Source organism: Callionymus lyra, chromosome 3 (assembly GCF_982586985.1).
Source record: "Callionymus lyra chromosome 3, fCalLyr1.hap1.1, whole genome shotgun sequence".
Classification (NCBI taxonomy): domain Eukaryota; kingdom Metazoa; phylum Chordata; class Actinopteri; order Syngnathiformes; family Callionymidae; genus Callionymus; species Callionymus lyra.
The window spans coordinates 39,960,801-40,204,593 of NC_141820.1; the positions used below are offsets into that span (position 1 = coordinate 39,960,801).

Here is a 243,793-nt window from a genome sequence, read left to right on the forward strand (position 1 = left end):
CTCAAGGATCTTACGATCCCTAAACTCTGATCTACTAGTTATACCACAAATCTCTAAATGTAGATTCGGAGCCAGGGCCTTCAGTTTTCAAGCCCCTCTACTGTGGAACAAACTACCGGCTTCAGTCCGGAGGGCAGACACCCTCTCTATGTTTAAAAATAATCTTAAAACCTTACTTTTCGATAAAGCCTATAATTAACTTGACTGTTTATCTCTAGCTGTCATAACTAACAAAACTGTTTATCTTAGCTGCTATAGGCTGAGAATGCTGGAGGAGTTTTAGTTTTAGTTTTAGACACCGAGCTCTGTATATCCTTCTTTTCTCGCCGGGGCCGTTCTGGCTTGGCCGGTTCGGGTGTGGGGGTCCAGCGGGTGGGGCCTGTGGGTGCCTTGGGCCTGGTGGTGGTGACCGCTGGTACCGCGATGGCCCCGTGCGCCGGCGGGGGGGTGGCCCGCTTCCGGGGGGTTTTTGATGGTGCGTGGGGGCGGTTGCTGGCGGGGGTGGCTGGGGTGGTGGATGGGGGGTTGCGCTGGGGGCGGTGCTGGGGCTGGGGGGTTGCTGGATGACCTTCCGGCACCGATGGCTTCACCTGGTCTGTGGTGGGGGGCCTGTCTTGGGGTGGGTGTCTGCTGCAGCGGTGGCTGTGGTCCTCTACCCGCCCTGTGTGGCATGTGCCGTGGTCGGGGGGTTTGTCGCCCTTGGTCCTGGGGGTTCGTGGCCGGGCTGGTCGGTCTTTCGGGGGCTTCCCGGGTGGGGGGGGCCACACTGGGCGGGACCCATGTTACCGTAGTGACCATGTACCGCCCATGCAAGTGCTGCTGTCCCCCTGGGTGCTGCATGGTGGGTGGGGGCGGTGGCTGGGGGTCAGTACATGTGATGGGCGGGGCCTCGGCACCTTAGAGACCGTGGACTGCCCATCGAATACTGCTGGCCCCCCAAACTTCCCTCATGGGGAGGTGGGCTGCGGCTGTTTGGGACGGTCTACAGTTAAAAGACTGGGGGCCGTTCCCGGACGGCTGCAGCCCCATTGCCCCCGCCCTGCCCGCACAACCGTGGCCCCCCTGTGACCCGGGGGACCTGGGCCGGTGCCTGGCCATTGCTCCCCCGGGCTCATGCGGTGGCACTCAACCCGGCTACTGGCCGTGTCCGCAGGGTATTGGGGGGGGTTCCGCCGCCGCTGCTGTGGTGGGTCCCCATCTCCTTGACTCGGTCCCCTGCTATGGACTTGGTGGCGGCCTGACGGTCTGGGGGTCCTCCGTCGCCCGGCCTGGCCCCGGGGCCCTATCCCCTGACTGGTTCTTCTTCTGGCCTGGCTATTTCAACCCCCCCCCCCCTCCCCCTCTCCCCTCTATATATATTCACCCGTCACCGGAGTCTGTATACCTGTGTATTGTCTACATTTGTCCCAAACCCACACCTTTTTATTTCTCTCCCGGAGCCCCAGGGATCCACCTCCAGAGCTGCTGCTGATCCAGGGATCCACCTCCAGAGCTGTTGCTGATCCAGGGATCCACCTCCAGAGCTGCTGCTGATCCAGGATCTTCACCACGTCATCAGATCCCGAGTTCTCTCCAGCACCCCCATGGACCCTCCTACACTCTCCTCTTTTCTCTCACTATATCCTCCCTCACTCCTCTCCTTATCCATCTGTCTACCCCCCCATCCTTCCTCCCAGCCGGTCAAAGCGGCAGGCCGTCAACAATGAGTCGGGTTCCGCTCGAGGTTTCTGCCTTCTAAAAGGAAGTTTTTCCTCGCCATTGCTCACTGTACAGCTCACTGTACAGTGTTTTGTTTCTTGCTCTTTGTTGAATTGCTGGGATCTATTTTTCCTTAATCAACTGTAGTCTTATTTCAACTGTATAGTGTCTTGAGATAACTTTGTTATGATAAGACACTTTAAATAAAATTGAATTGAATTGAATTCGGTTAGTGGTCCAGAGAGGTATAAAATGTTCATAAAATTTTACATTCACATTTCTGTTCCAGGTACCAGATAAGCAGAAGATCAACAGTTTAATGTTTGAAATGTAATATTTAATATCTACATAAAAAAGAAAGGGGATATGATCAGTTATAAAAAGCTTATTGTGGATGTCTATTGCAGAAACAACCCCAAAGGTCACAGAGTTAGAACAGTGTCATTATAAGTGTGTGTAAATGTATCAGAGAAATTGGATAGTAAACAGATACTTCAACAACAATCCACTGCATTACTTGATTACATGACAGTCAAACTGAAAATGCATCTTTAGCAAAGATTAATTTAAGTAAGTAAGTAATTTTTATTTGTATAGCGCTTTTCCAGACCAGGGTCACAAAGCGCTTAAACAATCAAAACAATATTCAATAAAGTATATACTTTAAAGGGCAAGATCAAACTGTTAATCTTAATTTTTTGTGTTAATATATATATATATATATATATATACTGTATATATATATATATAAATATATATATATAGATGGACTCAGCCCCAGACTGCTCAGGGACTGTGCTGATCAACTTTGTGAGCTGGTCACACACATCTTCAACCTGAGCCTCAAACTGGAGAAGGTCCCGGTCCAGTGGAAGACCTCCTGTGTGGTTCCGGTTCCCAAGGCAGTGCAAGCGAAGGAGCCAAGCCACTTCAGACCAGTCGCCCTGACCTCCCATCTGATGAAGACCTTGGAGAGGCTGGTACTCCGTCATCTACGCACGACGGTGAGCTCTGCGTTGGATCCGCTGCAGTTCGCCTACAGGCCAAAGATGGGGGTGGATGACGCCGTCATCTACCTGCAGCACCGGGCACTGACTCATCTGGAAGCCGCCGGTAGCACTGTGAGAGTCATGTTTTTTGACTTCTCAAGTGCTTTCAACACCATCCAGCCGGCGCTGCTAAGGAAGAAGATGGAGGACGCAGGAGTTGGGACATAGCTGGCAGCATGGACGATGGACTACCTCACCAACAGGCCGCAGTATGCGAGGCTGCAGGACTGCAGGTCTGAGGTGACCATCTGCAGCACCGGGGTGCCTCAAGGGACAGTGCTGTCACCTTTCCTTTTTTCCCTCCACACGGCGTACTTTACTTATGACTCCAGCAGCTGTCACCTCCAGAAGTTTTCTGACGACTCAGCCATTGTGGGCTGTGTGTCTGGGGGGGGCGAGCTGGAGTACAGGTCAGTCATCAAGGACTTTGTTGACTGGTGTGAGAGCAACTACCTCTGCTTAAACACCGGTAAGACAAGGGAGATGGTGATTGACTTCAGGAAAAAGTCCCCACCACATCAACCGGTGAGCATCCAGGGCTCGGACATTGAGCTGGTGGACAGCTTCAAATGTGGGTGTTCACCTCAACAATAAACTGAACTGGTCCACACATATTAACGCCGTGTATAAGAAGGGCCGAAGTCGCCTCCACCTCCTGGGGAGACTGAGGTCCTTCGGAGTGTGCAGACCACTATTAAGGACTTTCTATGACTCCGTGGTAGCCTCTGCTATCCACTACGCTGTGGTCTGCTGGGGAGCAGGCCGCTCGCTAGACTCGGTGGAGGAGGTGGGAGAGAGGAGGACACTTTCCAGACTATCCTCCATCATGGACAACACTCTTCACCCACTGCACCTGACCGTGGAGGAGCTGGCCAGCTCCTTCAGTGGCAGGCTCAGGCACCCCAAGTGTAGGACGGAGCGTTATAGAAGGTCCTTCATCCCAACTGGTGTCAGGATATTTAACTCTTTACTTTAAATATCCTGATGTTAATCCGTAGTGTGTTTTTCTTCTTGTGTGTTTTTATTTTTTGTTTTTATTTTAATATAATTGTATTTAATTTTATTTTGTTAATAGTGTTAATTTTCTAATATTGTAAATAATTTGTATATTTTTAAGATCGTTTTATTTTATTTTATTATCTCTTTTATTATTTCTTTTTTTACTTGCACTTTATTTCTATCTATTTCTATTTCTATATATATACAGTATGTATATTAACTTTGTAGAAGCCTCTTGTTCAAGCAGGTAAGTTACTATAATTTGATATATTTCTTTTTATTTCTTTTGAAGAAATGTATTTATTTGCATTTCAAAATCAGGGCCTGCACCAGGCATGACAACTAGGACGCAAATTCCACTTAAAAATAGTTTTACAAGGAACTCTCTTCCCTGGTCGTGGTGCAATTTGGTTGCACCTTCTCAGCTGCTGTCTTTGATGATTATTCCTGCAAGCATAGGCTTAGGAAAAACGGGTAAAGTGATCCATCACCACTAACACGTATTCATATCCGCCTTTACATCCCTCAAGATGCAGGAAGTCAATCGCAACTAGCTCAAAAAATCTCTCCTCTTTTTCGCCTCTCGTGAGTGGAATGTTACACTCACAATGAAAAATACCTCCCTTTAGACCTCAGAGCTTCTACAAATACAAAAACAGAACATTTATAGTCCCCGGATAATTTCTGTCTGGTAAGACTGAGTGGGCTTTGTCGTTAATTTTCTTATCTCACAGCTGAAACCAGAACCTCCGTGAAACTTTTGTCAAATGTTATTTACACATATCTTAAAGACATTTGTTCTTACAGAGTACACCTCTGTGTGTTTTCTTTTTAAAGTCAAAATATCAACTTCTTACAATAGTGTAACAACGTTTTCCAACTGTCTTATTCACAAACCTCTTAAAGACATTTGATTCTCATAGCGTCAGTATGTGGTGCTACCAAAAGTTAAACAAAGGTTTAGAGTAAAATGACTGATCCAGTAACCGTTATGAACATAGTTTAGAATTTTAGAATCGTGCAGGGGTCAGAACCTGACATGAATGGAGTGAGCATAAGTGACTGATATAGGAAAGTGTTTTTGTTCTAGGCTACAATAACTACACATCTGATATGTAATAATGACACAGCTAGGGTTAAACTAACTGTTAAAGATGAAAATGAATTCTACCACATTAAAGTAAAACAAGTTCCGCTCATTGTTGGGCAGAATTGAGTCATGGTGTAACACACGTCTCTTTAACACAAGATTTTTTTTAAATCTTATGCAATTGTAAACATTTCCTTAGAACAATTCAATGTGCTGTGTTTTTTTTTTCTTTTCTGTTGTTCTTTTTCTTTTACAAACTATGACCAAAAAACTTGAATAATGCAGACTTTAAAGTAAAAGGTACGGGTTAAGAAAAGTTATCAATAAACATTCTCAACTTTTACAAATATATTTTATTTTTCTTCCTGTTTCTGTATTCAAATGATTTACACGACAATAACTATGTAACTTTTAATTGTTTTCTCGACACAATGATGGAAACATTTAAAATGTTTATCAAGGCTATAATTGTAACTGTTTTTGGAATTGTAGGTTTTCACATAGTTTATAAATGGTTTATTGTTTTGGTTTTATAGATTGGTGTCAAGACAAGTGTCAATTGCCAAGACACACACTTCTGTCTCTTCTAGTTCAAGATTATATCCTTCAAGGTCACAGGTGTCCAGTTCCTCTTACAAATTCCTGAGACTCAACTCCCCTAATTTCTTGAAGCAGACAAACGCACTACAAGCTACAAGTCCCTAATTCTGAGGCCTGGACTGATGGCTTTTATTACTACTTCAAATATTTCAGCTTCTTGATTGCCGTTACTCAGTCCAATGTCGATCTGGTGCATCAGATTTGTAAATGAAAGTTTATCTTTCTGACCTCTCTCACCGATCTGCCCCTGAATTCTGAATTCTCTTTTTATGGTAACATCAGGAAGTCTGTTTAATTGTTGTTTCACTCCAGCATGTCTTTTAGGTAAGTGACTTGTTTTACTCTGTTGTAATTGTTCACTTAGTTGGTTCATTTGATCACTTATCACTTGTGCAGATGACTGAAAGTTTAACTGTAACTCTGCATACTGTTTTTGTAGAGTTGCAAGTTCATCAGCTGCTGCATCTTCACTCGTTCACTTTCATTTTCTTGTTGATTACCTTTTTTCAAATCTCCTGCCAAATGAATCAAGTCCACAGTCCCAGTGACACTTTGATCCTCTGGCACACTTTTAATTGCTGCACATTTAGGTCGAGAAGCTTTTCTCCAAATCTGTCCTGCAATCCGGCCCGGCCAGTTTCCCTCAGTGTCGTCTTTCTGGTCGACGTTAAAGCGCGCTGCTGCTCCTGGCTAGCTCGCTAAATTTTGTTGCACACTTGTCAAAGATGAGTCTGTGTGTTGGTTTCATTAGTTTATTCTGTAACAATAGAAGACATTTTTTTCACTACATACTAATCGCACCATCTTTAGAACATATCCGGTTCTTATTTACACTCTCAACTCTCAGCTGCATTTTCACTCTCACTGCACCCCTTTTACTACACAGTCACTCACCTGTAACAACAGAAGACATTTTTCACTACAAACTCGCGCCGATCTTTAGAACTGATCAGGACCCTGACTCAGCTGCCTAATCAGAAGCCTGCCAGAGGGTCGCTTTCCCGGCCGTTGCCCGTTTAAAAATGTCAACTGCTGCCAACTAACACCACTTCACGGTTGATCGAGGAGCCTCGCACATGACAAACAAAAAAAACAATCTAAATAAAACAAAGTGAATTCAAATGGTGGGTGTCCATTTTTCAACCCCCTTTCTACATGTATCCCACAATTTAAAAAACTGTAAACTCATTTTGCCGGGGGCAGCATGACTCAATGCTAATTGCCATTTGTTCAGGCATTTCCACCCTTAGGAGCCCCATTATTTACATAGATACTGCTTATATGTTACAGAGAACATGTGAAACTATTAATGGAAAAATAAAACTTAAAGATTTAATTGATTTATAATTACTACTCTTGATATTTTGATGACTCATCATGGTGCTTAATCAACGATAGTAATCTCTCACAGGTTATCAAGTAAACGTATACATTTTCTTCTTTGTTGATTCTAAAATTTTGCTGGAGTAGGTTTCAGGCCACTGATTCATGCAAAGTCAAAAAAAATTCTCTAACATCGACATCTAATGTACAGCGCATTCTTTGTCCCACCTTCTCAAATGCTCCAGTGAACCAGAAGATCACAGTTTATCGGTATCAGTATATATCAGTATATTCGTCTCAGTGACGTCCTGCTGGCAGAAATGTAATGAGCCAATTCATGTAAAACAGAGTCAGGGCACAGATTAGAGGCAGTTCTAGTGAAAAATGTATCCATAATAGTGTTGAAGATGTTAGTTTATCACACGTTTCTCTTCTATCAGCAGAATACAAAAAAAAGTTGTTCAGAAGTCTGTTAGAATCTTTGGCTTTTTCAGTATACATTGTTTGATTTAAACATTTTTCTCTTTTATAAATGGTAGACAGACAGACAATTTCCTATTTTGAGAAAATTGTGTGTTGAATCTCTTAATTTGGCCGCCATAAAGTCATCCATCCCCTTTTTATTGTTGTGTTGAGAAATCAGGTGGAAGTGGAAGTCCAGGCATTTCTTTATCACACGCGCAAGCTTCTGCCAAACACTGAGCCCTCAGAGCTTCTCACTGAATTACACAGACCCCAAGTGCTCTGCTCATCGCCAGTTAACCGCAGCATTTCTCCCTTTTCTCTGGACAGTAATCATTTACATTTTGATGGCTCTCTATTCCTGATGCATACTGATGTGCAATAAGGTCATAGGGCTCAGACACCTCAGTCGGTGAGAAAAGAAGGGACGGCAGGACGAGGAAGGCAAAAGAAATGGGCAGATAGAGGGGAATGAAAAATAACGGGAAGATGGAAGGTGAAGCAGTTGGAAACAGAAGGAAGAATATTTAGGCCAGGTTTTATAAGAGTCTTATAGAGTTATAAGAAAAGGTGAATGAAGGAAAACTGAGACAAAGAGAAAAGAGGTGAAATAGAAAAATAATTGATAGATGAAAAAGAACACATTAGAAAGAGAGGAAGGAAAGAGATGGATAGACTGAGTAGAATGAAGGAACAAAGTGATGAAGGAGTAAAGGAAGTACTGTTAGAGGACGTGACAACAATCACATAAAATTGAAAGACCAGAAGCAAAGAAAAGCTAAAGTTTGAATTTAGAGTAAAAAATAAAGAGAAAACAAAAAAGAGAGATAAGAAAATAAGTGTGTTGAGAAACATAGACGAAGAAATAGAGTGAGCAAAAGTAAAAAGTATAGAGAAGAAGATGAGATGTTATCAGAAAGAAAAGAGGAAAAAGCAAAGTGTTGTCATTGATGGAAACAGAGTGAGACAAGCGTGACTGGACAGGTGAGAGGGCAGAATAAAGAGAGTCCGACTCTGTGTGAACTAAAGAAAGAAGAGAAAAGAGACTGAAAGATAAACATGATTCACACCTGAAGTCACATAGATGAAGAAGAGATTTCTGAAGATTTTTCTTACACCAATTACTTTCTCTTCACTCAGCTGATTTAAGAAAAACAAACATTTTGATTGATTCACCTTCCACTCACCAACGGTTGATTACCTCACATAAAAAAAGGAATCTAGATAAAGCACACACAAACTATAATGGTCTTGAAATCCACTTCTTTGGACGTTTAGGGTAAAATTGGCGTCAAATAAACAACATAGTCATTACAGAGGTGAGTAAAGAGTAAAATGAGAGAAAGACGTGTCTGTGACCTTGATCAGGAGACGGGGTGATTGATTGTCTTCTTCATTAACTCCTAGCTGACATCTCACCCAGGAGCTTGTATGTTTGGCCGCACCTGATCACACAGCTGCTTGTTGTTACATAAGGGTTAAACATCTGCATCCAAACATCTGTGAACACTTCTATTATTCTGCCGATACTCTCCAGACAACATGATCCCGAACTAAACTACTAGGCTGGCTGAGAATAAGTGTCCACTCACACATTTATTTTACTTAGTGACTTCAAAAGTACAGATCCAAATCTTTAATTTATTTGGTCTTTGAAATAAATTTTAATATTTTTAAGGCACATAGTGGTATAGTGATTAGTACAACTGCCTCACAGCACTCACCTCACTTTTATCGCTATGAGCCTGCATGAGTTTACTCAAGGCACTCTGGTCTTCCAGGCACTGGTTTTCTCCCACCCAGCTGTAAAATATACAAAGGTTGATTGTTTTTCCAAATTCATAAATGCTAGTGACCGGTTCAGGGTGTCAACTGTCTTTATCCCTAAGCAGCTGGTAGAGGCTCCAGCCCCACTGCAATTATGAAGGAATTATCATCAGAAAATGAAGGTATCAGTTATGTCCAAACTACTTATTTTGTAGCAACACAATAACCTTCAATCAACAATTCATCTAGTGACAAGTGTTTGTTGTTGTTTGGCCACTTCTCTTGATTATAGTCACCTTCACATGTTGCCTGAAGGTCACCTTTAGTAAAAGAATAACACACCACGAACACCTCTCTAACACGAACCAAGTGATATGCACTTCTAAGGTCCAGTTTAGTGAAGTTCATGGCCTTGTTCAGAGGATCAAAAGACGGGTCTATGAGTGGGAGGGGATAACGATTCTTGACGGTTATGCTGTTTGACCCCCGGTAGTCTATACAAGGTCTCAGGGACTTGTCCTTCTTACTAATAAAAAATAATCTAATAATACTCCGGAGGAACAGAGGAAAGATCAGGAGGGGGAGAAATGGGAAGTGGAGGACGAGAGGTAGTAGGTGCAGACCGGAGACACTGTGAATGACAATGAGGGCTCCAACCAAGTACCGTGGAGTTCACCCAATCAAAGTGAGGATTATGGATACGAAGCCAGGGGAGACCGAGAACTATAGGAGAAGAGGGAGATAAAATGAGAAGAAAACAAATTACCTCAGAGTGGTTACCCGAAATTGTGAGGGAAAGGGGAGTGGTCTGGTGAGTCACGTCAAGGAGCGGTCGGCCATCTATGGCGCAGACCGGGTGGGGAACGTCTAGTCCAACCAGGGGAATGTTAAGGGACAGGGCGAAGTCTCGGTCAATGAAGTTGTCGTCAGCGCCAGAGTCGATCAGAACAGCTTCAGCAGTCGAAGTCATGTCAACAGTCAAAAGTCCAGGTAGAATGATCCGGTGAGTGGGGTCATGAGACGAGCGGGTGTGCCCCACCCGAGCACTAACCTTAGGGCGACTAGGGCAGACACGTAGTAGATGACCAGGCTCGCCACAGTACCCTCGTGAGCCTGTGGGAGCGCTGTTCGGGAGACAAACGTGTACGACCCAGCTGCATCGGCTCATCGGGTGGCGGCGTCGGAGTCTCAGGAGTCAACTGGGGAGCTGGTCGGTCAACAAGGGAAAAAGAAGAAGAAAAAACGTCCTTGCCACGTTCCCTGCGGCGTTCCCTCAACCTATTATCGATCCTGATGGCTAGGCTGATAAGAGCCTCTAACCCCTCTGGTTCCTCCCGGGTGGCGAGTTGATCCCTAACGGAGCTACTTAACCCCTGGGTAAACGCGGTTATAAGTGTGGGCTCATTCCAACCACTCTCGGCGGCTAAAATACGGAAATCTACAGAGTAATGCCCCACAGACTCCTCTCCCTGTCTTAACCTAAGTAGCTTGCGAGAGGACACAGCGGGAGAGCGATGTGGTAGGTCAAAAACCCGGCGCATCTCGTCAGTAACACCGTCATAATTCGCTAGAGCCGGAGAGTTAGACTCCCACAGAGAAGTAGCCCAGTCCGCTGCTCTACCCCGGAGGAGATTTATCAGATACGCGATCTGGGCGCGACCCGTGGAAAACGAGGAGGGCTGCTGGCTAAACACTAACTGGATCTGGAGTAAAAAACGTGCACAACCACCCACTTCTCCACTATAATGTCCCGGCGTGGGTATCGTGGGTTCGCGTAGAGCCGGCAGTCTCTCAGGTTGAGCAGGAGCGGAGACAGTCTGTGCGCGCACAGAGGCTGCAGCGGCTGCAACAGGTGCGGGAGGGGCCAAACGAAGAGTGAGCTCACCCACAGCAGCTGACAGCTGGACGAGCGCTGCGTGACTGTCCCGTGTCACTTCCTCGAGAGAGCAAAGTCTTGTTCCTTGAGAACCGAGGGCTCGGCGGAGCTCCTTAACTTCCGCTGGATCCATCTGGTGGCCAGAGTATTCTGTCACGGGTGGAACACGGCAGGAGACCCAGATGCGGAAGTGAATAATCCTCGGAGGAAATGTTCAGAACAAAGTCTTTTAATTATCCACACGGTCGGAAAGGACCGAAACAAAAAACATAACAGGCGCTCGGGACGGAGGCAGGATGCGGCTGGAGATCGGGGTCTCGAACAGCAACTAAAAACAAAAGAGGGAAAAAGACTCACGTGAGAAACTAAATCGCTGACAACGTCAGGGGGTCTTCAAAAGACTGTTCATTTAGAACACGAGCACGGAGAGATCTGAGATGCCAACCTGATCAGGAAACTGAATACTCTGGCGAGTTCTTCCGGGTAGCGATGCTCCTTATCTGTGGGAAGAACCCGCCATTCAATCATCCCCAGCCGCGCACCTGCCAGCGTCTGTCAAGACAAAACAGAGGACACGTACAAAAAACGGAAACACACCTTCAAAATAAAACACGAATGACAGAAACATGACAAGGTGAACCTAATCAGGAAGACAGTTGCTCCTATCCTCTTGCAGACCCACCTGCCTTCTGTTCGACGAACGCTTTCTCCATTTCAGTTTCAGGAATCTTTCAAGTGTTTCAATGTCACTTGCTTTCATCCCTGTGAAGAATACCCCTCAGCATGAGCAGAACTTCCACATAAATCCACGAACGAAAGAGAATAATGATCTGCATTTATTATATGTTTCTCCTACTACACACAAAGTACTTTACAAACAGTGATTCACTGAATCTGCATAGTGCAGACCAGCATCTAAGACGCATCAAAGTGAAAAGTGAGTATTGAACATAGTACCCGTATGTTACCTGTATGTTCACGCTAAGTACTCGTACCTCTTTCCTGCCTGTTTTTGTGTTGGATTACGTCTTTGCCTTCCCCCTCGGAATTAAAATCAAGTTTCTACAATTGAACTCTGCAACTCTGGGTTGCTCCGTTCTGCACCCTGACAGTACGTCAAGACCAAGATGAACCCAGCAGAGAGTCCTCTGCCCGATGCTCCACGTACTCACCACGAGCAGACGGTGAGGAACACTTCCAACCTAGCCACACTGCAGCTAGGCATGGAAACCATGGCGGCGCAGCACGGCGCCATCCTCCAGAGTCTGGGACACCAGATGTCGGCTATGGTCGCCCAACTCCAGCTCTTGACGGCCGCTAACGGAACCGCAACACCACCTCCTGCTTCGGCTAGTCCGGCCACCGCACCGACTTCAGCCTCCACCGGAGAGCTGGTCCAGGTCGCCGTCCCGGTTCCACACTCCTCCATGATCATCCTGCAACGGCCCAAGTGTTTCTCCGGTGACTCTGGAGATTGTCGGGGCTTTCTAACCATGTGTAGTCTCCACTTCGAGCTGAACTCCACCTCCTTTCCCAACGAACGCTCCAGAGTGGCGTACATTATCTCGCTGCTGAGCGGCAGAGTGGCGGAACCGGTCGCCTCTCTGCGACTCTGTGGAGCGGTTCACCACGGCGTTCCAGCAGACCTTCCAACGCATCGTTCCGGGAGAAGAAGCGGCGTCTGCTCTTCTCCGTCTCCGCCAAGGGTCCCAGCACGTGAGTGACTACGCTATCCGGTTCCCTTCCTCGAGGGTCTCTCCCCGCGCCTACGGACTATGCTCATTCCCCTCTAGCTCCCGGAGGGGCTAGACAATCAATGGAAGACCGCTTTTAACACTCACTCTGGCCACTACGAGTATCTGGTAATGCCTTTCGGTCTCACTAACGCCACTGCCGTATTTCAAAGCCTAGTTAATAACGTCCTGAGAGAATTTCTTAATCGGTTCGTTTTTGTTTATCTTGACGACATTCTCATTTTTTCGCCAGACAAGCAGTCACACCACCAACAAGTGCGTCTAGTGTTAAACAAGCTACTTGCTAACCAACTGTTCGTCAAGGCCGAGAAGTGTGAGTCTCATGCTACGACCGTCTCCTTCCTTGGTTATGTAATTAGTCCCGGTAGGATAGCCATGGACCCAGCTAAGGTTCAGGCTGTCGCTGACTGGCCCTCTCCCGATAACCGAAAGCCACTCCAACGGTTTTTAGGTTTTGCAAACTTTTATCGAAGGTTCATTAGAAATTTTAGTTCTATATGTTCTCTCCTCTGTGTCCTGACCTCTGACTTGCAGCCTTTCCACTGGAGCCCGACCGCAGAGAGAGCATTCCGGGAACTGAAGGAACGGTTTACCTCTGCCCCGATTCTCCGCCAGCCTGATCCCCACCAGCAGTTCCTGGTCGAGGTGGACGCCTCTAGCACAGGGGTCGGGGCCATCCTCTCCCAACGCTCTAGCACAGACGGTAAGGTCCACCCCTGTGCATTCTTCTCCCGCAAACTGAACCAGGCGGAGAGGAACTACGATGTGGGAGACAGAGAACTGCTGGCCATCAAGGGTGCCTTGGAGGAGTAGCGTCACTGGTTGGAGGGAGCGGAAAACCCCTTTGTGGTATGGACAGATCATAAGAACTTGGAATATATACGCACTGCACGACGCCTGAGACCTCGCCAGTCCCGCTGTTCCTTGTTTTTTGCTAGGTTTAATTTTGTTGTGAACTTCCGGCCTGGTACCAAGAACATTAAGGCAGACGCCCTATCTCGGATGTACGACTTGCTGAACTCCGATCAAGCCCCTGAGACTGTGCTGCCTTCCGACTTGGTGGTCGGGTCCCTGGTCTGGGAGGTCGAGGAGAGGGTCAGGAGGGCCTTGCGGCAGACTCCTCCTCCGGCCTCCTGCCCCACTAACCGCCTGTTTGTGCCTGAAACTCTCCGTAAGCAGGTACTGCATTGGTGCCATTCGGCCAGGTGGTCCTGTCACCCGGGGCAGCAACGCACCCTGACGCTCATCCGGCGGCGGTTCTGGTGGCCTGGTCTACAGCGGGACGTGTGCGAGTACGTGGCGGCGTGTCCCATCTGTGCTGCCAACAAGCCGTCGACAGCTCAACCCACGGGGAAGCTCCAGCCCCTGCCGATACCCGACCGACCATGGTCCCACATCTCGATGGACTTCGTCACCGGGTTCCCGCTGTCCGAGGGCATGACTACTGTCCTCACCATCGTTGACCGCTTCTCAAAGATGGCTCACTTCGTGCCCCTACCCAAGCTTCCCGACGTCAGAGAGACTGGGAAGCGGTCCTGAACCACGTTTTCCGCCTGCATGGCCTACCAAGGGACATTGTCTCGGATCGGGGCCCCCAGTTTTCTTCCCGGTTCTGGGCAGAGTTCTGTCGCCTCATCGGTGCTCAATGGACAGACCGAACGGGTAAACCAGGACCTAGAGACCTCCCTGCGCTGCCTGGTTTCCCGTTCCCCCTCCGCCTGGGCCAAGGACCTGCCCTGGGTGGAGTACGCCCACAACTCACTGACCTGCTCTTCAACCGGACTTAGCCCGTTCGAGTGCGCCTACGGCTATCAGCCCCCACTCTTCCCGGACCTGGAAGGGGAAGTCCAGGTGCCATCGGCAGCGGCGCTGGTTCAGCGTTGTCGGGACACCTGGGCCAAAGCACGCATGAAGTTCCAGAACGCTACCTCGGCTTATAAGACTGCAGCCGACCGCCGGCGCTCAGAGACTCCTCCCTACAAAGAGGGAGACTGTGTGTGGTTGTGCACTAAGGACATTAAACTCGATCACCCGTGTCGTAAACTGTCGCCCTGCTACATTGGTCCTTTTTCAATTGTAAAGATTGTTAACCCTGTCTCAGTACGTTTACGTCTACCTAAGACCATGCGCATCCACCCTACGTTTCATGTGTCCAAGTTAAGACCGGCTAAGACCTCCCCTCTGGTTCCGGCTTCCAGGCCTCCCCGTGTTATTGAGGGTGAGACTGTGTACACCGTGAAAAAGATAATTGACTCCAGACGCGTGGGCCGAGGATTTCAATTCCTGGTGGACTGGGAGGGTTATGGACCGGAGGAGAGGTCGTGGGTTCCAGGTCGGGACATCCTGGACCCTGGACTTATCGAGCAGTATAAGTCCTTATCGAGCAGTATAAGTCCAGGGTCAAAGATAAGAGTAAAAGGAGCTAGCTCCGACACTCTCTCTTGTTTTTTTTGTTTTGTGTGTCCCTGGCCTTTTGTTCTGTTTTGTTTTCTCACCTTGTCGGTCTTGTCCCCCCGTGTCCCCCTCTCTTTGGGCGGCCCGGCTGGCCTAGGTCCGCCGGAGGCGGTCCATTGAGAGGGGGTACTGTCATGAGTCTACATGTTCCTCCTTGTGTTTCCGGTTTTATTGTGAAATCAGCTCCCTTCTGTGTCTGTGCTAGTCTTACTTCCCCCCTGTCTGAGTTGTAATTGTTCCCAGCTGTGTCTTGTTAGTCCCGCCCCCAGCTGTTGCTGATTGCTCCCCTGTCTACTTAAACCCCCACTCTCTGTCACGTCCTCGTCTTGACGGCATCTTCGTATAGTACCCGTATGTTCACGCTAAGTACTCGTACCTCTTTCCTGCCTGTTTTTGTGTGGGATTACGTCTTTGCCTTCCCCCTCGGAATTAAAATCAAGTTTCTACAATTGAACTCTGCGCCTGGGTTTCTTCGTTCTGCACCCTGACACATCTGTACTCTCAAGAACATGCTTTAAAAACATTGTTCCACATCAATGGTCTCCAGTGCTTCTCTGCAGATTGAGGTTTACTTCAGTATTTTTTCCTGCTCCATGATATTCATCATGTTTTGTATTGTTTCATGTGCTGTTGTATTGCTATCATTCCCAGGCCCCCCATAAACTAAATTAGCTTCATTCGGTCATCGAATGGAATGAAAATTTAAAATCCTTAGTTGAAGCACTTGTGGGCCACATGGGTGCCTGGTTGGGTCACCCAGGCAAATTTGGGTAGAAAATCGCTGGCCACAACATGGACTCAGCGATTGAGAGTCTCCAGCAGGCTCTCTTTAACCAGGCTTCACAGGTTTCTAACTAGGAGAAGGGGGCTCAGGCCTATTTTGAACAGCTTCAGACATTGACTGCTTAAATTAAATGAATGTAGGACTTTTAAATGTTCGCTCCATTACTAATAAATCCTTTATTCTTAATCTTTTCACAAGAGTTAATTTGGATTTATTATGTCTTTCTGAGACCTGGCAGAGAGAGGAAGAGTTTATTCATCTGAACGAACTCTGTCCAGTAGGGAGCGCTGTCCTGGGGAAGCCTCGCCTCTCTGGTCGTGGAGGAGGTCTTGCTACTGTTTTTAGGGAGAATTGTTCTTGCAAAGTGATTCAGACACAGGAATTCACTTCTTTTGAGTCTCAGATGATCTTGGTTGGTTCTACAAGACCTTTCTATTGTGTGTCATCTACCGCCCGCCTGGTCCTGCTGCGGTGTTCTTGAAAGACTTCAGTGACTTCTTATCTTCCATTTTCAAATTGAATCTGTTCTTATTCTTGGAGACTTTAATCTTCATGTTGATGACGTCACATCTTGTTCTGCTAAAGAACTTTTAACTTTAACAGAAGCCTATCATTTTGAGCAAGATCTGTACATGATGTCCATCTGAGTGATCATTCTCTTGTCTTGTTTAACCTGGACTACATCCCTGAACCTAAGCCTTTGAAAGTTAGGTCTCAGAGACGTGTCATCTAAGCTGATACTGCAGACAGTTTTTCTGCTATGTTTGACGCTCTTTCCTTTGATGATTGCTTAGACGTGGACAGTTTGGTTCACTGTTTCACTACTTATTGTGTTGAAATACTGGATCAAGTGGCACCTGTTAAATCAAACTTAAATTCAGAAAAAACAGTGCCCTTGGATAAATGAAGATCTCCTGAGTCTGAAGAGACTTTGATGAAAGTCTGAGCGTCTCTGGAAGTCCACTAAACTTGAGGTGCACAGACTTCATCTCAGGGATCTAATGTCTTCTTACAATGAGATGGTAGAAACTGCTAGCAGCAAATAAGAAAACCCCCAAAGTTTTGTTTGACACGATTAATTCTCTCGTGTCTCCTGCTCCTCAAATCACGCCTGTCTTCTGTGAAGCTGACAGCAATGCATTGTTGAGATTTTTCATTGACAAAATTAAATTGATCAAAGAGAAAATCTATCCCCCTTTGTTTGGAACCCCTACTGTCTCTGAGCCCCTCTCCTCCTCTTGGTCCTCCTTCACTGCTGTATCTTTGGGTGATATTTCAGCACTAGTGAACAAGACGAAACCCTCCTCTTGCTCAGATGACGTCCTTCCTTGTAGGCTTTTTATTAAAGTATTTGATGTAATTGGCCCCTGGGTTACCAATATGGTGAACCTCTCCCTTTCCACAGGAGTTTTTCCCAATGCATTTAAACATGCCATTGTGGAGCCTCTGCTCAAAAAACCAGGCTTGGACCCAACTGACCTCAGTAATTTCAGGCCTATTTCTAAGCTCCCTTTCTTGTCCAAGATCTTGGAGAAGGTGGTGTCTGAGCAGCTGTCTTTGTTCCTGGATCAGAGCGACATCCATGAGAAGTTTCAGTCTGGCTTCCGTAAACATCACTCTACGGAGACGGCTTTATTGAAAGTGTCCAGTGACATCATGATGTCGGCTGACTCTGGTAAATTCACTGTTCTGGTTCTCTTGGATCTGTCCTCAGCCTTTGACACAGTTGATCACCAGATCCTGCTGAGAAGACTGAGGGATGAAGTGGGACTGTCTGGGTCTGTGTTAAAATGGTTCTCATCTTACCTTTCTGGATGCAGTTTTAGTGTATCTGCCAATCAAATGAGGTCTGAATCGGCAGATCTGTTGTGTGGAGTCCCTCAAATTTCTGTTCTGGGTCCTTTATTGTTTTTGCTGTACTTGATTCCCCTCGGTAAAATCATTCAGAGATTTCCTGATGTTTCTTATCACATTTTTGCCGATGACATCCAGCTCTACTGCTCTTTTGATCCAACTGAGCCCCAGAGGCTGGACAGCTTAGTCAATTGTTTGCTAGAAATCAAACAATGGCTGAGTGAAAACACTCTACAGCTAAATGTGGACAAAACTGAAACTCTGGTGATTGCTCGTGATGATAAGGTTCCAGGGTTGAGTCAGTGGTTGGGTGACTTAGGTCAGTCTGTCAAACTGAGCCTGAGAAACCTGGGTGTTGTATTTCATAAAGACATGTCTCTTGTTCAACACTGCAGAAAACTGACCAGAAACTGTTTCCTTCAACTGAGAAATCTCTAAACTTAGTGTGGCGGCACGAGCACGGATACAGTATTGCTTATGTAATTGTGTGTTCATCAACAACGACACCCTGGGAATTTCACCCAAAGGATATTAATGTGTGGGAAAGGAGCAGAGACAGTAATTCAGTAAGAATATTTATTATTTATATTATTTTACCACAATAGAAAAACAATGCTGGTTACGACTACCTTGCTCAGGGCTGACACCTACGGTGAGAGATGTCCGACGAAAAGGGGGGATCCCTGGGAACACTACAAAACAAACAAAACCCACGTGCAAAAGAAGGGGGGGAAACACCACCACCGGGACACCAATCCGATGCCGCAGTATGGCAGCTCCTGAGAAACTTCAACAATGAGTGACGACAACGACGAACAAAATACAAATGAATATACTTTAACTGTAAAACTAAACAAATGACAAATCAGAAAATCACAGAATGATCAAAATAGTCACACGGAATGAAACAGACACAGTTGAAAAAAACGTAAACAAAAATGAACACAAGTAAGAACTCAAGAGTCCGGGGTGAACTGCGACACAGAGCCTCAGTCCGCTGTCGCTCGCTCGACTTAGTGCGATTAGCCAATCACACACACGTACAGTCGGCCGTCGGGACACGGAGGTGGTCGGGAGGGGCAAATCGTTACATCCGATCCGTCCCAGCAGTTCCGGGTGAAGATTAAATAAACAACCCAAGACAAAACAGCAGTGAGTTAAGCGGGTGGTCTTAGCGGAGGCTGCGCTAAGTGACCTAGGGCGATCAATAAAAGCAGAGTTAAAAATAAACTAAAAAACCGGAGGAGGAAAGCTCAATACGTGCCAATCACCTAGCCACATACCGATCAAAATATTCTTGGGGAGCACGGCACGAAACGGCGTCACCCACTTCGTAAAGAAGTTGCAGAGGGGAAGCAACACGCAGCCAAGCACACACCCAGAGAGGAATCTATCAAAAGGATCAATGAGCTTACCACAGAGCTGGACAGAACACAACGAGAGAAACACGCCGTCGCCAACAGCCTACCTCTGACCCCGGAAGCGGAAGCGTAGGACGCTGATTGAGGTGGGAACTCAGCCTCCAGCCATTCAGAGCGAGAGAGAAGTGTGCGCACCGCCCCCTTTTAACCAGCAGGCTAAGACGGGATTGGCTGGAACGCAAACAACCTCGTCCTGCTACATTAGGAAAATGTTGTCGGAACATGATCTGGAGCTTGTAATCCATGCGTTTGTTTCTTCTCGTCTGGACTATTGTAACAGTTTGTTTTCATGTCTTAACAAGAAGGAGCTGTCTCGCCTGCAGTTGATTCAGAACTCTGCAGCGAGAATTCTAACTCGCTCTAGTAGAAGAACTCATTTCTCCGATCCTTAAAACTCTTCACTGGCTTCCAGTTTCTTTCAGGATCAACTTTAAAATTCTGGTTCTTACTTTCAGAGCTATTCATGGTCAGGCTCCTCCTTACATCACTGATCTGATCCAGCCTTACACCCCAGCTCGGGCTCTGAGGTCTGTGGATCAGAATCTACTTATGGTTCCTCGCACACGGTTCAGGACCAGAGGAGAGCAATCTTTTCAGGCTGTTGCTCCTAAGCTTTGGAACGATCTTCCTCTTTCTTTGCGCTTGATGGAGTCTACTGACTCCTTTAAGAAACATCTTAAGACGTTTCTATTTGTTCAGGCTTTTCTTTGATCTTCTGGAACTCCTGTTGTGTTATCAGTGATCTTTAAAGTATATACTTTATTGAATATTGTTTTGATTGTTTAAGCGCTTTGTGACCCTGGTCTGGAAAAGCGCTATACAAATAAAAATTACTTACTTACTTTAATTGAACAGTTAACTTCCTCTTCCAGGCCGAGCGGAGACTGTCAAGCAGCTAGTGGTCAGGATTCATTTGTGTCTCTCAGAGAGCCTAGAGGTAAATGTTCTACGTTTGTTTTACAGTGTAATTCAGTGTTTGATCTGTAGCCAGTTTCTTTTTCCTCTGACCGTACTAAGATTGCCTTTGTTATTAATTTGCTCTGTGGTAAAGCTGCTGAATGGGCCCCGTCTGTGTGGAAATCTTAGTCACCTGTGCTGAACTCTTTTACCTTGTTCACTGCTGAAATGTTTCGTGTGTTTGATTACCCTGTTAAAAGCAATTCATGCTCTTCTCGACGACTACTTTATTTAAGACAAGGTTTTCAGATATCAGATATCTATCAGAAAGTGGACACCAGCTGTGGAGGATGCCATCAGAGACTGCTTTGACACCACAGACTGGGATGTGCTGCTGAAGTCTCATGGTGAGGACATCGAGGATCAGACACACTGTCTAACAGATTATTTAAATTTCTGCTTGGACGTTGTTGCCCCTACTAAGACTGTCCGCTGTTACCCTAATAATAAACCGTGGGTAACAAAGGAGGTCAAGGATGTCCTTAACAGGAAGAAAGTGGCTTTCAGGAGCAGAGACAAGGGCGGCCATGAGATCCACACAGCAGGAGGTGAAGCGATGCTTGAGGGAGCCGAAGGATACCTACAGGAGGAGGTTGGAGGAGAAGCTAAGCCGAGAAGAAATAAAAGAGGTCTGGGATGGTGTTAAAACCATCACTGGACACAAGACCAAGGCCTCTCTGACTGCAGTGGACACGGTGGAGGAGGCAAACGGACTAAACAACTTTTTTAACAGGTTTGAGCAGGTCACCTCACCCTCAATGCTGCTCCCTTCAGGACCTGCCCCACCTTCCTGTGCCCCCCCAAGCTCCACACAACCACTTCCCAGCTTCACCTCACTCCAGGTACACGATGTACTTCGGAGGATTCGTCCAGGGAAGGCTGCTGGTCCTGATAAGTTGTCTGATCGACTGCTAAACACCTGTGCGGCTGAACTAGCTGAGCCACTCCAGCATGTCTTCAACCTCAGTCTACGTCTGGGGAAAGTACCAACTCTGTGGAAGACTTCTTGTATCGTTCCAGTCCCGAAAAAGATCCGACCGAGCGTGCTGAACGATTACAGACCGGTGGCACTGACTTCGCAGCTGATGAAGACACTGGAGCGGCTGGTCCTCAAACATCTCAGGCCACAAGTCCAGCATGCGCAAGACCCCCTGCAGTTTGCATACCGGCCAGCAGTTGGTGCTGAAGATGCCATCCTTCACCTCCTGCATCGGACCTACTCCCACCTGGATAAAGGAAGCGGTTCAGTGAGGATCCTGTTGCTGGACTTTTCTAGTGCCTTCAACACCATCCAGCCCACTCTGCTGCAGGACAAATTGACACAGATGCATGTGGACCCTGGTCTGGTCTCCTGGATTACGGATTATCTTACTGATCGACCACAGTATGTCAGGCTGAAGGACATCATGAGTGCACGAATGCTCCTTCCCAGGTGCAGAACAAATAGACTCAAGGACTCATTCATTCCTCGGGCTATTAAATTGTACAATTCTGAGTTCGGGGGCAGCAGTGGATTGAAAATATCTGGATGTTCTGTTCTACGTTAGTCTTTGTACCCTTGTCTTTGTTGTTTTTCTTTGATCTATGTTCTTTGTCTTTATCTTTAGACTTAGATTGTGTCTTGTTCTTTCCCTTTATGTTCTTGTTCTTATTTTATTTTGATTTTTTATAAAAATTGCTGTATGTATTGGCTATTGGAAAAAAACAATTTAATCAATAAAGTGTGACCTTACCTTACCCCGCAAACAGGTGATGTTCAACGTCCCCAGAGCCAGCCGATGCAGCCAAGGTCTTGTATGCCGAGGCTCCCTGTTTCCACTGCCACCCAGTTGGCTGCGCACCCGACTCCTGAGATGTTTCCCACAGTCCCACAAACAGTTTGCTCTTTTTATGCTGGAGATAAAAGCTGTCTAGTTTGTTGACAGAACTTTACGTTTGATAGAATCTGCCTCCCGCTATTTCTGCTTCTTTTGAAGGTTTAAATCAGCTTTTCTAATAAATCACACTTATTATTTTGACCTAATCTAAAGTGAATGTTAGATAATCATCATAACATTATACACATGTCAGATCCAGCGGTGTGAATTAATGACAGTGAGCTAAACTGTGTAAAGTCCCTCAAGGTTCTGATTTGGTCTTTTGTTATTTTTGCTGTACTTGATTCCCCTGGCTAAAATCATTCAGAGATTTCCTGATGTTTAACACATTTTTGCTGATGACATCCAGCTCTACTGTTCTTCTGATCCAACTGAGCCCCAGAGGCTGGACAGCTTAGTCAATTGTTTGCTAGAAATAAAACAATGGCTGAGTGAAATCTCTTTGCAGGTAAATGTGGACAAAACTGAAACTCTGGTTATTGCGCGTGATGATAAAGTTCCAGGGTAGAGTCAAACTGAGCCTGAGAAACCTGGGTGTTGTATTTGACATTTCTCTAATACAACACTGCAGAAAACTGACCAGAAACTGTTTCCTTCAACTGAGAAAAATCTCTAAACTTGTAAACTTGGAAAATGGTGTCACAACACGATCTGCAGCTTATAACCCATGCGTTTGTGTCTTCTTGTTTAGACTATTGTAACAGTAAATTTCTACATTTTAAAATTTTGGTTCTTGCATTCAGAGTTATTCATGGTCAGCCTCCACCTTAAATGAGTGATCTGATCCAGTCTTACACCCCAGCTTGGGCTCTTAGGTCTGTGGATCAGAATCTGCTGATGGTTCCTCGCACACGGTTCAGAAACAGAGGAGAGAAATACTTCCAGACTTTTGCTCTTAAGCTTTGGAATGATCTTCCTCTGCCTCTACGTTTGAAGGTCTACTGACTCCTTCAAGAAACATCTTAAGAAATTCTCATTTGTGCAGGCTTTTCCCTGATTTTCTTGGACTCCTGTGTTTGTCTCATGTGTCTTTGCCTTTTAAAGTTTATATTTGAACTGTGTATTGTTTTTGATTGTTAAAGTGCTTTGTGACCCTGGTCTAGAAAAGCTCTTTAGAAATAACCTTTACTTAATTACTTACTTTTCAAGTTTCTAGAATGTAGATCATGCAAGTGCCTTTCGCCTAGAGAAATAGTTCTTACTGGATGCCAACATAGATCCGAGGTATCTAAAGTTTGATACGTGTTTAATAGGCTGACCATACATTTCCAGTGATGGCTGTGGACTGCAGTAAAAGGTCATGTTCTCAGTTTTGGGAACACTGATGATCAGACCAAGTTGTTTTCCTGCAGCGGCAGTACTGGTACGTTGTGCCTGATCTATAGGTATAGAAGACTCAAGCAAGATATGATCCGGAAGAGAGGTCATGGATCTCTAGGTCCCTCATCCTGCACCCACTTGTTTCCCCAAAAAGGTGGTGAGGCACCAGGTGGTGCCCTTGGGGGGATGAACGGCCCATGAACACAAATGGGCTGTAACACTCGGCGTGGGCGGAAGGGAGGTTTGGGGCACAGGTGCGGACCCAGGGGTGTCTTAAAGTTATCCCCGGAGGGATAACCACAAAATCACACAAGCGACTACAGGGGAGGGGAAGAAAACAAAAAGCACAAGGCTACCTTTTAATAACCAAAACTAAAGTGAGAACCAAACCACTGCTGCCAAGCAGCTGAACGAAAGACAAGAAACATGAACAATTATTTTTCCTAACTCAGAGGGCACTCAGAGTGAACCTCTCACCATCGCATAGAGCAAACAATGAGCAGCACAGAGCACTGGGGTCTCAGGGCAGATATAGCCTCTTCACACCTGGGCTCAATCAGCCAATCAGTGCACACACCTGATTGCAGAGAGTGAATCAGTCACCCTTCTCACGGAGGCGAAACACTCCGTTTCCTCACATGGGCAGGTCCTGGTCAGCTGGTAGCGGGGAAACAGAAGTTTGTGGCCCAATGTCTTTGCTCAGTAAATCTGAGAAGTACTGCATCCATTCGAAGCTCTTTGTCGCTAGATCAGGCTAAACCACCTCCTCGCTTCTTTGCCTTATAATTGGTTCTTCTGTTCTTGGCCGGAGAGTTGATCATTTTCCAAGTGGAGATGTGGTCACCTCTCTTGTCGCCTTCTTCAAGGTCTTCTATCTGCTGTTTAGTAAAGGCAAATTCATCACACCTGTGTGACTCATTTAGGCTGGTATTGAGTTGCCTCCATGTCTATTTTGACCCAGAGGTCCTTGCGAATAAGAAGTTTCTATTTTCTTTGTCTCTCTGGTCATTAAGTTCCAGGGTCTTTTCTGACACCCAGCCTGGCATTCCAAAGGGTGTACATTTTCCTACCACCTTCTCTGCTGCTGTTGTTGCTACAGCCGGCCAGATCCCCGCCACCTATACCCTTGTGTGGGCCCGTTTTCAGTTCAAACAAGTCAGGAAAATATGTTACTTGGTTCAGTTTTATGTGGAAATGGGGATGACTGTAATAAGTCAACTGAGCTAAAAGAATTGAGGTTGGTTCAAGGACACCTTCCTTCAATTCACTTCCACCTAAATTGGGTGATGTCTCTGGGCCATGCGTTCACAGACATGTTTATGATGGGTTGGGGATAGTTGGAACTTTTTTGGTTTATTTATTTATTTTTGGAGGACCTGAGCTGGACACTTCACACCACCTCCCTGGTGCACTTCCTGAGACGGATGAGAAAGGTGTTCTCCCATCCTCTACACCTTCTACAGAGGGACCATCGAGAGCCTACTAACCAGCAGCATCTCCATCTGGTCGAGGAACTGCAAGGCCTCCCACTGGAAGTCTCTGCAGACAGTGGTGAGGACCGGGGAGAAGATCATCGGGACACCGCTCCCCTCCATCCAGGACGTGGCAAAAACACGCTGTCTGAACAGTCTGACCCCACCCACTGTCTGACCCCACCCACCCCCTCAATGGACTGTTCTCTCTCCTGGCGTCTGGCAGAAGTTTCCGCAGCATCCACTGCAGAACAGAAAGATTTAGAAACAGCTTCTTTCCTCTGGCCATCAGACTGCTGAATGAAAATATGACTTGAGCTAAGCAATATTTTAAATATTATGTATTTATGCTATTTATAACATATTACACTATTGTTAACTTATTTGTATTTATACTTTATATACATTAATTATTATGTGCAATATTTATAATAATTTATTTATTCTGTTTATACTATATTGCACTATTTTTAACTTATTAAAATAGTAGTATAATAGTTATACTTTTTATGTATACATCTCTCTGCTGTGTTTTTTAACGGTTGCAGAAACTCTAAAGTCTCAATACTTTACTGTTGGTGCTCCATTATTCAAGATAAATTCTTTAATATTCATTATCATTACACCAGAACTGGACATTCAATGATAATTCAACCGTATTTTCACTACACAGTACACAAGTACTTTGACAGACATACAGTATATATATATATATATATATATATATATATATATATACTTTTATCCAATACTTTTCCATTTGCTGGATACTATTTGCAGAACCAGAACTGGACATTCAATGATAATTCAACCGTATTTTCACTACACAGTACACAAGTACTTTGACAGACATACAGTATATATATATATATATATATATATACTTTTATCCAATACTTTTCCATTTGCTGGATACTATTTGCAGAACCAGATTAAAGAAAGAAAACTGTACCTAAAAAGTATATTATTCACTAAAGAAACAAAATCATCTTTCATCAACCCCAGCTTTGAAGTTCTGAGGAACATGCTGAATGTCAATGATTGAAAAAGATGGTTCCCCGGCTACTCTCGTTCAGCACACAGGAAACAGGTCCATCCTTTCCAGCTGAATTCTTGAGCAGACACAGTCGAAGTATTTAAAGACGCGGATGGCCAGCACTACATGCATCAAGCTGCCAGAGCAGGTAAACACAGCCACGCAACATGCAATTGTAGGCAGTCGTTTTAGAGAGAATCTACTGTGGGCAAGTAGTGGACTCCAAGTGTGGAAATAACGCCCCTCGGGCGCAAGTAGAAGGAGGGTATTAAAGAGAACAAAAGAGGATAAGGGAAAATGAATAATAGTCTTATATAACTATTTGAAATATTCAGGACATTATAGAGGCAATATTTCTAATGTTCTTCAATATCCTCCAGTATTCAAAGTGCCTTCATGATGCAACATATCACTGACAATGATGTAAATAGTTAGATTTTAGAAACAAACTAACACAAAGCTTCAGGACATTTGGTGCTCAAAAGTGAAATCACATAACCTGAAAAATTGATGAAGGTTGTACTCATTGGTTTTGGAATGACTGGTCCAAAAATACTGGTCTTCAGTCAATAATTCAAAGGGTCACCTTTCCTCAGCGTCAGTGGCTCAAGAGCACATCTGAAAAGGTCTTGGCCCTCGGGAGCTCCTCGTGTCAGAGGTGATTGTGTGGCTAACAGAATAAATTTAGGATGTTTCTGCACAAATGATCGCTGTCTAACCCAAAAGAAAGAAGGCGAACAGTCCAAGACTCACAAAGCAGGACAGATATGAAGATCTGAATGTTTTATAATTTGGTTACGCTCAATCCCTTTAATAACCAACAATTGTAGACATGTTCCTGTCAACCACTGAAGGTGTTGAGGTGGTTTTTTTCATCACTAACTTGTGGAACAAAACAAGGCTGGGTGTGGCCGGGAGGAATCTACCATCAATGTCATCATTAGCCACACAAGTACCCATGAGACAACACAATAAGGATCATGTAACAACAGTCATTTCAACAGTTTAAACTAGTGCGAAAACTGAAGCATCTGCCCGCTTGCGCAGGCTATTCATTGACTAGTAATACGATTTAGTTTTAGGCGTCACCCTGGGGTCTGATTCCAGCGGGAGACAGTCAGACAGACTCAAGACCAGTTTAAGTTATTACTTTTATTTTTCATAGGCGAGATGAGTCTCCATGGAAGGATGAGTTTGTGATAAGAAAAGCTCCCTCTGTGAGCGGAGAATAAATAAGCGGTTTAAAGTCAGAGGTCTTTTACTCCTAAAGCTGGGAGAAAAGTTAGTTAGGGTCAAAGATAAGTAGACCTGCCACAATAAAAAATTGACTGATGTCAAACTCACCAAGATCGACTGTGGACTTCACCAGGGGACATAAAACCTAAAGCCTTATTCATATATACAGTACGTTATCAGTCAAAGAGGGGAACAGTCAGTAACGACTGGGAAAACATTGGCCCCATGACAAATTGACTCTCTAAGCTATCTGATCTCAGTGTATTTAAACTATGGTATGAATTTCACCACAAGATTCTAGAAAAGCATATTAATCTCAACACGACCCCAAGTGACCTCTTCCCTATCATCTCGGTAGGTAAACCAGGTACAAATCATCAAGTTCTCTACTGATATTTCCTGCCCCATCAAGTCACATCTAGTCGCTCTCTACTCCTGTCACACACTCTTCACAATATTTTCTCACACCTTTAAAGCTGACCTTTGGACAAAAGGGAGATTTCCCTGGACACCAGGAGTGATGCATGCCTGTGATACATCTGACTAACACTAACATCCTACTCAGATGCAGATGGAGGCTTTGAGCTGCTTTTAGTCAGATGCTAATAAATAGGGAAACTATGAGCGCCTGAGGCTCAGCTGGGGCCTTGCATTAGCCTCTATCTTTAGTCCAATAATAACGTTGATAATATGACCTGACATGTATCAGCATTCAAACATCTTGAAGTGCTTTATAAAGCATGACAAGAATTTGGATCGCCCTGTATCTTAGTTTACTTTTAGAAGTAATAGTGTAAGTTACACTATAAACCTTGTTCACTCTTGCCACTTACTAATGTACTAGATGGTGAATATAGATGGAGATGTTAGGAATACAAAGTAGAGAAGGACATGGATATAGAGAAGGCAGGTGTTATTAGGAAGGATGATAAAGATAAGTATAACTCACACTTCCCACATTCACAAATAGTAAAATAATATCTCTCTGCTAAAGCTCATCTAAAAATAAAACATCAAGCGCGACATAAAAGGTAAATGACACATCAGATTGAATTTTTATGTTTTTAAATATATATGATATTTTGTCATCCATTAATTTAATGGAAAAATCTTGATTTAATGTGTTCTCCTTAGCACAAGATTTCTAAACGTTTCAGAGAATTCAACAAAATCTTTTTTGATCAAAAGGGAAATCCAAGTGTTAAATCCAGCTGGAGCTCGAGGCTGGAAAAACATCAGTGGCGGAAACTGGATTAGCACCAGCTGACAGCCATGAGACTTGTAAGACTGCAGGTGACAAACCGGTTGCGGCTCAGTTTTTTGCAGTGAAGGCTTATACAGTAGCTGTAATCCAGCCGCTAGGCTAATCATCTAAAAACAGCGGCGATATGCGCCATTTAAAGAAAAGTAATGTCTTTATCCTGTGTGCTTTATCTTCTTTACGTTAGTTTTTGGATTTCTGGACAGGCATAATCTCAGTTAATTTAGGAGTTGTGGTCAGGTACAGAGCAGAAACGAGATCCTTTTTTTACACTTAGTTTTAGTGAGGATAAAAATGCAATACATAAAATCAAATCAAATCAGAATAAGATATGTTATACATGACTTGTACATTAGAATTTGTGAAAGGTGCTAGCTGACAATATTAACCAATGCATATAGATGAGTTGAATAAAATCAACAAATAAATAGTAACGTAAAGCCGCAGTATTTTTTGAATGGTAAGTCTGTACGTATTAGTGTTCGACTAGAAGTAGTATCAGAGCATTACACCTTACATTAAACCGAACATTACTGTGTAATCTTAATATCACACCTGCACACATATAAAGAAAGAATACATTACTTTCACCAATATAACATTCAAAAGTGTCTTTACTTTGTCTACAAAAAAGTTGAACCTGCTGTAAAAATTAGCATTTATTTTGAGATCGTATCTGTAAATCTGATTATTGCCTCTGATGAGACTGGATTGTTCTTGTCTTGAATGTCGGGACATGTGATATTCCTTTTGTTAAGAAGGATCAAAAAGGTTCCGGCTGCTTAATTAGACGTGGATTAATAAAGCGATAATCTTAATGAATCCTGTATATCTTTTCAGGTGAGAAAGAGCTGAAGAGCTCATTCAGGAACGAAGGAGGGAAAACGTTAAGCAATACAGCTAAAAATAATCCTGTACAGTCGTATGCTTGAATTAACCTTTTATGAACTGCTGAATGTTGAGGAGTTTGCTAATGTTGACTTCAGTTAGGATCAAGTTGACGGATTGCTTCTTCAATAACTTGTTTTGGAGCCAGAGAGACGGACTAGACCTAGTGTCACTTTCAAACCACCATAAAACTAATGCTGTCAGATTTACAGCAAACCATTTACAACTTTAGCACAAGAATCACCATTGGAATCTGATCTGAGAGGGATTAACACCTTGCCTTGCCTGCAACTGCCATCTTGGCCGGAAACGCAAATCACCGGAATTGGATTGGAACTATGCTGATACCTATCTGAATCTCATGGTGCTGGTCATGATGATGACTGACATGGACATGCTTTATCAGTTATATGTATTCGGTCTGCACCAACGAAAAGAGAGAAATTGAATTACAATTATCCATTTAATTATAATCTGCACAATTTTCATGTGCATGGATTGTCACGTTCTGTAAAGTTGTCAATCTGTACCATCTGTACTACTTTAAACTGAGCAGAACCAAGTCTGTGACGGTATAAATATGCAATACAGCTACAAGGGATAAAGGAAACATTAACATGTCTCGAACACAAGCAATCAGTCACAATGTCAAAACGTTGCAACACTATTAAAGGAAATTAAAGAAACCAGGCTGAATCTGTGAATTTAAGAAGCAGTCCCTCAGGCGGCACGTCCTCTAGCCAAAAGGCTAACATGTCCATAGCTATGGCAAAGGCTGAAGCAGCCCACGCTAGGGCACCGAATACACAAAGGAAAATCGAGCTGGAAGTGGAGCAGGCACGTATTAAAGTCAGTCTTGATGCATTAAATGAGACAAAAGGAAAGGATGCCCAGTAGCAGAGGCAAACACACTCATAGCAGGACTCCAAAATATGGTCTTTGATGTACGCAGCAATGCCAGAAGCCCATTTCCACAAGCCATCAAACACCAGGTAACTGCTGCATATGTTTCCAGCCAAGCAAGCATATGTAATGCAGATCCTGCCCGACCTGCTGCTCCTGTCGCCATAATACCAAACCAAGATCCTCAAGTTTTCTGGAAAAGCAGAGCACATGGCCAGCCTCTCAACCCACCTGTAGTCCTTCAACTTCACAACAAAACTTCAACAAAACTGCAAGCCACATCCTACGGCATTTGTTATCCAGTCCGCCCACAGGATGCCCAATGAAGTTAACCATGCTAATTTATCGTCAAACGGTGACCTCGTAAGATACCTTGCTTGTAACCACCTTGTAACCACAGGGCTCACAGCATACGATGACCAGCCAATGAACTATTGGACCTATAAAATATCATTCCACAATGCCAACGCCGACCTAGGCCTGTCTGCCGCAGAACAACTTGACCTCCTCACCAAGTATCTGGGAAGAAAATCAGCAGAACATGCGAGAATAATAAAAACGGTAAACATCCATGATCCAGCTGCTGGACTCGCCATGGCATGGAGGCGTCTTGATGAAATATACAGCTCCGGTCGAACAGGCCCTGTTCATCCAACTAGAACACTTCCCACAGTCACAATTTTAGATCCTCAGAGTCTAAGCGATCTAGCTGATATACTATCCGAGCTACAGGCTGCCAAAGAAGATGGCTACCTTGCAGGTTTATTATACCTGGACACTTCTAGAGGAATAAGGCCCATCCTCGAGAAACTGCCATACAAACTTCAAGAAAAGTGGTTTTTTTTGGCACAAGATACAAGCAGGATCATTTTGTCAGCTTCCCACCCTTCTCTGTACTGGTAGACTTCATTTCTACAAAAGCAAGAGTACGCCCAGACCCAAGTTGACATTTTTGATACGATTAATTCTCTTGTGTCTCCTGCTCCTCAAATCAAGCCTGTCTTCTGTGAAGCTGACAGCAATGCATTGTTGAGATCTTTTCATTGACAAAATTAAATTGTTCAAAGAGAAAATGACATCAGATGTCATCCTTCCTTATAGGCTTTTTATCAAAGTATTTGATGTAATTGGCCCCTGGGTTACCAATATGTTGAACCTCTCCCTTTTCACAGGGTTTTTTCCCAATGCATTTAAAAATGCCATTGTGGAGCCTCTGCTCAAAAAGCCAGGCATAGACCCGACTGACCTCAGTAATTTCAGGCCTACTTCTAAGCTCCCATTATTGTCCAAGATCTTGGAGAAGGTGGTGTCTGAGCAGTTGTCTTTGTTCCTGGATCAGAGCGAAATTCACGAGAAGTTTCAGTCTGGCTTTCGTAAACATCACTCTACGGAGACAGCCTTACTGAAAGTGTCCAGTTACATCATGATGTCGGATGATTTGGGTAAATACATTGTTCTGAAAAGGGCTATATAAATACAAATTACTTACTTACTTACAAGTTATGACATTTACATGCAAAATCCAGTTGAGACTTAGGCTTGAGAGAGTAGGGAGGAAGATGATCCTAAAAAGGACTGTCCCTTGCATAACAGGCCCCACCCTCTGAGGAAATGCAGAAGATTCAGAGAGATGAACTTCCATGACCGGAAACAACTTCTAAAAGAGCATCACATCTGGTTTGGCTGTTGCTCCTCTACAGAACATCTTGCAAATGAATGGACAGTGGCTATGAAATGAACAGGAGTGTTAGAGCACAGTTCACGTGGCAGCACTACGCGTCTACCTGGAAGTTTAAATCATTCCATACCACATCAGAGGATGGCATGGAGTACAAAGCAGACAACAGGGAGGTTAGGTCAACAAGCACTTAAGGATGTAGCTAAGGACAGAGTGTCAGAGCATCTGCCAAGATCTGTCTCATCAGCGTGTTCCCAAATGGACGCAGAGATGAGTCCAAAAGATTCTACGTCATTCTGGATGAGCAAAGCAATCGCTCCCTGGCAAGGTCAGAGTTTTTTGACCGGTTCAAGCTCTCTGGGAGTTCCCACCCATATACGTTCAAGACGTATATATGGGGGCGACATAGCTCAGATGGTAGAGTTGCAGGTTCAATCCCAGCTCCAGACAAGCTTGTGTCGTTGTGTCCCTGAGCAAGACACTTCACCCTGATTGCTCCTGATGGTGAACTTGGCGCAAGTGTGCATGCCTACTCACATCAGTATGTGTGAATGGTTGAATTTCCCCTCGCGGGACTAATAAGGGATTCTAAAAAAAAAAGAAAAAAAAAAAAGACCAGGGTTCAGGGTTCACAGAAAGAGTGATCAGAAGGGACAGTGGCTTTAATGTGGAGCCCCCTCTATTGGAACGTTTTCTTTCCTTTGCCCATTGAGTGTGACAAGCTTCCCAACATCCGTGCAGCGAATCCAACGCCAGGAGCAGCCAGTTATCACACTTATTTAAAACAGATTGCAGACGAAGTACCGCCACAAGATCCAAACGGCAGTATACTCCTCTGTAGAGACGTCCTGCAGGTAAAAAAGAAGCTATCTTGGAGAATGGTAGAGCAAGTCATCTTTGTGCAACAACCATATCAGAGTGAAGGAAGTATTCAATTAGTAGTCAAGCACCTAAACATCTATGCTGTCCTCCATCAACCTGCAAGTACAGTTCAACCATGTCTACTGGAGACTGCATCGGCCTTCACTTATTTCCAGTCGACAACCTCTTGGTTCAACTTCAATACCCCCTTTGCAAAAGCAACATATTGTAAGTACTGTTCCTCATTTCAGTTGTTTTCAGCATGCATTTTTACAAGATCGCAGAGCTTTCAAACAAGTGTAAACCTGTCAAATTGCGCTATATGCTCATCAGGTCATTTTTAAACTGTTGTGTGTGTGTGTACGCGGAAGCGGGTTTATTATTGATTTGGTGTTAGTAAGAAAGTAATAGTTATTTATAAGTGCATTTCTAGACCAAAGCACTTAAACAATCAAAAGCAATACAAATTTAAAAACGCCTACAAATTTGAAAACTCTAAAAGGCCAAGAAATAAGACAAACACAGGAGTCCCAGATGATTAGGGAAAAAGCCTGCACAATTAAAAAGGTCTTAAGATGTTTCTGTATTGTGTGTGATGTATATTGTATTGTATTGCAGTTCACAAGATTCCTTCATAAACTTGTCCTGGAGTTTATTTGGAGTTTTTGAACTGAACCAAGTCAGTGACATGGATTATCTCAGGAACCTTAGTTGATCTGTCAAGATTTTGAAATGCCTGTTCTTTGAACATAATAATTTTATTCTAAAAAGTCAGAGCTTCCATATGTGGTCTTTACATATAATATTTTATAGTTTAACCTTTTATAACATAAACGTGGTATTTTTTTTTTTTTTTTTGTTTAATCAGACTGTCTTCATTGAACTTTGTGTCTGATTGCATCTATTGCATACATAAGCCCCCTTGTTAACAGAAATGCGTACTTTTATTTAGATTTGCATGCTCTGATTTATTCCTTCCCCCTGAAAATGTTCTCCTACGACATAGATTCTTAAGGGGTGTGTTACGCTACAGACATTTATTACATTTAATAATTGACATTTTGAGCTAAATATAATTCCAAGAATCAGTATTATCTACATTTCTCAACGACACAATCTCACTGTTGATATTGATGATCATTCATAAAACTCAAAAAATTCAAAACTGATGTGAAAAAGAAATAAAGCATCCACATTAGAAAATAGCTTTATCACATGATAAGACTCTTTCGTGAAGATTTCATGAATGTATTTTTCCTACGAGAAAAGCAATTGCCGCCTATTGCTGCTAAAAAAAGGAAATGGAGTCGTGTAGTTGTTTCGCATCAGATAAGAGCCCAGCCATCCGTCGCCTTCCTCTGTTCACCGCCAGTAACAATAGTTGGCTAAAAGACTGCTAAATTGCCCAGTGATTGCTTCTCTCTCATCTATCCTCCTTACTGTTTGTGTGTGTGCGTGTATCTGACAGCTTTGGTCACATACTTATCTCCCTTACACTATTGCTGACGGAATAAAAAAGGTTTGGAGCCTTTTATTTTTCAAAAACAAAATAAAAGGTACATTTCCTATTAACCACTTTGTCACATTACAATCACAATTGTCATGAAATCACTGTTGAGTTTAGATTTAAGTATTAAAGATAGTGATACCAATTACTAGGAGAATCAGAATCATGTTTGTAAAAACAAAAAAGAATTGTAGTTGAGTGGTAAAGGCAAGCCAATCACAAAGGCAGCTATAGGCTCAGAATCATGCTAGTTTATATTTGCATTGAAAATAAATATATCCAACATGTCAACATGATAACTTACATTTAAAATAATGTTGCTGCTCCTGTCTGTGATCTGCTAGAATATCTTCTTCTCCTCATGATGTTGAAGGAAGAAGATCTCCTCCATGGATGGGTTGACCAGCTTGTGTCTCCTGAAGGCTGGAGATTCTAGAGGATGCTTGAGGTGAAGGTCACAGGTAATACTAACACAATATGCTGACTCATGCATGCACGCTGCTGTTTTTACGCTGTCTTGTGATCTAAAGGTATGAGGAGCTGAGAAGAGTTTAATGAATTCACCTCTTTAACTATCTCACGTTACAAAATCTGTAACACAAAACAAACAAATTAACCTGAACTGTAAGCATTGGAACTGACCTGCACACTCTACATTACCAAACTTAATTTCAAACAAACACATCTAGAAAGAACGCTTAAACCCTTTTCACTTCCTGACAACTCGTCTTTACCCCCTCGAATAGATAAATCCAAGTCTACACAAATGCACAGGCACATACTGTTTAAATACCACCCTCTAGAAACACAAAAAGTGAAAGAACACAGTCCCACAATGGATAATGAGAAACAAAACTCCCCTGCACAGAAGAAAAAAAGTAATAAACTAACTTGCTCGCAAACAAAACCTCAGACTACAGTGTAGTCTACACAACAATAAATGTCCTGCACAGATACACACACCTATCATCCTCAACAGAGTGTGTCAGAGGTTTTCCAGTAATTGGCATGAGGTTGACCTCTGAACTGTGTTTCACCCTGTACCTCAATCCTGCTGAGATCTCTTTTCACAGACATAGCAGAACTCGTGTACTCTTCTGTTGCTCTTCTTCCTGCAGCTAAGAGGATGGAAGTAGAAACTCTGGAGGAGTGAATACCAGGAGCCCACGTACTTTTCACCGTGACGTGAACACGAGGGCAACAGCAAACTGGCGATGTACCGGATCTAATGGTAAAGATCTGTCAATCCCACCTGCTTCTTTGTACAAGACCTGAGTTAAGATTTGACTTAATCTTCATTTGAAAATGTCTGAAGTGATCCTTTCTTATCAATCTCTTGTTTCTTACTCTTGAGGTTTCTTAATGCACCCCTAATTTAATTTTCCTTTTCTAATATTTTCCCTTTTTCCTATCTGTGTGTTTAATATATTCAATGCATTATCATTATTATTATGTTTAAGAACTTTGTCAGTAAAACAACACAATAAAAATACACCAATTTAATAAATATAAGTAAGTAATTTAAGAACCATTCTGTTAGGGGTTTGTCCCGATGAACCGACCCAAGATAATGCTTGTTTAGTGAAATATGCAAAAGTCAGAGACACACTTACATGATTCATGGGCCTTAGCAAAGCAGAGACTATCGCAGAGACTTCTTCAAGTTCCAAGCATAGAACCGTGAAGTCAAGTCAAGTTTTTTTATTATCAAATATTAGAACTTGACTTGTGTCCAGGGAGTAGCTAACAATTAGAACGTAATACCTGATGATATTATTGCTATTGTGATATATTTTGCTAGATTATTGTTATAAAGAATATGATCAATTACAAGTGTTTGTACTGTAGTTTAACATTGCTGTAACATCATTATAATGCATTATAAATACATGTATCATGCGTTATAGAGATATGCGTCAAGAAACGTGTTTTTTTCCAAAGACATTGTGGTATTTACTAAGACGAACCATTTGACGTCATCACAGGAACCGGTTTGTTGTGGATCAAGTTAGCATAATAAAATAGTGGATGACTGAACGTTACTTCTGTCCTTAAGTTATTTACAAACACAACATTGGCGACGGACAGCACTCACACAGACATTGTCCCTAGCTCTTCAGTCCACAGACCCCACTTATCTAATATAAGTAACTTATCTTCACTAAGACACAGAGGTAATTGTCGCGGGTAGACGGGGGGCTACAGCACGCTGGATATGTGGAAATTGTGTACTGCACCCCCACTTCTTCCCATGGCACCCGCACAGCAACTTGCCAAGCCATCAGAAAAAGATGACAAACGCTGCGGTAAACTTAACCACTTTTCCATAGGGTGTTGCTCAGCCCCAGTGTCCCTAAACGCATCGCGGAGACCCTCTTCACCACCAAGTCCAACTATAATTCACTCTGTGGGTTTCTGCACCAAGCCATTTAAGTGGTTCACAGTGGAGCTTGATGGAGTTTGCCTGCCCTTGTTGCTTGACACTGCAGCGTTCAGGTCCCTGCTCAGCTAATCAAGGGTCAGGAAACTCTTTCCTCGTCACAGCACCAGGATCGTCCCACAGTTTACCTTTCAGGTGTCCCGCCATGGTGCCAACCTCCTGGGCTTTGACCCGTTCTGCTCTCTGGGCTTCTCTGTTATGGAAAACACAGGCTAAACCATTTATAGACGGATGGATGGATGGACGGATCCGCTTCTTACGCCCCAGCTAAAATCCCAGCTAACTTCCTCACCTGTGCTGGCCGACTTTGACCTGCAGAGTCACACATTAGTGACCTGTGATGCTTCCAACACGCTGCAGTCCTCTCCCAGCTTCAACAAGGGACCGAGCGTCCAGTGACTTTTGCTTCACGGTCGCTAACACCTGCTGAGCAGAAATATTCGGTCGGAGAGAGAGAGGCCCTGGCCTGTCTATGGGCATGTGAAAGGTGGCACATGTATGTCTATGGACGACACCCAGAGGACGAACCATCAAGCACTGACTGCTCTACTGGCCAAGACAGGGTCAGAAGTTTGGTATGGTGGCTTGGGCATTGATAATGACATTGAGGTAATGGTGAAAGACTGTGCAGCTTGCCTAACCAGTGGGAAAACTGGCCTGCCCACACCTCCGCCATTGCAGTCCTTCATGGCCACTGTTGCCGTGGTCTCACATCTAGCTGGACATCTGCAGGGAGCTTTATAGTGTTCTTCACCATCAACAATTCCTGCAGGTTGTGTACGACCTCCTCTCAAAGTGGTCGACGGTGCTCCCCACCAGCTCTCCCACGTTTGGTGTGATGATTGAATTCCTATCCTCTCTGTTTGCTCGCTGGGGTGGGCCTGACACTATCACCACCGACGGGCCCCAGTTAATCTCAGAGGACTTCAGCGCCTTTGTGAAGGGTAGGGCGATTAAACATGTCAAGACTGCTCTATACCACCCTCAGGTTTTTTGGGGTGTAGAAAGATTTAATCAGAACCTCAAGAACGGACTCAGAGCACACCTGGCAGAAAGCCTGTCACTCCCAGCAGCACTGAGGAGAACCCTGCTCAATTGCGGAGCAACTCCACACACCACCACAGGCAGCTCTCCTGCGCTTTTAATGCTGGGATGTGAACTTAAGCTACCCCTAGATCGTCTGCGTCCTCCGTCAGACATCATCCCAGTGGCAGTAACCTTTCCAGCTTAAAAAGTTGCAGAGCAGCAAAACAGCATGAAGCAGCAGTTCGATAGGAGGTGCCAAGTAAAACACCCCTCCTTCACTGTTTTGGACTGGGTCTTCGCTCGCACAAGCTGCATTTTGATCCGAACCGCAACAGACCGTTGAACAGTTGGGCCCTGCTACGCCTGGCTAACGTGTCAAGTGGCATGCCAGTGGTCTGAGACAGGTGTCTCCACCATCCACCTCAGAAGCACCTATGACTAAATACTGCCATGCTGATGGAGACTTTCCTGTCCGGCCAGTGACTCCTGAGCTGCGTCCATCTAAACCAGTTGCACAGGCTGACCCTCTGCAGCCTGAGTTATCTGGTTTGCATAATAAAAGAGTCGATGACTGAAAGCTACTTCTGTCAGTGAGTCATTTATAAACACAACAGATTATTTAAAAAATATTTTCCCGTTTTGTGACCCTGGTCTTGAAAAGCGCTCTATAAATATTAATTACTTACTTACTTCTCTTATTTTAAAGGAAACCAAAATGAAATCGGGGGAAAGTGTGTGAGTCGTTAAAAATGACCTTAACAAATTTGTTGTTTAAGCTGCCCTGGTTGTTCTACAAATGATGATGATACACACTGCAGCTAAAGAACCAACACAGCATGAACAAGTAATTTTTACTGTTGAAGTCTGATTAAAAAAAATAAAATGGGTCCCTGCATAAAACATTCATTTTTCTCTTTCATTTAAGCTGTCAAGTTTGATCCAACCAGTGGACATGTCAATGTGAGAACACAAGTATTTAAAGACCAGTACACGGTGCAAGAAAACTTTGTCGGTGTTGTCATCACAAACCCACCAGAATACACTATATCATTTATACCTCCTAATTTAGGTTACATAGGTGTATGGTGGAAGATTGTGTGAAAAAAACCCATTATCATTTTATTTCATGTTGTGATATACAAGTGTCGATAAAAGAGATACCCACCATCTACAATTTCATACTTCCACCAACTGGAGCGTTGGTCTCCTCCTGAGGACAGAAGTGTGGGTGTAGGCAGAGGAAGGAGGTTTTCAAAAAATAAATAAAAATACTCTGCAGCTCTGTTTACATCTCTCCAGCGTGTATCAGGATGTTTCCATGGCGATGGGAGTAAAGATAGTTGGGACGTCTTCACAACCTGCAGTTCCTAGCTTGAAAGCTGAAGAATGAGCGGACAGTACAGAGAATGTGGCGCTGGTCAACCTCCAAGCAGAGACAAGTGATATTTAAGGATGATATAAAGAATCTATTGTGTGATTTCAAAAATGCTAAATGATAAAATAATTAAAATTAAGGGGTACGGTGGCAAACTACCTTCATTACTGGAACTGTAATTAGAGACATAATATGGCGTCACAGTCTAAGACATGCTCACTAAGATACTCAAGGCATCTGCCTATAGTCAGGAGTGGTGTTATGTCATCAGGGTCAGGGTCATCCTAAGACTGAGATGAGAAGTTATGGCTGCTAAGAGCACCCAAGGGAATCATGGCCATGTTATTTATTTTTTTTTAACTTGTGGAAAAAAAGGTAGGAATGCCAGTACAATACCTTTTCCATCACTACCCCAGATCAATATAAAACGAGTTCAATAAGAAACGTAAACAACAGTTTAAAAGATAAACAATTCAGTTTTGTGAGTCTCACCTTTTATACACATGTTTCTGAAGGTGATATACGGTGTCCTTTTATTTTATATTTTTTTACACTTCATGGTTCTTTTCAGCATGCACTTAAGAACGCCAACAGAAGGCTCCACAAATACAGACTTCAAAACAGATTTTACTCACAGTAAAACATACGAAACATGAACAACCGGATCAAAAGCTGGAGGTCAAAGGACATCATGGAGCAACACAGCACTTAACTAGGATGACTGTCACAGGGAAGAGCAATGTACTCAACAGTAAGACACACATGTTCTGGTTTCAAAAAATAAACAGCTCTCCTTTTTGTTTCCTCTTTTTTTTCAAGTTACAACATCATCCTAGAAATACACGTAGAACAGTTCTCTTTGTGGATCCAAAGAATAAAGCAGCATGTGTACAACACAAGGAGGATTGTGGGTTGACAACAGCGAGCCAATAACAGTGCAGGTTTGCATGAATCGTGTCGTCTGCTAGTCGTCCCTCTCTGTCTCGCGCCTACATTCTCGACTCCTGCTGAAATCACAGTGTGGACCGGCTTGTTCTGCTTTTAGGGTGCTTATTGCAAATCCGATTTGATTGTTTGGGGATTGCTACTGTGCAGATGTAGCTATTCTAGAAGTCCCACTTTTTTGTCTTGATTAAATTCTGCTACACTTTTTGCTCCGACCCTCCACGTTAGCGTAAAGGTTTTGGAAGAATCAAGTCAGGCAGTTTTTAAGGGCGCATGAGGAAAAGTCTGGTAATACACTTTTGGTTTGTAACTGGTGGTGCACCAGGTGCACGGCAGAGACTTCTACAATGGCGTCTGCATCGCAGGAGGACTGGCTCCTTCACATTTGTGCTAGAATGATCTGGAAGAGTGAAAGACCATTCCATGGTGTGGACCTGGGGTGTGACGGTACACTAATGTTTTCGGTAAACAGAAGTAAAGCATTGTTTTGTTAGTTGTGTGGCTATTGTCCCCCGGAGCAACTGTAAAGTAGCACTTGCCTAGCTGAAGCTCATCACAACAACTCATTTAAATACTAAATCGTTTTGTAGCTTTTTAATGGGTTACAGAAGTGATGAGAAGTTTTTTGCATTTGTCATTTCCGTCGTTTCTTTGCTTGCAACACAATATTTGTCTTCACAAAAGGTATTTATAAGAAACGATTTGCCACAGGGCTTCATACTTAGTCTTAAATATTTCACATTAAAGATGTCATCTACCTTGTATAAACAAAAGACACCTTTGAACTTTATTTTAAGAACACAATTGTGTCTTTCTAAGTTAGCATTATGATTAACATTAAATTGGGTCCTTGCACAAAACCTTTAAACTTTTGCTTTACATTTAACAAATATTTGACTTAAACTAAATAATCTTAAACTTTTTATTTAGCTCATCCTAAACTTACGTACTTTCCATTTCCAGGTTTTTAAATTGTATCCTAAAATTGAAGCTGTTATGCAACCGGCTTCTTTTTTGTTTGGAAGACAAATTCCCTGTTAGGGTAAACATGTGCTTACAACAGCATGCTAACAATCGTCACTTTTTTATCAATCATATGTAATATTATATATAATAAATGTAAAATCTTTTAGAGTATTAGAGTAAACTAAAGGCTCAATAGCGTTCCAGAGGCTTCAATACATGGAGCAAGGCTGTTCCTTGTTATGTTTATGTTTTCTATTAAAACACTATTCATCTTTTACAGGAGTTAGACCGAATGTTTATAGTGTACCACCACACCTTAAGTCTCCACTGATCTGGCCTTTAAAAAATGCACTCTGGACATAAGCGTGCACACTTACTTACACAGTTGATCTACTCAAAAGTACCAAGAGAACTAAAAGCACAAGAATTCAATTCAGCACACTTTTCTCTCTATACTGTGTTTATACTGTTTCATATACGAATACACTTTCTTTTCAACACAAAGTGCCTCGATTGATACATCTTAATACACTTATTGCAAGGGCAGTGGGGTTACAGAAATGTGACTCGAGTGAAACTTAACAAGAGAATGTACCTGACTTGCAGTCAAAAAAGACAGATGTGTGAATGAAGCCGCCTTTTCCAGATATGCTGTGTTGTTGTATTTACAGGTGCAACATTTGTAAAGTACATAGTGTCTTGTAAAGGTTTCCTGTTTGGTCCAAAAACAGGAAAAGGGTAGGTAGACGCCTCCCAAAGTCCTTGCAGATCTTCTGTGAACTGGGCAGCTACCAGTTTTGGTTCAGTCTGTATTGTCCTTCAGGAGTAGACTTGTGGCTCCAAATTGTCGTCATTCAAACAGGAAATGAATTGTCTGAATACAAAATTCTAAAGGTGAGAAATACATCACCATCTTGACATTTTAAGTATGTGACAACAATCTAGCGTGCACAATCCAGAATGAGAGTCTTGCTACACAAGGTGATTCAATATTGTAAGCTATGAAGATGGAGATGCAATTCTGTTGGTACTCACTTATTCGACTTTTTTAGAGCTATGTGTGTAAAATGTGTCTTTCTGTAAGCCAGTTGCTAGGCAACCTTCTGCTCAGTGAAGACAAAGATGGGCGAGGCTCAACTGCAGCATGGAGAGGAAGCCGGTTCTCTCACACCTGTTGGTGCATAAAGATGGTTTGTAAGAATGAGATACAAAGTTAAGTGGTGGTAGTTACATTGAGGATAGGAAGTCTGGCTCAGTGTCTATTCTACTCACTTCCATCTCATTTTGTGGCTCCACTTATGTCATCTTCTTAGTATACATCTTGTTGATATTCGTAATTTGTTCTGACAACCTGCTACCCAGCAGTTATCTAGCATAGTTTGACGTTCTCGCACTTTTTTTCCTTCTGATATGGCGTTGTTTTAGGTTTGTGTGCTGAACGCTGAACGCTGGGAATCCTTATAGCGGCCCTGAAGGTCAAGCCAACCTTAAATCAATAACCCATCTTGCCATAGCTTAATTCTTTGTCTAATGCTGTACAGCTTCCTGTTCTCATGCAATTCACAGGTAAAAAGTTAGGAGTGCCAGTATTGAAACTTTATCTAACGTGAAAGGAGGGCAGAGAATACAATGAAAGGCTGCATATGGACTTCACATGTCTGTGAAGGACACTTTGTCATTGATAAATTGTTTTTCCTATGAGCATCAAAGTGTGTCTCCCACTAACTGACATATTTAAAAAAGCAGTGTTGCGGAGATAAATAGTGAGCTAGCTCCCAGTGTGTTGTGATAGCTGTTGGCTATTTGTTGTTGCATGACTGAGCAGTTTTCCTTAAATCTTTGCTTCCCTTCCTATCAATGAGTGATGAATGTGAAGTGAAGAATAACAACTTTGAGATGACAGTTTACACAACATGAAGCCAAATCTGCAATTTCCAGCCTACAGTTCAAACTAGCACCGCAATATTGAATCACCTCAGATTATTCAGTCCTTCCAGAATATCATGATGCAGTAAAAAATATATACTGAGTATTTTTAACTTGATTCATTTGATTTGATTGAAGCTAAACAAACAACAGTTGTGAGATCATGGAGGACTGGTTACATTGAAATCAGAAACAATGGTAACTGTTGTAGGAAAAGTGCTGCTGGCACGTTACCTGTCAGTTCCTGCTTTGATGCCATTAGGAAAGAACACTGCTCTCTGCTTGTGTGAAACCAGTAAACACCATCTCTCTGTAGTTCTCTGAGAGTAAACAACCAGACATACGAGAGCTTTGGTGGCAGAGAGAAGGGAACCACCCGCAGGCTCAAGTTTAAGCCCCAAACATGGCGAATTAAAGAACCGGGCTCCTCGCAGACAGGCGATGGGAACAGGATGATCCATGCACGATCATGAATGAGAGTCCTCAAAAAAAAAAGATCCTCTACAGCCTTAACTCTCAATAAGCTGTATGGAGTAGATGAAGCGAGCTGTGAATTATTCATTCTCTCAACATTCAAATAAGTCAGAGAGGACCACAATTTAATTAATTAAGTCTTAATACATGCATGTCACACTTAATCCAATAATTGCAGCAAAGTGTGCACATAGCTTTTGCAGTTCCTGGTGGTTTTGGAACTAAAAACGATAATGGTCAGTCTGGTGTATCCAATTTCACATAATTTAAAATTGCTTTAGGATAGATAGCATCGACTGGCTAACTGCTGACTTCACCAAACATTTTCATAATTTTTGTATTTTATAATTTTATCTATTCGGCAAATGGATATTGTGAATATTTGGCTTTGGAAATGTTAAAGAATGTTAAAAGTTTAACAACATAGGCAGTAGGTATTCATCCTGTATACCCTTCATTGAGTCAGAGAACAAGAAATGTAGCCAGGCTAAACTAGTAGATCACAGTTTGGTTAAAACAAATAGGAGTCTATTTTACACCAGATTGAATGACTAGTTAGCTAGTTAATAATGACACCACCTTCTTAAGAATTCAATTTTTAAATGAATGTTGAAAGAATAAGCAACTCAGGCATCAACATCTCTTGTAATGGAAGCACATTTTTGCTATTTATTAATTTTTACATAAATATACAATATCTAACATCCCTGATCTTCAATAACTTTATTCAGCAATGGCTGCTACCTCTGAAGCCACCCTTTTTATTGCAGATACGACAAGACCAATCTAGTGCAGGTGAAACACAAACCAATCACTGATGATTATACACATCAACCTTCCAGTGGCACTGCTAACTTTAGCTAAGGAGCTACCACAATTTCTAAGATTCTTAAAACCAACGACTGTTCTGTCGGTAGAAGGAAATGGTTTAAGGCCCACTGTTGAAGGCATCAGAGAATGGATGGGATTGGGGAACGTGAGCGTCTGAGTGGGCAGGGGGATCCGTACGGTGAGGTGACGGGCGACAACCTTAGGGCGTTACCAGTCATGCCCGATATGTTGCTTAAGCTCCTGGATTTCTCATAGTCTTCAGATGGAGGTGGGCGACACAGAGGTGGAGGTGGTGGTGGTGCAGGACATTAACACACACAGGCAGGCAGGCAGGCAACCGTCCCAGTCCGAGCCGGCCGAGGAGCCAAGACAGGAGACAGAAGTAAAACAGAGCAACAAATGGTGTCGTGAGAGCATGCACAACATCGTCCAGCAAACATAAAAACTCATACCTTAATGAAGCAGGTTGAGGTGCTCATTTAACTACCTTTCTTATTTGGGGGCTTATGGTTTGTGAAGAATTGATCAGTGAATGAGATTCCAAAGAAGTAATTGTATTGTTTTTGATTTTAAAAAAAAGTACAACCTACCTACAGCAGAAACCTCTCCGTAGCAAATAAGTTTGTGTTTTTTGTTACAATTTATCTAGTCATCAATCAACACTTCTAATGATAAGACATATTTGTTGACAAGCTGTTGATGCTAAACTATTTCACCTTTATTTTATGTGTAATCAAAAATAGTTTTTAATCCATCATCATCATCATTATATTCTGTACTTTGACTGATTTCAAATTTAAGTGAGATTTCCTCCCAAATACCATATGTCAAGTTAAAAGTCCCTAATACTGATTGTGACATTAAACAGTTGGGAAATTAATTATTTTTTTAATGAATATTCATGCTTTAAATTAGAAATGTTGGGGAATTCCAGGTGGCGAGTTAATGAGCTTTTTGATGATGATGTGTTTATAAATGAATGGTGTTAAATGTGAAAAAAGAAAATGCAAAAATGAATCAAGCGAGTATTTTGGTGAATGAATAATTTAGGTAAACTAGTTAATAATCGAGGAGAAGCAGCAGAGAGTTGCAAAGTACCACTCTTACAGTTTTTTTTACATCAAGTGAATGCAATGTGAGTTCAAACACTACCAAAAAGAAATACAAATTTGATGCAAACTGGCCGTATTTAGCAACCAGTCACATGAGTCATAATAACAGGCAAGCGAAAGCGGTCATATCCATTAATGTAGCATGCTAATTAGCTCTCAGAAACACTGGCAGAACACTGATGCAATGTGATGTTTAAATAAGAGGATTTTCCAATGCTTTTTTTAAGCTCCAAAAATTCAGTGAAGGATGATCACAGTTTAAAGATGATGGGTCTCATTTATGAAGCAGTAAATCAGTAGATTTGCACATAAAGGTCTGATCCTGTATACCTGTCTGACATACCGAAACGGAGAGATTTAAGTTCTCTGGAGCGTAGTTAGGTTGAGTTTAGGAAAACATTTTATTTTATTCTGTTAGTTGTGGAGTTTAGACAGAACGGTCAAAGCGCATGGATGTGACGGATGCTGTTAACTGTCCTAATATAACTATCCTATCAGACAATAAATATATAGGCAATCCAATTGGATCCCTAAAAGACAAATCCCTATATAACTCGACCAGCCGTGATTGCTGTTTAACTTCAAGCATGTAGTAGATGACGATTAGGCTGGTTCTGGAGCAAATATTTAATATCAAACTACTATACCACTATAGTTAATATGTGCTGGTTTTGATCTAAAATATCCACTGAAATTAGTTTGTATTTTATTTTATGTTTGTGTCTGTATGATGAGTCGTTTTCTGCATCATGTGAATCAGAAAAACAAATTAAATTCATAAAAATGATGATTGATGAATTTGTTAATATATTTGGATCCAGATCTTGCATAATTTTATTTAAGTTTTCTAAATTGTACCACTTTTCCTTCTGTAAAAAGTGTTTTAGGAGACAAATATATATTTCTAATGACATTTTAATTCTCTGCATGCTTCCTCTAGTGTATGCAGATGATACACTGGGATGTTTGATCAAAAGCTGATCATGGTTACTGACCCCGACGATCAAGACTCAGGGTCATGAATTTATTCAAACGTTTCCAGGCAACAATGAAGCATGAATAAATTGTGAGTGGAAATCACAGTTCTGAGTCAGAGAGCGTTTTGGAGAAGCAGAACTGCCAAAAAATGTTGAAATGTTTTTGTTATTGTAGCGAGAAGAAGCGTCCATTCAGAAGATACTTTACCTTTGCTGACTAGGATTGAACAAAAAGCCTGTCACTCTTCAGGGATTATGAGGTCCCAGTTGCTATAGATACGGATGAACCGATGAACATCTTGATCTTCAATACTTGTTTAAAGGATCTTAGTAAGGGATTACATCTACATTGTTAAACTGTTATGGTTGTTAATATGGACTGAATAATCTGACAACGGTTATGGAATAATCAATGGAGACGGTAACAGAGAACATACAAATTTGCATGACATAATTCCAAAGTTACCTGTTTTCCTTAACCCTCCATCTGTGGGGCAGTTGTAGTCACTTGCAGCAAGCAGAAAACACGTCCCAGCACTGTGTCGGTCTTGATCTCGAGTGCTGGACCTTCGCATTGGGACCCGTTCTTCAGGAGACATGGTCATATCGCTATCTCTACTGCAATCCGCTGACAAAACTGCAAACAAGAGTAAAGATCAACACACATTTAAAAAAAAATACCTTCCTGTATCTTAATCACAACAGTTCCTATGACTCCAGTTGGTTCATCCAACCTCAAAGTGATAGTTTACCCTCCCTAAAAAACACAAATCTTCTACTCACCCTCATGTCGATTTAGGGTTGGGATTTTTTTCACAGTAATCTGTTTCCTTTTTAGAGTTAAGGGCAATATTATGTGTGTATGTCCATTTGATTGTAGGAGTCTCAATTGTCGTAGTCTTTATATTTCTACAAATGACACACTTAAAATCATCCAAATACCTCGTTGGTGCTCGTCCTAACGTCCATATAGTATTAAAGCCTGAACATGAGGAATTGTTCAGATAAACTGAATAACTCTTTTAAGTTAAAATATAATGTTTTAAGTTTCTTTGTAGTGGAGGTTATGCATCTCACAGCAGCTACTTGACGTCTTTCCTTATTGAAACACATTGCAGGTGTCAGTGGACAGGGTTTTACAACGATGGCCTAGCAGTGTCTGCTGAAAAAAGTTTAAAAAATAGGCTTGTTTAATTTTTTTAATTAACATTTCTTATTTATTACAATTTTTGGAACTTGTAATTTTTACCCATAATTCTAAAAACAGAATTATTCTGAAATAATCCAAACCCTAAATCAACATGAGAGTGAGTAGAAAAGAAGTGAAACTTGAATTTTCAGTGAACTAACCCTTTAAGTGTAACATGTACTGGTGTACCAGATTTAACTTTCTCAAGATGTAATCGGGAAATAAATGAGAATGAATGCAGTCTTCTTTAGAGCAGTTAAACATGTAAGGTGATGCATCCGAATCCACATAGATAATTGTAGATAAATTAAATGTAAGACTGAATGGACAAATGTGGCTATGTTTTACATGGACCGTTTAAAGGGCAATTATGTGAAAACTCAACCCTCTTGACTTACTCACGTTTGAAAGTCTTCCTCTCAAAGATGCAGTAAGTCACTCATCATCTTTGTTTATACAACAAGTCCTTTAGAGGTGGTGTTACCAAAAAATGGTGCAAGCTACAAGTTTTAAATTGTTTTTGTTCAGGAAAGTTTTTGCTTTCAAATATTGAACATTCTCGTGTAAATTAAATATGAAACATGAGCACTAATGCTGCTGGGTTCTCAAAGGAAATGTGAGCATGTATTTTGAAACTCAAGCAACAGAGAGTTTGAGGATGGTACATTAAACTATATTAACCCTGTGTTTTACGACAGTTGAAATCCAAAATTTGTCCAGAGTTTTGCAAATATATTGCTGTCATTAACCACAAGCTCAGGGATATAACACAAGCACACAACAAACTACATATAGAGATGAACCAGGATTGTCCCAACCCAACATTCCCTCAAGCCGGACCAACACATACTTGCCAAAAAGGAAATATGTCCAGCACTAAAGGTCTAACAGCACATGGACATATCATCCATGATCAGCAGCTCTCATTGTAACACCAATTATGAAATTGCTGAATGTTTCTAGAGCTTATTTCCTGGAAGCCGTGTAAACTGGTTGCCAAAGTGGTAATGGGTGGAACATCTCTGCTAGTGCAAAATGAAACATAAATAAACAGACATCCCTTTAACATACAGAGATCAGATAGTTTTCATGAGTCAGAAAGACTAGAAATGCAGGATTGGGTCGTTAAGGTGGAGGAGGCATATTTGCTTTGATGGAAAATAACCAGTGGAGAATTACACATTTATCCGCAGCTTGTGTGTCAGATGAAACTTGAACAAAAAGCTCTTGTGTGAGCTCTTAAGAGTTCCTACCTGAGCTGTTGCGTTCGAGCCCCCTGCTCCCTTTGACATGGCACAGGTCTCCTTGGGTGCTGTTACAGGTTGTATGAAGGTCACCTTTGCAGTAGGTGGGTGAGCCCCCCTGTACCACCTGTGGGATGTGTTTCTTCCTCTTCTTGGGCAGCTTCTGCTTGGCCATAGCCAAGGAATAGTACATTCCAAAGTTATTGACGATAACCGGCACAGGCATGGCTATTGTTAGCACCCCCGCCAAGGCGCACAGAGCCCCCACCACCATGCCTGACCATGTCTCTGGGTACATGTCGCCATACCCCAGTGTAGTCATGGTCACCACTGCCCACCAGAAACCAATTGGGATGTTCTTGAACTTGGTATGGAGGCTTGCAGTCGGGTCATTGGGCTTAGCTCCGATTCGTTCAGCATAATAGATCATGGTGGCAAAAATTAACACTCCCAAAGCCAGGAAGATGATAAGAAGCAGGAATTCGTTGGTGCTGGCACGTAGCGTGTGACCCAAAACCCTCAGCCCTACAAAATGACGTGTTAGCTTGAAAATACGAAGGATACGAACAAAGCGCACCACCCTGAGGAAGCCCAACACATCCTTGGCAGCTTTTGAGGAAAGACCGCTCAACCCTACTTCCAAGTAGAAAGGTAATATCGCCACAAAGTCAATGATGTTGAGCAAGCTTTTAACAAATTCCAGCTTCACAGGGCAGAATGTCACCCGCACCAGGAACTCAATGGTGAACCAGAAGACACAAACGCCCTCCACGTATGTGAGCGCCGGGTCAGTTTCAATTTCGTACTGAGGTCCCGAGTCAGGGATGCTGCTGTTCCGTACCAGCTCAGTCTTGTTGATGATAGTGTTGAAAGCCTCGTGGGTCTCAAGGCAGAAGGTTGTGATGGAAACCAGGATGAAAAAGAGCGACATAAGGGCGATGAACTACAGAAGAGAAGAGAAGAAACAATGTGAGATATTTGAACCTTGAAGCCCATACTAAACATGCATGACATAATAAATTAAATTGTTCACTTCTGACAAAGGGAAGAAACTCAGACAAGATTAATTAACTTGCATCAATTTAAACCGACTCCAGAGAGATGGGCAATCTATTAGCCAGAGCATGGATAAACACTTGCAGAGCCTCATGTGGACACATTTCATGGGAATGCAAACAGTGTCAGATTTGATTTAGCTACTTGTAACAGCTGGCTGTTGTGATTGAAAGAATGGCTTAACAAATACATGCACTTAGAAACCAATGCAGGTATTTGTTCATTATTTACATTTGGGACTAATTAGTGGTGATGAATTTCAGCAGCAAGTTTTTGTGCTTCTTCACAAGGACAAGGTTCTGTAGATATGAAAACCCATTTGGTGGGTCATTTCGTTTTTTTCTTATATATTTTTGTCTAACAAATGTTGTTGATTATATGTTTATTTGATGATTTTATTTTCTTTAAAACTCTGATGTTGTTTTTGTTCTGTGTCCATGGTAGATATAGTCATGCTTCTGTAATTGTCGTTACTGCAAATTAGGAGTTTAAGTGGCTCCTAGGCCTAATGTGTTGTTCATGCTAGATTCAACTTTGACAACACCTATTAATCTAGAGGTTCATTGTTTCTGATAACAGGATGACTCCCTGCCGACTTGCAAGTTTCAGGTAAAAAAGCGGTGGTGGTGGGTCTAATGTCAGTAAAATTCCAAACTTCAGAGTACAGCAATAGTATGGGAACTTATTTACCTAACATGAGTTTTAAAAAAGCACAAAATAAAAGGATTAAGACTGATATAACTGGCAATGTAAGAACCATATTGAAGCTGAAACCAGGTTGCCACAAACATGTTATAGCTGCACATACATTAGCAGTACTGTTTGTTGCACTTGTTGCGTCTCTTTACCTACCTTTGTTGGTTTCATGTCATTGTTGTACTACAACACATTGTTGGTGGGGAGGTTCTTGTACTTTTGTCACAGTTATGTAATGTATGTTATTTGAATTTCGCAACAGCAAAAGATAAAAAGGATCCCATTCGTCAGCTTTAAATATATGTATTGTATGTTTTGTAAGGATTGCATACAGAGTCACTCTCGACTTTAAAGGTACTCTTAAGTCATTTAGCTTGTCAGGACTACCTTTTTTTGGTTCACATTTGCAACAACCACCTGTTAGATACTTTCACCTTCCTACAGAAGCTTTTGCCAAAAATAACAAACCTTGCTGTGAGATAACTGGAGCATGTTTTCACTCGCATGTATCCTACTACTGCATTCTTCACCGTCCACCCACGATCCATCCAACGCTGCACTCTGCCTACTGTTCAAGTTGCTTCACACGCTTCTACTGTTTTGTGATTGCATGAATCACATTCTCAAAAATACCAGTGCCACTATTTAGGTCACGCTGTTCATGGACTTCATTCTGGGACTTGAGTGTCGGCATGATCCCGTATCATGTATTATTCATGTATCTTTATAGTTCTGGTAGGTGAAGTAAAGGTCCTATTTTTTTAACACTTGTGGCTTCATTTTCATTCAATCATAAAATTCACTTTATGAAACTATATGTTGCCCTATTTGATATTTTAAAATTGATGTTAGAGAAGCCTGAGAAGCCAGTCAAGTCAGAAGTCTGTCCAAACTTAATGTCTAATAGACACTCAACTGCTAACAATATACTTTACATAGATTCAGAAGACTTCTCAGTGAATGCTTTTGATGAAATATAACCCACATAATACTGTAATACTGTTGGAATATGTATGTATATACAGGTAAATCTCCAAAAATTTGAATATCATGAAAAAGTTCAATATTTTTTGTTAATCATTTCAGAATGTGATACCCATATAATATATAGATTCATTACACATATAGTAAAACATTCCAAATGTTTATTCCCTGAAATTTTGATGATTGTGGCTTATAGATAATGAAAACCCAAAATGCAGTGTCTCAGAAAATTTGAATATTACATAATACCAATAAAAAATATATATATATTTTAAACAGAAATGTCAGGCTTCTAAAAAGTATGTTCATTTCCATGCACTCAATACTTGTTGGTTGGTCCTCCTTTTGCATGAATTACTGCATCAATGCGGCGTGGCATGGAAGTCATCAACGTGTGGCACTGCTCAGGTTTAATGGAAGCCCAGGATGCTTTGATAGCAGCCTTCAGGTCACCTGCATTGTTGGGTCTGGTGTCTCTCACCTCCCTTTTGACAATACCTCACAGATTCTCTTCAGATCAAGTGAGTTTGCTGGCCAATCAAGCACAGTAACACCATGGTCATCGAACCAGCTTTTGGTACCTTTGGCAGTTTGGGCAGGCGTAAGCCCTGCCCACTGAAACGCCGTTTTGGCTGAGAAGAAGTCTCGTCCAAGCAACCACGCCCACTCTGCTCTGATTAGTCACAAAACACGAGTTGCATTCAAGGACTCTAAATTTCAGATTCACCCCTAAAACTCCCATTTTGTACATTAAAAAAATTATAAAAATAAGATTTGCTGCCTAATGTACACATTACAAAAACACCTAAAGGCAGTAACTCTCACCATGTTAACATTAAAATTTATTTTGTTTCATGATTAACATGTAGGTACTTAACTGATTTAGAGTGACAGACTGACGTCAGACTGTTTAATTTAAGCTGTAGTCTCGTTTGGCGAGATTTCAGACGGTTCAGTTATTATTAAGTAATAACTTCAAAACAGAGCAATGTCATGATGAATGACCTACTGCATTTTGAAGAGGACGACTTCAACATTTACAACATTTGAATAAGTCAGGAGAGTTGGGTTTTCACATTAGGTGCCTTTAAAATATCCTTTTTTTTTTTCATTGGTCTTATGTAATATTCTAATTTTCTTTTGGTCACTTTTGGTTTTCATTATCTTCAAGTCACAATTGCCAAAATTTTAAGGAATAAATATTCGAAATGTATCACTCTATGTGTAATGAATCTATATAACATATGGGTTTGAGAAGTCTGAGAAGATGTACAGGTACATCTCAAAAAATTAGAATATCATGAAAAAGTTAAATATTTTTTGTAACTCATTTCAGAATGTCAAACCCATATGTTATACAGATTCATTACACATGGAGTGAAACATTTCGAACATTTATTCCTTAAAATTTTAAATATATATACAGGGTCACACTTGTCCAATAGTCCAATTGAAAAGTGTATTTGTGGAGGGAACTGATCCATTTGGAATTGTACGAAGAATATTTCCTGGAGGATGGTAGCTTGACTTGGAGGGGGAGATAATACCACTAAGAGCCTCTTGGTGATAAAATACATAATGTGAAGTTTATTTTCCATTGAGCTAAAATACACTAATATTTAATTATTTCCAGAATCACTTTAATTCACTTGTTAAATGCTAGAACATTATACAACAAAAAAAGACATTCATAATCACACAAAAGTGACAAAGTAAGTGATTTTCTTACTTGAAAACTGAATGTTTCCGAAGCCTATTGCCTGGAAACTGTGTAAACTGGTTGCCAAAGTGATAATGGGTGGAACATCTCGGCTGGTGATACAGCAGAAATCTCATTTGAGTTTACATGGCAGATGGCTACTACCCCTAATGTTGAAAATTTGCTCTGACACATCAGAGAGACAGATTACGAAGACTTGACTCTCTTTAGGTTCTAGAGCCGATATTCCCAAGGTTGGTACACACTCTGACCTTCTGTTTCTCTGGAATAAAAAAGAGTTAAATCACTTTAAGTGTCTGCAGCTTATTTCTTATAATGAAAGTATTAATTTGGTCAGTGGCAGTCTGGTTCAGTTGCATCTATTTCCTCAGAGAGAATTTAAAATGAACATGCTGACTGGTACTTTCAGGCTTGGAATTGTACGAAGAATTTTCTCTGGAGGATAGTAGCTTGACTTAGAGGTAAGATAAGATTTCTGGAATTCCAGCTCCTTTTGTATGGTGTCAGAAGGGGGCAGAGGACCCCCCTTTAAAATGTAAATACATCCAATTTCAAGTAAATTAAAACCATGTATAATACATAATACAAAATAATTCCAGAATTCCATTTCTTTTTGTTAATAATTGGGGATCACTGAGGGAGGCAGAAGACCTTGTTGAAAATGGTCTCTTAAATATACGTATCCATCTTTAACAACAACAGACCAAACAAACTTAAAGGTGTTAACTTCCAACATCAATTTAGGAAACTCAAATCAATACATTAGTTTCCCTTTAAATAAATGTTCAAGTTCATTCCATCAGTTTGTGATAGCATCAGGGCGACCACGACTGCGTCCTCTGTCTGCCGGATAATAACTTCACGTCTCTAGTGCGATATTGAACATTGAAGGTGCACAGTTGGTCTGTAAACGCTGAATCATCTGTTAGCTAGCGCACGTACACACAGGTTCTTGTGGTTTTTAAATTGTGGGTGAAGTGGTCGATACAACATTTCTTTTAAAGAGTCCCATGATACAGTGAAGCAGATTAAACTTTTTTAAGAATTACCACTCTAACCCATTAATAACCCTCAGGTGATGTATGCTGTAAATAGACAGACCAACAGAAAGATAGATTCCTTTATCCAGATGGGAGTAAGCCGATGAAGGAGATGAACATTGGCATCTTCTACACAAACTGCAAGAGGTCTTGTGCGTGTTGAACTTGAGGCCTGAGACGTTTAAGGACCAGCAGTTCAAGTGTCTTCATCAGCTGTGAAGTCACTTGGTCTTGTGTCCAGTGATGGTTTTAACACTATCTCAGACCTCTGTTATTTGTTCTCCATCCTGTAGGTGTCCTTTGCCTCCCTCTAGCATCGCTTCACCTCCTGCTGTGTTGATCTCATGGCATCTCTGTCCCTGCTCCTGAAAGCCTCCTTCTTCCTGTTAAGGACTTCCTTGACCTCCTTTGTTACTCACGGTTTATTAATAGGGTTATACCTAGTTCAGTTTTTCTCAAGTGAAGAAATCACTTACTTCTTCTACTTTCACCTGTATTTACTCAGGAAGTCAATGAGATGGTGATGGAATATTCCCCCACTTATGTCACACATAAACACTGCTATCTTTTTGTCAGAACTGAGGTGGTGGCTAGAAAAAAACTGATTTTTGAATCGAACAAAAATGTTAAAATTAAGTATATGTCCATTACACAAAAATATACCAAACATCTTTTGAACAAATAATTGATTGATTGATTCATTCATTATTACATATGTAAGATGTATGCAACATGTACTTTGTGTATGGCAGAACAATTTAATATATTTCTCAGATATAGAGTTAAGAACAAGATGAGACTGAAATAGACAATGAACTACAACAAAGAACTTAATTGCCCAGATGGTGGAGAGGAGAGACAGTGTTGGGTGAAGGTTGTTGGAGATGGAGATAGCAGGCAAATATAACAATAATAGTAGATACCATGCTAACTAGGTTCAATGATTTGGCAATGAGGACAATCAGCCTGTTCTACGTGACTTCCTTCTGCCTTTGTTCAGGGGATTTGTGGTAAAAATGTCAGATCAAACAAAATATTCCCGCTGGAACTGCTAGGCTGCCATTTTTTTATGGGGAATGGTGAGATTATTTGATTGACAGGAAGATTCAGAAATAAATTGTTTTGTCCATCTTGCTGTAATAAATGTTTCATGTAGATTTAATATGACCATCATCAGTGCTAGAGTCAGCTATTGGCTAAAAACAGAGCGACCTTAAAAGGTTGGCTGTGTTTTTATCCATACACCACTTGGCAAAGCAACATTGTGGATGGGAAAAACCTTTTACTGACACACTCCCGCTCTCACCTCTACTCGGAGTTAGAGCCGACACACAAACAGACACTGCTCTGCTGGCCGTCTCTTCCACTTGCATGCTCCACCAATCAGAGAAATTGCAGCGTTAGCCTCCTTGGTAGCGCCACCATCTGTTTGACACTGTCGATGGACGGAAGACTTGGCTACGGACGACTGTCACCCGTTATGTCATATATCATGAAAGAGAACCACAATGGTCCAGGTACAGAGACCAAATGATATTGTGAAATCAAACTTTTTTTTAATTAAAAATGTTTTCTAATTGACAGTTTTGACATTTCATTTAATTTGTTTTATTATTTTCAACATTTTACACAGATACCATAACCTTTTCCTCCTTTTTAAAACACTAAAATAAAATACATGTGATGTTTCTAAACCTTTTTTAGATTATCAAAAGTAGATGATGTATCGTTTTCAGTCCACAGTGAACATGAGAGCCACAGTTTTCACCTGATGACATTTTTAAGACACTTTGTATCTTTTTTATGATTGCTTATCTTAAACCACCACAACATGACAGATATCTGAAAGACAACAACCCTAACAGTCTACCCTGAGCTTCTCTGTCTAGTATCCCAAAGATTCCGATCTCCTTTCTCCTGCTGGAAGCAGAGAATCTGGAGGGGAAATCCCTGCTGCCAGGTGCCTGTTACTCTTTATAAGCAAATCTTTCTACCCTTACACAAACAGGCCACACTGATCAACCGCCTGCCACTTCCTGCTGCAGTCTTTGTGCTTTCATATGATCTGTGGACCAAAGGTCATGGGGCATGGTTTATTTAGCATTCGTTGACAAAAATAGCTGATGACTGTCTGGTTTGATGGCCAATAAGCAGCTGACTCATGGACAAATCTGTGGACAACAGGGTTGTAACAACGTGTACTAAGCTTAACATTGTGGCATCTTGTCAGGGTGTCTTCAGGATAGTGAGTGGGGGTCCTTGGGCAGACACAATTTTCAGTTGACCTGTAAACACCTCGTTCTAGAAATGCGATATTTGGCTGCTCCCTCTTCACACTTACTTTGGATGACTGAACATTAGGGCATTGTCAGAGCTTCGGATGATATATACTGGTGCTAAAATAACTTCAAGTACTTACTACTAGATGTAAGATATAAATACTATATATATAAAAAATTACCATTGTCCAAAATTGTAACATCTTTGACTGTACAATGTTCCATCAGGGTTAAATTGTGTCAGACGGAGTGCGCCACAGGCAAGTTCAAGTGTAGAGAGAGAAAGAGAGCAAGAAACCCACCTGGAGTTACCATGTTATTTTGAGAGCCTTTGCTCTGCTTCTAGAACCAAGACTTGGTTCTAATTTAAATTTATCAACCATGTCTCAAATCGCTCTATTTTAAATATATATAACTTTTGACTAAACCGAGTGTTTATTTATATTTACACTGATATGACCACATAATGTCAATGTTTAGAAAAAAGATTTGAAAAAAGAGTTTCATTCAAGAAAATAAAACCAAAACTAAAATGAAGCACTAACATTGTTGTTGTTACTAGAGTGTGGTTGCTTTTATGATAACTTGAAATAGTGACACTATTTAAATTTACATGTGAAGCATCGTCTTAAGAATTCATAATCTTAAACTCACCATCATGCCATCCACTCTAAAACTCTTGAGATAAAAAATAAAGAAAATCTTCAGTGTCTGCATGAGAAACTAACAATGAAAGATGAGCCACTAACAGAGCACAGGTTTAACGTGGGACTGACACTGTGGTTACACGTAGCTTCTTCTGTCTTATTTGCCACCTGAACGCCTCGTAGACTCTCGGAGAGATTTGATGAAAGCTGCACGCACCCACTCAAACACATATTATTAATAGTCCTGTACTCCCGGGGGCAGCCCACATCAACCGGCATTTACACGTCATTGTGAAACCTGCACGAAAATCATCACCGATCCGCGATCGCACGTTTCATTACAGGTGAAGAGATCATTATCTGCAGAGAGGGTGTGAAGCTCATTTGGTGTGGGCACAACGGTAAAGAGGAAAGAGAAGGAGCGGTAAGCATATAAACACAAGCGCCACCGGTTTGCTTTCAATGGGTCTTAATCACACTCAGTTCTAGTTAAGAATAACATCCTCCTCTTTTATGAATGGTCAGACAGTTTCCCACAGTGGGATGGTCAAAGGCCTACAAGGTAAAGATCTAGTGCCAGAAGTCTCGACCCGAATACGTCTGGCGTTAAATCATCCATCTATAGTTATGACTGCATTTGACTAATCAAGGACTTCAGCTCCTCTTTGGTGTACTCTCATTCCAATCATTACAATTTTATCAATGCAATCGATCAATCAATTACTGCATGTAGTGTGGGACTGGGTAGCGAGCACACTCACATAGTCTTAGTTGTAACAGGTTGCTATCTTGTCTTATAATGAAAACACTAAAATTGTCACTGTGCATTAATGGGTTAGACCTAGAGTGTAATTTCTTAAAAAAGCTAAAACTGCTTCACTGTATCATGGGACTTATATATATCTGGTGAAAGTGCTGTTTACCTCCAGGACATTGATAATAAAAAGGAAATGATGTTGCTCTGGGGTGTCAAACTGGTCCAGAGAAGAGCCGAGACGGTGCAGGTTTTTGTTCCAAACAGTCAAGCACAAATGAGTTAACGAATCAGGTTAAACAAGCAGCACCAGACTGAAAACACGGACATATATACTTAGACGCCGCATCGACTGCTGCCGCCCACTGGAGCGATGTGTACACAGGGCGGCCATCTTGGTACAGTGCCACTTGCTCCTACAGTGCATTACGTCTATAGAGGAATGATGTGTTTACACTATAAAAGTGATCATGAATCGTCAAGCTTTTTTCAGGTGTTTTTTTTTTCAAACCTCAGACCAGATAGACAGACATTATATATATATGTATATTATTATAAAAAACATTTTGAATATGATGAATTTGATAGATGAAACAAATACGGAACAAACCGTTTGAAAATCGGTCCAGAATTCAGCGAATAATTGTATTTTATGATAGAGAAGTACCTCCTTCCCTGCAGTTGTTAATGGCTGCTGCCTCTGATGACACTGTACCAAGAAGGCTGTGTCTATTATATATGTCTATGACTGAACATTACAGTCTTCAGTCACCTGATTTTAATGAGTTTTTGACTTACTTTGAAAACTAATGTTTAACTTATGTTTTGAAGTTATAAGTACCCTAACTCTCAGTATAATGTAAGCGTGTTTAAAACAAACCAATGTTACAGTTCCCCTTGCTTCCTATTTCATTTTGATAGCGCCCTTCCTGATCTGAGCAGCACAATCAGCACCTGAGAGCAATCTCCCCTGACTGCACCCTGCTGTGCTTGAGAGGCACTGATACCTGTTTAGAGTGCCAGAGCGTCATCTCCAGTGCCTTGTTCGTAGTCTTTCTCTGTACTCGTGAGAATAACTCTGAGAGGAATCGTTTTTTTACCTTATCTGCCTTTTTTTTTTTTGCTACAACGCTGGAGTATTTTTGTTACCTTGTTCCTCTCCGTCACAATTTTTTTTTATTGTAATTGCTCATGTTTTGTTCTTTCCCCATGTTTGTGTCAGTATTGTGGACTTTTTGTAGATTGGACTTCTCGTAGTTTGGAAATGCTTTTTTCTTCTAGTTTTTATTGTTCTGATTTTTTTATTGTCTGATTTTCGTATGCTCTTTTTAACATTATCCCTTTGCTCAGTTCTCCCCAGATAGACCATTTCCTTCCTCAGCACTTGGGTTTACTACCTTGTTTTAAGTCTTCACAAGCAAAAAAAGGAGTAAAACTTTGGTGTATTGTTTTCATATTCAGAAATTAACATTTTAAACTAGGATCTGTGATTTGTATCTGTGTATTTAAAATTCCCTTTCCACACCTGAACCTGCCTGACAAAGCTTTATTCTACAAGACCATTGTATTTGTTTTTGTAGTTTTATAATAAAATGCTGCATAGACATGATTTTGTTTGATTTGTGTGACCCTGTTTAAACCAACATTGTGTTGTTAAAATTCCCTCAATGGCTCATTTCAATATGATTGCAATTTTATAGAATTATTTATTTCAGTATTACATTAATTTGTTTCCATTCCAAAATTAAATCTGAAGAGACAAATTGATATTACATGCTTAAAATACAGATAACTAAAGATGGAAAGTGTGCCACTGAGATGAGGAGACAAGGATATCAAACAGAGAAGAAAGGGAAGATGGTAATAAATTGTTTAACAATCAAGTTTACAAAGCATATAGGGAGAAAGGGCAAATAGGAGTTGGTGGGGATAAAAAAAGGCTTGTGATTTTGGCAAAGAGAGAGTGGGGATTCCCCTCTCTTACAGTCTCCTCTCTGGATTTGATTAAAGTTATTTTTAGCTCAGATGGCCAAGATGACAACATCAATGACACTTGATAGGCACTTATCTACAGCCATCCACTCTTCAGTCTCTCAATGTTTCTGTGTCATTTTTTAATTTACTGACAAGAGACTGCTTAAACAGAATCCTCTTGCTCATCTTTGTGTTTCCATGTGATAGGAGGATTTGCTGTTCCACTTGTTCTCACCATCGCGTCTCCCCCGTCGTCTCTCATCATACAGCCGGCTGTCACATGACAGCAGCTCACCCAAGGAAGCCGTCTAAACCAATAGCTAGTGGCAACCAATCAGAGAGATCAGCCAAAAATAGACAACAACAAAAAATTACATTTGAACAATTCATTCTTGGTTGTCTTCTGTCAACAAGAATAGAAAAGAGCAGTTAAAAGACAGGCGTTGAAAATGATTGCATCCTTTTTTCTTTCATACTTTCAGACTCTGTGCTTGGATAGTCTGAACTTGGCCACAGCGCTAAGAAAGAATGTGTCAGGGATAGTGTTTTATTAAATAATAACTAATAAAACCAGAAACTGACACGACAATTGCCTTTTCTTGTTTTAACAAAAGTACAGGGAGTAAATTGGCAACAAGAAAAAAAAGTTACACTATATATATTAGAAATGCAAGCAACACATCTTAATTTTAGGGAGTACAAACCAGACCAGATAATTTGAATGACAAAGTGACAAAAGCAGTATATTGGCATAACAACTGATATAAAAATTAACGTAATAACAAATTAGTAATATTTATTAACCTAACAATGCAATATGCTTGATCATAAAACACTGTCAATTTACATTGTTCTGCTGACAACAGCCATTGGATTTATCAATAAAGCCAGATGATCAAAACAACAAGAATCCTAAATTTCAGATGGATTAGCCTGATCTCATACAAAACTGTATGCCTTTTTTTTAAATGCACTTGCTCTTGCTGCTAGCACAACTGTAACGAATCTCTGTGTTTGATTAGGACTTATCATTTCACTGCCTATACTTTCACCTTCGAAACATTTAAAAAGTCAGGCATTTCCTTCCTTTGGACGCTGCTCAGAAGTTCACCCAGACTTTTGTTACCTCCGCCAAACGACTGTAACTCTCTTCTGTCGAGAATTTCAAAAAGCTTTCATATTGCCAGGAGAATTGAATTTGCCTCCAGGCCGGTAAGCAGACCATGATCACCCCTCTCTATAGGCTAGTAGGCTTCTAACATGCCATACAAAAGGGTGATGACAGCCTTATGTGCCAAAGAGGAGGCATAAGAGGAACCTACCGCCTATGTACATATGAACCAGATTTACATATTGTTTGTACTTATAAAGCATTTACAAATTATAATACATTTATAACAATGTCTTTCTTTAGATACTTTAACTGACGTCAGAGCTTGAGATGTTGCAGGGCATTATAGGAATCTCCCGTTTAGAAAAGGGAAAATAATAACAATTGCGTTAGCATAAGGAATAATTCCAAAAAATGCTTTATACCAGACAATGATGTTCTTGAAAAAATGGCATGTGATTGTTCTTTGCATAATACAACAAAATACGAGTCAACTATAGACGTTTTCAAATATGTCAGGAAGGTAACAGATAATAGATGTAAGAGATGAGAGCCAACGAGATGATGGCATGTGATCAATTATTTCCACATCAGACAAAATTAAACAAAAGCTGCATTCAGCCTCTCCAGTCAGACAAAAATACTCCTCCAAGACGATCCCAGAGAGACCATGATACTAAATATAACTCCACCATCATCCTCCCACTCTCTTTCATCTGTTCTTGTCCCCATCAATATTTCAACGGCCCGCCTATATCTCAGACGTGCTATTGACTTGTGGAAAGCTGATGTTGATGAGTCTGCTGTGGAACAGCATAAATATTAGTGAGGACTGATGGTTTTTAGTGGGACCCTGTTCACAAGGCCACTCATAGAAGTCTTCTCATATGACGTTATTTGGTTATTCAGTGCATTATGATTTTTGTCAAGATGCCATTACAGATAGATGCAGCCAGCAAGTATAACATCAAAACACAGGAGATGAAAAACCCAGTTGGGGAACTATTTTACCTCAAGTGAAAGTTGACTTTAATGAAAGAAAGAATCAATGTTTTAACCCAATAGTCTCCCTATTAGCTCTTGGCACAGCAATGGTGTGTCATGTGAAAGTTTGTGGATTGAAAACAGCAATTATATATATCAATCATACACAATGATGAATTAATTAACTGTATGTACTTACTACAAAAATAAGAGATAATAATAAGAAAATAAGAAAAATACGTGGATGAGGTAATCTGGAAGAAACACGATGTCTGTGGACATTCTCTGCACCTTTCTCTCACGCAAATGATGCATTCAATGACAATGGAATTGCTACGGTGCATTCAAGAACATATAATATTTTGATACTGAACGCCAAACACTCTATAACTAATCACTGTATCAATTGAATAAAAAATGAACACAACGGAAGCACAAAGACTTTCTATAGTTGCTATTGCACGGCTGTGATAAGTGCCCCTTTTGCAAGGTTTACATTATTTGTTTTAAAAGTTTTTCACCGTTTTATTGATATTATTTCGTTATCAGGGACATTTGAAATACTGTTGATATATATTACATGCTGAAGAACAAGTTTACAGATGATGATGATGAACACATATATAAAAAGGAGATTTAAGGTACTGGGTTTTTGAAGTTGCACTTCATTAATGTCTGAGTGAAACTGCTTGCATGATAAAGTGTAATTAAAACGTTGGAGAAGAAGATGTCGGCTTGTTCCGAAGCAAGTAAATATTTAAAGTTCTTCTGTGGAACAGATAAAAAAAAAGACATTTTTCTGCTAAAATACTTCAGACCCGACCTGAATGAAAGTCACAATTATGTAACTAGTCTAAATATCAAAACGCACCCATTTTTCCCACGAGGTCACTGACAGCCTATAGTTCAAATCAAGTCAGGATTGTGACTTATTATTATTTCACATCTAAGTCCCGCTCCTCAAATCTTCACAGGCTAAATATGACATTCATCACATTTCAAGGCTGAAGCAGATCTGAGGGTCCGGCATGATAATCTGTCACGGAAGAGGATAGAGGAAAAACAAGCTTCATTTGACCTGAGTTTCAATATTTTTTGTGTGCTTGCATTGATGACAAATGTGGCGCTACATCCAGATCTGGACAGTAAATGTAGGTGGTAGGGGCTGTGGATCTTGGTCTTCATATTCCCATGTGACCACAGATTTTGGACATCTAAGAGGTTTGATGCTCAGCTTGAGTCTCTCACTTTAATTAACTCTAATATCTTAAGGTAATTTAGTCACGAATAAATAAATAGACAATAGACAATAGACAATATACAATAGACTATAGACAATATAAAAATAAACAGGAATCTACTCTTCTGATGAGGATCCTGAAGCAGTCTTGATCAATATGCTAATATTCACCAGCATTTTAAACCAAATGCACAATTATTAACTGGCAAAGAGGATCTATTTAGTCTTAATAAAAAAAAACGAAATAAAACCTTAACTTGGCGCATGGTTTGACTGCTTTGTGATAGATGAAAGAGAGACTTCAATGTGCATCAGGAAGCTTGTTCTAATTATATTAGAAACCACATGTGTACATAATCTGCAAAATAAGAATAGAATAGAATAGAAAAGCTTTATTCATCCCCAGAGGGGAAACACACTTTCACAACAGCGCAGTTTAAAAAAATAAAGTGCAAGGAAAAAGAAGAAAGAAAAATAAACATCCTGAACGAAGATATCAAAGCAGAATTGTTTTAATGAAGTCAAAGAAAATGTTTGCTTGGTTTAGAAAAGTGTTCTGCTCATGAGCAAAAGGCAAAACAGCCTTTTTTCTTTGTTACGCTGCTGATCGTGAAATGGTGCATCAGATTGTCGCACATTTTCCAACTGTTGTCTTTTCTCGTTAATACACAACACTGAGCTCTTCTTCCTGTCATCCATCTGCTGATAAGTGCTACCAAACATATGATGTGTGCCTGTGTTTGTGTGTGTTTGAGAAATGGGATGTGAGTATTCTTCTTGGTTGTGATTAAAAGCCAAGTTGGCAGGCATTTGCTCAGCCCTCCCAAGACTTCCTGAATACATGAATACATTATTGTCATTTAAAAGAAACAAACATGCAATTATAGATTACAAATAAAGGAGAGAAGCAAGTCACTGTGTATGTGTGTGTGTTTGATAAAGTACCAAAAACACACATCCTCTCACAATCATCTGCATCCTTTCAGCTTCAATCAAAACCTGTTAACACTAAATGTACTTTTACCATAAATGAGCCTCTTATCAGCCCTGACTTTTTTTTTCAGCTGCTCCAGATTTCAAGGTCTTAATTTAGCCCAAAAAAGCAGAAGTGGGTCACAGATAAAGCTGGGCTCACTGTGTCCTAACCCAAAAAGTCCACCTCTATTGTCTGGATTTAGGCATTGGCAAATGATCACTGTTGATATTTAAACCTGATGGATTTTTAGAGTCTACAGGGGCGTATATATTTTTCACCTCAAAGCTCTGAGGGATCATTTTATTGTTTTAGAGATTAAATGCGCCAAATGTTTTAAAGGCAGATTACCAATGATAGTTGACGTAGCTGAGGCAGTCCTCAGGGCAGTGAGATAAAGTCAACAAATTGGCCTCTTAGCTTAAAATAACTCCAACACATTTCTAGTGTGCTACTGTATTGACAGGTGCTAAAGAAAATCAATTATGGGATCATAGTTAAAAAAAAAAAAAACATCTGCATATTTGGAAGAAAACTTTTCTCACGTGTACATGCTAGGATGCTACTGCTGCGGGATCACCCCGGTGAGGTGACTTTCTCAAGTTTGGACACAATGAAAGTAAAGAGCGGGTTAAAACTGAAATGAATCATGTTAAATCTCTCTTCTCTCACTTGTACTGCAGTCGTCAATGTCTTCATGGTCATAGATGAGGTAAAAAAAAAAAAAGATAACACCGTTGCTATGGTGATGAGAACCCTGTAAGTGGCAGCTCAGGAGCTGGGACAAAAGACAAAAAAAAGATCTGCTGCATGGACTGATGGCCCTGAGCTAAATGTTGATGTATTCCGACAGTCCAAGTTTCCAAGCAGATTCCCTAAGACACTGCAAGAACGTGCTCCAAATGTTTATGTACCATAATGTAGATACGATTGCTTTAACAATGTGTATGTCTCTGATGAATGACTGTCCATGTGAACGTGAGCCTGGTAGTGAAGTGGGCTGTGAACCACAAGTCAATAAATGGTGACAAAACTCTCCACACCCCAGCTTGTGTACAGCGGTGTGGTTTTGCTGATAGACGACAGAACCAGCATGTCCTTAACCAGTTTTCATGACTCTAGGCAAAAGGAAATTGCAGGTCCAACGTGGCTATTACGCACAGCAAGATGAATACCCACGGGCCACCCAAGGGCCAGTAGAGCAGCACGCCATTATGTTGTCCAGCCAGTGATAACTGTTGACCCACTTCAAGGTCCTTTAGGATGCACAGAGGCAGGTTATAGTAGCTTGAGATTCAGTATTGATGTCAGGATAAAGTTATTCACTAATACAGATGCACCACATTACAAGTTTACATAAATTATTAATTAACATGTCTCTTGATTGATTTTATTAATTCAAACATTTACATTAGAAAACGGGCTTAAGCCTCGCCCACTGAAAACGCATATTTTTTAAGGACATTGAATCTGATATTTCAGAAGTAGGATAACTTAATAAAGTAATAACTTTAAAAATGATGAGAGACTTATTGCTTCTTGGAGAGGAAGACTTCAACGTTTGAAACATGTGAGTTAGTCGGGAGAAGTTTTTTTTTACATTAGTTTCCCCACAGAGTTGTTCTTTATTGCATAGCTTTGGCTGGGTAAACACGCAACTGACAAGGGGCTCCAAGTGAGAACTTTTTGATGACTACTAAAAAAATCCTTTCTTTGTATTGTAAACTTGTTCACGTACAGACATTGGTGAACATTTTGGGCTGGAAATGCTTTAGTTTGCACAGTTATATAGAATATTGAAATTATTGTACACTGGTATATTTTCAATATGTACAATTTTACCAAGGGATGATTTACTGTTTGTAAGCTACACCAAAAAAATGATGAGTGGTTGTGAGGAGGTTGTTGAGACATTTCTCTCCCTGGCTTCTTTAGCCAATTCGACCCAGAAGCGTTGCCAGGCCAGCCGAGAAACCTGCATTCTCCTTCCGGAATATTCCCTCAACATCTCACCAGCAAGGCATCTAAGGTTATAGATGTAAGCCTGGCACCAATGCTTTGTGTTCCAACACCTTTACAATTCTAACTCGTCTTCTTCCTCTCCCTTCCATTACCACCGGAGCCACAGTGGTCCACCTCCTTTCACAAAACATCCAGAGCATGCTCTTCATTACCCTCTCCATCCCCCATCTCTCTGTACCTTCCCAGATGGTCACATCAGGAGGCCGTCCACACTGAGCCTTGTTCTGCGCAAGGTTTCTGCCTCTTAAAAGTTCTCCTCTTATAAGTTTACAGTTACAACAGTTACTTATTGTGATTGTCTGGGACATGTTATTCTCTTGTTTTATATGGTGTTATTTAAACTGTAAAGTGTCTTGAGTTAACTGATAAAAATGATTTGACACATAATGAAATTGAAACTGATCAGTTGTGAGACAGCAGAACTGATTCAGCCAGCGACAACCATCACAAGAGATACTGGGAAGGTGTTTGACAAAGTCATTCTGACAAAAGAATGAAAAAGCTTTTGGGGTTTTAGTGCTTCGGCAAACTCTTAAGGTAGTGATGAATAACCTTTCTGATAGGAATATGAACCATCTGTGTTACAGGAACTGTTCAGGATAAAACAACCCTTGCTACACAACCGCAGTCTATAGGCAATTGCAGCTTATATACCTATAATGTATTTTGGCTTTCAGTTGGTGTGGCTAAAAACTGTGTCACTCAAGGGCTCTCTGGGTGAGTATTTACAAGCTCTGTCATTAGTTATAGATTCGCAGTTGAGCTACTTCACTATATAGAGATAAAGAGACGACAATGTTATTATTATATAAATAATATTATTCATTTTTGATGTAGCCATAGTTGGTCTTCTCTCTCACCCTTGCCCTCGGGCTCCCACAGACACACTCAGGGAACACAGGTCTTTTTGTTCATGCAAATCAAGGTCAACACAGTATATATATCCTGGCCTGGCATCCAGACTACCGAGTAGTGAGTGGCTGGGTGCAAAATGTGAAACACCATTGTTGAAATCAGACACACCTTGTTTCAAGTGTCATAAGGAAATATTCCGCTTACAATTGCTCAAAAGATAATCTGTTGAGGTGTCTTCAGGCTCTTCACGTGAGATTTGATTGTCAGTCCTTCACAGCTCTGCAGGTTTTCAACCTCCGACACGCATGAGATAAATAAAGATAGCATTAAAGTGAGTCTACTTTTAGCAACCACAATCAGTGTCAACAACAACTTAGTTTGGCCTATTCTCAAGACTTCTGCTAATCTGTCACACCATTCCACGTCTGCTCCTGCAGGCGGCAGTTTGTCTTTCAACTTGTTTATTCGGTAGCAGAGATGAAAGTCTGAACCCTGTTGCTGCCACAATGACTATTTTAGAATCACCGGAGGAGTTATTAATAGCTGATGTATATTCTCGTCCTGTCAGATCAGTCAAGTCACAGTGTCATGGCGTAGCTTGAGGACTTGTGAGGTGTTGTATTTAGAACTTTAAATACATTTAGTTTGATTGACAATGTAGCTGTTTGGTTTCACTTTTTTTGAGTCAAAAACAATCACTGGCTGGTGAACTGTGACAGATCAAAGTAGGATATGATTTATTAAATCTCAACAAGTAGAATTATTCTCTCTTACCTGCATGGAGCTAAATAAATATCTTCTTACCAACCCCCCTAGGCTCAGTAGTCTTTTTCCTTTTTAATCCACAATGTCTCACCATCCGTGCTTTTATCTGATAAAGAAATGTATGGTCATTCCAGCAAATCACAAGGAACAACACAAAAAACATTCATATCTTCATAGTTCTGGTTGGGGCCTGGGTCTGTTGCTATGATTGTTCTGTTGGACAACAAATTTAAAAACCAACAAAAATGCTCTGTTTTAGCAATATGGGATTGTAGTCAATATTTTGTTAATTTGACAACTGAATTTTTAAACTTCCTAGCCATCATCTGGATAAAGTTCTCTAAAAACATCTTCACTGTTTTTTTTTATGTGTAAAATGCCATTCCTTTCAGAATGAATTACTGTTTAGCCCAGGCGAAGACACCCACAATCCACTTGTGTTTTGTTTTTTGCTTGTTGTTTTTAACTGAAATGATGGCTGAAGTTATTTTTACTTGTACTTTTAAAAGTAATGAATTTAAAATAGAAAATAGCTAACAGCAGGACACTGAGGGACATATATGTACTTCTTTTTTTCTTCTCATGCAACGTAATGAGGGGAAGAAGTGAAGTGAAGTCAGCAGGAGAAAGATGAAGCTTCTCCGGCAAGATAAGCCACAAGTGAAAAGATGGGATCTGTTCTGGACATAGTCAAGATTTTCACATCTATACATGTGTATACATGTTTATCTGGATCAGTAATCACAGGCCTACACCTGTGCGCATCACCTGGATAAACCTCTCCTTCAGAAGTATAGTTTACATATACTGTAGATCACTAAACACCTTCCTGAAGATTTGACAGATTGATCCTTTGACAACGCTTGCATGCCCATGTAACGCACGATGAGCCTCTCTGTGATAAAATCTGCCATTAGTGCGAAAATTACTTTCCTGTCTGCAGATTAGATTTAAAAGCCCTGTAAGATCAACCGACATGTCAGTACTAGACAAAGCTCTGCTGATGCTAATGGAGAATAACAAAGAAGCAGGAAACAAGATAACATAGGATTCAGGAGAAAATGGAGAGGCAGAGACCAGGACATGATAATAGATAGATAATAAATGCTGAAGCTCACATTCTCGCCCTCCATCGTGGCCCTCAATTCCTTGTTAAATAATACAGGGAAGATTGGGAAGCCGTCATCTTCCACATCTATTTAGAACAATCTTATTGTAGAAACAAAAATGGCTTTAATTATACATGAAGCATATCCCATTAATATCAAAGTTCCAACTATGACAAATGCACCAGATTGAGATCGAGTAGGAATCAGACCAAAACCTTAGACCACGAATACTAATATACATTAATAAAAGAAGAACGTACTGCAACTGAGGCAAGCAGCTGATCTGGACTTTAAATCAGATGAAAGGTCGAGCAGGAAATTAATTTGCTCGGCCCATCAAGACCTTTTATTCTAATACAGATATTTAGTGACAGTGTCACTAGATTTTATGTTTTCCCTGCGGTGGGCCCTCATAGACGCCTGTTGATTATAGAGATGACATTTTTATTATAATTTTTCATGAAAGATTTAGGTTTGATTATGATGGGTAATAATATAAAATTGTGTTCGGTTCTCCACATGATGTATGTTTGGGGGTTTTAAAACAATAATAATAATAATGACTTATTGTTTGTTTATATTTGTCATTTGTGATAGCCAAAGTACTATGCTTTTTTTTTAATTTAGACAGTCAGATTAACTCTTTTCATTTTCGTTAGTCAATGAATATTCTTGTTGTTGGTGTACAGTTTTTAGAAAATACAAATAAAATAAAAGTTTATTTATAAACAAACTTTCTCTCTCAGACACACACCCCCGCACACACACACAAACACACTCTCTCTTCTCTGTCTCCGACTGATGGCAATGACCTTGTGGCAGTGGAAAATTTGGAGATCACAAACCCAGTCGAGGGAGGATTGATTTTCAGGGCTGAGCCTCATTTAGAATTTTGGGGACTGTGAGTGAGGCCAGTTCCCTAGCTTGCACTGGAATGATGCCAGCTGTGTTAGATGGCCTGATGGTCAATGGTGTTGAAGCTAGCATCAGCTAAAAGTCAGTAAACCTTGTGTCAGTTAGGGTTGGTGAGTGTTGAGCCGCTCGTGTTGGTCAACACTTACAATTTGTACACAAACATTTACACAACTGACACGCGTCATCTGATTGCTTATCCTACAACACAACATAGTTTTGGCTAAGAGCAGTGCTTTGATAATTAGTCTGTGATCCTTCTAGGCATTGTTGGAGTGGAGGAGCAGTCGTCGCTTGACTTCACTGCACCATCAGTTGAAAAACACCTCACCCATCGTCCCCCTTGCTCCTCCCCCGCAGCCCTTTCTGAACCACTCCTTTCAATCCTTGTTTTTTATAGCAACCTTTAGGGAACCACAGAACAAAATCCTCATTTGTGACCTGGACAGCAAAACAAAGACAAGTGGACTTGCAGTGGCAGAGCAGGATGTTCATACACACACGCACATACAGACACGTGCAAACATAAATGTCCTGGTAAACCTGTGTTGGTATGACATCAAACTCAAGTGTGTGAATTTTCACCTCTGACACCACCTTTTACTATATATATTATAATATAATAAATATTCTTTCTATAAAAAAAATTCTGGTATTACATACAAATTTCCTCTTTTTTACTTCTCATTACTTTCAAATGAATATTTAGATTGCCATGTATTATTTTTTTTTTTTATATTTGAGGCAATATTTCACAGTCCAAAAGCAAATCATTAGGAAAAGTATTGCACCGTTTAAATGTCCACCTTTATTTTATAATTAATTTCATAATTAACAAGTTGATGAAAACTGTAACATAAAGTTCTTAAAAGTTGATGCTTCTTGTTATTTTCTCAAGTAACATTTGCCACATGAGAATCCTTCAAATATGAATATAATATGAGCTGCATTCATATTGACTACCAGTGGAGGAAAAGGAGAAATCATAAAATATTTTAAGAAATATGAATAACTTATTATTCCTGTACAACTTTAAAAAATACACATTTTAGCAGTATTTCAATAAACTACAATCTATCCCTCAAGAAAGGAAATAAGTGTTGAATACAGTATTTAGCTCGGTGATCTCTTGGGGAGCAACATTCAAACAGTATCTATGCGACATGAGGAGCCTCATCTTGTTCAGCTCAAAATGCCAGCAAAGGTGTCGCATCGTCTCCTGGCAGTGAGGGATTATTTCAGGCAGATAAGACAACAAAGGAAGAATAATGACGATGATGGCTGGTTGAGAGGGAATATATCCAAATCTAGCCAGAAATAGAGTTCAATATAAGTTGAGTGCTGCACATGCTCAGCTTACAGACCCGATAGAATGATTTGTATAAAGCAGATGCAAAAGGAGACGTGTCATTTCACCAAATAAGCTCTAATAGCAATGATTCACCAGTTAACTGTGCAAATATTCATCCTTTTGGCATTGCAGACTCCTTCTTATTAGGCAAACAGTCTGTGAGCGGATGCCAGCAGCAGCACATACAGTCAAGCAGCTTGATCATCCCTCTGAAGAATGATGTTGAGAGGAAAGGCTGATCTAATAATATCCTGGACAGAGTGGGACAGAGAACCTGGAAACTGCAGTATGGGCAGCTGTTGTCAGAAATGTTGTGTTATCGAAAATATATATATATTATGATCATTTACTTTGAAAACATTTTTTATCAATGATTAAAGTGACCAGAGAGACAGGAATGCAAAGATGGCCAAGAACACCTTTGTCCTCTAAATCATCATATCTGTTCAGATGACCCATACCAGTTTTACTCAGCTAGCCATTAGTAAGAGCCACCTAAGGCAAGCTGTAATTAATTCCAATGTGTGTCTTTCTCTCTGCTATCTTGTGTTTTCTCTGATAATTATCAGCTTACTATGAGGCATAAAGAATGAATGAAACAGAAACAATGTTTGCATTAGAGAGAATCAAGACAAGCAACAATTTAGATCTCTAACCTGACCCATATGTGTGGAATCACACACAATCTTTGTTTTGTTTTATCTTACACATGCAATCTTTGCATTCTCCAACTCTAAATAAACAATGTCCAACTGTTATGAAAGAGTTAAATATAATCAAACTATTTTTACTGATATTAAACTATTTTCAACTCCAATCAAACATTTGTAAATGTTCTCAAACTATTTTTAACTGATATCAAACAATGTTCAAGTCTAATCAACAAGATGTGATGATATGTATGATTTACAGAGAGGTAACATTATTATTTCTTCCCCCTTTTCATATATTTCCATTTCACTCCACCTGAATATTCTATTTATGTTTAATGTGATTGTGTTTATTTATTATTGCTGTGTTATGTTGACTCAATCTGTGTCATGTGATCATTAGAGTTTTTCTTTTGACCATGGTGTGACCATCATTTTGATCCTTTGATCCATTTATGTCTTGGTCGTCCTGTTGTTATTGCAGATGAAGTTGTTGCTGAGACTGATCTGTCTGTTGATCTCCATGCTTTCATAATATTTAATAGATATTTTGATTTACTCCAGTGTCAAATAAGTATGTGTTGCTTATTTCTATTTATTTGATGTCAGCAAAAACCTTTGGGAACATGAGCCTGGCGTTCCTAGAGCCAGTTTAATCAGTATATACGGATGGAGATTCCAGGAACGGAACTTCTATTCTTTATTTGCACTTAGGACTTGGCAAAGGTTGACAGTGACTCAGGTTCTTTTTCTGTTCTCTTCTAGGGATCAAATATAAACACTCTGGAAATAGAAAAAATCGAACTGGCTACAGACAGACTGAGGAGAGGAAAGAAGGGTTTTGTTACAATTATCTAATTCTAAAAGAAAAGTTGAATTTCCTCATTTTGGTGCATTCAGGTGATCCAAACATGAGGAGTGTGTAAACTGATGAAGCATTTACTTCAGATATCCAGATTAAATCAGAAGTTGGTGAAGGACTTAAATCCACAACCCGTGTACAGTTTGTCTTTTGCTTTAGAATCATTTTTCTGGCCCTCACAAAAATTGGTTGCTTCCAGCCAACTTGTGCAGTCAGGTGATGTCAGATAATGACTTGAATCATTTTAGTGTCAAATAAAGTTCTTACAGGCAATCAGTTTGTTCTCGCAAGCGAATTGTCCAACTTCATGGAGATGACAGGGATGAGAGAGAGAACAGGTGGCTACTGGATTTGTGCACACTCTGATCAGGGTGTGACAGGTTTACAGGTCTCCGCTTTTTTATCTGCGACTTGGTCAAACACACATGACATTCCTTTAAAAATGTCAAATGAATATAAATCTTTCTCTGAATTGTAAAACCATAAAATGTACAACAATATGATGTTAACCATAACCACTAGGAGCCTTGTTTTATCACAACAATTTAACCTCAATCTTAATGTTACATTTTGCCCTGAAGATAGTCCATAATCTCTCTGCGAGGAAACTACTCCCATCTATTCTTCTACTGTACTAATTACATGAGTCAAACTCAAAATCTGGTCCACCGAGTCATTTTTTATGGTCCACTTAATGGTTGTCTCAAAATCAAAGTAGAATCGTGATTATGTTGATATGGTAATTTATAAATATGAGTGTTTGAGTTTAAGATAAGTAAAAGGGGTTATCCATGTAAACTTACAACAAGAGTAATGTAATGAGCGAATGTAAGAACTCTGAGGGAAGTATTGGGCTACAAACAAAGATAATTAAGATAGATTGAGCCTCCAAGAATGAAAAGATGATGTCAAAATCAGACTCATACTTCCTGTTACAAGCAGTCTGGCCCTTGACCTTGACTGACACAATATTTGGGCCTCTTGTGTGATTGAGTTTGACCCAAAAAGCAAATTCAAAAGCATGGTTGCAATTGGGTGCATTGTAGTGCTCACTTAGGTGACCTCCTGGTGGATGTATTTGCTTATTACAGTTCCTGGTACTGTTGGCAGTATGGTAGAGTGATGATTGAAGGAGGGGGAATAAAACTTTCACTCAACTGTGACACAACTACGAGGCACAACCATTGACCACCATGATTGATTGGCACAGTATTAAGTTGAAAACTATTCCGAACAGGTTTTAATACACGTTGCTTTAGTATTGATAATCAAGGGTACGTTTTGTTGATTTTAAAGATTAACACTTGAACCCGTTGAACATAACTTGGACAGTAGAGTGGTTGGCTAGTGGGTAAGAAGTTTTAGGATCAACTCAGTGTGTGTTGTTGTGGTCCTGAGCAAGTCACCTAACCCCTATTGCTCCTGATGGTAAGCTTGTGAACTGCGTTACAGCCTACTCCCATCAGTGTGTGATTGTGTGTGTGAAAGCACTCTGAGTGTTGAACAAGCAGAGAAAAAGTATACAAGAACTTCTGACCATCACCATCACACTCTCCACTATCCTCCCTCACCACAGTCCAAATTAGTCACTTTTACATATCCACAATATTTTACCCCTGTTCCTCTGCTGATGGTTTTACAGAAACAATTTGAGGGACCTGTCAAATGTAACAAACACAGACTTCTCTGGTCTGTTTTTTATGAGCGAATCCGCTTGTCTCCCCAAGGATCACAACACAGGCATCATGTGATTGGGAGGGGATAGGGAGCGTGGAGAGCCGGGGCCACACATGGTGACAAGGCGGAGCACCTACAGCTTGCGTGGAGCTAAAGATCAAACAAAAGATGAATAAAATGCAAAAGATCACAAATCGGTTTACTAAAATCAGCAAAATATGTTTGTTATTCAAACTGCTACATTTAACAACCTGTGATTCCGATATTTTTTATCCCTTCACTATAAGCAAAAACAATCAAAATGCAAACTATTGCATAACGTCTGCTTATTGGTCCACACTTAACATCACAACTTAGAAATAGAAAATAGTGTGTAAAAAAGGTGTGCGAAGCCTTGATGTCCTTCATCATGACTACTGTTGTGGCCACACAGTCAATTCTGTACTAACACAATCCTTTTTGTAGCAGTCATCACACTGGTTGATAGTTTACCTCACTAAAGGACAATCAGGTTCAGCAGCGTGTTGATCGCAGAGCAACTCCGAATTGCAGCCGGAATTGAATGAGCGACAACGTCCTCCTATCATTGACATTCTTAGAAATCCACTTACACTATTAATGTGACTCGCTGTGTGTTTGTGTATGTGTACACAACCGCTGCCGCCTCCTCGGGCTCGCTGTTTAAGTGACTTATAATGGAAGGAGAGTCATGGATCATTCCGGAGAGTGAATAGAATAATTGCCATGTGCAAGCGAGAATGGAGTATGAGGGAAACCGGTTGTTTTCACTGCAATAAACGGCTGCTGCATAAAAAGTGGAATGATATTTCACTCGGAAGTGAACACCTTGACACGTTGTGAGACGGAAACCCAGAGATGATAGAGCGTGCATGTATGATGACGCTGCATCTATCCATCTTTCCATTTAACAGTCTATCTTTACCTCACTTATGAACAAGACCCCAGGATACTTGAAATTCTACACCTAAGGAAGATTCTCATTTCTATCAAGACACTCTTTTCTAACATTGACTCAGACCAAAACACAATTCATCTACAGCATATACACTATTTACTTCACATCACACTGGTCACAATGTCACACATAATTTGTCATTAATAGTTTTAATCTCACATATGAAGGGCCTAAAAAAAACACGTTGTACATGAGTCTGGTTCCGCTCGAGGTTTCTGCCTTCTAAAAGGAAGTTTTTCCTCGCCATAGCTCACTGTACAGCTCACTGTACAGTGTTTTGTTTCTTGCTCTTTGTTGAATTGCTGGGATCTATTTTTCCTTAATCAACTATAGTCTTATTTCAACTGTATAGTGTCTTGAGATAACTTTGTTATGATAAGACACTTTAAATAAAATTGAATTGAATTGAATTGAATTGAATTTAAAAAAACAAGTTGTTGGTGCAGTTAGTGAATAACTATTCCTAGTAAACTGATCTGTGCGCAAACATCTTGAACTTCCCTTGAAAACACAGAGAAAGATATCCACAGCCATAAATTATTTAATTATCTGACTAGAATTGACAGGTATCCATAACTTAGGTAAGAACTTGAGCTGTGACAGTTTCTGCGAATACAATCATAAACTGATGTAAAGCTAGAACATGACTATTTGACGCGATCTTAAATTAGAATTGTTTTTATTAATTACCCAGCCGACCTTCAGGTCTTGCCTAAGTGACACATGAGTCTCTCTATTGCTGAGCCTCAAAGTGTGACCCTCCCAAAGTCGAGCCATTTACCTAAAATACATCTGCACTTGATATCTGAGGTCATCAGATAAAAAGTGCAGTGACTTTGCTCTTTTTTTCTTTTTGTTTGTCTCCTGTCTCCTTCTTCCTCCTCACACTTTAATCTTTTTGGCAGGACCATAAACCAGCCAAGAGTCTGAAGTTTATTTTAGGAGGTGCTTTATAGAACCAACCCCAGATTGAATTGACATTGGATATGTTCTGAATAACAAGGTGCACCTTTGGATGACAAATGACATCATTCTGACAAAAACATATCTGTGCTAATGATATCATTACGATCTTATGCAGTTCAATTATTGTAAAACAGTCAAGCAAGTGTCGTCTTCGTTTCATTCTGTTAGCCACACGACCATTGGAGTTCACTTGTAGCTCCAATCCAGAGATATTTAGATTTATTGATAAGAACTCACTTGAAATGGTAGTGTGGGAAAATAGTAAAACATCAACAGCAAGGAATTATAGTGGCACCAAAAGAAAAGTTAATACTTTCAAGTATTCCACTCTAATCACCATGGGTCTCATTGATGAAATGTGGGTACATTTATGTGCAGATAAAAACCTACTCCCGATTCTTGAAACTCAGATCTGATTGTGAGAACATATATATGGTGATGAATGCCAATCTACTGTAATAAGCATATATAAGCACTTATGAATCGACAATGGTCACTAAATAAGCAGGTGTAGAATGGGCCTACAACATCACGTCTAGAAAAAACGATATTGTAATTGGCAATTAAAATAAAATGGTTTGTTTTAGCCATTGTTTCATAGAGATAGCTTTTTGGTTGAAACCTTGCTAGTTTAGGTAGGCTAATGCGAGTGAACCAACAACCATCTTGGCACTAACCACCAATCATTCGCTCTGATTACGTTAAAAAAGAGGGATATTAAAAAAAAGACGGAGCCCACTAAATCCAATAAAAACATCAGCACCACCTACCCTAAAGCCAGACACACACAACTGAAGAACGCAAAAGACAGTAGAAAAAGTAATAAATAAAAAAATTAAACGTCATCTTACGTTACGCTGAAAAGCTCTTTAACTCTATGTTCTTTATCTTTAGACTTAAATTGTATCATCTTGTTCTTTCTCTTTATTTTTATTTATTTCTCTTTGTTCTTGTTCTTATTTTATTTTGATTATGTTTTATGGACAATTGCTGAATTTGGCTTTGAAAAAAAAACAATTTCTAAAGTTCTACCTAACCTAACCTAACTCCTGGTTCAAACACATCAATGCAATAAAAGGTAAAGCCAGTTGTGAGTTCACTATCAGAAAATTATATATTTCAGATGTTGACATATTTGGATGTTTCACCTGATTACTTGCAGAAGTGTGGTGGTTAACCTGAATTCATCAGGAATTAGTTCTCATGTTCTCCAAGGCAACTAAGCAGCTGCAGGCACCAGGAGCCATTTTAAGAGTTTGGCTTTGCTCGAGTACGAAAAGGGCAGACTCTCAGCGCTACGCCTGATGCTTAACCAAGGACATGTACATCTCGGAGGCAGGAAACTGTGCCGCGTGACAGTGGGAATCACAGCAGACGTGTTGTCGGTGTGTGCCAGGCAGAAACCCCTCCTGGCATGAGATGTATCTTAAACTGCTGCGGATGCTTCCTGTTAGAAGAAAAGGCAGACCCTGTGTTTGCTAAACGGCTTTTTAATCTCCAAGCTAACCTCACATTTCAACTCACTCCAGTTTGAAAACTTTAATCTGTCAATGGAAAATAAGCAGTAAATCTCAACCACTTTCTTCAATGATTCATCAGGAGAGGGCCAAGACTCTCAGTTGAGAACAAATAATTGATTTCCTGACAATCATCTTCATCTTTCCTATCCTCAAATTCATAATTTCATCATTTCAACGTCAATATCTCATACAAACAGTCATGTATAGGGTGAGAAGCTCAGATTGCCGGTAGAACGTGCTTTTCTACGTCAAGTGAAGTCAGTTAAGGCGACTCAGGCATCTTTTCAGCTTTCGGAGAAACTAGGTGAAGGCCCAGTGTTAGAACTAGAACATGCTCATTGACACCTTGGTTTCTAAGCACAGCCTCCGATAAGCAGCAGAAAATATAGGAAGTACTTTAACTTCAAGGGCAAAAATTGCCTTGATTTAAATTTCTCTTAAATTGGTCTGGGAAAATGTTTGTCAGCCCCGCCGACTGAAAGTTTCTTTCACTTATTTTTTCTGGAGTGAAATCTTGTTTTACCAACCACACCCACTCTTCTGTGATTGGTCAAGCACCAATGTTTGTGACCGCACGTCGTCAATCCCGGAAGTTTCTTCCTCCAAGGGACTTGGATAAGTAAGTGGAGCTTATTACATCATAATGGGATCCGTTACCTCTCCTTTGCCTGAGATTTCAGAGGGGGAGGAACTTTATGAAGTATCAAATTCAGAACGAAGCATCGTCATTTTGTGATACTTACTACATCTTGGAAAGGAAGTGTTCAACATTTGAAACATGTGAGTGGGTCAAGAGAGTTGGGTTTTCACATTAGCTGAACGTTAAGCAATAAATCTCCTAGAGAAAGAAACAATACCTTCACTTTCTGGTAATATTTTAGACTCATATTAGTAAGTAATTTGTATTTATATAGCGCTTTTCCAGACCAGGGTCACAAAGCGCTTAAACAATCAAAACAATACTCAATAAAATATTACATTATAATATAATATCAATTAAATATTATATAAATGTAAGCAATTTTTAAATCTAGTTAATTATGCTTTATAAGTCTTTGAAACCATTTGATGACTCAGGACAAGGGAGAAGGTCTAAATACAGAGGAAAAAACATCCAAAATTGGAAGTTAAAACTGTAGTAACAACAACAATGGTAACAAAAAGATAAAATAACTTTTTTTTCCTTGCAGATTTCATTTTTTACTTTCTGCTGGTGTAATCTTACTTGTATAATGTAAAATGTTATACCTAGGGTCATTTATAAAATATATCTATGCATAATGTCTTGAACATAACTGTAATTTATCATTTAGTTAAGACACAAACGGACGCTGCAGTTCCTAACAACTGAATACCTGTAATTATGTTTACTCTGAACAACACAGAGTAACACAACAATCCATTGGGAACTATCAACAGAATCACCTGCAACAGTGACACATGGTCGCGCGTCATGGAGCTAAAATTAAAGCGTTTACCGACCAAATGGCTTTTAAAGTGTCATCATCAGCCGGATGGGATTCATTTTAGAGTATGAAAAAGAGGAAAAAGCCTCAGGGTTTATTCTCATCCGGTCTTTGGTGAAGAATTGTAACTCAATGACAAAATTGCCGGTGTGGGAGTGAATTAGCTTGTACTCTGACATACACACACAGTGAAATACGCTCCTTATATTATATTTACACAAAGACTGAAGTACATTAGCTGCAGAATAAAGTAATTCACCAATGGCACTGCTCATTTCTCTTCAGGATCCTTTTCCTAAACAAGCTTTTTGTTATGCTGCTAAACAAAAATTACAATCCATATTTTCTTAAAATAATTATTAATTTCAACTTGACTTACAGTCTGCTTCTGGATCTCACAGGTTTGAAAGAGTAACTGAGATTTTAGTTTAATAACACCCGTGTGATTCAAGTCACAGGACTGGAAAGTATTTTTTTGATCATCTTTATCCTAGCACCTGTGCTAACAATAAGACTAAACAAACTCATATTAATCAATAACCAAAAGTGATTTGTACTGGACAAACAATACATTTAATCGACAGACACAAACACTGACTTGTTCGTCAGGACAATAGCTGTGTGAACAAACCAACGTACCGGCTAATTCTGCCTTGTGGCTGTCGCTCCACATATCTGGAGCCATAAGACAGTAGCACAGAATGTTACCAGAGTGGGTTGCTTGGAATGGACTTTTCTTAATGTTCCTTCTTTATGCAGGTCACAGAGGTTGTTTAATCTCACACCAGTGACCTTGCTGTTCACTTTTACCAACCGCCAGAGTGTGGTTTTGTTATTTTAGGCTGTCAGCCTGTATGAGCTGACCGGAGAGAAAGACTCAAACAAACAGTGATCACATATGTAGTGTTAAAAAAATTGTCATGATAAGATGATGAAATCCAGCATTAGTTTGCTGTGTAAACTTCTTTTTTTTTTTTTTACTGATCCTGGAAGTTGGGAATCTAGATAAGCAGGAGACATAGTCTTTCCAAGGTATCCTGGTATCCCAGCTGGACATACCTGAAAGAACCTGGACTGGTAAAGAAAAGCTTCATCTTTTGGCTCAGCTCTATTTTAATGAAGTCAGAGCAGAGATTTCATGGTGGCAGTTGGGGATTGTGTCAAACAAAGACACAAACCTGTTCTTCGATAGCATGAGGAAAAAGAGTTAACAAGAAGGTGAAATAGGAAGTATCAGACTGGCTGTCTGAAGTTGTCAATTGTTATGTCTTGGTGGAGTTTTTATGTTCTCCCCTAACTTTAGTCTGTGAATCATGAATACCCAATATTCTGGATTATTCCAACAGTGCAAAACATAAAGATGTTCATCGACGACTTGAGTTTCAATAAAAGTTTTTCCTGATGCGGGATCTTGTTGTTCAACCAAGAAACCTCAAACCACTACTGGTCTCCCTAAACCCACTTTAGGTAACTTTGCATAAAAACGAATTCTGTAGATTCTGGAATGTTCTTCTTGCACGGAGGGTAAAGACAGGTAGAGGTGACACGGCATGGTCTTCTTGACTGTGGTTTGTTTGAAGCACGCTCTGCTATTTTGAGCAGCTAGAAGAGTTTGATTAAAGATTTACAGATTTCTCTTCTACTATCTTTTCAAAGCATCTTCTACCCTGCAGAGGAAGAAACGTCTCTGACAGCCCTTCATATTTTAAAACAGGGGACATTAATTTTTCCTTAAATGACTGTGGTAGCCACCACTGAGCACATTTGTAAGGCTCACTGGCTTGAAGCATTTATTTATACCAGCTTCACATTGAGGGGGCTCGCTTTCAAGAGCAGGAATGATAAGCCAAACTCATCTGGAAAAAGAAACTGATGTTTGCATTGTGTTAACCATGTTGGGCTACAATCAAAGAGTTAACATTAACTGGGTTTTCATTAAACAAAAAACTGTTAATGAAAACACAAAACATCTCTGCAATACGACAAAAAAAATATTCTAATAAGATATTTACACATGTTTTAATATTGAAACAATGGGTCACAGAACCAACGTAAGAAGCCAGTTAACATAAAGAGAAACTGTGTTTTAAGTATCCCAGTTATCTATTTTATAAGCTGTTTCAAACTCCTGCTCAAAACAACCTTTAATGAAATTATGTTTAAAGCTTTGCGGAATGTTTGCAAATATTGCATTCACGTGAACACCCATTTTATATTTCTAGATTCCTTACTCATTGCCAGTTCGAGTGAACACCAAATATTTTCAACAACACAAGCTCAAGAATAGTTGCTTCAATGATGTCTGGGATGTCCAGTACATCTCACTTAGCAACAGCTGACATTCAATTCTGACACTTGAGAAGTAAAATAATCAACAACATCTTTCTTCTATTGCTTCTTCTTTTCCATCACATGAGTAAAGATGGAAATCGAGAAAGACGACATATGTTCTTCATTCGTCTTCACTGTTCACTGTTCATCCACCTTGAACATCTTAACTTGAGTCCAAAACACACATCTGTGGCAGAATTGTCTCTCTTGTGTTCACTTTCTCCTCTCCCTGCAGCGAACAGACTCTATCTCTGTGCCAGTAAGGCGGTTTCTGGTGAAAAAGCGGATGCACTCAGGCGTGAACCTCCTCCGTCTTTAAGCTTGATGAGGAGGAGTGAGGAGAGTGGTGTTGGTCCCAGGGAGCCCCAATCCAGTGGAGAATTACTAATAAGATTGGTTCTGCCGGGTCGGTGTCAGTGAACCACTAAAGGAAGCAGAGACAGACAAAGAGTCTCTCGCCTCACTGTCAGGGCGAGGTCGGTTAACTTTCAGGGTAGTCCGTCAAATCAAGTCCAACAACAAGAAATTAATGCCATACTTCCTCTGAAGCTGAAAAATGATAACATAGCTAAGTCTATAGTATATCTACACTGATAGGGAGGAATGTTGAGTAAATGTCAACTATCTAGTTAAATAAAAACAACATTTAGTTCACTGAGTGCATGTGTCTCACATCCATTTAAGATTTGAAAAAGTTATTTTTTAAATCCCAAACGAGGAGTCACAGTGAAGTTAAAAATAAATCAGTGGTATATTCTTTATTTAACATGTTCTGCACAGACTGTCTCAGTCCATAAGCACTGATGTGACATTACAAATGTATTTCTCCTCAGAGGCACATTCACAAGTGTTACAGAAGAAAATCCTCCAGTCCAGATTAAATTCCAGATAAAGTTTACTATCCTGTTACCGCAACTTTTACACACTTTTCGTCTTGGAGGAGGCAAAAGTGGTGCTGTGCATAAAAAAGCTCAAATGACAATCTGGACAGTTCATGTTTAAAAAGAAGTAGAGACCACATGATTGTAGCTTTTACCAAATATCTCGTCTGATGGAGACACAACAGTCACTCATTGTAATCATCATCTTCTTTCAGGGAGCACTGGCAAGAATTACAAGTCTCTACCACAAAAACACAAAGTCATGCAGGTAATCAGGGAGAGTTTTTAACATATAATATTTTCATGAGCCACTGAAAGTTTGCAGTCTGTTGACATCACAAATGTAAATTAAACTGACATTGAAAAAGAAGTCATGTGGTTTACTGGAAGATCTCACACAAAGCCTGGCTGGCAGTACCTCACATTGGTGTTATCTAATGTAAGTCATTATTTGTAAAGTGCCTTTCTCAGACCAGGTTCACAAAGCGCTTTAACAATCAAAAACAATACACAGTTAAAATACATGCTTTCAAAGGCCAAAATAAGACAAACACAGCAACCCCAAGAAAATAAGAGAAAGCCTGCACAAATGAAAAGGTCTTAAGATGCTTCTTGAAGGAGTCAGTAGATCCATCAAACACAGAGAGAGAAGAAGATCGTTCCAAAGCTTAGGAGCAACAGCCTGGAAAGATTTCTCTCCTCTGGTCCGGAAGCGTGTGCGAGGAACTATCAGTAGATTCTGATCCACAGACCTAAGAGCCCGAGCTGGGGTGTAAGGCTGGATCTGATCACTGATATAATGAGGAGCCTGACCACGAATAGCTCTGAAAGTAAGAACCAGAATTTTAAAATCTAATCTAATTCTCTGGATTTTGAAGTCATGTTCCCACATTTTATTTGCTGAAAAATTAAGAACAGGGGGTTGGATTTAACAGGGAATCCCTTTAGAAGTCTGGCCTTTTTAAACGTTTTGCCTGATGGGCGGCTTTAGCTAAAAGCCATCTTCCAATCCTCCAGGGTGATTATCTGTCCAATTAGTTTTAGACAAAGTTACCAGAGGAAAGGAGAATGGCAACATCCAGTTAATTAGCACCTCTTCTTCAGTTCAGTTTTTTTGGCGATAAAGCCTTAGCAGGGTCAGTATATGACAAATTATTATATTTGTGAAGTACAGTAGCACCTGCTACGAAATAAGACCTGACCTTTTACAGTACAGCTGCTTGACAGGCTAATGCAAGATACATTTAGTGGTTTGTTAGAGGGTTTAGCGAGGATGTTGAACCTGCACTGTCCTCAAACCACATATTGGATTCTGCAGGATACCAGGCAGCTCACATCTAAGTAAGGATTTAGGTGAATGTCGTTCATCACAAGCAGAGACAAAAGCTGAGCAGAAGAAGAAACCAAAATATCGGAACATAATAACATTTATTGAAATGTAAACAAGAAAGAAACCAGTGATATGTTTAACTGACAGTCAGCAAGCCTAATAAATGTAGCAGAATGCTGCCTCCTGAAAATTGAAAACAATTGTGTTTTTTTTTTGTTTTTTACTTGGTTGGTTTGAACATCAACAATCAAAGAATACAATAATTGTATTAAACCATCACAGAGTTTCAGAAGGCTAACTTTAGTTTCCCTCCATAGTTGGTTTCTCTACAAACAGCATGCAGGCCAAAAAGCAATCCGTCAGTGCTCTGCTGGACTCGACATGATCAGAAAAGTAAATGGTCATATTATTCACCTGGCTGAGCTGTTTCCACTGTAACATACAATAGAGAGTAGTAGAGTTTTTTTCCGAATCATGTTTAGTTAGTGATGTCACCGGCATGTAGCTAATCATATTTATGGCCCACATGTAAACCAGCAAAATCAAGATCGCTCTAGCCGATCAGTTCTCGAGACAGTAATGTGTAGGGTAGCTAGTGGGCCTTAAGTAAACTGAGATAAACATGTCCTGTGATTAGAGAGGCAACAGTTACAGTGAATTTACATATTTGTGTTGTCTTGTGATTGGATAAGCAGTTTGATAGCAATGCAAATATAAACCACCAGCATCTAAAATCAAAGTTTCTGTTTGTAGAACTTTACTTCAGAACAAACTCCTAAATTGATAAACTTAGAACATATTTTAACAACAGAACCAACCAGCACCATTTTGGCAGCAGTTGCTGTACTCATCCATTAGTAACACATGTGAGCTTTAGACTCTGACTTATTAATCTCAACTTTAATTTTTAAGCGTTGGGCTTGAACAAATTGTTCAGCCTAAAAGATATTTTTTAGTAAATCCATTGTCCTTGTAAGGCACTCAATCTGTTAGAATGAATGGATGTGCATTAATTATTCAACATATTGCCAAAAACGAACAGCCGATCGGTTATAGCTGAACTGAAGGATTTGGGCAGTGAAAGGACATTCAGAACCACCGTCATATCCGTAAATGGATGATGGCATTGAAAGCTGTCCTAAGTGCTCCACTGACTCTCCACTAGATCAGGAAGTGTTTACTGCTGTTCTTCTGGGAGTTCTTCTAAAACATCTCAGACCACTAAACCATCATAACTTTAAGCCAGTGATGTGGACACTTGAATTAAACCTTGACATTAAAAAAAGATCAAGGCAGTGTAAATTATCTGTCCTCACACTGCCTCACAAAAATTAGGTAGAAAACATTAAATTGACGTCAAGAAATACTAGGGAATTGCCGATCCGGGAAATAAAGGTGAAGAAATTGTGTGTTTATTGGATAACTGCTGATTCATAATTTCTGTCATTAATTTATTGTTTTTTTTAAAGTAAAATGATGTTATAAGAATTTCTTCTGAGGTTAAAACTCACACTCACTGTTACAAAATAACAACCAAATCATATGTATAACTCTGACTGTTGTGTTGCACCTTTTTAAGAATATCTTTCTCAGACACTCAGAGTGCAAACACAGCCCTGCTTTTGACTATAGCTGGGAATAGAAATGATGATTGACCTGGAAATAAATTGTTTATTTCAGATCTTTCCTCAAAAAGACAGACTCATGACTGAAGATACATACGCTCCATGCATCCTTCTTTCACTTGCGAACCAGACCCAAGATACTTGAACTCATCTCCAACCTGTAAGGACACCACAGACTTATCATTTCTTATCCACTAATGAGTGTCATACAGATAATGATATTATTATCTATCATGCTCCATCTTTTTGGAGCATGATAGATAATAATATCATTATCTGTATGACAGAGTCAAAAGATTGTTTAAAGAAACATTCCATCACCCTTTAGCTCCAATGTCTTCAGGTTCTATGCTCAGTGTTGCATTAAGGCCAAAACCTGTTGAAGTAAATAAGTTGCAGACAAACAAATTGAGCTGAAGTCAATTTAGAGAAATAACATAAATCTAACCATGCATGCATTTCTTAACAAGACGGTCATTCATTGTTTTGGTTATTGGACCAATAAGAATAAGAGTGCTGCTGTCAAGGCCAATTATACATGCACTTCCTGTTTCATGCACCAAAATGCTTTTTTCATAATAATATGCATGTCATGCAGAACACAAATGAAGAACAACTGTACCTAATGTTAACCACCTCACCAAGGACCAAGACCTTCACCAAGGAGACAAACTTCCATGAACCAAAAAGCTTTAGGACATGAAGTTGGCCACAAAAATCATATCTACTCCATAGGAGATGATGATGGTACCAGAGAAATAGCCTAAAACTAGGATCCCACATAGTGGAAAGATTGCTGAGGAGGAGTTGGGGCAACATTATGTTGTGACTTTAAGACAAAATGCGGAGTTTAATCAAAGCTTGGTAAAGATTAGGATAACTTTGGTGATCTTCAGTGAAACCCCTTTACCATCAGATCAGGAGATTTTAGGACCAACAGTAGGTGGAAGGTCCTAATGGATATTTCCACCTTCCAAATATTTTTTTATTGGCTTGACAGTAAAAGAAACAGGTATAGGTTAAGAGGGAGTAACTGGTGTCACAGGTCTGCTTTAATGGAGCAACTTGATGTCTAACTTCAGGACATCCCCGCCTCTTGTCATTTAAAGTCAATTTAAGATCGAATTTGTTACTATACGTTAAAGGAGTAGAAGGCCATTAAAAATAATTTAGGGGAGTTTTCACTTTGTTCCAGGGCATCTGATGACATCAGGGAAGGCTGACAGTGACTGCACATTCAATAATTGGCCGAGGATCCAACAAATTTGCTGCTGTTTAGTAAAGATATTGACTGTGAAGCCTTAGTTCTACCCAGTGGAGAAAGTACAATTGTGACCACTATTCTAATCAAGGATTTACCGACCTTGATACTGATAAGGAAGGTGCCAATCATCATTTATGCTGGGCTGACAGTCTAACAAATTGATAATTGGCAGGGCAAATTAAGGTGACTGGCAGTAGCTACAAACATACCCACCAGTGTGCTGTCAGCTCACGCACTTAAACTTCACTTGCTCTCCAGCACCCACCATCTGTAATCGAGACCTTAACTTACTCAATGTGGATTTGCTCTCTGCTTTTTGTACACACAGTCAAGAACCAGAGGGAGAAGCTTTAGCTGGCCTTCGACAAAGTTCTTCACTTGTCAGACGTCAATCTACCTTTGAGGTTACTTTCATCAAGACATACCAAGGTAAAACCATGAAATCTACACCATCTTTAACATTATTTGTCCAACATGACCTCTCTATCCCTTGTCAGTCTACCATACAGTGTCTCTCACTACTGCCCTATTCTTACTACACTGTTTGTAATTTCCAACCTGCTGGCCATCTCTCCTTTATTTCCCATGTTTGATTTCTACTGGAGAGAAGTCAGTTGCCCCCATTTTGCATTCTTAGTTCAGATGGTTGCTTCATATAATCTGGAGGTTCCAAAGTGACGTAACATAACCTCTAATCCAAGAGCCTCCAACAAAGGGAAAAAACAAAGACACAATTGGGAAAAGTTGAAACACTCATATAATGCCAACACTTTATGTATCTACATGAGCATAATAGACTGCTTATGTTGAGAAAACACTAAAAAGTGTGCCTGGATATAAAGAGACAAGATGCTTCACGGTTTACCTCCCTCAATCATAACAATGTATCCTAGTTCTGGTCAATATGAATAACCTGCCGTATATTTTGTTTGTATACTTGATCATCTTTTTCCCTCCAGAAACAAAGCTAGCTTTGATTGTTGAGTTTTACCTTGCAATGACATTCAACAGCTTTTCCAGGTGGTGGGCCTCCATTCACCTGTGGATTCACCAGAAAAAGGGATACACCAAAGTAAAGTGTTTGACATTAACAAGGCGTTGGAGGGACATGCATATGTAGGTCTGTTCCTTTTCTTTATTGCAACAAGGCCACATGACCAGTTAGCCTTCAGCTTCAGGGTTCTTTAGAAAAGGGGTTCAGGGTCGAGCAGGTCTTACAGACCAGGCGGATTTCAATGAAAACAGGCCGTGGTGATGAGCAATGAGGTTTCCATGACAACAGGCAGGCTGAGCGTGCAGCCTGGCTTTGGTATCTTCAGGCGTGCAGCAGGCGGCACCCAGACAGGTTGGGGTTTTAACCTTTTAAGTGGCAGAAAGCAAGCTGCAGTCTCAGATGGGATCAGAGGAAGATGGGGTGTGTGTGCGTGGGTAAGGGTGAGTTGTGTGTGTGAAGTGCTGTTGGCTAGGGGGACCGCAGGCAGTTAAACCACTGCCTCATAGAGCAGACATGAGAGATGAAATAGGTGGTGGGTGTTATATTTTTTTTGTTACCATCACAATCCGGCAAGGGCCAACTACAAAGATATGAGAAGGATAAACACAAAAGATTAACACACAAGAAACACACACATAGGAAATAGATCACATTTTTACCTACAGGGTGCAAACACAGAATAGGAAAAGATGGGTGGGATTTGTCACAGTTTCTATCACATACATTTAGACATGGTGCGTGCAGATGAACAAAGTTCTAGAGTTAAGAGAAAAAAGGAAGATACAAGACTAGGAAAAGCAGGGGGAGTCCACAGAAGCACAACTGTTACCACTGAACGCTGGCACGGGCACAAGCAACTTCATTAACGCAGCACAGCTGCACTTTTGAGTGCACTTAATTCCTCATCATCACGATGTTTGAAGTTATAATTTTATAAAGTTCTCCCCCGCCTTAAATCTCAGGAAGCAAGAGGTTTAGGAGAGAAAAGCCTATTATCACCCAATAATGGACTTCACTCCTCCTCCAGATAGCATAACATAATAACATATAACAAAATAATAACACACAAATTCTAGTATTCCTAACAATGTAACTAATGTAATGAAATTAAGGCTTGTTTAAAGTAGATAAAATATTTGAATGCTCTCAGAACACCACAGTATTCTGGAAAAAAATGAGTTACAGAGAAAACACTACACACCTTTCTAGTAATGACATTACTGGTTTACATTTATGTCTACCTCTTCACCAACATTATTAAAAAAAAACACTTTGTATAAACTCTGTCCTGTTGAGGCTAAAGGTGATGTTAAGTCAGGGATCTTCCATTGCAGGAATCTCACCTTTCATTTCCACTGAGGATAATTCCACATTACTCTCTCCTTGCGCCTTGTCAGAGGTGGATTAGTGACCCCAAGGGTCTACTTCAGACACACACACTTTCCTCCAGACTCATTAATGTTCTCTCTCACACACGCACTCAAACGCCATGAATGCAAGTTACTGTGTTGTGACTGGAGTAGTGCGGCATACATCAAGAGTATGTCAAGAACAGAGAAGCCAATAAATATCAGCATGAACCATGTCTGATTAAACAAACAATGAACATGATTGGGAAACTGAATGTATAAATACTTTTGGGGTTTCAATGAAGCCAAGTGCCGCCACAGATGTTGGAATGTCGGTCTTAGTTTGTACAATTGTCATTAGAGGGCAACTCGTGAAAACCCAACTCTCATGACTCCACACATGTTTGTTGTTTCAAATGTTGAAATCTTCCTCTGCAACATGCAGTAAGTCCCTCGTATACAACAATAGTCCCTTGAAATGTCCCTTGAGAGGTTTCAAACGAAAACACTAAAAACAAAGCATTTTCTAACGTAAATATTTAAATTAAGAGAGATTTGTACGAACAGACAAATACTGATGAGTACAATAGAGGTCCAAGATCAATTTAAGAGGCACTTAAATCAACACATTAGTTGCCCTTTAAGTAAAGTTTTTCTTAAATTGATCTTGGACCTCTATTGTACTCATCAGTATGTGTATGTTTTTCAGTTGTCACCACAAATGTCTTCCAACATCTCAACTTGATCAAGAATAAATGTGTAAAGTTCAAAGGTTCTTGCTCCTATAACTGCTCTGCCAAGTTCCAACTCACAGATCGACACTGCCTCTCCTTCACTGTCTCTGTCCTTGTCCACAAACTTGCCATTGATTACTGCAGTCCGCAGATCTCCTCTTCCATCCGCCTCCTTAACCCTACAATCTCAGAACTCACCCTGCTTGCTAAAGCAACAAGCAACATATAATAACAGTCTTCAATAGTGAAGACTGTTATTATATTGATATTGCACTTTGTAATTGTAATTTATTTTATATTTTAACATTGTTTTTATTGATATTGCACTTTGTAATTGTCTCCCTACCCCAACTTCTGTGTGGAAGCACACCCACATATTACCCCACTTGACATTATACACATGCACTTGCAGACACTCACGGACACACACACTCACACTCTCACACAAAAGGACCACAATGGAAATAAGCCTTGGCTTTCTTGTGTTTTCATCCCTTTGGCAGCAGGTGTGTCTATGTATGTTCAAACATTGAACTGTTGTCAATAAAGATCGCAATCAATCAAAAATGCTGGTTAGACTCACTGCTTGTGATGAACTGACGACATATGAAGCTACTGGATGAACTGGTGGAGGAGACTTAACGGTATGAATGATCATTGATCACTATATAAATCCAGTCTTGCACCCTGATAGCCCATACCTGGACTACCATGAGAAAAACTTTGACATCAGTAAGTCAGCGTCCAGATGTGTTGGAAGGGGAATTGCTGACCTCATGGAATCATGTGATGTGATGTGTTTGTATCAACAAAGCTTTTTATTAAATCACCTTCACCTCTACAAATATTTGCAATAACGATAACGCATGGTCCAAGAACAGCCAAATATGGGTCATCAAAGGTTTGTGATGCAAAAATAAATATAAGGAACTCTAAAACATCAATGCTTTTTAATGAAGGACTTTCCAGTTGCTTAAAATAAATGATCAGTTGATATGAATGTCGACTAGGATTCTTGAGAGTGCACTTGTGGAGCTGTAAGCATATAAAACCACCAGGTTCAGTGGGATGCTGGTTAAGATAAACAGCCTACACACTGTAGAAACACTGAATATCCAGCCTGGAACAGAGTTTGTTTGGTTCTTGTGTGTAGCTATGATCTTTGAATTGATGGATCTTTGTGTGTATGATGGCATGAAATTCAAGTTTTACAGAGTCAGGGGGAAGTTTCAGTGTGTCTAGTGGTGAGTCCCAGAACAGCGGTGCGTCCTTACCCTCGCCGCCCGGGAAGAGTAGGGGTCCTCGAATAGATTCCAGATCACTGGCTGCCACTTCCTCCACAGACTCCCATTCCCGTCCGCGCTCACGTCCTCGATCCCGAGCCGCTTGGCCATTTCGTCGTCGTCCTCCCCAGTGTCGACGTTGAGCTCGAAGACGTCCAGAGCCTCCTCCGCGTCCCGGTGCTGGCGGTACGTCATCCAGCAGCAAGGCTCCACGTCCGTCTCATCGATGCCCCAGAAGGAGAGTTCCTCCTCAAACAGAGGTCCGCAAACATCTGCCGGGCAGTGCAGCTTCCCGGTACGGTAGTAGTTGAGCACGTAAGCGAAGACCCCTGGGTGGCGGTCGAAGAAGTACTCGTTGGTCCGCGCGTTGTACTCGATGAAGCCGGGGACCTGTTGCAGCTGGTCCAGCACCGAGTCCAGGTCGGAGTCGGAGGCGAGCAGCGCCAGTCGCGTCCCCGGCAGCGTCTTCAGGGTGGTCTTGTAGGTCTCGTGCCTGGTGCCCCCAACGTTGAGGATTATCCTCTCGTTGTCGTCAAACTTGCCCATCGCTCTGTATCAGACATGACTCGATGGAAGCGGGTGAGAGTTCGGGGAGTGCGGTCCTGAGGAAGCGGCGAGTCCGACGCGCACACACCCGCAGACGGAGCCCATCAGCGGCGCCGGAGGATCTCCGTGAGAGGTTTATCATCAAATATGCCCGTGGTTGTGAGGAAGAAAGTCGTCCATTGCGTGTGTGGAGAAGGATGCGTGAGAGGTGGAGGACTCCACATCCAGAGAGAGTGAGTGAGCGGTCTGTGGTTCCTCAGAGAGTAAACGGATGCTGCGCGTCCCTGCCCTCTCCAAGACGCACGACTCTCGTCAGCGTCGGCCTTGTTTCTAAAACGTGTCATGCTCGTTTCAGGCTCGCTCTCAATGAGGCAAAGTTTAATGCGCGTTGAACACAAATTTTACAAGATTAAGACAATTTATTTGTAATTATATATATATATATATATATATATATATATATATATATATATAAACTTGACATTTTAACCCATAGAAACCTTTAACAAGATTAAAATTGATTAACAAGAAAACATTATTTACAACAAAAAAGTTGTTGAAGTGAAAGTCTGTCTTTCAACAACTTGTGATGTACAATCTTCTGCTGTAATCAGTTGGTAATCTCCCTTTCTGTTTTCCATTTATGATATCAAAAGAAAAAAAACACCAGAGTCTCCTCATAAAACACACGAGTGTCTTTTCAGCACCAAGGTCAGCGGTAGAAGAATGCCATGTCATGCCCAGGCTGTCAAAGCTACACAAGGAGATTTTTCTCTTTTGAACAGTTAGCAACTGGCATGAGAGGAAATATACGTTTGTGATTTTATCTTCTTACACTTCTTCCTCTTCTCAAGTACAGACCCCAATTCAAATGAAGTTGAAGTTGAGTAAAATGTCAATGAAAACACAATACCATGAGTCGGGAAATCCTCTTCAACCTATATTCAATTAAATACAATCGAAGAAAATATATTGATGTTCCAACTGATAATCTTTTTGGAATGGATGCTGACAACATGTTCCAATAGAGCTAGAACAGCAGCAACAAAAGATGGGGAAAGATGATGAATGCTCCATTTGGAACATTCAACAGGTGAAATAGTTAGTTGGAAACAGCAGCATCCCCCAAAAATGGTAAAGTGCAAGGGATGTTGGTATTTTATCATCTACAGACCCAATTTAATCAAAAGATTCAGACAATTTGAAGATTTTTTTATACCTAAGCGGCAAGGCCGGAAACCAAGAATGACCTCCAATCTCCCGGGCAGCATTTAATTAAAAACCAACATCTTTTTTAAGAATGTTAACGCGTGAGCTCAGGAACACTTTAGAAAACCAGCAGTTAACATAGTTTCTCGCGTGGAAGTTAAAACCATGCAAAACAAAAGCCAAACATCAACCAAATCTGAAAATGCTGTTGCCCCAGTTCATTTGAAAGAGCGGAAAAGTGTGCAACGTTCAAAAGCCAGAACCTGTGTCTGTATGTGGGTGCGTTAGTGCCCTTGTCATGATAAAAATAAAAATCTGCGATGGCAACATCAATGTTGAAAGGTAAATCCAGGTTTTGCAAATATTTGCAAAAAAGTTCAATCAGTTTGAAAATTAATTATCTTGTCTTTGAACTCTATAGTATATAACAATGTTTATCTCCAGAGGGAATTAAAAGTTTATCTATGTATCTAATTAATTTAATAAAGGTTTAAGAGAATTTGCAAATCAATGTATTCCTTTTTCATTTTCCACAACGTTCCAACTAAATTAGAATTGTAATTGGGGTCTATAGATCGTCCAGCTCCATAGCATTGCCAGGTCAGCTGGGAGGGTATTTGTGTTCGTTTCAGGAGCAGCAGAGCTACAGACTGAGGGCAAAACAGAAAGGTTGTTGAGAAGAAAAATAAGCTAGAACTTAGTTGCCCTGTGTTTTGCTGAAATACTTTTTTAATTTAAATTTTCTGCTCAAAGTTCAAACTCAAAGATCTCATGATGAAGTTGCTTATGTAAATGTAGCTTAATGAGATCACGTATTCATCTCTGGTGGTGTTCAGCAAGGAGCTCTGAGCTCTCCACACTCCTGAAAGGTAACATGAAGAAGCTGTTGTCAGACACTCCATCTATGAGAAGGCAAGAGTGACATCTGCGGGGAATCTTGGCACAGCTCAATCACAGAGCAGATGAGGCGGGTAGCTTGCCTTTAATTACATGCATCATTATTCCCCGATGTGAGGCCGCTTTGTAAAACTACAGCCTGCGAGTAACCCAATTACTCATTACTGCTGCTGATTTAATCACTGGAGGAAGGAGGTGTGGTTTTGACACTGCTGAAATCAAACAGACGCTCTGTTGCTTTGGGAGGAAAGAGGCTGTAATAATGAGGGGGTTTCTCTGTGTTGACCTGTCAAGGGGGTTCCAGGTAGATGGGAATGTGAACCTAAAAAAGGGGAACACAGTTGAGGTCATGAGGATTTTTTCACTTTAAAAAGACGAGTATTGATTATATTGATGTTCAGATAAACATTCTATTCCAATCTATTCTATCCTCATTTTATTTATTACACACCTTTAAAGACACACAAGGACACTTTACAAGTAAGTAAGTAATGGTTATTTCTCAAGTGCCTTTCTAGACCAGGGTCACAAAGCGCTTTAACAATCAAAAACCATACACAGTTGAAATATATACTATAAAAGGCCAAGACTCATAAGACAAACACAGGAGTCCCAGAAAGTAAGGGAAAAGCCTGCATAAAAAGATTGTCTTAAGATGTTTCTTAAAGGACTCAGTAGACTTCATCAAACACAGAGGGAGAGGAAGATCGTTCCAAAGCTTAGGAGCAACAGCCTGGAAGGATTTCTCTCGTCTGGTCCTGAACCATGTGCGAGGAACCATCAGTAGATTCTGATCCCATGACCTCAGAGCCCGAGCTCGGGTGTTAGTCTGGATCAGATCACTGATGTAAGGTCTGACCATGAATAGCTCTGAAAGTAAAAAACAGAATTGCAAAACAAAAATTGATCCTGAAAGAAACTGGCAGCCAGTGAAGCGTTTTAAGGATCGGAGAAATGAGTTATTCTACTTGAGCGGGTCAGAATTCTTGCTGAGTTTTGTATTAATTGCAGGCGAGACAGCTGGTTGTTTAGACACAAAAATTAACTATTACAATGGTCTAAACGAGAAGACATAGAACGCATGGAAAACATACAATACAAAGACTATAAAACAGCAAAAAAAGACAAAAGTAAAACACAAGTTTTAAAGATAAAAAAGATTGTTGGGGAACTACAAAACAAGCAAATTACAAGACTATTATAAAATGATCACTGTAAGTGTTACAGTGAATAAGCCAGTTTTAAAGGTGTGTTTTTAAAACAGTCAGTGTGGCAATGTTGCGAATGTCAGGTGGGACGGAGTTCCAGAGGCGAGAGGCAGAATCGGCTGAAGAGTCAGGAGGAGGATTTTGTAGTTGATATGGCAGGTGATTGGGAGCCAGTAAAGTTGTTGTAGAACAGGTGTGATGTGATAGACGGGGTCTTGGTGATTATCCGAGGAGCAGCATTTTGAACAAGTTGAAGTTTGTGGAGGGATCTGAGGGGGAGAACACAGAGAAGTGAATTGCAATGATCTATGCGAGGTGTGACCAGGGAGTGGACCAGGATAGCAGTGCTGGAGCAGCTGATGGAAGGATTTAGAAGATGGAAGTATGTAGACCGGTTCTTGTGATTGATGGGTGATGTCGAAGATGACGCCCAAGTTTTTCATCTGAGGGGAGGGGGAGAAGGAGGAGTTGTTATTTGATTGTTTAAATAGCGATCACATTCTAAATATTTCATTTTTCTTCATTGTATCTTTCTTTCATCTTATCTTTTGTTCATCATTAGGTTTTCAAAGGTTTTATGATTAATCGTCATTTGCTTGTAAATATTTCTATAATGCGACTTTCATTCTTGAACATTTTTCTTCCATATTTCTAATTAATTATAAAAGGGGTGTTTAAAATGACAAGTGTTTCTACTTTTAATCTGATGCCACTGGCTTTCCAGGACAATAGTAAATAGTTCAACAATTACTTTTTTTAAACCGTTTTTTTTTTATGACTTCAAACTTATATCAAGTTGAACTTCCTTATGCTTGAGATTAATAGTCTTTTGAAGCGGAGATGTGAATGCTCCACCTGGCATGAAAGTACACATCTCGGTATGGTTGATTTTAAAAAGAAGATTGAAAACCAACATTAGTCATCTTACCTGAAGAGCTCTTCATTTTTACAGGAACTAAGCAGGGAAATTTTGAAAATTAGGATGCAGTATAGCAGCCATTCTGTGTTTTACTAATGAGGCCATTTAACACCCGGAAGTACCTGGAAGAGAGTTTAGAAGGAAACTTTCTCCAGAGTCTATTTGTCCCTTTCTTTAATAAATATAATGCTGATCACTATCAGTGAAGGAATTGTAGTGGGACGTTGAGGTCTACAGTGTGTCCACAGGTGGGGCTGAAGTGTAGACACAAATGGGAAATAAATTCCTTTATCTTTATAACGATGGTTCTAGTACCCTCTACAGTCTGTCGCCATTAGTTATCTTGAGACTCAGCCTCGTGGCTGAGAAAGATCAATGCACTAACCCCCCAGCAGGGGGCAGTAAGCTGCCTATATATAACGGCCAACACTCCCTCAAAAGGGCCATATTTGACACTCAGAGAAGTGGATGCTGGTCAACACATGTAGAGGGCGTTTTAAATTCTTGTAACCACGGACATGAGACCTGCGACTTTATGGAAGTGCTGGAAGGTGGTGCAGGCCTCATGTAGTAAGAATACACCTGCCGTACACTCAAACCTGCCCAAAAAGCTGTGCGTGATTATGAAGCACGTTTTCTTCATAAATCCCAAGAAAAGCAGAATTAATGGCATGCTGCTGCTCAGATAATCACCAAGACCCCGTCTATCAATCACATCACACCAGTTTAAGTACCAGATCCCTCCCTTTTCATGTATAAATAATCACCCGGGAAATAATAAACCTCTAAGGGAAGAGTAAAATACAAGATAAGAGGGAAACTAATTTAAACTTGATTTTAGTGATTAGGTGTCATACAACCATGGCTCGTCTATGTATCAGGAGGCCTATGCTGTGTCTCAAATTGCATACTTGCGTACTCAAAGTTAGTATTTTTAGTGCATAAGTGCCTCAATTCTTAGTATGCGAAATTTAGTGCGCCATGCACACTAAAACGCCCACAAAACTGAGTATGGTTCGATGGACACGATCTACCCTAAACGGCTGCCATCTTAGTGACGTTGTAAACGGAAGTAACGTCATATATATATATGCATAAATATGTATATACTTACAGGTGCATTTTCAGCAGCTGAAGGATGAGACGTCTTCGGTTCCAAAAAGGACCTACACAATCTTCAACTTCTAATCGTTTAAAAAAGGCTAAGTAACTTTACCATTCTTGTACCTTACAAGTCTATAATTTATTATAATGTAGTATGGTATAGCTCAATGCATTTTGCTGTATTATTTCTCTAAATCACCTACCTATATTCTGTCATAAATACTGATAAGAATTAAGAGTGCTAAGGTTGATAAGAAACAACCAAATCCTCACACTTCGATAAAATCCTTCTTAATCCAAAAAAGGTCTTCGGCTGAATAAACCTAGCAGAGGAAATTGAGTGGTGGTGTTCCGTTTCTGCTACCACTCGTAAATCCCAACTTTACCGTGAAACGAGAAACAAATTACACTTCGAATCCTGCAACGTCAGAAGGAATTAAGCAGAAATCCCACTGGAAGAGAATGGAGCTGATTAAATGCCGCTCTCTAATTGAGGCAACAGAGCTTATTTGTGATGAATCCCAGATATTTTTGCCAGCTCTGCAGAGGAAGAGGTCGTTAATAAAGTCTGACGTCCAATTATAAGTTTGATTGCACTCAGTGGTTTACTAACCACAGAGTCTAATCCTCTGCATAGTTTAAGCGAATGAATTCAAAAACTGTCTTGTCCAAGTGTGGCAAGGGTCACAGGGATGGGGCTAATAAGCCTTATAGAAGGGCCCTTAGGTTCACTCACAAGTTAGAGAGACGCAGTTCAGTTTATACAAAAATATTTTTATTAATCATAATCTTATTAAAAACACCTTAACAATAAGACACCTAGCCTAACAGGGCTGTGGCACACGGAGGCGGATGAGTCAAACGAAGAGGGGAATCCAAAGACAAAAACAGACAAAATAAAGATTTAAACCATACTACCCAAGTGAGGACACAGCAACCACACCACCACCTGGACAACGATCCACCTGTGAGCTCAGGTCCTGAATAACAAGAGAGGCAGGTGAATAATAAAATAAAAATGCAAATAATACTAATAATAAAATAAACAAAAACGGATTAACAAGGGCAGAAAAATTATGGACTTGACACATTCAACTTATTATAAACAAGGATAACAAGTGTTACAAAATGGTTAACAACTATATGTTCAAAACGATAAGTGCTTAATCAGGTGCACTGTCTCCCTCTGGAGGTTCACACTAGTATCACGCTTCCTTGACGAAACGAATCAGAAGAAATCGGTTAAATTAAAGAACGATGTGGACAGTAGTCGGTCAGTCTTGTCCACCATGGACCAGATGCATATCTGCCTGACACGTGGGGCGAGCTGTCGGGTCGAGAAACTGATCGAACATGAACTGAACCCTGATCGCCTCGCAATTCAACACCCAGAGGCTTCTGCCGAGAGACCCAAGCGGAAGTGACGGATGCCAGGAATCAACGGGACCCAGCCCTCCACCCAGCAAGAGAACAAGGGGGCGTTTTCCACCTGCTCGTAGGGTTAATAATGTCATCACTTGGGAAATCTTGACCCGAACACTGCTTCATTTTTCATTGTCAACGACGGCACCTGCAGGACAGAGAACGAATAACAGCAAAACATATATAAACCAATTGAATTACACGAAGTGTTTGTATATATAATAACTGCAAAGACAGCTTGTGAAAGTTTTTATTAGACCTTTGAGCACCAGTATGTAACGTGAACGAACATGAGTGCAAGCACATTAAAATTAACTTATGTCACTTCTGGAATTTTATTTTAACATTACATGCCATAATTCAGAAAATGTTTATGATGTGGTCATGGTAATGTAAGCATACTGACTTTAATCAGCATCTAAATTCTGTTTTCCTGTCTTGATGTACCTTCATATGGATTTAAATTCATAACTTCATATCAATTTGAAATGTTTGTAAAATAACTTGAGTGATGAGACTTTTTTGAAAGAGAAAATAATTAAATAAAGGTTGCACTTTATACTGTTGAGCTTCAACATTTAAAAAACAGTGTTATGAACAGAATACATGCTTAAAAAAAACTACTGAAACTGTGGAAGAATATGTATGGTCCAGGGCCAGGTGGACAGATGAAATCTCAGATTCAACACGGGTTCAAGTTCTCAACTGGCTTCTCTTGATGTGAAAGATCTGCTACGTTGAGTCTCTCCTTGATGACCAAGCTTCACACCCCAGACCCCGGAAGAGACTTGTCACGTATGATTGATAGTTGTACCTTCAGATTTTACAGAACTGTATTCAAAACGTTATGGCTTAGTGAAGGAAAAGATTTACTGTAACCTGGATGATGGGTCATACGGTTGTGTTAAAGTAAAGCAGAGTTTGTAATAAAACATTAATAAGAATAAATATATTCCAACATCTGTACAGTGCAAACATCTTGTAGAAGTTCATTCAGGCCTAATACGGCGCCTCAGGCCGGATGCTGGCTCTTCCGCCCCCACCTCTGCAATGTTTTTTTCCTCCAGTGTCGGCATCATCTCCTCTGGTCCTTCCTCTTCAACATCCTCCTCTACCTCTTCTTCTTTCCTTTCATTCTCTGAATGTTCAAGAATTAGCTCCTTCATGTCCTCTTCTGTCCCTTCCGGTTCTTCCATTTTCTGACTGTTTTGTTCATCGGTGGACAAGTTTTCCTGAGTGCTCCGAGAGTCCATCTGAGGAGCTTCACTAGCTCCCACTGAATCACTGGCTCCCAGTGACTCGATCAGGTCGTCAAGATTACGTTCACAGGAAGCTTCTGAAAAATCAAACATTTCCTATCATTTTCATTATATAAATCAGAAATTTCTGTGCGCGAACTTCTTCCTGTTGTCATTGCAGTTGACGTTTACACTAAAATATTAAAGAAATCTGACCATCAAAACTAATCTATTTAGAGGATCGTTTGTTAATGATTCTCTGCACAAGAGACTCCTCTGGTGGTGAAAAGTGTTACTACATAAGCATTCAGTTCATCCGAGTGGGTAGCGGTTCTTACACATCCTTGAATTCTGCGTGGCAAGTACAACTACTAACTTTAACCACTTGTAAAGGGAAGGAAACTCAGAGCTAAGAGTGCATTCAGAGGCGTAACCATTCGCATAAAAGAAATATTAAATAATAATAATAATAATAAAATGTATGTCCAGGAATCAACCCACATTTACAGTTAGTGTCTGCTGGTTTTAGGTGAACAAGCTTGTGATTGTAGCGTTGTGTGTGTGCCTACCATTGATGTTGAGTGGCGGACAGTCCATTCCTCTCTTCTTCATCAGGTAGCGGATAGTCTGCAGCTGACTCATGATCTCATTCTTCTGCTCCTGGGCTACCGTCTTCACACTGCAGAAACACAACAACTCATACGGCGTATCTGATTTGTTTCCTGGAGAATGCTGTTTAGTGAGGGGGAAGGAGTTTCCTCTTTTGAAACCATAAACTTGTTTTCTGTGAAATTGGATTTATTTTGGCTTCCCAATAGTGTAACTACAAAATCCTGGAATCTCATACCACACGTGCCTTTGTTTCCAAAACTAAATAAAGGATCTTCCAGGTAACTTCAAAAGTCTCAGTCTTCAGTATTTTTAATTAAAACATTTCGCTTTTCTACCTCATGTCAGAATTGAATACACGTAAAAATGAAAGAGAAGTTTCCAATTGTACCCAACTTCAAGACCTCAGTGTCAACCTTACTGTTTATGTCCGTACCAGGTAGCTTGTAGTTAGCTAGTAAAAACGGAATGGACAAGTTTCTGATATGAAAAAGACCTTAGGAGAAAACCAATAGCCTTGCGTCGGAAATTCTTCTGCTCATGGTCATCTGAAATTCCAATATACAGTACAAGTATAAGTACACAACTATTTTTTCCTTCTGATGCTGTGCTTGTTAAGTCATAGGAAAAAGTGACTCTGTGATGTTTAGTTTTGCGAAACCCTAAATGTGGTAGTCAGAATTCAAATGAAGTGTCCCGCTGTACGGCCCGGTCTGGATTTGTTTGCACTGGTTATTCAAATGACAGCAACAGGTGAAAAAGAATGGCTGACCAGTTGGTGAGTGGGTCCAGCTGCGTGAGGATGGAGTTCAGCATCCGTTCTGTCTGTGCGAGCCTTTGTTCCAGTTCATTTAACTGGGTCTCTGCAGTTAAGAGTAAACAAACCTTTGTCGCCGCAGTAAGCAAATATCAGATCAGATTTCAGCATCCAAAGACACACCTGCCTCTGCTGATTTTTTCTCCCCTTTTGCATGTTTATCCTTCTGCGCCTGATCGTCCGCAGACTTGATCTGAAACAACAATCAGTGATTCATTTAGCCGCCACAACTCACCAGCTCTCTTTACCTTCAAGAACTTGTATGCGGCGAACAGGCCCACTCCAATGGCGTAGAGCGGCATGAGTGTGAAGACGTAACCCTTGTTGCTATTGCTGTTGGTTTTGAACTTGTCACTCTTCATCTCCTGCTCCATCAACTTCTTCATCTGCTGCAGGTTCTCTGTAGTCTGTGGAGAGCCAGGGGCGTTCATTTTGATAGGCTGGCTTCTGACACCGCCGGGACCAGGACCTGCAGACATAAACAATCAAGAACAATCCAAAGTAGTTGTGGGTTTCATGTTTGAGGCAAATGTGTCCATGTTCTGGAACTGAACTATCCACAAGCACCCATAGACAACTTTCAATCCCTCTCCTGAGCATCTCTCAGCTAGGTCAGCAATGACGGAAAAGAGAACTATAATTATTAGGGAACTAGACCATCCATTCCAGCGGTTCTTCAGCTGAACCCAAGAAACATACATTGGCTGGCTTCATTCACATATTATGCTTAGAAAAATCATTAAACCTTTATATTTGCCAGCTGTTGTGGACATCTTTTGGTAATATTTAGAGGTGGTGTTGAATGTTTTATCTGTATCGACTTCAAATGTAAAACTGTACTCACATTTTGACACGAAAGTGTGTATGTAATATGTAATCTGATTGACTCTATTAATATATTTCGGTATATATTGTGATATCATAAAGCGTCCTATTCTATGTAAGCCCCGATTAGTCAGTTACATTTTATTTTATCTTAACTGCATTTTCTGTCTTTTATCTGGACAAAGATATGACTGGTTTAGTCACATTTTATTCATCTGTCATTCCTGTTTATTCAAATTCTGTACCTATACATTTTATAATAATTCTATGACTTCTTTTTATTTACCAAATTAAACTAAATCAATATAGTTCTGGTCTCCTCAGTAAGGGGTTAAATGATAGTTACAGCAAATAAACCTCAAAAATATTTGAAAAACAAATATATAAATATCAACACGGACCTTTTTTGCTGTATCGAGAGTCAAATCTGGGCTCTTTGGTGCCACTGCTGACGCCGACCCCGAACATTCTGGGCAGGACGACAAACGTGAACAGAACCACGGTAAACGCCAGCGCGAGTTGTTGTGAAGTGGAAAGCACCATCCTGCAGGTCACAGCCACAGACAGAATCTCTGAAGTAGTCCGTCCAACACCAACGGTACTGTCCACAAAAGGTCCAGACAGCTGCTAAAAACAAACAAGCTAACAGTGACTTCCGCCCCTAAGAGCAACAGCACCACTTCCGCCATCATTGCCTTCAAAATAAAGGCCCACAAGAAGTTGAAAAAAAGTTGCCGAGACAATTATAGATAGATAGATAACAGAAAACAGATTATTGTATTCCTTGTACCATCTCAACTTATTTGTGAGTTGTTTCTTGATCCTTTTGATATTGTTCTGAAGATCACAAAATGCGTATCAGGGTTTAACTAGTCGTGGCGTTGGTGCCTACTTTTGTCAATATGTTCATAGGTTCATGCACACACTCAAAAATTACCCTGGGGACACATGGATGAAAAACTCCACAGGTCCCTTTTAAACCTATCTGACACTCATGTTTAATAGAACATTTATGCAGCAAGTGTAAATAAAAAAAAATACATTTACATTGTTTGTTATTTCAAAGAGATATACATTAAAAGTTCCAGAATAAAAATATTACATTGAGCAGACACCTCTGTCATGACAAAAGATTAGTTTGGTGAAATTGTTGCGTAAAATGTGGTTCAATGACCTTCGTTCCATTTATGGTACAACATGTCAATAACTTCCGCATCATGCTGTATTTTTTCTTGGTAAGAGGGCGTCTGGAATTGTCGTCGGAAATATTGTTGTCCAATTCTTGGCCTGCTGCAGAGGTGTCATTCCTGATTTTGCCATTGACCATGGAATTCGCTTTTGAGTTTTGCAGCATTACACGCATTAATTCACAAGCGACCTCCTTCTCAAAGGTCATATCATTGGCGGTTATCGTGTCCTGGAGCTGCTTCGCTGATCCAAACATTTGGCAGAGGTTTGTGAATATGTTAACATGGAGGTTTCCAACAGTCTGTGGTGGGATGAAATTTGTCTCCCCCTCAATTATTTCATTCACATTATTAAAGATTTCCTCAAAGTTTACATCAGCCACTGAAAAGTTGGTGCTGGACTGGGCGACATGGTCCAATAGTTTTCCAAGGAACATGGTGAGAAATGCCTGTTGTTTTTTACATAATTCCTCAGAGGTTTCCTCCTGAGACTCTGATAGGAGGGCGATGCTGTCTTTTGAAATGGTCTCACAAGAGACGGAAGATTTTTCATCTTGCTCTGTGGCATCAGTATTATTTTTAAAACTGCTCAAAGTCTGTGCAGTGTAGGCAACCATTTTCTTGGTGTCAAGTCTTGCCACTTTACACCTCACTACCATCTTTGATTGCTCCAAAGATGATCCCATCTTCATCAAATCCAGAGACAAGTTCACTCTCTTGGTCACTTCCACACCAATCAGCTTCCGCAGTTGTTTGGTGCTCTCACTGTTGGAACACTCCTGAACCCCAACGGCCTCAGAGAGGGAGTGGTTCAGGGCGTCACCGATACAAGCTTCCACATCTTCTACTGTCACTGTGGTGTAGTTGCTCTCTGAAGGCAAAGTCTTCAGATCCTTCCTGAAAAATTATGAAAAGAGCCATTAAATAAAACCAATTTTAAAAGTAGTACAGGAAGTGGAATGATACCTCAGATTTGCTACCGCGCCAAAATTAATCTCTCTGTTTTCAGGTTAGCAAGCAAAATGGATTTTAGGACTAAAATAACATTCAAGTGTCCTTTTTTCCCCAGAAAGAACTCTACAAAAACAACTTTTCCTGTGTTGTCCTGATAACTGATCAGAAGTACAGGTTAGATCAAGGCTGAAACTTTTAAAGAGGTCATCATATGTTACCCCCATTTGGTTTTGTGCCTTGTAAATGTCTGAAGAAATACACAAAATCCCTAAACAAAGATTTAATTTTAGAAACATAATTCCAAACGAGAAAGTTTATTTAAAGAACATTTATTTGCAGTGACTTACCATGAGCCATGGGCGTAACCACAGCCCTTTTTACTGGCCATTACTCTTCTGTTGCGGTTCCATTCATGAACCTGTGGTTCAACGACATTCAGGATGGCAGCGCTCACCATCTCTACAAATTTCCGATCGAGCTGATCCAACACTGCCTCTGTGGCTTCATCCATCTTCCCTATTGACAACAACAACCACTGGCTGCAAGATAAATTAGGTTAAGGCCTTTAGCAAAGACATGTAACGTCACATGGAGAAGTGAGACATGTTGGACAAAGAATGTTGCAGATACCAAGGAAAAGTTACACATGTAGTAAATGAGTGACTGTGATCAAAACAGGTTCCTGTTAGAAAATGTCAAAATAAGCTAAATTATGACACCAGTGATTTGATATTTTCACCATTTGAAGATTAGGACATTGGTTATGGTTATAAAGTTGTTTCAATTCTAACTTGTCAAGCATATTAGGGCTATTTTAAGTAGTTACATTACATGTTTGTAAAATTTGGACCGTTTCAGTCTTGTGCAACTGATGTTGCAGGACATTAGTGCAAACTGCTAGACATGAGGTTCACCTATGGCGATTTCCTTTAAGATGTTATCTTTGTTTTCTCAAGAGGTTTTACATACAAAGATTGGTAGCATTCCCTTGAATGGTACCCTGAGCTTTAATTCGATGGTGTTTTTCGAAGACAGGTTTACAGGAAACTGAACTGTAAGAAGAGCTCATTCTTCCACCTGTGCAGGTCGAATGTTAGTATAGAAGTTGGTAGGTCAAGTCCCATAACATCTATCATATATGGTTTAATATGGAGGAATTGGTTATCCTTAATGCAACCAACAGTGGGGGCACTAGGTTAAACCAACTGGATGAATGTTTCTAGCAGAAAAATATTGTTGCATCAACCTTGAAATATATATATATATATATATATATATATATAGAGAGAGAGAGAGAGAGAGAGAGAGAGAGAGAGAGAGAGAGAGAGAGAGAGAGAGGCTCCCAGCCAAGAGCTTACTTGTCTGTGATTTTGGACAGGTATTTTTTGACAACATCCTCAAAGTTCTCCTTTGTTAGAAGAGGAACATCCAAATCGCTGCATCTAAATTCCCCTTCTTCCCCTTTCTCCCCCTTTTTATAATCTATGTAGATTGACATGTTTCCAAGTCGACACAAGCAAGCGACACTTCCTCATAGTAGTGATACGCTTCCTCCCAGCAGCAGGCCTGGCATTGCTGCCTTCTGATACCTTTGGTGATCACTTATAAACTATATCGCTCCTGATGTTACATAGGCCCAAGCAGAAACAGGCATTCTGATGAAATATGGATCTTTGAAGTCCAAGCGTCGATTACCTTTGTAAATGCAATGACCTGTTGTTTTAACTTTAATGTTAAGGTGATTAATCACTCATTCAATAATGCTCCTAAATTAACATCCTCAAGACAAAACACGTTTTGTGTTTTTATCATCTAACCTGACCACAGTGCAGAGGAAGGACTTCGAACAGGAGTCTCCCCTTACTGCAGAATGGGTAAACAAGTCTGGCACTGAAAGTGCTGTTCAGTGCCATCAGAGTGTTCTGAAGGGGTGGAACAGTGCGCCATCATGTATGAGAGCTTGGTCACCTTGGTCCCACCCCCTCTACTAAGTCCAGAGAGCAGCCCAGGACAGAGCTGGCACTCCTCACCAGTCCGTCCAGCCTCTTCTTGTCTCCGTCTGTGATGCTCCCTGAACCGCAAACTGCTCCATGAAAAAACATCTTTACTGTACTGTAATCGATTGCTTAATTAACATATTATGTGTCATATTAAAGTAAAATTAAATAATTGTAACGTTGAATTAAAATCCTTGTGCTTAACTGAAATGTCAAGTCAATCCTACACACTGAGGAAAACAAAACAAATCTTTTAATGATGCCAGGAAGTCTCTGCTCAAGGATGATCAGAGCCTCAATGTTATTAGACCAGTCCAGTCTATTATGCAGGTGAATGCACAGGTACTAAAATAATGTCACCAATTATTAACACCATCATCACAGTCTGTACCCCGGATGTTCACTGGTGTAGGTGGAGAACATTGAAAGGTGCTCATCTTGCAGAGTCATCAGAGAATTTGTGCAGATGACAAGATGGTGTCTCACAGTGGGAAGTCTGAAGGATAAAGGGTGTACAGGAATGGACGACGTTTCCTCACACAGGTAAATCCTGCTCCTTGCGTGACCAGCAGCATTCCAGACAGCGTGACTGTGGTCTGGTGGTGCACTTTGCGTGCACAGCCACATGGTTACCATTATTCTGATACTTTTACATCCTTTTTTTAAATGTGTTTAATTCTGGCTGCTGCTGTGATACTGAACATTGTGAAAATTAGGGAGAGACTGTTCAGTTGATTCACATAATTATTGTTTTTTAATGTATTTTGTTAACTATTTTGTTACAGTTTTTTTCTTGGTTAAGAAGATCAATTGTGTACTTTAATTATTTCTGTTCATGTAATTTGTTTTTGTTTAAGTTTTTAGTTCTTATATTTGTATTGTTTAGTTACTTGTTTTGCTGTTGATCACCAGGCTTTCTTGAGTCATTCAGGTGCTTAGCTCACAGTGGTGGATGTGTCCCATGTTTGCATTTTATGATATAGTTTGAACCCTTTTTGTGTTTTATCTTTGAACTCCCCTCGTCAGTCTCTGAGCCTCAGCACTGTTTTGGTTCTTGACTCGTTTCATTTCGTTTCATGATTAAGATGTTTGGAATACATTTGTTATTGAAGTTATTTGTATCCATTGACCCACAACTTAAGTGAATTAAAGTGCCTCTATTAAAATGTTATTTTCTCTGGTATATCCAGGGTGGTGTAGCTGTGAATTTTGAAAAAAGTTGAGTTACTAGAAGCATTTGATGAGCTATCAAAGATTCTTGTCATCATACACATTATAGCTAAAATCAGAACTAGAAACAGCTTCTAATAATCAGGCAATTTTATTGTTAACATAAAAATATACTTCATCTCCGGATGACAGGCCTCTCTGTCAAGCAAAAGTGTGTACAACTGTACTAGTCTAGAAGCTTGACTTGAAGATTTCCATTCCCTCCTGACCCCTTAAACACTTCTAAAAACCCTTCTCTTTATTGTCCCATCTTTTTAAAATAATTTCAATAAGTAAAAGATTGTTTTTTCACAGGATTAAAATTATGTTTTCTACTCTTGATGGAGTATCAACTCCCCCAGGAAGCTGCCACAGTTAGAAAGTTCTGATGTTTGTTTTTAACAGCACCGGCCGGCTCAAGTCACTCAGTGTAGGCGCAGCAAGTGAACAGCATCCTCAAGGTGCCAGGCTCCTTATCCAGCACTGGTTTTAAATCGCTTGTCATTGAGAAACCGTCACTGAGCAATGACAAGGATTTGTTATGGGGTGCTGGAAATACCTTATTTCTCTTCATGTATGTAATTTGCTTTGGATAATTCCCAGGGCTTTGTTTGGAATTCTCCATGTCTTGGACAAACGCTTTATCACTGCCAGGAGCTGGTAAGACCTTTATCTCCTTTTGACTGGAACACCTGATTGGTTTGGGGCACACGGTCTGCTTGAACCTCACCTCCATTATATCTCCACTTCCTGCGTGAGCCTTTTTCTCTTTTTCACTGACGGATCTCATTGGTTTTGAGACGAGTCTGAGGGTTGCGTTTGACGTTGCCATCTCTTGTTTGAATTCTCCGACTCCTACTTTGTAAGCAAAGATGCAACTCTTCTTTTCCCCGGTAAATCCCAACGGCTTGTTTAAAATCTTGGAGTTCTGTTTTTCGTTTTCTCTTCCATAGATTAATTTGTTGTCTATTCCATGAGCTGAGTAGACAAAGTCTCCATCTCCTGCATGAGCTGGTAAGACTTTCATTTCTCTACGAAACAAACTTGTTGGCTTGTGTTGAACACTGGACATCAGTTTGGAAGTGACCCTCTCCTCTACAGGTTCTCCTTCCTCTGTAGAACCCAGAAATATCTTCTGCTTGCATATAGCTATAGGATTCAGTGGTTTGATTATACTGCAAGAGCTTTGTTTTGAACTCTCAATCTCCTGCATGAAAACCTTCGCCACCATCTCCTCAAAGTAAGGATCTTCAGCTATTATCATGTCCAGCAGTCGCTCTGTCGTCCCAAACTTTCGACAAAGCTTTTTAAATACACAAAGATGGAGATCACCGACCGCCTGCGGTGGGATGAAACCGGTTTCCCCAACTATGATGTCCTCCAGACGTGTCAGGATAATATTGAATTTTACGTCAGCAACTGCGAAGGTTTTGCTTGAAAGGGCCATGCAGTCCAGGAGCTTTGCAAGGAACACGGTGAGAAACGTTCGCTTTTTCCCAAAGTCTTCTGGACCCCTGCAGGACTGTGATGGGGACGTGACGCACCTGTCACTGTTGCTTTCTTCAAAGATGTCATCAGAATTAGAAATAGGTGAGTATTTGGTTTTAGCAAGGGCAACATAATGAGCCAAATCCCTGGAGTCAAACCTTTGAACACTCAACAGTTTGTTGGTGACAGGCATTGTTCAACAGACAAGTTGCCATCCATGAATGTGCTTGTCCCTGGTTTGACGTTGTCTTTTCCACTAAATTGAGGTCTGGCTTTTAACTGCCATCACAAAGACTTCTGTCCCACGTAATACTTTGAACTTAAGTCTGCGAAACAACATCAGTAAAAGGAGATGTTTATGCATCATGAGTGATCCTTTGATGTTAAATCATCCAGATAGATCTTTGCTTGTTGACGAACCCATATGTAAGTCATTCAAGTGTTGGATTAAAAATTATTATACACTTTACGTATACGCCATACTTAAATTAATTTTTTTCTGCCCTTTTCACACCTTGGGTCGTGGATCAAAAGAACGAAGCAGAGAACTTCCACCGAAGAACATTTGAATGATAAACAAAGTAGGAAGAATTCTCCACAGGAGATCGTGACACAGGGAGTTTGAAGGAACCAATAGGGCGATAGGGGGAGGACCTCTCCGCCCGCAAATTTGCCTTAAATATAGTGATGTTATTATCGTTCGGGACCGTCTTTCTAGCTTTTGACCTGTAGAGCTGCCGGCAAAGAGCGTGTCCGATCGATCGTAAAAGTTTGTATCTTTGTTTGACTTGAAGAGGCGAATAAACGACCCGTTACACTCTGCATTGACCTCTTTTCTCCATAAAGCAAAGTATTAAGACGTCGTGTTGGAGCGACGGAGACGGACACCAGTTTTATCCGTTTTGCAAGTCTTCTCATTGAAACCATTCGAACACTATATTAAGGCAAAGAACCAGGGCTACTCAGTGCGTCTCGTAAACATTTTGGCAAATCCAGTCACACAGACTTCTCTGTAAAATATCTGCCTGGAAAAGCTGTAGTTTGCTTGAGTCTATGTCAATCTATATTTTAGAAATGTAGACGATATAACTTTATCGATAAATAATAAATTAAAAAAGACAAATATAGAATAAGTTGTATAAATGATGGGAAAATGTTGAATTAATACAAGTTAAATAGTAATTTATAAATTTAAAGTGTAGTTTAGATTTAGACTACAATTATAAATCTAAATCAAGATCTCTTTTCAAACCAAATCTAGACGATTGAATTAAATGCTTTAAATAATGAGTATTGACCCAAAAAATAACTGGTGTCCAAATATTGAACTTAAATGATTTGAAGCCAATGATTAATACACAGTTAAGTCTAGATTTAGCCTTGATTGAGACGTTTAATCAACGTTTAGATTTAGAACCAAGTTTAGAATGCAGTTATCTTTGCATACCATCATAACAACAACTTTTTATATCACTATATGGTTTTATACCTAGTAACTTAAAGCTAAATAATGACGGTTTGCAGTCATTAAATCTATATAAACACTGTTGCGATATACCGTCCGCGATGGCCTTTCTTAACAGTCTGACAATCACCGTTAGGGGGCACTGAAAGTTCGCAAGGGTTATGCCTAAAACCAAGTTGGAAAAAACACGAGTTGTCGAGTGTTAAATCTGAGAAGTCGTTTACATTATTCTTTTGATTATTTGGATTAATAAAGTTGTTTTGTTGAAAATTGAAACACAGCCTTCTTGCAATTATTATAATTTAACTATTTCCTTTGGCGCAATTCACAAGGTGGCGTTGTTCGGTATTTCTTTAAAATGAACTCTCAACTCGTCATGCCACAGTTCCTTGGCGTTGTCAGTTCTGAGGACAGAGGTTTGTCTTCCATTTTGCTTAAAAAGAAAAAAAGGTATTATGTTGGCAAAAGCAAATGTGTACACATTGGAGAAAAAAAGGCAAAGCAGCAGTTGTTTGTGGTAGACCAGTGATTTCTGTTTTTCTTTTAAACCTGGTGAAAATACCTGTGGAGCAATGGAGGGAGAAATTCAAGAATTGAGGGACCTCGAAGCTCAGTTGAGGGCAGATAATGAACGGTTAAGACAGGAACAGGCTGCCGCTGTCCCTGGCCTCAGTCTCCACTGCACTTCCCTTTGTGCTTGCTACTGCTAATACCCCTGTTACTGAGCAGCTTGTTTTAATGCACCATGAAAGAAGGTGTGCTCCTTACATCACTTACATCTCTCTCTCTCTCCCTGAGGTCTGTGGATCAGAATCTACTGATGGTTCCTCACACACAGTTCAGGAGCAGAGGAGAGAAATCCTTCCAGGCTGTTGCTCCTAAACTTTTGAAACAATCCTCCTCTCTCTCTGCGCTTGATGGAGTCTACTGACTCCTTTAAGAAACATCTTAAGACGTTTTTATTTGTTAAGGCTTTTCCTTGATTTTCTGGAACTCCTGTTGTGTTATCAGTTTTATCTTGATCTTTAAAATCTATACTTTATTGAATATTGTTTTGATTGTTGAGCGCTTTGTGACCCTGGTCTGGAAAAGCGCTATATAAATAAAAATGACTTTCTTACTTACTTACTATGTTCAGGGGAAGATCAGGTATAGGGTTGAGTGGCTTGAAGAAGCTCAGGCCTGCATGAGGGCCCGCCAGTTGTCCACTGCTGACCAGGCATTTTTTCTATTTGACCATCTTGAAAGAGAGGTTCATGACGAGATTAAATTCCGTCCTAGCACGGATCGTATGGATCGAGATAAAATTGGTGCCGCATTACAAGAACTCTATGGTTGTGCTGACTCGTATATTTCTTTACAGGAAGTGTTTTTCTCACAACGACAAAAGGAGGGTGAATCTCTGCAAGAGTTCTTCCACTGATGAGTTTAATGGCATCTGTAAAGCAGCTCATTATCTCAGGTGGTGGCGTCGCCAAAGATCCCTGTAAGTTCGAAGTAGTGGCTATTTGGCAAATTACCATCCCGCTGAATATGGACAATGTGAGTGGTTCAACCGGACACTTAACAACTTGCTGCGCATCCTACCCATCTCTCGGAAGCGTGATTGGAGCTCCTGCTTGCCTCAGTTATTGTACGCTCATTGCTAAAGGTGCAGTAATACCAGACTCTGATAACCTTGTCTTACCATCTTCGTCACTTCCTCCTGAAAGTGTTGTAACAGAAGAAGCAATCATATAACGGGGACCTGTTCTTCTTGAGGCCCTCAGAGCTGCCCGTGGTGGAATCACAGGCAACACCACAGCAAAAGCCACCAGTGACGGAGTCAGCCATAATTCCACAAGGTCAGTGTTAGAGCCATCTGTTGAAACTGTGAGTCCCAGTCCAGTTGGCTGGCCCTCTCAAAGAACCTTGCGGCAGACAAACATCCACCACCTTCCTAGGTTGTTGGGATGGACTGCTGAAGGTAGTGTAGAACCTCTCCCAGTGGCATCTAATGCTGTCTGTTCAATCTGTAGGCCCTGGAATTAGCTGATGAGTCAAGGTGTGTGTGTGTGTGTGTGTGTAATTTTTTGATCAATATTGATTGTTAATGTAACTCTTATGTGAACATCTCAACATGACTTTGTAGAGCGCTTTTCAGACCAGGGTCACAGTCCGACCATTTTAACCACCACTATAAACCATCCGACAGCCTATAAGTAGCTTTTAACTCTGTCAGGGAGAAGATTATGAAGATGAAGCTCTTTGCATGTAATCTGATGCTTCAGTACTGCAAAAACCGCACTTCCTGTGTCAGCACCAGTTTTCAGTAGATTGAGCAGAGATGTCGATGGAGGCACAGAGAAAACATTTGAACAGTTGTAAACTTTAATTCCAGGGTGTAATGACAGGAAGTTATGAAGAGAGGACGGAGTTTGTCTTGATCTTTACAGTTTGACTCTGAAAACAGCCACAATTTCCTTTGACAATATTTTGTACAAATGGGCCTAATATATGAACAGATATGTATTGATTTATCAGTGCAGAAATCCATCACTGTCCCGGCCATGAGGATCTTAGGTTGAGCAGAATTAATACGTCACTTGGTGCCAAGTAGTAAATCCCCAACTCGTTGAGAGCAGATTTTGGTGGAGGGTCGTCCCTCACTGTGCTGTCTCTGGAGTCACCTTGTGCCTCTTTGATGAGATTTCGGAGCAGGATGGCAGAGCCGACATTGAGGCAGAGGATGATACAGGCTTCCTTCACGCTGAGAAAACAGCACAATATTATAATATATAAACAGCACATAATTCCTTTTTATTTCTTGACTTCATCATGTGTGACATCAACTGAGACTAAAATGGCTAAACTTTCTTCACCTTGAGTAGGTATCAGCAGCTGCAGTTTATCTATTTAAAAGGACAATGTGCAGTTACATTAAAAAAGATGGCTGCGTGATGATGATATTAATAATTGCGTAATTCTTTTCAGGTTATATTTATCCATTTGGTACATAAACAGAAAACTGAATCTTCTAAAGCGGCTTCTCCAGCAAACACAGGTGTTAGAGGGCTAAGGATGAGGACATGTGTAGATGGATAAAATAAGCAACGCTTGATGGGAAATAAAGAGTTCTTACTGTTTGAAGAAGTTCTCTGGTCTCTTGCAGTAGTGATCAAAGAGAGAGAAAAGATTTCTGGTCATGTCGAACTGAAGCTGAGCAGCTCCACCCTCACTGAAATGGTTGGACAGGATCACCTGACGAAAAATATATATCATAATATACCTTTATTATTATTATGCTTGGGACCCAATGGACATCCATAAGCCAATTTCAGAGAATATTTCAACATTTTACAAAGAAGGATACAAGTAGTTTGCACATGAGCTATAACATAATATAAAGTTGATGTAACTTTTCAGAAGGTAAAGAAAAACTATAGTAAATAAGTCTCATGTCTGGAAATAGAGACCTTTAATTCTTTGTGGTGAATAATGTTCCTTATATTCATCATCACAGGCTGATGCTACCATGATTGACGCCAAGTTTGGTCTATAAACCAACTCACCTCCTGATAAAGGAAACTGTCCAGTTTCTCGGCCAGGCCCTGCCACGCCATCTGGAATAAAGACAGACTCAAAGTCTGATGAAGGTTTAACAAACTGTCCCTGATCGCGAGCAGCATGGGACACGCCGAGCTGGACAGAGATATGGTGGACTGTTCCTGTTGGGATGGAAGAGAAAACCACCTGAACGGATGAAACAAAAGTATGTGTTAAGTTTATGTTTCACATGAGTCAGTTGACAGTTTACACTACAGCATTCTTTTTTTTTCTTGTGTTTCAGTGTTGCCTGTCTGTAGTCTGTTGTTTTATGTGCCAAAAACAAAATTCAACTTACCTGTCGCGACGGTATGGTTTTGCCTTTTCTGTGATCTGCCTCATTATTCCATCCAGCAGTCGCCCCATCATGTCTGCCCTCAGTCTGTCTAGTAGAGCCAGTAGACCCTCGAACAGCGACCCCTCCAGAGAGGCCAAGCGACCCAGCTCCATCACACCCAGGTCTCCAAGGACCACCTCATCCCCCAGAGAAACCGCTGCTTGCTGGAGTTGGAGAAAGAACTAAAAAAAACAAGAAGGAGTTCCATGGATCGATTGGATGATACAAGATGTGTCCGTCAATTTAAAAAATTGGAACCTATGATTGAAGCACATGGATTTATCTGGATTGGGTGGGAGAAGCTGTAAAGGGGATGAAAGACAGGGTGATATAGGTATGGACAACTGTAAAAACAGAGTCAGAGATACAGTTGAAGAGCTTTTTAAGATGGTAGATAACATGATGTTATGTTATAATATGTTATATTAGAGACATATGAGTCCGAGTTGAAAATAAGGATGTTTGATTGACTAGAGAAGGACAAGATCTTAAATAGACAGTAGGTAGGGAGGGTAGAGGGGACATACGATCATGTTAGAAAAATTCTGGAAATGTCTCATTTAGTCATAATAAAGCATGTGTGTAGAGACTACACACCACATTGTCTCCCCAGTCAGTCAGGATGGTGGAAATGTAGTTGACCGCATTCAGGATGGCACAGTAGCGAGGACCAAGAGGAGTGCGAGATTCCTCTTTCATCACCTGGGATAGAAACACAAAAAAACCTAACAATGTGAATCACCCTAGATGCCTGATGACAGTCTCAGAATCAGTGCTGAGAGTCCATGAATAAATATACAGCTTCAACATTACAAAAGAACGATCTCTACCTGGGTTAGCCGTATACGAAAATCATCTACAAGTTCTCTCTGAAGCTCCAGGAACTTGAGTTGTGCAGACGGACATGGCAAAGGTTGATATCGATCTGAAAGTGATTTTATAATTAGTCTAATTTTCTAAAACATCTTTTAGATTAGATCATGTGTCCAATATCAAAATCCATTATTGGACCGTAAACGATCAAGACTTGAAGAAGAAAAAAACATGTTCAAGATATTCAGTGAAAGGGGTTTAAATTCTGCAAATAGATATGCTACACCATCATTGATCAATAACATATTTTCACACACCGTTTTAAACAACAGGGCCTTCAATGTTAAATATTTATTTTAAACAAATTGTAACACATATTAACAGGTCAAATAAAGTCATAGGAGACATCAATAGACTACCTCTCTCTCACCTGTTATGACCTGCAGCAGAGTCATGAAGGTCTCTGCACAATCTGGAGCCTTCAGCTCGTCCATGTCCCTCATGTCTTTGTACTGACAGCTCCATGCTCCCTCTGCTGCCAACATTGCATCTACCTTCTCAACCGCCACTGGAGAAATAAATGCCCACAAGGAATCGTCAACAAATTGAATGGTTCCATCTGTGATTTGTTCTTACTCTTCTTCTCCAGGGTGAGCCACTTCTGCAACACTGTGTCCTCCAGCAACAGTTGGAGCAGTCCTGGCTGTGACTGCGGGTACGCAAGATTGCTGCGCAGCTCTTTCTCAAACTGCAGCACCTCCTCGACCAGGTGGCAGAAGAGGGTGTCATCATACAGCAGCTTGGCAGCATCACTGATGACCTTATCTTGGACTAAGGACAGCAGGCCGCGACAGAGCTCAACCTGCACACACCCAACATACATTTAAATAAATAAAAAAATATATTTTCAATTCACATGAATGATGTGAACACACTCTGGCATTGACTTTGGCTCCTGCTCGGTCCAGAATTGGCTGGATCTTTTCTACCAAGAAGGTGCTGTTGGTTCTGATCCATTTGAGAACCTGAGTCAGGTACCACTCGGGCTGGAGAGTGCAGAGAGACATTTAGACTTTAAAAAAAATGGTGCGTTTCACGTCTGAGGCTGACCTTGCTAAGTGAATTGGTCTGACGATTTCCATAGAAGTGATATCTGAACCTTGTGCTTAGTGGCACCAGCATGATTCTGATAGGAAGGCAGATTGGAGGAGGCTGAGAGGAGGTTGGTTGTGTAGGGGATCTTCTGGGGTCCACTGTCTTCTGAGATATGAGGTCATCACTGTTGAAGAAGGTTGAGGAAAGAGATTTAAACTCAATTGAAGCTGCAAATATCTAGTAAAACATTCAAGGATACGACGCCTGTAAGGAAAGCAGCTGTGTGACCAAAAGCTCCAACTGGCTGCTGGTCTCTTGACTGTTGGCAGCAGGGGTAAGTGGCTGTGCAGGAGGGGAGATCACTGCCCACTGCAACTGAGTCAGCACCTTCTTAAGATCACTAGAAAAGAGAAAATGAAAGACCCATTTAGATCTGCAAAAAATGTCAAGATCCAAACTTACCCGGTCAATCGCTCTTTTATGATCTTGTGCCAGAATTGAAGAGTTTCTCGTAGAAAGTCCTGTAGATGGGAGCACTTGGACTGCTCCAACCCAGCGTCCAGGGCAGCCATGTTGTCCACGGCCCTGATAGCCTCCCAAACGCTGCTGGTCATCAGACACTGCTGGACCGCAGAGCTACAGAAACCCACATTCAAGCCCTTATTGGCATGTTTGCGTGAAAAGTACTCTTTAAAAAGTCACCTGAGCTCCTCAATGTGTTGCAGGCAGCGAAGGTATTTGATGTGTTGCTCTATGGTTTCCACTTGATCGATCGACTGGCTCAGACTGTCCATCCAAGGTCGGGTGTCTTGTAGGTGCTAAAAACAAGTGGAAGGACACTGTAGATATCGGATTGGCAAGGCTATTGTTGAGGACCAAGAGACATTTTCAAGATATAAACACATAATATATTCAATATATTCAGCCTTTACCTTGTTCAGTGCTTTAGAAGCGAGTCTTTCTCTCTCCAGCAGATCTTCCACAGAACATCTAGCATCATCGGCAGCAGACAGGGCAGCAGATACTTTTGGAGGGGTTTGACTAGACCCTGTCACCACCTGAGGACACGGATCACAAGTGGCTCTACGTTTTAAATGATAGTAGTTTAAAGTTTAAAAGGTTTTAAATGCATGTTTAACTATACTTACACATCATAACAGATACATACAGATATCTGCCAGGTCTATTATTCTCCATGCAATGAAACAAACATTCAGCTTGTTCAGGATATTGTGTAATAAAGTGAATATGTGTTAAAAGTGCTCATTCGTGTACCTGTTTCTCCAGCATCTTGTTTTCTTCTCGCATTTTCTGCAGCAGGTCACCGACCATCTTGAGCGACTTCAGGTCTTGGCCTACCTCGGTCACTAAAAAGTCAACCACCTCATCGTTTAGCTCTTCCGAATCCATAGACACATCCAATGAATCCGGTGAATCAGGAGAGTGGTGTTTTAATTCAAGCACTGACAGCTTGACCACTGTCTGGTCCATTACCTCGTCCGCCGCCATCTTTGCAATCCTGTCAACAAACCTCGAACAAACTTCTCCTAAAATAATTCTGTTAGTCAGGATTTAACCTTTCCGAATAAGGGACTACGGAGATCAATGTAAAGATGGTTAATTTTAATAGTCATGAGAAGGATATAATTTTGTTGTTTTATTATTTTCAAAAAATTAAAATATAATGTGTTTGCCAGCTCAGCGTTACACTGACATAAATAATTTGAAGCGAACTATTGCGCGCTGAGTGCCACGGCGCACTCGTGTGAGCGCTTTGTTTTCGTACTGAGCGTCACACGCGGGCGGGGTTAATGCCATGACTAAGTTCCATCTATAATTGAAATGAATTTTTAGAATAATATTAGGATTAATTTGTTAAAATAGGAAACATTATTTGTTCTGCTGATATTTAACCACGAAAAAACATTATTTGGCATTGTAAGGTACTTTCCTGCGCTCGTCCTTGTAACGACGTTTACTTCCGTTAATGTTATTTATTTTTTAACAGTAGAGGAAGTAGATTTTAAGTGAGTTTATCTCCTGTTTTTTGAACACTCTCTCAACACTCTACAGTAGGTTTTGGGAATAACTGGTTGGAAGACTTGTGTACAACGACGTTTTTTTTTCTTAATATTTTTGTAAAATGTATTTTTTTACATAAATGTGATTAATATATTAGAATCCACACGTTGTGCATTTTCCAATATTATTACAATTTACTAAGTAGAAAAGCACTCCTTCACTAACTATTGTCCTACATTGATTTGTCCTTATTTTGTAGCATTTTAAATATTGTTCATAACAATGAGCTCAACAGGAGTGTAAGGTGGAAAAATCGGTCATGAAATTTCTTCATTGGCCACAAATGGCCCTAGGTTAGTTTTTGCATTGTAGAATGGCAGAAGTGCCGGGCAGATCACAGAAAAGACCAGGTGGTGCAGGGCATTGTCAGTTGCCTTCTTCCTGACTTGGACTCACTCTACACCTCCAGACCTCAGAAGAAAGCAATATGAATTGTGTCAGGTCCCTCCCTCCCAGGAAATGGACTGTTTCTCCCCCAGTGCTGTTAGGACTATAAGTAAGTAAATAAGTAATTTATATTTGTAAAGCGCTTCTCCAGACCAGGGTCACAAAGTGCTTAAACAAACAAAACAATACTCAATAAAATATATACTTAAAAGGTCAAGATAACACAGAGAATAACACAGGAGTTCCAGAAAATCAAGGAAAAGCCTGCGCAAATAAAAATGTCTTAAGTTGTTTCTTGAAGGACTCAGTAGACTCCATCAAGCGCAAAGAGAGAGGAAGAAAGCTTAGGAGCAACATCCTGGAATGATTTCTCTCCTCTGGTCCTGAACCGTGTGCGAGGAACCATCAGTAGATTCTGATCCACAGACCCCAGAGTCCGAGCTGGGGTGTAAGGCTGGATCAAATCAGTGATGTAAGGAGGAGCCTGACCATGAATAGCTCTGAAAGTAAGAACCAGAATTTTAAAGTTGATCCTGAAAGAAACTGAAAGCCAGTGAAGAGTTTTAAGGATCAGAGAAATGTGAGTTATTCTACTTGAGCGGGTCAGAATTCTCGCTGCAGAGTTCTGAATCAACTGCAGGTGAGAAAGCTCCTTCTTGTTAAGACATGAAAACAAACTGTTACAATAGTCTAAACGAGAAGACACAAATGCATGGATAACAAGCTCCAGATCATGCTCTGAGAACATTTTCCTAAGTTCAGAGATTTTTCTCAGTTGAAGGAAACAGTTTCTGGTCAGTTTTCTGCAGTGTTGAACTGTAGACATGTCTTTTTCAAATACAACACCCAGGTTTCACCTCGCCATCCATAAACAATTCCCCCGAATGAAAATCAAACTCTTTCAACGTTGTGCACTTTGCTTGTGGTGTACACTGACTAACACTTAAAATAATAATAAACCTTTATACTTTCTTGACACTCTGCCTCTTTTCTTTGTGTTTTGTGTACCGTCTTAAAATGTCTGTAATGGTGCCTTTTATAGTGCTTATAATGACAATAAAGACTAAAACCCATCTAATGATGGCTATTAAAATACCCCTTTTTACTGTGATTAAAATAATGAGTGTTACAGACAATAAAGGAGGGTAAAGAGAAACTGGCAATAGAAGTGATCAAAGCTACCGTATGAATCACGGCCAGTCTTCACAGATCTACCTCTGTTGCCCAAGCCTCTGGGCATCACCTCCTGTGAGCCATTTTGTTGTGGTGCAGGTCAGACTCCATATGACAAGATCTGCCTGACAACGACCAGACCATGTATAATGCATTACAAGCACATACATAACACATTATAATGGATTCATAAGGCTTTATAGTACAAGTTATGGTAGTTTAGAATCATGTATGCAAACCATAAACATGCTTTATTGTACATATTATACAGGGTGGATCTTCAGAACTCCAAGTAAAGTGTAAAAACTGTCTTACATATGATCTGACACTTTATTTAACGTTTATTTAATCCTAACATCATATTTTATAAATTTTGATAAAAATATAAACATTGAATGTATAATGAGAGAAATCCACTGTATATAACGCTTCACAAACCTTGTCATAGGTTTAATTTGACACTGTCAAACCCTAAAAATGATCATGTAGACGACTGATTTCTAAGTAGGTTTCAGGAGAAATGGCGACAAGGTGGGGGAGAAATCCCACATTAAAATTCCAATGAGCAAGACTAAAAACATTAAACTGTTTACTACATTATAAATAAGGGTAATAACCAGAATTTTGGCTCCTTTAAAACAAATATAGGGGCAAAAATCTGTCTAAACTTCATCTTATCTCCTTCCCAGAGATTTTAAGTTATTTGTATTTTTCATACCAGGGCAAAAGCAGGTACAGACATAACACCAGATGTAAATTCTTCTAAATTCAACATTATGTCTTTGCGATTCATTATAAACTAGACCTTCATATAAAACCCTTAATTAGTCAGGTCTGCCAACAGCAGCAATAATTGATACATCTTGACAGTAAACTGGACTGGTCCTGCAACACTGACCATGTATATAAGGAAGTTCAGAGTAGACTGTGCTTTCTGAGGAGGCTTCGATCATGTAACATCTGCTGGAAACTCTTCTGCATGTTCTACCAGTCTGTGGTGGCCAGTGTCCTGTTCTAGGCTGTGGTGTGTTGGGGTGGGAATGTGTCCAAGAGGAGACACTGGACAAACTACTGTCTATCATGGATGATGACAGTCATCCTTAGAACACTGTCATCAGTGAGCAGAGAAGCAGATGAAATGCTCCTTCCCTGATGCAACACTAATAGACTAAGGGACTCATTCAGTTTGGGGGCAGGAGTGGAGTGAAAATATGATTCCATTCAATGTTAACCTTTGTCATTTTTTTTAATCTATATTCTTTATCTCTAGATTGTATCATCTTGCCCTGTCTTTTTTTGGACTTTGTTCTTGTTCTTTGAACCTATCGTCTGTGTTGCTGTATGCTTGAAAACAATTTTCCGAAGAAGATCTCTAGAGGGATCAATAAAGTCTATACATCTATCTATCTACATTTCTTCCTGGAGAGTGAGATAAATAAAGAAGCAGGATACAAAACATTTACTTACTCTACAATTGAAGAAATACATTATTTACAGCTGGACTTTTGACTTTGACTCAGTGAGGCCACATCAACTTTTTTCGGGTCTGCTCATAGAGTACTAAATTCTGGAGAGTTTAGTGGTCCATCAAACAGAGATATTGTAATTATTTCTTGGAATCTGAGCCAATTGTGCTTTTTTTTTTTTAAGTGAGGCCCCAGAATCCGTTCTCCAGGCCAGGACTCACGCAGGAGTCCAGCCTAACATGACACAACTGTTTATATTTAATGATATTACTATCTTGCCCGAGGATATGAGTGACTCGGCTCATAAAGGGCAAGCAAAAACAGCCGAAGTGACTTTCTCAATCGGAGAAGACAAAACAGACCTATGAGTCATAAGGACGAAGTGACAGAGCAACACTAATGTTATTTTAATATATTTTACTTTTTGTCAATAGTATTTTTAGTAAATTCAAATAAACTGTGACTTTGTGATCCATTTTAAAGAAGAGGACAGTATCTCAAGTGACTCAAGTCATTTTGCAGGATCTCCCCAACTGAAATCTCCGTAAAAAAAAAAATCAAAAACCTGGAAGACAGCCTTTTGACATTCAGGCTATGACATTCGTTGTGATGCATCAGAACTCATTAAGGTTATTCATCAGCTGACTTTTGAATCTGGGGTAGGGCTCGTTGTTTCCTCCGTGACCTCTCGACCTTACGCAGACATTAAGCTGCTGCTAGACAGGTCGGTTACCCTCCAAGTTGGTGACGTCTTTAGCCAATGATATCGTCACTCACAGACACAAGAGGAGGTCACTTCAGCAGCATCGGTCCCAGTGTTTCCCAGACGGATTCCATTTCTTCATCATTAAACGTACATACAGTGAGACCAAAAAAATGTTGAAAAAATGTGAAGTTTAAGTGTAAATTCTTCTTGTGATCAGAGGGTTTCACTTCAAGGGGGAATCCTTTAGCGTCCAAGTCCCAGGCCAAACAAAATGTATATTTGCAGTAGTTCCGATTTCAATATTATTTTTTATTCCCAGAGCCTTCATATATCCCAATTATCTCTCTCACCAAACCAAATACTCCCCTTCAACATCATTTTTTTTACTGGAATTGAAAATCTCTATACACTTGTTCACATTGGAATATCTTGGAATAACTCTGGGGCGCCTCGTGACGGAGATTGTGCTTGATGAAACTAGCTTCCGTCAGGCTGCCACAGTGAACAAAGTCATCCGAGGTTGGTCAGTGCTCGAATGTCCTGGAAACCCCAGAAGGTCACAACGACTGATGTCACAAGAGCTCGTAGCCCATTAATGCCCCCCACCCCCCTCCCGAAAATGTTGATATTAAAGGGAAGCAGTGAGGGAGCCTTGCAGACCACTTTTCTTCTCTGAGCCAGGATCTCGCATCCACAATGCCCAGAAACACCAGCTCAGGTAAACTTGGCAGCTTGGTCCTGGTCAAGAGTCCAGACTGACAGCATCTGTGTTCTCTCCTGCAGTGTCCGTGTGGTGGTTGCTGGTCTTCTGTGCGTCGCAGTGCAGCCGACTGGTCGGAGTAGGAGCAGCGCCCATTTGCACAAATGGACAAGCCGGTTGTCACGTCCCATCACTGGCCGACCTGTTTGACCGGGTTATCCAACATTCTGCCAGGATGCATGGCATCTCAAACGACCTGCACGCCGAGTTTGTAAGTCAACTTTTCAGGTTAAAAAAAAAGACTACAGCTACTCTTTATCATCTGCAGTTTCTTTTTAAAGAAATTAGTCAGAACTTAGGTAGAATTGTAGTTAGAATGAATAATTAATTAAAATGCATGTGCCTTCCATGGACTCGTGAGCACCGCAGGACATATGAAACTTGTTCTAGATAGTCAGCAACGGCATATTTGGGTCATAGAGTAAAGACATGTTGATAACAGAATGCAGAAACAATACATTCAAGAATCTGACTTCCTATGATTTCAGAGACCCAAACTTGGCATGCATCAAAAAATTTTGCACAGCACTCTTACATTTGCTGGTCCTAGTTATAAACATGGCAGCACAGGACAAGGTTTTTCTTTTTAATATTTCCGAGACAAAACAATTTTTTTAAATACTTTTTAATATCTGCTGACGTGCTCACAAGTCAACATGCAACTTTGTTTCACAATTATATTTATTGAGATGAAATGTTGACACCATATTCCAGTCAATTGTCAAAGCAAAATTACCTGCTGATGTCATTACTGTGATTCTTAACATTTCACTGCCGATGTCCAGGAGCAGTACTTCCTGCCCACCAATAACCAAATTGGCCGAACTGGTCGTAACTGCCACACCTCGACCATCTTAACCCCGAATGGCAAAGAGAATGCTCAAAGGATGGCGGTGAGTTTGTGGCATCAATGTTGGATTCCTGCTAATTCAGTCCCAACTTGTGCAGCGTGAGGAGCTGACTGGGGTGATCCTGAAGTTGCTGCTGGCCTGGAGGGAGCCTCTCTGGCACTTCCACCAGAGCATGACCCACCAGCACGACTTCAACAGCCTCAGTAACCACAGAGCTCTGGAAATGAGTGACATGGCCCAGGAGCTGAGGAAAGGAGTGGAGAAGGTGGTGGAGAAGGTAAAAGTTTGCTCTTTTTCTCTCTACCACCTTTACTAGAAAATGTTTGTATTGATATAGCTGGAAGCAAGTAGCCCCCAGAAGCTGGGATATATTCACAAGCCGCATGTTACCACTAAAAGGAAATATGATTTACATAGTTTATCGTCAAGTAATTTTATGTGTATTTATGATTTAAATATGCATGACCGTGATGTCGTTTCCACCTGGTTGAAGATGCAGATGTTGGGCATCAGCAACTCCCTCAACAGCATCTCATCTCCGGAGCTCCAGCAGCCTCCAGACATCAGCGACTGGCGTGTGATGAAGGACTACGACCTCCTCTACTGCTTCCGTCGAGACTCCAACAAAGTTCAGAACTATCTGAAGATCCTCAAGTGTCGCATAGTTCCAGAGCACGGCTGCTGAAAACATGAAAAAACACCTGGGAATGTTGAGGCGACAGAATGTTTCCTAGATACTTTTTAAAAGTTCTTACCTGGGGAAGCAATGATGGGACGAAGGGAGGGACAGATGTTGATGCAAACATAGAAAAGCTTCAAGAAACATTGGATTTTGGTCTTTTGTACAAGCATTTTGTCAATTGATTCTAATATTGAGAATTATTTGGGATTAAAAATGAATAGTCTAATAAATAAGTTGCATCTCATATCTGAGAGAAACTATTTTTTATCTTTTACACAAACATTTTCTCAATAGAAGCTCCAATCAGAGTCTCTGATATACCTGTGCTTTTTACACAACAAATACTGTGACTGATGATTTCAAAGTCAAGGCAGTCACACTAGTGTACATTTATCCCATTAATGACTCAGAAAAAAATATTTCTTTGACTGACAAGTTTATTGGATATAAAATAAAATAATCACAAGTCATGCAGCCAATTATGATGCAGCAGCTATGGTGATGACCTCTGACCTTCCACTGCTTTGCTCTACACAGGAGACATGGAGGGATCCATCTCTGTAACACACAGCACAAAAATTGAGTAAACATGACATTTGTTTGAGTTTGTCAAAAGTTTATGCCACCTTTTCATGGTGACGACGGTGTCAATGTCATGATTGCTCTCTTTGAGTGGCAGGTTTTTCAGGATGATCTGTGAAAATGTCTCATTTTTAAATCTCAAACACACACAAAACATTGGTTGTTAAACTTTTCTGTTAAAAGTTGAATTGGATGAGTCACTCACATGTCGCATATTACACTCATTCCTAACACAAACACTTGTACTCAAGAAATGTGACAAACACTTCATCGCACCATTAAAAATCCAAGCAAGCATTTACTGTCAGAGAGGACGAAAAGGAGGGAGTTTGATAGACATTAGTATTTATATTCATGCATAGTGAGTGAGTATAATTCAAGCACTGTGTCCCAGACCTTATAAAGCTTTTACATGTGATTTAAACACTATTCTCTTGGATGTTTGAGCTAAAGTATCAACAACTGCTCAGAAAGCTCAGTGATTTCTAACATAGAAAGTAGTCCTTGTCAGCTTCCTGGTACTCACCTTTGCCAACTTCTCTGGCTGTTCGGCTGCAACTCGCTGGTAGAGTTCCAAACAGAGAGACGACAGCTTCCCCTCTCCACTCAGAACATGACTTCTTCGGGCAGGTAGAGGGGAACCAGAGGGAAGGAGGACAGTGAAAACCTCAGCTCCCGAATAATCCACCTCCTGAAACACACAAATGAGTCCTGACTCGTTCTTTACCGCCCACCATATTTGGGGATTTTTGGGGCTCTGGGCACCTTCAGCAGGATGTCTGAGGCAGCAACATCTGCTGTTACAGTTTCCTCATCTGGGGCGAGGTTGTCGCGGCCCACAAGCAGTCCAGCTTCCAGAGCGGCGCCCACAGCTATGACTTCATCAGTAGGTGCAGAGCTCAGAAGTTCTACGTCGGGGAACAACTCGCGGATCATCTGTTGCAGTCGAGGGATCCTGGCAGAACCGCCGCAAAGAACCACCTAAAAATAACCAACATTAGTGAGTGATGTTCCAGAGCTTAAAATGGGGTGTGCCATCATAACCATGTTGCTTATGTCTTACCTGGTTAATGTCACTGAAGGAAAGTCCTGCCTCCTGCAGCAGTGCTCTGATTGGCTGAATGCTTTTGTTGAATAACGATGAGCACAGCAGCTCAAATCGAGCTCTAAGGAAACATTCCATGATCAAGTCAAACGTTTGTCAACTGTAATTCAGCATACAACCATGAAACTTGAGACTTTGATAGATACATGCATGTAAGAATGAAGGTTTAAGGAGTTATGCATCGCAAGTGGATTTCCCAAAAGAAAGAGGGGAAATATTAAAGGTAATAAACACAACACTTATATCATGGTTGAACTCACCTGGAGATGTTGCATTCAAAGTCTATGCCGTCATGCAGAGAGTCGACAAAGCAGTTTGCAGACCCGAGAGATGACAGAGAGTGTTTGGCCATGTCAGCTCCGTTCATCAGCTTTATCATCGCCCTAGCATTACTGCTTACATCATGTTTGAAGGAGCTGAGTGAAAACATGGAAGGTGTGAATCCACCTGAGAACAGCTAGAGGATAGTTTTTTTTTCAGAGAAACTAACCGCTTAAATTCTGTAGCAAGGTGTTGAGCGAGGGCCTGTGTGAAGCTCTCTCCTCCGATGCTGTGGTCAGTGTGAGTGTGAAGTACCCGGAACATTCCTCCGTTCACTTGTAGCGCAGTCACACTCAGGGATGTCCCACCGAGCTTGTACACCATAACGTGGCTGAATAAGGCCAGTGTAAAATTATAGAATATTCAGTTTCAGTGGTGAAGCAGCTGTAAGTAGACGCACCTTTTTCCAGAAGGAGAGTCCTGACCGATGTTGTAGGCCAGGAGAGCAGCTGCAGGCTCATGGATCAGCCTAAGGACATGGAAACCTGCAGCTTCGGCGGCCTCCCTGCGGAGGGCGACAAAATCTTTATTTCAAGTTTTCATATTTAACAAAAAGATGGAAAAAGCCCAACCTCAGCGCTTTTTTCTGAGCTTGTGCAAATTCAAATGGAACAGTGATGACGGCTTCAGTGGCATCAGAGCCCAGGGCTGACTGAGCCGTTTCTGTAAAAAGAGAAATAATCAATCACCAAGCATATTAATAAAGAAAGCAGTTTAAATCTACCTTTCATTTTATGGAAGATGAGTTTTGCCACATCCACCGGAGAGACATATTCTTGTTTTTCTCCTATTGCAATCTCATAGAATGGTTTTCCTCCTTTATTTACCACCTGAAACACAAGTCTCATCAAACACTGCAGCCAATTCAAAGGAATCAAAACTTACTTCACACTTCGTTTCCGATTTATGACTCTGAGTCTGTGAATCTTCATAGCTGGAAAAGGAACATTTATTTTATAGTAGAATATTTTTGCATGAAGGATAAACCAGCAGAGGCTCTATCACCATCTTCCAAGGACTTGTTTAACTTTGACCACAGTGTTGGCAGCATTGCGGACCATCCCTTGCTTTGCAGCAATTCCAACAATCTATGGTGGATTAGAAGGGAAAAAATTAATATATTGGCAAATAACGGCAAACAAAAAGAAAAAATGGATGTTACTTATGCACCTCCTCCTTTTCTCTGTAGGCTACGACAGCTGGAGTCACTCTGTCACCAGCATCATTCGCCACAACATCTGCTCGCCCGTCCTGAGTAACGGAAAAAACACCATCTTCAACAAAATCTTCAAAATTGCTTGTCCCACCAAATGAAAGGCCATTTTTATACTTGAAATGAAGAAGAGGTGGCTGTAGGCACAAAGCTGGGGCAGAACAGAAATCTTAACCTAGCAGGACCTCCTACGAAGTTGTTTCTTAAAATACCTGACGTTCCTCAATTGTTCTTCAAAATAACTGTTGTTATTGATATTTGTTATGGATAGATTATCAAGTGTTTGATTACAGAGTTTTCATAACATTGCTGTCATTTAATTGTCCACAGAATAGCATTTCTCCTGGTCATCTTTTTACCACAACATGATGAGGTTATCATATTGTTGTGGTAGATTCGTTGTTGATAATGTGTTATACGTTTTATATGTGATTATGGTAAATACGATTATGCGTGTTTATTATTGAAAACTGTTTTTAAATACTTAATCATTATAAATGCCCATTCGCGTTTAAAAGTATAAAAGAAAACAGATTGAAAAGGAGCTAGTTAGCAGCTACACGTAGCAACCAAAGGCGTCGAGTATTTCTACATATACACAATTAGAAAGACAGATTTTTTTTAAAGAACATGTTTAAGGATTGCTGCATCGTTATTTACCTTAAATATCGCCACACACGCGCAGGAGTAGCCGAAGTGAACTCCTATGGCAGCCATGCTGAACACACACGAGACACCGGTACACGGAGCGCGCTTCCGGTCACGCAACTTCCTGTGAGAAGTTTCGAACATATCGCAGGAAAATATCAAATAATAAAGGAAAAATCAGTTATATAAACCTTATGTTTTCTTTATCTTTTCTTTTAACAGTGTGCCTTTTTAAAAATTGACAATGATATGTTTAGTTCGAATTAAATTTTTCATCGCTAGTTATAATGAACCAGTTTTAATAATAATGATTCCATCTGATGTCAGAGCATGTGGCTAATCTTAAACCGTAAAACACACATTGATCAACATTGATTTAAAGTGGCAACTGTAGGCGCTCGAAGCATCCGATTTCAGTGTAGCGTTTATTAATATCTCCAGTAAACATGTCGCTGCTCCTGCTCTCTTTTCTTATATTCACTCATTTCTCCTCTGCTTCTGCTAAAAACTGTGAAGGTGAGGACTTTCACGTTTGTCCGGCTGCAACTTCTTATGTTTACTGCTGTACAATTCCAGCAAGTGCCTTGTTTGCTCAGTGTGTGCTGTGTGGTAAACACGACATCTGTTTTGAACACGTTAAGAATATCCGAATAGATACGCCAGTATGATGATGTTAAAACTCTCATGTGTACGCATTCAACAAGCGCGAACTTATTGTTAGTTGTTGATCGAATTCATTCATTCATTTTATACCGCTGATATATAAATACAAATCTTCACCAGTAGATTACTTATTACTATTATGTTTATTTAAATGAACTGACATTTATATTTAGTTACACTCTGTTATATTCTGGAAGATATGTGTCATCGTGTTGGTTTCAAAAAAACTGTATATGAAATGAAATACACTTGCACATCAGAAAACAAACTTTTAAAAATAAAACAGCAGTGTAAATCAGCAGTATAGCAGCAGTGTTGTCAATATATATATTTGCCCCAACCAAGAAAAAAAAAACGTACCATATTTCAACACATAGCATTGTTTGTCTTCAAGATACAATTCAAAATTACTATTAAGTCTTAATACGAGCTTCAGAATTCTAGGCACCAGTCTTAACTCTGTATTTGTACTTGATTCTGTAGTACTGACCCCTTGCTCTTTTACTTCTACTTCAAAATTAAATATTAACAGTTTTCCAGAGACCTTCAATCCAAACCAAAGACATAAATGGTTATATTATTAGAATATTAGACATGATTCAATGACAGAAAGTTGCTAGCCACTTGCACCTATTGTTCTCCTGTATTAACAGTGTCGCCCCACAGTGTGTGTGGGTTTCCTCCAGAGACTCTACACCAGCCTGACGTCCAGACACAAAGAACTAAGTCCAGATCTGGTGGAGATGGAGTTGTTTCAGATCTGTTCTGTAGCTCAAGGGAGGGAGGCACGACTGGTGAGAACCATCAAAATACCCCTAGGTTTAGACATTATTGGAAAGATACTAAATGGTGTTATAAAGAGAAGATAGATTAGTCATAATAACCTTTTCCTGGAACATACAAATTACATTTGAATATTAAACATAACATAAACAGTCAAATTAAAAAAGTATTTAATGACTGAAGTAAAGCAATTTAATTTTTACTTTCCAAAATGTCTGTGTGTTACAGTGCTATTACCTTGGAGCAAGTAGTGACTCAGCAACTCGCGTCACAGCATCTGTGTCTCAACCTCTGTCGTCTCACGTTCCTGTGGAGAAGATCTGCCATCGTCTCAGTGCCCAAGACACACAGATCTGCCAGCTCAGATATGGTACCTTCATTAACCCAACTAGTTTGGTTTGTTGACTTTGGTAACTCTCTGGTTTTCCACAGAGCCTCGGCCCAGGGACCTGAGCAGCGAGGGGCTAAAGAAGATGAAGGTGCTGGAGCTGAGGAGAATTCTGTCCTTGTGGGGAGAGGAGTGTCGAGGATGTCTGGAGAAACATGAGTTTGTCAGCCTGATTGTGGAGCGAGCTCCGCAGCACGACCACGAAGCAGATCTGTAACTCAGGCCAGGTTGTCGAAAGTCCAAAATCCTTTCAAAATATGTTTTTAATGAAAGTGTATCATTAATCATTTGCAATTTCTCCCTCAAAAGATATCATATTATTAATTGTGATAGACTATTGTTTATTTTGAATGTTTTTCGCACAAATTAGACACCAATTAAGAGCATTATTTATTGTACTAAAAAATGAATACATAAATAAACTACATATATAAAGCATGCTAACGTAAGATAAAATAGAGACAATTTGACCAACTGATTTGTCTGCATTTATCTCTATACAATAAAGTAGCAGATGTCATGCTTCTTTTATTGTTACTGTACGTTCTTTTGTCTGCTTGAGATCTTTTCCCTCACTTGCATTTGGCTCCGTACAAACCGTGACTGCAGAGCTGTTTTTAACTTTTAACGTGATTTTTTAAATATAACAAAACTTGTACAAAATTGTTGTTTGGCCACTTAAATTATGAGTTCCAAATCAAAGTCATCAAGCATTTGTTAGTGTATGTAAAGATTGTTTATAAAGAACATAAGCAGTTATACAGCATATATTAGCAGTTGTTAGTTATAACGTCGGGCAAGCAGTATGTTAATTATAACACACAGATAATTAACTTTTTATGCATTTATTTGTAAACATTAAAAGTAAAAATAAAAAATCCTATTTTCTCCTTGTCACCCTGGTGTAGCAGAGTCTGTGCCTCTATGTCTTTGTTGCTGCCCCTATGAACCACAAATACGTATATGTTTAGCAAACACACTAATTGAAGAAGATCTTCTGTAGCTTTTCTACTGCAACTGCAAGCATCCCCTTAAACAAAAAAAAACGGAACGTCAAGTGTTTTCCAGCATTAAGGTAAATATTGTGGCTAAAAGAACCTGCCCCACCTTCCTGTGCCCCTTTCAGCTCCACACAACCGTTTCCCAGTATCACCTCACTTCAGGTACGCGATGTACTTCATAGGATTCGTCCAGGGATGGCTGCTGGTCCTGACAAGCTGTCTGCTCGGCTGCTAAACATCAGCGCGGCTGAACCAGCTGATCCACTCCAGCATGTCTTCAACCTCATTCTACAGCTGGGGAAAGTACCAACCCTGTGGAAGACTTCCTGTATCGTTACAGTCCCGAAAAAGATCCGGGCGAGCGAGCTGAACGATTACAGACTGGTTGCACTGACTTCACTGCTGATGAAGACACTGGAGCAGCTGGTCCTCAAACATCTCAGGCCACAAGTTCAACACACACAAGACCCCTACAGTTTGCCTTCCGGCCCGCAGTTGGTGCAGAAGATGCCATCCTTCATCTCCTGCATCGGACCTACTCCCACCTGGATAAAGGGTTCAGCGGTTCAGTGAGGATCCTGTTCCTGGACTTTTCTAGTGCCTTCAACACTATCCAGCTCACTCTGCTCCAGGACAAATTGACACAGATGCATGTGGACCCTGGTCTGGTCTCATGGATCTCACACTATCTCACTGATCAACCACAGTATGTCAGGCTGACACTGTGGTGTGCAGTACAGGAGCACCTCAGGGGATAGTACTGGCCCCTCTCCTCTTCCCCAGATACACCTCAGACTTCTGCTTCAACTCTGAGCTGAGTCTCCTCCAGAAGTATGCTGACGACACTGCCATTGTTGGATGCATCAGGGACAACAGCAATGACGAATATAGGAGTCTGATACATGACTTTGTGGACTGAAGAGAGAGTAACCACTTGCAGCTGAACACCTCAAAGACCAAGTAGCTGGTCTTGGACTTTGGGAGGTCCAGGACAAAGCCCTGTCCAGTGTCCATCAGAGGCGACGAGGTGGAAACACCAATGATCTCACGATGCACTGCAGGTTCTTGCAGCAGGACACGTGGGTGGTGGGGCTCCTGCTCTCCTTAGTCTGCGGAGACGTACACTCCACTGCAGCGATGGTTAGTGGTGGATGCTGGGTGTGCACTCTCCTGAAGTCCACAATGACCTCTTTAGTCTTCTTCACGTTCAGCTGGAGATTGTTGTCTTTGCACCACGTGGCCAGCCTGTTGACCTCACACATCGTCTCATCGCTGTTGTTGATGAGACCCACCCATGGTGCTGAAGGTGTTACTGCTGACCAGCAGTCTGTGGTCTCCCCCCGTCAAGAAGTCCAACACCCAGTTGCACAGAGAGGTGTTGAGTCCCAACTGGTCTAGTTTGTGGATGAGCTGCTGGGGGATGATCGTATTGAATGCTGAGCTGAAGTCAATGAACAGCATTCTGACGTACGAGTCTTTAGTCTCCAGGTGGGTGAGGGCTGAGTGGAGGGCAGCGAGATGGCATCATCAGTCGAGCGGTTAGACCCATATGAAAACTGGAAGGGGTCCAGGGCGGGGGGAGATCAGACTTGATGTATTGCAGAAATAGCCGCTTGAAGCACTTCATGAGGATGGGAGTGAGTGCGGTCAGACGGTATTCATTGTAGCTGGAGGGGGACGACTTCTTCGGGACTGGGTTGATGGTGGTGGCTTTGAGGCATGACAGGTTAGCCCTGGTGGTCCTCAGACCCATCTTGTCTCCAGCTTTCAAGGCTGCGTTCCGAGCTCTCAAGAGCCTGTAGACTTCACTTGTCAGCCATGGCTTCTGGTAACAGGCGGTACAGTACACATGTGTTAGCAACACGCTCCATCAGCTGTTCGCGAAGCATCTGCTCCTCCATGTCTCCAAACTCACAAGCAGCAGCGAGTTGTCGAAGTGCAGCAAGAAACTCATTCACCTTTTCACCTGGTCGAACCTTATAACGTTCCGCAATCACGTTGACTTTAGGAATTAAATGTTCCAGGCGTCCACAGCTGTAGCATAAATTTCACCCGATTCCGACAAAGCATAAAATAGTCTGTTCTTCTCCAAGTGTAAGGAGAAGAACAGCATGCGTCCAGCTATCTACTGTGGCATTCATTACGACCATGTAGTTCTCAAACATCTTTAGCCATGTAGCGAAGCAACATGAATGGTGCAGGAAAGGGTACAGACACGGCCATCCTCATCGCCAAAAATATAGTATTCTCTAAGGTATTAAATAAATAGCAGTAGGATTTCTCTGTGCTTCAACCGGGTATTTATTCATATAACTTCTTCAAAGTAATACACTCCCCATACAATTCAGTGCAATGTAGGCTTTAGTATTGCCCCTCCTAGAAATCATATCTCTCTGCGCTTGATGTAGTCTACTGACTCCATCAGGAATCATCTGAAAACACTTTTATTCGTGCAGGCTTTTCCTTGATTCTCCGAGACTCCTGTGTTGGTCTCGGTGGTGTCTTTAGACTTTGGACTTTCTTTTATTGTCATTGCACAGAAAACACAGCAGATAGATGTATGTATAAAAAATCTAAATATTAATATTAATAAGTTAAGTTAAAAAGTGCAATATAGTATAAACAGAATTAATAAATAACGTTATAAATATTGCATTTAATAATTAATGTATATAAAGTATAAATATAAATAAGTTAACAATAACAATAATGCTAATTTAAAATAAATACATAATATTTTAAATAGTGCATATGTAGCGGGACCCAGCAGGGCCTTCGCTGACAGATATGATAATCCTGGAAATACAATGGACATGAATGACACCGAACGACAAGTGCTCATGAACCAAGTCTCTTGGATTATTTTTATTCACATATTTTCATTAAACTGTTACCTTTGTTCTTTTTCTTTTGCATTAGCAATGGTTTAAAGACCACATTCAAAGTACATTTACATAAATGTAAATTGTACATATTTCCTTTGAAAACAAACCATGTCTTTTAATCACTAATCATTTTCTCGTTATCAATCATTCATTCACTTCCAACATACACCCTTTATTCTTTCATCAAGACTAATAATCGTACATTAAGTACAGTAGATGCATTAAGTGTACACTTAATAAAACAAAATGAATCTCTTTTGCAGTTTAACTAGCCAAAACTGTATAACATATTTATTTCTATGCGCTTTTAACCAGGGCGGCGCCTATAACTGGTCTGAACTTGCACGTTACATACACTCCACACAATACTTTTCACACTTCATAGCACACAAATGCCCAATTCAGACTCACACACCACACACACACGTCTATTTTAACATACTAAATATTACTGCACAAATGTCAAGGAGCCAAAAGAAAAATACACACAGAAGCATTTATAGCATAACTATCATATCAAAAATCCTTATAAACAGTTTAAAGTAACACTTCTCCGCAGTCCTCACCACTCTCTGCAGAGACTTCTAGTTGGAGGCCTTGCAGTTCCCCGACCAGATGGAGATGCTGCTGGTCAGAAGGCTCCCGATGGTCCCTCTGTAGAAGGTGAAGAGGATGGGAAGAAGAGACACCTTTCTCGTGAGTCTCAGGAAGTGCAGGCGATGCTGGGCTTTCTTCACCAGGGAGGTGGTATGAAGTGTCCAGCTGATGTCCTCTGTGATGTGCAACCTCAGGAACTTGGACCTTCTAAGTATATATTTTATTGAGTATTGTTTTGATTGTTTAAGCGCTTTGTGACCCTGGTCTAGAAAAGCACCCTACAAATATTACTTACTTACATATATATCACACAACACAACAGTGTCTAACTATGCAATAGCTTGAGTTTATGATTTATAACTTCACAGATTGGATTAATAAAGTTTTTAGAAGCCTTTGAAAATAATTCAGTAATTTTATCTTGTATAACAATTGTTTTGATTGAATTGCAATTGAAACACTAATCACTCCAGCGATCGCAAAACCTAATTGAGAGACCACACCTACTGCAAAAACACAGTCCCAATACCTTTTGTGTGAGGGGCTGACAGAGGCTAGAACAATCAAACTTAAAAACGTTATACATCAAGTGAAAATGCATGTAATTTTTATGCTAAAAAACAATAATATAAAAAAAATATTATGGAAAATACGCAGGCTCCAGCCAAGTTATAACGAAAAGCTATTTATTAGGGGGAACTGGGCCCAAAATAAGTGTGGACAACCTCTGCAGTGAGTCTCATAAGCAGGATCATTTGAGGCGACAAATTAACACGACAACAAACATTATTTACTTGCCGTTTCTAACAGGATGTCCAAAGAGAGATACGCTGAAACGTAAGTCAAACAGAGCAGACATATGAAATATATATCCTCAGAAGTAGTGCCGACTATATTTCTTATAGTGTTATTGTGGAAAATGAACAAAGAACAAAACCTTGTTATAGCTTTTGAGTATCTATGCTTTACTCTAGTGCATTGTGTTGTAGCTTTCAGTAACAAAGTTAAGACTGAGGTTTTTCTATTTAAAGGGCAACTAATGTGAAAACCAAACTTTCCTGATTCACTCACATGTTTCAGTTGTTGAAGTCTTCCTTTGAAGTCCTTCATCATGATGATTTTGAAGTTAATACTTCATAAAGTTCTCCCCCCATAAGAAATCTCATTGAATGAGAGGTTACAAGAGCGAAACCCATTATGACGTAATAATGGCTTCACTCTTCCTCCAGCCAGCTGTAATCACACCCCGCTTTGTTAATACGAGTCCCTTGTAGGTGAAGACTTGATGATGTGCAGTGACAAACAGACGCTTGACCAATCACAGCAGAGTGGCCGTGGTTTTAGTAAACAAGATTTAACCTCCACGCTAAACAAACTGTTTAATGGGCACTGCATAAGCATATTTTCTAATGTCAGTATTTTATTTAAAAGAGAGTTCTGTACATACTGGTGAGGTCCAAGATCAATTTAAGACACACTTAAATTAACACATTTAATTAAAATTGAGCTTTAACTCTGACTCACCGACCTCTGTCGATCTGCTTGACCACTTCTCTAGGGATCAATGAAGTTTTACCTATCCATCCATCTTTCTATTTCGAAAGTTAGAGCCACTTTACAACAGAAGACAAGATGGTTCCAAGGCTAAACAAGCCTATCGATGTGGAGGAGCATTTCTTCTGACGATATAAGAGATAACAATTTTATCAACTATCCTTTCCAGCAATATAGCATCATTAGTCAGTCTGTACGTCTCAGATTAAATGTCATCTGCCCACTCAAGGTTACTGCTGGGCTCCAGCCCTCAACTCAAGTGGCACCATAGCTACAGCGGGGTTCTGGTCACTCGCCCCGTCGCCCTCTTCGCGCACCTTTGTAGCGACCATATGTGGTTAACCAGCGTTACCCCAACATCTACTATGAGTAGACACCACCAAAACCAGGATCAAGACAGAAACTTTAACAGAATTAAAGACATTTTTTAAATATAAAAAAAATACAATAATCATTTTTGATTTTGATTGATTTATTATATTGAAGAGCAATGATTGCATCAAAAAAAATCAAAACCTAAGAAACAGAATGAAAGAATCTGGAAAACAGGTGACTAAGTGTGTAAATAAATCTTAAATTGTAGAGAAATGGAAACATTTAAATGAAATTCAATTACTTTCGGAATTGTGGGTATGTTGTCTCCATGTTTCTTAAGTATAACAAGTGTATTAATAAACAGGAACATAGTTTACTTCTCATAGGCCCAGCATGTGGTTTGTTGATCATGTGACCAGAAGCAATCAGTCAGTTTTTGTCTCAACTTGTTTATCATCATATTTAGTTATTGATATAAATATAAATATATACAAACAACAGTTTATCTCCAACACACATCTTCTCCTGAGGTCACATGCCGAACCAGATTATCATCAGCTCTGGGTTTTGTTTTTGTTCTTTTTCTTCTTGTTGCTGGAGTGGCTGACGGCATCAGGTGTCGGTGTGGCTGGGGGTGCACCCAGCTTCTTACTTTTGGCTTTTTTCACTTTGTCTTTTATGGACTGGATGTCCAGACGTGCTTCTTCTGGAATTAGAGTATAAAAAAGTTTACAATCACGAGATCTAGTAAACAGAGAGAAAACGTCCATATTGATCCTTCTATTTTCTCTACTTCCAGGCTTCTCCTCTAGCATGGAAATAGTTCCCTCCATCTGGGAAGTTCTGCTCCCCCTGACCCGGTCTGGTCTGTCTCACCCTCCAGGTCCAATCTAATCACAGATTTCTTGTCTAAAGGCACCAACTTACCTTTGTTAGTCTTCTTCATCAGCATTGTCTCTTTAGGAGGAACAAAGGCTCGTTCCCTCTGTTGTTGCTTCTTCGTCAGAGCTTCAGATTGTTTCACCTAAGAGGGGGAGGGGCAGTTCACAAGAGGTCAAAGGTTTCAAAAGTCTGACAAAAATAATTATAGCTTCTCACCTTGATCTCCTCCATCTTCTTCCTCTTCTTTTCACTTTCACGGAGGAAGAACTCGCCCGTCGCCAGTTCTTTGTCCACCTGCACACAAAAACAGCAAACACACATTCCTTGATAAGCACAAATATTTTACATTGTGTACACAAGGGCACGTAAATCGCTCTTCCCATCAGTGTTGCCTAGTGCACACACATTAGCAACGTTTTTATCAAAGCACATTTGATAGAAGCTGACAAATTTTAACGAATGCTCACACAAACATTTTCAATTCAGCCACGCACCTTGCTGTCGGGCTGTGGCGGGGGGAAGGGTGTGTACTCCCTTTTCACGCTCTTCTTTTTTGGCTCCTTGCGCTTGTTGAGGTTTTTGTGTTTAAAGTGTGGCAAGAATCTATCCCAGCTCTGCGTCCTCAGGTCTGGGTCTTTGGAGAGTTCCCTCTTGATCATGAGAGTCTGGCACAAAGACACACACATTTAGCAAGAATCTACAGTGATCCTTCACCATGTTCACTCAGAGTCTGATCATAGCACCCTCAGCTCCGAGTCCAGCCTCACACTGAAGCTCAGAGTGACTTGGTTCAGTCAGGAAATCGTGAACAAGGATGGAAAACTTCCTCATCGGGCATCAGATAGTAAACAAAAAAGGTTGGACTTACTTTGATGTTGTATATGGGATGGATGTTCTTCATGGTGTCAACGACGACTCTACGGACCTGAAGAGACCACAAAGAGAAAGAAAATGTATTTCCAGTCAGACCTGTGCCACTGAGCAGGAGACAAATGTCTTACAGGTAATGAAGAAAACAACTTTCAGCCGATGAGAAGTAAACAGACTTCAAATTGGTTCCATCTAACTTTGCATGAACTAAGCACTCACCTCCTTCAGGCCCTTGAAGGGTCCAATAGCAGACACTGTATTCCCTTGAACCATCACGTAGCAGTTGGTCAGTAGTTCCAACGCCTGCAGAGACAAGAGAAACGCAATTAGAGCATCAAGACACAGAACTTTAATGACACTTTCAACAAGTGATACAATATGAATAAATAAGTACTTAAATGAGACTGTAAATCATGGATATTATTAACACATTAATATTTCATAATAAATAGTGTGCGAGGACACACTTTTATAGAAAAATAGATAAAGTTCATCCATGTCATAATGTACAGTTCTAGCCTGAAAAGTTTAGCATAGGGCACCTCTATGATGAGAGTTAGACATCCTAACAATTTTTTTTATCATGTGTGACTCTTAATAATAGTGCAACTTCCTTTGTTTATGCGTCCGGTGAGAGATGCGTCAGCAGAGCTACAAGCGACAACAGTTGAGAGGAGAACAGAACAACGTTTGCTAAATTCAACTTAACATGGTTTATAACAAACAGGTTTTATGAACAATTTGCTTGGTTCCAGTAAAATAAAGAGTTATTTCAAGGAAAATCATTTACTTTTAATGTGGAGCCTTTGGGGCCAATCAGTCGCTGCCGTCGCTTAACAAACCGCTCTCTGTTCCGCACCATGGTCCCAATCTTGATGATGTCACAGGCCACATCATCCTGTAGTATCCTGGCCGCCTGAATCAACCAAACAAGCAACAGAAGGAAAGTATTCAGTTGTAATAAAGCAAACCTGAAATGGCACTTTATTTTCTTCACCTGTTCAAATGGAACACTCCTGGCCAGCAGTTTGATCAAGTCTCTAGCTCTAATGATGACATAGGGATCATAGGTCTTCTTTGTAGTGCAGACAGTCAGGCTGCCCTCAATCAAGTCCAAAGAACCTTTGATATTCTGAGGAAAACAATCAACATTAGCATGTACACACAAGCAGAATGGCATTTTTAGACCACCACAAATCTAAGAACTCAACGATTGGTTGTCAACTTACTACTTCCCCTAAAGCCTTCTCCACAAGAGGCCAACAGTCCTTCAGGTAGGCTTCTCTGTATTTTGGAAACAGAGTGGCGAAGCTGCTCTCCTCCAGCATGCCTCGGGGATTGTCCTCCTTAGTGAATGGCTGCTCCTTCCATCCATCAGGAACACTGAGGAGGTCAACTTTATCCACAACTAACACAACATGAGAAGATCTGCCGTCAGAGCTCAGTTTCAAGAGGCACATTTGAGTATTTGATAATATTCGATCGACTAGATCGTGTAGTTGGTTGGTAAAAGTCGTCGGACAAAATAACATGTTTTTCTGACACCATGATAAACCAGGTTAATGTTTAGTAAATAGTAAAACTAAACGAAACACGCACGTGAGCATGCGCAGCACGAAAACATTAGAACCGAACGTCAACACGTGAACATTGAACAAACAGGCACGGAGCTGTATCCACTAGATGATTTAGCATACTAGCATTAAATAGCGTTTGCGCTTTACCTTGTTTATTCATTTTCGATTTGTTTCCAGCTCGTGTTTCACTCACGCCGTCTCCAGTTCGAACCGACTCCATTGCTGTACCGGGGCGGAAGTGACGTGTTCAGATAGTACGCAGTTTCCGCTGAACGTAGTTGACGCGACATCGTGTTTTAAATGATTCATTAACCAGACAAGACTTAATGCTGCACACCTTTCAAGCTAAATGTATACAAGCACATTTTGAAGAAAATTTAGTCCTAGGTAATAACGCGAATGATGCAACCAGAATGCCTCAAACCCAGTGCAGTTACCAATTTTAAAATACAAACTCCACAAAGAATCCCTCAATTATGTCAATGAGGTATGACAAAAGAAAAACAAACTTTTTTTTTTACTCAAATTTATTATGGAACATGTTCCCAGTACTTCAAAATAAGTTTGGTGGCAACTACTGAGAGCACAGTCAACGCCAGTACACCAATCAATCCGACCACGATAGAGATCATCGTCATGTGATCCATCCCTGCAAAGATAAATTCAATTAAATGCTGCAGCTCTTAATGAAACTTGTTGGCAGATCAGCACTCACAGGAAGACTTGAGTCCAGACTCTGCCGCACGCACTGTCAGTGGACCAGCAGACACCAGGGCAGAGACTTTTCTCTTCAGGTCAGCTGCTCTTCTGCGTCGTTGTAGACTCGGACATGTCTAGAATTTTAGAAGAGTTGCATGTTTTTTTTCTTTATATTGGACCATTTTAATTTTACTATCAAATCAGCAGCACCAGCTCCCAGGTTACCTTTGTGCAATGTTCGTCGTGTCCACAGATGTTGGTCAGGCAATGAAAATACAACGGCATCATTTTGGGCATATGGAACATCTGCATGGAAAATCTGCTGGTTTGTGACAAACCATTGCCACTTAGCCAGTGGAGGGTTGGATCGACTGGGCAGCTGCAGGTGAGGGTAAAGTAAACGAGAGAAGATAAACACTTTAAAGTATGTACTTTTTTGAGTATTGTTTTGATTGTCTAAGCGCTTTGTGACCCTGGTCTCGAAAAGCGCTATATAAATAAATATTACTTACTTACATGCATGCATTATAGATAAGCATAAGCTTCAAATGCAAATTAAATAATTAAGTTAAAATAGATCAAAGATTCTATATACAGTCCTTTTTATTTGTGCAGGCTCTTTTAATTTACTTGGGGCTGCTTAGTTTGTCTCTATCTTATCTCTGCCTTTTAAAGCATGCATTTTAACCATGTATCGTTTTGGATTGTTGAAGTGCTTTGTGACACTGGTCTGAGAAAGGCGCTTTACAAATAATTACTTAAACATTAACAGAAAAACTCTTAGGTCCAATTTTGAACTTTCACTCATGTACATTTTGAATAATGGTCAGTATTTCAACACATTAAATGCCAATTTGTAGTCATCTACACATCCAACTGAGGCTAAAATGCTTACTTTGATACCAAGAGTGGATTATGGAATTTCGGTGGGTCTTTTGGTATAAAGGTGACCTACCCATCCTCGATGAAAACTCCCATGTCTAGGTCATCAGGGTCGGGGCTCTCTGTGGCCCAGCAGGAATCCACCTGCAGCAAAACCTCCGAGGCAAATGAGTCGTTGGTCTGCAACGCCACCTGAAAGAACAGCGTGTCCTCCTGTTCCAGCTGTATCATGTCGTGGTACATGTCACTGAAGGAAAGGTCGCGGTACAAAGTCATAGTGAGGTGAAGCTGCTGGGAGGAATTGTACTCAACTAGGGACAGTGCCGACAACCTGCCAGAGGGAACAACATCAGTGGAGAAGTGGTCTTAGCTGGAGGAAGACCTCGACTCACCACTGCATGTCCATGTTGAAGTGAGCATTCTGTATATAATGAAGTGGGTAAACACACTTCCAGACAACCTTGAGGTCCCGTCTACTGATGACCTCCGTCTTGGTCAGCCCAACAGTCATTATGTTCTGGAACTCGATGTGGGTTTTGTTAACCTGGCAGAACAAATGTGAAAATGACAGATGAGAAAAGTCTTCATACATCATGTAATCCGATTTAAATACAATGTTGAAATCCGGCTACACACTTTATGCCAAAATATTTTATAAAGCACAGAACAGCCAGAACTTTAGAAAAAACAAAGTCATGTCATCAACCCTTCTGCTTTACATTTTTGCTAATCCTCATAACCTGCTATTCCAAGTTGACCACTCTTTATTCCACTTACACGCCTCTCTGTCCCACATTTTGAGGCCGTCCTGGAGGTGCGGAACAGATAGAAAACATCACTCTCCTCGACATCACATCTCCCGTCATTCAGCTTCACAGCCACCTCTCCACCAATATACGAGGTTAGATATGATTTAGCAATTCCGCCTATCATCATCTTCTCCAGACATTGGCTGAAGAGACCGTTCTCTGTTGAAAAAAGAAGTTATTGATCAGGGAATTTCACCCTGGTTACTTTACACAAGTGAAATGAATAAAACGTTACAAAAGAGCAATATAGGTCAGCAGAAGACTGGAAATGTCAAATCAGACGTAAACATTTGACTAACCTGATATCTGTGCCAGAAGGAATTGAAATGCACTGGAAGAACCCAATAGTTGTATAATCCGCTTCAATTTAACCCCTTTATAGTGTAGTCGTTTGCTTTTCAAGTTTATTTTTTTTATTTCATCTAGTTGCGTGTGAGCGTGTATATAGACATAAAGGAAGCTGTTTAGGTCTTAATATTGTATGTTGTTATCAAGGTCTAGTTTATGAAGTCACCATCAGGATGAAAGTTCAAATTTCAGTAAATGCATTACATTTTGAGTTAGATACAGACTTATAAAACGAACCAGCCTTGCATTTGGTGATCCTTTCAAACCCCCCCCCACCCCCATCATATTTGCATTCCCTTGTCCAATATCTTGTAAAATACTTAAGGGGCAAACAACAAATGTATTCCGAAACGGGAACAACAAATGATCAAGTACCGTTGCAGACTGGACCTCGGGAAGTTTTAAGTTGAAGAACCGGGCTTACATCATGGAAGCCATGTCGACAGACACAGGTGAAGGAGTCCAAAGAGTTTAGACAAAGAGAGTTACGAGGACATCGCCGCCGCGATGAGCCAGAGCACATGTCTGGACCTGACAGACAAACTCATTTTCAAAAACAAAACTTAGTCTTAACTGAAAATTTCCTGACTTACCAGTCCAGTGAATGACTCCATTTGAAACATTGAGGTTGTCCATGTGAAGAGATTGGACGTATGCAAGCTGTGGAGCCACCTGCAGGGGAAAGCTGTTTTCTGTGTCCACTGCGTCAAAGGACATAAACAGAAACTGGGTTTTGTCTGGCTCTTCAGAGAGTTCAACAGAGGCAACTTCAACATGGATTGGATAATAATAATTGTCCATGAAGCTCTGGATCTGCAAGCAGAAAGCAACTTATTTAGCAGAAGCAATATGCAAACTTGGTGAAAATGTTTAATCCCAAACTGTAGTTACTCATCAATCCATCTTTCGACAAGGTAGTATAGTATGAAAGCTGAAACAAAGGTACAGGCCTTCCCCAGAAAAGAGGAGTCGAGACAAAAACATAATTTTGCTTGCATTAGCAATCTTGTACTTTCGGTCTGTGAACATATCAGAGTAGGTTCATGGATGGACTGGCCAAAGAGTTTACCCTTTTGGCTCAGCCCTTTCTTCATTACGACAAACCATACATTCCTGAAGGATATCTCCAGAGGGATTAATAAGGTTTATTTATCCATCTATTACAGAGACCTTATGACTCAGGACCAAGCTGCCCATCTTACCCTCATTCGTGAGCAAAAAAAAAAACAATACTTAAGGTAACATACAGAGTGGGGACTCAAAGAAGAGTTGGGATCTGATCTACTGTGTCGACTACCTGCAAGAGGGATTATAAACGTCAGATGGAGTAGAGATTGTGCACCCGATTCCGAGCATTCCAGGACCATCTACTATTGCATACCGTCTCGGCTATTGGCACAGGCTCAAAGTAGAGCTACTGTACCTTCAGTTTGTCAAGATAACTCCAACACAATTCTATCATTTCTTAATAGATGAGATCAAGTAAAATCATGTAAAATATGAAAACAGTCAGAGAAAAGATGGACATCATAGAGAAACAATCTTCCCGTTTTAAGAAACGCAACATGAATTCTTCAATACATTCCGTCATTTGTCAACTTTAGTGCCACCGAGAAAGTAAAAGTTTGACATTATGTAAATGTTGAATGATCAACAACAGGTAGTCAGAGATGTATGGCTGGAACTCACTTTGCTTCGAATAATCCTCACTAATTTAGCATGTGGCTCTGATTCATCGTCCAGAAGTTCCACAGGCAGTGACCAGGGCACACTCAGGATGACTGACATGCTGCTGTAATCCATCTCCATGACTGGCACTAGACACAAAGTACATCAGGAAACTTACAGAAGGTTGAATAGGAAACACTGACCTTGACCGTCGGTTGTGCTAACAACAGTGCTAGAACTTTGGTTTTTTACTGGGATACACAGATGCAGACGCTCAGAATCCCACTGGGAGTCGCACACCTCCCACACGTCCAGTACATACGTCTTTCCTTCTTCCAGATCTGGAAGGTGCAGCCGAGACTCCTTCTGTAGGTTTCTCTCCAGCACTGGGCCATTCTCCAAGGAGAGCTCATACCCAAAGCCCAATGTTGGCTGAGCTGGGGTGCCAGGACTCCATGATGCAATTGAGTCATTGAAGCGGAACTTTATTTCGGAGACTCCTTGAGGGACTGGGACACGTTAAAAGACAGATCAGTAACTAAAGAGTGCTGACAGATGCTGTACCACCCTTGGGATCATCAGTCACCTGTGTGGACGTGGACTGTCTTTTCATACATCACTAAGTTGTCTCGACAGAGAGCTTCCACCATGACCTCGTAGTGTTGACAGGGCTGCAGACCCACCACACTGTAGCTGGTGGTGTTCGTGGAACCATGCAGCTCACCCTCGTGGTAGACTCGGAAGTCTGAAGAAGAGGCGTTCTGCACTTCCCAGCTGATGGTATAGTTGTCGGGCCCAAAAGAGGTTTGATGCAAAGACTCAATGTTAAAGTGGTCTAATGGAGCGAGATTAAGAAAGGGGGAGACAACATTAAATATAGTGAGCTCATTACCCTCTGGCTGTTGAGTCAGTAATGAATACTTTAAGTTTCACCATGATAAGCAGCCATCCTTGTGGACGTACTCACCGATGTTCCCATCATTAAGGATGATCCTACTGAAACGTGACTCGTGTCCAGAACGACAAACTGTCTGCAGGCCAAACATGACACGACTGCAAGGGTCAAGGTCGTCAAAGGTGAACACGTAGTTTTCAGCACGTAGCCAGACTGGCACAACTTCGTAGACATGGCCGTCCACATCCACATAGTAGGCAGTTAGGAGGAACATTGAGAACTTCAGGTCCTCCGGGTATAACCAGGTTAGATACATGCTGCTGCTATTCAAAGGACGGACCTGGAAGTCCTGGGCAACAGCCGGTTCTTGTATTGACAAAACACAAACCAGTTAGTGGATTTACACTTTGTCTAATCCCTCCATCAGTGCTCACCAGTGATGATGGATATGCAGATGAAGGTGGTAGACTCTGAAATTCGGACACAGGCAACATATGGACTGCAGGAGTCCAGGCCTGTAAAGTGGTGGTGGCTCATGGCGGTGGACTCAGAGTGGAGCCATGAGTATGTGCCAAGTTCATCTTGGTAGAGACTCACACTGTGGTTGTGCACAGATTGGGGACCGTCATCCCACGACATCAGCAAATTGGACAGATTCAAAGTTTCCAGTGTGACAGGGAGTCGCTTAGAGTGACCTTAAATGAATAAGTCCATTGAAAAAAATAAATTTGGGAGGGGGAATAAAATAAAAAAAATTCAGTGGTTCAAGATGTGTCAAAACATTAAATAATGAGACAATTAAGGTTTTCCAAAAAAAAAAGAAAAAAACCCAGAATCATGAATAGGTCACATGGGGAAAAAACTTCACATGATGGCTTTAACTCACCAAAGGCAAGGAAGAAATCTTTATCCTGGTGCAAGAAGAAGGTCCCATCCTCGCAAGCAAACACAGACCCAGTTGTTTGGAGGTGAACCAAGACACTCTAGAGACACAAAATGGCACTCAGACAAAGATTAGAATGAATCTTCTTCATTTTCAGCTCAGCTTACCCGTGTGGCCTCAGTTGGGTGTTCTGTTGGTTTGTGCTTTCCTTTTACTTTTGTTTGCTCAGTGTCTAGTTTGATGAACAGTATTTTAGGAAGTTGTGTAAACCAAGTACTTATGAGGCCTTTGGTGATTGAGCAGCAAGAGATGAGTCTCTAGTTTTGTCTGGTAAAAAAATGTGAAACATTTTCCAAAGAGATGCACCCTTGTGAAGAGAGACAGATGTAGATTCACACACCCATTGGGAGAAACACACCCAGATGAAAGACGATTACACAGACACCTGCTGAGAACGAGGGAAAATAAGCTCAACGACTAACCTGCCGAGGTTGTGATTATCCAGGAGTAAACCTCCGAGTCAAAGTGAAGTTTTAAATTGTTGTCTGCAGACTGTGGCACCGTTAAGGACGTTACGTCATCGCCACTCTGGATGGTTGTAATGACTGTGTGGTTGAGCCAAAAATTGACATTCTTCCTGTTAAGAAATTGGATTTATTACGTTTTGAGACCAGGCTGAAAGATCAACCTGGTCTAGAGTTTCATCTTTCAATTTGTTCACTTCTTGTGTCGAGTTAATTCATTTAACAATTTGTCAGGTGTAGTCAATGCACTTAAATCTTAATGCAAATATTAATTTAAACCATATTTGTGAGCGAAGGACTACTAGCGTTTATATCACGGTATTCAGGTTCAACAAGGAAAGATTTGTGTCAAAGTTCAATGCTATTTCATTTTTAAAACATTTGACAAGATAAAACTGAAGCAGAAGTTGATCTCAAACACACATGATGATTAAATCTGTATTTGTTTTGTACTTCTTGGTGAGGTTTTAAATAAAGTGGTTGGTTTACCTTTCCAGAACATTATTTCTGCTTATCCAACATAAAGAGAATGGAAATGAGTCGCAAAATCCTGCAAGAGCGTGGAAAGTAAAATGAGCAAACAACTAAAATGCGGGATCTGGAATAGTACTCACCAGGTGTTATGAGATGAAGAATTAGCGTTAAAAATATACTGAGATTCCTGAAAACGGGCCAAACAAATGATTACAAAGAAACACATTTTAATAGCAATACTAAAAAGGAACACTCGCTTACATTTTCTTTGACATTCCAGTAAAGGAAAGAAAATTTTGTTCCTTAAAGTGAACATCATGGAGAAATAAGCGCAACGCTAATTATAGGCACCTGTGGCCAGACGTCACAGGCTCGAATTCACGAAACTCACTACGCAAGTGTCCTTACGTCAAATCCGCGAAACGGTCTCTGCCTTTGTTTGTTTAGGTTTATTTTGTTTAGCAGAGCGATTTAAAAATACAACTTTTGACTTTACCAATGGATGATAGAATTTTTTGAATCTGGTTCCTCTCACATTACTAATTACGACTCAATTCGAACGTTTGGCGAAACAGTAGCTCCAACATTGATGTTGTATAAACCAGAAACAAACAAACCGGTAACAAATTATTTCCGATGAATACTTCAAAATGACTTACTGCTAGATTTGAAAATGTATTTTAAGATTCGTAATAACACTAACCTTATAAATAAAACTGCCTCTACATCTGTCATGTCATAACTTCTCAAAATCGCAGTCAAATTAATAAATACAACAGAAATAATTTTTCAGACAAACAAACGAGTACATCTCTGAACTTTTTTTTTGTTATCATTACAGATTTATTCAACTGTACGTTCATAATTTTATCAGGAAAAACATGTAAACAGTGGTTTCAATCCCCAGGTCAGAGACGGAAAATCACTTAAAAAGTGTGTCACTCGGAGTAAGAACAGATAAATAATATGGGAAACCAACATTCATTGTGTTCTGTGCTTTTCAGGCCGTGGGATATTTGGGTGTTCTCATAGTGTATCTGTATAGGAAACAGCCAGTAGAACTGGAGAGGTATAATCTAATTACACAAGTAAAATCAGACTGATGGTGTCTGAATATCAGACAAGCATGAAAGTCAAAAAAACAAAACAAAAAGGGCAAATTAATGACCCAAATAAAAGGTATGATTCTGAGACATTGTGATCCAATCATCTTTTTCTACATGTCAGGGGATGTAGTGTGCAGGGTCGGCCGACTGCCAGCTGGTTCTGCCGAGATGTGACTCCCCCTCCTCAATCCTGTTGGCCATCACTGAGCGGTTCATCCTGCAGGCCGAGGAAGAAGCTGACCTGCTGCGGGGGGGAGGGGGAGCTGCAAGGAGGATGAAGGTGCAACAATGCTGACGATGATGATGATAAGGAGGTAGTTTCAGGGACGTCCCAGTAGTTGTGGTGGAGCTCAAGGGCAGAGAGAGAAGGGAAGTGTTCCCTCTCTGGGGGTTTGTTGATTTCTGATGATAACGGCGTGTCACCCAGGCACTTCCTCAGACAGGGATCACTGAATGGGCACATACAACAACATTAGCACTACATTTTTTTTGTTGTAATCATTAAGATTGAAAATGAGGGTCTGTTTGAGACAAAATTCAGTTTTTCTTTCACACCTTCTATCAAACTTGCTCACATCTACTATCAAACCCTCACATCTATTATCAAACTCTGTATGAGAAATTGATAGTACGTGTATGAGTACTTGATCGACGTGTCAGAGATCTTGACATAAAAGGAAGCCAACTTGATATCAAAGTAAGTGGCCCACGATAACAGGCCGGAGGTTTGTTTGGACCCCCTCTGGGAACTGCAGCCTCCTTCCCGCATCAACCCTAATCTCCCAGGAGCTTGCAGATTGAAGGATGTTGGACATCCTTCTTGCTGTTCAAGGCTCCTTCACTAAGAAAGGTGATTGCACTCCCTCTGGCTGTACCTGCTGTTCTCTCCCTGACTCTTTCCCGCTCTACGGTATCAGCGAGTGAGGGGAGGACTTTATCATGGCGCCACCTATACCGCTCTTGGGTTAAAGCTGCTTTACATCCAGACAGTGTGTGTTCCAGAGTCCCTCTTTGGCCACAGAGTTTGCAGAGTGGATTGATGAGAGCATTTACTCATGTATTGTGATTTTATTTTATATAATAAAATTCACGACATTTCCTCCTAAATGAATTCAACAACATGTTTACATTTGAAATATTTTGGTTAACAATGAGTTAAATGGGACAGTAGGTGGCAATAGAAGGTCTCAGCTCGCTTGCACAGCTATGGAGCTATTTTTGTCTCGTATTCATTTGTACATGTACAGAGGGTGATCTGCAAATATTCAATGGTTGAACGTGTGTGTTGATATCCACAAGTGTAAATTTATATTTTGTATTGTACTTGTATTTTTGTATTTACAAAACATTTGTATTTGTAAATATATCATTTTCATTTACAAAACAAAATATTACATGTGTAAAACTCTGTGTGAAATGATATTTAAATGTGGATCAGCATTAACACAGATTATCCATTTAAAAGTGTTGCAAATACACAGATTAGCCACTTACAAGTCTTTTTTATTCTGAGACAATCGTAGAGCAAAATCTGCAAAAACTGAGATTTGTAAATCTCCTTGCGATTCACATCCATCCACAAGATGGCATGGTTTTAATCTACATTGACTCTAAACAGCCAGCAGCATCAATCACCAGGTCTGTTAGTACAAACTATAAACCTTGTTATGAATTAGATAAACTAGACTGGTTTGTTCAATATACAATTCAAGATTGAAGTAAACTTTGACGGTTTTGTTCTGGAGTACAACTATCCGAATCTTCAGAATCAAAGCAAGCCATCAGACGCTAAATTTGGAGTGTATGTAACGACAGAGCATTACGGTAGCAGTGAACAATCTTTGAAGAAATGTCCGGGAAAAAACAAACAAGCGAAGCGAGGGCAAGTCTGCTACTGTAGCCACATAATTTGTTCTACAAACAATGTTCATTTTATTTAAATGAATAGATAATCATTGAATGGTCATTGAATCATAACAAACAAAACAAAGGTTTAGTTATTATGGCGTCTTTTATAATCAAAGACATTATTTTTGATCCAAGGAGACTCCACCCATACACCAAGTTGTTTTAAGTAATAATCGCACTTGTGCTCTTGTGAAAACTGTAATTGTGTTAATGCTGTACTGACTCCAGGTAGGAGAGGAGAGTGTTTAAGTAAATTCAAGAATGCACAAAATAATTGTTTGTCAACCTTAGCAACAGAAAAACATGCATTTCTCATATAAAATCAGCTGTTTAAGAAAGAAAGAAGCAACATCTTGAATATTCAGAATTAAAGATTTCTAAATTCTTTCTCACTGTGACTAATTGTAAAAATACGTTTAAAAAATGTGAATCTGCTTCACCTGACTGAAGTGGTCGGCGAGCCCTTTAAGGCTTTTTGGTAAACACTGCCAGCCACTCCGAACAGCCATCGCACATCCTCTGGCACCTCTGGAATCCACTCCACAAATCTAGGTCACAATTCAGATAATTATTACACTCTCCTTTAAACAAACCCGGTCCATTTTTAAGCTAAAAAAGAAGACATTTTAGGATTGGTTATTTTAAATCTCAAGGCAGAGATAAGATCGTCCCACTTGAGCATGTAGATCTGCTAGTTAAGGTTCAGCTGGATAATATTGGGGATGGATTGGGGCATAACCATTGATTGCTTTTCTGAACTGAGTTATAGAGACGGCAAACAAGACACATATGTCAGTCACATTTGGTGTCACATTTGAGTCACATTCCTCCACACATAACTGCAGATAAAACTGCAATAATATCATCAATCTGCTAATCTGTTTAATCTGCTAGAAGCTCAGGAGGTTTAATCATTGTCAATATTGTTTCTAACTTATATAACACTGAGAAAAATATCCAAACCTTTCTGACAAAAGTATCCATCCAGCCACTTTTGCCAAAGTCAGCATAAGGCGGCAGCAGCTTGGACAAGGCTCAGACTTTCCTCTCCTCAAACACCTCTACAGAGCTAAATCTGACCTTTAGTCAAATTTAACTCACAGTGTGTAAATATTATTAATGATTAAATGCAGCATTATACTAACTTCTCAACATATATGCTCCTTCTACTGCAAATGACGCTTCACTGTGAGTTAATGATCAATAAAAGTGAGTAAAAACACCTCACCTCTGTGCTGCAGAGTAGGCTGATTGAACAGGAAGGGTGTACGGCAGCAGCATGTAGGAGGCGACTCTCATCGGCAGTATGTCAGTGAGCTTGTCATACAGTCCAGATTTATCCTGGCACGCCTCGCAAAACACTGGCAGAAAGAAAACATAGACAGAAGAAGTTGAAAAACAGAGAAGAAGCATAACTAAGAGGAACATGTACGGTATGTGGAGAAGCAAATGAGCGAATGAGAAAACATAGACAGAGTCACTCTAACGGAAAAGCAGGAGCAATGCTGTAGACATAGAACATAGACATTGCTGCTAAAACAGATTAACAAAAGTTACACACAGACATTGATGGAGAAAAAAACACAGATATACATACGCGTGGATTGTAACATACACGGACACTAACATACAAACATAAAAACACTGATACACATATACAGTACAACTACACACAAGCAGAGATACACTCTACCTTTCTTAATGGGCGTTGGCAAAGCAATTTCTTCATCCAGCCACCAGTGCTGCTTGCGTAGCAGTCGTAGCCGCCGTAGCACCCACTCTCTGGTGGTCTCTGTGTGCTTGCTGCAGCAATGAGGTGTGGTTTTGGACAACGCTAGGTCGGCCGACGGACTTCCTGTCATCAGCAGGTCTGACACGGAACACACATGAATAAGACACATTTTGGCTAAACAAGACTAAGGAAAAACATTCTGGAAAAGTCATCACTAGTCAGCTGTGTGAATAGCTCCATAATAAAAGTAAATTTGCTTTTACAGAAAATAAATGAGCAAATACTCAAATACTTCTCAAAATATTAACAAAAATGTAAACTTACATTAAAAATAAACAATTAGGTGCATTAACAGTCTCAAACAACCTGGAGCAACATTCAATATACAGTATCTGTCAGTGTTTAACTCTTTTAACAATAATGAGAACATTTTAAAATGAGTCTAAACATTAGCTTGAAAAGTTGCTGGAACCTGGTGTATCCTTTCTTTTTTACTCATATCTGCCATGTCATTGGTTTTTATTTTTTGGAAAAGATCAAAATCATGATTAAAATATAAGCCATAAAATAACTTTGAATTAAAATAAAATGTTTTTTCAAAGGTTAAATATATATTAAATTTAAGTTATTAAATGAAATAAAAAAACTTTTGATCTGTGATCAAGAAGATTTTTAAAGTTATTAAAGCGTTTAATTGTGTTATGACTAAACTTAACTTGTTAAATGGATTTTTGTTTCATCATTGATTGTTCTGAAGTTTGTTAAATTAGACAGACAGGCAGACGGACAGATAATTATATATTATTAATATAATATAATATAATATAATATATATATATATATATATATATATATATATATATATATAGTCAACATTTATACAAACAAGACATTTATTTATTTTTATTAATAATGCACCTGCTTATGCGGCCAGCACCAGTGTCAAGAATCAATAAAGTAGCTTTTAACAGGACATTTAACTCACACATAAAACAAATACCACAGACTGCCGATTTTCATCTTTGCAACATCCCAAAAAAAACAGTAATTTTCTTCCTTGGAAGCTGCTGAAAAGCTCATGCTTGTGTTAACTCTAGGCTGGACTACTGTAACTCATTTCAGGATGATCAAAAAAGTCTCTCAGAACTCTTCAGCTCTTTCAGAACTCTGAAGCTCTTGTCCTGACTAAGACCAAGAGTCGCGATCACTTTTTATCTGTACTGTCCTCTTTAACCTTACTCTAACCTATAAAGCTTAACATTGGATGGCACCATCATAAATAGCATCTTATCTGAACATATCAGCTTTCTAGGATGTTACGATCTTTATCTCAAATCTATCAGTTATACCACAAATCTCTAAATATAGATTAGGAGCCAGGGCCTTCAGTCTTTCAAGTCTCTCTGTTATGGAAGCGTCTGCCAGCCTCAGTCCGAGTGGGACGACACCCTCTCTATGTTTAGGAATAAACTTAAATCTTTACTTTTGATACAGCTTATAGTTAGGACTGACTGGAGGGTCTAGACGGCCCAGACCAGCTCTTAGTCTTAGACCAGCTCTCTCACTATCAATTTAGTTGGTCACAACAGAAGATCATTCACAAGATCTGGTTCTGCTAATGATGTCTGCCTGTTAAAAGGAAGTTTTTCCTAGGCCATTGTTTCGTTGTAATTGTCTGGGACCTGTTTTTCCCTTCTTTTATCCCTTGTACGGTCTGTGGGTCAATGAGGCCCAAAAACAAATGTGTTTGAGGTGTCCCCTGTGTTTCTTCTTGCCCAAGGTGAACAGGTGGCTAAAAACAAATGTGTTTGAGGTATCCTTTTGTTTTCGGCCACCGTGTCACCTTGAGCCGGAGATAACAGTTAAATTGTGTAATATAAACTGTGAGGTGTATTGAGAAAACTTCGATATGATTTGACACTTTCAATAAAATTGAACTTGAAAATTTAAATTTAATTTAGACCCTTAATGGGACTGTAAATTGCTTACTGTTATCTTGAAGGAAGCGAAGCGCATCCTGATAGCCGCTCTGACACATCTCTGCCAAAACCTGAAGAAAAGTGTTGAAACAAGACAATAGTAAGAATTTTTTTTTTTTTTTTATAAAAATAATTAAAACAACACAGCACTATTGAAAAGCCATAACGAGAAGCTCTAAAAATCAATATAATACTAAAAATTAAATTACAGTGAGTTCATTAAACGTGCCAACTAAAGTAAGTAAGTAAGTCATTTATATTTGTAGAACGGTTTTCCAGACCAGGGTCACAAAGCACTTAAACAATCAAAACAATACTCCATAAAATATATGCTAAAAAGGTCAAGACAACACTGAGACAAACACAGAAGCCTTAGAAAATCAAGGAAGAGCCTGAATGAATGAAATAGTCTTAAGCTGTTTCTTGAAGGAGTCAGTAGACTCCATCAAGTGAAGAGAGAGGAAGATCGTTCCAAAGCTTAGGAGCAACATCCTGGAATGATTTCTCTCCTCTGGTCCTGAACCGTGTGCAAGGAACTATCAGTAGATTCTGATCCACAGACCTAAGAGCCCCAGATGGGGTGTAAGGCTGGATCAGATCAGTGATGTGAGGAGGAGCTTGACCATGAACCAGGTTGAAAAGATTCTGAAAGAAACTGGAAGCCAGTGAAGAGATTTAAGCAGAGCCTGTCTGCAGGTGAGACAGCTCCTTACTGTTAACACATGAAAACCAACTGTTTCAAGAAGATTTTCCTAAATTGAGAGATTTTTCTCAGTTGAAGGAAGCAGTTTCTGGTCAGTTTTCTGCAGTGTTGAACTAGAGACATGTCTTTGTCAAATACAACACCCAAGTTTCTCAGGCTCAGTTTGACAGACTGACCTTAGTCACCCAAGTACTGACTCAACCCTGGAACCTTATCATCAGGAGCAATAACCAGAGTTTCAGTTTTGTCTACCTTTAGCTGCAAAGTTACATGTGTTATCACATACATTGCCTATCAGTAAATCTATATTGCAAACAACGACCACAAGTTCCTTATCAGTCTACAATGAGTGATTATGTCACCATTATGACATAAAGTGTCTGTACATGATGTCCACATGAGTGATCATTCTCTTGTCTTGTTTAACCTGGACTTCATCCCTGAACCTAAGCCCTTAGAAGTTAGGTCTCAGAGGCGTTTCATCTCAGCCGATACGGCAGAAAGTTTTTCTGCTATGTTTGGCCCTCTTTCCTTCAATGATTGCCTTAACGTGGACAATTTGATTTAGTTTTACGAATCATTGTCTTGAAATACTGGATCAGTTGGCACCTGTTAAATTGAACCTCCTGCGTGTCTCCTGCTCCTCAAATCTCGCTGTCTTCTGTGAAGCCGGCAGCAATGCATTGTTGAGATTTTTCATTGACAACAATCAATTTATCAAAGATAAAATCCCTCCCCCTTTGTGTGGAACCCCTGCTGTCACTGAGCGGCTTCATGAAACATCTGAAGACACTTTCATTTGTGCAGGCTTTTCCTTGATTTTCTGAGACCCCTGTGTTTGTCTCAGTGGTGTCTTAACTTTTTAAGCATATATTTTATGGGCGTATTTTTTTGATTGTGACCCTGGTCTAGAAAAGCGCTCTACAAATATTACTTACTTACTTACACTACATTTATTGAGTCATCAACTGTGGCTTCAGTGGTCATAATTTACAACCAGTATTGTTTGTACTCAACAGAGCTAGTTTGTGTTCTGCCTCCTTCACATGGCTCATCTTCTTTCCACTGAGCCGGTGAATTAAGTCCTTTACAGGAATGTGGAGGAGGGACCCATATTTCTGCTTAGGGTGTTACGTAACAAGGAGTTCAAAACAGGCTTACACGTGAGGAGCAAGAACGAAATGGAAAGGTTGAAGCTCAATTTGTATACTCAGTATGGGTAACTGTGGGAGTTTGTTTTTAATCAACTACAGACTATGAAGATTATGCTGATACTCTTATGTCTTTTAATAATCCTCGTATCCCTTTAAAAAGCATCTGCTGCGGGTCACTTTCCTCAATTTTTCCATCTCTGCCTGAAGATTACTGTAGATATTCTAATTCTTTAAAAACAGTCAGAACAAAAAGGTTTTACAAAATATGTTTAGGTTTATCAAACGGAGCTATTTCAGCCCAAGGACTCAGATCATTTGACCTTCTAAGTAAAAAAAAAAGATTCTTTAGTTGACTATTATCTATAATTTAGAATATATAGTTTTAAATACTGTGTTAAATATGAATGTACACATTCGGATTCAAAACGCTTTCATAGTTGAGTAATTTACTAAACAGATTCTTTGGCAGAGCAGTCAAATAGAACGAATGAATGGACAAAATCCACATGACTGTAGAACTGGGTCAGTGGATTTGAAAAACCAATCCTATCTCTTGTCCTCAATAGACATTAAGCTCACCATCCGCTCGCTGGTGTCTCTGGTTAAGATTGAAAATCCACCTTACACCAAATATATATATACACACACACGTGTATAAACATTATATAAAACATTTAATATGCCCCTTATCAGTTGCAACAGTATACCATACAATAATTTACCTACAAGTTCTTTATTTCGAACAGAATGTCTCTAGTCTAGCTTCAGATATGTTTAGCTACAGTCTGAGCAGTGGCAGCTGGCCCATAGAGGGCCCTGGTATGCCGACCTCCTGCCGACCTAGCTGTGTTTTCTTTGTTTTTTTGCTTTCTTTTTAGTTTGAATTCAACAGTGATTATTCCGTATATTTGTAGAACTCTTCACACTGAAGAACTATATTGGCATTAAAGCATTCACATTCTGTTTGTAATCTAGACTAATGGGACAGGCCCCAAGTTTGTGTCGTTTTGAAAATCGTCAAATCCTGTTTTTATATATGTTTTTTTCTGTACGATGTATACCATATTTTAATTAAAATATGTTTGCACTTTATAACTGAACAAGGGACATAACAAACTGTCATGAAATTTATATTGTCGAAGTTAAGACCACTAGTTTTCGACTGTTTCTTTATAGATAGATATACATAGGTCAGGTATAGGCAGATAAATGTAAAGTCACAAAGAGTACAAAAGAAAGGAAAAATAAGGTCATTTTATCTTCTGTTTGGGGATCAGGAAGCCTTTCTACCTTGGGTTCTGGAGGGAACAGAGCCCTGCTGAGACGGTACATGTTGCCCAGGCTCATCTGGATGCTGGTGTTCGTGAATCTCAGCTCATGGAAGCTGGTGGAGTTGTCACGTGGACAGATGTCGCTCTCTCCAGAGAAGGGCGAGATGGTGATGGTGTTCTTGAGCTCCGATTGTGGGAGGTTGTCGCTGATTCCTCCATCAACATATCGCTAGAAGCAGAAAAAACATAAATATAGTTGTGTTCCAGGTATTTAAAACCCCAGCTTGCCACTATTATCCAAAAACAGCCAATATTGTCAGCTAGACACACATAATGCCTTATTACAAAACTGGTAAAAGTAAACTAGTGCATTGAAATGTCAGTAAGCAGAGTTAGATAAATATTATTCTGAGCAGTTTCAGTTTAGGTGTTAAGATGTTCACTGTCATACATCACCAGGATCTTAAGTCATCACTTAAGTCATTCACTTTGTGTCACACTGTGCTTTTGTTTCTTTTAAGATGTATGTTTCAAACCAACAGAGCTTCACTCAAATCTAAAAATCAACTTTAAGCCCCTGAAATAGGCAGAATTTTAAACTAAAAACTATTGGATGGGATTTGTTACTTGTCTTTATAACACCAGTACTAAAAACTCTGTCTCTATCCAAAGTTGGATTTGAAAGTTATATTATTAGTGGGATTATCTACTGGTGAATGGTGATGCTGCCCTTCAGAAGTCCCAGGTTCAAAGCTAGATTTAATTTACTCTGGAGGAAGAAAATCAATCAAATAATCATGATCGAAACATGCATGTCAAACATAGAGCAATGACTAGACTGACTGACCTTTAACTAAATTAAAAGTGTATATACAGTATATACACATCACAATTATGTAATTATCAAAATAAGAAAATACTAATGCCTAGTTTCTTAAGGAGATGACATCTGTAAGCCAAATATGAATATTTGGTCATATAAAATAAGAAAAAGGTACATATAAAACAATGTTCATTTTCAGATTAACTAGTACTAAAACCTCATTAACTGATGAAAAGATTAAAAAGACTTCTGGGAATTGATATTAATCTAAAGTTTGACTTATTTACATTAAAAAAATGTGTGTCTATACAGTATTTGTACAGCTACAAGCTGTAGATTTATTTTCTTATCACTGAGTTCACCAGTAAAAAGAACATACTGTGCAGAGTGAGTAGATGAACAAAAGATGAACTATGGATCCTGGGAAATCTCTCTCTCCCTCTTACCCAGAAACAGAGAGTCTGGTATCATGGTATCATGTGGTTCATCAACAGAAAATACAGGTCTGCCAAAATGCAAGGGTTCTGATGTTTATATCAATGAGGACCTGATCAAGAAAAACGCAGACATCGTCAGGAAAGCTCGCCAACTGAAGAAGGGAGGCAAGGATCTACATCAAAACGAATGGAGCATCAGCAGAAGAAGTCAAAATAATCCAGATCAGGAATGAGGTAGATTTGGACAAATACAATGACTAAGGTAGGGCGTACGAACAGTCCATAACTACAGCACAGCAAAGTACAATGTTTTTAGAATTTGATGGGTCTATCTGAAAGGATTGCTGAGCTGAATAGTGTGGAACTTATTATAAATCAACATGTGAAACATACCTTATCTGACCCGAATGTAGCAATTGACCCAGATAATCACTTTTATTATAACAAGTCTCAGAAATACCACTACTACCCTGAAGAATAATTCAACGCCAGCATTGACATGAATGGGAAACTATCTTTAATAGCAGGCGTCTATACACCAACTTCGGCCACATCAAGGATTACCTAAATCACTTGAAAAGATCCTTCACTGTAATTGCGGTTTCGAAAACATGGATTAAAGAAGACAAAGGGACAAGATAAGACTTTACAAAGCATGTAAAAAGCTGTTGATAACTTATTAGAATGTGTAACGTTAGAAATTTGTTTGACGAAAGGTAAAAATATAGTTCCAAGCTGTGTTTACGGAGCACCTGACTCAAAAATAGAAGATTTTAATGAATATATGGGTGAAATATTCTCTGAAGTAAGCAAAAGAGAGTTTTTATCTGTGGCAATGTAAATACTGACCTGCTCAATCGTTAACACGAGAATCGATGCGTTTATCAATAGGGCTTTACAATGGGCTTACAACCTATCATCACACGCTCAAGTAGGATCACAGTACAGAGTGCTACTTTAATTGATAATATTTTTAATAATATTAATGACATAGCAAGAGGTCTCCACATACACATACATTAGGGTCAGGACTGAGGGAGGGTTGAATACACTGAATAATGAACTACTTAGGCAGAACTGGAACAATATTTACCATGAAACAGATGTGAATGATGCATATGATTCTTTTTTGCAAACTGTTAAAACACAGGACAGTGTATGACATAAGGTGTATGTCATACACTGTCCTGTGAAAAAAGGCACACAAATCTGGAAAAGGAGGTGAAACAATGGTTGACAAAAACATTGATAAATACCTGAAGGAAAAAAAATACTCTGTACAGACAGTTCATGAAATCTAGGACGATCCAGTCAGAAATTAGATACAAAAGGTTCAGAAACAAACTAAACAGTATTCTAAATGAATGCAAGAAAGAATACTGTAGCAATTTATTAGCAGAAAACAAATCATACCAAAAATTATGTGATATTTTAAATGATGTTTTAGAGCTTATGGTTTTCACAACTAAATGAAAACACATCCCTTATAGCAGCAGACACATAAACAACATTTTGCTTATTAAACTTAGGGTATATAAAAGAAAAGTATATATAGCACCATATTTTACAGTTCATAAATTGATTTAATATATAATGTATATACACTTATGTGAACTTTATGACCTATTTGAGTCAAGTTTTTATAAATTTGAAAGAAAAATCAAGATTAAAGATTATGTTATCCAATTAATTTGCAGTTTAACTGAAATTCAACAATATTATATCTATTGAGTACATTTCATCTTCAGTTACCACATAATATAATGAAAATGTACCACCTTTGTTGCAAATTCAAATATAATTTCCTTACTTTGTTTCAAGTCAAACAACAATAAATAAAACTATTTGTGCAATTATATTCCATTTTCAAATATTTAATTACAAAATAAAAACATAGCAAAAACACTAGTTAAAAATCCATGTATAACATTAATCTATGTAAACTATGTACCTATTGATATTTAGACCATTTCTAAAAACAAAAATCCATCATTATATTGACTCTGTTACATTAATACCATAAGTAAATAAAAGTGTCAGATGGGTTGATTGTTGAGTTGAAGAAACTGACTATTATAGTGACGTTTTATAACATCATAGTTTCATTTTCATCCTCCTTATCTGGAGGGCAGTGGAATATGAACTTTGTCATATGACTTTCCAAATAAAGTTTTTTTTTTACTACTTAACCTGACGACACACGACAGAATGCCATACCTTGCATGTCACTGTCTGACATTTGCGTGATCTGAACCTAATAATTACACAAGACGACCAACCCTGGCCATAGGTTATGATTTGTTTTACCTCTAGGACAAGGAAAGGTTAACAGACACAACAGGGAACCATATTGCCTATATCAGAGTGAGATATTATAGTCCTCCACAGCTCAATGAGTCAGAGACAGCAGTGACTGATACAGTCAGCACTTCAGATACTGTACGATAAATTAAATAATCAAAAGTGATTATCCTTGACGGAATCCATATACATGTGTTATTATCAAGGTTTGTCAGATCCCGTTCATGCTCATTTTAATCCAGAAATGTAAACACAGCATCTTTTTATAGATCCATACAACACTAAAAACATAAATAGGCATTATGACGAAATAATAACAGTAATAATAACACCAGCACATTTGGGACTGATGAAGCGACTTGGATGAGATGTGGAACATCTTCCTAGAACTCTATGCAGTCCAGTTGACTCACTTTTGAACAAAAGAGTGATAGAAATCTCTTACCACTCCTCTGAAAGATGGAGGGATCAGCCCACAGTAGATGGGGATAAAACAGCTGCAGACCAGTGCCTGTAAACAGGGTCAAGTATTAGTACAAAGAAGTCAGAAACATGACAGAGACATCGGAAAGCACAGAACCTGAATGAGTTCCTCTCTGGAGCTGAACTCTGACATCAGTACATTCTTGCCATCTGCCACTCTGGTCAGTGAGACAGACAGTCTCTTTGAGGCTAGAACATGTGCATCTGAAGGCAGGTCCCGATTCAGCCCGGTCTTCAGCACCTTAACCAGGTTAAAGGTGGGGTGAAGAGGCCCCAGGTTCCTCTTTCGAGCCTCTTTAGCAACTTCAATCACATCTTCACAGCATTTAGCTGGAGAGAAAAAAGATGATCAGCACAGTTTATGAAACCAAACATTGACACTTCTATCTATTCTCATGTTACAGTGAAGCGTCAGTGACCAGCAGTAACCAAATCCCACATTGAGGTCAGTCAGGCCCATAATCAGGGGACACAGTGGTTCCTCTGAGCTCACGTGTTTTCAATGACAGTCTTTCCACACACCAGGCACACTACATTACACATAAGCACTTATTTGTTATAGTCTAAGCATTTTTTAAGAATACCTCCATATTTGAGTTACATATCATGAGCAGAGTTAATAGATATTCAAATAAACCTGTTTAATTATTTACATTTAAGTGATAAAAACAATAGAATTCTGTTCATGCAACATTTATTTTATCTAATGTTATCAATTTAATGACATTCATGGTCCAATTTGTTTTTAAGCTGTCTGATAGTAATCAAACAAATAACATTATCCTGGGATGTTCATTTTCAATTAGATTGTATTATATTTTATAATTAATAGTAATAACAATATTTTTAAAATACGATTTTCAACATTGTTTCTTTCCTTCTTTTCTTTTTGAAAGTGTATATTTAAGTTAATCTTGATTTGTTTGCTTTCAAAACCTAATTCCATCATTTGTATATAGTTGTTTAATAATCAAATGTATAAACACGTCAAACACACGATATATGAGAACAAACGTTTCTACTTGTATGTATTATTATTGTTATTATTATTGTGGAGCCAGATGGCGATTGAACGAGACATGGACAGTTTCAGGTCGTCAGAGTTCTTACTTAAGGATGCCTGGCTCGCTAGCATGGAGGCTGTCAGAGCCCCGGCTGAGGCTCCGTACAGCCGGCTCGCCTCCTTGATGAGATACGGCGCCTGCTCCAACAAACAGCTGGCGACTCCAATATGGTAAATACCCAAGAACCCGCATCCAGCGAAGGACAGGTTCCAACCGCCATTAAGGTCGAACATGGCGGGGCACGAAGCGGTGAGGAACCACTGAGCTAGACGCTGACAGTATGCCGGAAAGGATTGTTGACTGTGTGTCACTCAGTCGCTCTGAAAAACATTGTCTATATTGAGGCATAGCCACTCCCATGATGCATTCAGGAACCGTCTCACTCTCGCTCACCATTTAATATAGTGTCTTTTATCAAAAGCTGAAATTTACGAGGGACATTAAATGCATCGCAAGGTGATTGGTTACATTTCCGCCAATGACAAATTGTTGTATGTCTTCGTAAGTAAGTAAGTAATTACTGTTAAATCGCCTTTCTAGGACCAGTGTCACGAAGCGCTTTAACAATCAAAAAACATACATAGTTAAAATACATTCTTTAAAAGGCCAAGACGACATAGCGACAAACAAAGCAGCCAAAACACATTTAAGAAAAGCCTGCACAATTAAAAAGGCGCTGAGATGCTTTTTCTTCTTTTTCTGCCCTGCGACAGAATGGTGTCCTGTCCAGGGTGTCCCCTGCCTCTCGCCCGAAGAATCTGGGATATGCTCTTGCCCCCCACTACCCCCTATAAGGGGAGTAGCAGTAGAAAATGGACTGATGGACGGTTAAACATTTCATAAACATTTTGTAATAATTCCTGTATTACACCTTAGATGGGCAATCTCTTTGTTACTTACTGACTCTTTTAAGAAACATCTTAAGACGTTTCAATTTGTTCAGGCTTTTCCTTGATTTTCTGGAATTCCTGTTGTGTTATCAGTTTTATCTTGACCATTAAAGTATATACTTTTTTGAATTTTGTTTTGATTGTTTAAGCACTTTGTGACCCTGGTCTGGAAAAACGCTATATAAATAAAAATTACTTACTTACTTACTTATGAAGGACCTCCATATCATACCACTCATTGCTTTTTCTAATTTTTTTCTAAATCTTTACAATTACTATTTGTACGCAATATTTTAGAAACATATTGTAATGGTTCCTTAATTACATCTACAAAATAATTCTTGAAAAAAATATGTTTGAAACTTATTTGAATAGATAAGATCAGTCAATATCCTTTTTATCCTCCAATTTTTTTGTCCTTGTAATGAATCTGTGGACGGTATTTTTTTTATGTCATAGCTGGCGTTTCTTTTGATGGTTGACCCTATTTTTTTCTATGACAATTGTTTTACTTAGAAGTTTTGTCCCTTGGCAATTCAAGAATAAGACAATGAGAAGTGAATAAAAATGGTATAGAGCTTTAGCAGACACTTTATGCAGCACCACTGATTGGCCTAATAGTCGCCAGCGGTAGAAGGGAGTCTACTTGACAGTTGTTGATTTGGATTTACTGATTATTTTGTTATTGTAGAAGTAGATGGAAGGTGAAAACTAGAGAATGTGAGAAGAGCAGTAAGTTTTGGGTCCAGGAAGGATAGAACGGTAACAAATGAGATCAGATGATGGTGAAAATGTTATGAGTTGAGTCCAGGCGAACTGCAGCCAAGACACGTCTACTCTCGACTTGTACACCAGAATGAGACCTTTCTTCATCGATTTCTTGTGGAACTCACCTTGTATCCGACAGAGCAGGCGATATTTCGGAGAATCCGTGTCGATAAGAAACGGAAGAAGTAACGCTCCATCATAACTGTCCCATGTCCCAAAGTCCTCCATCGACTTTCTGATGCTAAACAGAGAGTCAAGATCATAGATCCGTAAGGCTTGAGGCATATCCATAGTGAAATGAGCAAAACATCAGCATATATATTTTTTATCACTCAATAGCAGGAGCCGAATAGAGGAGCAGCCGATCACAGGCTAAGCCGCAAGCGGAAACAACTTTTCGTGCCCAAAAAGTATGTGTGCAGCTTTATCATACCACGGCATACTTCGCTCAGGCTAATGGCATGTGTAAGTGTTTCCATCGCTTCAGGCCTCGTTACTTGCCCCACTCTCAGATGCTAACTGGGTAGATCGCTTGCCTGATGTTCGGGTTATGCTCAGCTCCCAAGGAGGATCTAGACGTCTCTTCGGCTGAGTTGGTGTATGGTCAACCACTCCATGTACCTGGAGAGTTTTTGCCCGAAGTCCCGCAGCCATTTGTTTTCCTGTCGCACGCACTCAGACTGCAGACGGCCTCGCTCCTGTGCCAGTACATCATTGCTTTCCGAAGACATTCGTGCCTGCTGAGTCTGCCACAGCTCTTTTTGTTTTCATTTGCCATGATGCTCACCGGTCGCCCCTTCAGCCCCCTTATGATGAACCATTTTGGGTGCTCAAGACGGGTTTGAAATGTTTCGTGCTGGACATGGCGGGTCATAGAGAACGGGTGTCTTTAGACCGACTTAAACCAGCCTGTTTTTGTGGCAGGGGAAGAAGTTGTGCCGGCTCGGGTTCCCCGTCGTGGACTCCCCCCTTCCAAGCATCCTGGTTTATATCCAGGAGCAGAGCCTGTTTTGGACCGTGTTTCTCCTGCGGATACCCACCCCGTGAGTATGGACGAGGAGAGTTATAGCAGGTTCGGCAGGTTGATAAATCCTAAGAAATAATAATGATTAATAATAATAAAAAGGTAAAAAAAAAAGAAAGAAAGCAAATTGAAGAATTTAACATTTTTACTGGGGTCCTTAAGTTTCCCTCTGGGTGTTTCGGGGTTGCTGCGTAGCGGGTACATGGGGGTGTGGTGATGAGTAGTCACCCACTAAATGTTATAAATGTTTGTGCTGTGTGTGACATGTCTTATCCAGCAACCTGTCAAGAAACACTTAACTCGACTCATGTCTTGTTCCTGCATCCTGCCACAATATACGGTATAGTTATTGTTAAGGTAAACACACTATGTAGCCTTGTACTGTTGGGTTTTTACATTTCTTAATCTTGTTTCTACTGTGTAGCACTTTGAGATTTGTGTGCAAATGTAAAGTGTAGTATAAATAAAATATATTATTATTATTATTATTATATAATACAGTTGGCGTCATGGTATATCATATTTCATTATCTACAATCTGATTCATTACCTCATCGGTATCCATCCTTCATTCAGACAATGGAAGTCTGGAAACAAAAAATGTGTCCAACTGCTGCAAACCGGGACATGGCAACTTTTTAGATGTTTAGCAAGTGCTCATGGGAAATGTGGTCTCTGTCGGGCTACAAACTACCACTTTAGTCCATTGGCGTCGCTCGACTTTAAATCACCTAGAATAGCTTTAAGTCAGCTATATCTAAATCTAAACTACACTTTAAATTGATAAATGACTGTTACAATTATATCGATTCAACTTTTGCCAATGATTTACACAGCTTTTTCTGTATTTGTTTTTATTCAATATTTATCGATAACGTTATATCGTCTAGATTTGGTTTAATATATAGACCGATAATAAACCGCCGAATTTCGGTCAAGGGGGCTTAGAAAAGATGTCTAAGGCTTAGCGGGTTCTGAGATATAGAATGTGTTAAGAGTATAAGTCCTGATGTGGTTAAAGTGTACAAGTGCTGTTTTATTTCGCATAACTAGCTTTCTAAGCCGGAAGCAGTCGCACAATGCTTGTGGTCCTGATGCTGTAAATCGGGGGCGCGCATTACATCACCTCTCTCCTACGTGATTGGTCAGCTCCTTTGCCAGCATCTCACAGTTGTCGTCGCCTCCATTCTCTAGCACCAGCACTTACTTACGTCTTTGCATTTTTGGGAGCCCGGCATCCTTCATTTACACTGGCGGCTCGTTGTCTCCATGATGGCCGAGAGCGAGGCAGACACGCCGAGCACGCCGATCGAGTTTGAGAGCAAATACTTCGAGTGTGATGGAGTCCGGCTGCCACCTTTCTGCAGAGGGAAGATGGAGGACATCGCAAACTTCTCTCTGAGAAGTAGCGACATTTGGATCGTCACCTATCCAAAGTCAGGTAAACGCATCAGTAAACGCGAGTGTCATCGGTTCGTGTCAAATACAGGCGCCAACATTAAGGAACATTTTTGAATGCATACAGAAATCTCAAGTACCATGACACGAGGATCATTGATGATCAGGAACATTGATGATGGAGATGCGTGTTTACATTTAGCTTCTCAGTGACGTTGCGCAACGCTGCTGCAAGCGTGCGCCGGTCCAGGAGCGCGCACGATGGGTGTGATGATGCAGATTGCACCAGCAAGCCTTAACTGATCGCAAACGTTTGTCTTGTGTCGATTAGTAATAATCAATGAGCAAGTCAATAAAGCACCAACCACAGGACCGCATTAAAATATTGGTGTTCTAAACACACTCATTAACACCTTGTCTACATTTCAAAAGAGAACAATCTTCTTATATTTATAAAAAGGCAATCATTTATCAAACATTAGATGACTAATATTTCAACTGAATATAGAAACGGCAGAAAATTGAATAACTGACTGCATATGTTAAACTCTAGCCATGGGGGTTATTTATTTCAGACTTTATGTCTCACTCAAAAGTATATTTTAGTGGCGTCTAAATAAAATTTAAACCAAATATATCCTCCCTTCACTCAATATCGTGACATATGAGAAGTATGTCAGTCAATATTAATGTAAACTAATAATTTGGAAATCTTAAAACTGATCCACATGAAGTGAATTTTATTGGTGGTCAGAAAGCAGATACAAGTTCATGTTGCAATCAGACAAAAAAACAAAACATTTTGTTATGAGGAGCAATGATAGTGAAACGTAGTAAAGCCTTGTGCTACAGTTATTCAAGAATTAAAATCTAAAGATTAACAAGATTCCTTTGAATATGTCCAGTGAGAAGTAATTGGAGAACTTGATCAACATATGCTTCATTACTCAATTATTTTTCAGTTTGAATCAAGTGCGGTCACATTTCCCACTGCTATGGAAAGCCCCTGATGATTATCAAAACAGATTGGATGTGTTAAGTGTAAAGTATGAAATTAAGATTGAAATATACCCTCCGAGGGTAATAAAACAGGGATTTTCCATTGAATTCATCAAAAGTTCAAGTTATTTTATTGTCAAATACACATGTATCAAGACATACAGCATAGATAAAATAGAAGTCCTCTCAGACACACGATGCAAAACATGAAGAAGACCGTTGAAAGGACATTAAATAAGACATTACAAATAATAATAATGATAATAATTAAATAATCAACAAATGAAATAAATAATCAACAATACCTAAATAATTAACTAATAAACAGAATATCAACAAAAAACAAAGTTAATGCACAGCTAGTGCAAGCGGAGGTGAGAGTGATGTTAGGGCAGAGAGGGAGTTGAGTCTCCTGACAGCCTGGTGGAAGAAGCTGAGAAGCTCCTTTAACCTGCTGGTTCTGGCCTGAAGAATGTGCAGTCTCCACCTTGATGGCAGCAGGCTGAAGAGGCTGTGCTACAGGAGGCTCTCAATGGTGCCTCTGTAGAAGGTGAGCATCATGGGTGGTGGGGCTCTTGCTCTCCTCATTCTGCGGAGGAAATACAGGCGCATGTTGCCTTTTAGGCCAGTGATGCTGTATTGTTTCTACAGGACAGATCTTCAGATATATGCACACCCAGGAACTTGGTGCTGCTCACCCTCTCCACTGCAGCTCCGTCGATGGTTAGTGGTGGATGCTGGGTGTGCACTCTCCTGAAGTCCACAATGACCTCCTTAGTCTTCTCCACGTTCAGGTGGAGATTGTTGTCTTTGCACCACGTGGAAACATCGCTGTTGTTGATGAGACCCACCACAGTTGTATCATCAGCAAACTTGATGAACTGGTTGGAGCTGGATGATGGAGTGCAGTCATGGGTCAGCAGAGTTGATCAGGAAAAGCAGCTTGAAGCACTCGTGAGGATGGGAGTGAGTGCGGTCGGACGGTAGTCATTGTAGCTGGAGGGGGGGGACTTCATTGGGACTGGGATGATGGTGGTGTCTTTGAGGCATGTGGGGACAACAGCTTGTCTCAGTGAGGAGTTGAATATATCGGTGACAACATCTGTGAGCTCCTCGGCACAGTCTCTCAGGACACGACCAGGATTGTTATCAGGACCCTGGGCTTTCCGTGGGTTTGTGCATCTGAGGTGCTCACACTCTCTGGGGATAGCGTGAGTACCTGGTCCTCAGGAGCTGACGTTGTCTTCTAGGCCTGGGTGCTGTTGTTTGCCTCAAAGCGAGCGAAGAAGTTCTTCAGATTTTTACTTTGAAGGCTGCGTTCCGAGCTCTCAAGAGCCTGTAGACTTCACTTGTCAGCCATGGCTTCTGGCTGTAAGAATGGAGAAGGTTCTGGTGAATTCAAGCAATGCACATTTAAAAATACCTAAAAATGTACATACACAGGAGTCCCAGAAGATTAGGAATGCCTGAACAAATAAAAAGGTCTTAAGATGCTTCTTGAAGGAGTCAGTAGACTCCATCAAGCGCAAAGAGAGAGGAAGATCGTTCCAAAGCTTAGGAGCAACAGCCTGAAAGGATCTCTCTCCTCTGGTCTGGTGTGTGGAACCATCAGTAGTTTCGATGAACCAGGAACCCTTTTTTCCATCAATAATGTCGAGTAAAACATGTTTACTTTTTAGTCTGCTGTATGGCACCAACAACACAAAAAAGATCAGAATAATTACGTTACAGAATCATTTGCACCTTAATTCTGAGTCACATTTAAGTATTATTTTGCAGCTTTTGGTAGCTAACATTCAAATCAACATTGAGTTGAATAAAACAGATTGTTGCTATCATGCTATAATCATTCCTATGTGACCCTATGTTCAGAAGATAATGCTGTGAAGACTAACTAGGAGTTTTATCAGATCTGTCTGAGGCAACAGAACACAGATATGCTATACCTATCTCTGGCAATTACTCAGCAGCACACTGATTAGATCTAAAATGTTGCTGCATTATTGGGACTTGACATTCATGTTAATGTCATAGAGAACATGTTGATAAGGTCCCACCTTTAAAAACAAAATCACGGTCTTGCTGCGCCACAAGCAGATAAAGCTATTTGCACTTAAAGGTCAGAAAAATGTGATAGGAACAATATAATATTGACTGGAGGTTTAACACGTCCTTGCTTCATGGACAAGCTGCAAGGGTTTCACAGCAATTGATTACACAAAGGTCATGTGAACTTGCTACTTCAATATTTTGCTGTTTCCTCTAATGCAGAAATAAAAGACACATGTCAGGACATGAGTTGGCTGCTCATTGGTTATAACTCTATAGCTCCCACCCAATGAGAAAAGAGGAATACATGAATTGTTATGGCTCTTGGGACAAAGTTCTTCATTGAATGAACATGCTGACTTGTTAACAGTTTATAATCATGTTTGATATGTGTATGCCACCAGAATCGGGTAGCAGAAATTGATTCGGGAAACGTGACTTTTATTCATGGAGGTAACAACACGTGTATACAGTGACATCAGCAACAGTATTTATGAGAGTTAAAATCATCTCTGCACAACTGTTTCATCCGCCTCTGTATTCAACTAATTCAACAAACTCAACCAGTTCTTCTTTTGCATTTTATACATGACTTTTAATTATCAAATGACTTTAGACGGTTGATCTGTCTGTCCCTCAAATTCAAGTACAAACAAACATAGGTATAACATAGATATGTCACATGTGTGTATGTGATGTATGACTGATCTACAAAGATGCCAGTGATTAAGACAAGATAAGTTACATAGTTTATTTAACAGTAAAACTGATGTTTAAATATACATTTGATGAAGGAGAATAAACTCAGACCACAATAGGTGAATAGGTTGTGAAGCAATTGGCCATGAGGAAACTACTCTTGTTCATGTCTTGACTTTCTTAAATTCTGCTTTAGCAGAGCAGCTGCATTTGACTTCCTTGAAAATGTTTCCATCTTTCCTCTATTCTGATGTTGACCTGAGGGTTATATTGTACAATGGAGCCCTTCACTGGAAATAGATTTGTTTTGAAATTTCTACTGCAGAAGAGGCCGACTTTCTTCCATAATGGAGCTCTCTCCTTACTTTAGACATGTGGATTGACTGAAAAGTTGTTTTTTTATTATTAAATTACTTGATCTGTATTGTCTGTTGTGCTAAAAAACAACTGAGTCAAAAAACGAAGGTCACAATTTACTAGTCCATCTATTTTCCTTCTTTCATCGATGGTAATCAACTTTGTGACAAAAAGAACAAGCGGCAAAAATTACTTTTCTCTTTCTGGACTCCCATTTAGAGGAAAGAGGAGCTCAATCATTAAGGCTGATTAAAGGATGACTTCATTGTCTCAGGGTTCACACAGAAGATCTGGAAGAGGTTTCTAAGGAGAGGGAAGTCTCTTTGCTGCAACTGCTTCCCCTGTGACCTAATCTTTAGGAGGGCTAGAAGATAGACGGATAGACTTGATATTACTATTTGACATGATTACTATTTTTGCAGGAACCAGTTTGCTTCAAGAAGTCGTGTACCTGGTGAGTCAAGGTGCAGACCCAGATGAGATCGGTCTTATGAACATAGATGAACAACTTCCTGTCTTGGAATATCCTCAGCCAGGCCTGGATATCATTCAGGTGAATATTGGAGAATTGAAATGTTGAACTTGTACACAGGCTGGCAAACAAATAAAATCATTTTTTTCTTTGAACCATTTGTTGTGCTTCATTATGGTTTTAAGACATGACAAATAAACTCTATTTTGTAGTATCGTAATAAGATTTTCACAGTTTCAGCAACATCAGTCGTGTCCAGGAACTAGCCCAATCTAAAAATCTAATTTTACTGCAGATAACTTAAAACACTCCTGGCTGCTTCAAAGCATGCAGATAAGAAAACCTCTGTGTTCTGGTCTTCTCCACAGGAGCTGACCTCTCCTCGTCTAATCAAGAGCCATCTACCATACCGCTTCCTCCCCACAGCTCTGCACAACGGAGAGGCAAAGGTTAGCATCATAGACAATGTGCAAGTTTTGGCTGTTAAATGGCAATTTATTACAAAATGCCTCCGTGAGTCAGTGATTCTTTCCTAAAGATCTTCAATCTCAGTCTTCAGGGTATACATGTTTTGCTACCTTGTAATTTAAAGACTTTTGTAGAGAAAAGCTGTACCATATGTGTGCATCCATCTCCATTTTAATATTCCTCAACCACGCCAAAGAGCTGAGGTGCTTTTGTACTCCTCTGTCCTTGCCAAAACCTAAAGATCAAGTCCAATCTAAATGATTTCCATGTCTGTCAACAAGTAAAACAAGCATTTCTCTTGAAGGTGATTTACATGGCTCGCAATCCAAAGGACCTTGTGGTGTCTTACTACCAGTTCCACCGCTCTCTCAGGACCATGAGCTACCGGGGAACCTTCCAGGAGTTTTGTCGACGCTTCATGAATGAAAAGTGTAGGTCTAGTTATTTGAAGAAGACTACCACAACATACCTGACTCCTAACCTGTCTCCTCTCATCTCCAGTGGGTTATGGATCCTGGTTTGATCACGTGCAAGAATTCTGGGAACATCGTATGGACTCTAACATCCTGTTTTTGAAATACGAAGACATGTACAAAGTAAATACGAGGATCTTCTCTGCGTCATCTGTTCATTGTTATTTTGACGTTTTATAACTTGCTGTTTTGACCACAGCTCTTGGTGAACTATAGCTCCTGATAGACTTGTGTAGGTAAGATCGGAAGGTAGAGAGATCCTTCTCCTTAACCTAGGTTTTAGAATCAGATGAGCTCAAAGCATTTTTTGAATATCACAAGGCTCTGTTGATCAGAAAATAGCTGGATGTTAATGGGATGTCTCACCCTTTTTACTTCATCTGATTAACTAACTTATCAGTTTACATGGAAGCTCACAGAGAAACAAAGTGCATGTAGAGTTTCATATATAACAAAACTCATCCACTACTGATCTGGAAAGTAAATCTGATTCAAGAAGTCATTGAGTTCGCTCCGTAACTGCTTGCCATTATTGTCTCATCTCGCCTGTCTTCATTAGGATTTGGGGACATTGGTCGAGCAGTTGTCCCGGTTTCTGGGTGTCTTGTGCGACAAAGCTCAGCATGATAGCATGGTGGAGAGCTGCAACCAGCTCATCGAACAGTGCTGCTCCTCAGAGGCCATGTCCATGTGCAGAGGTGAGACTGATCAAACCTCATTACTGCTGCTTTGGGACATCTCATTGTCAATGTTTTTCTTCTGTTTTGTTTGGCTTTAATCCTTTCATCTGCCACTATAATGATATAATGAATAGACCCAACTGTCTGTATGAGAAATGAGAAAACATATTTGGGCTTTTAAGAACGTACATTCATTTAAAAAAAGAGATAACATTATCATATAGTTCACAAGAGTTAAATCTATGATCAGATATCTAGACATTTACAATGTTTACTGCAAACAAAAACAGTGCTTTTAGGCATTCCATTTTCGTTTCTGTCTGTTAGTAAGTAAGTAAGTAAGTAAGTAAGTAAGTAAGTAAGTAAGTAAGTGAATAAGTAATTATTATTTGTAAAGCGCCTTTCTCAGACCAGAGTCAGTAAGTGCTTATACAGTCCAGTCAATACACCGTTAAAATACATGCTATAAAAGGCCAAGACAACATAGAGACAAACACAGCAGCCTCAAGAAAATGAAGGGGAAAAATTCTTAATAGTCACATGACAAGCACAGTAAAAAACTACAGTTCAAATGTAAAAAGGAATTTACAGCTTTATCACTTTATTTCTCTTCTCAGTGTTTATCTACCAAAATAGATTTAATTATATATGAGAGCTCTAATCATAATTGCAGACATTTGTTACTATTTCTCAATGAGCTGCTGAGCTCTGAGTTGTGACATACAATAAATGTTATGGCCATATTTAGATAAGATAAAAATGTTCCATGTAAGCATGGTTCATTTATTTATTATCTGGAGCAACAAGGTCATTGACCTGAGACAATGTAAGTCAGACATCCGGAAGGTCTGGTCCAATCAGCTGATAGAAGGTGACTGTTGATTGTTTCCAGATAAAGATACAGGATGATTTGCCAGAATTCCAGACAAACTAGTTACAGAAGCATGGTCCAGAGTTCCAGACAATGCTTGATTTTGCCACAGTCCTGATCCTCTTAGTGTGTCCTTGTTCTGGCCCAAGGCATATTCCCAGTTGCAGGAGAAACCTTAGGTAACTATTTTATTCTGCTAGCATTGTACCTGAATTCATAATACAACATTGGAAGTCTATGAAAACAGTTTTATTAAATAACTAGAACCACAAATAGAGCAGGTCATTCCCAGTGTTTCGTGTCATGTAGCGCTCTCATGTGGCTATTCACAAAATACCACTACTATTTATATTTATGTCATTCGTTTTTTTTGTTGTTTTTACCCATTTTGTTTCTTTTAGTGCATGGAAATCTGATGTCTGCTCTTCTGTAAACCTTTACAGTCTTTTGTGGTTCACCCTTGCAGGTGAGTCACATTAGAAAATGTAACACACTTGAGCTATGCTAAGAGCATTGAGTTAACTAGTGAGTGGTATCACTCCTTAACAGCAAAAAGCAACATTTGATGAAAAAACAACAACATTTATTGTTGAACTTGAGCTCAAGTAAAGTGGAATTAGCAGAGTAATGCTAGCTAAATAAACATTTACTATGTAGAGGTTGCATTAGTACATGTGGTTATTGCAGATTCACAATCCAACTACAATGCTCTGACCTGACAGTGTAGGGAAACAATGAATGACTGTTGAGAATGAATCTACCAAGGGATAATTGGTTCAAAGCCCTTTTTAATCCCAACATATTCGCCTTAGATGTTCTCACAATTCAAACACAACTATTAACCAAACTTAAGGACACCATATAATGGTACACATCAATGTGAGAGTGACTTGTGCTTCCTATCCTCCTGCAGGTCGTGTGGGTCTTTGGAAGGATGTCTTCACTGTGTCCATGAATGACAAGTTTGACACAGTTTACAGAGAAAAGATGGGCAAGTCTGACCTGACCTTTGATTTCTCCCTGTGAGGACACATACTTCTGCCATAACACAACAAATGCACACTTCCTGCCAAAAGACTCCTCTCTGTTTTCCACACTCAAATCATGCTGACCGCTTCTGGTCACCTGACCCTACGGCATTGTGACAATAGATGACGCTAAAAAGATGTAACACTCTATTCTACCCCCTTGTGATAGTGAGAAGTTTGACCTCGAACTGCCATCGGAAACCTCCTGCGCCTCCCTGTAGTCACACAGAAACCTGTCAATGTCTCTTCAGTGGGCACTACGTCACGCTAGGGGGCGCTCATCCTCGCACCGTTCAGCCTATCACAGTCTTCAGTTTTTTTGCTTCCCATCCACGCCATGTGAACATTTTTAGATTTTTATACATGCCAGACTTTCGTGCGGACGTCGTGTGTTGTATTATGTTTATTTTGCCTGCTGGTTTGTTAGTAAAGTTATTCAAGCAACCCGTTTGTGTGTCTTTACTGGTCATGTTTATCATCAGGCAACTCGATTTCATCAGAGATTTAAAGATCTGAACAACATTTTCCCATCTTTTCCTGCTGGTGTGGTTCTAGCTGTTCCAGCAGATCATCGCGAGAAGGTCGCCCAAGACACAACAACCAAAGGAAACTGCTCGGGGCGCCCTGTGCACTCTGAAATAGAATATTTATATCATGTACATCTTTAAAAGTAGATTCATGTCCAAAAAATATGATCACAGAAGTTTCCACCAACATGGTTGAAAATTACTCCCTACAAAGTATTATTTCATAAAAATCTGGGACTGAAATGTGTTAGAGACGTTTCCTTGGCACTCTGGGTTCACAGTACCCCCTAAACTCGGATCTCAGGGTCATCTTCATCACCGTAAATGGTTGCCATCTTAATAAATATCCAGCAGAGGGCGGCAGAGCATTTCTGTAACGCAATACCGGCAGATGAGTCGCTCACCCATAAACAAAGTTGCTTGTTATGATGGAAATAAACTAGGCTTCGTTGGGGTCAAAGGTCGAACCCACCTGTCTGATTCTCTTGATCCACATGTTCTCCATGTGCTCCATGTTTGTGTGAGAACAGAACGCCTCCACTGTTCCATCTTTGTTTGACTGCTTGCAGTGATGAACACATTTCCTCCCATAATATCAGCACTTTCTGATCTTCCACCAGCAACCCCCTGCTGCACCCACTCAGCCACTGTGAGACTCATTAAAGATGGATTTTGAGTTAGTATTTGTGTGCAACTGTATGTTTTCTACTCTAGAGTTGAGGAAACTTTGCTTTTCAAAGAGGAGCACATTAGTGCTTCTGGGGGCCAAACTTATTTTTCGGCTTCTGCTGCAGTCGAGCTTCATGCAGGATTGTTGAATATATTCGACATAACTGACTTTGATCATGTGCTTCTTTTCTCAGTTGAGTCGCTTTATTGTGGAGCCATTAAATTCAGAGTAGACAACCACTCATACGTTCACAACCATATAATATTTGATTCTGTTTGTCAGCATCTGTATGGCTGTGAGAAGTCAGGCCATATAGTCATAATTTCAAAAACAACACAACGCTCATCATCATTAAAAAAATCCTTGAAACTTACTTTCTTCTGTGTCTGAATGGCAAATGGTATATAGAAACATGAAAATGTCAGCAAAAAGATTCCGTATTAGTTAAATTTCTGTTTTGTCCTCCTTTTGTTCCATCTTATTTTGTCAGGGCATTTCCTGTTTAGTCCTCTGTTTCCTTTTGATTATCTTTAGTGTTAACCATGCTGCTGGCATTTGGGCAATCATCCTGCCTTTCCTAAACACCTCACTTTCTACAGACCGTTGTCAGCTTGTTTAACAGTTCTGCCTGGTATAACTCTTAAACTCCCTTGTTCATCAATTAACCATCTTGATTCTTTGTTTTTTGGATTCTTTGATTTAATTCCTGGTTCTTTTTTGACAATGATTTTGGTTACTTGGTTTTATCTGGTTTGCCATAACGAGGTGGTGGGTAGACCTGAGTCAAGTCAAGTAGGTGGAAAACTGCTGCATGTCATTTTGTCAGCTTCTGCTCTAATTGTTTTGGACCTTCCCTGGTTAAAGCTACACTACCCCCAGATCGACCATCCACCTTGAGATCTGTCTGAAATCCCTACTACCAACATCTGGCGTCCTGAACGAGATCCGTATTTTTAATTCTTAAAGTATAGTAAACATGACATAAACATATGTTTTCCCCTTTTTTGAGGAAACTGGATTATGAAAAAATACAAATTGGATACAGAGCTTGGAAAAAAAAACATTGGCGTTTTAAAAGCCTGTATCATGTTTTTCAAGGTCAACAGTCAGCTCATACTGTTAAATACAACACACAATCATTTTTTGCGAGTGAAAACGTTTATATTTACTGATTTTTTCCCCAATAACTTCTCTTCCTTCTATTATATGCTGTCATGTTGAGCAGTTTCTGCTCTCATCGTGTTTATACCATGAAAAAGCAGTTCCCTCTTTTGTGAACATAAATAAACGTAATGTTTTGAAAAAAAAAGATTTTTCATTTGGACAATAGTGACCCCTGAATAAGAATTAGTTAAGACTGATGACCATTTTAACACCAAGCATCGACCTCTGACTCACCTTCAAGAAGACCCCCCAGTGTATGAAAGATGTCACAGGTATATGGAGCATGTAGAAATCTGAATCCACAAAGGGGTAAAGGGTTGTCAGACCGGTGATGGCAGTGATAATTGGGAGGTGTGGTGTCTATAATAAGAGCCAATGTCTGCATTTCCACCGGGAACTGCCGCACTGGATTACACCACACGATGATGTAGGGCAGATCGACGGGGACTGTTCTTTGATTATGAGCCATCATAACAGGTGTGTGTTTGTGTGAAAAGATACAAGGTTAGAACAAAAGCTGATGTCCCCAAGTGCCCCCTTAAAAAGCTTTGTAGAAATTCCCTAAGCAGCTTTGTCCTGAAAACTACTGTCTGGTGTCAGCTGAAACAGATTATTTTAAAGGCTCAGGTAAAATGACTCTAAATTTATACTTGTCTCTTCCCTAAGTCTAAGAATTAGACCTCAAGATAATTTAGCTTCTCTATCATGGTAGAATTTCTTCCACAGGCGGTCTCTTCCTCATGTTCGTCTTGACTAATAGAATGAATAAAGAATTTTTCAAAACCAGTGAATCCTTTCGTCTTCGAAAACTAGGACACTATTTCATACTGATTATTTAAACAGTCTGGTTTCTGCCTAGAGAAGACTTTTGTTTATGGACTATTTATTATCTAAATGAAAAGCTTGTGCATTGACAGAAGAAGTGTGACCATCTGTTTTTCACGTCTTCCAAAGCAACGCAGTCAGAGCAACAGCCGCTTGTGGTACGATTCACTCAGTGGTTTTGAAGGGACAACTCAGGGAGATTTGGGGGACTGCGTGGGAAGCTTGACGGAATTCACTCTGGATTTGTGCTGCTTGTGTTCCACATATTAAAGCAGGCTGTTGATGTTGTGAAGGAAATTCACTAAAACATCGCTGTGGATAATTGAAGGCCTGCAGGCGTCAGGACCATCTTTATCTCTGTGACAGACAGACGCTTGTGTCGCTGTGTGGGCTGGATTAAGAAAAAAACATCCCACTTTCTGTAGAGAACACATGTCCTTCCAGCCTCACCTTTCTTTTATGGATCACCCTGGGCAAAAGTTGTATGTTTCAATGTTATTTGGAATGTATATGATGTGAAAGAATATTTGCCTGGAATAACGTGATTGTGACACTGTACTTCTTTTTAAGCAAAATCATCTCTTTTTTTTAAATACAACATTAAGAAAGTTCCATAAAGTTGTTGGAGCAAACATCTTAACTCAGATATGTACAACATGAAGTTCTGCAGAACTGACAACAATTATGTTGCCTTCCAATGAACCCAGGCTCTTATGTGATCAAAGATAAACAAGGAAACATTTGTTAGAGGAGGGAATGTTCTTTTTTATCGCCCCTTTATCTCCCTCATGACATTTTTCCATCTCATAAGCAGGACGTCTCTGAAGTAGCTGATTAGCTTTTAAAAGCAGAAGACTGTTGCTTACTAACTTTTGCATCTAAAAATCTAAAAACTAATTATATATATATATATTTATATACTTATATATATATATATATATATATATATATATATATATATATATATATATAATATAATCTTGTTCATTAAATATATATTCTTTAATGAACAAGATTGCAGTTCTTTAAATGTTCTACATAACAACTATGTCAAAAGTAGCTCTCATTTCCAGTTGTCAAACCCAATTATTTAAAACATCAAATGATAATCCTTCCAGAGAAACCCCAAAACAAGATCACAGCCATAAAATATAACAACATTGCCCATTGACTTTAAAGTCGTAACAAAAACTTTACTTTTTTGTGTATGTAATTATTTGCTTAATATATTTGGGTTCACAGTATCCTCTCGATCTCGCCTGAGCTTTTCTGCCAGAAGTGTTCAATATCTGCGTTTTGTTTCTTTACAAGCAAAACAATTAGCTTTGCTTTCATTGTGCGCTCTATCAGTGGGTGGTGGTGGTGGTAGCTATGCATTTAAAAAAAGATCAAATGAAAGAGAATTTATTAAAGATAGATATAGACAACATCCCCCGTCTCCTCCCCCTCCACTACAAACTCTTCCGCTCCGGTGTAGAAGATTGTGCGCTAATTAGAATTGTGTTAAAATCACAAAGGAGGAGATCATACTGTAATAACGAACAGTCGGAGGGATATCAGCCAATCTCTATCTACACACAAACACTCAATTCATACGCCTTTGTTTCTTTAATTCCCCTGCAAACTTGGTTCTCCTTCATTAAGGTCTTCCTTGTCCTGTGAAATTCTTGATTATTTCCTTTTTATCTCTTTTCTTGTCCTCCCCTCCCCCTGCTTCATCAGGGGTGCCAGTACTGCATTAAGCAGCTGTGTTCCGGTTGGCATGGTTGGAGGTCTGGCTCTCTGCCGTCGCTCTGAGAGTCCCTGCTGCCGTCGCTCCTCCGTCTGCCCCCCGGTCCCTTAATTTACAAAAGCTTTGTTTTCTTTGTTTACCGACCTGTTATATGTTAATCCAGCAATCTGGTGCTGGCGCCCCCTCTGGCCGACCCCTTCTGCTGATTTGTAAAATCGTTAGAGCTTTGACACGTATGTCGTTATGATCTCCTAATGACTCCTAAATGTTTTAAAAGACCATCTCACCCACGTTATCTCTTCATCTGGGATTTTGAAATTGCTTCAACAGACTTCCACCTTTTGTGTTATGCAAGATACATTTTATTCAAACCTAGTCTGAAAGTTGCGGTGGTGTAAACGTTGCCTTTCTCTCTGCCCTTAACGTCATGCTAGTGCAGGCAGAGTGAACTTATTTTTGATAAATTTTTTATACCCGGATTTTGTGTCTGAAGAAGCACACTGCATGGTAGTTATTCATGTCGGCAGCAATGACATCCGATTACACCGGTCGGAGGTCAAAAAAAAGAAAAAAAGAAAATTAATGTTCAGTCGGTGTATGCATACCTCAAACAATGTCAGACTCCGTAGTGTTCTTTGGACCCCCTCCACCAATATAGCCAATAATATATATGTTTAGTCGCTGTTTATCATTTAATCACTGGTTATCAATGTGATGCCCCGGGGTTGGCCTTGTAAACAACTGGAAAACTTTCTGGGGAAAACCTGGTCTGATTAGGAGAGACTGCGTCCATGTTGAATATCCAATCCCTGTCTTCAAAAGCTGCACTAACGAATGAACTCATATCAGATAAAACAATTGACTTATTCTACTCAACCAAAACCTGCCTGTCTATAGATGATAATGTATCTCTAAATTAATCAACACCACCCAGCCACACTAACTTTAATGCTCCTCAATGCTCTGGTCGAGGAGGTGGAGTCGCAGCTATCATAGACTCATGTCTGTCAACCTTTACTAGACCACAATCTGATTTCAACTCTTTTGAAAGTATTATACATAGCATATCTAATACTACCTTGAGATCAGGTCAGTCACTTCTCTTTGCTGGACTCTATCGTCCTCCTGGACCATATTCTGAATTCTTGTCTGAGTTCCCTGAGTTCCTGACCAGCCTGGTGCTTAAATCAGATAAAGTGATTATTGTTGGTGACTTTAACATCCATGTGGATATGGTCCATTATAGCTTAGCTAACAGGTTTAACTCTATCCTGGAGTCATTTGGTTTCTCAGGATGTATATGAACTAGTTTTAGCGAAAATTTGATCTTGTCCTACCATACGGACTTGAAATTAAAAATGTTATTGTCGCACCTCAGAATTCACTTCTTTCTGACCATCGATTCATAACTTTTGATTTTTTTATCTTAAATGACCCAAGTCTACAGAGCAGGAGCACTCTCAAAAGATGTCTGAAAGTGTCATTTCTCAGTAAAATCCCTAGTCTCAGTGTGTTAGGAAACTCTACACATAGTTACCATGTCATTGATAACATTGTGGACAGCTTCACAGGCTCGCTACACAACACGCTTGACTTAATTGCACCAGTTACTCAAAAGACTGTAAACAGAAGAAGTCATGTTCCCTGGTATACTCAGGAAACACATAAGGTTCAGTTGAGCAGTCCATTCCCCTACATCTCAGTAATAGTGATTTCATGAACTTTCTTTTATGAAAAAATCGTAACTATTAGAGGAAAGATTCAAGACCTCCTAGAATCTTCTAATACAGTCAATGCAGTTTTACTGGACACCGACACTAAGCCTGATTCATATTTTGACTCCTTTTTACCAGTGAGTCCTCGACAACTTTCTCTGATTGTTTCCTTCTCTAAATCCACAAGATGTCTTCTGGATCCTATTCCCACATGGCTACTTAAAGAAGTGTTCCACTTACTTGGCACTTTCATACTTGATATTATTAACTTGTCAATGACATCAAGCTATGTGCCTCAGATTTTTAAAGTTTCATTAATTAAACTCTGCTTAAAAAGCCCACTCTTGATCCAGAGCTTCTCACTAACTATAGGCCGATCTCTAATCTTGTCTTCATTTCAAAGATTCTGGAGAAAGTGTTTATGAGTCATCTCTGTGATTATCGCTATGACAACGATCAACTTGAAGTGATTCAGTCTGGTTTTAGGGAACACCACAGCACAGAGACCATCCTTTTTATAAGTTAGTCACGACATGCGAATGGCCTCTGATCACTTTTGACCACCGAATTCTTCTACAGAGACTAGATACCATATAGGCATACATGGAACTGCTCTAAACTGGTTTAAATCTTATCTATCAGACAGAAAGCATAATGTACATGTCAAGCACCTCTCAGCTATGGTGTCCATAGGTCCTGTTATTGGTCCAATCCTATTCACAATCTATATGCTCCCACTAGGGGACTTGATCAGAAGACAATCTATAAACTTTCACTGTTATGGTGATGATACCCAACTCTACTTGTCAATGAAGCCAGATGAAAGAAATCAGCTAACACATCTACAGTCCTGTATTACAGATATCAAGTCCTGGATGACCGAAAACTTCCTTTTACTGAACTCAGACAAAACTGTGGTTCTACTAGTTGGTCGACAACATCTCAGACAATCCCTAACTAATTATCTAGCTTTCCAAAATGGACTTGCCACTGCTGCTAGCACCACTGTAAAGAGTCTTGGTGTTTGCTTTGACAAGGACTTCCTTTGGATGCTACGGAGAAACTCATCCATGCTTTTGTTACCTCCAGGATGGACTATTTTAACTCTCTTCTGTCACAATGTTCAAAGGAGTCTCTCAGAACTCTTCAGCTCATTCAGAACTCTGCACCTTGTGTCCTGACTAAGACTAAGAGGCGCGAACACATTTCCCCTGTGCTGTCTTCTTTACATTTGCTCTCAAGTAGAATTTAGAATACAATTCAAAATCCGTCTCTTAACCTCTAAAGCTTTACATGGCCTAGCACCAACATATATCAAAGATAACATCCAAATTTATCAACCTTCTATGACATTCTGTTCCTTAAACTCAGATGTATTAGTTATACCACTAATCTCTAAATTTAGATTTGGAACCAGGGCCTTCAGTTTACAAGCCCCTCTGCTGTGGAACCAACCGGCAGACACCCTCTCTATGTTTAAGAGTCATCTTAAAACTTTACTTTTCGATAAAGCCTCTAGTTAGGACTGACTCTGGCTCTTAACCAGCCCTTTTTGTTTTTTCTTAGCTGCTATATGCTGAGATTGTTGGATGAGTTTCAGACAACAGCTCTCTCTCGCTGTGTATCATTCTTATTTGCATTACATTCATCACCTGTGCAGTTTAAACCCACACTTTTCTTCTCTCCCAGAGCCCCGGTGCTCCACCTCCAGAGCTGCTGCTGATCCAGGATCTCCACCAAGTCTAAAGATCATAGATCAAAGAAAAATAACACAGACAAAGGATACAAAGAGTAACATAGAACAGAACATGATACTTTGACTAAACTCCGGCCCCGGAACTCAGAGTTGTACAATTGAATAGCCCGAGGAATGAATGAGTCCTTGAGTCTATTTGTTTTGCATCTGGGAAGGAGCATTCGTGCACTCATTCTGCTTCTCTGCTCACTGATGACAGTGTTCTGAGGATGACTGTCATCATCCATGATGGACAGTAGTTTGTCCAGTGATCTCCTCTCAGCAACTGTCACCAGTGAGTCCAGCTTCATGCAAACCACAGAGTCAGCCTTTCTGATCAACCTGTCCAACCTGTTGACACTCCTCTTGGACACATTCCCACCCCAACACACCACAGCATAGAACAGACTGGTAGAACTTGCAGAGGAGCTTCTTGCATATGTTAAATGATCGAAGCCTCCTCAGAAAGTACAGTCTACTCTGAACTTTATTATATACATGGTCTGTGTTGCAGGACACGTCCAGTTTACTGTCCATCCTCACAGGTACTTATAGTTGTCATCTATCTCCACCTCGTCGCCTCTGATGGACACTGGACATGGCTTTGTCCTGGACCTCCCGAAGTCCAAGACCAGCTCCTTGGTCTTTGAGGTGTTCAGCTGCAAGTGGTTCCTCTCACTTCAGTCCACAAAGTCACGTATTAGACTCCTATACTCGTCTTCGCTAATGCATCCAACAATGGCAGTGTCGTCAGAATACTTCTGGACGAGACTCAGCTCTGAGTTGGAGCAGAAGTCTCAAGTGTAGATGGTGAAGAGCAGAGGGGCCAGTACTGTCCCCTGAGGTGCTCCTGTACTGCACACCTCAGTGTCAGACGTGATGTCCTTCAGCCTGACATACTGTGGTCAATCAGTAAAATAATCCGTAATCCAGGAGACCAGACCAGGGTCCACATGCATCTGTGTCAATTTGTCCTGGAGCAGAGTGGGCTGGATAGTGTTGAAGGCACTAGAAAAGTCCAGGAACAGGATCCTCAATGAACCGCTTCCTTTATCCAGGTGGGAGTAGGTCCGATGCAGGAGGTGAAGGATGGGATCTTCTACACCAACTGCTGGCCGGTAGGCAAACTGCAGGGGGTCTTGCGCGTGCTAATGCTCCCTCACTCTTCTCTCCGTCCATCTGTCTACCCCCCCATCCACCCTCCCAGCCGGTTGCAGCAGGGGGCCGTCAACACCGAGTCTGGTTCTGCTCAAGGTTTCTGCTTTCAAAAAGGACGTTTTTCCTCGCCACCGCCACACTGTGCTTTACTCATCGTTGGGTTGCTGGGATCTGTTTTTCCTTTCTCCATAGTCATACTTAAACTGTAAAGTCTCTTGAGATGACTTGTTAGCATATGACACTTTAAATAAAATTTCATTTCATTTCATTGCCAACAAATGTTATATTGATATGAATTTTCTTATTGACCAAATACTCCTTTTCCATTATTTGCAAATACCTTTTGAAAAAAATTGAACAATTTGATTTTCTGGATTTTCTTTTTTCTCATTTTCTCATGCTTTCTAGGTGGGTTTCTCTCTTCAGTCTCACATCAACTCCATCTGCCTTCTTCGTCTTTTTGTCTTTCTATAGACAAAGTCAGTGTAACAATACTTGAGGGAGCCTCCATGCTTGCCTCTCTCCGACTTGGCAGCTCATCTAATCATGCCGCAATTAGACGAGGACTTCTCTCAATGATAGAGGATTTTGATTACCCAAGAGTCACTGGGGGTATATTTAGTATCCCTCCTGTTCTACCAGACCTAGCGAGGTGCCCCGCAGCTATGACTGTAGCTGGTCGACATTGGAAGGTGGGACAGGATTTTCCAACTCTTTGGTCTATGAATGTTCCAAATTAGATTCAGATGTAATCTCTTTGTGCCTGCGATGCCTCTTCGTGTGAGTAAGAGTTTCACCATGGAGGAGCTCCTGCTAAGTGTAATTTAAAACAGCATTGTATTGTCCAACTCTGTTCAGACATTTCAAAGTTATTTACTTGCCTTCTGCCTTTTCCTGTTGGGGTTTGCATCAACAAGTCAGCATCGTCCAACTCTGATTTGCTTATCCTCCAAAGTCATTCATCAGTTACCACCCATTTCTACAGCTTAGTGGAGTACACCAAAACAAACTTCTTTTTTTTAACTACAAAGATGTTTTACTGAAGGTAGAAGTTGCACCAAAGTAATAATAGGTAAAAATGTAATTAATGAATGAACAACATAATGTTGGGTGACAAACAATCTCATTCTGGCATCTCTGACCTTATCTACAAAACATCTACCATGTGCTGTTCCTCTGATTGACTCATTCCTGATCCTATCAATCTTCGTCACTCCTTTTCCTCAGTGCCACTGTCTCTAGACCAAAAAGCATTGCTGGTCTCACCACTGTCTTGTATATATTTCCTTTCATTCGGGATGATACTCTTTTTATCACACATTACCCCTGACACTTTTCTCCAGCCATTCTACCCAGATTGAACACGTTTCTTCACCTCTTTTCCACAATCTCCAATCCGACCGTGAAGCTACAGTTTTTTTGTATACCCAAAGTTCCTAACTGTAGGAAGTTGGGAGCTTGCTAGAATTACTCTGATCAGCTTCACCTCAGAATTAAAAGAGCTAATTGACTTTTAAACATGAGACCCTGCAGTCACAGTTACTCCATAACTGTCGCTTAACTTTTGTGATGCAGCTCTGGAGGATTCTGAGTGACAGGTTCATTTCCACTGGTTTTAATTGGTTTCATTGCTCAGTTTTCTTCCCGCAAACCCATTTGTCTGTGATTTGTACACTACTCATCATTGAAACGTGACCTCTTTTCTTCATAGACATTTTCTGGGGTTTCAAGCTAGCATTAAAACAAAAAGGCAGTGGAATGAGCAAATACAGGCAACTTGACTTCTACATCTCTTCATACTGAGGAAAGTGATTGTTTTTCATCTCCAACATCTATCAGATAGTTGCGACTTTCACTCTCATACTCATGCAATAGACAGAAGAAGTTGTTTTTAAAGCTGGACTGAAGTCAGAATCAAGTCAATGACTAAACTGTGTCGGGTCATTATCCCTGTGAATCTATCACGGAAGTTGAAAAAACGATCTTCCAGTCCTGGCAGCTCCTGGACTAGATAAGATAATTGGAAACCAACACAAGCGACCATTCACATTTCAAACATCTTTCTCATTCTTTTGCTTTGTCTTTCTCGTCGCAATAAAGACTGAAAGTGAGTCACATCTTCTTGTGGTTACCATGGAAACCATCCCAGAGTGACTCGAGAATAGTCAAACGCGCCACTCGTGTCTCTGTACAAATTAGTCCTGATTAATGGATGAACCAAGGAGCTGATTTTTCTGGGCAAACATTTTAATTCTGAGTGTTCCTGCTGCCATTCGCATCCTGACGTGTCACTTAGAGCCTATTTGGGTCTTTGCCTTCAGGAGCTGATACGAGGACAAGGGCCAGATGGTGACATGTAAACATAATGAATAAAACAAACACACAAGTACCGTACCTTGTGTGCAAACAGCACACCCAGCAGGTTCTTTTCTGCTTCAGCTGAAGTGAATTAAAGGCAGTTTCCCCCTGATATTTCAATCTGTTTCTGTTCTTCTGGTCGTAATAACAGCAAAGTAATCTGACAGCGTATTTTATTGTCCGATTCTACCTACGACCAGCTACACAGAGGTATAGTAGGTAATTTATTTATTTGTAGAGCGCTATTCCACACCAGGGTCACAAAGTGCTTAAACAATAAGTCATTTTAATTAAGTCATTTTTATTTATATAGTGCTTTTCCAGACCAGGGTCACAAAGCGCTTAAACAATCAAAACAATATTCAATAAAGTATAAACTTTAAAGGGCAAGATAAAACTGATAACACAACATTATTTCCAGAAAATCAAGGAAAAGCCTGAACAAATAAAAGTGACTTAAGATGTTTCTTAAAGGAGTCAGTAGACTCCATCAAGCGCAAAGAGAGATGAAGATGGTTCCAAAGCTTCGGAGCAACAGCCTGGAAGGATTTCTCTCCTCTGGTTCTGAACTGTGTGCGAGGCCATCAGTAGTTTCTGATCCACAGACCTCGGAGACCGAGCTGGGGAGTAAGGCTGGATCAGATCAGTGATGTAAGGAGGAGCCTGACCATGAATAGATCTGAAAGTAAGAACCAGAATTTTAAAGTTGATCCTGAAAGAAACTGGCAGCCAGTGAAGAGATTTAAGAATCTGAGAAATGTAAGTTTTTCTAATTGAGCGGGTCTGAATTCTCGCTGCAGAGTTCTGTATCAACTTCAGGTGAGACAGCTCCTTCTTGTTAAGACATGAAAACAAACTGTTGCAATAGTCCAGATGAGAAGACACAAAGCTCCAGATCATGCTGTGATAACATTTCACTAAATCCAGAGATTTTTCTCAGTCAAGTCACCCAAGTACTGACTCAACCCTGGAACCTTATCATCAGGAGCAATAACCATAAACAGAGTTTTCAGTTCTTGCTCTGTGTTGCAGTATAGCCATACCACACAGGTATGCAGGAGCGATGACTTGCTGCAGTGGAAGGCTGAAAGGACTGAGCTTTCACATTTTTCTCTGCATCAACTCATTGATGCTTCCTGCCAAACTTCACTTCAATAGGACAACCTAAATTACTTCTGTAGCCTTCATATGTCAGCAGGTTGAACCAGAAGGCAGCTGGTCAACACTGCTGTGGAATTGATACTTTGTCTCATCTTGTCTTCAGTCAACTTATCTGTGTGGGCAGCAGGTATGCTTGGTGTTTTTCTTTTCCAGCTAAACCATCCATCCTGGTGATCCCCACGTCATTCCTCTTTATCACTTGGGTAGGGTCACATCCCTAACCCACAGAGGTTCCTCACCTTACTCTGACTGAGAACACTCGACTGAAACTTTAGGGTGTTGATTTTCCATCCCTGCCCCTTCACACTTGGTTGTATTCAACATCAGCAAGAGCTGATGGTCATGAAGCAAACAGGACTATGTCGTCTACAGTACAGAAAGCAGTGACCCAGTCCTGTTGCCACGAAACTGGACCCCGTCAATGCCTTGGGGGGTTACAAACTCCTTCAACAAAATTAGAAGATATTAAGATTTAGTATTTCAGATGGATTCATCTAAACAGTGACTGTATAACATTTCTGTAACTGTCCGAGAGTCATTTTCAATCACGACAACACTATTCAATCTTAAAAATGGCCTGTTATCTTCATCATAAGTATACCTTTAATTTGAGACAACATGAGCATTTTGTCTCAAAGAAAGCCCAGAAAATCCCATTGTTGGATCTAGTAGAAGTATTTATTTTTAGCTATGATTCAGACTGCAGCCAAGTTCGACTGAGCTTTCATGAATTTTTTTTTAAGTTCTCTTTCAACAGCGCAATTTGGTCAGCTTCATTTTTTACTCTTTCGATCAGGTGGATCACTTCTGTTGTCCAGTCATGGGGCTGGTTTATTTCGACTGTCTATCCACAGACAACAGGCAAAGGATCCACATTAGTGAAACTCTATCAAAAATGTGTAGTTATGATTGACAGGAGACTGAGATTTTCCAATGACACATAAATATGCTGGTAAATCTTATCAGCGTGGACTCGAGGGACCAATCTCAGCAGATTGTTAAATTTATATCTATTCAACATCAGCGACGACAAGCCTTGCAAACGAGACCGTCACCACAGACAGATTTTGAAGCCCATAAACTTAATTAGATGATTGCATATGGCCACCCCTTAGCTGCTCAGTCACTGGCCATATGTTTCAGTGACAGCCATTAGCTTCACAATGTCTCTACATCAAGTTATGCCTCTTTGGTTTCAAATCAGTCCATTTCAACAGGATTAAACTTCTGAGTTTGACTTCAACAGAGAGGCAATATGTGAGGATGGGGCAGAGCTTTTTTCCATAATTAATTCACAACTTTGTTTGATGTTTATGCCATAAAACAACAGTCGCTTCCAACTTTTATGGGTGTGTTTGTTTCTCTCTCTCAGAGTCTGATGCATCTCTCTCCCATATTCTCCCAAAACTGTTTTAATAATTCTATTGAATTGTTGAGAGATCAAACAGAAGAGTTTTCAAGCTGGCAGCCAAAGATACGTTTTTTTTCTGATCGTTCAGATTCCATGCCAACTTTGGTGCCCAGGTAGATTGTTAATGAGGTGGTTGGTGGAAATCTTGTGACTAAACAATCTCAGATTTGTGATTGAATGTGGGACGACTAATATGTTACTCAGAAAATAAAGATTGAAACAAATCTTCAGTATACTGTATATTTACTCAATTTGATGCAGAAAATTCTGTTTCTCGTCCATTTGGAATCAAGGAAAAATAAAACAGCAAATTGAAATCAATTTATTTCTGACTCTTTTTCTTATCTTTGATAAGTTTGTTTAGATGTTTTTTTATGTAGAATGAACCCAGATGTTCAAAGGCTGATTAATGTAGCCATCTAATATACAATTTTATTTCCAGACAAGATATAGTTGCCAGATCAGTATCTCTTAGCCAGTCCAAGGATGAGGCAGGCAAAATGGTGTTGCTGTGCGCTGGAAAAGATAGAAGTGATAGTACCAAATAGGGTTCCTGTTACAACCCTAGCTTCAAATGTTGCATTTATGGTTATTGTGGTATTTGTTATAGAAGTACTTTTTAAATATGGACTACTGATAATATAAATAAGTAGGTAAGTAATAATTATTTGTAAAGCACCTTTCAAAGACAAGGGTCACAAAGCACTTGTGAAAAAAACACATTTAAAGATACATGCAAATTTAGACAGGTAAACATGTTCAGTCAACACCGTGACAACATAGTAGCCCGAAAAAAGCAAGAAAATTAAGAAAAAGTTTTTTTTGCTTGTTTATTTTGGGATTAATGTGCGTCAAATTCAGCTTGAACTAATTATTAAATACCAATAATATTAATAATTATTATTTATCAGCAGAAAGACACATGGCAATAAAGACTAAATATGGTGTGCCTCGTGATTTAAAATTTGTGCCTTGACTGAAAAAGGTTGAAAAAAACACTATATGTTCGATATGACTTTTCTTCCTCTTAGTGTTTTCGAGGCGTAAATGACACACGTGGGGTTTCACTCCATAATCACAAATGAGACCATCAATCTACATTTCTCTACATTTCCACTTAGTCTGATTTGTTTACTTTAATTATTCTAATCAAAATCTAATTTATGGTTGCAGCTAATTATTGACTGAGTTAGTCAGCTGTACACGCTGGGTTGCTCTCTCCGGGGTTCCCACATCATCCCCCCTTCTCCACATCACCCTGCGACTGCTTCACTGACAGTTTCCTTTTTACTTTTGAGTTCCAAGTGTGACAACAAGTCATCAGTTACCAGGGAGTCCCAGCAGAAGTTGATATTGTGTCTAATGAGTCAGAGCTAAGTCCACATATGTACGTGAATAATAAATGCAAGATAAGCGATTTATTAACAGAATACACCACTAATTTCACCTAGACACAAACACCAGTTCCAACAGAAAACTTGACATCTCTTACATTAAAAATTTCGATTCATAAGGCCATGCTTTTACGTCTGCATAAATACAGAGAACTAAGAACGAATGTATATTGGTGTATATAGCGTATTTAAGTTTATTTAAAAGGACAATGTGCAGTTACATTAACGTATGAAACATAGAAACAAAGTACATCGTCAATAAGACACCAGCGACCAGTAATTAACGCTCTGTCGTAAAGTTATTCAGAGGGGAACAGAAAACACGTTTCCGAATAAAGGCATGTCAAAGTTTAAGATAATAATAAATTGTTGATGCAAATATCACGTTGGTTTTATGTCAGAACTGTTCAAGTAGAACTATAATGATGAAGCTCAAATGTAAGGGGATACAACATGATCCTGAAGGAGAACGTCCGTATATAGATTACATTTTTTATCTTGTTTGGTTCAAGCTTCTCAGCCAAGCAGGGACCCAGCCTCAACTCTCTGGGGCACCACCACAATCTCCCATGGCGAGACATTTGTGCACTTTCATCTGTTCCACTGATGTAAAAGGAACACAGACACCCCCCACTGTAAGTCTTCTTTAAGCTCGGTGTGGGCGAGGTTCTTAGTTTGGGAATTCTCTCTCCGAGCTCGAATATAGCATTGTTATCATCCAACATCCCCTGCCGAGTAATTTGTACTTCTTTGTCTTTTTAAATCTTCATATGACAATTTATTAGCTACTCAAGACATACACTGGATGTTAAATTCACCTTTGAATCACACATCTCCACATTTCACCATAATGCTGATGTCAAACACTCAAAGTTTAACTGCAACTTAAAGAATTATCGACGACTCTGCGGACATTGTGTCACTGCAATGAAAATGTCAGCTGGAGCTGAGTTAGACTGGAAATCTATGACACTGACGAGCATCAAACACATGCAAGCATGCACACACACACTTACACACCTGTCTGTCTGACAGCCAATTTACAGCCTCTAATTGTTCAATTATGTTGGGACAAGAGCCGACTGACATTTCGGCCCCAGAGAACAGAGACCTCGACACTCAGAATTTTATTGTCCTTGTCGTTTAACTGCGGGACAATTTAGTGAAGACGAGTCTTCCGCCGCAAATCGATGGAAACAATTAGCTACCCAGCGGAGAGTGACGTCTTCCAAACCCTCGGATCACACTCAAGGACACGCAAAACTGTCCACACTCAAACCGAAGAGCTGACGTTTCCAACAGTTTCCAACAGGAGCTGTTAGACTAAAATCATGTTTTGAGTCCCGCGGACATGTTTTTCATTGCTCTCTTACAAGTTTATTTACAACACAGTGAAGGGAATCTTGCTTGTCTCCTTCATCCAGCTTCACACAGAAGAGAGAGCAGGGTATGTTTCTCAGTTGACCTGAAAACATTACGAGAGTTAGAGACAGTCTGGACTCCTTCAGCTTAACTGATGTCCCCACGACCCGACACAATCACCCAATAGATTCATGATTTATTAAGTCGGCTGTTGTTATACTAAACAGTTAACAAGGTTCAAGGTCATTTATTTGTCATTCGTGCTTAAACATACAGTTATTGAAGAAGGAAACAAGAGGTTGTCGACTGGAAATTAGTGAACCCAGACCAGGTCAACGGGTTGATGGATTTTATTAACTGTGGGTCGAAGCCCAGCAGGTAATTCACAAGCAATCCTTCCGATGTCACAGCATCAGTATTATCATCATCATCATAGTTTCACAGCACCAATTGACTTTATACAGTGCACAGGGGGGTCCGCCCTCCGGACACTCCTCGGAGTGACGATGTCTGGACACTCGGCCAAGGCGATTTCACAAGATGTTTTCCATTCTCATTATATAAGATGTTTGTCTCTCAGTGTGTGTGTGTCTCTGGTTTCTCCAGTAGCTGGAAAAGTCTCTAGGATGCTATCAGTGATCTTGGACCAATAACCCTTTATGACTCTTCGAGTCAGATTGCACATTCATCACAGAATATTGCACGTGATTAAGGTTAGGTAGCGTCCCATTATTTTATGGCCACTTATAAATAGAGATAGATGGATTTTTTTTTTTATCTCCGTAGACAAATTCACAGTATCTAGGCAGTACATGATCGCCTTTCTTTCAACTGTCATGTTGATCAGTTACTGAAAAAATTGCTAATGTAATTATTTGAATCATCTCTCGGAACCAGCAGAATCAAAAACTTTACTTTAAAGGACTTTTCCTTAAATCCACTCGGTTCCATCCAAAGTTACCTCCAAGTTGAAACAGGAGATTCAGAAGAAAGACATTAAAAAAGAAAAACGGTCAATCATTTTTTTCAGACATGGAATATTTCTCACACAGATTGTCAAAGAAGTCGTCATTAGAGCGGCTCAAAAGCATGCGTTGTTAAATAAAGTCGTTTTTTTTTCTCCCTGCAAAAATAAAAACAAAAAGCAGTGGAGCATCAAAGTGAGAAAAAGGATGAAACTTCCCACCATCATTCTTTTTTTTTTAATTTACCGTTGTTCTAGAGATAGATCGATTTTTTTTTTAATCTCCATAGAGAAATTCACAGTATCTAGGCAGTACATGATCGCCTTTCTTTTAACTGTCATGTTGATCAGTTACTGAAGAAACTGAAATTAAAGCTGTGTTTTTTCTTCAGAAATAGAGCCTGTTTCTCTTTTAAAGCCAGAACACGTATTGTCGCAGCCACTTTCTTGCCACTCCTGGATTTTGGTGATTTTGTGTATATGAATGCCTCTGCTCACTCCCTGAAACTGCTGGATGCCGCGTATCATGGGGCTTTGAGATTTGTAACTGGTTGTAAACCCCTAACATATCACTGTACATTGTACTCTCTCACAAACTGATCTTCACTTTTCATGCGCAGAACCACTTTTTGGTAGCTTTTTATCTAGATTCCATCATTGGAATGTTCCCCTCCTAATTGTCCACATATTTGACACGGAAACAGTCCAATCGCAGCCTCGGTCCCTGGATTTTATCTCGTTTGCCATCCCGTCAGTCCGAACTTGACAAACGGCGTTCTCCTGTGCTTGCAACCTGGAAAATACTACAACAGAGGCTAATGCTGTCCAGCTTTATTCCTTTAGGGGACTTCAAACTAATTGTAGGAAGGCTGATCAGGCAGTCTGTGGGGGTCTGCACTTATTCATCAGGACACAAAAAGGACATTGACAGTGTTGACTCAAGTGTTGACTTTTATTTGACCTATTTCTGTTAATCTGACGTGAGATGGAGCATGAGGAGTTTTAGAGAATATGAAAGGAAACAGCAGACTGAGCAAGACGTGGAGAGGCACCGAGAAATAGTTATCTACGCTCTAGGTTGGAGCGACGGCACGACAGAGAGTGTGAAGAAATCAGGACTAGTGTATAAAGGCCGGTTGCATTAATGGAAAAGTAGAAATCCGACTGTGAATAAATTAGGGCTCCCTCAGGATTACTAATGTAATTATTTGAACAAGGGTTCTCATTAGAATGTTTCGAGGTGTAGAGGACCTGCGGAACCAGAATCTGCTGGAAATTAACTCTATAATTGATATGAGACACAGAAACGACTGATTGAAACAAAAGATGAAGAAAGTTGAGCTATGGGAAGGACGGGAGGCATGAAAGAGGAGCAGGAATAAAGAAATTGGATCAGTCGGTCACAGATAAGTTTATTCCATCTGTGAATCATCTCTCGGAACCAGCAGAATTAAAAACTTTACAGGACTTTTCCTTAAATCCACTCGGTTCCATCCAAAGTTACCTCCAAGTTGAAACAGGAGATTCAGAAGAAAGACATTAAAAAAGAAAAACGGTCAATCATTTTTTTCAGACATGGAATATCTCTCACACAGATTGTCAAAGAAGTCGTCATTAGAGCGGCTCAAAAGCATGCGTTGTTAAATAAAGTTGTTTTTTTTTCTCCCTGCAAAAATAAAAACAAAAAGCAGTAGAGCATCAAAGTGAGAAAAAAGATGAAACTTCCCACCATCATTCTTTTTTTTTTAAATTTACTGTTGTTCTCTTGAAGCTATTTGCTTGTGAGACTAAATAACGAGGCTGAACACTCCCTCGTCTTGGAACGACAGTTAATTACACCCCACATCAAACCCTCGCTGCCAAACTTGATCACTTTTTTTCTACAAAAGAAAAAGGGCTTTGAAGTAGAGTGATAAACCTGGCTCTTTGACGATGCGTGTAACCCCTGTTCTCTGAGAAGTGGTTGGCTTCTGGAATATGTTTGATTCTGTATCCAACAAGAAAAATGAACAAACCTACACAAACCTCACCATTGATTCACAAACTCCTGACCTCTCCCTCCGTTGACTTTTGTATAAATATGTAAGAAATATTTTCAAAATGCACAACACTGGTCATAATGATATTTGTAGTGTTTAGCATTTCTGAGGAGTGGAACATAACTGTTTGCACATGTGCTCCTTTTCTTCTTTATGCAGTAGGCGATGAGGATTAGCTCCTCCTAAATTCAAAACAATGGTTCTCAGTTGTGAAAGGGAGGAATGTCCTGTCCAGAACGTTTTCTTTAATTGGCAGAAGGGTCAGAGTAGCGCCTTCAGTCTCGGTCTATCGTGATGAAGAAAGAACTAAGCCAAAAGACAAAGCTGTGGTGCAGATCTTTCAGGAGGACATAATTGCAGATACATCTGAAATTAAGTAGCTCGGTCATCCAGGAGAGACTGAGGTTGACCCACTGCTAACAAGCGAGCCACTGTAGTAATATTTTCCAAATTCTGTCTAATTTTAAAACTTATTTTTCTACATCACTTTTGACTTGAAGCTGACATTTCCATTTTCATTCTTGTTATGAATTGAAATAGTCGATTACAAAACTTTACAGAAAAAAAACAACAGTTTACATCACTGAGAAACTCAACTTAAAATAATTATTTTTGGACAAAACTGCATTTTTATAGTAACATCTTAACAACCTAAAAACGTTGGAGAAAACACATTATTAAATAACATTGACAGAACATTTACAAACAGTAATACGAAGATCTTCCTTCTTGAAACGTACACTCCACCTCTGGAGACGATCCTTCATCTGTGGGCGTGTTACATTCAGTTAGAGTTTTGTCTTTGTCCTGCTCAGGATAAAAGTCTCCAGGTTGCAGCGATCTTCATTTCTGATCCAGATGAGGCTGAGAAGATTTTCTCTTGTGGGTCTGAAGACAACGGCAGTTCTCCAGAGAGCCGCAGTCAGATTGTCTTTGCAGTAGAAGAGCACAGGAATAAAACTTATTTTCTGCTGGCTCCTCTAGTCTTCAAGTAACGACATCGATGCAGAAAAACTGCAGTGACGAGCCACATGACATGACCTTGGCTGAGTCAACACCAGCTCATTGGAATATTTACAAGTAAACCTGTGGTCTGTGACCTCACCTCGCTTTCTTGGCCCTTTTTTCTGGATCAGCCGGAGTTGATATTTTAAGGCCGGCCTCCTCTAGTCATGTGGTCCGGGGGTTGGGCAGGTCGAAGACAATGGGTGCGTTCATTGGCAGGAAGTTGACGGTGCAGGCTGAGGCATTGACGAAAGTGGTGGTGCCATCGGTCATCATGCCATAGCCTGCAGAGTGACCAGAGATAAGTTCACCATCAAGTCAAACTGTTGTCATTAAAAGTATTTAAAAGTCCCAGTGGTCAACCATATAAATGCCTATTCATATAGGCAATACTGTAGCATATATGTACGTGGAGTGTGTGCGTCTGCCTGATCTGGATTTTTGATAGACCCTTAAACTGCTTGGCAAAAAAAGCTTGAAAATGATAATGTGACTAATGACCTCTTTGAAGTTATTAGACCATCATCCAAATTACTAATTACGGGGAAGGAGAACTCCATCAGTTCAAGAGAAAAGGGCACAAAGGGGGTATTTTAGAGACAGTTTGTCGGAGGCTTAAAATTGGTTGAGAACTTTAAGCAGAGACAAGATGACTAACTACCTTACAAATATGTAATCTCAGCACAACTTTTAAAGAGGAACTTTAACAGTATCACGTAGAAAAGAGCTTCACCATTCAAGTTGCAATCTTGTTTCGGTAATCGATGATTCTGTCACACACTGTGGAGTTAAATTTTTCTGCTCACCAGGAAAAACTGATGAAACACAGCGGGGGTCCGGAGTTTAAATTATCTCGACTGGATCTCCCTTGTTACATGTCTTCTCCCTCCTGTGATGCCTGTGTGTGTAGAAACATTAATCTATCTGCAGACTTATGTTCCCCAGGTAAATTAATGTTTGGATGGTTTGTTCTGCTCAATTAAAGAAACTTTATTTTGTGTGGAAATAGGCAAGTGTGTGAACGATGACGCTGGCAGGAATGTCTAAACCTTCTAAATTAAAAGAGGATGTTGTTCAGAACAGTGAACAAAGTAATTTTGCTCTTCAAATGACTAACTTTCATGTGCATGGTTTATTCTGTAGTTGATCAGAGCCATGAATAGAAAAAGTAACTTGTTACATTGTTGATTATTGTAAAATAAGAGTTATTTTAGAACTCCATTCAGGAATTTTTTAACCCCCTTGTTTTCTTTCTTTCTTTTTTGATTTGACCCAAATATTGACTTTGATTGAAATAATTTAAATTTTGATTCATGATTAAAACCAAGGTTTTGGAAGCATAACAATGAATATATAATTGTAGTTAGTAGCACACAAAACTGCTTGTAATGTTTGGCCTTAAACCTTTGATTTCGTACATCAAATGTCTTTTGATTTGACTCTTTCATGCCTTACATATTTCTTTTAAAAATAATGAATCAAATGTAACTGTATTGGTTTACATACATAACTGCCATGTCTTCTCCTCTCTATTCTAAGTAGATAACTTATTAACCCTCATGCACCTTCATGGATGTGTCCGAACACGTGTAGTTTCGGCTGGACTCTCCTCTGGACCGTGTTGAGAAGCTCCATACAGCCCACACGCTGCATCTTCTTTGGGACCCAGTCCAGGAATCCTGGTGAAATTAAAAACAAAATTTAAAAACATTTAGAGTGTGTCGGAAGATATTTTAAGAATGTTCACCATGCAAATTTGAGCTTAAAAAAGAGCATATATATTTATATATATAGTAAGTATGTCAGTAAGTGAGTAATTTGTTATTTGTAAAGCGGGTTTCTAGACCAGGGTCACAAAGCACTTGAACAATCAAAAGCAATACACATTTAAGAATATCTACAAATTTAAAAACTCTAAAAAGCTAAAACATAAGACGAACATAGGAGTCCCAGAAAATCCAAGAAAAGCCTCCACAAATAAGAATGTCTTAAGATGTTTCTTTAAGGAGTCAGTAGATCCATCAAACGCAGAGGGAGAGGAAGATTGTTCCAAAGCTTAGCATGGAAGGATTTCTCTCCTCTGGTCCTGAAGAATGTGCACAGAACCATCAGTAGATTCTGATCCACAGACCTTAGAGCCCAAGCTGGGGTGTAAGGCTGGATAAGATCACTGATGTAAGGAGGAGCTTGACCATGAATAGATCTGAAAGTAAGAACCAGAATTTTGAAAGCAACTGGCAGCCAATGCAGAGTTTTAAGGATCGGGGAAATGTGAGTTCTTCTACTAGAGCAGTTCAGAAAATTCTTGCTGCAGTTTTTTACTAACTGCAAGCGAGACGGCATCTTCTTGTTTGGACACGAAAATAAACTGTTACTATACATAGCTATATACAGTATATATATATATATATATATATATATATATATATATATATATATATATATATATATATATATATATATATAGCTATGTATAGTCGTATAAATATAAAACCAATAGTAGAACTAGTAATAGTTAACTAAGTTTATGTTTTGGTTTGAAGCTGTTTCAAACTGTCATGCTGCTGTGATTTAAAGGGTTGTTATAAAAGAGCATTTTTGGATTTTCTGCATATTTTTGCTGCTGGCTTTCAACTTTTTCCCCTGTGACAGTCGTCCACTTGCAGTGTCACTTAAACTCTTAAAACAACAGAAGCAGCTAATGGATCTCTGATGCCATAAAAAACTCACACACACATCTTTGTCCTCCAAAACACTTACAGGATGAAACATGTTGAAGTGGTGCTGAGTTGTTAAAGAGTTTGTCTGTGTTAGTGTCTTTTCAAACTCCCCTCTCAAGAACACTTTAACTCTTCTTTCTTTACCACCTGCCAACACCTTTGCAATCGCAACTTTTATTCTTCATCTTCTTTCTTTGCCACATAACTACAACTAGGTCGGCAGCCAATCAGGGCTCACTCAGAGACAGCCATGGATATGCTGACACAAACCATGTATTTACAAACAATAATTGTGACCAGTAAGCTTCTTTATTGTCTTGTGCAGCTTTGTGGAGGTCCACTGATGAAGAAGTCATGTGACAGGTGTTACTCACAGCAACATTGTTGGGAAAATAAAAACCTGTATGAAGACATGTTTTCTTCATGCTGATGTGTCGTTTCATGTACACTTCAGTGAAAGATCTTCAATTTACTTTTTCAATAATTATACATTTGCAATGGTCAATATGTGTGTCTCAGTTGGCGTCTGTGAGTTTCATGCTTTGATAGCTTGATGTCTTTAGCTCTATATGCTAGCAGCATCACAAGGAGAAACGCTGGGGACGCCTGACTGAGCTAAACAGAAAATAAACGGTGGAAGATGATGGCGCAGGAATCAATCACACATATTTTCATGAATGACACATCTGTGTCGGGAGATGAGCTGTGAAAGTGTGTGTGCAAGAGAAACTGAAGGTTGAATCAGACAAGAAAAAGTTCCGACACACTTAGAGAAGAGTGGGTTCCACCGTTCACTGTCATGGCGTCTACCAGTCTCAGCTAAGAATAATCTATAACATTTGAGTGAACAGAGAGAATGTGTCGAATTTGATCAAACACATGTTTACGAATCACCTGTGCTTTATGTTTTTGGACATTGTGTGTCACTGGGCGTTTATTAGTGTTATTGATGTGTGCACTAACAACAAGATTAGTGCTCTGAACCTCATGTGTGCACAGACAGAGATGATTTATTTGTGCGTCATGTAAACACATAAAGATGCATGTCTGCAGTGTGTGACTCACCCAGTGGGGGGCAGTGAGTGACCAGGATGTCTGTGTTGTCTGGGATCTGGTTCCACTTGTCCAGCAGCGCTTGACCCCGCGGCAGGTTAAAGCCCCAGCCGTAGTACCAGGGCTGCCTGACGACACAAAAACAGACAAGCGTCACATGACCCGGAATTTATGAGGATTTTAGTTGCTATATTGAAACACAGAAACAGTCAGTAGTTGTGCTGTCAGGAGCAAACACAGATCCTGGCAAGGGATAACAGTTTTTTCTTCTTCCTTTAGTGTTTTTTTTTCCCTTAAAGCCCGACTCCTGATTAAATCATAATGATCCAGAGGGAGGCTTCCACTCTACAGGCCGAAGTCTGTTTCCCCCTCCACTGTGCTACTTCACACCTCTCTCCTTGCAGCTGTGCCCCATCTTACAGTTCACTGCCAGCTGATGGTACTCAGTATGCAGAACCGTTGTTTGACAGCCACATGTTCAACAGCAAAGAATCGTCCTCAAATGCTAAAGCGTACAGTAACAACCAAAGTCAGGTTAGGTTGTGTCTGCATTTGAAACAAGGATGACGGTCACATTAGCTTGAACTCCTGCACCTTATATTGGCCTTCTAATGCCAGGACATAATGAAAACAGGGGGGGCACCATCATGTACCAAATGAGCAGGGCTCAAATTTTGGTTGGCACTTCTATATTCACTCTTTGACCTCATTCAGAATGGGCAATGGTTGGGTCCTTGGCTCCTCTCAAACTAATCATATTGTTGTGTTAGTGCCTAAAATAAAAATAAAAAAATCTCTGGGAAAGTTTGCAGGTTGCTGACACAGAAGAAAGTCTGCTCCTCCATCAAGACATAGAAAAAAAGTCCAAAACAAAGTGTTTTGCTCCAATTCGAAAACGCTACAGTTTAATCCCTGACACAAACCAAGTGTGTCGGATGGCTGCAGTCACACATTTGCAAACATTACTGGCAGATAAGGAGATGAAACCGTGCCGGTGAGTGGAGCAAAACGAGAGAGGAAGAAGGATGAAATGAGAAAAAGAAGAGAGTGGGTTTGATGGCTGCATCTCGTTTTTACTTTCATCGCAGACAAAACGGCTGTGAGTGACGCAGGAGAAATTAACATGTCACTTACACTCTGTACTCCGATCCATCTTCCTCCACCATGTGCTCACGCCCGAGTGTGTGTGTGTGTGTGTGTGTGAGTGTGTGTGCGTGTGTGGCCGCAGGCAACGACATTCGGCACTGTGCAACTGCCTTTCCCCCCCAAATTGCCGGGAGCAGTCACTTGAAACACCAACTTTATCGCCATGGACTCGTCTTTGCTCACTGGAACATCAGATGAGGGTTTTTCTTTTTGAGGTGGGGATATTTTGTGCATCTGACACGCTCTGGGACATCAAAAGCAGATGGAAGAAACGTGAAAGAGGAGTGACCTGATACACACAGTAACACCTCCTCATGTCTGAAGACAATCAGCGCTCCAGCTCGTGGCAGTCAGCCACATCTGGCAGACTTCCAACAGAAGTGTCCCATTTGAACAGGATTGGTCAGTGAGCACCATTAAAGTTCCATCACCCACCGATCATCAGGGACTCAAAACATTTCAGCAGAATGATCAGAACAGAGTTTCAATAATTTACACTGTGAATATTAAAAACATTTAGTGCTGGCCCCAGAATATGAATATATATAATGTAATATTGATGTCCATGTGTCCTAAGTGGAGATCTCAATTAAATTGAAACGAGCAGGGCGAGCGCATTGATGTTCCGCTTTCCCATTGCAGGAGTGCCAGGCAAGCAGACAAGTGTGATGGAGCCTTTTCCACTTTCAATGATGTAGGTAGGGAGTGTAACTACAGATCTAGATTCATGAGATGGACAGATGAGGTGCTGGGATGGATGGAGAGACACAAGTTATTCTCGGAGTGCACCGCTGCATTATTTAAGAACATTTTTTAACGAATGATTTGGTTTTCAATTAAGTCTTTCTCCTCCATCTTGAATCTCATGCATGTTTTTGAAGATAAGATAATGATCTGGTTAAATAGGTTTCCTTTCTTCTATCTATGCAAAGAATAGTGCTGTTTTATGTTTTGAAAACAACAAAAACACAGTTTTGATTCCATACACTTACTAAGACTAAACACTGTTAAAATCATAGTGTCATAGTTGTCTTGGATCCTGAGTTGTTTTAGGAGCAAAACTATGGTATCCTCAAATATTTTCTTTCTGAAAACGCAGTGTTTGTTCAGGTAGACAACAGCTAACATACTACATGTTAACTTGTGTTGAACTCCTGTATCCTGGTCTTGTGGTATGTTGTTGTAAAAAAAACATGCCAGAAATCTTCAATGTATATAAGCTCGTAAGAGAGTGCTGACCTCTGCCAAGCAGCTCATCCCTCCCATATTGTGATTCCTCTTTTCTACTCGTCTCCCGAACCATTTAAAACCTTTAAACATCAATTTCATAGATTCTCCTTCGTCCATGAATCTTCAAACGACTCCCTGATCTAGATCGAATTTTGGAACACTAGCATAGTGCTTGTCATGTACATTATAAAAGGAAATGAGAAATGTATGCTTAGTTGCTACATATCATTTTTACTACGAGAACAGAGGGAACATTTAAAAAAGGCAACCTTTATTTATTCCACCAGATGGAGCATAATAGTTCGCGAAATACCCAAGAAATATCTGAATAAGTACTGAAGGAAAGAAAGTTTTCTTGAAAAAGCAACAACTTTTGATTCATTTTTATTAATTTCTTCAGCCAAGTCAGATGTTTTCCCCAAAGACAACAATTCCAGATGGCTCTTTACAACAAATCAACACTGGCAATAGCGACTTCATCTACAATATATCTTCTGAAGAGAACATTTCTCCACAGAGCTTTAAGTGAGCAAAAAGAAATCCTCATCTATCTTTCGGAATGATTTGAAAACGTCTGACAGTGATGCAGAGATAGTTGTACTTAATGGACTTGAAAAGAAAAGCTTGCCATCTTTCTGCAGGCGTGAGCTTTCCGTCATCGATTACTGTCACTCTTGTCAAAACTTTGGAAAGTATTATTTTTCCAATTAAGAACTTAACTTTTGCGCTTCAATAAACTGTAAATCAAAAAAAGCTTGTCAAGCAAAATCCTGAAACACTGACGGTTGAGTCAATCAACTTGTCACAGCTGGATTACAGCATCTTTTAAAGAAGCGGCTCACTGTGTCATAATTTTGTGCGATCAATCACTCTCTGAGGACACAACATCACTTCCTTTCATACAGCTTATGTCTTTACGGAGACATTAGTTTACGAACACTCGCAGTTTATATGTGAAAGCTAGAACACGACTGCAGGAGTGTGTAGGATGACAATAACAGGTGGATCCAACAGAAAACAGTGGCGGTGACATGACGAGACATCTTTGGCCACCAGTTTGTCAGGGGTGAGAGAGTGTCATGGACCGAGCCACAGTTGTACTGGAGACAATAGTGCAGGATGATTTGACTCAGTTGTTATTTCTTTTACTTAATTATTATTATTCTTTCAAGACCGTCATCAGTTCAATGGCTGCTAATCACTGGAGCTAGCTAAACTGAGCTGTTTTCACACACTGAACAGTAAAACAGCAGAGTCGACTGATGTTTTGGCAAATACACGACCATGTTTATCACATTCTATATTATGATTAAATAATTAAAAATGATCAGTTTTGGAAGAATCCATCGAGTCTGTCATGTTCTCACCTGGCATGACTCTACGCCAGATGTTGATGGTAAGAATCAAACTATCATTTAAATACGTTTATGTCTTATTTTAAGTAAAACTTGTGTTAATAATGGGTTTGATTCACATGATAACCCCAGAAAAGACGATTAATATACAAAATTGACTCCTAAAATACTTCTTTAAAGGGGGGTTAGAAAGATTTTCTTCTGAAGTTACTACAATCAAGACTAATCCAAACACAGTAAACTGAAAAACTATGTTTGTATATACCTCCCCCTATTTTCTATTTAAAAACATGTTTATAAGAAATTCAGATCCCAGCAGATTTTGTCTTTCAATATCTTAATATAAGATCGAATGATCGAAACAACTCCTTGAACAGACGTCCCCTGGTGTCCTCTGAGACCTGGTCAAGTCTGTGATGAAGCTGAAGGAGTAGAACTTGTGAGGGAAAATTCTTTCTGCATTCTGCGTTCTGCATGAACCAGACTTAAGCAGGTTCTGAGAACTGTGGCCACATCGGAGCCAGAGCTATTTATTGGAATCGAGCAAACACAGGCCAATGGAATATTGATCTATATTTGTACAACAATGTCACACAATCTTTACTAAAAAACCTTGTACTAACTAAACACAGAATGTGAAAAACATTGAATGTGCCACGATAAAACTGAGAATAAAGAAAATCATCCTGCCAGGACAACAACATACAACATTGATCATGATTTGCTTATTTTACAAATAAAACTTACTTACTTTCACCTCCACTACTGCTTTACTGATTTTCAATCCTAAGGGATTTAAAATTGTATCAGTTCTCATTACCAAGCGGCTAGGCGAGGTATAAAATGGAATAAATCCACTGTAAATTACAGATTTTCTCAGTTGCAGACAGACAGACAGACAGACGGACGGACGGACAGACAGACAGACAGATAGATAGATAGATAGATAGATAGATAGATAGATAGATAGATAGATAGATAGATAGATAGATAGATAGATAGATAGATAGATAGATAGATAGATAGATAGATAGATAGATAGATAGATAGATAGATAGATCATCTCCAAAATGAAGCATTTCACTACATATAACTCTACATAAATCAATTCATAGTTAGTAGTTATCAAGCTGTAACTGTTTTATTTAAAGTAAAGCCAAATACTCATTTAGGTGACTAAAGCCTCCTCAGAACCAGGTACATTCACTAAAAAGAGATTTGCCACTTGCACAGCTGCCGGTCCACGGTGACACTGTGGAAAAAGTAACACATTCATTCTGACCCGTCCCCAGCTCCTCTTCAATGGACCCCAGAGCGCTGACTCAAATGGAGCCTTTCAGAGAGCATGCTCCCCTCCGCTGCCTCTCCCCTCAGCTAATGGGGGGAAAGTGACAGGAAGGAAAGAAGAGAAAGCGAGCGGATAGAGAAATATGTCAAGAATAAGCAGAGAATGTGGAACACTCCAAAGAAAGGGAGTGAGATGTAATGATGGTGAGGGATGAAGTTGGGAGTGAGTGAAGAGAGAGACTGGCAGCAGTGAATCAATGATTCATGGATTTACCGTGGTATCAGTGGTCCAAAGTAACACACTTGCATGTACACACACACACGCACACGAACACGCACACGCACACGAACACGCACACGCACACGCACACACACACACACGCACACGCACACACACACACACGCACACGCACACGCACACGCACACGCACACGCACACGCACACGCACACGCACACGCACACGCACACGCACACGCACACGCACACCTACCTCCTACACACACAGACACTTAGGTGAAAAAGTTTAATTTTAAAAATGCTTTAAATTAGTTTGCTGGAGTTGAATACATAAATACTTTAAGAGCTGATTTTAAGAGCAATACCTTTTATTTTTCTTTTCAGACTAATAGTCTACAACTAGGAGGTTTTATATTCATCTCATATTAGTAAAACAAGAACCAAGGTTAATTTTTATATCTCAATAAAGATTAATGACAATGGGAAGGAGGGGATAAGATCAAACGTAACTTAGTAGCAGTGTCTTCATGCTGACTGATGCAGACAAGGTTAAGTGTCCACCATGTTTGCATGGATGAGGGATTTTCATTATTTAACTGAACAACAGAAACTCGTCTTGTAAATAAAACCTATCCCAGCTTCTTCGGACAAGACCAGGAGACACCCTGAACCAGTGTTTCCTGAACAGTAAGCCAGTCTGTCGCAGGGCAAACAAAGACATACAACCATTGACACACACTCATACCTAGGACTATTTCCCAATCAACCTGTGGGAGGAGACCCGAGTTAACCAACGCAACAAGGGGAGAACATACAAACTCCACACAGAAAGGTCACATGTTGGCCTACTCAAAATTCAAGTTTCCGTTGAGGCTTAAATATAAGATGGACATTAAAGACGAGCACCATGATGAGGTCCACGTCCTTCAATTACTGATCACTACTTGCCATAATAGTCGTATCAAACAGGTGCTTTTCTGTGAGGTTTGTGAGATGAGAGCTGACATCTTCATCTATTTGCATGTTTCTATTTATATCTGACTCATCAGGGAGCTGGTTGAATTAAACCAGCTTTTTGGGGAGGCTGCTGTCCCGCAGGATTTCTTTTCACCACAGGGGACTACTGCAAAGTCAGCAATAATTTCGTCTGGCAGGTGAGACCCCTCCAAACCCCTGCTGGTCGCCACTGATTTAGTCGACCAGAATTCATTATGGCTGCTCTGTGATTTACCTGCTGAGAACATTGAGAAGGGTTAATGATTCTTCCAGCTACCGTCTCATTCAACAGCTGCTGTTGCTGTTTTGTTTACACGTAATCCAGGCAGAACCATTTAACTTCCTCTTTTTACATTTATCTCAACAAAAGATGGATCAATTTGAGTTGACATGAATCACAGTTTTAAACTTTTCAATGGAAATGGGAGAGACAGAAAAAAGATTAATAACGACAACAAACAGGGATGTAGTTATATATGAAATGTAACTTTCCTCCCATCGGTTAGACTTAATGAAAATCTGACATTTTGGGACCTCTGTCATTACACCATTGTAATATAATATAGCCCCAATCAACTAAGATTAAAAAAGGATCTCAACATTTACAGGTGTGATCCATCAACCTGTGACAACAATTAGGTATTTAGAGGAAACATATTAAGAAAAAGTGGTGGCTGGTGATAAATTATCAAAGAAGAATAGGTTCTGTTTCCAAACTGTTGTTTCATTCATTTGTTTAGGAAGCTTTAAGGCATCCACAAACCGTGCACACATCTCCAAAATATTGCTAAACACATCTCGGCTAAACAGTCTATTGAATTAAGAATTTGAAAAAATTTAAAGATAATTTCAATAATCATCAAATGATTTATCAATGCTTGTGTTGATCAAACCAATAATAGAGGGAAACTAAATCTACAGTCTAAATCATGGTTTAAACTAGACTATTGGAATTTCTGAATTGAATCAAAACCACAAATTGATCACTGGATCTAATATAAGAGATTCAGTTGTTGCTCTGCATTAGTAGAATTGTACAATAGGTCTTTTATTTCATAGCCACACTCACAAAGGTACCAGTTCTCATTGTAGTTATCATTTGTATTGTAGAGTAAGCCTGGTAGCAACCAACCACAAAGTACTGATGCTTTTAAACACCTGTTTAGTTTTAATTCACTTGTATGGATGTCAATAACGTAACCACAATGTGCAGATTCCACAAACCTGCTGTGTTATTGATCAAAGCAAAAGCTATTCAACAGATGCTGAAGTCAAGCAAATGAAATTGTTTCAAGATATCTTAAAGAATTGAATTGAGCTGCGGACTACTATTGACAGCTACTGAACATTTACGTAAACAATTCCATATACAATGACAAGCAAACAACTGCTGCAAATTCACTTAAAACATTTGTCTGAGAGCAATGAGGACGTTGTGTAAGAATGTCAAGAATAGACAGAAGACACTGCGTGACGGCACAGATCGAACCATTATTCAGATGGCCTTGCTTCCTCAAACACATGAGAAAAAAACACTTGCACATAAAGAGCTTTGCAGATAATGTTCCTGTGCTCAAACGGCACACAGTGTAAAGCTCAAGTAAGAACCAGCCGACCCACTCAGCACAGCGGGAAACCAAGTCGGAAAGACTGACAGTGAAAAAAAGTTGTTTTATACATTTCCAAAAGACGCCGTGTCGATTTAATTATTCAGTGCGGCAGAAAAACACTGCAGACACAGACGGCAGTGAATTTCTAGTGTTTGAGATTGAGCATGTGATGAAGTCAACCTAAATTGAGTCAAAGAGGACATCTGCATGTAACAGCCTAATGAACTTACCATTGAAAATCCAACAAACATGCAGTGGTGTTTTTGTGTGTGTTTTTCTACAGTACCAACAAATTATTCCAATCATCCCCTGCTGGGTTTCAGAAAGTCTAAAATGTAAGAGTAAAATGTAATCAAATACTTTTGGACCATCGCTCCACCTTGCACTACATATTGTACATGGCTTAGTCCAAAACAGATACATCATAATAACGATAACAACCTACACAGTGCTAAACAATTTCCCTCTCCAAATGAACGGATGAGTTAGATAGTGAAAAAGACATGAAAAGCTATTGTATGAACATATTGTGCATAGGCGACGAAGCATTGTGGATATGCATCACACGTTGAACAACACTGTTTCTCTGCATATCTGCTCTGAAAAGTATAACATTGTTCTTGAGTTACTAAAACTACATTACTTACTAGAACGACATTAACAGTTTGAGCCGACCAGACTCCTTTCAGAATCATTAACTAACTAAAACAATTCATTGACACATGTGCAGGGAAATCTGATCCGTGTTTTGGCATTTCTTCTGGGATATTTATTGTACACAAGTTAAAAGCTCATGTTTTCTGCTTCCAGGTATTTTTTGAACAGTCTAGTTTCAGGTTAATGTTCATGTCAAAACCATTTGTCAGTGTCAGGATTGTCAAGAGTTGTTGGTATACTCAATTTCAAAAATAATTTATGACCGCGTGAAGAATTCCTGTTGCCTTTTTGTGACCCGATGCCAGCTGTGTGGGGACTGAGAGTCCAATGGGCAGATTGAAGACATTAAAGCCCTCAGATCCACGGACACACAAACGCAGAGAGACGAGAATAAGATCAGCGAACTCTGTCGCTCAGATCAAACAAAGGATCTGATGCATTCATCTAACGTCACTGAGAAACTTAATAATTTGTGCTATTAACCGTCCATTATTTTCAAATGTCTCACATCAGTGCTATTTTTGGATCATCTCATCGACATGCTCTCCCTTGTAAGTCTGTAAGAAAAACCTGGAAGGTTAAAAATAACCACTAACTTAGCCAGACAACAAGATAACCCTTACATGATTTACCAGGTCGTTAAATACACCAAACCAAACATAATTATTCAACTATAGAATTAAAAGCTCTGCTTGGACAAAAATACTTTTGTCATAATATTTCCTTTCTTCAAATTCGACATATATCTATTTCAACGTTCAGTTTCACAGTGAATGAAGGACAACGGGCTGTCGACACGTTTACATCCATTGATTATTTATTGCGGTTAAATTGTTTCTCTTCTTGTGCGTTGTGACTCACAAGATGTACACAAAAGAGTGAGAGTGTCCAGAAGTCTCCGCGGCGAAGAGTCTTTTTGTTCATTTGTTAAATAAAGAGTACACACTGACATTTTATCAACATTGCAGTAAATGTCTCGACTCAGACAGACAGACAACGAAACCTGAAACTGCTGATCCTTCAAGTATTTTTCAAAATTCTTAACTTAAAAGTTATTGTGTTTTACAGCCTTTGTCCGACTTTTTTTTGGAATGGTATCGATCTGTCTGTTTGTCCTTCAGGTAGAAAATGTCTGCTGAAATATCCCTCTTGGACTGTATTGCACACACAAATACACATCCGACAGGCTTCAGTCTCCCTGATGTTTCTCATTTTTAATAAAGCAAATCTACTACCGTGCAGCTGTCAGGAGGGGAGGGAAGAAAGGGGGGGAGCACTTTTGGATGGAAGACAAAGTGAAAGAGAGCTGGTGCTGATGAGAAAACAAGAAAACTGCAAGGAGGCGTCGGCCTAGAAAGTGAGAGGGAAAATCACTGGACAAGATTTGTGATGGATGAATCGTTGTGTCTCTTGTCCCTGTTTCATCTCACACCCCCACCCCACGTCCTCTTCCCCGATTCTGCTTCCAATCAGATCTGATGCCAAAACTGATTCCAGGTCTTTGGAGACAGAAGGTTTCATGTCAGACAGACTCAGTTCAGTTGACGTGATCCTGTGGGATGGCATGTTTTTTGATTCTGTTCGACAGAGGCAACTTTCAGGAAATCTGCATTAAATAAATATTTTTTTTAAAGCTTAACTTTGAATTGGAGAGTCATGCTCCTTAAAGAACATTTCAATCTGTCTTTCTGAAAAACTTCTTTGGGAACTTTGTGTTCTCTAGTGGAATAAATTGGGCTCCCGTCATCCATATGCTCTGCTTTGTTTAAATTTGAGGGAAAATAGTCACCAGCTGCGACATATCTGCACTGACATGTTGTCACATGCATCAGCAGGCATTTTTATAAGAGAAGTTTACAGTTTTTGTTCTTTGGCACACTGATTTTGTTAGGAACTTTAGGTCACAATTCAGTAATGAGCCGAATAGTCTGAATCAACTAAATATGTGTGATCGATGTATGTTTCACTAAATTCTGATTTGTCAACATTGTCGTCAGTGATTTCTAGCAGTTACGTCAAACAGTGGAGAGTCCTTAGAGTACATGTATCTCAACTAGATCTGGGATTCAAATCGTTTACGGAACAAAATGTATATTTGCAGACTGATCCTTTCTTATATAGGGCCTTCTCTGCTTCTTGGACACTCACTTAACTCTCAGTCACTCATCCACGCGCACAAACGGATGCAGCACGTTTGCTAACCATGAGGAGGTGGGATAAAACCAGAGACACCTTAGACAGAAGCCAACCGTCTTAAGCAAGTAAGTAAAAATGTGATTTATACTCAATCTATACCAACTGTCTCTGTGTTTGTCCTCCTTCACCAAACACTCCCAATCACTCATATTGGAAATTGATATCTATAATCTATGTTCCTTATCTTATTTAAAACACTGACCTTTATAGGTCACCATTACGATCAATATACCAGACTGAAGAAAAGTGAAGCTGTTCCGATCAAGACGAAAAAATATCTGCACATAGTCTGAAAAGATTGATGTGAGGAACGCTCTGACATACTTTGTATCAGGTTTCAATTGGCCTTAATGCACTGTGCCTTCTCATTTTAGGCCAATGTGAAAGGAGTGAGAGACCAGTTCCATATGAAATGTAACTTTCCTCCCATCGGTTAGACTTAATGAAAATCTGACATTTTGGGACCTCTGTCATTACACCATTGTAATATAATATAGCTCCAATCAACTAAGATTAAAAAAGGATCTCAACATTTACAGGTCTGATCCGTCAACCTGTGACAACAATTAGGTATTTAGAGGAAACATATTTCATTGTCTTAATCTCTGTTCAGATGAAGATTTGTACCATCCTCACTGAGTTCATGCGGGGCCGTGTGGCTCTTTCACTTTAGATGTTTGCCACAGGACTGGCCTTTGTAAATATTTGGAGAGATAAATGAATGTGTTATCATCCAATCATCTATTGGATCTGCTTCCTGTCTGCTAAATGGTTCACTTAATTTAACTTTCAAGGTCTTCAAAAGCTACATTCAAAGTGAGCCTTGACTTTTAACTTCAATATCTGAACAATTACAGCTCAGATCAAAAATAGTTTTGGGTCAATTCATGAATTTGATTGAAATTCTTTATTAACTATTTCAAAAAGGATCGTCTTGGTTGTAACATAACGGTCTCTTCACCTACATATTTGAAGACTGAATCTTTATAAACACAACTATTAGTCATAAAACTTACCGACAATCTGACTACAATGATTGTAGATAAATGTTTGGGAATATTTCCTTGAGGGACGACTCCGCCCACACACAAACACCTACCACCCCCAACACCCCCAATCTGCCGGGCTCTGTTTCGGGAGGGAATTAGGATTTGACAATTCAGCTGGGAACCCTGGCAGTCAACTTCATGCCCGGCGATAATGAGCTCCCGCCGGAGTCCATTCTCCCGGGGAATGCCGAAAAAACAGTGATGGGAGAGAAAAACTAAGCAAGGAGTGTGTGTGCATGCCTGGTTTTTGGAAATAAAACAATACCGGAGAAATTAGGTATGTACTTTTGACGGCAACAAGGTAGAGGCAGGAAAAGGGAATCAGACAGATGGGCAGATGCTGAGCGACGTCCCTGCTGAGGCCCAGAGAGTGTGCTGGAGACGAGGACAGGATCACAGCACAAGCTTCACGCTCTCTTGGTGCGGCAGGTGGAGGCCTTCCCTCTGTGTTTACCAAGAACAAAAAGGGTGATGTGCTGTAATACTTGATTTTGAATGAATAATAACTTTATAAGGAAGTAAATCATTTTAATGACTTTGTGTGATGATTGTCGAAAGTTCTGTTAGGAAATTGCTGAAACTGGGCCAAACTACAAATCCCAAGGATCCACAATTCTTCCATTTGAAGAAACAAAAAATAGAAGAAAAGGTTCATTTTTATCACTAACCTCTTACTGCTAGAAATACCTATTATTAATAAAATGATTTTGGGTTCCAACGTCAGACTTGTAATTCAGCCAGTTGCACCAACAAAAATCATAAACAACCCCAGCAATTTAACTCTTGGACCAACATGTGACATGTGAAAGATTTTACCTATTATACCGTCACCTCATTTATAAGAAAAGCAAAAAAAGATTTTCTGATTAGAGGACACTGAGGTTTTCCTAGGTCAAGTAAAGCACTTTTTTTATACTGAAGCAAAATTACTGGGTAAGGAGGTCAACCCAGTAATTTTGTGAGGTACAAGTAGTATTTTTTTAGGGACAAGCACCTCGGTGGTGTGGGGGAATTCTTCAGAATTGACTTTAGATCCTTTACGTTGTGACGTTCGTTCAGACCATGCCATATTTCACAGATGACACTGACCTGCATCACCAGCAAGCAACTTCTATTATATTCACCACACCTAGAATACAGAGCAGAATAAAGTTTTACCTTACCTTACCTTAGAATATACGTAGATGCATTATGGCAAGATCAGGTCTGCGACCCAAAATAATTTGTGCGCATAATTCCTCGGACTGATCAAGAGAGAGTAATTTATTGGCACACTGCCTGGAAACTGTAGGAATGTGGTGGCTGTTTAATGCTATCACCATGTGATCTAGATCAACTTTACACTTTTTTAAAGTCATTTTAAACTCCATTCATATGATCACAAATTCATTCAACCAAAGACCCAAATAACTCAAATAGAGAATTTTAGTTAATCTATAGTGCTATCTTATGGTACATATGTTAAAGCCAGCATGTGGAATTTGAATTTGATTGGTTTCATTTTTATTTTGGATTGGATTTAATTAAGAATTTATGTGACTTCAGACCATCAACCGACCAGTTTTTCGAGGAAATGTAAAAGTAATTTAGCAAATAGTCTTGCTTACACTCGGAAGTACTTGGAAAATCAGTTTGGTCTCCTCTTTCAGTAATAACCAATTACTTCCCAGTTTAAGGTGGGATTCCCCTACACACAACTGTGGAGCTATTCTGAGTGATTGGACAGAGTTTTCCCAGATCTGAAATAGATGATGCAGCAACAGACAAGAAAGTGGAAAAAGAAGGAAAAGAAAGGACATGATGAGAAGCAGGAGGAGCATTAAAAGAAAGGAATCATCTATTTGACACTTCAAGAAACCCCAGTACAATCCAGTAATGCTGTTGAGCTTCTTTTTCTATTCCTCTAAGCAAACTGCCCCGATTCCCTATTCTCTGAGACTGATAGTTGCCTTGACAACGACAGCAAATCTTTCCTTTCTCAAACAGATGCCCCATTTAGTTGGAAATTAGAATGTGTAAAAAAGAAAAAGCCCACAGGACGCAAATGATTTCAAAGTTTTTTGGTGGAGAACATGCAAAATGGGACAAACATGCACAAATACAAACACACAGAAAGAGAGAGACACCATATACACAAAAATTTACACACATACACTCAATGCTACACCACACGTACAAAAAAACACACAAAGGGACACACAATGACACACAAGCAAACACACACAGACAAACACACGGACATACAGACACACACATGGCTGTTCTTTGTTCAGTTCCGTGTTGCAGCACCCAAACAGGGGAGTTACTCCAGATCATCAAGTTCTCCAGCCTTTAGGGGGAGCAGGAGATGTTAGGGACGGTCAAGGTTTCAAAAAAAATTGGGTGGCATCACAGATTAGTTGGGGCGCAAGTAGCAGCAAATGTGAGTGCCAGTGTGGCAGAAGGGACGGACCCTGGTGTGGATCATTGAGCTGCCCGTAGGCAAACTACGAGGTCTGTCTCTGTTGCCTGCCAGACTTGTTGCTGCTGATCCAAAAACATAACAAGTCTTGTGTCAATTCTTATTTTTGACTACAGACTAAACAAATCCAGACTGCAAAAGAATGCAAACATGACCCACAGCCATTTAGAATTATGAAGAAAAACAAATGAGTTACACAACTGTTTTAAGATACCCTAATTTGTTAACTTTATTTAACAGCGTGAGTCTTTTCCTGTCCAACTTTTCAATTTCTTGATGAGGCACACAGCTATCCTTAGGCTAGAGTGGTTACTGCATTTACGGAGCCCAAGTATACAACATAGAAAGTAACAAGTTTAGGAAAATGCTTCAGCAAACCAAACCAAACGTTTATTGTGATCTCTGTTGTGTGTTCTTCCTTTGATACAAACGCATTTGGTACGTGACCACACATGAACTATTGAAAGTAAAAGAAGCATAAAATCAACATTTTGATGTGTTTTTGATGCAGAAAATGGAACAGAAGGACAGAATCACTTCATTATTTTCTTCCTTCTTTTTGCCTTGTGGAGGGTAGACATGTGTGAAATGGATGCAAACGCCCCATGGCATGTAATAACACACAAGCATGCTTAAATGGAGACACGACAACGTAAGCCCAAGTCCACCCCCTGGAGGCTATTTAACAGGTAATTTAAAGAGAAATCCCTCCTGGGAAATGACACAATAAAACCTCTCGTCTGCTCCCCCTCACTTCACAACGCTTTATTTCGCTACAGGGCTGAAAAGTGACATAGCTTATACAGGAAGACAAGATGGTATTTGAGAGGAGGATGACAAGAGGGAGGCGGGAGAGAGAAGAGGCGATGCATAAGGGGGTGGCAAAGTAACAAGTGTTAAAGTAGGCCAATTTTTCCCCCTCCTCTTTCCTTCACAAACCCCCTTAAGTGCCCGTTTATTAATGTTCAGCGATCATAGTCTACTGTGTTTGCATCCAGCGGGAATTCAACTGCTGCTGGGATGGAAGTGGGAGAACATGAGGATGGGTCTGGGAGGGGGAGGAGACTGAGCCCACTGGTGGGGGGTTTCAAAGTTTCAGATTGAATCAGATGTTAAATTAACGTGGGCTCTAGTGAGGAGGCCCATATTATTAGTGCCAAAGTTCTTCACATCTTATTTTATTTATTTTAAAAAGTCGAACATTTGTGTTGGGGATGCGCAAACTTGGATGTTCAATATCTCAAAATATGTCAATATCAGAAAAGATGAATTGTCATGATAATTCTGACTAAACATGTTGATATAAACAGCCCTTATTCACAAAGTACAAAAACAAATTCATTCTCATACGTCTTTGGACATTTTGGATTAATGGTTACCTTGGATTAATGAAGCCCAATTTCTTTTCTGGCAAAGCAGGCAACCTTTAGAAGTTGCATCAGAACATAGCTCCAAGTATGACTATAAACTCAGACTATGGGTGACAAGAGTCTGGACTCTACTTTTCATGTGCTATCAGATGTTGTACAGAAAGCCATGAGGCAAACATTGGGTCAACAATGCCTTAAAAAAAAAAAAAAGATAGTGTGGTATTCTCTTTCTCTTAACGTCTGTGTGATGTAAACAACTTTGAGGGAGCACATGTCCTCAGCTACAGAGGACATCACTGCAATATTATGTTCTAAGTTCCTAAAGTGGGAGCAATGTATTCTCAAGGGTGTTTGGTTACGCATATAAAGGTAGCACAGTGAGTTTGGAGGTGGGTTGGAATGGTCCGCCAACACATTCAGCTGCTTTTTCCTAATGAGAAAGGCTAATAAACGGTACACAGGAGATATTTTTCACAATGTGCTATTGGCAGTCAGAGCTCCTCTCAACAAAGAGCCAAAAAGGCCAATTTAGAGCTTCTATAGTTTTACAGTTTGTTCCAGTCTTTTTGGCAGGGATTATTGTCCTTTTTCAAATGGCACAATGAGAATAAAAGCACATTACATTTTCATGTGAAGGAATTGTGCTCACCTAAAAGTAGATTTTATTGTTACTACTTCTGTACACAATGTGGCCTGTGGGGGAAAGGTTTGAAAACAGATTGGATTTCAGAAAAAAGTTGAAACAAACGGAACACAATTTGTACTTAATGGCGTACAACAGGCAACACCAACATTAGTGTCCTCTGGAGAGAAAGAAAGTGTCAATGACGGAGAGACAAATAAACAAAAGAAAGTCAAAGCTCCTTCATCAGAGGAGGAACAAAGCAAACTGGAGTGAGTCCAGAAAAGGGCCATGCCACTGTCATGCTTACAAGACTTTATAAGACTTGTTATTAAAAGAAAAGTATGGCAGCATTTTACTTTTTCTTCCCCACCAGCCATCTATTCTTTGCCACTTGCTCCAAAGGAATTTAATTAATTTCGGATTCCATTTTTTGCTCATCAGCGAGGACACGCCATCAAACGGAGCACAGGTACTCCATTTCTGTCAATCCAGAGTACAGTAGAGGAGGAGGAGAGGAGGAGTGGAGAGAGGAAGAAAACCGGTTTTCTTCATCTCTTTAGTTTTTGATGAGCTTTTCTAATTGGGCTACTATGGGAGAAGAAGTGAATCCTCAATAATTAAAAAATCTAATTAAGGAGTCTTTTGCATCTCGTTCTTAATTATTCCACACCAAACGGCAGGAGCAATAGATTTATGCCTTTAAAGAGACGTCTTGATTCTCCTTGCTGTCAATCCCAATATCAACAAATAGCACAGAGTCTGCCACTGTCTCAAACACTTCTCAAATTGAAATACCTCCTTCTTATACTGTACTCTGGAATCTCCTCTCCCTTCTTTATAGATACACTAGAAAAACATAATAATGACCAACACTGGTTATCTTACTCCAATCCCAATCCCCCCTCTCACCCCATTAGTTTTAAAAGGTATTAGGGATGCCCTCAAACATTCAATTATTCTTAGCATCTGTCAACGTGCCTCCAGCCAAACAGTAAAGGTTTTACTAGTCTACTGTCGCCTGGAAAGTGTAGGTAGATAGATAGATAGACAGACAGACAGACAGACAGACAGACAGACAGACAGACAGACAGACAGACAGACAGACAGCATAAAACAGGACACTGGCCACTGGTAGACCATGTAGATGTTAAATGATCGGAGCCTCCCCAGAAAGTACAGCCTGACAGATATTCACCGCACACCAAAAATTCCCATGACGACAGATTAGAAAAAAAGAAGACAAAACTGCACTTAATCGAGAATTGTTTGCCTCTCGATGACTTAAAATACATTATTGTATGATGTGACCTGTTTATTGTAAACACATTGTACACACTGTTGAACTTGATGTACAATTTTTGATGTGCCTGGTCTCTTCACAAGAGTCAACATCACTCTTATTGTAACCCAGAGCCACGATTATTTTGGAATATAAATAAGATTAAAATATCAAGCGTTTTAACCTGGTAAATTATGTACTTATTCCACTGTTGAACACTGAGATGAATCATAAATAAATTCTAATGAGGGGTTTGATTGTTTTCCATACATTTCCATTTTAATGAAATCATAAATCCATGAAAATCACAATGTAATTAGTCAACAACAGCAGGTATCCGACTTTGATCTCTTTCATGTTTCCGGGAAACAATGCTATTTTGTTTTCAAAACAACTGAATATATTCAAAAAATTATTTTTCCTCATCTTTTTTCATTTCCTTAAGTGGCAGTGTTTGAACTGCACAACCATGCAGGCTTGGTGTTTGGCTGGTTCGGCTCATCACGAATGATGAATTACATCAAGAGAGGTTCCTGCCATTGAAAATTTTGACTGCTAAGAGGCGAGTTCTGCGATCCAGAGCATCAGTGCAAGATCTGTGACTCCTTTGTGACCCTGGTCTAGAAAGGCGCTGAACATATAACCATTACTTACTTTCTTACTTACACCAGCTGGTGATGATATCCAGCACCTACTGGCCATTTAACTTATATTTTCTATACAAATACGTTTCAAATAGTTAAAGAAAACATAAAAAAACATTACCAGTAAATGTTTTTCAATTCACTGCTTTGATGCACAAAAAGAACATCTCGCGTTGAGCCTTTCCTTAATGTATTTTGTATCATTATTTAAAAAATTGAATTGTTACTTGTTAACTTTTTTGAGGTAAAATGGTAAAAATGAATGAAAATGAATTATCAGACCAGAATTGTATTCTGAAGACCAATTTCCTTCAGCATGATGCATCTTTAGAATTATTTTTTGCTATATATATTATACTTTCCCAAAAAGTGTTATTATCAGAGCAGGTTTTAGGTCATACTGTCGGATCGTAGTCATCCTTAAGTTCGAAGTTGGTGTCGGGATCAGTATGAATATAACTTTGACTTGTCCTCCTTCTCCCCTCACGCTCTCTGACGAAAGGATGGCTCTCGAACACGTCTGTGATAAATGACTCGTAAAACCACATTAACGTCAGTTTAAATGGTGCCCGTGTGTCGTGGCTCTGCTTCACAGATTCACACAGACAAATAGGGAGATTTGAGAAGAGAAAAAAAAAGGGAGAAGATTTTAATTCGGTGTGAGATGGCAATGGGTAAGGACTTGTGTTTCAAGTGTGAAAGCGATTGATGGCGTGGGAGGGGCCTGCAAGATCCCGCTGAGAAGCTTGCAACATCGACTTCCACAGAGGGAGAAGGAAGCTGAAGCCAGGGCTGGTCCAGATGGAGGTAAAGAGCAGAGGAGGATGACCGGATAAGACTGAACAAGTAGTAGCAGACAGAGGAATGGAGAGGAAGAGGTGGGAGACTAGGCTCGGGACACCCTGGATGGACAGGACGCCAGTCTGTCGCAAGGCATTCACACACACACTTGTACCTAAGGACAATTTCTCTAAGTTCCCAATCAGCCTTTGTATGTTTTTGTGGGAGGAAACAGGAGTGCCCAGAGTAAAAACAAGCCACACAGAGAGAACATACAAAATCCACAGAGAAAGTTGGCTCCCTTGCGACCCGGAAGCTAACTTGCAACCTTCTTTCTGTTAACCACTGTGGCACTGTGCGACCCAGATGTTTTTTTTATTGTCTTTAAATCATCAGTTTTGCTCTCAGTTTATTCAATCATTGTCCTGCAAACCTGTTCCACAGCTCACCAACTTAATGTTACAACTTTGTCATCAGCCCTGCTGATGAAAGAAGCTGAGCAAGGACAACGTTGATCACACACAGATGACTCAGAAACACAACGATAATTCAGCTGTCAGACAGGCTGATAATTGGGGTAGCACCTCAGGGTGGCGCCATTATTGGTCGAGTAGTCAATGGGCCATAAAGTGACGCGTGCATGGCATCGTCATGGCAACGCATGGACCAACACAGACACAGTCCACAACTCTTCCTTGAGAGTGGGGCAGTTGGTGGTGTGTACACCAGAACTCATCAACTGAGTGTCGACTAGAGAAGAAGTGAAAAAAGAGGAAAGCCGCACACATGCACGCACAGACACACATACACATAATGGTGTAACCTGCAGACTCCCACACTTACTAGACTATCACACACTCTCTGCACCACATGTGGCCGGCCGATGAATCTGAATAAATCAAGTTTAATCCTTTTGTCTGAACTCACCCAATCGCACCTCCTCCTTGCAATTTTCACTGTACTCCTACCCTGTCTTGTAGCAGATCATTTTAAATATTGTAATAGAGTCTTTCTATAATATTATAAAAGGTATGAAACAACAAGTTTTAAATTGACAAAAGATTGTAAACATTTACTTATCTTCTTGATATTCCTAAATAAGGGGAGCATGCAAGGGTGATGTTTTATGTCACAACATTAGAAACAGTTCAAATTGTCATTAAATCTGCATCTGCAGCAAAACATAATCCATCACCTGCTGTTTACTTGTCGGACGACGTTCTGATCATTATAATAATTGTAACTGCTGCCACGGTGAGAAAGCAATCGTGTAATTTATGATTCACTCTTTAATTTACAGCCAACATCTGTTTGTGTGTGTGTGCGTGTGTTATTGTGTGTGCTTTTCTCTCGAGCTGTTTAGAATTCAGCATTTTTCCTCTCTAAGAGTCATCGTGGACTGAAAGGTTAAACCTTTTATCTTGCTGATTAGAAGATCAAACTGATGTTGTAGTTCCAGGCATCAATGATATTAAATTATCAGCTGGTTTGCCAAGGGTGTATTGTGTATTTGGTTCTTTTTGTTTACAGTTTTAATTGCAATTGTCTTCAAACACACACATCTCTTACAATTTAAAGAACTTTTTTTTTCACAGATAGTGTAGTGCAATTAATATCAGGATATATTTATGAAATAATCCTCTACATGTCAATAGCATTTAAAAAATATAAAAAATTGCAAAAAGCTATTCACCACCATTTCGACCTCTTGCTGCTACATTCTTTTGTCCCCACCTGATTAAGTTTGCCATCATTGTTCCAATTACCAAAAAGAACACAGCGAACTGCCCTATAGGCTACCGTACATATACTCTCACAGTTACTAATCCTCTCCCACATTTAAGATGCCATTCCTTCGGACCCGGAATCGGTTTGCATACCTAACAAACAGGTTCAACAGAGGATGCAGTAATAACAGCTCTTCACACAGCACAACCTCACCTGGACCAGAAGAATAGCTATGTGAGGATGACGTTTGTTTCTGCTGGGCTTTTAATCAGTCATCCCCTAGCTGGTGAATCATTTATGCAATGTTGGCCTTTGCAGTTCACTGTGTACTTGCATTCTAGACTTCCTGAGTAAGAAACCCCAGAAAGACAAGACAGAAAACGAGGTGGAGAGCTTCAGGTTCCTTGGCCTCCACATCTCTAACTCACCTGGTCCTCATATATCACCTTTCTGGTAAGGAAAGCCCAACAGAGACCAGAAAGAAAAAGGAGAACTTCCACACCACCTGCTCAAAAGTCAACCATTAAGAGCAGCCTGACCTACAGCTGCACCTTGTGGTTCACCAGCTGTACTGCAGAGACAGGAGATCCTTGCAGCGGGTATTCAGCCGCCTCAGTGACATCTAACCTTGCAGACTCCAAAAGAAAGCCAAGGCACTTTGTTAATTTTAACCCAACTTTTCCTGTTCCTTGTTCAGGACAAGTTTTTTTTTTCAGTATCTCATAATTTGCAATGTCTTTGAGTATTTATATGATATCTATAATAGTTTTGCACCCCTTCCCCTTTGTATGCTTGAATTTACTTCAGGCTTGAAATTTTGAAAGACAGAATTCTATATCATTCCATTATTTATGGAAATATGATGATTTAGAAAAAAGCTTCAATTGTTTATTATCAAACTGTATATTTGTGCTTAAACATATATATATATATATATATTCCTCAAATGTGGGAGTCTCGACTGCATAATACCTGGTAGTGTGTAACTGCGTTCGCGCTCTCCCCTGATTCTTCTAAACAATTTCCCGAAGGAGACAATAGATCAATACAGTCTGTTTGTCTGTCTGTCTGTCTGTCTGTCTGTCTGTCTGTCTGTCTGTCTGTCTGTCTGTCTGTCTGTCTGTCTGTCTGTCTGTCTTGTCTTTACTAGATGTGTGACTTTAAAGATATTTTAGTTTGTTAATGTTGGACAATAAGGTTAATTTTATTACATTTGTTGTGAGAAAAAACACCAAGCAGTCAATTTCCCATTTTAAGTTTTTCCTTGTTTCACACAAGACGCAACAGTTAGCCCACTTGTAATGAAACCAATAATTGTCTCACACTCTCTTTGCATAGCCATCACCATTCCACTGAAGCAGTTCCACCATCTTGTTTCATCTACTCCAGTTGGTATCAACAAACAAACCATCAACAAACCCCAGCCACTCACCAGGGGGAGCCGTAGATCCTGAATCCCCTCACAGTGACCTCTGAGTCCTGCAGGTAGATGCAGTTGGTGAGCAGAGACTGGACGTTTTCGTAGCTCTCGGGCTTCAGCTTGGACGCAGAGGGAAAATAGTAGAAGTCTTGTTTGATCAAGTCAGCCATGAACTCCTGGTCGAAGGTCAACTCGTGGTTTCCTGCGATCACGATTTTGATGTCGTACGGCAGTGTGCCTACAAGACAAAAAAATAAAATACATTTATTATTGTTTTCATTTATTTGGCATATTTACATATATTCACCAGGAGACTGACATGAGGAGAAGCGAACATGTGACTTCCAATCTTCCAATCTATAACTGAACTAATGCCACAGGGAATAACTCTCAGGATCTGAATCAGGACATTTTGAAATAGTGCAAAACCAATTTAAATCGAGTAATTTGAGATTTTCTTTTTGAGGAAAAACAGAATCCATGCTTTTTAAATGTAAAAGTTACAAATGTGGGTTTTTGTCACCCAGACATCTTTTTAATGAAGCACTTACTTACTTACATCTCCTAATATAATCTCCACTGGAGGTGGCAGATGTTGTCTGGAGAGGGAACTTTTAGGCACACACTTGGTGACTGAGCTTCTATCTATGAGATGAATGTGGATCAGACTCTTGGTTTACAAGGGTCAGGTGATGGCAGGATGCAGGCGCCTATCAAGACAGTGTAGTAGTGGCTAAACAACATTAACCTCATTATTTACCTGATTCTAGGTGTATAAAAGATCCCCTCTCTTAGCCTCAGCTGTTTTGTGAGGCCGGGAAACACATATGGACAAATATCACAAAGCAGATCAACAACCTTTGACCTCCGTGAGAATTATTTTATAAATTGTTGGACATTTGGCAGGGTTTTTTTGTAACTTAGTTCATAGGATATGCAGTTGTGATGTTGAGAGTCTCAGCATTAAATGCTATTCCCAACTATCTTTAAATTGACACAATACTTGGTCTGGTCGGTTAAAGATGGTCGTGAGGACGTAGGATAGGAAGACTTGCGAAGGAAGCAAAGGAAAGGTGGAGAGATGAAAGAGAAAATAAAGGATGACATGAAACCAATTCCAGACAGCTCGGCATTCACATGCAACAAGGCTTTCTCATTGTTTTCCATTTCCAGCAAATCTGTCCATCTGTCTGAGCTTCCCTCCATCAGTCAGGGTCTCAACCCAGCGCACCAGTGGCTTCTGTTTATAGACGCAGAGCTGAGCACATCTGTCGGGGGATCTTCATCTGACAGGGAAATGAATGATGGTAGGCAGCTCCGGTTCTAAGTGTGAAGGCTATGACGCTGAATATTAAACTGGCAATCACTCTCTTTATTCCTCTAATCAAACTCCTTCAATTGCGAGTGTCCTGCGTTCAATAGCTTTAATTGGCGATTCAGAGTTCGGCCTCAAATCGATCTGCAGCCATTTAAGCTAACAGCAGCTGCCCTCCTTCAAGTTAGGGTAGGTGGGCTGAGAACAGCAACATCTGGGGTTCTCCTTTGTTAGGTATAGAGCTCCATCAGCATGGCGTTTTCCTTTCACTGATGCCAGGATGCCGTGGCACGCAGCTGAGCGAGAAACCGTAGTGTACTGCGCCTGTGTGTGAATTTATTGGTGAAAAGGAGTAATTAAAGTGAGCTTTAGAAGCGTCTGACAGTTCGGCGACGGCTCTGTCACAACAGCCAATCACGGCTCTGACACCCAGAGAAAGGGACAAGGAGGAGGGAGAGTGGCAGGAATACTTTGGGAAGCCCAAAAAAATCCTGGAGTGTAAAGGAGGTAAGAAGATGAAAGCGGCTGTCACAAAATGCCCATCGCTGCAGTTTGGGCAGCAGCTCCCTCCTCTCTCCCCCCTGAACGCTGCTCACATTTGTTTGGCTTGTGTTGGGTTGTCAGGCAGACGTCAAATGCCTCATAAAAGAGGCGTTGCACCTCCACCGAGTCTATCTGCATAATGTTTTGAATTCCAGGGTGTCAGAATTTCACATAGTCGTCCCCGGATAAACCAAGCTTTCACAAAAAACTCTACTTAACAATAAGAAATTGTTAGCATTGATTGGCTTCCTTTGACGCCCGTGGGGTCCTCGAGCACGTACAGTCTGTAGTTTTCGCCAGAGAAAAAAAGCTATTTTTGACAGTGTGATCGATACGTTTTCAAAGACCGAAGTCAAATATTGAGCTATACATGAGATGGCCAGACAAACAGATAAATAATCAGTTATTACACACCAAAAACTTTTGTAACGACTCACAGATTCAGGTTTGTTTGATGATTCATTTTGATGATTATTCACCGTCTTACCAGTAGATCAATGTGCGACGATGGAGTCATGAAAATCAGCACCTCCAAATCTCAAGCTGCTCCCCACATATCAGTTGAAAAACTACCTTGACTCAGGCAGAGAGTCAGTAAAAAATGTGCAGGCAGAAAGCATCATCTCAGGTTTCTAAATCTTTCTGAATTAATTTGGGATATTCCGTCAAGTCAGGAGGCACTCAGAGCTAAAAACACAGAGAAGAGAAACCTGTGCAAACGAAGCAAATCTTTGACTTTTTGCATCTCTGCAAGAGACTTTGAGCGAGGAAAAATCATAATATTCAGATATAATTGAATGTAAATGGTGGTATCAAGGTTAATGTTAGCGATCTACTGACAGAGTCAACAGTTTGAAAAACAATAGCTGCTCCTAAACAAGTTTATTTTATTGAGCAAGACATGATGATTCTGAGGAAATCATTGGTTTAAAAATGCAGTTTTTACCAAAAGTAAGAATATTGACAGGTCATTTTGCATGACCCACTTATTTAATTCATACCTCCTTCATAATATATTCTTTATTTACCCAGACCAGCCAGAGGAGAGAAATCTTTTCAGGCTGTTGCTCCTAAGCTTTGGAACGATCTTCCTCTCTCTTTGCGCTTGATGGAGTCTACTGACTCCTTTAAGAAACATCTTAAGACGTTTCTATTTGTTCAGGCTTTTCCTTGAATTTCTCGAACTCCTGTGTTGTTCTCAGTATTATCTTGATCTTTAAAGTATGTACTTTTTTGAGTATTGTTTTGATTGTTTAAGCGCTTTGTGACCCTGGTCTCGAAAAGCGCTATATAAATAAATATTACTTACTTACTTACTTTATTTGTATACAAATGAGAGGAATAGGTACATGAGAATGAACATCATCCATCTTTATATTTTGGATGAATAATAATCCAGCTATTTTTAAAGTTGAGTCAACTGCAATTCTTAGAATTCAGAACTCCTGAAGCAAACTTAAATGTTTAACATAACATGACCAGCATAAACACAAACAGCGTAGGGATGAAAAAAACTATTTAAGGCTATATCCCTTAGAGATCTGGGATGCAGATAGTTCCTTTTAAGGGCAATAGGTGTCAATGAAATCCGCAGTAAATTAAGAATCAGTCCAACTACTGATTCTTAATTTAATGAGATTTACAAGCATTCCACACATAGGCCTTCATTGGCGCTCGTTTGAATGAATCCACCGCTCAATAACTACTTAAAGGTTATTTATACACCAGGTAAATCGGACCATGTACTGTTCTAGGTCAATAAGATGTTTAGAGCATTATCAAATGAGCACAACATCAGTGTATCACTGAAAATATCGCTCCGACTATGAGTCTGTGTGGTTTCCACGGCAACAATACATGTTTCCTGCATCGAAAGTTAGTAAAGACAAAAAACACACAGAGAAACAACCACAGCCAGCATTTAAGCAGCAGCTACGTTACATTGAGATTCGCGATTATATCAATGATAATAATACAATAATGCAGCCCGGACCGCCGACCCAAAGCGTCAGAATCCTCTTTGACTCCCAGGAATGAGAACCATGTGGAGTCAATCATTCATCCAGACTTACATATCGAGGATTTAAAGAAACTATTATACAGAAAGGCAGTATAAAAAAGTTATATTGTCTGTTGCATCACAGACAATATAACTTGTGTGGCCAGAATAAATGCCTTTATCTACTGACTCCTTCAAGAAACATCTTAAGACATTTTTATTTACGCAGGCTTTTCCTTGATTTTCTGGAACTCCTGTGTTTTTCTTAGTTTTATCTTGACATTTAAAGTATATATTGTTTTGATTTTTAAAGCGCTTTGTGACCCTGGTCTGGAAAAGCGCTATATAAATACAAATTACTTACTTACTTACTAACTTTAGTGAGGAAACAAAATCTGAATGCACACGTCTATTTTACAGCTGCGACACACACACAAAAGCATCACTAATAACCTCATTTAACATTATTTAGGAAAATTGCATGTACTCACGTAGTTAATGGACTAAAATATGTGGACAAATCATATGACTGGGGATGCCATAACTTTCTTAACGATGTCTAGCTTTTCTTAAAAAGTATTTGATAGTAAATATGCAACCAAGTTAATTTCTTCTCCTACTTCAGCCATTGTGGGTTGTTAATAAACACACTTATGCTATATTCATGGTTGTTTAGCTAGCAACATTTAGTTTGTTCCTATAGCTAGCGTGCTCTCTGATTAGCGAATTAAAGGACTGGAATACTCCTATGTCATTGTACGCCTTCGGCGAAGGCCCTGGCGTCGTCAACTCAAAATCTGCTAGGTTGAAGCGTCAGTCTAATCGACACCTATGTTGTGCTTCAGGGCCCGCAGAACTGACGGTGAAGGCCTCCAGGCAAACTAGCAACTGATGATGCCTGAACTCATTTCATTGTTGGGAAGCAGCGCGACCAGGCGAAAGCTATGAGAGGAAAAAACCATTTGGGATGACTTATTAAATGGCTATCAATGGAAAAAATTATATTATATTTACAAATATTATAATTAAAATAAGTCTGTAATTCCAATATTTCTTAGGCCAGCAGAGAAGGTTTTGCAGGCCCTGACGGCTCACCACTGTTAAGTATAACGTATGATTGTGAATAAGAAAAGCATTTGAGCAGATGTCACGTCCAAGAAAATCTGGTTGTTTCCTATAATAAAAAGCTTTCATACTTAAATTATACATACAACAGATATGAATGCTGTAAAGTATGTAATTGTTCTCTGCTGTCCGGTAAAACTACAGCACAAGCTGGTACAGGCAAAGCCACAGCGGTCGGTGACCGTCTCAGTCGCAATAACCCTTATGTTCTTGTACACTTTTTCTTCATTGATTTATTCTGATCAGCAAATGTTGCCCCATGCAGTACCAACAACACTTTATTTCTCTACCTCATGTTCTGTAAATTGTTAATTTGTTGACCGATTACAGTGAAAGTTTGAAGTCTTGGCTTAAAAGAGAAAAAATGACCACATCAGATCAGGGAACCATTAAAGAACCGGTTGAATCGGTTCTCATGATACAGTTGATTATTTTGTTTTTACAAGTTACCTCATGTATACTTTGTTTTCTGCTCTCTTTGACAAACTTTAGTTTTCCATTTCCCCCAAATGACCTAATGCGTTTATAAAGAATGTAACAGTTCACAATAATATTATTGTGTATTCCAATTTCAGCCAGTCAAACTCTTGGGGCTGCAGTAAAGTCCTTTGAAGAACAACTGGGAGTATTCATTTCCTTCCCTCCAGTGAAATCCAGAGTGAAAAAGGTGTTTGTGAAACAGAAAATATAACTGGGAAAGCTGTTGGTAAACAATAAATAAAATGTGTCAGGAAAACAGCGCTTGTATTTCTGACAACGCAACTATTCACATTAATCCTTGAGCAAATAAATGCGATCAGTGTCCTCCCGGAAATTCAGCAGCGTGAGCAGTTCCATTGGCGTAAAGTTTGACTGAAACTGTAAACCGTGAGACATAAAGCACAGAAGGAATATAAACGTGCACCAGATGGATACCAAACACACACAGACACACACTTGCATACGAACAAATGACTTAAGGAAGAACAAAGTGGGGCTGAAACAAACCATCTGATGGAATCCTTACCCAGAATATACAAGATCATTGGCGCTGACTTCGAGATTATGATGTGTCAGTTTGAAGAACATTACAAATAATTTGTTCAAATGCAAAATGCTCCTGGTAGACATTAACAACCCACCACCCCTGCCTCTCTCAAAGCAGAGAGGTTGTCCTTCAAATCTAAGCCAGATCAAATATACTATCCCTCCCTTAAAAAAAGGAATACAAGCCACAACAAAACAGTAACAGAGGGGAGTCATCAAAGGCCACTAGTCTCAAGCAGGCGAAAACAAAATACAGCTGAGAAAAAACAACAACTTGCACTTGCATTAATGTTAAGGCCACAAAATCATTTCAATAACTTTTTCTTAAAGTTTGCCGCTTTTGCATGTGGCAACAAGTACATTACCAATAAAAATACCCCCAAACCACCACTTGGAATGGTTACTGGTTTGGAAGTGGATAGAAATTTGAGAAAGTTATAATAAACTGTGTGAATGATCATTTTTTAAAAGCCACGTTAAATATCCCAATGATTGAAGTAGCTCAATATATAAACTGAGAACATTATTGTAAAGACACAATTCAACAGTCTTAACAAGTTAGTTTATACTGAGAACAACATCAAAATCATATGTAAGTTTCAAAACATCATTCATCATTCAAATATTTGCAAGATAGATAGATCATGAAAAGAAAGAGTAGAACCTTCCCAGAAAAAAAACACAAACTAAAGCAATTCTGAGACGTCACTATCAACCTTTGTACAACATAACAAAAGCATAATGGTCTTGTTTTATCTCTATTTAGCTGCTCTGTTGCGAAGCTCCAAGAAACTCAAGACAGGAATCAATGATCATATATACCACACACACAGCTTGGGTGTTTGTTGTTTTCTTAACCACCGCCTCCTCTGTTATAATGGACAAATCGACACAAGAGAAAATAATTACGTTTTGATGTCTGTTGAGGACAAAAGATGAAGACGGAACAGTTGGTTTCGTTAAATGTTTAAGAATTGGACGATTCTGAACAGAAAAAATGATTGAAAACATTTATTGTGCTGCTTCACAGAAAATCAATCGGAAAAATAGGAGTATCTTTCATAATCATAATTCATAATTTTTGTGCCTGAAGACAGAAGACAAAAGAGGACAGGACGTGGGCAGATGTTTGGTAAGTGGGGTGTGCGATAAAAAATAATGCCTTGAAAAAAACATTTCTTCTCATCATTCTTTTTAAGAGAAGCTTTTGAGCATAACACTATTTTAAATGTGATTGACAACAAAAAGGCAGAAAAAAAGTAAAATATATATATATATATATATATATATATATATATATATATATATACATATATATATATATATATATATATTTCTTTAATACTTTTTCACAACATTATATATGGGCAATTTTATATATATAGTTTTATGCCAATCTAAGTGTCATAAAAAATGTAAATACATGTACACAGTTAACATTTTCTTATTGATAATTAATAATATATTACAATACAAACGTTTCCTTTATTACATTTTCTCTACATGGTACTTTTTTAAAAAATATACAAGTATTGAAAAAAGACTCGAACATTCTGATTATTCAATAAAAAATGTATATTTAGAATGTCAACGTTTTACTGTATGAGCTAATATTTATCAGCAAGCTAACAAGAAAATAAGTTGTAGATTACCAACAAAAAGCTACACAAATGTTTAAATATATCATGATTAAAACGAAATAAAATAAACGACTTTTGTTGGATTTAATTAAATAGGAATTAACGGTAAATATAACGTCATAAAGAATTGTTAAAAAATATTTTTGTTATCATTTATGATCAAAAGTGTTATTTATAAGATGACATACAAAAATGTCATTCATTAAGATATAAGTTATTATATTCATAACATCCCACATTCTTACCTTCTTCTTACGACAACATGACACATATACAGCTCAGTGAAACATTTTGCTTTGCCTCCTTATCTATATCTAGCTTGACACTTTTTTTAGGAATAGAAAACAAATTGACTTTTTAAATTTTTGCTTTTTTACCCACTTTTTCTACTCTTGTTCTCTTTCAATCCCATCTCCCTCTTTGCTCTTTTATCAAACTCTGCCCTTTAGGACATCTCGTAGCTCGCTGTAGCCACACAGATCTCTGGAGTGCTCACATGCTGGCTGCTGTGCTGAAGTCTCTAGCCAGCAGCCGGCAGGTATGTACATGAGAGCGGGACTGGGACACGACCTTACGGTTTATGTATTCCTGAAGCTCTTACAATTTCCATGTTTGCTTGGGCTCCCACAGCCACCGCAGGAAATCTCCCGGAGTTTGGCCACTATTGTTCCCAAATGTTATGGGTGGTCTTTTCTTTGAAGGGGAAAATCCATGCTTGGCCCAGAGCTCTCACATGAAGAGAGGGATTACTGCCTGCTGCCCGCGCTTGTGTGAGTCAGTGTGTCGACTGGAAAGAAGTCAGAATTGTGTCCCTAGACAAGTTAATAGGAAACTCTGTGTGTGTCTGTGTGTGTTCACAAAATAGCCAAAACAAAATGCCAAGAAACTATAGCAAAATGTGTGCACACTATAAAAATAACAGCCAATTATTTGTTCCAAACCCAAAATGATTCAATTATTACAACAGAGCTCCAGGAGTTAGCGTCGCTCTGCCACAGCATCCAGTTAGTATTTCCATTTTGGCTAACAACTGAAAGCATCCCCAGTGTAACGACAAAAAAATAGTTTGCTATCTTTTGCTGCATTTAAAAGCACTGGAAGTTCAGAATCAGTCACACTTGCAATCGACTTCAACATCCTTCTTTTTCTTTTATAAAAACCACCCCTTCCTGATGCTGACGTCTGCGCTCCCATTCCACCTCCTTCCCTCTCTTCTAGAACTAAATGGAAGCTTCTTCCAGAAGTCTGGACCTTAGCAACTGACCACTGCTGTGAATGAAATTCCGCCAACATTGTCACTTTAACTCCTGTGTGATCCGTCTTGTAAGTTGTTGACCTCAAAACTCAAGTTGGAATCTGTTTGAATTCACTCATTTGTTGTGCTTATGGTTTTTTGAACCATCACCACTCTATAATGTTACAACTGATGTAAGTTTGATGCAAGAATCCTTCCTGAAGGATTTTTTGACTTTTCTGGGCAAAAGAAAATAGAAGATAAACCATTTTACAGGCTGTAAATCTGTCAAGGACTGTCATACGAACATATAACAATAACAATTCCCTTGAGTTGTAAAACTTCCATAAAAGATGATTCACAAATCATAGAAATGTTAGAAATTAACATTGATTTTTTTTAAAGAGGTAAATATAGCCATCATCTAATCAGGCCTGGTCCTTGAAAAGGAGTTTTAGTTAAGTTTTGTTCCTCTAGTTCATCAAAAAAACACTTTGGATGACATTTTCAATACAGATGATGATGTAAGCCTCAATTATTTTACCTTTTCAAAGCACAGACGCCAAACTGCTCTTATATATCTACACTTCGGCTTTTCATTTGCTGTCACAGCTACTGTTTTCTTTCCTGAACCGCCTGCTGATTCAGTCATCTTTCTTTCTACATTTTCACCACAAGATTCTGCTCTGATTAAAATTGCATGGAGACTAAAAGCTTCAAATTGGTTGGAGGAACTGACGCTAACTTGCAAGCAAAAACCTCAAGATAAAAGTAAGAGTGAAAAAACACTTGCTCATCACTTCTGTAGAACTTCTGAAAGGTTTGACCTGGTAAGATTTCCTCTTTTAACAAATAGTTCAGCATGTTTGCGGTGTATTGTTGAATCAGTAGGAAAATATTTGAATATCTGAATGTAGTCATGTAGAAGAAACTCAATGAAAAAAAAAATCAAATTCAATTCCTGGCAACCCATCAACACATTTTAAAAACACTCTTTACAGTTGGCTGTGTCTGTGAAACAGGTCTTTCAATCTGGGTGTTGTGTTTTAAATGATAGAAGGAGTGTAATAGACTTCTATTTCAGGAACTTCAAGTCCAAACAGCAGCAGCAGCAGCAAAACAATGTTTAACCGTGACTAAGAAAAAATTAAAATATGAGTTCAATAATAATATGAGTTATATTATGTGTGAAAAACTTTGCGCCTCAATATGACAACGTTGGAGACAGTTTGAGCCAATTTGAGCCAAGATTTTAAGTAAACAGAAAATTATCAATCTTTGCTGTTTCATACTCCCAAATAAATAGCATAGACAAAAATGTACATCCAAATACCATGGTGCTCGTCTGTAATGTCCATCTTGTATTGAAGCCTCAACCAGATACATTTTTTCCGGAAACAAGTCTATATTTTACTTCTGGTTTATACGGCTTGCTCTAAAAAGCACAGATTACGCTGAAAATAATCCCAACTCCTAGTCGACATGTGGGTGAGTAGAAAAGAGCGAAGTTTGAATTTTGGATGAACTAGGACCTAAATGGAAAACATGTTCTAATATGAAGCATTTTTATTTGATGAACTTTGTCTTTGTTGTACAATTGCGTTGATATAATAATATAATAAGTAAAAAACAAATGTATGCCCTTTCCCCCAGTGTATGTCATATCAGTAATCAAATATTTGTGTGCCAGTGCTGGATTCTAAACCATGAAGGGGGAAACCGTTCATGCTCACCTGCCCAACCCTGCTTCTGCTTTCCTGTGACACACCTGCAAAAAAACAGCTGCTACTTCTGACTGTGGTCGCTGCTCTTTGGTGTGAGCAGTTGACCCCTTTGACTCCTGTTGTAGTTCTAGTTAGTAACTAGTGGTTTTCCACCTACTGTATATCTCTTGTATATTTAACGTTTTGTGTGAACAAGGCTAACAAATTATTTGCATTGGAACAGTTGAGTGGATCATTTATGATGAGTTATGATCAGTGCCAATGATTACGACGTCTTTCCACCGAGCAGTCTGGGTAGGTCCATCACAGAAAAAACCAAGACCATTTTTTGTATGCTCCGATATATGAGCATACAAATCTTAGTTGTTGTTAGCAAGATCCTCCCCTGAGGGGTGGGCAGTTCTGTGCTTAGTGTGCTGAAAGAAAGTACTTTTAGACGTGGGACTGGAGAGAGGTGTTGGTCACTTTTACAAAAAGGCAGGATCAAGAGTAAACAATACTAATAAAACGACTAACAAGTAAACAACAGGCCATCTGTCAGAAGTGCGACACTGCTCAGCATTAGTGTGATGCACCACCAGTCGTCCTCGATGGGACATGTTGAGATTACCGCTGAAGACTTGAGCTTCGGTGAGTCTTTATCACTGTGTGCGTAAACACAGACATAGCCATTCAAAGGGAAGAGGCTTCAAACTTGACAGAGCTGATGTTCAAAGACAGCCAGGCGAAAAGAGAAGTGCAGATAAGTCATAATTCATTTAGCGAGTGTGTGTAAGACCGTGTGTGTGAGCAGAAGCTGATATGTCACTTAAAGGAGAAACAAAGAGGAGTGCTGACTAAGTTAAAGACACATAACAAGGTCAAGATGGATGACTGTGAGGGAGTGTCTTCCTACCTCGTCTCAGAGGTAATACTCCCTCGTATCATTTACCCCAGTGCCCACACACTGCTGCACGGCTTCATGCATACACAATCACGCAAAAGTCTAAACAAAAGCAGCTAGCAATTATGAGATGGCGTACACAAACACCACTTACTGTGCGGCGCTTCCGAAACACACATTTTATCAGCAAACAGCAGCACCTCTTAACACCTCACACTGTCCTCAGCCGGCACAATGGCCAAAACACACACACAAACACACACAGAGGGACAAAGACGGATTCGGCAAATCATCCTCAGACCTTGTAGGTGGTCTCTCTGTGGTCTCTCCTACACTCTATCTCTGCCGCTTTTCATCCTGTCAAGCTTCACTTCCACATGCCGTGTGACGCCGTCGCCTCCAGGATAATGTGTTTGAAGATTACGCTGCAAGTTTTGTGCGAACAGGACGTGGGCTTGTGATGAAAGCTGATGAATTAAACTACTGGCTAGACGCCAGCTGTGCAATATTGCTCTTTCAAGAGTCGTTTATTGGTGCATCATTTTGAGCTGTATGAGATTGATTAAATTAAAACAAAATTATTCCAGACAGTAATTCATCAATTTACACTTGGTTGACTTGTAGAGTTTTCTCTGCTCATCTTGAAGGTGAAACATTTATTAATAGAGGAAAGTACTTTATTGAAACTCTGGCTAACATCTATTTAGTGAACAACACTTGAGCTAAGTAAAAACAGAGACTCCATTTAGCTGGACTGCATCTTCGCTCTCATTTAAAAAATGGCATCCACAAGATTCAAAGTCTTGGGGCTCTGGGCTGACGACTAAATTCTTCCATATCTTGTGATGAATTTCATGTGACCGTCTACATGTTTAGTGCTACAGCACTAACTAATTAAATGTTAGTACAACTATTCTTCTTTGCTGTTGAGTAGCTCAGACTTGGACTCTCTTTCTGCATTAGCCAGCAAAAGCTAAAGGTCACCAGGTATTGCTTAAATCCACTGGAAGGAACAGACTTGTTAGTAAAAACTTTGAGGTCAAAAGGTCAAATGAAGGAATAGTATATTTATTGAGTATGAGGTATTAGGCAGACACCGTTTCTTTCTAATGTTTAAGATGTGAACACAATGAGCTGCTGCTGTCGGCACCTCTGGAAATGTTTTGGGAAACAAACAAAGATTCATTAATAAAGATGAAAGTGCGAGGTTTGACTTCTAAAGTTGTGATCTTTTCCCTACTGCCCTAAGTTTCTCCTCTTTATCAGCGCGCCCTTGATTTGTTTAGAGTTGGGGTATTTTGAACAGGTTTCCATTGAGGGTTTGCCTTTGAATCTTTAATATCAGAAAACACAAGAGTGGTGCTGTAAATCCTGTTTGCTGCAGAATAAAACTACACTTTGTGACATAAAAGCACCCTCTTACGACCACGTATCAGCATTTACAAGTGACGGCATCATGACTGGGAATCAGTCTTGACGGTGCTGTGCTATGTAGAGCAGGATGAATAAGTTTAACTGGTCATAACTTAAAAAATGATTATATCTTAGATCTGAGATGTCAGAAAATCATGACAAAAATATTGTACCGAGAACATTGAAGTAAAATGGCTAGAAAAACTAATTAACCAATAATTTAAACAGTATCTTGAATGAATAGAAATTATATTGTGAAATAAGAAAAATGTTACAAAAGAACAGAAAGACAAAAAGACATCAACTGATGAACAAGTAAATAACTTGACTTTGTAGTTTAAAAGGTTTGACCGTAGTTGAAAACTCTACGATTGTGTGTTAATGAGCAACAGTTGTTGCACAAACAGCTGAGTTGGGTGAAACGGTCAAGTGTAACAATAGATTTGATGAGAAAGCGATCTGGGCTGAGGGGGCAGAGGAGGACAACAAAGAAAGGATGAGAAGAAGTGGGAGAAGTTAATGGGAGTGAACGACAGGAGCAGCAGAAAAGACAGCAGTCATGTAAGTTTAATGTGCTCGCTGTTACTAAGCTAAAGGGAGAAAACTGTGAAGAGAGGCAGGGATGCTGAGGAGGGGGAAATCAGGTTCAGATGGGTTGGTGGGGGTCCAGCCCCTGATACACACTCATGCACACACACACACACACTCTCTAACAAACACACTCGTATTTAAAGTGCTTACATGGATGGCATCATGGCTACTGCTTATCAATTATTCAGCAGGAAATGGGAACGGAGCAGAGCTGGCAATACATAAAGAGTTTTGGATTGAATACACTGAATACAAAATCTTTGACTTAGTTTACCTTATATGCGATTATAACCTGCTTATTCATATCGTTATTTGTAAGAAGTTGGACATCAAATGTGTTGATGAGTAACATGTAATGACATCATTTTATGATAGACATGTATCATGTGCGAACGTGTCTTTGGAGGAATTGGAGTTAAGGACATTCTTCCCTCCTATATCTGTCGATGATCATTTATCGATATGTGTTTTTCTTTACCTCGCTCATGCCCTGGGGTTATGATTCAAATTTAAAAATATTTAAAATGTTAATTTATTCAAACTAGACTGTGTATTTCCAGCAAGTACCCTGAGGAGCAAATGAGGTGACAGAACAAGTGTGTTCCTCTTCAATGCTGTGTGATTCAAACTCTATTGTTTCAACAGATAAAGCTTCTTATCTCAGATTTGAATTCTGTCATTGTTGTGTGTGTGTTGCAGTACGAGTGTGCAAACAAAGGACTTTAAGATTTAAAGAGGCTCTCTATTCGACCCTGAGCCAACTCCTGAGCACAATGAGATACATATTTAAACACACTGTTGGTCGCAGTGTGTTGCGTCTCTGCCCACACCAACCATCACCTGGTATAAATAAAGAAGCCCCTCACAACACACATAAACTGACATGACGCTGAAAGTCTGATCATAGAAGCCGTTATTAGAGAGAATTGGACTGAAGCCTGAGGTCTCAGTTACGTTGCTTTTCCTTCTCTCACCTGTCCCGCACCATCTACTGTAACTGCTGTTTAGAAGCTGCAGCTCTTCAATCTGCAATTGTTCCATCTTAACATGTGACGCAGCATCAAATGAACATGGAAATGTGTTGAGACGAGCAGTGTCCGTAAAGACAATGGGGCAATAAAGCTGCACTGTGATTTACCTACCTCAAGGAATCATCACATCATGTGCAATTTACATAAAGCAACACTTTCCTCTACGGTTTTATTTGAATTCCTTGATGTAATACAACTTTCGTTTCATGCTGCCTTGCTTCTTTTCATTTCCAAACAGCATGCAAATGTTGAGACGTGCTCCTCACAGCAGATGAATGCTTTAATTTAGTTACACTGACATCTAAATTAATATAAACGTCAGGGATTTTATCATGGCTTTCCTACTTTTCGAAGACTTGATGCATGAGGTAATGATCCATGCAAGAGAATAACACCTTGAAGCAAAACAAGAAGATCAAATTCTGATCTGATCTAACAAATGTATCAAAATCATGTACTTGTATTATAGTCTGATTCATTGTTCTAATTACTTTATATTGCACACGACCCATCTATGCTGCTACAAACAGTAGCATGTCTGTCTCACACTTTCTTGATCCTTGGATGAAATTATGTGCAAAAGAATTGAGACCCTACAACCAATCAAGGTTTGTACCTTTTTCCTTACCCATCGATCTCGGTATGTATTTGCCAACCCTTTTTATTTTTGTGTCATCCCTGTATGGAATGTCACGATATCATTATTTACTATCATTTGATATTGGTATACTGTGGATGTACGAATTATTAGAGCGGAATGTTTTATTAAAAGATTGTCAATAAAGTCATAACTCTCGCGTGTAACATGTGACTAACATACAGGAAAGAAAACATATTATGTCCAAAATCTCTGTTATTATCACTACAATTTCCTAGGTATCTATGTGAGCACTTGAGTAATTATTATCAAGAAAACATGGAAAATGCGTTGATCAGTTCTTTAATTTAACTCTTAAGATAAGATATTTTTCTTCTTGTCATTATATTTGTACAAACAATTGTGCCTTTAGCTGTACCACACATTCAATTAAAAAAGACATGGAAGAAAATGAGCTGCTATGATCGGTGTTTAAATGACTATAGATAGGTTGTGACCCATGAGTTATGAGCCAAACACCTGGATACACATTATGTTGTAGCATATGTACAAAGCTTAGCGTGTATCAACATATGTAACTTATTTCACAATAATGGAGGTGTTAACAAACACAAGTTCTGACTCGTGACTCGTGACACACACACACACACACACACACACACACACACACACACACACACACACACACACACACACACACACACACACACACACACACACACACACACACACACACACAAAACAGTGCAATTCATTCAGTGTTGATCATTCAGATCGGGAGAAGAACGACCACCATTGCATCTCTGGTTTTCTAAACAGATGAGATATTATCATTCATTAGGCTGTTACAAGACCTAAAAGAGATGCTGAGAAAAGCATGAAGGCAGCATCACTTGCAAACCCCAACCATTCCTGCAAAGTATTCAGTTAACCACCGATCTCTGCTGCTTTTCTCGACAGTGGGACATTTGCTGGAGACAAAATGAGAGTTTCATTTCCTCATTTCTACATCTCTGTGTGTGATTGTTCTCTTCCCTTGTCCTCCCCTGCCTCTCCTCCTCTCTTCTCCCCCTCCTGTAGGACTCCCTGACAAAGCCTTGAGCAGCTGCCAGCAGCCCCGATGAGCCGACCGACTTCCTGCTAAAAATAATAGCGGGGGGAAGAATCTCCTCCACCGAGCAAGTGGGGGAGCGAGTTGGAGAATGTGGCAGAAAGGAAATAGAGCAAAGGATGAAAAATAGGCAGATTGGGCAGATGGTGTAACTTGTTTGAAGAACGCTTCCTCCGAATGAAAAATGCTAAACCTGCTAAATCTCCTCTGTACACACGGAGCAGCAGGATCCATCTACATACTGAGACAATGTAGGAGGACAAAAGAAGAGCAGTCCTGATTATAAATATTTATATACAGGACAACATTGGAGGAAATAACCAGAAAGTGCAAGAGAAAGTGACTTCAGAGGCAGCAGCAGGCGAGTTTGGCTTTATCTTTTCTTTCCTGTCTTCCCCGCCGCCTCAGTCTCTGCTGGAGTGCATGCGAGCGGATTCTCAGCTCACGTTCCCCGCAGCTCATATGTTTGTGTGTGCAGGGAGGAGAAGGACAACAAGTTCTTCTCCTCATCTCCCCCTTCTCACTGCAGCGGACGCACAAAAGGCGTCTACCAACAGGATTCTGCGGAGATGACACAACGATGAGATGATGATAGACGGATGAACAACGGTGACACATATACGCTCTTCCTCTGCAGGTCAAACCCTCCTGGGATCACTTTGATAAGATACAACTACAAGAATACTCTTTTATTTTCAGTTCATGATTTCTATTCATTTCTATCATCTTCTTCACGTGTTTCCGCTGTGAGAGATGATATAACTGATGTTGTCTTTGGGAGTGACTAGATATCAGAGATGAGCTCATCATGGGGGCAAAGATGTTTGTAGGGAACGTTTGGGAGACCAAATCTGGTAGTTCTGACTCAGGGGCAACATCTGCTTTTAAAAAGTGAAGCTAATAAACAGTTCATCACGTGTCCACCAGAGGCTGGCTGCATAAGGACTGGAAGTCACGTAAAAAACCCAGCCAAAAAAAACGGACATTTAAAAACGAGATGGCTGCAACGGAAATTTGGCTTCAAAATAGGAAACAACCTATGAGGTTCTTGAAAGAATTCGAGGAGGATATGATGAGAATAAGCTTGGGTGGATGATCAAGAAATAATAAGATGTAGGAGACTGACTGATGGGAAAAGACCAAAGAAGAAGAGGAAATATAGTAGATGGGATGAGAAGCATCAGGACAGCAGAAGACAAGGTAGACAGATAAGACACAAACACACAACTAAAACAGGACTGGACGCATGAAATGAAATGCCAGGCGATGATAAGACAAGACACATGAATATCTTGTGACATGAAGTCACAAGATATTGAATTTTGATTTCTGGGTCCGCCCTTGTGATGAAGCGTGAAAAAGGGTTGGTATACACAAAATGTAAAAATGATATCAATTTATTATCTTGAATAAAAAATGTTTTTTTTAATGAAATCGAACAAACGCATATTCTTCAGAGAACTCATAAGGAAAGCCGAATCTTGTTTTCTGAGAGCTCTGTACCGTGGTGCTAAAAAAAACAATCTCTCATCACATCGAGCACCAATTTGAATATGGTTGTTCACGCAGGAAATTAGTTAAAAAAGTGAGGTCTATACAGTGAATTTACAAAAAAAACACCGTTAAATAGACATCAAATCGTGATTGCTTCTCTCTCTTGACAACAGATGTTTATCTTGGAGGTCCAGAGTCACAAAGATTGCTTGACCAGCGAGCTTATATTATATACTGTATATAGATATTACGAATATCAGCAGTTTTAATTGACAGCCGACTGATTCAATTAGATCTTTTAGCAATGACTTATAAAGGGCTGGTCCAATCAAAGCGTTCACAAAGATAAATCTTGGGAACGTTTAGTGTTGAAGTTGTAAATTAATGTATTTTAATGAAATAAACCGCCAAAGCTCGTGGCGACAACTACATGACAGCGACACGCAAAACTTGTGTTTAAGAGAACAAATCCAGCCCATGAGTTCATATTGTTTGATTGCATGATGAATTTCATTAATCTTATTCATATAAATGATCTGTCCATCTGGTTATCTTTACTAAGTTGTGACTGATTTAAGGATTCTAGGTTTATTTCCTAGTTTATTTTTTTCTCAGCAGCTTTTAAATCTGAAAAAAAACTTTTTTGTGGAAAACTCACCATAATGTTAAGTTTAATTTTTCATTAAAAAGCCGCACAGGACTACACTGCTGCTTCCATGTTCAACGACGTTTAGTCTTTTAGGACCCTTTTTTACTCACGTAGGTATGAATCAGTATTAATTGAAACCCCTTATTAATGAGTAACATTTGCCTTTATCAACAACAGGAATTGAAGGGCAACTAATGTGTTGATTTAATTGTCTCTTAAATAGATCTTGGACCATGTTACAAAACTCTCTATTTATAAAGATATTTAGATCAGAATTCTTAAGCCACACAGAAAAGAGGATATTAAACTACCATGAACTTTATTATCATAATAATTAATTGAAAGCTAAAATAGAACCTGGTTAAAGCAATATTTAAACTATTTTTTAGTTTACATTAAGTCATTATGTTTGGGTTATTCAATATAACAATGATATGTATTTGTAATGAATTACTTTCTCATTAAACCATCCTTATATGCATTATTAGAAGTAGATTTGCAAAGCAAATCCAAATAATATGTATCTCCCCAAATATTTCCTATTTATAAATCAAACAGTATTTTACATTCAGTAATATGACATAGTGTTGATGTTTTTTTTTAAACTTATTTTTCTTGGTCTTACTTTGTTTCATCAAATACTGTTATTGGATTCTTTATCTTAATTTCACAATTTACAGAATAGAATTGTTTATGTCAACAGAAGTGAATGTAAATATCAATATTTAGTTGAAATTAAATATTTAAACATTTTATTTCATAAAAATCAGCTATATATTACTAATTATTTGTGTAATTCATAATACTACTAACTACTGAAAAAGTGCTGACCTAGCCAGTCGTTGAACTTCTTGACCTCGGATGGAAGCCCAAGTTCAGTAAAGTCTCCTGCATGGATGAACACGTCTCCGTACGGCATCTGGATGCTGTCCGTGCGAGAGTGGGTGTCGGAGATGCAGACGAAGCGGGTGTATCCGGGCGGCTTGGGTGTGTCGTGGGGCATGGGGTCCACCCTGAACAAAGAGAAATGTGTAACCAGTCAGAAGTTTAATGAAGACGAAGCGGCTCCTCGGATACAAGAAAGTCTTGGCGCCGACAGAGACAGAAATGAGGATGGTGGCAGAATCAAGCACATATATAAAGAAAGACAAGTCTCCTGTGGGACTCTGCTAAAGTGTAGATCCACCTGCTCTCAAGAGGGAAGAGCTGGTGAATAACCGTGGCCCACTTTAGTCAGCTCTCCTCCAGGTACAACAACACCCAGATCTCACGCTCCTCATCCTCCTCCAAGAACCCACATACCACAGGGGAGAAACACTTTTTTACTTTCAAAACTAAATTAAAAAATATAATTCTACCAGTCTTAAAACAAATATTAAAACCTCTCTTTTCACAAATTGCAAGTTTCATAATTAATTGAATGAAATTATAAATAAAGCTTTTATTAACTCCTTTTTGTCGAATACATTTTTGTTTTCGTATCCACAAAAACACAACTTGGTGTGTGTGTGTATGTGTGTGTACAAATGACACAATCATACACATGCATAAGGACTAAAAAGCCAGCAGGTAGCACTCTATATGTCAGACAGAAAACCACAATTAAACACACATGGCTTGCACAAACTGGTACACACAAATAAAATCAGCAATTCGAAAAGGAAGAACAGAGCTACACATATAACACACAGACAAAGGAGTCATCAGGATAAATTGATGTGTGCGTGATGTGACACACAGACACAATCACATGGATCAGCAGACATACATTTAAATACACAACATTACACACAAGAAAGAATAATAATAATAATAATAATATTAATAATAATACACAGTGTAGTAGATTGTGTGTCTGGCGCTCACATGTGGACGTGTGGTGGTTGAAAGCGTCCCTGGTTGATGTTGTAGAAGGTGAAGGCCTGTGTGGGGTTGGTGCTGTACTCGTCCACCTCCACCACGGTCCGGCCTCCTCTCTGGCTGTGGCTCTGGGACTGCTGCCGCCGCGCCGCCATGATCTCTGACAGGGTAAAGGCCATGACTGGAGGGGCTGAGGGTGTCTGCAGGGCGGCACAAGGTTCGGGCAGCAACACGGCGTATCAGTTCTGAGCTGATAGCTTCACACCTGGAGTCAGACCTTCAGGGAGTGTGTTGATAAGGAGAGCGGAGCAGAAATCATCACTTCCTGGATTGCTCTGATCAACACCTAAGACACAGAAGAAGAGTGGCGTGAAGCGTGTTACCATCTCCACCTCTCCAATCTCTCTCAGTCTTTTCTCATATCCAAGGACTTCTTTGTGTGATTTGCACCTTATTTCCATGCATGTTAGTAATGAGGCTGACGGCCTGGTCATAATGGGATACAGACACTCTGGTGATAATTAGGGGAACAGGCGATTTTGGCAAAGTGGCCCTGGACCAGTGTGCCATGTCAGTGTGCCATCCCAGTTCCTCGCTCGCCGACATGACAGATACACGCTGCGCCTCATGCAGACAGTTGGATTCCTGTCTAAAGACTTGTCAATGCATATTTGTAAAAACAAAACCAAATGCTGGCAGAATTAAGAATTAGAAACAATTCTTGAGATTTTTACTAATTTAATTCCGTTTGAATATCCACTGAACTCAATGAACGCATGCTGAGTTTCACTCATTCATCCACCTATTCTACATTTTAAGATGTTCTTGATCGCTGTAAACATGTTCTTTTTGTCATACCTCGTCATGTCAGGTGTTCCCAACGGTCTTATTAGTGGTCCTGACATATCGTGTCTAGTATCAATTCGACTCACCGTTGTTTCTTGTGGTGTGAATGTATTGACACGGCTCATCTTGTGTTGCTGTTCACTGTTTAGTGCATTTAAAAAAAAAAAAATAGATCTTATTTTGAATTTTCTCATAAGTCTTTTAATAAGTGTCATTATTTTATTCAAGCTAAAATCTCTCTTGATTTGTCTTTTTCCACTTTAACACGTTAAGCTCGTCTTCCTATGTTTTGAGTTTGCTCTTTCTTGCATGGAAACTGTTTGCTCATTTTAACCTGTTATGTTTTTATTTCTGCTGCAACTTTGTTTGTATTTTTTTTAATTTAATTTAATTTTCTATTGTTTTAAGTATTATGTCAGTGTGTTGCTAAACATAAACCCAATTTAAATGTCCATGTTTTCCCTTGTTTTGCTGTGGTTTTGTATACATTTTTTAAATAATCTTAATAAAACTTTGCTTCATCACATGTTTTGCCCTGTAACATCTCACATGTTACATGTCTTTACATTCTTCTTCTTCTAGTGCTGGTTAAAACCTGTTTGATGTGTTATATTTGTTTGTAATCTGATATTATTCCACGTCAATCTAAAAAAAACACGGTCCGTCCAATTTATCTTTAGTCAAAATCTATGGCCGTGTGTGTGTCTAATATACAATCAAAGAACAGTTAAATATAAATTATTTTAATTTGATGTTTCTGTTTTATTTATGTTTAGTAAGAGCATTTTTTTTCAGTTAAAAAAAGGCATTTTAGGAGCAAGTTTAATTTTTAGTTAATATACAAATAGGAGTCTTTTGATTCAGGGTGTGTTGTGTTTTATTTATTATTTATTTTATTTATAACTATGCATGCAAAGGTCAGCGTTGGTTCAATAGAAAATACCAATTGTGATTTTTTTTTTTCAAAACAAAATCAAATAATTTATGACAATATTCAGAAAGATTTATGACAGTATTCAGAAAGAAAATTTAATTGAATTTGAAAGTGTGTAATGTAACGAATATGTATTGAATATTATCCCGAAGAAATCGCGCTCTGCTCAGTCTACAATTACAATATGTTTTCCAATGACATGTTAATATTAAAAATATTGTACGACGAAAAAAGTACGTTTGCTGACAGATATTCTTAATAATAATAATCATCATCGTATAATTAAGGACTGAGTATTATTTCACTTAAACTTAAAGCAATAAAACACGTGTTTTTGGTTCAAAAGTTTCTCTCAAAATCTAGAATAAAATGTTTTATGAACCAGAAAAATCTCTCTTGTGCATCAGTCTCTAAATCATCATCCTGCATGTAAACCAAATTTGTGTTGTAAATGCAAGCATTAAAAATTATGCACGCGCATGCGATCTTGCACTACACGGACACACACCGCTTGTAGGTGAAGTGGAGAAAACTTACCGCAGCAGTGATGGAGGAGAGGAGCTGGAAGAAACGACGAGAGTGTGAGGAGCGATGCTTTGGTCAGGAACATACAGAGTAGCTCTCTCTCTCTCTGTGTCTTCACCTTATTTTCCCCACGTCCCCCCTTCAGCATAATCCCCTCTCTCTCCGTACACTTGCTTCCCTCTCTTGCTAGATCTCCGCCTCTTTGCATCTTTCTGCTCATCATTGCCTTCCTCACAGTTGAACTCAGAAGACAGAAGCTTCAAGTTTCTTTCCTGGTACTGTGGTCACTGTGACAAGAACTACTCTGACCTGCTGAGATGACATCGACGCTCAAAGCTGTGAAGTAGTTTACAAACAGGACAGGACTGGTTCAAAGTTTCTGCCCACAATTTTCCCCTCATTTTAAAATAAATTTGGGAAATAAAGGAATGCTACCGTTTAG

At 40.0% G+C, this 243,793-nt stretch overlaps 12 protein-coding genes across 16 annotated transcripts; 3 read left to right on the forward strand and 9 right to left on the reverse strand.

Annotated features, from left to right (window-relative positions):
- Nucleotides 1-39,475: 39,475 nt before the first annotated feature.
- On the reverse strand, nt 39,476-91,773 carry kcnc2 (potassium voltage-gated channel, Shaw-related subfamily, member 2). 3 transcript variants are annotated; one of them, XM_087787975.1, is made up of 5 exons: nt 91,004-91,773; nt 48,642-49,575; nt 46,666-46,836; nt 46,408-46,469; nt 44,239-44,366 (listed from the first exon to the last, which is right to left on the reverse strand). In XM_087787975.1, the coding sequence occupies exons 1-4, from the start codon at nt 91,556-91,558 to the stop codon at nt 46,453-46,455; spliced, it is 1,677 nt and encodes a 558-aa protein (XP_087644101.1). In that variant the 5' UTR covers nt 91,559-91,773; the 3' UTR covers nt 44,239-44,366; nt 46,408-46,452. The 3 variants fall into 3 exon arrangements, with proteins under 3 accessions (XP_087644100.1, XP_087644099.1, XP_087644101.1); XM_087787974.1 differs by lacking the exons at nt 44,239-44,366; nt 46,408-46,469 and adding an exon at nt 39,476-41,753; XM_087787973.1 differs by lacking the exon at nt 46,408-46,469 and having other exon boundaries at nt 39,476-44,366.
- A 6,777-nt stretch (nt 91,774-98,550) lies between these two features.
- On the reverse strand, nt 98,551-102,454 carry LOC148084968 (uncharacterized). Its single transcript, XM_087787979.1, has 6 exons — nt 102,208-102,454; nt 101,230-101,450; nt 101,105-101,174; nt 100,937-101,027; nt 100,125-100,234; nt 98,551-99,653 (listed from the first exon to the last, which is right to left on the reverse strand). The coding sequence occupies exons 1-6, from the start codon at nt 102,347-102,349 to the stop codon at nt 99,307-99,309; spliced, it is 981 nt and encodes a 326-aa protein (XP_087644105.1). The 5' UTR covers nt 102,350-102,454; the 3' UTR covers nt 98,551-99,306.
- Nucleotides 102,455-102,926: 472 nt separating this feature from the next.
- LOC148084969 (uncharacterized) lies at nt 102,927-105,448 on the reverse strand. Its single transcript, XM_087787980.1, has 3 exons — nt 105,306-105,448; nt 104,295-104,486; nt 102,927-103,890 (listed from the first exon to the last, which is right to left on the reverse strand). Exons 1-3 carry the CDS (start codon nt 105,443-105,445, stop codon nt 102,927-102,929), a joined length of 1,296 nt encoding a protein of 431 aa, XP_087644106.1. The 5' UTR covers nt 105,446-105,448.
- A 7,010-nt stretch (nt 105,449-112,458) lies between these two features.
- Nucleotides 112,459-117,561, reverse strand: rint1 (RAD50 interactor 1). The gene is made up of 15 exons (XM_087787977.1): nt 117,212-117,561; nt 116,869-116,994; nt 116,639-116,754; nt 116,399-116,572; nt 116,196-116,336; nt 115,952-116,120; nt 115,777-115,887; nt 115,478-115,703; nt 115,272-115,409; nt 114,859-114,953; nt 114,626-114,730; nt 113,990-114,210; nt 113,658-113,838; nt 113,228-113,346; nt 112,459-112,855 (listed from the first exon to the last, which is right to left on the reverse strand). Exons 1-15 carry the CDS (start codon nt 117,443-117,445, stop codon nt 112,642-112,644), a joined length of 2,370 nt encoding a protein of 789 aa, XP_087644103.1. The 5' UTR covers nt 117,446-117,561; the 3' UTR covers nt 112,459-112,641.
- Nucleotides 117,562-122,446: 4,885 nt separating this feature from the next.
- prl2 (prolactin 2) lies at nt 122,447-124,318 on the forward strand. Its single transcript, XM_087787981.1, has 5 exons — nt 122,447-122,468; nt 122,534-122,721; nt 123,296-123,403; nt 123,459-123,638; nt 123,855-124,318. Exons 1-5 carry the CDS (start codon nt 122,447-122,449, stop codon nt 124,044-124,046), a joined length of 690 nt encoding a protein of 229 aa, XP_087644107.1. The 3' UTR covers nt 124,047-124,318.
- A 144-nt stretch (nt 124,319-124,462) lies between these two features.
- On the reverse strand, nt 124,463-128,012 carry hspa14 (heat shock protein family A (Hsp70) member 14). Its single transcript, XM_087787978.1, has 14 exons — nt 127,925-128,012; nt 127,222-127,302; nt 127,057-127,139; nt 126,937-126,985; nt 126,776-126,881; nt 126,624-126,714; nt 126,452-126,556; nt 126,221-126,382; nt 125,991-126,146; nt 125,689-125,791; nt 125,391-125,606; nt 125,152-125,316; nt 124,670-124,737; nt 124,463-124,601 (listed from the first exon to the last, which is right to left on the reverse strand). The coding sequence occupies exons 1-14, from the start codon at nt 127,979-127,981 to the stop codon at nt 124,523-124,525; spliced, it is 1,521 nt and encodes a 506-aa protein (XP_087644104.1). The 5' UTR covers nt 127,982-128,012; the 3' UTR covers nt 124,463-124,522.
- A 332-nt stretch (nt 128,013-128,344) lies between these two features.
- Nucleotides 128,345-130,040, forward strand: cdnf (cerebral dopamine neurotrophic factor). The gene is made up of 4 exons (XM_087786028.1): nt 128,345-128,428; nt 129,242-129,369; nt 129,587-129,728; nt 129,791-130,040. Exons 1-4 carry the CDS (start codon nt 128,359-128,361, stop codon nt 129,961-129,963), a joined length of 513 nt encoding a protein of 170 aa, XP_087642154.1. The 5' UTR covers nt 128,345-128,358; the 3' UTR covers nt 129,964-130,040.
- Nucleotides 130,041-136,237: 6,197 nt separating this feature from the next.
- krr1 (KRR1 small subunit processome component homolog) lies at nt 136,238-139,658 on the reverse strand. Its single transcript, XM_087786029.1, has 10 exons — nt 139,575-139,658; nt 139,080-139,258; nt 138,848-138,982; nt 138,641-138,766; nt 138,070-138,153; nt 137,849-137,905; nt 137,475-137,645; nt 137,197-137,274; nt 137,026-137,122; nt 136,238-136,804 (listed from the first exon to the last, which is right to left on the reverse strand). Exons 1-10 carry the CDS (start codon nt 139,645-139,647, stop codon nt 136,653-136,655), a joined length of 1,152 nt encoding a protein of 383 aa, XP_087642155.1. The 5' UTR covers nt 139,648-139,658; the 3' UTR covers nt 136,238-136,652.
- A 299-nt stretch (nt 139,659-139,957) lies between these two features.
- Nucleotides 139,958-146,898, reverse strand: LOC148084975 (uncharacterized). Its single transcript, XM_087786084.1, is given in 18 exon segments — nt 139,958-140,076; nt 140,143-140,260; nt 140,352-140,505; nt 141,082-141,339; nt 141,401-141,552; nt 141,786-141,976; nt 142,541-142,696; nt 142,759-142,978; nt 143,855-144,342; nt 144,420-144,668; nt 144,801-145,094; nt 145,163-145,423; nt 145,615-145,711; nt 145,779-145,843; nt 146,094-146,248; nt 146,625-146,685; nt 146,750-146,796; nt 146,871-146,898. Coding segments are annotated over 18 exon segments (3,099 nt in total). The 5' UTR covers nt 146,885-146,898.
- Nucleotides 146,899-147,428: 530 nt separating this feature from the next.
- On the reverse strand, nt 147,429-161,858 carry pnpla3 (patatin-like phospholipase domain containing 3). The gene is made up of 9 exons (XM_087787976.1): nt 161,617-161,858; nt 160,604-160,836; nt 160,469-160,534; nt 156,482-156,691; nt 153,345-153,405; nt 151,317-151,493; nt 150,852-150,984; nt 150,064-150,171; nt 147,429-148,164 (listed from the first exon to the last, which is right to left on the reverse strand). The coding sequence occupies exons 1-9, from the start codon at nt 161,801-161,803 to the stop codon at nt 147,900-147,902; spliced, it is 1,440 nt and encodes a 479-aa protein (XP_087644102.1). The 5' UTR covers nt 161,804-161,858; the 3' UTR covers nt 147,429-147,899.
- A 3,552-nt stretch (nt 161,859-165,410) lies between these two features.
- sult4a1 (sulfotransferase family 4A, member 1) lies at nt 165,411-174,190 on the forward strand. 2 transcript variants are annotated; one of them, XM_087786031.1, is made up of 8 exons: nt 165,411-165,693; nt 170,177-170,307; nt 170,595-170,675; nt 170,999-171,125; nt 171,196-171,290; nt 171,727-171,865; nt 173,120-173,184; nt 173,632-173,717. In XM_087786031.1, the coding sequence occupies exons 1-7, from the start codon at nt 165,522-165,524 to the stop codon at nt 173,149-173,151; spliced, it is 777 nt and encodes a 258-aa protein (XP_087642157.1). In that variant the 5' UTR covers nt 165,411-165,521; the 3' UTR covers nt 173,152-173,184; nt 173,632-173,717. The 2 variants fall into 2 exon arrangements, with proteins under 2 accessions (XP_087642157.1, XP_087642156.1); XM_087786030.1 differs by lacking the exon at nt 173,120-173,184 and having other exon boundaries at nt 173,632-174,190.
- A 19,128-nt stretch (nt 174,191-193,318) lies between these two features.
- Nucleotides 193,319-243,474, reverse strand: mpped1 (metallophosphoesterase domain containing 1). Of its 2 annotated transcripts, XR_015710775.1 has the most exons (8): nt 243,364-243,474; nt 241,053-241,392; nt 240,018-240,199; nt 220,823-221,048; nt 198,752-198,867; nt 196,532-196,645; nt 195,067-195,250; nt 193,319-194,892 (listed from the first exon to the last, which is right to left on the reverse strand). XR_015710775.1 is itself a non-coding variant. In XM_087787982.1 (7 exons), the coding sequence occupies exons 2-7, from the start codon at nt 241,223-241,225 to the stop codon at nt 195,132-195,134; spliced, it is 930 nt and encodes a 309-aa protein (XP_087644108.1). In that variant the 5' UTR covers nt 241,226-241,392; nt 243,364-243,474; the 3' UTR covers nt 193,319-195,131. The 2 variants fall into 2 exon arrangements, 1 of the variants encoding a protein (XP_087644108.1); XM_087787982.1 differs by having other exon boundaries at nt 193,319-195,250.
- Between the last annotated feature and the right edge of the window lie 319 nt (nt 243,475-243,793).

What these genes read in the sequence shown, in the direction of transcription:
- kcnc2 (XM_087787973.1), bottom strand. Translation starts at nt 91,558, where the DNA reads ATGGGCAAGTTTGACGACAACGAGAGGATAATCCTCAACGTTGGGGGC. An exon ending in ACTCTTCCCGGGCGGCGAGG is followed by an intron (nt 49,576 to 91,003) that starts GTAAGGACGCAC and finishes TCTCTTCTGTAG; the next exon opens with TTCATCGCCCTTATGTCGCT. An exon ending in TGGAGGGTTAAGGAAAACAG is followed by an intron (nt 44,367 to 46,665) that starts GTAACTTTGGAA and finishes CTCCATCTGAAG; the next exon opens with ACTATGAGAAATCCAGGAGC.
- LOC148084968 (XM_087787979.1), bottom strand. Translation starts at nt 102,349, where the DNA reads ATGGTGCTTTCCACTTCACAACAACTCGCGCTGGCGTTTACCGTGGTT. An exon ending in CTCTCGATACAGCAAAAAAG is followed by an intron (nt 101,451 to 102,207) that starts GTCCGTGTTGAT and finishes TTATGTCTGCAG; the next exon opens with GTCCTGGTCCCGGCGGTGTC. An exon ending in CCGCATACAAGTTCTTGAAG is followed by an intron (nt 101,175 to 101,229) that starts GTAAAGAGAGCT and finishes TTGTTGTTTCAG; the next exon opens with ATCAAGTCTGCGGACGATCA.
- LOC148084969 (XM_087787980.1), bottom strand. Translation starts at nt 105,445, where the DNA reads ATGTCAATCTACATAGATTATAAAAAGGGGGAGAAAGGGGAAGAAGGG. An exon ending in CTGTCCAAAATCACAGACAA is followed by an intron (nt 104,487 to 105,305) that starts GTAAGCTCTTGG and finishes TTTATCTTGCAG; the next exon opens with CCAGTGGTTGTTGTTGTCAA. An exon ending in GGTTACGCCCATGGCTCATG is followed by an intron (nt 103,891 to 104,294) that starts GTAAGTCACTGC and finishes ATAATTTTTCAG; the next exon opens with GAAGGATCTGAAGACTTTGC.
- rint1 (XM_087787977.1), bottom strand. Translation starts at nt 117,445, where the DNA reads ATGGCGGCGGACGAGGTAATGGACCAGACAGTGGTCAAGCTGTCAGTG. An exon ending in TCTGCTGCAGGTCATAACAG is followed by an intron (nt 114,954 to 115,271) that starts GTGAGAGAGAGG and finishes AATCACTTTCAG; the next exon opens with ATCGATATCAACCTTTGCCA. An exon ending in AAACCATACCGTCGCGACAG is followed by an intron (nt 113,839 to 113,989) that starts GTAAGTTGAATT and finishes TCATCCGTTCAG; the next exon opens with GTGGTTTTCTCTTCCATCCC.
- prl2 (XM_087787981.1), top strand. Translation starts at nt 122,447, where the DNA reads ATGCCCAGAAACACCAGCTCAG. An exon ending in GCCCAGAAACACCAGCTCAG is followed by an intron (nt 122,469 to 122,533) that starts GTAAACTTGGCA and finishes TCTCTCCTGCAG; the next exon opens with TGTCCGTGTGGTGGTTGCTG. An exon ending in AGAATGCTCAAAGGATGGCG is followed by an intron (nt 123,404 to 123,458) that starts GTGAGTTTGTGG and finishes CAACTTGTGCAG; the next exon opens with CGTGAGGAGCTGACTGGGGT.
- hspa14 (XM_087787978.1), bottom strand. Translation starts at nt 127,981, where the DNA reads ATGGCTGCCATAGGAGTTCACTTCGGCTACTCCTGCGCGTGTGTGGCG. An exon ending in AAACAAGTCCTTGGAAGATG is followed by an intron (nt 126,986 to 127,056) that starts GTGATAGAGCCT and finishes TTCCTTTTCCAG; the next exon opens with CTATGAAGATTCACAGACTC. An exon ending in TTTGAATGCAACATCTCCAG is followed by an intron (nt 125,792 to 125,990) that starts GTGAGTTCAACC and finishes ATGTTTCCTTAG; the next exon opens with AGCTCGATTTGAGCTGCTGT.
- cdnf (XM_087786028.1), top strand. Translation starts at nt 128,359, where the DNA reads ATGTCGCTGCTCCTGCTCTCTTTTCTTATATTCACTCATTTCTCCTCT. An exon ending in AAGGGAGGGAGGCACGACTG is followed by an intron (nt 129,370 to 129,586) that starts GTGAGAACCATC and finishes TGTGTGTTACAG; the next exon opens with TGCTATTACCTTGGAGCAAG. An exon ending in GATCTGCCAGCTCAGATATG is followed by an intron (nt 129,729 to 129,790) that starts GTACCTTCATTA and finishes GGTTTTCCACAG; the next exon opens with AGCCTCGGCCCAGGGACCTG.
- krr1 (XM_087786029.1), bottom strand. Translation starts at nt 139,647, where the DNA reads ATGGAGTCGGTTCGAACTGGAGACGGCGTGAGTGAAACACGAGCTGGA. An exon ending in AGAAGGCTTTAGGGGAAGTA is followed by an intron (nt 138,983 to 139,079) that starts GTAAGTTGACAA and finishes TGTTTTCCTCAG; the next exon opens with AATATCAAAGGTTCTTTGGA. An exon ending in CGCCACAGCCCGACAGCAAG is followed by an intron (nt 137,275 to 137,474) that starts GTGCGTGGCTGA and finishes TTTTGTGTGCAG; the next exon opens with GTGGACAAAGAACTGGCGAC.
- pnpla3 (XM_087787976.1), bottom strand. Translation starts at nt 161,803, where the DNA reads ATGTTCGACCTTAATGGCGGTTGGAACCTGTCCTTCGCTGGATGCGGG. An exon ending in TCGCTTCCTTCAAGATAACA is followed by an intron (nt 151,494 to 153,344) that starts GTAAGCAATTTA and finishes GTTCCGTGTCAG; the next exon opens with ACCTGCTGATGACAGGAAGT. An exon ending in TCGCCGACCACTTCAGTCAG is followed by an intron (nt 148,165 to 150,063) that starts GTGAAGCAGATT and finishes GTGCCCATTCAG; the next exon opens with TGATCCCTGTCTGAGGAAGT.
- sult4a1 (XM_087786030.1), top strand. Translation starts at nt 165,522, where the DNA reads ATGATGGCCGAGAGCGAGGCAGACACGCCGAGCACGCCGATCGAGTTT. An exon ending in TGCACAACGGAGAGGCAAAG is followed by an intron (nt 170,676 to 170,998) that starts GTTAGCATCATA and finishes TTTCTCTTGAAG; the next exon opens with GTGATTTACATGGCTCGCAA. An exon ending in AATACGAAGACATGTACAAA is followed by an intron (nt 171,291 to 171,726) that starts GTAAATACGAGG and finishes TGTCTTCATTAG; the next exon opens with GATTTGGGGACATTGGTCGA.
- mpped1 (XM_087787982.1), bottom strand. Translation starts at nt 241,225, where the DNA reads ATGGCCTTTACCCTGTCAGAGATCATGGCGGCGCGGCGGCAGCAGTCC. An exon ending in GAAGTTCAACGACTGGCTAG is followed by an intron (nt 221,049 to 240,017) that starts GTCAGCACTTTT and finishes TTTGTCTTGTAG; the next exon opens with GCACACTGCCGTACGACATC. An exon ending in CACTCACTGCCCCCCACTGG is followed by an intron (nt 196,646 to 198,751) that starts GTGAGTCACACA and finishes TAATTTCACCAG; the next exon opens with GATTCCTGGACTGGGTCCCA.